General features: G+C 37.8%; 12 protein-coding genes, 1 long non-coding RNA gene and 6 other non-coding genes across 34 annotated transcripts in view; 8 read left to right on the forward strand and 11 right to left on the reverse strand.

Moving 5' to 3' along the window:
• Positions 1-910: 910 nt before the first annotated feature.
• get4 (guided entry of tail-anchored proteins factor 4) lies at positions 911-12,714 on the forward strand. 2 transcript variants are annotated; one of them, XM_055175637.2, is made up of 9 exons: positions 911-1,100; positions 2,160-2,238; positions 2,721-2,802; positions 6,119-6,280; positions 6,370-6,508; positions 10,963-11,103; positions 11,508-11,583; positions 11,766-11,838; positions 11,935-12,714. In XM_055175637.2, the coding sequence occupies exons 1-9, from the start codon at positions 961-963 to the stop codon at positions 12,021-12,023; spliced, it is 981 nt and encodes a 326-aa protein (XP_055031612.1). In that variant the 5' UTR covers positions 911-960; the 3' UTR covers positions 12,024-12,714. The 2 variants fall into 2 exon arrangements, with proteins under 2 accessions (XP_055031612.1, XP_055031613.1); XM_055175638.2 differs by having other exon boundaries at positions 912-1,100; positions 6,131-6,280.
• Positions 12,715-16,088: 3,374 nt separating this feature from the next.
• Positions 16,089-16,170, reverse strand: trnal-uag (transfer RNA leucine (anticodon UAG)). Its single transcript has one exon. It is a non-coding gene; the product is annotated as a tRNA-Leu (tRNA).
• Positions 16,171-17,170: 1,000 nt separating this feature from the next.
• Positions 17,171-17,252, reverse strand: trnal-uag (transfer RNA leucine (anticodon UAG)). The gene has a single exon. It is a non-coding gene; the product is annotated as a tRNA-Leu (tRNA).
• Positions 17,253-18,169: 917 nt separating this feature from the next.
• Positions 18,170-18,251, reverse strand: trnal-aag (transfer RNA leucine (anticodon AAG)). Its single transcript has one exon. It is a non-coding gene; the product is annotated as a tRNA-Leu (tRNA).
• Positions 18,252-19,165: 914 nt separating this feature from the next.
• Positions 19,166-19,247, reverse strand: trnal-aag (transfer RNA leucine (anticodon AAG)). The gene has a single exon. It is a non-coding gene; the product is annotated as a tRNA-Leu (tRNA).
• A 2,621-nt stretch (positions 19,248-21,868) lies between these two features.
• Positions 21,869-21,950, reverse strand: trnal-aag (transfer RNA leucine (anticodon AAG)). Its single transcript has one exon. It is a non-coding gene; the product is annotated as a tRNA-Leu (tRNA).
• A 535-nt stretch (positions 21,951-22,485) lies between these two features.
• Positions 22,486-23,272, reverse strand: cox19 (cytochrome c oxidase assembly factor COX19). Its single transcript, XM_055176214.2, has 3 exons — positions 23,079-23,272; positions 22,863-22,974; positions 22,486-22,770 (listed from the first exon to the last, which is right to left on the reverse strand). Exons 1-3 carry the CDS (start codon positions 23,158-23,160, stop codon positions 22,683-22,685), a joined length of 282 nt encoding a protein of 93 aa, XP_055032189.1. The 5' UTR covers positions 23,161-23,272; the 3' UTR covers positions 22,486-22,682.
• Positions 23,273-23,827: 555 nt separating this feature from the next.
• On the reverse strand, positions 23,828-25,038 carry LOC129421259 (uncharacterized). Its single transcript, XM_055176673.2, has 4 exons — positions 24,874-25,038; positions 24,406-24,580; positions 24,120-24,321; positions 23,828-23,966 (listed from the first exon to the last, which is right to left on the reverse strand). The coding sequence occupies exons 1-4, from the start codon at positions 25,036-25,038 to the stop codon at positions 23,906-23,908; spliced, it is 603 nt and encodes a 200-aa protein (XP_055032648.2). The 3' UTR covers positions 23,828-23,905.
• On the forward strand, positions 24,544-25,054 carry LOC141363636 (uncharacterized). Its single transcript, XR_012369115.1, has 2 exons — positions 24,544-24,645; positions 24,888-25,054. It is a non-coding gene; the product is annotated as an uncharacterized lncRNA (long non-coding RNA).
• A 19,369-nt stretch (positions 25,055-44,423) lies between these two features.
• On the forward strand, positions 44,424-92,019 carry plxdc1 (plexin domain containing 1). 3 transcript variants are annotated; one of them, XM_055176137.2, is made up of 14 exons: positions 44,427-44,851; positions 67,892-68,058; positions 72,792-72,935; positions 73,101-73,170; positions 73,668-73,790; positions 77,201-77,319; positions 77,556-77,655; positions 80,483-80,578; positions 80,732-80,813; positions 80,916-80,976; positions 83,516-83,639; positions 84,008-84,043; positions 88,027-88,175; positions 91,040-92,019. In XM_055176137.2, the coding sequence occupies exons 1-14, from the start codon at positions 44,776-44,778 to the stop codon at positions 91,160-91,162; spliced, it is 1,470 nt and encodes a 489-aa protein (XP_055032112.1). In that variant the 5' UTR covers positions 44,427-44,775; the 3' UTR covers positions 91,163-92,019. The 3 variants fall into 3 exon arrangements, with proteins under 3 accessions (XP_055032114.1, XP_055032112.1, XP_055032113.1); XM_055176139.2 differs by lacking the exon at positions 91,040-92,019 and having other exon boundaries at positions 44,424-44,851; positions 84,008-84,150; positions 88,027-88,169; XM_055176138.2 differs by lacking the exon at positions 84,008-84,043 and having other exon boundaries at positions 44,429-44,851.
• Positions 92,020-92,705: 686 nt separating this feature from the next.
• trnac-gca (transfer RNA cysteine (anticodon GCA)) lies at positions 92,706-92,777 on the reverse strand. Its single transcript has one exon. It is a non-coding gene; the product is annotated as a tRNA-Cys (tRNA).
• Positions 92,778-93,435: 658 nt separating this feature from the next.
• On the forward strand, positions 93,436-113,526 carry LOC129420394 (LIM and SH3 domain protein 1). The gene is made up of 7 exons (XM_055175284.2): positions 93,436-93,674; positions 97,029-97,123; positions 103,261-103,345; positions 109,140-109,247; positions 111,912-111,987; positions 112,071-112,168; positions 112,390-113,526. Exons 1-7 carry the CDS (start codon positions 93,606-93,608, stop codon positions 112,561-112,563), a joined length of 705 nt encoding a protein of 234 aa, XP_055031259.1. The 5' UTR covers positions 93,436-93,605; the 3' UTR covers positions 112,564-113,526.
• A 1,150-nt stretch (positions 113,527-114,676) lies between these two features.
• On the reverse strand, positions 114,677-132,852 carry LOC129420392 (kelch domain-containing protein 1). 2 transcript variants are annotated; one of them, XM_073866769.1, is made up of 14 exons: positions 132,705-132,852; positions 124,607-124,774; positions 124,349-124,415; positions 123,973-124,090; positions 123,283-123,395; positions 123,006-123,090; positions 120,032-120,130; positions 119,853-119,927; positions 119,651-119,709; positions 119,057-119,169; positions 118,909-118,981; positions 118,731-118,815; positions 115,863-115,942; positions 114,677-115,662 (listed from the first exon to the last, which is right to left on the reverse strand). In XM_073866769.1, the coding sequence occupies exons 2-14, from the start codon at positions 124,710-124,712 to the stop codon at positions 115,542-115,544; spliced, it is 1,194 nt and encodes a 397-aa protein (XP_073722870.1). In that variant the 5' UTR covers positions 124,713-124,774; positions 132,705-132,852; the 3' UTR covers positions 114,677-115,541. The 2 variants fall into 2 exon arrangements, with proteins under 2 accessions (XP_073722870.1, XP_073722871.1); XM_073866770.1 differs by lacking the exon at positions 132,705-132,852 and having other exon boundaries at positions 124,349-124,419; positions 124,633-124,750.
• Positions 126,381-178,984, forward strand: arhgap23b (Rho GTPase activating protein 23b). Of its 7 annotated transcripts, XM_055175281.2 has the most exons (26): positions 148,849-149,082; positions 154,211-154,387; positions 156,286-156,310; positions 156,390-156,482; positions 156,577-156,655; positions 156,762-156,822; positions 158,490-159,864; positions 161,571-161,726; positions 162,193-162,246; positions 164,102-164,213; positions 164,684-164,723; positions 164,817-164,954; positions 165,097-165,417; positions 168,147-168,208; positions 168,314-168,420; positions 168,547-168,665; positions 169,156-169,308; positions 169,358-169,436; positions 169,569-169,642; positions 169,724-169,813; positions 169,901-170,026; positions 172,687-172,728; positions 173,491-173,584; positions 175,339-175,363; positions 175,666-175,697; positions 177,932-178,143. In XM_055175281.2, the coding sequence occupies exons 1-25, from the start codon at positions 148,870-148,872 to the stop codon at positions 175,688-175,690; spliced, it is 3,840 nt and encodes a 1,279-aa protein (XP_055031256.2). In that variant the 5' UTR covers positions 148,849-148,869; the 3' UTR covers positions 175,691-175,697; positions 177,932-178,143. The 7 variants fall into 7 exon arrangements, with proteins under 7 accessions (XP_055031254.2, XP_055031253.2, XP_055031256.2 ...); XM_055175279.2 differs by lacking the exons at positions 148,849-149,082; positions 175,339-175,363 and adding an exon at positions 126,381-126,723 and having other exon boundaries at positions 177,932-178,984; XM_055175278.2 differs by lacking the exons at positions 148,849-149,082; positions 175,339-175,363 and adding an exon at positions 137,995-138,322 and having other exon boundaries at positions 177,932-178,984.
• Positions 178,985-181,258: 2,274 nt separating this feature from the next.
• hexim1 (HEXIM P-TEFb complex subunit 1) lies at positions 181,259-183,939 on the reverse strand. 2 transcript variants are annotated; one of them, XM_055175980.2, is made up of 2 exons: positions 183,790-183,939; positions 181,259-182,843 (listed from the first exon to the last, which is right to left on the reverse strand). In XM_055175980.2, the coding sequence occupies exons 1-2, from the start codon at positions 183,894-183,896 to the stop codon at positions 181,835-181,837; spliced, it is 1,116 nt and encodes a 371-aa protein (XP_055031955.2). In that variant the 5' UTR covers positions 183,897-183,939; the 3' UTR covers positions 181,259-181,834. The 2 variants fall into 2 exon arrangements, with proteins under 2 accessions (XP_055031955.2, XP_055031956.2); XM_055175981.2 differs by lacking the exon at positions 183,790-183,939 and adding an exon at positions 183,073-183,231.
• An 879-nt stretch (positions 183,940-184,818) lies between these two features.
• acbd4 (acyl-CoA binding domain containing 4) lies at positions 184,819-193,983 on the reverse strand. 2 transcript variants are annotated; one of them, XM_055175978.2, is made up of 11 exons: positions 193,755-193,981; positions 193,389-193,538; positions 193,010-193,130; positions 192,291-192,375; positions 192,044-192,164; positions 191,852-191,965; positions 190,293-190,381; positions 189,949-190,156; positions 187,632-187,846; positions 185,825-185,872; positions 184,819-185,673 (listed from the first exon to the last, which is right to left on the reverse strand). In XM_055175978.2, exons 2-11 carry the CDS (start codon positions 193,474-193,476, stop codon positions 185,548-185,550), a joined length of 1,215 nt encoding a protein of 404 aa, XP_055031953.2. In that variant the 5' UTR covers positions 193,477-193,538; positions 193,755-193,981; the 3' UTR covers positions 184,819-185,547. The 2 variants fall into 2 exon arrangements, with proteins under 2 accessions (XP_055031953.2, XP_055031954.2); XM_055175979.2 differs by lacking the exon at positions 193,389-193,538 and having other exon boundaries at positions 193,755-193,983.
• A 2,236-nt stretch (positions 193,984-196,219) lies between these two features.
• On the forward strand, positions 196,220-232,669 carry plcd3b (phospholipase C, delta 3b). Of its 2 annotated transcripts, none has more exons than XM_055176480.2 (16): positions 196,220-196,377; positions 196,717-196,869; positions 197,880-198,047; positions 218,161-218,389; positions 218,616-218,745; positions 220,283-220,508; positions 224,069-224,270; positions 225,329-225,470; positions 227,047-227,199; positions 228,552-228,674; positions 229,161-229,332; positions 229,468-229,584; positions 229,664-229,842; positions 231,062-231,197; positions 232,293-232,442; positions 232,517-232,669. In XM_055176480.2, exons 2-16 carry the CDS (start codon positions 196,800-196,802, stop codon positions 232,642-232,644), a joined length of 2,325 nt encoding a protein of 774 aa, XP_055032455.1. In that variant the 5' UTR covers positions 196,220-196,377; positions 196,717-196,799; the 3' UTR covers positions 232,645-232,669. The 2 variants fall into 2 exon arrangements, with proteins under 2 accessions (XP_055032455.1, XP_055032457.1); XM_055176482.2 differs by having other exon boundaries at positions 229,182-229,332.
• A 3,022-nt stretch (positions 232,670-235,691) lies between these two features.
• On the forward strand, positions 235,692-239,839 carry nmt1b (N-myristoyltransferase 1b). The gene is made up of 12 exons (XM_055176195.2): positions 235,692-235,844; positions 235,981-236,074; positions 236,183-236,327; positions 237,551-237,669; positions 237,767-237,858; positions 238,046-238,162; positions 238,236-238,406; positions 238,490-238,598; positions 238,747-238,917; positions 239,051-239,218; positions 239,353-239,490; positions 239,559-239,839. The coding sequence occupies exons 1-12, from the start codon at positions 235,807-235,809 to the stop codon at positions 239,577-239,579; spliced, it is 1,383 nt and encodes a 460-aa protein (XP_055032170.2). The 5' UTR covers positions 235,692-235,806; the 3' UTR covers positions 239,580-239,839.
• A 1,559-nt stretch (positions 239,840-241,398) lies between these two features.
• svild (supervillin d) overlaps positions 241,399-288,358 on the forward strand; it is a 74,064-nt gene continuing 27,104 nt past the window's right edge. Inside the window, exons 1-8 of one of the 3 annotated variants that reach the window (XM_055175955.2) lie at positions 241,399-241,773; positions 259,738-260,244; positions 267,709-267,743; positions 272,380-272,441; positions 275,913-276,022; positions 280,039-280,150; positions 284,435-284,910; positions 285,336-285,471. In XM_055175955.2, coding sequence (XP_055031930.2) covers positions 259,880-260,244; positions 267,709-267,743; positions 272,380-272,441; positions 275,913-276,022; positions 280,039-280,150; positions 284,435-284,910; positions 285,336-285,471 — 1,296 coding nt within the window. In that variant the 5' untranslated portion in view covers positions 241,399-241,773; positions 259,738-259,879. Of the gene's footprint in view, positions 241,774-259,737; positions 260,245-262,575; positions 262,889-267,708; positions 267,744-272,379; positions 272,442-275,912; positions 276,023-280,038; positions 280,151-284,434; positions 284,911-285,335; positions 285,472-288,358 lie in introns of those variants that run through there. The other 2 variants (XM_055175956.2, XM_055175958.2) reach the window with 2 other exon arrangements.

The following is a 288,358-nucleotide window of genomic DNA, read 5'->3' on the forward strand; positions in this document are numbered from 1 at the left end:
TCATTTGGAAAATTATATATTATCCAGTTCTTTATTTATTTTATTTTTATTTCTTTTAGTATAATTTACATAAAAGAGGTGATCTCTTTGCAAACCAATTATTTTACATTTTATTACTGATTTTAAATTATACAGAAACCCTTTTTGAAACAAACTATAACTAAAATGCATTGAAAACATGCAAATGCTTTAAAAATGCAGAAAAAACACAGTTTAGGTTAGTTGACTGAAATGTTTTTCAATGATCTTACAAGGTGTGAAGGTTAATTAAATGTTTGAAATGGTTAATAGTAAATGACTTGGAGTAAATAATGAAAAACAGCCAATAAAGAGCCCAGGAGAGGTGTAATCCCATTAAAAAAGGTGAGACCTTGAAAAGATTGTTCACCAAAAAATTCAATTTCTGTCATCATTTATTCACTCTTTATGTTGTAACAAACCTGTATAAACAAATGAAGATATTTCAAAACAATCAGAATTCCAATACCAATTGACTCCCATATTATTTATTCCTACTATGGATTTCATGATGGGTTTGGTTACAAACAATTAAAAAGTATCTATTTGTATGTTAATCAGAACAAAGAAATTTATAAAGGTGTGTAGCAACACGAAGGTAAGTAAATAATTGTATTTTTTGGGGGGGGTGAACTATACCTTTAAAAAACTGCTGCTTGATAATACACAAAGAGTAAATGTTTAAAAATTCTAGACAAATGGTGTATATATTAAAAATATAGGCCGAAGTTTTATTTTTTTTTAGATTTACAATAATTCTAAAATGTGAAAAAAAAATGAATAAGTGACTCTTCACTTTTGAAAGTAGTGTAATATTAATACCTCTCTTTATTTTTAAAATTCAACAATAAAATTATACAAATAAATGTTTCTGTAAAAAATGGTACGGCAAGCCGGAAGCCTCAATGTCAGTAATCGCGTTTGGTTGAGAAGCGGTCAGTCATGTCGGAGCAGGAGTCTCTGAAGAGCTCCAGCGCGAGGAACCGCGGAGGAGTACAGCGAGTGGAAGGCAAACTGAGAGCCAGCGTGGAGAGAGGAGATTACTATGAGGCCCATCAGATGTACCGCACATTATTCTTCAGGTAAGACGAACAGCATAATACAGTTGTAATAATGAAAAGCACGGGCCCTGTCTCTTCCAGATCTTTCTTGTTGTCAACCGAGCACACTTCTCGCTTGTGCTGAATGGTTAGCTGCTCACTCTGACCCGCCCCTTTCGCCACGTCTTCTCTTTGATTGGCCATGGCAGACGTCAATCGATGGAAATCAGCCCCTAGCATAAAGCACTATTAGCTTCATGCTAATCTAAAGAACAAGGTTGATTAACATTAGCGGAACATTTTCAGTAATTTAACAGTTGTGTCATAATAAAGATTACATCTAAATACAATTTATGTTATATGAAAATGATTGCGCACATTTGTTTAATAGAATGTATCTATTGCAACAGCGCTAGTTATCAATTACAAGCAGGTGAATGGTAAAATATTTAATGTTTAATTAAAATGTAACGTTTGACAGTTCTCATTGTAATAACCAGATACATCAATGTGATATTAAGTTGACAAATACAGGCAACCTGAATGTTGTATATCTGCCATTGATTCATTCTTTTTCATGTTCCTCCTCTGCTGTATCCATACAAAACCAACTAGTTAGTAGCTTATTCAACCTATCGTATCTTGTAGTCTACCTAGACCTACCTACCGTGACCTCAGACGCCTATGTTTCTATGTATCTAACACACGTTAAATGTTTAAGTGATCTACCTTGGTCGCTTTTTAGTTATGAAAGCATAAAATTTTGTGTTTGATCTCTACACATGGATGACATTATTGGACATCATAGTCTTGAAACCTAGTGTCCTTCTATCTAACAAACACTCAAAATCCAAATGAAATCAAATGGAAATGAAACCCAACCCCTCACAATCCACACATTAGAGCAGCTTAGACTGATGGGAAGAGGTTTGTCATATCTACTTCTGCTCTGCTCTTACAGAACATTGATGTACTAACATTACTTGTATTGTATTTCCCTTTGGATTAATCACATCTTCTTTTATTGCTCTCATTTGTATGTATCTTTAGGTAAAGATGTATAATAAATGAATTGATTTAATAACGTATTTGTGCTTGCAGGTATATGTCACAAGCGAAGCATGCAGAGGCCAGAGAGTTGATGTACAATGGGGCACTACTCTTCTTTAGTTATAATCAGGTATGTTTTCATCTACAGTTTAGTTCAGGCAGGTTTAACTTGTCAGTTGTTGGGTAAGTCTGTGATCACTCAAACACAATCACATTATTAAAATCATTTTCATATTTTCATGGTTTATGAAATAATGTTTCCAGGCCAGCCTGCAGGTCTTATCTTGAAAGTCATTTATGGTTGTTGCCCTCATTTATATTTCAAGTCCAAATAAGTAACTATATTCATAATTAGTACTTTACGTTAGTAAACCTAAACTTTTTTTTATAAAATAGTACAGTATTTTGCTCAGTTTTGACCAACTTTTGACAGTATTGACTACTGGAAGTCTATACTGTATGTTCCCTGTTCCCATGCCAAAAGAAACATTTTTGGCTTCTGCTGAGTTAAATTTGAATAAGAACTCGTGTCTTTTTTGCATGTGAACAGGGCTTTTTTGTTACTGAATATGTTCACTGAGATCTCTGCACAAATCTTTGTGTCCTACACAGCAAAACAGTGCTTCAGATCTTTCCATGCTGGTCCTCGAATCCCTGGAGAAATCTGGGACTAATGTTGATGACGACACACTAGGTGAGTTTTAATCATTTTGAATGTGTTTTAAGGTCACCTGTTGTGGCCCGGTTTACAAAATGTAATGTAAAAGAAGTTTTCTGTGTCCTGAGAGTTTGTATGTGAAGTTAATGTCAAAAAACCCCACAGATAATTTATTATAGTATGGAAAAATTACCAGTTTTTAGGTGCGGGCAAAAATGCTCAGTTTTGTGTGTGTCCCTTTAAATGCAAATGGCTTACGAGGGCTGAGTTTCAAGAACGGAGTTTCAAATGACTATAAACGATCCCAAACGAGGCATAAGGGTCTTATCTAGCGAAACGATTGTCATTTTTGACAAGAAAAATAAAAAATATCCACTGTTAAACCACAACTTCTCGTCTAGATTCGGTCGTTATGCGCCAGCGTGACCCCACGCAATACGTCATGACGTCAAGAGGTCACAGAGGACGAACGCGAAACTCCGCCCCAGTGTTTACAAGTGTGTTGAAAGAGGACCGTTCCTACGTTGTTGTATTTCAACTGATACTAATTAATGTCTTTGTGTCAGTTTATTGTTTACAATGGTCAGCAAAAATGCGTTTTATATATGTAACACGTGACCTCCCTATGTCACTACGCATTTACGTTAGGTCGCGCTGGACCGGACCTAGACGAAAAGTTGTGGTTTAAAAGAGCATATTTTTTATTTTTCTTGACAAAAATGACAATCGTTTCGTTAGATAAGACCTTTATGCCTCGTTCGGGATCGTTTATAGACCTTTGAAACTCCGTTGAAAAAAACTGCCAAGTGTTAAGTATTAAATGTTGGGCTCTACTAAAGTCCATCAAAATGAGAAAAATCCTGCAATGTCTTCCTCAAAAAACATAATTTCTTTTCAACTGAACAAAGAAAGACATCAACATTTTGGATGACATGGTGGTGAGTAAATTATCTGGATTTTTCTTTTAAGAAAATGGAATATTCCTTTAAGCTTGTATAAATGAATGACCTAATGTTGTACTGTTTACTGCATATGAATTTAAAGTTGTGTTTCAAGTGAACATTAACTTTAATATTATTGTTGTTTAGATTTACTCATTCCTCATTTTTTACTTTAATTGTGTGTTATAGTTACAAAAAAATTATTCCATTATCATGTTTTATTCTTATCCAAGTGTTTTATTAGGGATGCACCGAAAGGAAAATTCTTGGCCTAAGTCGAATAAAATGAAAAACTCGAAGGCCGAATACCACACAACCAAACATTTTTTTATTTTTTTATTTTCCTAATTATTTTCTTAACGTTGCACAAGTTACATTTTCAGAATGTCCTTTTTACTATATTTATTTCACATTATTTAACAATAAAAAATTCACTTCTCTGATCAGACAGTTATCTCACTTGTTCCATTTACATTCGTCTTGGCTAAACGGATATTAATTCGATCTTCTATTCCCGTGCAAAATGCAAATTACCTATTTATTACTCTGCCTTAAGAAACTTGCAACAACTTTTATATAGCTCTGTATGTTGAGAATGGGACACGCGCCTGTACGGTCAAAAAGTGTTATGATTTTTAATTAAATAAAAATCTAGTTTAAATAACTAGATATTTAAAATAAATAATTTTTAAAACAAAAAATAGGGATGCACCAAATGTTCAGGAACCGAAATATATTCAGCTGAAAATAGTAAAACAAGTAAAAAGGCCGAATACAATTTGGTTCCCGTACATTTGGTGCATCCCTATTTTTTATTTTAAAAATTATTATTTATTTGCATTATATATTTTAGTTTGCCGTAAAAATCATCACTTGTTTTGTTATAGATGCTATGATAGACCAGTCTGGCCTCCCCAAACTCAAATGTCAAGCTACGCCTATAGTTAATTATAAGACTCACATCAATAATTAAAAAAAGCAAGCATCCAGACGAATTTTGCCTTTCAGTTTTCTTTTTCTTTTCTCATGTAAAGGTGCTTGGAAACAATACACATGGTAAAAAGCATGATATAAAAAAAATCTGTTGTTGGCTGCAAATGTTTTCATGAAACTACAACATTAATACCATATTATAGGCACACTTAGTTAGTTCAATAGCTTATTCTTTAAGTATGTAGTCACCAAGACTGACATTTAAGCATACCCGTGTGTGTTTCTGAACATTTATGTGTTAAAAAGTATGGATGCACCAAAAGGAAAATTCTTGGCCGAAGCCAAATAAAATGGAAGAACTTGGCCAAAGATCTATCAGTCTAGATAGAAGTGCAGAAGGTCATGGTTAAACCCCAAGGAACAGAAATACTGATCAAAAGCATTTTTGCACAAATTTAGTACTTTAAATACACCAATATAACAGTGCATAACAAAAAAATGCATCTAAAATTTATGCCAGTCTTTTTCTGCAGCATTATGCCTATGTCAGTACTTTACATTTCACATGCTTATATTTAGTACAACAGCATGATTGTGAAAGTTTATAAAGGTAATATGACAAGTCAATAATATGCAAAAACTATATTTTTCGACAAAAATTGGCCACCCAATACATATTTTTATTTTCTGACATTAAGCACTGCGTAGACTTAAAGGGAACATATGAAGAGTTTCGTTGCAAAACGAGATAAATCCATTTTTTAACATTTTTGTCAAAACATGTTTATTATTATGTTATCATGTTATTATGTTGTTGTATGATGCTACTTAACTGTATTTTTTAAGTTATGAAGGTTTAAATCAAAACAAACCAACTGCAGTTGCATTGAAATCAATTGGAATGCACAACCTAAAAACAAGATTTCTGAACAATTAAAAAAACGGTGGTTATCTCGTTTTGCAACGAAACTCTTCATATCATAAAAATCTGACTTTTTCCATGTTTAAGTGCTATAATTGAGTACCCAGTGCTTTTATAAACCTGAAAAATGTGAAAAAGATTAACCCAGTAACTTAGTTTTGCTTAACCATTCTCTGCAAACATGTGGAAAAAAGGTCATTGAAATTTGGCTCTTCTTGTGATGTCAGAAGGGGATAAAACCGCCCCTTAATCTGCACTGTCCAACCACAACATTGCCATTTAGTGCAGAGATCAACTCATTTGCATTTAAAAATGACACACCAAAAATGGCACATTTTTGCTCACACCTACAAAGTGGAAATTTTATCATGCAATAATAAATGATCTATATGGTATTTTGAGCTAGAACTTCACACACGTACTCTGGGGACACCAAAGATATATTTGATATCTTAAAAAGTCTTGTGAAATATCCACTTCAAAGCCACTCAGTGAGTGAGGTTGAGCGAGAGAGTTTTCATTTACGTTTTATGACATGTGTAATAAAAATGAATAGTTTTTCTTCCAGAACATTTGGCTAAGCTCTTTAGCTTGATGGACCCAAACTCCCCCGAGCGAGTTGCATTTGTCTCCAGAGCGATCAAGTGGTCATCCGGAGGCTCTGGAAAGCTGGGCCACCCCAAACTACACCAGCTGCTGGCACTTACGCTCTGGAAAGGTGCCACAGACATATGACAACAAACTCATAACAGTACAGTTTTGTTGACATGTTTATTTACCCAAATGTTATTGTTTTTTTGTGTCCAGAGCAAAACTACAGTGAATCACGCTATCATTTCCTACACTCATCTGATGGAGAGGGTTGCGCTCAGATGCTGGTTGAGTACTCTTCGGCGCGAGGATTTCACGGCGAAGTGGACATGTTTGTAGCACAGGCTGTCTTACAGTAAGTGACGCTTCACAAGTAATATCTCAGATTTTTGAAATTAGATCTGGGATGGCATGAAGAATGTATATTATAAAGCAATAAGCCCCGCGAAGCAGTGGGTTACCAGTGCATTTTATGACAGCTAAGGGGTGTGGAAAAACCCCTTAGCTGTTATAAAATGCACTGTAACACCACTGCTTCGCGGGGCTTATTGCTTTTATAAAACGGTTACTTAATATGCATAGCAGAATTTTTATAAAAGAAACACAAATAAGTTGTAATTATAAAAGTACAAATATTACTCCTCCGCCAAACAAAGTAGTTCCTCAGAATCAAGTGTGGCTGCAACAGAGCGCAGTTCACAACCAACACAGACGCAGCAAAGACACAATGAAAATATGATTTAAGACTGTGGTGTTTATTTTTATAAATCAACATTCATCCAATTTATACATTAACATTTATATAGTGCAACTGTTGAAGTGATGATCAAATATGCTTGGAAACGTGCTTAACTTTAATTCTTTCCCCGTCAACTTTTTTTTTTAAGTTACCACCCAGTTTTAGTTGAATGCCTTACAGAAAAATGATCTTCTGTAAATAAACATAAAATATCAAATGAAAGAACAGACCGTTTCATCCTACATTCATTTGTTCTCTTATCACCTCTGAAATTTTCAGCTAAAAGCGGAGATAATTCCATTTTTGAGAGCAACTTCTGTAAGAGATCAGATTCAGAGCCTGATCAAAACTTCTTACACAGTGTTTTTAGTGTTGAGTGAATGCGTCAGTGTTTAAGTTGTGTAATATCGCCAGCCAGTGGATAGCGGAAATATGGATTTGAGGTAGAAACTCCTCAGGGAACGTGTTCTCTTTATTGACGAGATGACGCAACAATATTTATTGACATTTATCTGGATTTTCCCATTAATTGTGCATTTGTAGACAAATTAAAAATATGATTAAAGACTAGGGGTGTGACGAGACACTTAATCCACGAGACGAGACACGAGATTGGGTTCACGAGAACGAGACGAGACGATATTTTTACACTTTTTAAGAAACCCTCAATGATAAAATAAATGAACAAGAAACTGAAATCATGTTATTTTTAAATGTTTTAACTAATCAAGGACTGGCCCTAACAATTATTTTACTAACTGATAATGAAGTAATTTGTTATTTTTGGGAAATAAAAATAGACCCAAGTGAGCAGTAGCCTTTAAAATTACATAATAACGAAGATGCAATAATAATTGGTTCAAATAAAGTATTAAAACCAAGTTACATTAAACAACATTACATTACATTACATTAACAAACACATTACATTTGTGGTCTATAAATAAAAAACATTATGTATATATTATAACAAATGCCTGCAGGGGGAGATAGTTGACTCGTCTCGCGGACGCTATCTTCACTTTCACTTTAGACGGAGAGAATGCTTATTTTTAGCCAAACAATGTTTAAATCCATTTGAATATTTTTAATATACGTCCATTTCTTTACAATAGAAATGAACATGCAGACATTAAATCATGTAAACTCTGTGATGGTTTAATCTGCTGAGACTTCACATCTGACACTGATCAACAGCCAACACAGCACGTCTCAGACTTCATACGAGCTCCCAAACGAACATTATTGGAAACCCAAACAAAAAAGCAAATGCCAGAATATAATGCATGCACTGTAAGAGGCTAATTACACCAACCACGCTTTAAACGCTTGGAAACGCAAGGCCCGACGCACTGCCTTTTTTAAAAAAAGAGCAGTGCGAGTAGACGCGGCTTTTAATATTGCTAGGCAACCACCTAGTCAGCTGTCTTGTCAATCAAATATTGAAGCGTGCGCTCTTTTGCTGTTAACTGTCATATTAGCAGAAACTTTAAAAAGAGGGCGCTTGCTCTGACCTTGTTTGAGGGTGAGAGGTGCACAAACACGCAGGAGAGAGTGAGCGAGTGGAGTCCGGTTCTTCAAAGCAACTGTAAACTTCCCTCACCACAACGTAAGGCCCGCATCTCCCCTCATTCGAGTGGACAATGGAAAGACGCGAATGATGTCGGGCGCTTCATCGCTCTCAGCGTTCCTTCAAAGGCGCGTGCTGCGGCCGCCGGCAAAAACCGCAATGCGCTCAGCGCGCATAAACAGCGCGCAAACGCTCCATGCCCATAGAATATCATTTAAAAAAGGCGCCTGCAACTGCCATAAACGCCTTTGGTGTAACTGGCCCCTAAAAGGGTCAAACAGAAAGCTGCATCCTCCGGATGTCGCATATGCAGGCTGCATACGTCATTAAGGTTTATTTCAGATCATTAACTGAGCATTACATTCGCAAGTCATGAGCATATTACAACAATTTGCGATTAACTAAATTATTAGTAAACTTTATAATTGTTAGTAGTCTCTATTAAGACAGTCTTTATGAAGTAAATGCAGTTTAAAAATGCGAACTCCGAAGGATGCAGTCTTTTATTTAAAAAACGGCCAGAATTTCACCTACACAAGAAATCTCGCGAGACACACGTAATCTCGCGATACATATTTAATCTCGCGAGATCTCGTCGCACGAGATCTCGTCACACCCCTATTAAAGACTGTGGTGTTTATTTTCATAAATCAATACGCAGTAACAGTGGCGCAGTGATACTTCTGTAATGCGGTCTGAACCATGGGTATTTTATCACAGCTTAGAACGCGTTTCAACCAATCAGATTGAAGAACCAGAACTGCCCGTTTTATAATAATATATAAATAATACAATCTTAGGGCAGACATTTTTGTAACCTGTTTTGCTTATCCACATATTTGGATATAAGTTGATATACAGTTGTGTTCAAAATTATTCAACCCCCAATGCTGTTAAGGGTTTTAGGGAATTTAGTGTACATTTGTAATTGTATTCAGAATGAAATCCTACAATGACTTCTTAAAGAACCATATGCAACTAAAATGACATCAATTGGTTTTGTAATATAGTAGTAAATGTTTCTTTTGTGAATTCTTCATTGACACAATTAGTCAACCCCTTAAAGAACTACCACTCTGAAGAACAGAGGTTCATTGAAGTGTTTTCAATCAGGTATTGAAAACACCTATGGATGTCAGGGAACAGCAATAAAGCCTAATAAGCACCAATTAGGCAGCTTTAAAATGACTGTGATACTCAACTCCTTCTAAACATTTACTGGTGTGGTTACAAACATGGTGAAGTCAAAAGAATGGTCCAGGAAGACAAGAGAAGAGGTGATTAATCTTCACAGGAAGGGCAATGGCTATAAGAAGATTGCAAAGATGTTAAACATACCAAGAGACACCATAGGAAGCATCATTCGCAAGTTCAAGGCAAAGGGCACTGTTGAAACGCTTCCTGGTCGTGGCAGAAAAAAGATGCTAACTGCGACTGCTGTGCGCTATCTGAAGCGTAGAGTGGAAAAAAGTCCCCGTGTGACTGCTGAGGAACTGAGAAAAGATTTGTCAGATGTGGGTACTGAAGTTTCTGCTCAGACAATACGGCGCACCCTGCGTACTGAAGGCCTCCATGCCAGAACTCCCAGGCGCACCCCCTTGCTGTCTCCAAAGAATAAGAAGAGTCGACTGCAGTATGCCAAAAGTCATGTGGACAAACCACAGAAGTTTTGGGATAGTGTTCTGTGGAAAATTAGAACTGTTTGGGCCCATGGATCAACGCTATGTTTGGAGGAGGAAAAACAAGGCCTATGAAGAAAAGAACACCTTGCCTACTGTGAAGCATGGTGGGGGGTCAATCATGCTTTGGGGCTGTTTTGCTTCTGCAGGTACAGGGAAACTTCAGCGTGTGCAAGGTACCATGAATTCTCTTCAGTACCAGGAGATATTGGATGACAATGTGTTGCAGTCCGTCACAAACCTGAGGCTTGGGAGACGTTGGACCTTTCAACAGGACAATGATCCCAAGCATACCTCCAAATCCACTAGAGCATGGTTGCAGAAAAAAGGCTGGAACATTTTGAAGTGGCCATCGCAGTCACCAGACTTAAATCCGATTGAGAACCTCTGGTGGGACTTAAAGAAAGCAGTTGCAGTGCGCAAGCCTAAGAATGTGACTGAACTGGAGGCTTTTGCCCATGATGAATGGGCGAAAATACCCGTAGATCGCTGCAAGACACTTGTGTCAAGCTATGCTTCACGTTTAAAAGCTGTTTTAACTGTAAAAGGATGTTGTACTAAGTACTAAGATTGAATGTCACTTGGGGGTTGAATAAAACTGAAAATGATGTGAGCACAGAAAAGACATTTGTGGTTATTTCATTATAAATGTTATGTTATATTTGTCTGACCTACACATGCCTCTTTGATGTAATTGCAAGCAGGATGACTGAATGATCAAAATCAATGTCAAACCGGCCAAAACAATCAATTTCAGTTGGGGTTGAATAATTTTGAACACAACTGTAGTTTGACATCTTGGCATGCTGTGTTTATTTCAGGTTCCTCTGTCTAAAGAACAAACCGAGCGCATTGGTGGTGTTCACCACATACACACAGAAGCATCCGTCTATAGAGAAAGGCCCTCCGTTTGTTCAACCTCTGCTCAACTTCATCTGGTTCCTGCTGCTGGCTGTGGATGGGTGAGATGATGCTCTGGATATCTGTTTGCTCTTTCCACCAGGGCTGGAAATCAATCTTAAACTGTCATGGGCTTTTCCACAAAAAAACACTGTTCCTTGTTTAGAATTAGCCCTAATATTTTGCTGCTCTCCTAAGAATTTCCCAAAGTATCCGTTTCCTTATACAATTGCATGCTTGGCCTAAGGTCATTGGGCTAGTTATGGCTTTTGGACTGGTTTTGTTACGCAAACCTGGCAACCCTGGTCAATGGTGACTCTTTTTGGTGAACACGCGAGCCGGTTCTGAGGTCTGACCAAGCGTTCGCTTCAGCTTAGGTGCTGATGCGGAGCCAGCCTAGGTGGAAAAGGGCTATGTGTGTGTGTGTCATGACTTGTGCTAATGCTGTTTGTGTGTTTGTTTCCAGTGGGAAATTGACAGTCTTCACAGTGTTATGTGAACAGTATCAGCCTTCACTGAAGAGGGACCCCATGTACAATGAGGTCAGTTGGTAGTAATGCACTTTCTCAGTTCTTTACATTTCTTTCCTCTTTTTTCACTTAGAAATACTTCACTTTATGGAAGAAAATAGATTGTCGATCATTCATGTCAGCTTGACTTTGTTATTCATTTTTATTTAGCTGTGTATTGTTTATAACGCATCATGTTCTTGTCTTCACTTCAGTACCTGGACAGAATAGGGCAGCTGTTCTTTGGAGTGCCACCAAAACAGTCTTCATCGTATGGTGGTTTGCTAGGTAAGACACAAACTATCCCTGCAGCTGTGTCAATCGGCTTTCAAATGATCAAATTAAGTTTTCTGTTAAATTATGTTTATGTTTTGTATGTAATAGGAAATCTATTGAATAGTCTAATGGGCTCAGGGGAGGAAGAAGACGGCGAGGAAGCTCAGGAGGATGGCAGCCCCATTGAACTGGACTAAAACGTCTGTGACCAGAGACACGATGGTCCCCACATCACAGATCAGCCCTATACAAGCCGTTATACTGAACAATGACCAATCACAGATTCATTTGGGCGATCTTTTTTCAACAACAAACTCCTTCATGCTATTGTTGAACTTTGTTCTATGATTTTTTTTTTTTAAGAATGAAGGTGCAACAATATCAAACTTCCCGGAGTTCTGCTGAACAAAATTTATAAAAAAAAGTGAAAGATGCACTTCAGATTGAGTAATTGTGACACCCTCCATTTGTAGTTCCACAGAGCTTTTGTTTTTGGGGACCTTTGTTTGTGGGAGAAGCACCGCTGTTATTTCCCCGTTCCGCCCCGGAGGGTGGAGGTGTATTATTGAAAGTAATTAAATAACTCTTAACTTATAATCCATTCTACTGTACTTTCTATAAATCTTACAGTATGATAGTTCACATCAGAATGAGCCTTGGTTTCATGCCGGGAATATCGCGGTATCCAGGGCTGGACTGACTTCACCACTTCTTCTGTTACATTGTATGTGTGTGGATGAGAAAAGCACAGATCTTAAACACGTGTGTGAGCAGGTAGATGAATGCATGGTTTGTGGTGTTCGAGCGTGAATGTGTGGGTCACCAGCGGGGCACTCATTCACTGCTGAAGTGCGATTGAGCTTAATTAAAGAATCGAAATTAATGAAACATAGGAAACTGTGTCTTGTATTTATATTTCAGGATAGTTTACCCCAAAAACCATCAATTAAAATTACCCTAGGCAGTCATTTACATGTAACTTGTATCTGGAAAACCATTTTGTCAGGATTTTGTTATTTTATTGACTGAGCAGCATCAATCAGATAACAGTGTGCAGTGGACTGTGAAGCTCAGATCAGAGCAAAAAACAATATATTTTGCATATCTGTGTCTGTATATAATGGTCTCTTTAAAAGGGTTCATAATCAGGGAAATTAAAATTTTGATACATAAGAGGTACTTTAAAAATATCCTCGAAGTTTAGAACTCAAAACTTCCTTTCTAATGAAAGAGCTTTTATTAAACCAAGCTGCCAAAATGCTTTGAGTTAGATTTTGTCTCAGTATGACATCATAGTGTAATGAAAGACTGCTACTGCAGTGACTGCGTCCGATACCGCATACTTCCATACTATAAAATAGGCAAAAAGCAGTAGGCGAACAAATAGTATGTCTAAAACCTCAGTATACATAAAAGGGAAGGCGAGAATTAACAGGATTTTGGACTATTTCTCGCGAGATTCAGAGGTACGTATACTAAAGTAGCGTCCGAAACCACCTATTACCTACTATATAGTAGGAGAAATAGTACGTAAACAGAGTAGTATGTCTGAATCCTCAGTATTCATAAAATCAGTAGTCGAGAAATGCCCGGATGCCTTACTGAGTCCTCCCAGATTCTAAAACAAGCATCGATGGATAATTTTCTATCCTAGTTTTCCCAGGATGCCACAGAAAGCAAAGCAATCATCATTTTGACCAGACACCAGCCAATCGGGTTATTTCCAAATCCATACACGGGGCTGTTCCTCAGTACCCTGACTTCAGGCACAGACCCAGGATATCCCACAAAGTGCTCAGCTGATTCATAAAAATAAAGCTGCAGAATTGTCACAGTTGTGTTGAGATGTGATAGTTTGTTAGAAAAATACATTTGAATAAAGTTTTGTTTTGTATGGTATTCATGTTTTCATTTATTGTTATGGTTTTATTAATTCATTTTTTAGTCATGTTTCCTGATGTTTTAAGTAAATATAATAACATTGCTTCACTAAAAATATATTCCACTTTGAAGGCAAGGAACAAAGCACCTCCAAGAGCCAAAACAACACTCCTTCTGGGCCACTGACCTAAGTCGGAGCCTTAGACCTCTCGGCCACGCTACCACTTACAGGGGTGCTACCTGGCCGTTGTGGTTGTAGCTGAAGCTCTTAAAAGTGATTCATAGTTAGGTACATGACCTGCGCAGCAGCGTGTCAATTTTATGGAGACCGCATTGGGTTGCTAGAAAACAAGGATGGACCAAGTTGAGGAGCGACATTTACCTCGAGCTGCAACAAAAGCCGCTGTCCGTTAATCTCAATCACTGCTGATGTTTCTCTTGGCAAACGTACACAGCAAGCTGCTTCCTCTCTGACTTTGTACACACCAGCAATATGCCCGGTGGACATTGCCTACTAGCGTTCTGCACATGTAATTGCACGTCGACGCGATCAATGGTGCTGGAGTATAAATTAAAACTGACACATGGCCTTGGAGGCTACGGCGTAGGTCCTACGCAAAGCTATTATTCAGGCTTTAGGTCCTGCTGTGATGAGTCAAACTCCTGGATATGCCTAATCCTACAGAGTGCTTTTCCATCCCTAAGGATTAATGCAAGACAGCTGCCATTCCGGGATTCAAACCCACGACTCCAAAGGGACTGGAGCCTTAATCTAGCGCTATGGACCGCTTGGCCACGCTACCTGCCGGAGACCCTTTTTGCGCGTTTCTGTTGCAGGTGAACCCCCATTGACAACCTCAATCTCTTTCCGAGGACCTCACTCGCAAAAGAGATCAGTCTCCTTGGTCCACAACCTGCTGCTTTCCATTGTTCAGCAAACACACCAGACAACACTCCCGAAGCAACACCTGCGAACCCACAGTCGTTCCTCAATCAGAAGGCTGCAGCCTCCGGAGGTCGCATCAAGCCTGGTTCATTCAAGTTAACTGAGCATTACACTCGCAAGTCACAAGCGTATTACAGCACGATTTCAATAGACTAAGAATAATAGTCAACTTTATAATTGTTAGTTTTCTGAAAAAAAGACAGTCTTTAATGACGTATCCAGCCTAAAAAAAGGGACCCCCGGAGGCTGCAGCCATCCCATTGAGAAATGATCCACGTGATGCTTCCAAAGCGCATAGATGGCCTAGCTGACATCAAAGCCTATTTAAAACCATTGCTGGCAGCGGTGGGATTCGAACCCACGCCCCCGGAGAGACTTAATCCAGCGCCTTGGACCGCTTGGCCATGCTACCTTCCAGATAACATTTTTGTGCGTTTCTGTTGCAGGTGAACCCCCGTTGACAGCCTCGATCTCTTTCCGAGGACTTTATAATTGTTTGTTTTCTGAAAAAAGACAGTCTTTAATGATGTATGCAGCCTAAAAAAGCGACCCCCGGAGGCTGCAGCATTCCGATTGAGAAACGAGCGATGTGATGCTTCATCATATGGCGCTTTTCCATTGCATAGTACCCCACGGTTTGGTTTAGTTTGGGTCGGGTCAGTTTACTTTTGGGAGCTTTTCCATTAGGTGTAGTACGTGGTACCCGATACTTTTTTCGTACCACCTCAGTTGGGGTTCCAAGCGACCCGAGCTGATACCAAACGTGACGCAAAAACACAGTAGATCACTGATTGGTCTGAAAGAAACGTCACTAACAGCGTCATCGCTATGTTAGCTTTACCTTAGTGCTAGCTTGCGCTGTCTCGAGCAAACATGTTGTCATCTGTGCTCTGCTATAAGTTCCCAAACTCCTTTTAAGCAATGAAAAACATCCACATGTTCAGAATCAGGGACACCATAACAGTTTTTTCCAGACTTGCAGTTTGTGGCGGAACATTCGCAACGAGCACGTCAGCATTATATGCTTAAATGCAACTTCAGTGAGGCTCAGCGGAGCACCATCGGCTGACGCCTCGGGTGTTTGAACAGAAACTGTCATGTGATACAGAGGTAACGTTAGTGATAAACGCGATGTGCAAACATCTATTTGTGGTGGCCAATTTTAATTTTGTGGCGGACTGAGAAATAAATAAATGTATGGGAATATACAACGATGCTCTCCACTCACTTGTATGATGTCACAGCTGTAGGCAGCGCAAATATAACGACACGCCTATAATCCCTCCCACTGCGAAGTGATACCAAACTCAATGGAAAAGCTAACAAGTGAGGTGAGCTGACCCGACCCAAACTAAACTAAACCGTGGGGTACTATGCAATGGAAAAGCCCCAAAAGATGGCCTAGCTAACATCAAAGCATATTTAAAACCAGTGCTGGCAGCGGTGGGAGTCGAACCCACACCCCCGGAGAGACTGGAGCCTAAATCCAGCGCCTTGGACCGCTCGGCCACACTACCTCTAGGAGGAAATCTATGTGCTGGGATTCACAAAGCTCTGCCCAAAAAATTAAGACAGGATGTGCGTGAGAGCATAAGACAGTTGAGTCTCGCAAACCTCTTACAGAAAGCTCTGATAGAGGGCCTGACTGCTGGCAGTAGATCTGTCACATGTGCAGCTCGGACATTCACGTAACCCCGCTGCGCGCATCAAAAGGTTTTTACGGAGGCAGATGAAGGTGAGTGGTCGCGCAACTGACGTCTTCACATTTTGAATCGCTCTCGGGTGCGATTGCGCTCACACCATAGCCTTCCGCGCCTGAGCCCAAGTGAACCTCGTCCAGCCCCCCTCTGCAACCCGGCAGGGCCCGATTAACCAATCGGTGCCCAGGCGCGGTACAGAACGATCACACTAGTCAAACGAACCAGGCTTTGGGGGTCAAATGCGCCCAAGCGCGGTTTGGTTTGGATAGTGTGAGTACACCAATAATCTAGCGCTATGGCCCGCTTGGCCACGCTACCTGCCGGAGACCCTTTTTCCGCGTTTCTGTTGCAGGTGAACCCCCGTTGACAGCCTCAATCTCTTTTCGAGGACCTCACTCGCAAAAGAGATCAGTCTCCTTGGTCCACAACCTGCTGCTTTCCATTGTTCAGCAAACACACCAGACAACACTCCCGAAGCAACACCTGCGAACCCACTGTCGTTCCTCAATCAGAAGGCTGCGACCTTCGGAGGTCGCATGTGCAGGCTGCATCATGCATCATGCCTGGTTCATTCAAGTTAACTGAGCATTACACTCGCAAGTCACAAGCGTATTACAGCACGATTTCAATAGACTAAGAATAATAGTCACCTTTATAATTGTTAGTTTTGTGAAAAAAAGACAGTCTTTAATGACGTATGCAGCCTAATTAAGGGACCCCCAGAGGCTGCAGCATTCCCATTGAGAAACGATCCATGTGATGCTTCCAAAGCGCATAGATGGCCTAGCTGACATCAAAGCCTATTTAAAACCACTGCTGGCAGCAGTGGGATTCGAACCCACGCCCCCAGAGGGACTGGAGCCTAAATCCAATGCCTTGGACCGCTCGGCCACGCTACCTGCCAGAGAACTTTTTTGCGCATTTCTGTTGCAGCTGAACCCCCGTTGACAGCCACGATCTCTTTCCGAGGACTTTATAATTGTTTGTTTTCTGAAAATAGACAGTCTTTAATGACGTATGCAGCCTGAAAAAGCGACACCCGGAGGCTGCAGTAGTCCGATTGAGAAACGATCGACATGATGCTTCATAAGCGCATAGATGGCCTAGCTGACATCAAAGCCTATTTAAAACCACTGCTGGCAGTGGTGGGATTCGAACCCACGCCCCCAGAGGGACTGGAGCCTAAATCAAGTGCCTTGGACCGCTCGGCCATTCTACCTCTTGGATGAACTCTATCTGCTGGGATTCACAAAGCTCTGCCCAAAAAATGAAGACATAGGATGTGCGTGTGTGCATAAGCCAGTGGAGTCTTGCAAACCTCTTAAGCCCGGAATACACTGCACGATAATTGGCTGTCCCAGACGAAAGATTGCCATCGTGAAACTATCGTCGCGATTTCTGTTATCGTGGCTCTCCATCGGTGGTCCTATGTCGTACAGGGAGAGAGGTTCAAAGACGGCCGTTGTCCCGGTCTTGCGTCCAAAGATAGCCTATGATAGTTTTCTGGCAGTGTCAGAAATTCAGCATGATCACCGCACAGTGTGTTTGCTGCTACGACCTGCGCGCCGGTATTTGTTTACCACGAGTGCATGCGGGTAACGTTGCGCACTGTGGGACGCAGCCGCCGAAGCTTCCGTGTCATCATCTTACAGTCTACATGCCTGTCGTACCCGAGTTTAAACGATACATGTCGCACAGTGTGATAAGGTAATGATCTTATAAGAGGACAAAAATCATGCAGTGTATTCTGGGCTTTAGAGAAAGCTCTGATACAGTGCCTGACTGCTGGCAAAAGCAGCCTCTTTAAAACTACTCCTGGCAGCGGTGGGATTCGAACCCACGCCCCCGAAGAGACTGGAGCCTTAATCCAGCGCCTTAGACCGCTCGGCCACGCTACCACTTACAGGGCGCTACCTGGCCGTTGTGGTTGCAGCTGAAGCTCTGAAGAGTGAGCAATAGTTCTGTACATGACCTGCACCGCAGCTATGGGGTTCTGCACGTGTAATTGCACGTCGATGCGATCAATGGTGCTGGAGTATAAATTAAAACTGACGCGTAGCCTTGGAGGCTACGGTGTAGGTCCTACGCAGAACTATTGTTAGGTCATCACATGTCATCATATTGCTTAGTTGATCTGTCACGTGTGCAGCTCGGACATTCACGTAACCCTGCTGCGCGCATCAAAAGGTTTTTATGGAGGCAGATGAAGGTGAGTGGTCGCGCAACTGACGTCTTCACATTTTTAATCGCTCTCGGGTGCGACTGCGCTCACACCATAGCCTTCCGCGCCTGAGCCCAAGTGAACCTCGCTCCAGCCCACCTCTGCAACCCGACCGGGCCCGATTAACCAAGTCACAAGCGTATTACAACACGATTTCAATAGACTAAGAATAATAGTCAACTTTATGATTGTTTGTTTTCTGAAAAAAGACAGTCTTTAATGACGTATGCAGCCTAAAAAAGCGACCCCCGGAGGCTGCAACATTCCGATTGAGAAACGATCAACGTGATGCTTCCTAAGCGCATAGATGGCCTAGCTGACATCAAAACCTATTTAAAACCACTGCTGGCAGCGGTGGGATTCGATACCACGGCCCTGGAGAGACTGGAGCCTAAATCAAGCGCCTTGGACCGCTCGGCCATGCTACCTCTTGGAGGAAATTGATCTGCTGGGATTCACAAAGCTCTGCCCAAAAAATGAAGACATAGGATGTGCGTGTGTGCATAAGCCAGTGGAGTCTTGCAAACCTCTTAGAGAAAGCTCTGATACAGTGCCTGACTGCTGGCAATAGAGCCTCTTTAAAACTACTCCTGGCAGCGGTGGGATTCGAACCCACGCCCCCGAAGAGACTGGAGCCTTAATCCAGCGCCTTAGACCGCTCGGCCACGCTACCTTATGAACGTAGCTGTGGGGTTCTGCACGTGTAATTGCACGTCGATGCGATCAATGGTGCTGGAGTATAAATTAAAACTGACGCGTAGCCTTGGAGGCTACGGTGTAGGTCCTACGCAGAACTATTATTAGGTCATCACATGTCATCATATTGCTTAGTTGATGGCAGATGAAGGTGAGTGGTCGCGCAACTGACGTCTTCACATTTTGCTTTCAAAATCACTTTGTATACATATTAAATTATTCAAGTTAATAAACATTAATGTATTTGCTCTTTAAATCAAGAATTCACATAAAACTTGCATATACAAATATTAAAGAGATGTTGGCACAACTCACATGCAACCTAATCAATTATATCAATTATCACAACAATAAACTTCTGAACACAAACTTGTGTAACTAGGAAGGAGAGGTTTCTAGCACATCACTTCCACAAGGCGTCTTTACCACGCCTGTCCCTGACTACAAGCAGAGCCAGTCAGGAGGCTTCACAACTCTGCCTCATCTGGTAGTGTACTGTCCCGATGACAGCGTCTGCTTAGCAGATCCGAGTTCTGCAGGTGATGCTTGGGATGAGCCAGGATGTTCCACAGTCTTTGGTTTTGTACTCTCTATTCCCACAGTCAACAACATAAGATCTTGGGGCACAATGTGATCTCACAACCACTCCAGGAGACCATTTGGGACTGCCAGGATGTGGTTGCATCCTTACTTCATCTCCAGGCTTCAGCGCAGGACGAGGACCGCTTGCCCTCTTGCGATCATAGTAAAACTTCTGAACGCTTTTGCTTTCATCTAGTTGCCGTTTAACTTTAAAGGGGTCATACGCTGCTGGTGTGAGCAGCAGAAGGGCAGCAGGCAGGTTGTTGCGGGGGCGCCTGCCCAACAGCAGCTGAGCTGGTGAAAGGCCTACTGACTCCAGTGGTGTTGTTCTGTAGTCAGGCAGTGCAAGGTGTTGGTCTGGTGCCTTACACCAAAGTTTCTTGACAGTCTGGACTGTGCGCTCTGCTTCACTGTTGGAGTGTGGCGTATGCGGGGACAATGTTTTGTGATTGATTCCATAAATTTGACAGAAAACTTTAAACTCATCCCCTGAATATTGAGGACCATTGTCTGTTCGAAGGATGGTGGGGATTCCATGCCTACTGAATTGAGCCTTGAGCTTTTCTATGATAGCACGACAATGTAAGCCCTTCAGCTTATCCACCTCTATAAATTTTGAGTAGTAATCCACCTGTGGCTACTGGAAGAGCAGGAGATAAAACAAAGATGATGATGATGATGAGACGACAGGAGCTGGACGTTGAGCCATGGATGCTGAAATTAGACTGGAGGAAATGTCTTACAAAAATACACATGTTTGTAGGATTGGGAGACACAACGTTTTTCTAAGCTTCGAAGCAATTGATTCACAATATTTTTCTAAAAATATGTTTTCTTTCAAGAAAAATAAATGATTTTACTTAAAAACATGAATTCTGTGTTGTGTTTTTAGTTTTATTTAGGGCAAACCGATTATTACTCTCACCTTTTAATTATGCATGTTTGTCATTAAACCTATAAACAAAAAGTAGGCAAAATGATAGTGCTATTAGTCAGAAGGATGAATGTTTTATGAACTTGCATTATAAAACTGACCTAAGTTTACCTAACCATATTAGCGACTGGTCAATGGTTTCACCGTGACCAACTCCCCCTAGTGGTGAACCATCGGATTTTCAAAACAGTTATGAAGTAATGAAGCCTCGTTTGCTAAAATCACGTGACTTGTCCAGTTTGAAACACTCTCCGAACCACTGATTCTAAAATAAAATCGAGGCTTCATGAGGCAAATCGCCCATCCTTACGTTACCTAACTGTTTGTGTTCTGATAAACTTTATATGTAAATTAAGTAACTTACCCCGCTATTACAACTAAGGATGCTTGTCAGCTATACTATATTGAAAATAACTGCTTAATAATGATCACATACGTCTAAGAATTATGTGGATTTAGACTTGATTCTTAATGAACACATTTTCTAATGATTGTCTGTTATACACATTTTGAAGTTCATTAAAGACAAAGTATTTATTGATTGTCACATTATTTAGCTATTTTAAAGTTAACTTTGTGTTTCATGCATAGACCGTAAAAAATATCATGTGATACTCAACTTTTTACGAATACGTTAAACATTGTGGCATATTAATCTTAGTCCTTCAGCTTAACGGGACTCTACCTTTTAGTGATAGCTACTGATTTAACTTTGCCTTAGTTTTCTTGAGAATGGGTCCTGAGATTCATCTTTCGATATAACAATCCCCAAAATATGTCACTGATTACTAGCCCGAAAGCGGCTTAAACAGAAAAAAAGCAGGCGGAGCACTTCGTAACTTACGTCAGGCAGGCTCTCGTTCAAAATAAGAGTCCGTGCGTGAGTAATATTGCAGAAAGTACACTGCACATACACTTACTATTCGCACGTAAACGACACGAAACCAATTTCGTGTAATACTTTCGGTTAGTAGATGAAATTTATGAAAGGGACACTAAAACACCACGTTTAATTAGCACTATTCTGTAATGTCTAAGCAACTCGAGCTTCTTAATCACGTCTGAAGCACACAAAACGTATTTGGCAGCGGTGGGATTCGAACCCACGCCCCCGAAGAGACTGGAGCCTTAATCCAGCGCCTTAGACCGCTCGGCCACGCTACCTTATGAACGTGCATATGAATGAAATAAATTAATAAATAACTGTATACAGTTAACTGTATACTTAGGGCTTACTACAGTAAATATGAAAGTATAATATATTACCGTGTTTACTACATTGTAATTCACTATAGTTAATACTAAAGAATACTGCAGTAACATATTAACTAATAACGTACTAAAGAATACTGCAGTAACGTTAACATATTAACAAAGTGTTACTATGATATACTACATACAGAATACTACACTTTACAATAATAAATCATATTGTACAGTATTTTTTTCATTTGGGCAGTCCTAGACTGAAAGCTAACTTATAACTTACGCTAAATTTAGACTGTAAATTTTATATAACGTTAACATGTTGTACTTTCTAGTGTGGTAGACATAAATGTATTTCTATTGATCTCATTTAATAAATATCTTGAATTTTTTTTTAATGTTTATGTATGTCTGTAGCTCAGTGATGTGTAATGTGAAAATCTTAAAAAAGTCTGGACATTTAAAAGGAAAGATTTCAAAAAAGAAAGTTAGCTTATTTACGCAGTATTTATTTTAAGTAAGCAATGCTTTTTGCACTCGGATAAAAACAAACATAAAAAAACATTAGCAGCAGTCCAGCAAGTAACCACAGGGACGCCTACATTTCCAGGATACAGAATAATTTTCATTAGATATAAATACAATGTAGCTATACATTAATTTAGTTGCAAAAAATACGATCACATTTTGTTAGGATTTGACTTTATTTTCTTCCTTCGGTTCGTCCAACAAGTCCTTAAATCCAAGCTTTTCAAGGGGTTCCTTGGCCATTAACTGTCTGCGAAGTAAAAAAAACCGTTCAAAATAAATTGCTGATGTACTTTTAATCTCAACTTGAGTTCAGGTCAAATAAAGTGAGAAAAACTTCACCTGTCCATCCTGCACTCTAAATATTCTTTTGACTCTATCCGGCACTGTGAATTGTCAAAGTGGTTGTTTTTAAGGCATCGCATATATGTCTCTTTGAATGTCTTACATTCACCTGTGTAGACACAAAGTGGCATTGTAAAAAATAATACTGAAGTGACTAAGTGAGAGTCATTGAGTTTTGGCTGCTGTTGTTGTTTAAACTTTGTGCACTCTTACCAAAATGATCTAAGGGAAATGCTCCTTTATCAGGTGCACGCGGACGGAACGACTTGCTTCCGAAATTCATCGCCGTTGACATCGTGTATCAATTTAAGGTTAATATTACATTTACTTGTAAAAGACGACACTGACACTCATGTGAATGTGTGAAAGTGTGTGACTCTAAAATGGTTTACTTCCTGTTTTGGCCGACTCCCGATTTCAAAATAAAAGTTTTCTACCTACAAACTAAGTGCACAGAAAGACATTTCTGTGTTTCCAGATTAATCCAAAACTTAACCATGGTTATATTAGGACATTAAAGTAGTTTGCAAACTGACCCTTATTGTTATATTTTTAGCGAGACAGATGACTACATTTGGGCTATTTATAACCAAAGTATACATGTAGTTAAATAAACTGTATCTTTTTCCACCTGCAGTAAGACTAACTGTGCCGCACTTTGTAAAATACAAAACCTTATACAAAGGTACATAAAAATATAGGAAAATATAAATGACACCTAAGAAATATTCACGTAATAATAGAGTGTTTGTAAATACACCACAGTTTTTTACTGTTACAGAAAAGGAAATTCCCATGACTGAAAATATTGATTCCTAATATTGTTTACATTACTTTCAACATCTATATTTATTGTACAATGGAATGATAAAATATATTGTCCAGCATATAAATGCAATTTTAAACTATTTAAGAGCTTAATTTATAATTTATTCAGAGGCACTGAATTAATAAGAATATTTTATTGATATATACAATAATTTACAAACACTATATTTACACAAAGCAATGGCATAATAAGTGAAACAGATGTGAGGTTTTCATGATTTAGGAGCCTGACAAGTCCAGCTTGTGGAGTCTGGATGATATACAAATTCTCTCCTAGGAAAGAAAAAGTGGTTCATTGGTATTAATGTCAGATAATTAACTTTATAATCTTAAAAATTGAACTTATTTCAGCTGTTGTTTTAATTGATAAAAATTGATGTAAGTACCAATAGTATTCAATCATTAATGTAGGCTACTGTCACTTACTCTCTTTTCATTGGTTCTCCATGACCACGGCACAGCAGACCTTCTTCACATGGGCAGATCTGGTTGATGCTGAAAGCCAATCCACCATCAGGCACAAAGCAACTCTCGTCCAACACCAGTCGCCGCTTGCAGACTCTTTCACCATGGTGTCGGGCACAGCACATAGATTCACCACAGTCTCTGTCGAGTTTACACCGAGCCCCTAAGACGGACAGATAGGTTAAAATATTTATAAACTGGTTTTTAATTTTTATTGAGAAATCTGGCACTGTTATTCGATTTTTACCTTCCTGGCCATCTGGAACGCTTCTGATGCACCTGCCAAACATGCAGCTGAGTCCTCGCACACACTGAGCGTCTCGTCTACAGTATTGCCCCTCTTGCCTTAGAGGGACACATAGGCCGAAATGGCGGTCACAAGAGAATCCCCTACCGCAGGCACGGTCGTGCTCGCACGTTACCTAAAAAGGAAGAAAATTTTTAATTTGTTAGCTCATTTTCTGTCTGGCAGCTAACAACGAGTGAGGTACGACTGCATATAAATTTAAGAAACAGTAACCATGATCTCATTTATCATATTCATATTTTCATTCAAACTCAATGAACTACCTTTTTATTCCAATCTTATGTTATATGATCTCATTAGAACAGAACATGAAAGTTCACTTTGCAAGCAAGCACCCCATTAATCAATAGGCGTGACACAAATCAGTCAACGCTTTGAAAGCTTTTTTACACTCTTACAGTAACTCACCATGTCTCCTTTAGGGTTGCTTGGGAAAATTTCAGCTTCCCTGTCTCTTGGCCCCACCGGTTCATTTTCAGATGCACTGTAGGGTATAGACAACATCCAGGCCCAGATCCTCGCCTGAACAGCATGCAGGCACAAGGAAACCCACAAGACTCGCAGTATCCACATCTTTGTGCTTTTTTTTTTTTTAAAAACAACCTTGTCCAAATTGTGGGAAGAGGTCAAATTGAAGTGAATACGCAGGGAGGTCTTATCTAACACTCACAGGAAATATGTAGCGATCCCAGTTTCTGTAGGTCTTCTTCTCTCTCCCTCCACATAATCTGCTTTCTCTCTCTCTACATTGGGTTATATATACTTACTCGTCCACTCTCTCTCTCCTGCTGTTGTGTTTGTATTAACTGAGGAGACAATTAGTAGTTGATGGATTAGCTGAATTGCACGTACCTGCTCCCCCCACCACAAACGTACACAGACAAGTTGTCAACAACAGGAGTGAAAAGCGTAACAGGGGCGGGGTTATCAGCACTAATAGGATGACAAACTGGCCCTAACAATAGGCCAAGACAAGAATCTCACCTCAATTCAGGCTAACACGGAGGAGAAAGATCTGGACAAAAGACAAACAAGTGATAGACAAGTGGAGCATGTAGGGTTGTTGTTGACCTCACCCTCCTGTCACTGGACAAACAGATTCCCATTTACACCATCATAATGCCCCTGTAGGCCCATCGCCCCATGCTGGGAGTAATTTACAGAGGTGCGCTCCACAGACGACCCTGTTGATCCCATTAGGTGAAATTATCATCAGCAATCGACTCCGTTTGGGAATGATGTTAGTCGTTTTGCTAATGACAATGCAGTGGCAGGCTAAAGTTATGGATAGTTTTAGTCAAAATCGTTTAAGTAAATGCAAAGAAAGTGCAAGCAACTCTTAATAAATCTAGGTTTGCTATAAAGTAATGCACAATGCTTTCATTGTGTTAATAGCAGTTCAACCCTCTACCATTTCCCAAAATTACAGGCCATTTTAATTAACACAGTTGTTTTGGTTTACTTGTTCACTCTAAAAAATTCTTTGCTACCTTAAATTTTTAAGTTCAATCAACTCGGATTTACAAGTCATTTAAATTTTTAGAGGCAGTTTCCCAGACAGGGTTTAAATTAATCCCAAACTATGACTTGGATATTTAAGTTGTTTTTTTAAATATAGTTGAAAATAGTCAATTTCATTTCATAAGTTGTTACAACTCATCTCTAGTCAAGATATATAATAATAAGTTATAATGACTTGTAAATCTGAGTTGATTAAACTTAAAAATTTAAGGTAGTAAAGAATCTTTTATATTGTTGATTTTTGGCCTCAAAATTGATTTGGTCAACCAGTATTACAAAAAACTGCATTATTAATATTTATATAAACATAACAGCTGTTTGTAGTTTATATTCACTATAAAAATGGCTGGGTTATTTTTGACCCATAATGGGTAAATATTGGACAGAACACATGATGGGTTAAAAATTACCCCGTGCTGGGTTAAAAATTACCCAATGTTGGGTTGTTGTTATGCAACCATGTGGTATAATAACCCACCAGTTGGGTTAAAATAACCCAGCATTGGGTCAATTTTTAACTCAGCACGTGTTCTGTCCAATATTACCCATTATAGGTCAAAAATAACACAGACATTTATAGAGTGTTGATATAAATAATACACAAAGAGCACATCAGCATGGTTGCTGCATGAAAAATGCAGCATGAAGTTAAAACAACTTGGTTTTGTAAGTTAATAAAACCTACTACTTTAGGTTTTGACTTGTGATGAGTTGATTTAACTTATAAAAGCAAGTTGAAATGGTCTAACTTAATTTGTTAAGTTAAAGGTGTAATCCAGATTTTTTGGGTTCGGCCGAATACCGAATCCACTGTTTAAGATTCGTCCGAAACCGAATACCGAATCCTACTTGCATCCTCATTCTATAATCAACGGCTGCGTGACGTCGAACTAGCGTAGCGCAAGTCTAGGGTTCGGTTCGGTGGAAAAAAAATCTAAGATTCGGCCGAACCCCGTCAAAAAGCCCAGTATTCGGCTGAATCCTGGATTCGGTGCATCCCTACTCCTGATTGAAAACTAGGAGGACCAATAGTCTTGATGATCCACCCAGAAAAAAGAAAATTCTCCGCAATACCTTTAAAGTAACATACATATATATGTTGATTTGACATCAATGCTTCATTGTTACACATAAACATACATTTCTGCTCATGTTCCTTTTTATTAAATCTTAAATTTAGATGCACATGCTGTGTGATTACAGTTTGAAATTTTGTAGTTAAAAGTAAATCTTCACCTGTCACTAATGTGTAGTATGTGTTTTAAAGGTGCAGTGTGTAAATTTTATCGCCATCCAGTGGTGAGGTTGCGAATTGCAAGTCCACTGCTCACCTCTCGTTTTGAAACGCATAGAGAAGCTATGGTAGCCGCCACTGGAAAAACATGTAATTGACGGAAAAAACTTGAAGTAAAAAAAGTAAAAAAAATTGTAGGTTAAGGGCGTCTGTAAAAACATGGCGGCACAAAACGACGACTTCAACGTAAGGGGACCCTCTGTGTGTGTCTAGATAAAAACGTCTCTTTCTAAGGTAATAAAAACATAAAGGTTCATTATAAAAAGGTCTTTATACACCCCTTATAATATAGTTTTGTGTATTATTTTGCATTTCTGTCAAGAGATCCTTCTAAAAACTACACACTACACCTTTAAGATGTGCAGAAATTAGTATGTTAACATAAATTGTAATTATTTAAATGCTTTTTTATTTGATGTTACATTTAAATTTAAATGTTCGTACAGAAAAGCATAACACAGACCTTTGTGTGTGTGTTTAGTTTCCATATTCATAATTTATGGTAGAGCATTGCGTTAACATTGCAAAAGGTCGTGGGTTTGAACCCAGGGAACACAACTGATAAAACATATACCTTGTAATGCACTCTAAGTTGCTTTAGAAATCCATACATTTAGATAAATTCATGAATAAATAAAACACTTTTCATTTCTTTTCTGTCTATAAAGATTCATTGTGGCCAAAAAAATCCCTAAAAATGGCTAGGTTATTCTTGACCCATAATAGATAAATATTGGACAGAACACACAGCTGGCTTAAAAATGGACCCAATGCTGGGTTGTTTTAACCCAACTGCTGGGTTATTATACCCCATGCCGTGTACATGTTTTCTGGAAACGAACAAATCTGGCAATTCCTCTCTGTAATGTTTTTTATGACTTTCCTGCGCTCACTTATGAATACCAATAATATGACTAACCTTTTCCTATGTTACACTTTACCCTAGTATACCTTCTCCGGCCTCCATGGCACAAACCGAATCTGCTATTTATACCAGTGTTGATTCAACTCGTTCTCACACAGCTGGATTCATGCTGTGGTAAATCATTCTTGTATTGTAACTTGCGCAACACGCAAAATGGGAGACGTTATTAGCATGCTGTGAATGTATCCTCGTCCTGTTAAAGGTGACGGACCGTAGCGGTCATCAGACAGGAACGTCATTTTCGTTTGCTCAAATCAGTGGCCAATTTAGCCAATGTGAATGGATAACATCTCCTTATCCCTGTGTGTATTGTGTATATTCGCTCCTTGTGTACACAACGCTTGTCTGTCCTGACGCCATTGTCTGCCGCTCTCCCGCCTCATTAAGAATCAATTAAAAGCCTTTACCGATAAATGATGGCAGAGCTGATAATGAGGGCATGGAAAGAGAGAGAGAGACAGACAGGGAGGCAGTGTTTTGGGTCTATGGGTAGGGAGTCTGTCTGTGTGGTTGCTTCAGGCTGCAAGGGAACAAAAGTATTGTCTGCAAATAAGACTGACCGCAAGCAAGATCTGCATTAATGAAACCTTTTTAATTCCTGTATTAGTCAGTATATGGCTGTATGTAATGGTCAACGGTAACAACAGCATTACTGTAGGTCAACAGGTACAGCACTATAATGTCAACACAAAAGGTCACAGGGAACATACATATTGATAAAATATAATTTAAATGCACAATAAGTCACTTGCATGAAGGGTAAAGTTCAAACTTTGGCCAGATAAACAGCTCAGAATTAGATCCAGCGAAGTCTATATTTTTTCCCAACCGAGCTTATTCCTCAGAGTGACATGCACTAAATAAACAGATGTCAGGCAGTGAACAACAACAGGGAGCTTAATGTATAACAGATTGTTTTTTATTTCATATTGACGACAAACAATGTGAATCCCAATATGGGAATATAAAAGACTAGAGCTGAATACGGCCTGTGTTTGGAGCTCCTCTGCATATTGGCATTAAACACAACATATACACACACAGCACATGTTTGATTGGGGCTGATTGATACAGCAGGGGTTCAATCATTCAAATAAAACAGCAGTTAGTGCTTCATTCACAACTTGCGAAAACTTGCAGTTTAGCCGTTGTAAAACAGCTGGGTTCCATTAGGTGGACAATCAGGTCAATGTGTATAGTGCATGTTTGTTTCCAGGACTGTTTGTGAATGTAAATGAGCATAAATGTGCTTAAGTGTGATAATGAATGCAAGGCGTATAACCGCGTGTTGTGACTTTTTGTTCAGAGTAAGATAATAAAAAGAAGTATGTTGTTTCAAGGATTCTCTTTCCCCTTTTCTTTCCAAGCATTTCTGTCTAACTTGCCTTATCTGCAAATCTACTATCGTAATGAGCCTGTTGTAAGAGCATTCAATGCTGATGCTATCGGCTGTTTGTGCATAAACACCTAGGAAGACAATGACATTTTCTTACTTCTTTACCATAACATGTTGCAATTTACAACTTACGTTACTGCACACTTTATAATATATAGTACATATCAATATATAGAAAGTAGAATATCAGTATTGTAGAATGTAATGTGCAAATTATACATGTATGACTTTACTGTTATTTATATTTTGTAATGTTAATTCGTTTTTTCGTCATTACTTTGTCTATCGCTGCATGTTGACCAGAGGTGAAATGTCCAATTTGTCACTTTACTGGCTATATAAAAAATATTATGGGCTCTATCTGTTATAATTATAATTTTCCCGTTAGCACCACGTTGTTTAAATAGCAAATGCATATGCGCCCCCTTTTGCGCCCATGGGCGTTCTGGTCTAAAACGAGGTGTGTTGGCGCATTGTTGGTGCGTTGCTATTTTGAGGCAAATAAAATAGACTATGCCATTGACCAACAAAAACCTGGTCTGAAGTCAATGGCGCAATATGTTTTTTTGTTATTTAAAGAGCGCATTAGTAATATGTGCCTTTAAACGGGACGACAACGCGGGTTTGCTTATCACATACATGAATGCACAGCAGCTCAGAAAGGCTTTTAAATATGAAAGATTAAAGGATTGACTGTAAAATATTATTATTGAGTCTCTTGGACATAAATGAGGACCAATTATGAGACGTTAGAAGGCGTCAAGAGCTGCTTCACCTGTAGCATGGTAGGTAAATAAATGCTTTGCTTTAAACAAATGCATCTATTTTTAAATGTTTTTTTTAAATGCTACCTCACGGATTTATTGTATATGATGACTCTGTATCTGTGGATATGGTGAGATGAGAAACATTTTTAAGTAATGCTTAAAAAAAACTCATTACGCTGTCCAAGTGCCGAACCTTGCGGAGAGCCGTTTGTAAATTCTTTATCACCTGTTTGTTACAAATAAAGTATTTTTAGATTACAAACCTTTTCTTACATACTTGTTAATAGGTTTTTGATGATATTGGATAGCCATACATTTAAAGCAATTAAAAGCCTGCTTTTTTACTTACATGACTAAAAGAAAACGGGTTTTAAAGGTTTTATTAAAAAAATAACAATTTCAATACAAGTGAAAAACAACACAATTATTTAACATTAATCTTAAACTGGGGATCTTCTTCCTCCGCTTAGTTTTTCAGTTTACAAAGTCCGTCATCTAAATACGGATTAGCCACAGCGCCAGCGCAACAGGCTTTTAAAGAGGATGAGAGCTGAGACTCTCATTGGTTTATTGCACATTACGCCCAAAACACATCCATTACTCATTAAAAAAATTGGACCAACCCTTTTCGACCATGCGCTTGGCGCACAAACCATTTTTCCCGTCCTTAAATTAGCAAAAGTGGATTCGGACACGCCCATTTAGATGCTGCGCTGTGCGCTTTAGACAATGCCCTTAGATCGTTAATATAGGGCCCAAAAATTCTCTATTCATTTTAATTTGTCTACGATCTCTGCACAGGATTTTGGTTAAATTGTACAGTTTGTAAATGCTGTTTTAAATATTATTTTAGTTTTTTAAATTGGTCTCAGAATGCTTTATGCTCTATGCTTTAAGGTCTAGGATCATGGAAGCTTTGAATAGCCAAGACCCGCCTTATAGGCCAAATGACTGACGTGTAAAGGAACCAATCATGTTTCGCTTTGTGCCACATCATGTGTAGGGGCATGAAAATGTTTCCAAACAGTGTACAATCAGTTAATCATTCATTTTCAAAAGTTTCTAACAACAATGGCACACACATTAATATATCTATTTTAGAATCCACTAATTCATTCAAGCAAAACTCTCAGAAGTTTTTTTAAAGACTTTATGCTGTGAACCTCACATACTTTTTGAGGCATAAAGTGTTTATTTGACCCTGATAAAGCACTGATGTAAACATGACAGCTTTCTTCTTCGATCAGAAGGCTTTGTGTTGTGCAGGCAGACCGTTAAAGAACGCAACACACTTGACTGCCTGAAATCCTGTATAATTCAATCAAAGGATGACCTTAAATCTACTGAAGTTTTTCCTGTTAAGTGTGCAATATGCATCAGACGTTCAGCCAATGGTCCGTGGGTGTGATGTCTGAGACAACAGGATGTTAACCACTTACCCGTCACCCCACCCTCTTGAGTGGGGGGGGGGCGAAAAGTTGATGTGCAGCTTCAAATTAATATAATTCTGGCATTTCTTGGTCTAAAAGCCTAATCTTGGTCTTGTTTTAAAGAAGACAATGTAAGGTTTGATGTTTCTGGAGGTGAAAATATTTAACAGATATTTTTTATAGCAGTTTAAATTTATTTATAATAAATTTATTAAATAAAATTATAAAAATGAAAATGTTTCACAAAAGTAATAATGTAAACATGAGGCCATATGTCTTAAGCAGTTGTGATCCAAATTGTAAGTTAAAATCACAAAAAAATGAGGTTTGTGTAACACTTTTAGTGGTTTTACCAACAACGGCCACTAGATGTCAATGGCCTGTTGCATTCTCCCGTCACAACTTAATAAAACACTGTCACTGCATTACTATAACTGCCAAAACGTCTTGAAACATGAAAACCACATTCCTAGAGCGTTCCAATGATATATAGCCTGTCAACATTTCGTTAGATCCATACCAGGATATAGTGTTATGAATATATAAAACTAATATGCATTCCTATGTCGGGTGGGGCCATGCAACCAAAAACTGTCACCACATTATTTCTATCATCAGATGACCTTAAAATATGAAAACTACATTCTGAGAGCTTTCCAGTGATATATAGTTTATCAAGATTTTTTAGGTTTAGAGTAGGGGTTTAGTGTTAGAAATATGTAAAAACAAATTGGGCCTACATGTTGGCCTGTGACCTTTTAGAAATTGACTCTCATTACGTCATTTCTTTCCCAAAATTTTGATGAAATATGAAAACAACAATCTAAGAGCTTTCCAATGATATATAGTTTGTCAAGATTTTTTAGGTTTAGAACAGGGTATTACTGCTATAAATATGTAAAAACATATTGGGTCCACCTGTGGCCCATGACGTTTTAGAAACTGACTCTGACTACATCATAATTTTCCAAAAATTGTGATGAAATTTGAAAACTACACTATTAGAGCTTTCCAAAGATATATAGTTTGTCAAGATTTTTAGGTTTAGGATAGGGTATTAGTGTTATAAATATGTAAAAACAATGTGGGCCCGCTTGAGGGCCCATGACCTTTTAGAAAATTACTCGCACTATGTCAACCTATAACGCTGTTTATAGCAACTTTAATGTTTAAAACATTAAAGGCAAGGTGCAAAAACACACTTGTAGCCAATCAGCAGTAAGGGGCGTGTCTACTAACCGACATCATTGCCTGGGTTGCGTATGTGTGAGGCGGGTCTATCAAAAGATGGTCCAGACTCTATTGGGGTAGGGGCGTGTTTGTTTAGGTGATTTCAAATATCAACATTGACTTTCAGTAATCATGCACACCGCCTTTAATGTTAACGTGTTAATCGTGCAACTATATTTCATAGCACAGTTCAAGTCTGGTGAACTCTGACCTGTAAATTTGTATCATGTGGAGCATTATGACCAGTACAAAACCAGTATGTCACTGTATGTCACTTTCTCCCAAATGTAAAAACAAATGGAATAAAGCATGGAACGCAACTCTTTATGCACCCATGGTACCCAAAGTTTGCTTTCAGTAGTGGAGAAAAGATCAGGCACTATGTGAGCAATGTTTACCTGCAGATACGAATACACTTCAAATGTAATGTTGGGCAGAACAGGTACACTGACATCAATAGCATAATGTACAAATTGATTCTCTTTCTCTTGTATTGTGTTATGCATTTGGCATTATTTGCCCTCGTCTAGAAAAAGTATGTTAAAAAATACTATACTTTTAAAATATATACGGTGCATTGTGTTATTTATGACACAGCTATGGCAATGCTGATTGGCGGATAATGTAGTTACTGCATAACCAGCCAAACTCTGACCCACTAGTTAGGAAAACGAGAAAGCACATGAAGTTCCTTCTTTATTACTTTTCCCATCCACCGCATCAGCAATTGACCATTAAGAGGCATTTAAACATCATTCTAAACACATAAACGTACACACGTTGCATCTCAGGTCTCCAAATGGTTTTATTGTTTGTTTGTGTTGACGCTTTATGGGCTCCATTCAGTTAAATGACTATGAAACTATGTGTACTGTTTTCAGTGTTCCCACAGAATTGAAATAATTTGAAATACCAAGAGACCAAAGGCAGAAAGTTCACTGCACAGAAATGTACTTATTTAATCTGCAACTACACACTCCCTCTAATCAGCAAGATTGCATGTTTCTCATCAGGTCTGTTTCTTTGACACTTTTTTGCATGATAGAGAGGCTTGAGTTATTAGAGAAATGGATCTGGAAAATATCATTTCCATATTCAGGTGACTTACTAAATAAAGAGTCATCTGTTGACCATTAATTATATGAGAACATGCAGAGTGATCTCTTCTTACACACACTGATCCCCAAACAAGCCAACCACACAAAGCCCTGTTGCACACGCTAACAGATGCTTTCCATGAGAATTCCACAGGAAAAGTATTTATTAGCTTTGCAATGAATACCAAGACTTGTAATTTTGGTTGTTTTAGACTTTTTACAATCCTTTTCTTTTACACATGATTAAAAGCGCTAATGTTCACTTTGAGTTTCTTGTTAGCCACCACCAGACTCTTTATTCAATGTTCTGTCTTCAATCATAACAGGGCAAGAGAGATCCCAACTCTAATCAGAATCATTCTGCTGTGTTTGGTGCCAGGTGGATGAAAAGACTAGAGAAAGATAGTAAGATCTCTAGAGAGCAATGGTATGTGGGAATACTCATCAGTGCTTGAAGTTGGCCGGTACTCATCGGTACACAGTACTGGCACTCTATTTTAATCTTTAGCGTACCTTTACTTTTTCTTGCGTTCTGGCACTTCTCACACGTTGTTGGTACTGTGCAGAAAGGGGGCACTAAGTATCTGATTTATCCATCATCTCGACAAATCACGTGAGTAAAAGATGTCGGAAGTTTTCATTCAGAGGTTTTCGACCAAAAGGATGTGAGACAGAACTTTACCCGGATAAAGTGAACACTGTCCGTGAACAAACCTGCGCAGGCGGTTCTAACAAGCAGTCTGCAGTAGCAGCAGCACAAGCAACTCCAGCAGTTGTAGCTAATGTTACCGCTGCCTCAGACGGTGATGTTAACAATAACATGAATCATTTACCATTAAATGTGACTTACCGGTAACGCTTTAGATTACAGCCCGGAAAGTACTGCGTAAGTACAGCGAATTTACAGCGTATGTTTCTGTAATTATAGTTTACTTATGAAGTAGGTACGTGTAATTATAAGGGAACAATTTATAATATTTGGGGAATAAAGGGGTAACAAACAGGAAAAATACAAATAATATATGCAATAAAGTACTGCATAAGTACAGCGAATTTACAGTGTATGTTTCTGTAATTATAGTATGAAGTAGGTATGTGTAATTATAAGGGAACAATTTATAATATTTGGGGAACAAAGGGGTAACAACCAGGAAAAATACAAATAATATATGCAGTAAGTATTTTAGATTACTAAACAACAAAACCTGAAATTCAGTTAATGTGTTTATGCTATTTATTAGTACGATACAATTTATTTTCAATAAAGGTTACTTACCTTAAGAAAGAAAAAGAGTACAGGAATGTGTTGGGTCATCAAGCAAAATTAAAAATAGGCAAGCCAACTATGGTGAAAACAAAGCAAGCAAAACTAGAACTACACTCTTAGAACGAATGTGTTAAAAACAACACATTAGTGTTGATTCTGGGACGACACACTAAATGCGTTGTCCCAGAATCCACCTATCTCTGTGTTATTATGGAAACAACACATTTTGTGTTACTTTTAACACAACTTGTGTTATATTTTAACACAAAATCAACACAAAATGACACATAATGTGTTAAAAACGTAACACAGAAAGATGTGTAAAAAATTAACACATCTTTTCTAAGAGTGTATTTTCTGTAGTTACTGTGTAAATATACCATTGTTTTGTGTTGTTACAGTCTAAGTCAAAAAATTGTACCCCCTTGTTTCACGTAGTTACAGAGTAAGTACAGCATCTGCGGGCTGTAAATTAAAGTGGCACTTGTTACCCCCTTGTTTCAGGTAGTTACAGAGTAAATACAACATCTGCGGGCTGTAAATTAAAGTGGCACTTGTTACCCCCTTGTTTCACGTAGTTAAAGAGTAAATACAACATATGTGGGCTGTAAATTAAAGTGGCACTTGTTACCCCTTTGTTCCCAAAATATTATAAATCGTTCCCTTAAAAATTACACGTATGTACTTTATAAGTACACTATAATTACAGAAATGTATGCTGTAAATTCGCTGTACTTACGCAGTATTTTACTGCATATGTTATTTGTATATTTCCTGGTTGTTACCCCTTTATTTCCCAAATATTATAAATTGTTCCCTTATAATTACACGTACGTACTTCTTAAGTAAACTATAATTACAGAAACATACATCTCTGTACTTTCCCAGTACTTTTCGGGCTGTAATCTAAAGCGTTACTGACTTACCGTATCCACAAAAAAAAAACTATATCTAAGGTGCACAAGAGAGTAGCTAAATTTTGTTTTCCCCACTTCAAGAACAGCACTCTAAACAAATTGCTGCTAAATGGCAACTAAAGCTTGTAATCATAGGGGAAATATTTTTTGTGCTATAGTATAGACAGTGAATGATTTTTAGTGCTATTTAGTACCTATATATCACCTATGAAGAACCATGGGGTACAATATTATACCCTAAGGACCTATTGTGCACCTTCAAGGACCAATTTCGTAACAGTTAAATTTTAGGGATACAAAACATTTAACTGTACACAATAGGTCCTTAAGGTACAGTAATGTACGCAAAAAGCTATAACATTGTATTATAAAGCAATAAGCCCCAATAAGCAGTGCATTTTATAACAGCTAAGGGGCGTTGTTAGGCACGATGCAGAGCGTCGCACTGTAACACCACTGCTTTGCGGGGCTTATTGCTTTTATAAAATGGTTACTTCATATGCATAGCAGGATCTCATAAAATAAAACACAAATAAGTTGGCATTATTACAAATATTACTCTTCCACCAAACAAAGTAGTTCCTCAGAATCAAGCGTGGGTGCAACAGAGCGCAGTTCCCAACCAACACAGACGCAGCAAAATGAAAATATGATTAAAGAATGTGGTGTTTATTTTCATAAATCAACATTCATCTAATTTGTACATTAACATTTATATCGTATAACTGTTGAAGTGATCATATATACTTGGAAGCATTCTTAACTTTCTCCCCATCAGCGTTTTTTTTTTTTAAAGTTGCCACACAGTTTTAGTTTAATGCCTTCCAGAAAAATAATCTTCTTTAAATAAACAAAAAAATTAGCAAATATATCAAAATATATCATTTGTTCTCCTATCACCTCTCAAAATTTTCAGCTAAAAGCTGAGATAATTCAATTTTTGTGAAGAACTTTTGTAAGATATATACAGTACCTGTAAAGGTACAAAACGGAACCGTATGGTACCACCCCACAAAAAGCTACAGTTTTATAACCTTTTTCTGACAACGTATGTTGTTTCAAACCTATAGGGCTTTATGTCTTCGGTGTGGACCATATATTTTCTTTGTTTATAAAACTGTCCTTGTCAATTCTGAGTCAACATTCAGGTGATTTTTCCAGTGTTTTTGAAGAAAAAGTCATAAGGGTTTAACGTAACATCATGATGGAACAACATAATGGTTACAGTAACTGGTGCAATTTTTACTTTTTGGGTCAACTGTCCTTTTAAGTACACCAACTCGTCATGTAAACGAATGCACTGGAGTACTTTATGAGCTCTGGACCTTCTGGTGACATTTATGAGTTGAACATAACTGAGATGAAAGCAAGAGGGATTTGTTTTGCTCAAATGCATAATGGGTCTAACCTCAACACATAAAATGCTTTGAGTTTGGATCACATCCCAGGGTGAAAATGTAGCACAACAGGAAGTCTTACAATGCTTTTCACACGCTGACGTGCGACAGAACCACCGAATGGCTGAAAAACATGATTATTTCCTACCTCTTCCTTCATAGAAACAACCAGATGTATGAAAAACTCTGGAACTAGTCACATATCTTTAGGTCCCCACCTTAAATGAAGTATGTGTGAAGTATGAATCTAAAGTACAGGAAAAACACATTTTTATATGAGGTCAGTCTTGCGGCATCCTGCTTACCCAAACATGTCAGATTGCAGTCAATTTTCAGGAAAATGTCGAGCACATTTCTCACAATATGACCACAGAGTCTGTGTGTGCAGTCAAGAATTAACACAATGTTCAAGTCATAGTTAATAAGCTTGTTTTGACCCTTTAATGCATCTATTAATTTTTTTTCACCTTGGTTTTCAGGTTTGTGCTCAAGCTGGGAAAGCAAACTAATATTGCATAACCTGTTTTTACAGGGGATGATGAAATGTGCCGTGTTTCTGCTGTGGTTGGTCTAAGCCCAGATATATTTTTGGATCTGGTTGTCCACTAGTTTACCAACATCCAAACCTGACATCTAGCAATTTCAGTCTGTCCGCAACAGGAACCGCTCCCTGACATGGCACACTTATAAGTTAATTTGATTTCAGTGCATTGTGGGTAACAGAAATGTATTACAGCAACAAAAAACTATTTTACAACACGAAGTGTTGAAGATCATTCACATCACCTCAGGCTTAATAACCAATCAATACAGACCCCATCAAACAAAATGGTTATATTTAAAATAGATTAAACAATATATATTTAACATGCTGAATAGCTTAGCTTTCGTTTGAGTCAAACACACCTGAACAACGAAGATAGAGATATTCTATGGGCAGGGCGCGTTTGCGCGCTGTTTATGCGCGCCGAGCGCCTTGCGGTTTTTTGCCGCCTGCCGCGCACGCGTTTTTGAAGGAGCGCTGAGAGCGGAGAAGCGCCCGACGTCATTCGCCTCTTTCCATTGTCCAATGGAATGAGGGGAGAGGCGGGCCTTACGTTGTGGTGAGGGAAGTTTACAGTTGCTTTGAAGAACCGGACTCCACTCGCTCACTCTCTCCTGCGTGTTTGTGCACCTCTCACCCTCAAACAAGGTCAGAGCAAGCGTTTCTTTTTAAAGTTTCTGCTAATATGACAGTTAACAGCAAAAGAGCGCTCACGCTTCAATATTTGATTGACAAGACAGCTGACTCGGTGGTTGCTTAGCAATATGAAAAGCCGCGTCGCACTGCTCTTTTTTAAAAAAGGCAATGCTTCGCGCCTTGCGTTTGCAAGCGTTTAAAGCACTTTTGGTGTGACTGGCCCCTTACACAACTACCTCGTCGAAAATAACAAATGTTTTGGTTTCCTACCCAGGTGAAAAAGTAGTACACTTCCATAGTGTACTTATTTTCGCACACTAATTTTGTACTTAATATACTAAAAATTCATATTTACTTCTTAAGATGTTCTTATTATCTAAGTGTACTTATTTGTGCTATTTTGAGACACCATGAATATGAACTAAAATGCACTTTTAGCATGTCTGTATTAAAAATTTATTTAGTTAACACTTGTATTAAACTTGAACTCAACTTTCATACAAAGATGGGTTCAAGTTTACTACAAGTGGTACCTAAATACATAAAAAAGCACATTTTGGTTCATATTTATGGTGTCTCAGAGTGGCACAGTGAAGTACACTTGGATGTTCTTATAAGATTATCTTAAGAAGTACTAAAGATGAATTTTTAGTATATTAAGTACAAAATTAGTGTGTACAAATAAAGTACTTTAAGTACACTATAAAAGTGTACTACTTTTTCGCCTGGGTAGGTAATCTACGTGTTGTTTATTTTGCTTGTTCTATAAATAAACTGTTTGAAGTACTTGTTGTTTTTTATACTAAGCGGAGTTTACCGGAAGTTACATGTTGACCACGAAAGCCACTTGTTTACGTTGTGTCTGTTGAAACAGTCTATAGGTTAAGTTAAAACCCAAAAAAGCTGGGCTCGTCCCTTTTTGACCCAACGCTGAGTTAAAAATAACCCAGCATTTTTTAAATTGTATGTTTTTATTGTATGCCTTTTGACATATGATGTAATCAGATCAACCGTGATCATAATTTAGTTACAAGTAGCCTACAGTTAAATCACGAGGAACAACATGGTACCTAAATCACTTAAAGGCGGAGTGCACGATGTTTGAAAAACGCTTTGGAAAAGGAGACAGGCTGACTACCAAAACACACTTATAGCCAATCAGCAGTAAGGAGCGTGTCTACTAACCGACATCCTTGCCGGGTTGCGTATGTGTGGGGCGGGTCTTTTAAAAGAAGGTCCAGATTCTATTGGGGTAGGGGTGTGTTTGTTTAGGTGATTTCAAATATCAACATTAGCTTTCAAACATTGTGCACTCCACCTTTAACTTAGTGGTGCTGTCCCGTGAGCGGGACACCTAAGTTTACTTCAATATTTTCCATATAAATTTTATGTATATCACAACAAACTATAAATTGTTGGAAAGGTCTAAGCCTTTAGAATACATTTTCAACAGTGTTTTATAAAATAAATTATGTAGGGAGAGTAATTGATTCAATTTTAAAGAGAGTGCGCCTCAAAACATTTATATCCTGCGAAATGTCACTGTCCTGCAGTGGGACGCCTACATTTACTTCAGTGTTTTGCATGTGAATTCTTATCCAATCATGACAAACTATATATCATTTGAAAGCTCTAAGAGTGTAGATTTCATTTAATGTCACCATTTTGGTAAAGGAATGACATAGTGAGAGCTATTTTCTAAAATGCCACGGTTATACAGATGGGCCCAAGTTGTTGTTATATATTTGTAACACTAATACCCTGTTCCAAACCTAAAAAATTTTATGTTTTAAAAAAACATGACAAACTATATATCACTGGAAAGCTCTAAGAGTGTAGATTGCAGCACCATTTTGGGAAAATTATGATGTAGTCAGTTTCTAAAATGTCACACTGCCACAGTTGGACTCAATTTGTTTTTACATATGTATAGCACTAATACCCTGTTCTAAACCTAAACAATTTTGACAAACTATACATTTTTGGAAAGCTCTAAGTGTGTAGTTTTCATATTTCATTGACATTTTTGGAGAATTATGACGTAGTGTGAGTCAGTTTCTGATATGTCACGGGGCCACAGGTAGGCCTAATATGTTTTTACATATTTATAAGACTAAAACACCCTAAACCTAAAAAATCATAACACACTATATATCACTGGAAAGCTCTTAGAATGTAGTTTTCATATTTCAAGGTCATCTGAAATAATGTAGTGACAGTTTTTTTGTTACATGACCCCCCACCCAATAGGAATGCATATTAATTATTATATATTCATAAAACTATATCCTATTATAAATCTTCAAAAATGTTGACAAACTATATGTTATTGGAAAGCTCTAAGAATGTAGTTTTCAAATTTCAAAACCTTTTTGCAGTAATAATAATGCAGTGACAGTAATTGAATAATTTGTGACAAGAGAATGCTGCAAACCGTTGACACCTAGTGGCCCATTTTTTGTGATTTTAACTTGAAAGTTGGATCAGAACTACTTCATGTTTGCATTATTACTTTTGTGAAACATTCACATTTTTATAATTTTATTTATAAAATGTATATGTTATGGAATTATTTTTATTTATTAAATACATTTAAACTGCTATAACAATTTATTTATTTAATATTTTCACCTCCTGACACTTCTGTGAAAACCCCCAAAGTGTTTTCTTTAAAATAATACCAAGATTAGGCTTCTAGACCAAAAAATAACAGAGTTATATTAATTTGAAGATGTATATCACATTTTAACCCCCCCACTCACTCAAAGGGTATTATATTATTTACCTTTTAATTTGGTGGCTTCTTAGCTTGGCCTCACAGGGTTGTAAAGTATCCATCGAAGCACACTTAAAAATTTAGCCGGAAATAGTAAGTGATACTTTTCCCCTACTCTGTAATATTTGTTGGCTCAACTTATATGTTACATGCTTGCCTTAAAATGTCAAAAAACGTTCTATAAAAATGTTGTGTCTATGGATACTATGGATTCAGATATCTCCTCACCTCTTATACTAATTTTCGCCAAATAAATAGTATGAAAGTAGGTGATTTTGGATGCAGCGCAGATCTTTTTGATTACATGGAAACTGCAACTGTGTAAAAACAATGAACGTTTGCTGTGGCCCTTTAGGACAGGCACGTCATCCCTTAAAATATTATATATTTTTTTATTTTTAATCCATTTTTGGTTCCAATCCATTCACACAGCCAATATCGAGTGCATTGCATTTTTTGGCAAATGCAGAAAGTCATCTGTGTGTTATGCAAACAAAAATGAATATACTGTGCAGATATTATTACCTTTTTACTGGACAAATAGTAAGATTAGTATAGTCATGTGTTATTTAAAGTAAACCAATTTCTCTGAAAAGATGTCATTAATATTTCACAGTACTTTAATTTCACTGTGCAGTTATTTGAATTGGCTCTCTGCAAAGGAAAATTGAGAAATCACCCTTCATACCTGCCGCCATATTAGATTTCATCATTCTGACAAAGTAGGTGGATCAACAAATGTGGGCTGATTCTTTTAAGAATGCATACATGTGTGTGTGTCCTCTATTGTTTAATATTGCTGGAGAGCTTCTCTGTCCCTGGGATTTCAGGCATTTAATCATCCTCTGCAGCTGCGTGGGATTTTTTTGTAGAATTGTTCCACTTAATTTTCTCAGTATGGCAAACAGAACTGTATTGAACTACAGAATATGTTGCCACCTGTCACCATAGCAATAAGCTGTGTGTCAATGTCAGTGAGGGGGTGTGTAAATATTTTGCCTGTAATCCAGACATATGAGGAACTGCAGTATAAACTCTCAGAAAAATATGTGCAAAAGCTTTCACCGGGGCGGTACCCTTTCAAAAAAGACACCTTTGTACTTAAAGGCAGTGGCCGCCGTTGACTTCTTCTTTGAGGGCGCACAATGCTCAGTTCGTCACAACATTTATGTGTGTGGTCGTAATTTTAAAATATGTGTTCACCGCGTCGAGTGAACCAGTGTGCATCACGTGTCTTGTCAAAATAAGTGCCTGCTGCAGACGCATCTAAAGGGTTTATGATAAAAGAGACGAACACGTTGGCTAGATACTCGCATAGTCTCAAGCGTAATCAGAGTTTACTGTTAGTGAGTGTCTTGTGTGTATTTTGTGAACGTGAGCGTCTCTTTTATCATAAACGTTTTTGACGCGTGTGCAGTAGGGTGGCCATTCGTGCCAGTTCCGGCGGACATGTTTTCGGGTTGTTCTCCGAAAGTCGCGTTGGTCGACCGCATACGTCATCAAGGTTTAATATTTCGGGTTTAATTTCAGAAAAGCAACCGTTACATTTCAAGGTAAGAATGAAACTACAATGATTGTATGCCTTAAAAGAAATAAATCTTAATTTTCTAATGTATTTTAACTGAAATGTGAGAACCTCCATGACGTATGCGGACTTCCGGAGAACGAACCCGAAAACATGTTCGGGACGCGTCCAGCGGAACTGGCACGAATGGCCACCCTAGTGTGCAGCAGGCACTTATTTTGACAAAACATGTGATGCACATGGTTCATGACGCAACAAACACACATTTTAAAAACGCAAGCAACACACATGACACTTATTTTGAATTTGCGCCCCTCGGAAGAGAAGTCACCAGCTGCCACTGCTTAAAGGGTGCATACTGGTTCCTAAAAGGTACCCCAAAGCGACATATCTGTATTGTTTTTAAAAGGTACCGTCCAAGTGACACTTTCTGTACCTTTTTTTCTGAGAGTGTAGCAGCAAAGTCAATACTGGAGTACAAAGCCTTTTAATCTATAAGATCTTACCCCATAAGGATGTTGAGATGAATAATGTGACCTCTTTGTATTTTGTGGATTGATCTATACTTCTTATAAGTATTTGTTCAAAATGACATCCTCTAGATGGCACTAGAGTTACCCTTGATTTGAAAGTAAAAATAAATAGACTTGTGGGTGCTAGTTCCTCATACCACACTAACATTCTATTCTAACTAATTCTGCAGTATATAGTATGCTCAGTATGGACATTATCTGTATGCAGACGGCCTACTACATATGCCAAAATGTGCAATAGAATTATGCATCTTATATTTCAATGTGCTCAACATGATTTTTTATTTCTTTTGTGAATAAGCCAAAATAAATCAAAGCCACAATCTCTGTTTTTCCTCATCGTTTGCTTCCAGAACTGTCAAAACTGTTTGTCACTCACATGCATCAAAATATGGTGATGCAATAAAAATTTCGAAGGGTAGTGTGAGTGCATAAAATGTAATTTTTTGTGTAATATTTAAATAACATTATTCCTATAATATTTTGATTGACTTTTGTGAGCCTAGTTAAGCTAAGCAGATTGACAGAAATTATTAAAGTTTGTAGTATACAGTGCATACTACACAAGTAAGCTAGTATTCCATTTTGAACATAGCCTCAGTTTTGCTTCCAGAGCGATCCAGAGAGAGAGAGAGAGAGAGAGAGAGAGAGAGAGAGAGAGAGAGAGAGAGAGAGAGAGAGAGAGAAAGAGAGAGAGAGAGAGAGAGCAGATAAAGAAGACTCTGAAGTAGCAGGATTCTTCTAGCTGATCTCTTTGCCATACCTTTGGTTCATATCTCCTTGCATTACCATGCCTTCATTCCTTCATTCACCAGAAGAGGGGCTGGAGAAAAAAAGGTAGACAAAGCCAGAACTCTTGTTTTCAAAGTGAAAACAGAAGAAATCGAGGGAAGGACAGAAGGAGGGGAAAAAGACAGAAGAAAGGAGGGGGTAAGTCCAGGAAAAAGGAGAGTGCGTAAAAACCCCAACTCAGAGAGAGGAGACAGAGGTGACAGGAGGAGGAGTGAGAAGAGAGGAGCCCGTGAAGGAGCGTGGAGCAGGATTGCGAGGTGGACATGGCTCTGTGTGCCGTGTTGTTGATCTGTCTCTCGCAGGCGGAGCTGACCAGAGTGTGGGCTCAGGAGCAAAGAGGTAAGACATTAACATCATACAACATCTGACTCATACGCTCGGCAATATTTTGACATAAAGATAGGAAACTTTTATAAATGTGAAACACAGATGTATTCCACAGGTAGATATTAGAGATATCGACAAGCAAACATTTGGGCTAATTTGCATGGTTTGTTTATGTGTACTTAAAGGGGTAGTTCACTTAAAATGACTCATTGTGGTTGAAATATGACTTTCTTCCATGGACCACAATGTTAGTGACTGGCAGCATCAGAATTGAGTTTTCTATGTTCTACAAAAGAAACATGGATTACTTTCTTTTATCATTTGGGAGATTTTATCCAAAGTCACTGTTTCCTTAAGATCGAGCCCATGATATTTTGTGCTGCTATTGCAATGCACTACCAGTTGAGCTACAGGGACATATGTGACCCTGTTTGTGAAAACCCAGTTGAATTCATTTGTACTGTTTTCTACATAAACTCATCCTACATGATATAAGGAACATTCTGTGAAAATATCATTTTGATATCTTCAATATTGACTGAATAAGGACACATCAAAGATTATTAAATCAAACGTTGATGCTCCTGATCTCATTACACATTTCAATTATAAGACTTTAGCCAGACAAGGTCTCATATGAATGATGTACAAGTGAACTAACGTTTTAAGTTGATTTGTATTCAGTGACTAAGTATACCTAGTATATCTGCATGTATCTGTGTTAGTGCATGCATGCATTACTGGCAGCGTAATCTGGTGGTCCTATAAGATGAAGGTCAGCGTTCTGCTTGTTTGTGTAAATCTTAGTTTTATGAGTCAGAGGAAATGAATCCATATGTTGAATGCTAAAGATTTGTATCTCGGGGCTGGCTGTGCTCCTGGAGAGTAAAGATGGAGCATCACAGTCAGATTTGTGTTCAACAGATGTCAATCAGAAAACTGGGAAAGAGCAGTTTGATTTGTTTCTGGGTCATTCAACAGGGGGATTTATCAACAACCCTCTGCACAGGGTAAACTTGGTTTTGCAAGTCAATTCAACCTACTATTTTAAGTTTTGACCTGTGATAAGTTGACATAACTTATATAAAAATAAGTTGAAATGGTTTCCCTTAAAATGTTGATTTGACAAAAATGCTGCATTTTTTTACAGTAAAGGCAGTGATTGAGAGTTTTGTGCAATTTCATTCTAAATGTTGGAAGTGTCAGTGGATCATGATAATGTAAACCAAATAAAGAGTAGTTATATAGCCTGGCTTGTTTAATGTATTACTTTAATACTCTCTTTTTTTGTGACAGCAGCACACACCCAGTGTGTGTGTATTTCTGTCCTCCTTGGAGATGCTGTATTTTTAGCAGGCCTGGTTCTTCTCCTCTTTGCATTGCAGCTCTGTTCTACTTTCACTGGCCTCGCTGTCCCCTCCCAGCACTTCTCTTTTCTTTGGTCTCTCTGAGATGCGCATGTGTGCATATGATGTACCGAGCATGAAGTCCAACAAACCGAGCGTGTTTGTGCATGACCTGAAAGACAAAAAGTTCACCAAAACCCATCAGATAGAAGTAACTACACCTGGCCATCACATGACAAACACCTGTGGACTTACAAATAGCCTGAAGCATCAACATCAGGTTTTTTCGACATTTTTGAATTGATTTTATTGAACAATAAACTGCAATCCAGATTTAGTATTAAAGCTGCAGTGTGTACGTTATGCATACACTACTTTCAGTTATCATAGATGCAAAAATATTCGCTGCATCTAAAGGCCGGGATACACTGCACAATAATTGGCTGTCCCAGACGAAAGATTGCTATCGTGAAACTATTGTCGCGATTTCTGTGATCGTGGCTCTCCATCGGTGGTCCTATGTCGTACAGTGAGAGAGGTTCAAAGACGGCCGTTTTCCCGGTCTTGCGTCCAAAGATAGTTTTCTGGTAGTGTCAGAAATTCGGCATGATCACCGCACAGTGTGTTTGCTGCTACGACCTGCGCACCGGTATTTGTTTACCACGAGCGCATGCTGGTGACGCTGCGCAACGTGTGACGCAGCCGCCGAAGCTTCCGTGTCATCATCGTACAGTCTACACGCCTCTCGTACCCGAGTTTAAACGATACATGTCGCACAGTGTGATAAGGTAATGATCTTATAAGAGGACAAAATCGTGCAGTGTATTCCGGGCTTAAAACCACTACTTCCATATTATAAAGTAGATGAAAAGCAGTAGGCAAGCGGTAACATGGCTCTATTGAAATGCAAACACATTTATTAAACTTGGTGTCACTTGTGGTTAAATTGTACTTGTTTAACGTCATTATACTTAAAGAGCACCTATTGTCGGATTCACGTTTTTAACATTTCCTTTAATAATAATAATAATTCCTTACATTTATATAGTGCTTTTCTCAGTACTCAAAGCGCTTTACATATGAACGGGGGAATCTCCTCAACCACCACCAATGTGCAGCATCCACCTTGATGATGCGACGGCAGCCATATTGCACCAGAACGCCCACCACACACCAGTTTATTAGTGGAGAGGAGATAGAGTGATATAGCCAATTAGTATGAGGGATGATTAGTAGGCCAATGGGCAGGTTTGGTCAGGATGCCGGGGCACACCCCTACTCTTTTCGAAGGACATTCTGGGATTTTTAATGACCACAGAGAGTCAGGACCTCGGTTTAACGTCTCATCCGAAAGACGGTGCTTTTTGACAATATAGTGTCCCCATCAATACACTGGGGTGTTAGGACCCACACAGACCACAGGGTGAGCACCCCCTGCTGGTCTCACTAACACCACTACCAGCAGTAACCTGGTTTTCCCAGGTGGTCTCCCATCCAAGTACTGACCAGGCTCAGCCTTGCTTAGCTTCAGTGGCCAAGCTGTCTTGGGCTACAGGGTGATATGGCTGCTATATTAACTTTGGTGTGTAGGTGTGTATTAGTACATGTTAACGATATGCAAGAGGTACAAACCCCAAAGTAAACGATGACGTGAGTTATCGTCTCCAACATAAATCTCTTTTCTTGGACTACAACAAACGCAAGGATTGTAGGCAATCCTGGGATTGGTGATGTAGAGAAGACCGTCCGACATTATCATAATTCCTCCCGGTTCGGACTCACAGCCTGTAAGTTAACTCCTGTTAGCAACCGAATCTTTCAAACATGGTAAGGAGTGTCACGTTTCCAGCTGACGTCAGAGGTATTCAGGCCAATCACAGCGTACAGATTAGCTGGCCAATCAGGGACAAAGAGCTTTTCAAATCCCTGCTTTTCAAGAAGAGAGTGAAATCTGGAGCTACAAAAATGTACGGTGGAAAATAATGTGTTTTTGAACCATAAACCAGGTGAACACATTGTATTATACCAAATATACAAAATAACGTTGTTTTTAGCAATGAAATGGGTGCTCTTTAACTACAAACTTGTTATGATGACGTATGTCACGTGTTGTATTAACAGGGCGGATGTAGTACGTCTGAATTTCATTCACACATACCAATATTCATACTATATATAACATATTGTTTTAACAGTAGATGTGTAGGTACTTTATCTAATTCAGTACATACTTTCATAATATACATTTTTTTCTCAAATTTATATTTGAGAGAAAACTAATTATATTTTGAGCGTATCAAAATCTTGTGTATTTTTGTAAACATATAAATCAGCATGTAAACCCAAAAGTGGTGGCATGCTTATAACACTGGATCTTATTGGTTCTTGTGCACCTCATGACTAGTTATTTCTAGGCATTACAAAGCTAGAAAAGCCAGAATATCGGGGGTTAATATAACACTAGTTGTGTTCAGCTGAAGAAAGACATTCATCTGGGATGGCATGAACAAATTCTGAGATAATTTTAACTTTCCACACTGTGTTGTTATGCAATAGTGTTGGAAGTTGTTTTAAATCATTAAAGTAGTTTTTCCATGAAGATGCATTCATCTGGGAGTAAGCTGCCTGGTATACGGTGTCAGGTCTATGGCCTCTGTCTCTTTAACTACCATGATCAGAATAGAAATTTGGTTCCAGTAAAAATCTCTGAGTCAGCATCCGCTTGATTCGGAGCTGCACAGGCTCTGGCTTGTCAAGTGGTGTTTCATATTCAGGACAAAATCTAATTTACTAACAATGTTTACGATCATATGACATTAAATCCAACATTGCTGCTTTGATCTATGAGTGAATCAACCTTTCGAATCAATGTGATGCACCGGTCGCATCTGACAAACTGTAATGAATCAATAGCGAGCTCCAGGTTCATTGTGTTCTCTCATCAGACTGAACAAAACATCGGGAAAGTTTTCCCGTATTCCAGTATCATTTATGTTGACACTGGTTAACCTCATCTGTTTTACATTGAAACCATTGTTTTTGAGGGATTTAAGCCACATTTTTTGCAACCTCTCATTCCCTTCCTTTGTCTTTTGGTGGATCTATTTGTGATTGTGTGTTATGGTTACAGTCTCTGATGCAAAGCCAGAAATGTATTCGGCTCATCTTCATAAGGAAAATCCTCTTTTATGATCCATGATCCTCTTCTGTGTAAGCCATAATAATCTGCATGATCACTAAGTGCATTAATGAGTTTCGTGTGCTCAAAAGAATTTATAGATTTGGATTGAAGCTGTAGCTTAATGTGTTTTTTTTATCTGAGTTGGAATATGATGAATAAGGTTTTGATTTGTATGAACCTTGGCAGTCTCAAAGTTTTGACAATAGTGGATACATATCCATTTGGATACATGGGTCTTTGTATCTAATCCCAAGTAGATACTGTATATGATTGTCGGGGTCGTCAGAGCCAATGGTGTATTGGGCAGTGCTCCGACATCTGGTGCATTCGCACTTTCGTCGACCCGAGTTTGATTCCAGGCTCGTGGTCATTTGCCGAACCCATACCCCTCTCTCATCCCTGTACTTTCCTGTCCTCTCCTAAAACTAACTGTTAAATAAAGGTAAAAAGTAGCCAAAAAAAAAAAAGATTGTCGGGGTCTTTTGCTGGTCAAGTGTGAGTACAACTAGATAATTCCAGTATGGTGTGGTGTAGAGTTCTCCTTATCCCTAGAGTACTATATGGCAAGAGTCATTCAGTGTTAAAGCAATTTGACCTTCTGCTTTTGGAAAGCAGATAGAGATATAAATGCAGTAGGGGAGAGCGGGGTAAGTTTTCACATGGTAAGTTGTCACACTGTTCATAACTCCAACACTAGAGGCACTATCTCAAAAATCAAATAGCCACTTGTTTGACGACTTCTTCAACTTCGTGTTCACATGTGGTCAAGATCGCTCTAATCTGACGTTAGCACCTTATTTTTTTGGTTTTAACCTGATAAGGAACACCGTGCCATACACGGTACACCCCCTCCCTTGCACGTGAGGCTTCATTACGTCATTGTAACTTTGAAGCATTAAATCATAAAATACGGTTTAGACTTTAGGGATTCCATTAAAGGAATAGTCTACTCATTTTCAAAATTAAAATGTTATTACCTTAACTAAGAATTGTTGATACATCCCTCTATCATCTGTGTGCGTGCACGTAAGCACTGGAGCGCACTGCGACACTTCGATAGCATTTAGCTTAGCCCCATTCATTCAATGGTACCATTTAGAGATAAAGTTAGAAGTGATCAAACACATCAACGTTTTTCCTATTTAAGACGAGTAGTTATACGAGCAAGTTTGGTGGTACAAAATAAAACGTAGCGCTTTTCTAAGCGGATTTAAAAGAGGAACTATTTTATGGCGTAATAGCACTTTTGGGAGTACTTCGACTCGGCGCAGTAACACCCTCCCTCTCCCATTATGAGAGTGAGAAGGGGAGCGGACTTTTCAGGCGAGTCAAAGTACTTCCAAAAGTGCTATTACGCCATAAAATATAGTTCCTCTTTTAAATCTGCTTAGAAAAGCGCTACGTTTTATTTTGTACCACCAAACTTGCTCGTATAACTACTCGTCTTAAATAGGAAAACGTTGATGTGTTTGGTCACTTCTAACTTTATCTCTAAATGGTACCATTGAATGAATGGGGCTAAGCTAAATGCTATCGAAGCGTCGCAGTGCGCTCCAGTGCTTACGTGCACGCACACAGATGATAGAGGGATGTATCAACAATTCTTAGTTAAGGTAATAACACATTTTAACATTGAAAATGAGTAGACTATTCCTTTAAGCACACACACAAAGCATAATATGATTTTTAGCAGTCATAAAACTGTAATCTAGTTGTTAGTTACCTGAACCGGGCGGCGCCGATTTAGGATATTTACTTACCTTCAAAATCTTCCCTTTATCCACTTCGGTAAAATTGTCCAAAACAAATTGTTCATAAATCCTCAAAAGTCCAAGGAAATGGAATATCCAAGCCTTTTAATCCAAAACTATTTGTTCATCTCACAATCTTGACGTTTCTGACTGAATTACGATATAAATAGTGTATACAATTAGTTCACTAATGGACATTCGTTCGAATCTCACTTTTCATTCATGATTTATAATAAATATATTAGGATGTCACGTTTATTGTGCAACGTCTGAGGAACCAATACGCCCCCTTGTGGAATTTCAGCCATTCCATAAGAGGCTACAAGTAAAACATTTGCACTTTATATTTTATGCAATACAACTTTGTTAGGTATGAATGTTAAAAATGATTATTTTGCACAAAATAGAGGTGACAATAACGTTTTTTTTATTCTTTAGCTGAGGTGCTATTTTGAGCCAACCCTGAGATTTTGCCAACATTAGCACATATGTCAGTTAGTGGCAAGTTTTTTTATGACTTTGGGGCAAGTCGTCACATGCTTTTTACACTGGAAATAGTTAACCCTGGGTTATTCTAAACCCTGGGTTAGCGGAATCCTTGGTTATCTGTTTCACACGGTTTGTACTAAACCAGGGGTTAAGATATAACCCTGGGTATTCATAATCTGACGTTTCACACCGTGCATTCCTAAACCCTAGGTCAGGTGTCTGAGACCCTGCTCATACACCTGTCTGTAATTATCAAGCAAACCTTAACACCTTGGTTAGCTGCTTCAGCTGTGTTTAATCAACCCAGTCTCTCCCCATGGCGTCGGTGTTTGACGGCACTTGACCATGCGTCGGTGTGTTGGCGCGGGGGGTATACCTTTCGCGTCAGTTTTTGACGAACTGGGGACTTCAATACTATTGAGTCCGTTGCATTCTCTTTCCTATTTTCTTACCATTTTCGCGTCGGTTTAGGGTTAGATTTACATAATGACATCCCTACCCAAACCTAACCCTAACCCCAACGCCAGGTGACAACTGTTTAATTTCGCGTACCCAATAGTATTGAAGTCCCCAGTTCGTCAAAAAATTACGCGAAAGGTATACCCTCCGCGTCAACATATTGATGCATGGTCAAGTGTCGTCAAATATTGACGCCATGGGGTGAGACTGTGTTGGTTTAATTGAGGTCATAACATTCTAACCCTGCTTTGTTTCACATTGTGTCAATTTGGCAATGCAATGCTGAGTTTACCCCACAAAAGCAGGGTTAGCAGGGTTTCATAACCCTGGGTTAATTTCAGGGATAACCCCGCTTCTAAATTACAAGCAGGGTTTCATAACTCTGGGTTAATTTCAGGGGTAACCCCGCTTCTAAATTACATGTAGGGTTTCATAACTCTGGGTTAATTTCAGGGATAACCCCGCTTCTAAATTACAAATAGGGTTTCATAACCCTGGGTTAATTTCAGGGATAACCCCGCTTCTAAGTTACAAGCAGGGTTTCATAACTCTGGGTTAATTTCAGGGGTAACCCCGCTTCTAAATTACATGTATTGTTTCATAATCCTGGGTTAATTTCAGGCATAACCCCGCTTCTAAATTACAAGCAGGGTTTCATAACTCTGGGTTAATTTCAGGGGTAACCCTGCTTCTAAATTACATGTAGTGTTTCATAACTCTGGGTTAATTTCAGGGATAACCCCACTTCTAAATTACATGTAGGGTTTCATAACCCTGGGTTAATTTCAGGGATAACCCCGCTTCTAAATTACAAATAGGGTTTCATAACCCTGGGTTAATTTCAGGGATAACCCCACTTCTAAATTACAAGCAGGGTTTCATAACTCTGGGTGAATTTCAGGGATAACCCCGCTTCTAAATTACATGTAGGGTTTCATAATCCTGGGTTAATTTCAGGCATAACCCCGCTTCTAAATTACAAGCAGGGTTTCATAACTCTGGGTTAATTTCAGGGATAACCCCGTTTCTAAATGACATGTACATTTTCATAACTCTGGGTTAATTTCAGGGATAACCCCACTTCTAAATTACAAGCAGGGTTTCATAACCCTGGGTTAATTTCAGGGATAACCCTACTTCTAAATTACAAGCAGGGTTTCATAACCCTGGGTTAATTTCAGGGATAACCCTACTTATAAATTACAAGTGTGAAACCATCTAAAAGCAGGGTTTAAAATGAAGATAACCAAGGGTTAAACGCAGTGTGAAAAGCCCTAGAGTTAATATTTTCAGTTCTGGTTTGAATTAAAAAATGTAAATAAATCACAATGAAGTAGTTTTGTTCTTTTTACATAATCTAGTGTGACAACTTATCCAACGATGAGCCAAATTGTCACAAGTGAACACTCTCGATTCGACAATGTTCAACTCCGTAATGAGATAAGATATGAAAATGTAATGAATACAACATATGTGCCCAAGACTTCCTTCTTTCATTTGGTATGAGATTTATACCATTGTGATGTATGGTCCTCATTACATGTTAGACAGTGTGAAACGTGTGACAACTTACCCTGCTCTCCCCTGCTTTAGATAAATGGTCTAAATTTAATTTAAAAGAATGTAGCTGTTATGAGGTTTTATGATTTGAATCATTCAATACAGTCAAGAAGGTTAAAGATCCACTGAAATGTGCAGCCTTGTTTGATGAGTTTACATAATTTCCACTTAAACAAGACATCAGGCCAGGAAGGGGGGCATACGGAAACACCCAATAGCAGCCTGGAAGCTAAATTGCAGAGTGATGTCACAAAAATTGATGACCCATATTGGCAGAATTGAGAGAATTTCAGTTTTAAATGCTTCTGAATGGGAACATTTGTCAATATTTTGGATCACAAAATTATACAAATATCCTTAATCCTAACATATTTTTACTACAAGCCAAAAAACTTCACTTTTGATTTCATTGGGACTTTAAGACCTTTGAGTTACAGGAAATCCCCATGGTGGACATCTATATTTTCATATAATTTATAGATCAAAAAAAGGATTTCCACCTGGTTTAGAAACCAAAAGGAAATAAAAAGTAAATCATATTTATAATATGTGCCAAATATCAGTAGACTAGACAGCGTCGTTTGGCAGTCAAAAACAACCCGAATGATGAGTAACAGCAGAAGATAAATGGGACAAAGAGAAACACTGGCATCAGACCTTTAGTTTCCATTTGAGAATGGGTCAGTTCCTCTTTGGTTAAACAAAGAGAGCACTGGTGTGTGAGCAGAAAGCATGGTAATGCTTTTAACTGAGGAGTGTATGTACTATGTTAGTTTGTGTGTTTACAGTATTGTGTGTGTCTGAATGGGCCTGTTTTCATATTTTTATTTTCAGTTTGACATCCTCTATGAAATTGTCAAGTACACCCTGCCAATTGTCCCCATGCCATAACTACAATGTTTTCAACAGTGAATGCTGCACTGCACAAGTGTGCAACAGATGACTGGCAATTTGCTTGCAGTGAGAGAGAAGTTATTTATTTGCTGAAAAATTATCCAGGACTAAGAACCGGCAGTGCTGGTTAGAAACTGTGGTGTTCACATTTATGTGGATTGTCTTTATCACTTCAGACATTTCTGATACAGATATTAATTTCTTTTACACTCTAAAAAATTGGTTGAAGAAAATGATTCCCCTAGGATTATGAGTGCTATTTAACAGTGTTTGTTTTTAGTGTGTAGGCATTTTTCTAGATTTTCTCTTTTCTAAGGGGGCGTGCACACCACAGCTTTTACGCCGGCGGCCGGTGTATGTTTTCAATTGTTTCCAATAGCAGCGTTGAGTTTAAAAAAACAGCAGCTGACATTTTTTTCCACGCTGAAAGCCGGCTCTGCATTTTTTTGAATGGGAGAGTTGAAAATTATTTAACTTTGAGTGAAAAGCTCAGCTAGTCAATGTCAGTTCTCACACGGCTGTCCAATCACAGTGAAGGAGGGATGGGTCAAATATCACAATCACCAACCAGCACATCGTTCAACGACGTTTAATCACAGCAACCAAAGCGCTCAGCTGAAGAAAGCTGGCAGTCTGCTGAAAAACAGCTGACAGTCATCGTCCGCCTGGCGTTTTAAGCCGCGTTTAAAAGATTTGGTGTGCACTCCCCCTGTCTTAGGGCTCTACCATAGGCTACACCTAGCACAATGCGCGACGCAAGTGTCTTTTGCTAGTTTTAACCTGGCGCAATTATAATTTTTACGTTTAGCGCCATGTTGTTTAAATAGCAAATGCATTTGTGTCCAATTTTGCGCCCATGGACGTTCTGTTCTGAAAACGAGGTGTATTCAGGCGCATTGTTGGTGCGTTGCTATTTTGAGGCAACTAAAATAGACTACGTCATTGACCAATAAAAACCTGGTCTAAAGTGCAAAGTCAGTGGCGCAATATTGTTTTTGTTATTTAATGAGTGCGTTAGTAATATGCGGGACAACAACGCGCGTTTGCTTATCACATGGATGCGCAGCAGCACATAAACGTTTTAAGGCGTAAAGGGCTGCTTCACCTGTAGCCTGGTAAGTAATGAAATGTTTTGCTTTAAACAAATGCAAATATTGCATGTATTTTTGAATTTTTTGAATTTATTGTGTATGATGACTTTGTAGTGAGATGAGAAACATTTTTAAGTCATGCTTTTCAAAACACTCACGGCGCTGCTGAAGGCTCTTCACACGTTTAAAAATTTTTTATCTCCTGTTTGTTACAAATAAAGTATTTTAGAGCAGTGGTACCCAAACTTTTTCAGCGTGCGGCCCCCCTTGTGTACGGTGCATTCCTTCGCGGACCCCCAAAGAAAATTAATGACAAAAAACTGTTGTAAAACTCAACATTTTAATTAAAAAAACATTCAATTATACAAAAAAGTAGCGCTTTTGGTTAGTAGCCTTAATTTTTTAGGTTTAATTACACAGAATTCATGATAAATTAATGTATTTCATAAAATGTCATAAAACGGGGGCCCCCCTGGCACCATCTCGCGGCCCCCAGTTTGAAAACCACTGTTTTAGATTACAAACCTTTTCTTGCATATTTGTAAATTATTTTTTGAGATAACACAGATCATGTAGGCTATCCATTCATTTACAGCAATTAAAAGCCTGCTAATTTTTCTTCCATGACTGAAAGAAAACGACTTTTAAAGGTTTTATTACCAAAAAATAACAGTTTCAATACAAATGAAAACAACGCAATTTTTTATATGAATCTTAAACCGGTGATCTTTTTCCTCCGCTTAGTTTATCATTTTAAAAATTAAGCCATATAAATAGTAAACAGGCATGGCACCAGCGCAATTGGCTTTTAAAGGGGATGAGAGCTGGCTGAGATTCTCATTGGTTTATTGCACATTACGCCCAAAACACCCCCATTACTCATTACGAGAATAGGAACAACCCTTTTAGGTCGTGCGATTGGCGCACAAATAATTGTTCCCGTCATTAAATTAGCAAAAGTGGAGCAAAAGTGGAACCGGACAGGCCCGTTTAGACCGTGCGGAGTGCGTTGTGCGCTTTAGAAAATGCGCTTATATCGTTAAAATAGGGCCCATTATCTGTCATCTATCAACCACCATGTTTGAAACTCAAAACATTTAAACTTTTTCATCAAAATCTACACAACAGATGTGCATGCTGATCACTGCACTTTTAGGAACTAAGGATGGTCCCCTAAAGAAAAGGTCCTAATATGTATCATTTATGTACAGATATGTGACTTTGAGGTACAGATGTGTATCTTTGAAATACCTAATATGCACCATTTAATTGGATAATAAATGAGAAAACAAGAAGATGGGGTCAAAACTAAAGACAGAAGAGCACATAGTAGTCAGAAAACAAAATAAGGCCAAGTGCTTTTGACGCACCAATCCCAGAAAGTAAACTGTTGCCTACAATCTGTGTGTTTGTTGTAGTCCAAGAAAAGAGATTTACGTTGGAGACAATAACTCGCATCATTGTTTACTTTCGTTTCACCTTTTGCATATTGTTAACATGTACTAATACACACTTAAACACCAAAGGAAATGTAAAATCGTGAATCGTACAATAGGTGCCCTTTAAAATAATAGCACACCCAAGGTGGTAATGCAGCATGATGTGAAGCTGAGTGCCTTGGGTGTGCATTATCTTCGAATAATTTAATGGCCCATCATCAATTATTTTTTACTTGTATGCATTTTATAAGCATCCATCATCCCTGGGGTCAAACCCATGATATTTGCACACCGCTACTAATGCAATGCTACAGGAACATACTGATAGAAGATGCAAATGAACATTCGCACATCTTCCCTTTCTCTTTTTTCTAAACTTTGTTCTCGCTTCAAAGTCTCGTTCCCTGATTCTCATCTGCTTCTTTCCCCTAAATGACCCAATTAACAGGATTTGTTTACGTGGCAGCCGAAAAAGCCAAGCTTTTCCGGGCACTGAAATCAAACAAAAGCTATTATTAAAACCAGCATCACACTGATACATAATTCCTTTACACATGCACACTCGCATCTCTGATTCTCTGCTCTTACTCTCTGCACATCCCTCTCTCTCCATTTCATTTTCTTCTTGCCCATTCTGTCCATTTTACATTCAATATCCAGCTGTTGAGAGTGCAAATGTGAGAATGTAGTGAGAATGTAATGAAGCGGTGTCCAACGATTGGAAAAAACATCAGTGTGGAGAACAAGAATCAAACAAATGTGTTCGACAGCCTGCTGCGGCATCTTAACCGATCAGCCGATCATTTTCCTGAAATCAGACAGGCGTTTCGTGGCTTGCTGTTGGATTTTAAAGAAGTCCGGTCAGTTATTAAAAACATCAATGGGATTTAAACAGAAGACTGCTGTAGTCACATTGTTCTGCTTAGGATAGCTCCCACACATTTCCTTTTCCCAGAATCCTCACAAGAGTTCGCACGCTTTAGTAGAAATTCATTTTTTTTTAGTTTTTCTGTGTTTTTGCTTTCCCTCTTTCCCTCTGTGTGTATTTCATTCACTTGAATAATCCAGTGTCTACACCCTCAGGCCCAAATCCTTAGTGCGAAGGAGTAAAAGAGCTCAAAAAGGTCTATACCTGTACCTAGAGCAGGACTATCGTGAAAAGTGGACAACTGGGAATCTTGTCCCTGGCCCAGAGATGAAAGGTCCCATTAAAGGTGGTGTGTGTACATTTTAGTGTCATCTAGTGGTGAGTTTTGCGAATTGTAACCAACAGCTTACCCCTCAATTTCAAACGCATATGGTAGCTGCCACAGGACAAACTTGTTGTTGTCTGAGACAACGTAGGGGCGAAAGACGCTCTATAGAATACGCTCTATTTGTACGTTTGGGGCTACTGTAGAAACATGGCGGCGACTTCCATGTAAATGGACCCGCGCTGTATGTAGAAAAAACGGCTCATTCTAAGATAATAAAAACAATACAGTTCGTTATGTAAGGTCTTTTTACACCACTGATAATGTAAGTATGTATATTATATTGCATTTCTGTCAAGAGATCCTTCTTAAAGTTACACAATGCACCTTTAACTTTTTCGCCGCCAGCGGTTTTTTTTTTTTAAAGTTGCCAGCCAGCGCCAGCGTTTTTCGTGATTTTCACAAAAGTTTAATGCCTTCCAGAAAATTTTCTTCTTTAAATATATAAACATACAATATATCAAATGAAAGAACAGACCCTCTGCTTTCAAAAAAAAAAAAAACGTTTTATCCTACCTTTAGTAGTTCTTTTGTAATCAGCTCTTGAATATGGGTAGGTTTATGCAAAAACACCACGTTTTGAGAAAAAAGCAGAGATAATTCAATTTTTGTGGCAGACTTTTCATAGAGATCCCATTCAGAGCGATCTTTAAAACATACACGGACACGCAGCCACTTGCCGTAGGGCAATAGTTCCGGGTTTAAGTCATTCAATGTTTACAAACCTTGAAGGGGTCTATTGGCATTCAAGTTGTCCACACAATTGTTCTTAGCCAATCATCTAAGCTGTATCGGTCACGTGACTCTGTAACCACAGAAAAATTACAGAGGTTGCGTCTGAAACAACATACTGTATAGTTAGTAGGTACTGAATAAGATGAAGTACCTACTTACTTGCCGTTAAAACAGTAGGTACTGTATAGGATGAATCCTGGTAGTATAAATGAGATTCGGACATACTACATCCGCCATGTTGCTACATCACGTGACATACGTCGTCATCACGTAATGTCATTTCAGTGCGAAAACAGCCGCATGCCGCTTCTTCTTCGTTGGATAACTGCTCTCCCAGGGCATCATGGGATAGTGAAGTGTCCATCGTATGCACGCTGCAAAATCTAACCGGAAGTAGTAGGTCATCCGGGTACTTTTCGCATACTGTTTTTCGAATACTATGTATTCGGACATACTACTCGCCTCGCCTACTGCTTTTCGCCTACTATATAGTATGAAGTAGGCGTTTCGGACGCAGCAAGAGAGTGGCTAAAAAGCAACACCTTTTAATAGAGATTAAACTGTCAAAGAAAAAAGGTACAGAAGGTCCTATGTTCCATTTCCAGGGCTTGACATTAATGCTGCCTTCACGTGCTATGGGAAAAAATTATTTTCCAGTGTTTAAGTGCTTTTGTTGTCGTACTTTAGGGAAAATACATTCACGTGAGTAAATTGCCTGATTGCTCATTACTAGGACGCTCCTATTGACTGCTAGCTAGCATCTGCTAGCTGGTAGGTAACACAAAACCAAAACAGTATTTTTAAAACTGACACTGAGTGTTAACGCATTGTATTACAGTTGTCAATGACACAACATTGACATTTAGTAGTGTACAATGTTTATCATTCACTGCTCTTCTGTTGCTCTCCACCATTTTCAAAGTTCAAAGGTTATCTCATCTCGGCAACTCCTGCATCAAAATATTCTACGAGTTGCCCAGTAGAAAATACCACATGAGGGGGTGTTCATGTGCATTTTCCACGTCGGCTTTTGGTATTTACCATAATTACCATAGCACGTGAAGGCAGCATACTTTAACAGTGGCCAGTGGTTTTCCAAAGTTAACTAGCCACTCAGCATTTTCGCATATTTCATCACATTGATTGTGCTGCCATCAAATGTACTAACTCCATATAAAAAATAAAGCTTTTAACTGCTACAGTAACGGTGATTTGACGCGTCGTCAAATCACCGGAAGAAAAATGCACGACTACATAATTCTGAACGTACTAAATGGTTGACATTAGATGATTAACAATCTTTGATTGACAGCTGCACAGAATGAGCTAACGTTAGCTTGCTTTGCTCGTGTTCATAATAACAACAACATGATAATATCTTTCTACGTAGTATGTTGTTTACCGTAGTTACACAAAACAAGCTACAACTAAGTAACTAATTATGTTTTAGATATTTTTATAATTTTACATTACCTGAGTCCGCGGAAAAACTGGGATGAAAGCAGTACTCAAACTCTTCCTGACGAAAGTGCTGGGTAGGGATGGGCGGATCGATCCTAAAGTATCGATATTTCCGATCCTGCCTTTGTATCAAAAGGATCGATTCTCAAATACAGGTATCGATTCTATTTGTTTGTTTGTTTTCTCAAAGTGATTTGAGAATTTTTTGTAATAGTTGGACGCTGTTTTGTATATAAATAGACTTAAATCGTAACGTCAGTGGGAACTATCTTCTTCCGCTGTATTACTGCGTTTGCTCATTCAGTCTTATCTCCTTCCGCTGTATCACGCGTTTGTTTGTTCGTTCGTTCGCTCATTCAGTCCCATCTCCTTTTGCTGTATTACAGCGTGCGTTCATTCGCTCAGTCACTACCAGCACACTCAGTCGGCGCAGGCAGGTTTAAAAAAGGGGTTTAAGTGCATTGTTGCATTCAGTTAATAATGATGAAGCCTCGTGTGACATTTGTCAACAAAAAAATACGCCACTGTGGTAATACCACAAATATGACAAAGCATATAAAAGCAAAATAACTGTTACAGAGCACGAAGCAATGCAGCCTCACAGTCATCCCTGGTTTGATTTTTTAGTGCATTCCAGTAACTTTTATCAGGGTCTTGTTTTATTTTTAAAAGCAGTAGACTTTATCAGTCAAAGAAAAAACAGGCTCAAGAGGAAAATTTTAATTTCAACATTCACTTGTTTTATCTCAAAAACGTATAAAGGGAAGAAATGTCGTAATAGTGTGCAGTGCAAAAAGGTGTCATGTTTATTATTTGATATTAATAATGATGGCTATCAAAAGACCCCATAAAATCACTTTAATAAACTTTAATACATACATAAAAATATTTCATAAAAGTATCGGAATCGGAATTGGCGATACTTGTCTTAAAAGTACTTTGTATCGGATCGACAAGAAAATAACTGGTATCGCCCATCCCTAGTGCTGGGTGCATATTCAAATTTTCGAGTAATCTGTTGTGATAGCTGAGGGTCGCGTTCGGTCGCGTTGATGTAAACTATAAAAACTCCCGGTGGCCTGAATTTGTTGTCCTTACATCCACATACTGCACAGGTTCTAGTCATTTTTTATCGAGGGTTTTGTGATTTCCCCTTCAGAGACGGTAAAAGCGGTTGGGTTCATCTGACGGCTAACTTCAGTTGATTTGAGAGCAGGTTGAGCGGTGAAAGAAGTTATTATGCTTGTTCAACTTTATGCGGCGCAACAAGAATCAACAGCTGGATGACGTCAAGGTACCGCGAGAGCAATGTAAAATGCAAAATGGACATAAAATACCCGTGTTAACAGGCTAAAATGTTTAGGGCTCAATTCCACTTTAAACACTTAATTCTAGAAAATTTTTCTTACCCAATTGGCAGGTTTTTTGCTTGTTTTAAGCACAAATTTGATATTTTTGTCTAAAAACTAGACTTATTTTCTTAGGTCATTTTGCTAACCAAGAATTTTTAGATATTTATACTGAAAACAAGACAAAAATACTAAGTAAAAGAGAGTAATTTTTTCAGTGCCTTATAGCATAAATATAGCTTCTAGTGAATATAATAAAAGCGGTTGCAGGGTTGTAAAGGATTAACTGAAAAGATAAACACACACAAAACAAACACTTTGTAAATGTAATAACTACAGCAGTAAACACTGCTCAGTCAGGACATGTACATGAATTTTACTATCAACTTGTTTTTGCAGAGATTATATTTCATAAGCTTGATTATGGTTTCTGTTAAAAGTGATTTAAGACTTCATAAGGCGCTAATTTACTGACAAATATCAAGAGGTCATGTTGAGTAAAAGTACGAAGTATGAAGCGGGAGCGCGGATCCCTCTCCTTTTAAGGGTTTAATTTGCCATTGTACAAAACTAGACGCACGCTCTTATATAGGCAGATATCCATGAATTTCTCTCCGCTCTCGTTCAAAGAACTTTAATGTCTTTAATGCAATCGCATATCTTTCCTCTTGCGTAAAGTGTGCGTGTGTGCACTCAGACTGCATCCCGTGCATTTGCAAATTCATCGGCGCTGGAGCTCTCCATGGTAAAAAAAAACTTGAATTTGATCCAGGGAGTGCTCATGGGAGTTGTAGCATTTGGTACAGATGTGTATTTTTTAGGTACCAGTATGTACTTATATGGCACCAATGTGTACCTTATATGCACCTTTTAGGTAAAATAAAATTACTTTTTAAAAAGGTACTGCCATAGTGATAACTGTTTTACCTTCTTGTACAGTAGGCCTACCTTTATTTCTGAGAGTTTATAATTCTCTCTGTTTCTTTCTCTTGAACTCTCTTTCCTGTCCACCACATTTTATTGGAATAAGAACCAGTTTTAAAGCCTTTTTCCTGTCCTCCAGCGTACCTTTAATAAGGTGGTAAGGGGAAATCTTGATGACAGAAGAGCTGTCACAAACAGCTGTGTAATGGGGCTTCACAGTCAGAAGATACAGAGAACTCAAAACCTTCACTTTCTTTTTTATTTCTTTTCTAATATTGTTTATTTCAGGGCATGGCCCCCTTTGTGCAAACTTTGTTTTACTGATGTATTGCTAATACGCCCACATACTGTACCATGTTTTCACTTTACATAGTAAAATAAATAAATAAATAAGCAATTAAATGCATTCCTGTGTGTCAGGCCCAACTCAAGTGCTAAAACCACACAGAACACGTGTTTGTGGTCATCTAACTCAATACACATGTCTAACATTTGTACTCACGTCCGTATGTGTGTCTAAATCTGCGTGTGGGCAGTTGCAATAGGTGCACATTCAAATAAATAATTACATTAATATTTAATTTAAACCAAATGTTCAATCAATCAGCAAACCACACTTAAAAGAAACTATTTTGTTTAAATCGCCTGTTGTGAATGCGTGGTCACGATCTCTATAAATACTTCCCTGATGCAACAAATTACAATGCAGTTCACAGCTTAATATTGAAGCAGACCTCTTCACTCTTCTTCCTGTTGACTGATTGTTTTTGAAAAGTGTCGTATTTAGGTACTCCATTAACCTGTGTTTTGATGTTGGCATGACAAATAGGCTGAGTTTTGGGCAGAGTGAATCTGGGGGTAGATGCTAGGGGTGGAACAATACATGTATTCGTTTCGAACCGAATCGGTACGGGCAGGGGCGCAATGAACAGTTTCAAGGGGGGTATGCAAGACAAAATTTTGGGCCCCTTCCTTTAGATGATTGTTTGATCTTCAAACCATAATGTGTAGCTATATAAAATTACTCAGTTGAGTGCGTTTATTTAATTTTACAGGTCGCATTTGCAACTAAAAGTAAATCCATGAAGCAAAAAATAAATAAATTTATTCGAAAAACGAATAGCCTACCATTTTAATCTGGAAAGGCAGAAAACATTCACGTAACTGATTTTAAATAGATCACTAAAAGAATAATAATGCATGGAGATGCATTTCTGAACCTATGGAAATCTATGGAAGGCGCTTTTTAAAGTCACGGCAGTCGAGTTTTCTGCGCAGTTTTAGAAGCGAAATGTGTACAATTAGGTTTAGCCTAAAATCGTTCATTCTTCAGGGTTCATATTGATGATTTTTAAAAGTCAAAAGCATGCGGCAATCAAATGTGCTGCTGATGAACATGGACATGCAAATTTAATTTCTGTGAACTGAAGGCTGTTTTTTGAAAAGCGATTAAAGTGATATACTTCAAATATGATTTTGCACATCCAACAACAGCTATATCATTACAAAGATAATACTGCATGTTTTGGCATTTGGTAGCATATTGCAGTAGTTTATATTTGTTACGTAATGAGATGCACAGTGTTCTTTTTTAATGTTCTTTTTCTTTAATATTCACAACACTTATCAACAAAACATTGATTAAAATTAAGAGACAAATTATATTAAACGAAATTCATTTTAAGCAAACATTTGAAGCCAACAAAACTTAATTTAAACTCGAAAATTATGTCTTATGACTTACTCCATTTGTACCGTCATATTAGCCTTCAATCCATTACAATATATGGCGTTTAAAATTACAGTCTAATCTAATTAAATTGAAACAATTAAGAACATTACAACAATATTTAAGCACAACAATACTCAAACATAAATATAAAACAGACATTCTCTATTAGGATACATGTTAAAAACAATCTGATATAGCGTTTTTAATAGCTGCACTAACTTTACTATTTTTGGCGAAACCTCCATTGCAAACCTGAATAAAAATAATTCACTTTGAAAATGATGCGCTGTCACATTAAATCCAGCTCTTAGTGATTTAAAATATAACTCAATGATGGCTTAGACAATTCTCCTATTTCGTGTTTATTTAGAAAATCATATTTTTAACTACGCCTATTAAGTTATTGTCCGTCTTAGAAATGCAATAGTTGTTAGCGGTCGCTATGCTAATATTTCCTTAAATAAAGCCCTTGCTGTCCTTTTGTATTAACACAAATATTTTTCATTTTTCATAAAACATACAGTTTGTGGATCAGCATGAACGCTTTTTAGTGGTATGTGAGATCTTACCTTGAAATGGCAAACTGTAGGGCTGTCAATTATTTGTGGTAACTTTGCATAGCAAACCCACCAAACTGATCCCAAACCAAAATGTTGCCTACCCACCCAAATCCATACCCGCAAAATCAAATTAAAAACCACCAGAACCGCCAAATATGTAATTGCATCTACTAGGTCATGTTTGCACGCTGTTTTTTAAAAGTGTCTCAATTGTACTTAACACAAAGTCATTTACAGTAGTTTTATATTATTTTACTTTACATTTTACTACAGTGTTAATAACTAAACATGTACAATTAAAAAAACCGGAAAAGTGCTGACGGTGGGGCCCCCTAGCATACTCATGGGCCCATATGCCTGGCATACTCTGAACCCCCCCTAACGGCGCCCCTGGGTACGGGGGTCGCGGTTCGGTGCATGCTTTTAAACGGAGAATACACGGTATGAAAATAAAAAAAACTAGCGTGCAAAATAATTAATGTAATGCGGAACTACTGTTAGATACGCGGGTTCTTTATGGACAGCTAATCTGTTGCCCCGCTTTAGCTCTGAAGCTCTGATTGGCGCCGATGCAGCCGAGCTCTGCCTATGTATGCGCTCTATCAGAGCCCGTCTACATTCTCTGGCACTCTGCATTTTTTTTGTCACGTCGACGCTGGTCCAGTCAGTGAGTGAGCAGCCGACAGCGAGTATGGCAAGTGGGGTTCCACAAGAGTTAGATGCTCCGCCAGCCTCTTTAAGATCGCAAGTTTGGCAAAACTTCAGTTTTCCAGTCAGTTACAATAGTACAGGCGAGAGAGTGGTGGAAAAGACGAGGACTTTGCGTCGGCGTTGTTCAGCAGTTGTTAGGTATGTGAGTGGAAATACATCTATTACAGGGCTCTCAAGTCTCACGCATTCACCTTGACAAACACACATTTCAGTCAGTTCAAACGCCACACTTTGTATTTCTCACGCTGAGAAGTAGGAGATAAATTGTCCTGCTATATACAACAGGCATACACTGAAAAAAATGATTCATTGAATTTAATCAATTTTTTTAAGGTAAGTGGTTGCAATCAATTTATTTAAGCTACATTTAAACAAAAGTTTTATATTTTATTTTACTTTACTAATCTTTTTTGTTTAAATGTAGCTTAAATAAATTAATTGCAACCACTTACCTTAAAAAAAATGATTAAATTCAATGAATCATTTTTTTCAGTGTACGCAGGGCAGTTCTGTCGAGTTCAGCTGCTTTCAGTTTTTTAAGCGTGCTCAACTTTACGCAGCGCCATCAGCGTCAGAGTACCGCGAGAAATCTTGCGGAGGAGGCTGATTTCAAATCGCTCTCGCGTTACTCTGACGTCATCCATTTGTCGTTTCTTGCAGCGCCTCGTGAAGTCGTACACACCTATTAATTCATCATACAAGCCTATTTTTTTGTTCTTTAGTACATTAATATGAAATAAGGCCAAAATTTAATTTTAAAATGTATTTAGGTAACACTTGTAATACATTTGAACCCATATTTGTATGAAAGATGAGTACAAGATTACTTAAAGTGGTATACATTTTTGAAATACGAGATAGTATGTTAAATGCATTTCAGTGCATATTCATGACATCTCAAAATAACACTGATAAGGACACCTATGTTTTTAAGATTAGCTTAAGTGCTAAAAAAAAATGCCTTCTTTTGTTTTGCTTTTCCGTCCATTGTACCGAAAGTGAATCGAACCGTGGCGCCTGAACCGAGGTACGAACCGAACCGGGACTTCTGTGTACCGTTCCACCCCTAGTAGATGCTGAACAGAACTGCTCACATACTGCTTCTAGTACAACATTCAGACCCACCAACAGACTAATGCATCATGATCTGATCGACTGATAGCTATTAAGATGATCAGACAGATTTCTTAAGCCAAAATAAGATAATACAGTGGTGTGCAATAGAAAAATAAAAGACTGCACGTCAGGATATTTGGCTGCCAGTTCTCTGGAAGATATTTTTTACCTCGGGAGGGAACGCTGGCTGCTTGTCAGACAACTTTCAGCTGTTTGGATTTGGAATTTTTCTGATAAACTTCGTTCTGACAGCCAAAAACAAGTCAGGGTTGCGCCATGGGCAATTTAATGCGTGGGAATGTTTTGCTTAAGTGATGTCCTTTATCAATCTTGATCTTGTATGATTTCCAAAATTTAATTTTTTAGGCAAGATTAAGGCATTAGAAGGAATCGTATGGGGAATAATGTAGCTAAAGGAATAATTCACCAAAGAAAACATGAAGTATGTCATTATGTCAACACAAATGGAGATGTAAACAGTCAAGATATATTTCAAAAAGCATATACAAAGCTACATATTTTATGTTGTTGTGTCTTCTGAAGCCATATGATAAAATCTGTGTGACTAAAAAATCTCCTCCGCCAACCACATCTTTTAAATCACCCGTGTATACAAATACTCTGTTAAGATTATCATGCCAGGTTTGATATCACCGAGGCTGAACATCATTGGTTGTCACATCTCATAACTCATTACAATCTACCTAGCGTGTTTTTTTCCGTAAAGCTTAAAATATGTTTGCAAAAACCTAAAAAAATGCTGGGTTATTATAAACGGGACAGATCAAACCCGCCCTAAATTCTAAGGTGTTTCAATCCATCGTTGGGTCAAATATCCACACTTTCTGGGGTTATTTAACTCAACAGCTGGGTTTGTCTCTTTTGACCCAATAACCCAGCATTTTTGTGTGTGTGTGTGTGTGTGTGTGTGTATAGAGTAATTTTTAGGGCTCCAATGTGCTTCTCTACATTACCATGATGCACTTTGATTTATCTTTTAGGTTCATTTCATGGGCAGTCAGCTCAGGCTGAAAGAGGTCCATCAGACATCCAGAGAACAAGAAGAGACCAACAGGATCCCAGCAGACGCACTCAAAACAGAACTGGGCAAGAGACGTCCAATGGCGTTTCCATTGACATGCTGCCCGACAACATGACACGTGTGGTGGTGAGTTTACACTGTGGTTGCCTGAACTATTGTTTGGTCACATCATCACTCCTGACTAGGGGTGGCACGGTTCACAAAGCCCGCGGTTCGGTTCGTATCATGGTTTTAGGGTCACGGTTTTCAGTTCTGTACGGTTCTTGTTGTTCTTTTTTCTTTTAATCATTAACACTCTAGAAGCGTACTTCAGCATATGATATAGCTTAATTATCCACAATTTAGGATACAGTATTAACAAAATTGTTATATCATGTAATCATGCACATATTGAAATTGAGTTGACTTTAAAGGAATAGTCTATCCTTTTTCCATATTAAACTATGTTATTACCTTAACTAAGAAGAGCTGATACATACCTCTATCAGCTTAGTGCGTGCACATAAGTGCTGTGGCGCGCGGCGACACTTTGATAGCATTTAGATTAGCCCCATTCATTCAATGGTACCAAACAGAGATAAAGTTAGATGTGACCAAACACGTCAACGTTTTTCGTTTTAAGACGAGTAGTTATACGAGCAAGTATGGTGGCACAAAATAAAACGTAGCGCTTTTCTAAGCGGATTTAAAAGGGTAACTATATTGTATGGCTGAATAGGGAGTACACTTTTGGGAGTACCTCGACTCGGAGCAGTAACACTCTCCCTCTCCCTCCATTATGAGAGGGAGAAGGAGAGCGGATTTTTTAGGCGAGTCGGAAAAAACTCCCAAAAGTGCTATTCTGCCATAAAATATAGTTACCCTTTTAAATCCGCTTAGAAAAGCGCTACGTTTTATTTTGTGCCACCATACTTGCTCGTATAACTACTCGTCTTAAAAATGAAAAACGTTGATGTGTTTGGTCACTTCTAACTTTATCTCTGTTTGGTACCATTGAATGAATGGGGCTAATCTAAATGCTATCAAAGTGTCGCCACGCGCCACAGCGCTTACGTGCACGCACTAAGATGATAGAGGTATGCGTCAACTCTTCTTAGTTAAGGTAATAACATAGTTTAATATGGAAAAAGGATAGACTATTCCTTTAAACACATTATTGGGACCATCTCTGAGGAAAGCTAGATGAGATTTTGATACAGCAAGAGAGAAGACATTGATGACATGCTTTTCATTTGGCAAAAATGACGTCAACGCGGCGTGAGCGGTTGTGCGAGTCAAGCGCGCGAGACCCCATTTCGCTTGGTGGTGTGTATGTCAAATTTTTTTACTTTGCGCGCGGCTCCGCAACCCAAAAAGCACGAGTTCCAGGCAAATCTGTCCGAGCTTGATGTTTTATCACGCCGGCACCCAGTCTGTGTGTCGAGTATTAATACCTCCCCAAACGGACGAGGTGCGTGTGCAGTCAGCGAACGCTCGCGCTGTGGAGCCAGAAGAAAAGTATACAAGGCTTCAGGTAACATACAGGCACGAGGCTACATTGCACATGCATCGAACCATGTGACACACACACGCTCCAAACCGAGACAAGCGAATCGAACTCCTGACTACTCCCCTTCTCGCTCAAACTTCGAAGTACGAAGTGCTGCAAACTAAGTGCTCTTCCGCCATACAATATAGTTCTCATTTTTTATTCACTTAAAAAATCACCACGTTTTTTTTGTGCCACCATACTTACTCGTGTAACTACTCATGTAACAGTCTTTAAAGGGGCCATGGCATGAAAATCTGACTTTTTCCATGTTTAAGTGCTATGATTGGGTCCCCAGTGCTTCTATCAACCCAGAAAATGTGGAAAAAAAACAACCCAGTAACTTAGTTTTGGTAAACCATTCTCTACAAGCACGTGAAAAAATAGGTTGTTGAAATTTGGCTCTCCTTATGATGTCAGAAGGAGCTCTTATTACAATAATACCACCCCTTAATTTGCACTATCCAACCACAGCACTGCCATTTAGTGCAGAGAAAAGCACAATTAAGTTTTAATTGTGCTCAGTGTTTGAATTTTATCAGCTCATTTGCATTTTAAAGGACACACCCAAAACGGCACATTTTTGCACACACCTACAAAGTGGAAATTTAACATGCTATAATACATTTTTTATTTGGTATTTTAAGCTAAAACTTCACATATGTGCTTTGGGGACACTAAAGATTTATTTGACATCTTAAAAAAGTCTTGTGCCATGGCCCCTTTAAATAGAGAAAACATGGAAGTGTTTAGTGGCTTCTAAATTCATCCCTGTTTGGATCCTAAGGAATAAATGGGGCTAGGCTATATGCTAACACATTCAGGATGCACTGAACAAAGATTAAGTGCACGCATTGAATAAAGATAGGTATGTATTAATTAGTCTAAGTTGATGTAACAACAGAAAAACTGGTGTTTTCCTTTAAAAAATAAACAAAAATCCGTTGTGTTTGAAACAGTCCCATAACCTTACCACAATTTACAACATGATGAAGTTGCTGTCAGGCCATATGCATACCGGTCAACATTGGGATTTAAAAATAAGGAAAATTTACCCACCCCAACATTACTTTTGCATTTTTGTTACTTTGTGCGCGTTTTGACATCCTCAAAATCGTCCCTTCTTCTTTTTCTTCTTTTGGTGGGTGTCGTTCCAGTGAGTTGTTATTGTTAATACTGACGTCTGCTTTCCCGAAAGGCGAGTGTATCAAACATACGCCCAGTGGGATTTTTTATAGAAAGATTAAAAGCAGGAGAATGTGGGAAAATATGATAGCAAGATAAAATGGTACAGGAGAATCCCAAGAAAAACAGGAGGGTTGACAGGTAAAGACAGATGGTGAATACGCATCGGACATTACCAGAAGCTAGTTATTATAATTTATAAATGATTAAATATGGAAATTTTGTCTACAAAATTACATTAGTTATCCTTTATTAACCCTCTGGAGCCATATGGATTACTTCTGTGAGGGATTAATGCACTTTGTGGGGCTTCAAAATGTCTGCCCCTGTTTACTACCATTACCATGCTTAATAATGCCAGGAAATTTTCTAATATAACTTCAGTTGTGGTCGACTGAAAGAAGATGGTCATATGTATCTCGAATTGCTTGAGGGTGAGTAAATCATGGGGTAATTTTCATTTTTCAGTGAACTATTCCTTTAAGTACATAACTTCACTGACTATTCTACGTTTCTAGCCCTGTTTTGTACTTTGTTCATGGAAAGCACCTGTTATTTTCTCTCTTTGGGTTTTTCCCCTTTGAATGGTCTTAATTTCACTTTCCTTCGCTCACTCAAATGTTCTCAAATGCTTTAATGGCAATTCTGTCTCATCGAGTGATGTTTTCATTCTTGTAAATTTGAAATTCATCAAGTCTTCACCACCAACATGCGATTATTATTATTAACCTTGTAAGGTTACATCTGACATTGTACTAATGCTCCATATGAGATTACTTTAGGTCCTGGCCACAGTTTGCAAAACACGGCGTCTCTGTTGATGATGTGATAGTTTGGTAATATGGTCTATGGAGGAATTACTCATCCGCAGGATAAACCAACATGAGCTTATGAGATCATGCCAGGGTAATGGCCTATGTAGGACAAGCACATCATCCAGCAAATCTCCAGCGAAGTTGTTGATCTAAATGTGTATGTACTTGTGGTTTGGATTCGACCTTATTGTGTGCATATCCTATTCCCTCACCAGCCATATAAGAACAATTTTGATCAAATTAAATGTGTTATACTTTCTCTCGGCGAAAATGAAAAACAGATTTACTGCTAGTCTTTGCCAGTTTACAAGTATGTGTGGTTGCATTTGTCTGTCTAATGCATAAACCTGTTTTTAGAAAATGCCATATATAACCAACCCTGTCATTAGCATTTCTGCGTTTCTTTATGGGAATTGATTTGGTCTGTCGTCTCTGGGCAGCACTTCAACCATAAGCAGGAATAAACAGGCCTTCTCAGCCGGAGACATGATAGCGGTTTTCCCCAGAAACGGGTCTTTGGGGAGATAATCTGGGTCGCAGGCTGTTTTGTGGAGCAGTGCTGCGATGAGAGATCGAGCGTGTGCTGCTTTTAACTGCTCCATTTTCCCGTACCTTTCCTTTACGCTACTTTCATCCTTCTCTGTCACCTTGAGCCAGAGAATACATTCATAACGTGACAGATAACTGGGACTGGGTGCACCTTTAAGCGCACACACATACACCCATGCATGTGGCAAGGACTGCAATATACTTGCTAACCTGTCTTGGTTAGTTTCTGATGTAAATTGTTTATTGCATTATGAACTGTGAGTAATTATGATTTATGAATTGATACAGTCGTAGTTCACTGCAGCTCAAAATGAATTTCATATGTGTGTGAATTCATTCCAGACACATTCATGAATTCACTCCATTGCATTTTGAGCTGATGTTGTACATATTTCGTCTTGGTTACCTAATCCTGCATGTTTCACTTTTATTAATAATTCAAATCTGGATTTGCACGTTTAATTTATTATATAGGTCACAATGTTACAATGCTATTACAGAAAACTTGTGTAATGTGATTCGAAGCTGTAATGTATTTGGATCGTACTTACTTGTTTCTCATTCATCTCAGTCATCCGAATTATTCTGTTTCTCATCTCGGCTTATATTGATTTTGGAAGTGTTGGCCACAGTAAATTGAATCATTGCTCATAGATGCAGTTCACTTTAACTAAAAAACAACTCTTGTTATGAGAATTCAAATGCAGTTTCATGAAAATATTGATTGTTTTCTCACACATCTATAGTTATGGTCATTCTCATACTGTCTTTGTGTCTTGCAGGAGGACTCTCAAAGGTACTACTCTTGGCGCAGTTTTGGTCCCAGAGACAAGCGAACGCATGACCTCTGGGTGGATCTTGATTCGGTCCATCAAGGGCCTGTCCTCATACACGCCATCCTGTCCAACAACCATCGACAGGCATCGGTAAGCCGGCCACGCAGTGTATTCCTGTAATCATGTGGGAAATTTACTTGGCGAAAACATTTTCTTCCAGCGTATAATTATTTTTTTACTTGGCATTTTACATCCCTGCCCACGTTTCCTGTTTTTCTTTTGCTCCTTCACTGTACTCCCGGTACCCTGCACCAGCGGGTGGCTCTAACCTTTGACTTCCCTTTCTATGGACACCAAGTGAGACAAATCACCATAGCAACTGGAGGTATTATACATAGACCCTGTTCACTTTAGTTCATCTACTGTATGAGGAAATATAAAAAAATCTCAATATCTTAAATGTTACTTTGAGCTCTTGTGTTTGATTTAAGAGTGCGTCACTTCTTATATTGACTTGAATTAAATTGTACTGCAGTGAAGTTAATAATGGGCTCTGTACTGACCTCTTCCCAAATGAGTCTAAGATAAATTGAGGTCTAATGAGGAAAAAAACTTCAGTTAATGAAAAAAATCATCTTTCCCTCAACCGATAGGATGAATATCAGTATGTTTCTGTTTTCACATTCAGTCCAGAATCTAGCACTATATGACTTTGTTACATTTCTCAGTTTATTGTTACAGGTACATAAAATAAGCAAATGGATCTTCAATGCACAAATAATTCTCTTAATTTAGCTATTTCGTATTGCAGTAGTAATGCCAAAGCATCACAGGATTACAGGACATTTTCTTTCTTACCTTTGAACCGCTAATATTTTACAGGATTTATTTTCACTGGTGAAATCACGCACCGCATGCTGACTGCCACTCAGTATATTGCTCCACTTATGGCAAACTTCGACCCCAGTTTCTCTAAAAACTCCACTGTACGGTATCTGGACAATGGTGATGTTGTACAATGAAAAACTGTTTGCCTGCATCTCAATTTGAACAAGATCTATCATCATTAGAACAGACATTAGGATTAGTGCATCCTAAATCATACACTGATAAAACAACCCAATTTTGAGGCAAGTCGTGTTATAGTCACAAAATATTTTTATGAATCATTTATTCGTGTTCATGGACACGATTTTCCGTTTTTTTTTTCGCGCCATTGTCTTTTTGAGATTGGGTGGCACAAGAAAAGTGTAAAATCATGTCCATGAACACAAATAAATTAATCAAATATTTTGTGACTATAACACGACTTGCCTTGAGATTGGGTGGCACAAAAATAGCGGAAAATCGTGTCCATGAACACGAATAAATTAATCAAATATTTCTTGACTATTACACGACTTGCCTTAAGATTGGCTGGCACAAAAAAGTGGAAAATCGTGTCCTTGAACACGAATAAATTAATTACATATTTTTTGACTAACACGACTTGCCTTAAGATTGGGTGGCACAAAAAGGCGGAAAATCATGTCCGTGAACACGAATAAATTAATTAAATATTTTGTGACAATAACACGACTTGCCTTAAGATTGGGTGGCACAAAAAAGCGGAAAATTGTGTCCAGGGACATGAATAAATTAATCAAATATTTTGTGACTATAACACGACTTGCCTTAGGATTGGGTGGCACAAAAAGGCGGAAAATCATGACCGTGAACACGAATAAATTAATTAAATATTTTGTGACAATAACACGACTTGCCTTAAGATTGGGTGGCACAAAAAAGCGGAAAATTGTGTCCATGGACATGAATAAATTAATTAAATATTTTGTGACTATAACACGACTTGCCTTAAGATTGGGTGGCACAAAAAAGCGGAAAAATTGTGTCCATGGACATGAATAAATTAATCAAATATTTTGTGACTATAACATGATTTGCCTTGAGATTGGGTGGCACAAAAAAGCGGAAAATCGTGTCCATTAACACGAATAAATTAATCAAATATTTTGTGACTATATCACAACTTGCCTTAAGATTGGGTGGCACAAAAAAGCGGAAAATTTTGTCCATGGACATGAATAAATTAATCAAATATTTTGTGACTATAACACGACTTGCCTTAAGATTGGGTGGCACAAAAAAGCGGAAAATCGTGTCCATGAGCACGAATAAATTAATCAAATATTTTGTGACTATATCACGACTTGCCTTAAGATTGGGTGGCACAAAAAAGCGGAAACTCATGTCCGTGAACACGAATAAATTAATTAAATATTTTGTGACTATATCACAACTTGCCTTGAGATTGAGTGGCACAAAAAAGCGGAAAATTGTGTCCAGGGACATGAATAAATTAATCAAATATTTTGTGACTATAACACGACTTGCCTTAGGATTGGGTGGCACAAAAAGGCGGAAAATCATGACCGTGAACACGAATAAATTAATTAAATATTTTGTGACAATAACACGACTTGCCTTAAGATTGGGTGGCACAAAAAAGCGGAAAATTGTGTCCATGGACATGAATAAATTAATTAAATATTTTGTGACTATATCACGACTTGCCTTGAGATTGAGTGGCACAAAAAAGCGGAAAATCGTGTCCATGGACATGAATAAATTAATCAAATATTTTGTGACTATAACACGATTTGCCTTGAGATTGGGTGGCACAAAAAAGCGGAAAATTGTGTCCATTAACACGAATAAATTAATCAAATATTTTGTGACTATATCACAACTTGCCTTAAGATTGGGTGGCACAAAAAAAGCGGAAAATTTTGTCCATGGACATGAATAAATTAATCAAATATTTTGTGACTATAACACGACTTGCCTTAAGATTGGGTGGCACAAAAAAGCGGAAAATCGTGTCCATGAGCACGAATAAATTAATCAAATATTTTGTGACTATATCACGACTTGCCTTAAGATTGGGTGGCACAAAAAAGCGGAAAATCGTGTCCATGAGCACGAATAAATTAATCAAATATTTTGTGACTATATCACGACTTGCCTTAAGATTGGGTGGCACAAAAAAGCGGAAACTCATGTCCGTGAACACGAATAAATTAATTAAATATTTTGTGACTATATCACAACTTGCCTTGAGATTGAGTGGCACAAAAAAGCGGAAAATCGTGTCCATTAACACAAATAAATTAATCAAATATTTTGTGACTATATCACAACTTGCCTTAAGATTGGGTGGCACAAAAAAGCGGAAAATTGTGACCATGGACATAAATAAATTAATCAAATATTTTGTGACTATATCACAACTTGCCTTAAGATTGGGTGGCACAAAAAAAGCGGAAAATTGTGTCCATGAGCACGAATAAATTAATCAAATATTTTGTGACTATATCACGACTTGCCTTAAGATTGGGTGGCACAAAAAAGCGGAAACTCATGTCCGTGAACACGAATAAATTAATTAAATATTTTGTGACTATATCACAACTTGCCTTGAGATTGAGTGGCACAAAAAAGCGGAAAATCGTGTCCATTAACACAAATAAATTAATCAAATATTTTGTGACTATATCACAACTTGCCTTAAGATTGGGTGGCATAAAAAAGCGGAAAATTGTGACCATGGACATAAATAAATTAATCAAATATTTTGTGACTATATCACAACTTGCCTTAAGATTGGGTGGCACAAAAAAAGCGGAAAATTGTGTCCATGAGCACGAATAAATTAATCAAATATTTTGTGACTATATCACGACTTGCCTTAAGATTGGGTGGCACAAAAAAGCGGAAACTCATGTCCGTGAACACGAATAAATTAATTAAATATTTTGTGACTATATCACAACTTGCCTTGAGATTGAGTTGCACAAAAAAAGCGAAAAATCGTGTCCATGGACATGAATAAATTAATCAAATATTTTGTGACTATAAAATGACTTGCCTTGATATTGTGTTGGATAAAAAATGCTGGGTTTTTTCAACGCATGGTTAGGTAAAATGTTTGTAAAATGTAGCCTATCGAAAATTTTCTTATTTGACCCGGCCATGAGTTAAAACAACCCAACATTTTCATTTGACACAACCCATCATATTTTAATTTAAACCCAATGATTGTCTTTTCCGTCCAGCATCCTTTGTAGTGTAGTAGAATAAGAAAAGTCTCAAATATTTTTAAATTGCATACTTTTTTAGTAACAACCATTCCCATACATGCATGCTTTTGTGCAGCTGTTTGTGCTATGATTTCTTAATCATAGCACAAACAAATAATTTCTGCAAAAACAAATAAGGGCTCTATTTTTGATGTCTCAATATGAATCAGTGCAAGCGCATGTACTTTCCTATTGAAAGTACAGTATGCAGTTGTAAATTAGGATGTTTATCTGAGCTTTATTTTGACAGTCAGTGTCTGACCTTTGGTATTATAGGTGATGTGTTTGTGGTGCAGTGGGACAAGGTGAGGCTAAAGGATCGAGAGTCAGAAGGAGCTTTTACGTTCCAGGCTGTTCTCCATCGTAATGGGACCATTGTTTTCGGCTACAAAGACGTGAGTGGACTTCAGCTGTTTCCTTTGGCTCTGCTTGTCTGAGACAAATTAAATACACACTTATTTGGTAACCATGTAGTCAAGTTACTTTTGTAGCCAAATGTTGAAAAATGATTTAAGCATTACTTATTGTTTTTGGCATTACAACCAAGTCGAATAAATTATGCTTCAACATAAATTTACAGAGAGCAAACATGAGTTTAACTGTGTCCGAATTCCTTCAATTGGCTTTTCAGGTTCCTTTGCCTGTGGAGAAAATCAACTCTACTGAGCACCCAGTAAAAGTTGGACTGTCTGATGCTTTCATGGCTCTTCTGTCTTCTCCACAGTCTCCAGGTCAGTAAGAGAGTGTTAAAGGTACAGTACATTCAAAATGGAACATTCTGATATTAGCTGGGTACCATCCAAACGTGAAGTGAATCTATTTGAAATTCCCGAAAAAAGAAAAGCAAAGAAATGCAAATTAGGTGCATTTCCATCCAGCTGTTTAAGTGAATGACGGTGGTATTGGTAACTAACCAACAGTAAACAAAACAAGGCACAGGTGGAAAATGGAGACAGGACTGCATGTAGTCACAATGGGGCAAGTTATTAATTTATTAGCAGTGCAGCTTGTAATAACCAAACTGAATGCTGTGCATAGAAAAAGAAATGCAGTATTTTTGATGAAGCCCCTAGCAGCAAGGACATTGCGACAACGTCAAGCCCCATATATATATATATATATATATATATATATATAGGAAAGACAACAACAGCAGAAACAGCTAGACGATCATTCACTTGGGTTAAATGTTCGCTACGTCAGAATTTATTCGGCAAATGCATTTTCATCTCCCATTATTTGCATAAACCAAACCCCACCTCAAGCGAGCGTAAAAAGTTTTTGCAAATTAAGGTCTGTTCTTCAAAATTTGACGTTTACTTTTGATGCGATACTTCAAAATGGTCAAAATCATGGTGATGGAAACATAGCTACTGTTTATTCACCCTAATGTCATTCTAGAACTTATGTGTTTTTATTTATCATTTGAAGAGTCTTGACAGACTATTTATATAAAACAAAAGTTTGTTGTGACCAAAGCTCAATTAAAGCACCTTACAAGTCCATATAAAATCATAATGCATCCTTCTGTGGGAAACAGATTGAAATGTAAATCATTATTGACTAATAATCTCTACCTCTTTTTTTTTTTGTTATGAATATAACAAACAAAATATTACAATGAAGATCGCAGGGTGGACTCTCGAATTACAAAGTTGTACAATATAGTAGTGGTTTACATTACGTTTTTTTAAACATGGATTGAAAAATTTTCAGCAAAAATGGTGATGGGAACATATAAAATAAGATCAAATCAAGAAATTATAAAAATAGAAAAAACTAACTTACAAATAAAGTCTACACTGCAAAAAATTACTTTCTTACTTAGAATTTTTGTCTTGTTTTCAGTAGAAAATCTAAAAATTCTTAAATTAAGATGCTTTTTCTTGATGAGCAAAATTACCTAAGAAAATAAGTCTAGTTTATAGATAAAAATATACAATTTAAGTAAATTTAGACTTAAAGCAAGCAAAAATATCTAAAAAATCTAAAAATAAGTTTTCTTTTTTCTTAAACACTTAATTTAAGCAAAATTTTCTCACCCAACTGGAAGATAATTTTGCTTGTTTTTAAGCACAAATTCACCAAATATATCTGGTTTAAATTTTTTTTAGATATTTCTACTGAAAACAAGACAAAAATACTAAGTGAGAAAGTCATTTTTGCTGTGTAACATTTGCACTGCAAAAAAATGATTTTCAAGAAAAAAATTCTTAGTATTTTAGTCTTGTTTTCAGTAAAAATATCTAAAAATTCTTAAATTAAGATGCTTTTTCTTGATGAGCAAAATGACCCAAGAAAATAAGTCTAGTTTTTGGAACAAACATATCAAATGTAAGTTATAAAACAAGCAAAAAAAAAAAAAATTACTTGAATTTTTCTTGAATTTAGTGTTTAAGAAAAATGTTCAAGATTTTTTGCTTACCCCATTTGCTAATTTTTTTGCTTGTTTTATGCGCAAATTAAATCACCTAAATTTGATATCTTTGGTCTAAAAACTAAACTTATTTTCTTGGGTCGTTTTGTTCATTAAGAAAAAGCATCTTAATTTAAGAATTTTTAGATGTTTTACTGAAAACAAGACAAAAATACTTTTTCTTGAAAATCATTTTTTGCAGTGTATACAGAAATAGAATAAAATAATTCTATAAATTAAATGTTATTCATCTTTTTAAAGCTACAGAAGTGATTTTCCTTTTGTCTTCTGTTGTTTTATTTACATAATGACACAAACATTAACAGATTTTTTTTTAGGGAACAGTCCCATTAAGCACAGATCCATATCCTGATACACATCTGATTTCTTTCTGTTTGCATTCACTTTAAGACATAACTGACTGTTTATTAGAATACTTACCAAGATCATTTGTGTATGTGTCCTGTCAAGAACAGAGAGATTCTGTGTTTGCGTGCTTTTTAAAACGCATGTCTTCAAGTGTGAATGTGCGTCCATTTAAATATGTGTGTCTGTGCACACAGAAAACAACTCACTTTTACATCTTCTTGCACTCAAATTGTTTAAACTCATTTGAATGTTAACATTTGCAAAGTTTAGAAACACACTATAGTAATTTATTTTTGAATTATGCATATTTGAGCGATTATTATTAAAGAGATTGTTATCATATATGCGTGATTTCTTCAGCTTTCCCACAAAATATGTTGTCTTTCTTCTGACTGGGTGGGCCAGCTGTCCCTTATGTAGCCTCACCACTGCTGTATGAAATGCACTAAGTTGCTTTGGATAAAATCCAATGTTACTGTAACTTGATATCTAGACCATGTGCAGTTTAAAATGTGAAATTTTTGTTGCTTTGGCATAAAAATTATTTTTAAATAATGGCCTATATTTAAGTTCCATACATACATTTACTTTGGAGGACTGGGAATATAATACATTTATTTGTGTGTATTTTCCAAAAAAAAATAACAGCATACAGGCTTGGAATGACACGAGGGTGTGTAAATAAAGAAAGATATTTATTTTATTTCTTGGCTGAATTGTTTTTCTTTATGGTACATCTTTTGACCGAAAATGTCATGGCATATAATCAACAGATGCCAAACGGAAGACCATTTATGAATACCATCGGGTGGAAATTGACACAGCAAAGATTGTCAATAGCTCAGCATTCGAGTTCAGCCCTTTACCCAGTGAGTAAACCAACTGCTGGCTCTCCTCTGCATCAGTCGCAAAATTTCTTACCTTGAAACCTAATATTCATGAATTTGACCACTTATAGATGAAGATTTGCGCCCTGACATTAGACGTTATATCCTGTTTTATGCTGGCATATCTGTCTCTAGCCTGCCTCCAGTACACCACCTGCGAACACTGCCTCCAGTCCAACCTAACTTCAGGCTGCGGGTGGTGCAATACTCTACAAAGGTAGAAACATTTTAACTGAGTGTATCTACAGATTATCAGCTAAGTATAATAGGCGTTTTTTCCTCTTCTGACATCTGTATCTGTGTGTGTGCAATCTCTCAGGTGTTCAGATGGAATTGACAGATACAGGCAGGAATGGCTGGATTATAGTTGCTCTGAAGAGGTATGGAGAATCAATCACCAGATACACACAATATATTACTGCTGTCTAAAGTAAAATAGACTTCAGGTGAAAAACAAAACAGAGACTTTCCACATGGATCAAATTTTTGAGATGAATCCAATAGACTTGACCAATAGGCTTACATCACTGAAGTCATGATTTGCTTTACACACTAAAAAATGTTGGGTTGTTTTTTAGCCTGTGGTTGGGTAAAATATGTGACCTAGTCTGTAAAAACCCAGCTAAAGTCGTTTTTTGTGATCTACTGTTTTGATGTCAAACCATAATGTAAAGATTATTATGTAAAAATATAACCTTTGACATCTTTGACATTGACTGCATTAATGTGAAATCCAGGCTAATGTCTCATAATCTAATTGTGAAATTAAGAGTATCATAGTTTGGTCATGGATTTCAATTTTTGTCATGACCTTATTCAGTCAATATTACAGTAAAATATCAAGGTTATACTGTTATTTACATTATTTATAAACAAAACAGTAAATCACAAAAAAAGAATTTAGCTGGGTTTTCACAGGCACAATTACTGTAGAGAAACACATGCCACAAAAATCTGTGAAAGTCAATAATATTTTTGGTCTATTTTCACAGGGAATAACCTTACATTTTATTGCCTATATCTGATAAAAGTTTTGTAAACACTTTACTTAAAGGGTGTTCATAAGACTGACATGACACCATCATAATCATGACATGACACGTGCTATGAACATGAAGGAAACTGTCATTTTTAATGCAAAGATGACATTGTTTGAGATGTCTTTGTTATGACAGCTTGACGTTAAACAATACATTATAACTTGTCATGACAAATTGACTTTACCAAGACAACATAACTGACCACTTCTTACCAGTGATACAAATTGAATTTGTCATTAAAATGTCATTAAGTGTTAATACTCTATCAAATAGTTTTATTACAGCATCATGAATATTTTTCTTGACCTCACCTACTACAGTGGTAAAAATATAATTTGTCAATAAAATGTCATTAAGTGTTAATACTCTGTCAAATAGTTTAATAACAGCATCATGAATATTCTTCCATTCATGATGTTTTTTTAAGGTTCCTCCTGGTGTTAAAGAAATAAAATCAGTAGGCTATTAAAAAAAAAAAAACGGGACATTAACGACGCTTAAAGCATTACACATGTAATGGATTTCACATGAACTCTGTAACGTGTAACACATTAACGCATTGTCATTAAAATGTCATTAAGTGTTAAAGTAACACTATGTAGTTTTTTTTACCTTTAAATAATGTCTCTAAAATTATTTCAGTGATAGAACAACTTTTAACTGGACAAATTGTACTGTTGCTGCAACCTAAGCAGCCTCCTAGCTGCTACAAGCACACTCTGAAAGTGGCGGTGAACTGCCTGCAGAAGAGTGTCTGATACCAGGCACTGTTGCGCCTTTCAACCACATGGGGGGCTGTAAGTCATTCTTACATGGAAACTACTTAGTGTTGCTTTAATACTCTGTCAAATAGTCAAATAGTTTTATAACAGCATCATGAATATTCTTCCATTCATGATGTTTTTTTTAAGGTTCCTCCAGGTGTTAAAGAAATCAAATCAATCATCCAATAATAATAATAATTAAAATGGATGAAATTATATTTTATTTCATTTCGAAACCCATTTACCTTAAATTAAATGAAAACAGTACAATAATGGGTTAAGCCATGCAGCGTTAGGTCCATATCACTGGAAAACAGTTTATCACATTAAATTAATTAAATGGTTTTGTTAACTTTTTCTTCTATGTCAGAAAAATTCAGAACCCTCTGTGTGCATTGTGCACATACATAAAGTTAAGTATAATCTTTGACGTGTATGTTGCATTATTTGTCATATTATTAACACTTATTTTAATGACAAGTTCAATTTGTACCACTGTAGTTGAGGTCAAGAAAAATATTAATGATGCTGTTATAAAACTATTTGACAGAGTATTAACACTGAATGACATTTAAATGACAGTTTAATGTAATGTAAACCCATATAGCTTTGGCATTATTCTGCTATGTCATGTTTATGACAGATTTATCATGTATTTATGTATTGGTTTATGTCAAGTTGTCATCACAGAGACATCTCAAACAGTGTCATATTTGCATTAAAAATCACATAATTGAACAAATGATACTAAATGACGGTTGTCATAAATGTGCATAAAATCTTCTTCATGTTCATTGCACGTGTCTTGTCATGATTGTGGGGGTGTCATGTCGGTCTTATGCACACTCCTTCAAGTAAAGTGTTACCAAAGTTTCTTTTAAGCATATACTTGTGCTTTAAAGCTAACATATACTTTACTAAAAGCCACATAATACAGTTTTCCTAAAACAAAAAGTGAATAATTTGTGAATCGCTTTTGTATGTGTCACTAGGCTTGTTTAGGCCACCTCATCAATTGCCAATTTCTGCTTTAATGTTGCCATTAAAGAAATTGTTCAATGATCAATGTACTGTACATACTGTTGTACTGACTAACATACAATAATTTGTCTAAGGCAAAAGGCACATGTGAAGATTATGCTCAGGGAGGACCAGACAGTTCCATCAATCCTTTTAGTTCTTCACCACCGCCAGCCACTTTTACCCCTGCAGCCCAACCCGCCAGTTCTGTGACTGAGGGTGAGTACCTTATTAAACCCGGACAAGCCCCAACGACACATAAAAACTGATAATTCAATCAATTTACACTCATTGTTGCATTATTTTGCTGATGCAAACAAGGTATCATATGAAATAATTAGTTTTACCCTAATTTACTGTGCTTGAGTGTCTCAGATTTATTGATTTTTCTAGTATACCTGTAATCGCAAGACCTTTTTAAGCACAATCTTTATAACCTTACAGCTAGTTTAATAACATTTTGCATGTCCTTGTCTAATGTGCTGATGCATCTTGCATGTGCGCTTATGCTAAAATACTCTCATGCTGTCGTTGCTGGTCTGGCCTCTGCCATCGCTCTGTACAACAACAGTTTCTTTCCTCCACAGATGACACCAAACAGCACTTTCAACACCATGGCCATGGTGAGTCAGTTAATGGCTTCGTGTTTCTTGGCTGTTATTCGTTCATGATGAGGCCCACATGGAAATCTGCAGAATCGGACAGCTATCATTCAGGACTTCTCTCCCTTGTGTGTTTGCTTACTCAATATTTCGGCTAAATTGATTGCGCTTCAGCTATAGTCGGTTTAACACATTTTAAGTCGGTTTATAATGTTAAATTTAATTTGACAGAACTTGTTACATCTGGGTCTAATGATAAGATTAAGCTTACGTGATCAGCTTTGCCTTACAATAAAACAGAGGTATACATAATAAGGGCTCATTTATATAACACAAGCAATGATCAAAGACCTACACAAAAACAGCATATGTGCAATTCACCAACAGTAGTTCATGACTGTCCAGACTAGCAGTTCCCGCCGGAGGGATGAAATGCAGAAGCGACAAATAACATGCAGCTTCAACAAATGTCGGTAACACTTTATAAGAAGGTTTTATTTGTTAACAATTAGTTAATGCATTAGCTAACATGAACAATACTTCTACAGCATTTAATAATTTTGGTCATTTTATTTTTACCATTTACTAATATAACATTAAAATCAAACGTTTCAACCATTAACCTTAGGTAATGCACCATGGCTAACATGAATAACTGTACTGACGTTAACTGACATTAAAGGTGCAGTATGTAACTTTTAGAAATGTCTAATTACAGAAATGCAATCTAATTTACATAACTATAATATCAGGGGTGTATAAAGACCTTGCATAATGAACTGTTATGTGTTTATTACCTTAGAATGAGCCGTTTTTATCTATACACCGCGGGTCCCCTTACATGGAAGTCGCCATTTTGTGCTGCCATTTTTACATTAGCCCTGAACGGACAAACTGCTCAACAAAGCGCGTTTTGTAACTAGTTCTGTATGTTTGTCCTGTGGCAGCTACTGTAGCTTCTCTATGCATTTCGGTAAACGATGGACTGAGCCGTTGGTTGCAATTCACAATGTCACTGCTAGATGCCACTAAAATCAACACACTGCACCTTTAACAAGGATAAATAAATACATGTTGAACAACTATATTGTTCATTGTTTGTTCATGTTAGTTAATGCATTTACTAGTGTTGTTTACTAATAAACTTGTTGGAAAGTGTTATCGCTGCTTCTTTCAAATCCAGGAATGTCAATTTTATTAGCATGTGTATCATGAGATTATGAAAACACATATTAAAAAAATGGAAAAAAAATGTGAAGCAACAACTTTATTTTTTTAACAAAAGTTTCATGTACATATGTTGATAGTTATCAGTATATAAACTGTCAGAATTAAAAGGTACAAAAAAGGTACCCTAAAAGTTTTGTACCTTTACATGTATACCAAACTTAATACAATGTTTTACCTTTTTGGGTATTAGTGTACCTTAAAGCGTAACTAAACCCCTGGTCAGAGCCTGACTCCACCCACTGATAATATTTGAAAAATGCAAGAAAAGTGGGCAGATCCCAACTGAGATAGAGGGGACGAACTAAGCTCGTACCAAGTGTGTGGTAAGATCGTAACAAGGTCGTGGTGAGCTTGAAACTGCTTACGTCACAAGTTATTTTTTTGGACCCAACATCCAATACGAAAATTAAACTGCAGTAGCCACCGTTCAACCTGAAGAGGGCAGCACTCAGACGTTTTTACACCATATATTGTAGTATTGAAACACTTTATATCCAAATGTCAAAAAACTTACTAAAATCAATGAACAGCACTAATAAAGCATCATTCTTACTCTAAAAAATGCTGGGTTGTTTTTAACCCAGGGCTGGGTCACTATTGGACAGAACACACTGCTGGGTTAAAAATGACCCAACTGCTGGGTTGTTTTAACCCAATTGCTGGGTTATTGTCAATCAACGATGTTGAAACAACCCAGCAGTTGGGTTAAAATAACCCAGCAGTTGGGTCATTTTAACCCGGCAGTGTGTTCTGTCCAATAGTGACCCAGCCCTGGGTTAAAAACAACCCAGCATTTTTTAGAGAAAAGTTGGTTTAAGGATCTATTGCAGGGGTGCTCAAACTTTTTCCTACCAGGGGCCAAAAATCAGACCTGATTGAGGGCTGTGGGCTGAAAGTAAATGTTTCTGTGTTATAATAACTTATTTCCCGCCAGACATTTTTTTGAAAAGTTGCCCGCCAGCATTTTTTGTGATTTTCACAAAAGTTTCACAAAATACCTTTCAGGAAATTTTTCTTCTAAAAATTATAAACATGCAAATATATGAAATGAAAGAACAGACCCTCTGCTTTCAAAGAAACAATAAACAAACAAACAAAATGGGAAAAAAAATTTCATCCTATATTTTTTCTCTGCTTATAAACTCTTAAATATGGGTATTTTTCTTTAAAAATACAAATCTTTTAGCAAAAAGCTGAAATAATTGCATTTTTGTGAAGAAATTTTGTTAGAGATCAGATCAGATTAGATTCAGAATGATTATCAAAACATACACAGAGTTTAAAATTAGTAAATAACATTTTGGGTAGTAGATAATCGTGGTATTGCAGATTAACATAAAAATTTATCAGAAACATTTTTAATGCAAATGTTTTCTCTTAATTGATGAGATAACTTGTTAGAGTTAAAATTAAAGTTGCCCTGATTCTCCTCATTTATAATTTTCTAATATTTAAAAAATAAATAAGCAAACATTACTCTGTTTATGCATAAGTAAAGCAGTTTTTTTCAAAGGTAACTGTGGTAAAAAAGAAATAATTTTGCCAATCACTTTTTATTTTCCTTTTGTCTGTGTGCCACTGCCTTGACCTTTCCATTATTAGCCTATAGTACCCGAGTTCGTTGAGTTTTGTAATGCATGCTATACACCTTTAAGTATGCATGTACATAAAAAATGGATTCACTTTAAATCCTTGCATTTAATTTCATCTTACATTTTTGTAATGTACAAATACAATGTTTTAGAAAATGTTTATTAGAAATATTAAACATCTGCGTGAATTACGTTTTTTCTTTTTCCTTATCTCACGTCGCATGACGGCACAAATTAAAGATCATTGGAGGCCAACTTTGGTTTGCGGGACCTAGTTTGGGCACCTCTGATCTATTGTGTACATTTAACTGCTTTGTTTCTCTAAAATTTAACTGCACACATTTGTTCCTTAAAGTACACAATAGGTCCTTATGATATCATATTTTACCCCAAAAAGTACAACATTTCAATATGTTGTATACCTTTAAAGGTTCAAAAATGAAACTTTGGGGTACCACCCCAGCCACAGAAAAGGTACAGTTTTTTACTGAAAGTGTACTCTAAGTATATAATCTAAATATAAAAAAACTTTATTATTTTACTTGTCAAGCAGAGACAATGTAAGACATTTATTTGAATACAGCCTAGCACGCCAGTTTGCATGTATCGCCAAAGATTAAAGCTTTCATGTTATGAATATGCACTTTGGGTTGGTTTCCCGGACAGGGTTTAGATTAATCAAGGACTAGGCTTTAGTTATATTAGGACATTAAAGTAGTTTATACAAACAAACAGGTGTGCATCTTCAGACAAAACAATTGCATTGGTGTATGTTAAGATATGTCAGTAGTACATGTGTTTTAAATTAAGGCAAACATACATTTTACTCTGGGACTAGGATAAGCCCTGTCCGGGAAACCACCACTTTATGTTTAGGGTTTTGCTGACTTGAGCTGAATCATTTATCTGTCTTTTGTGCACTATGTTCTCTATATCCAACACATGCTTTATCATTTTTAAATTGAACATACCAATTTTGCATGATTGCTTTTCATCACAATAGTGTTCCTGTGGCACATTTAAGATAGCAATGCAATCTCAAGGAACATACATAATTCTGTCATACTGAAATGTACAGATTGGATGTCCTCTAAGTAACTTAGTGTAAAAATGTCTGGCAAATGCATAATGTAAATGTAAACACCAAGTCATTCCATCACATTCTCTTACATTTTCATACAGACCCTTTAGGTGAGGATGAGGCACCAGAACACACAGCAATAATTGCAGGAGTAGTGGCAGCTCTGGTTTTGCTGGTGTTCCTGACTCTGCTGGCTGTCTACTACATTAACACACATCCAACTGTTGCTCCTCCTTTCTACCTCATGCAGGTGAGGACAAATTCCTCTATTAGAAGGGTCAGTAATTTCTTCAGATTTTTATTGAAAAGCTGATTTTTAGAAATTAATAAAAGTCTCAAAAATGTGTTCAAGTTAAAAATCAAGTTCAATTGGTTCCATTTTGGGGTAGATTAATAAAAAATGTAGCTGGAATTTCCTGATAACATGGTGGAAGGTCACAGGGTTGACATTAGCTGCATCTTGTTTCAGAAGGCTGCATCCTTCGCGTTCTCCGGAGGATGCACCCTCTGAAGGATGCGGTATACAGAGGGTCCTCAACCTAGAATTAAACAAGACGTTCTTCGTAGGACATACGGACAGAAAAGGAAAAAGAAATTTTCATGTTGCTATGCCAAATCGTTACAGAGTCGTTGCTCTCTCACACGCCAGTTAAATAAAGGAAAATTATTTCTAAATTTGGAGTCATTTGAAAAAACAATTGCTGAGGCGTACATACAACAGATATCTGTTAGAGAGATATTATGGCTGCGTCTGAAAACTCATTCCAAGGCAGGAAGGCATCAAGGCATGTCTGAATCCAATGTTAGGTTTACTTCCTGACTCCTGAGATTTTGTCCCACAATTCTATGCATGTGCGCGCATGGGGAATGTGATTGGTCGAGCCTGGTTGAGTTCGAAAAAATAAAATGGCGGCCAAGAAAGCGGCTGGAGCACAAATTAAGTGTAAATAAATGTATATTTTCACTTTTTACACCTTTAATTGCATTTCTAGCAAGAAATTAATATTGCAGTTTTCAGATATGTGATTAGTTATCAAAAAGGCGCTCTCTGTTTATATTTCCAACACGCTGCCTTTGAAGTGTGTCTGAAAGCCTTTCTCTTAGCTGCCTTCATGCCTCCGGAGTCATTGACTCATGAGGCAGCGATGCAACAAGTTTTCGGACGCAGCCTATGTTTACCCGTTTTACCAAAGATTTGGGTATTGAGAAAATAATTATCTAATAAAATTTCTATAACTATATATAAAATTCGTCTCCAACATGGTGCCAGCGGGCACCAGGTTGCCCGCACAGAGTCTGTGAGTTGCCCACCAAAGCACATTCTATTAATAGCCTCAATTTTAATATTTATTTATTTATTGAATATTTTTATATTAGCTTGGCTTCCTTTATGTATGTTAACATTTTAAACAATGATAAACATATCAACAAGTAAAATTAAATAAAATCAACAAGTAAAAGAAAAAAGTTTTGAGTAGACTATATCAAAAAAGTCTAAAACTATAGCTGTCTAGCCTACCATGCTATCATAATTTATTTTTTTATTTTTAATTAAATGTTCATTCTTTTTTAAATAAAAACTTGCATTGTACTTTATTAAGAGTCTAAACAGTTTTTTATCATTTTATATTAATTGGTATAGAAAAAGGTGCGTTGTTTGTGCGTGTAAGGTAATTTAAATTAACCTACCTAAGTTTATCTACTAAGGTAAAAGAATTTGAAAACTTGAAACTACTTTTACATTTAACCACATCATCTTATAGTTTTTATAGCTGCTGGTGTGTAGAATGACGTTGAGAAATGACATTTTTCGCAGCGAAGAATCCCACTAAACACTGGACGTCAGATAGACGTGCAGATATAAGAGGTCCGCCGGTCCATGACTAATTCTGGACATCTATTCAATGTCCAAACTAGGTCCAATATTTGGACGTCCAACCATGACCCTACTTGGACGTCATATTTACGGTCAACATTTGACCTTGAACTGGGTAATTTTTTTGGACATCATTTGGACGTCTATGACAGGCCTATATGTATATATTACATGATTTGGCCTATATGTGTTTATTTAAGACTGATGTAATAGTCATCCATTTAAGATATTGGTGGCCTAGTGGATAGAGGTTGCTGGTTCGATCCCACAGCGGGCAGGAAGTGTTTGCCCAGTATTTGTGTCTGTGTGTGTGTTCATGACTTGCAGTGGATAAGTGAAATGCACAGACAATCATGTCTATTTCACTTTATACCCTTTTACACCGAGGTCCCACAGACATGAATATTAGACGTGCAGTAGACGTCCAAAAAAGACGTCACCTGGCGTTACAAAACAACCCCTTCGATGGGCCGAATTTGGACGTCCAAAAATTACATGATAAATACGTCACTGACGTCACATTGCGCAGTGGGATAGATCTCACGCATAATCCGAATTCCTGTAAAAGAAGGTCGCACTTAAAGGTCGCATTTGGAGTGTCCTGCTTTTCTGAAATGAGATTCTGCCTTTTGACGTATGCAGCCTTTGAATGAAACCTCTGGAGGAAGCAGCCTACTGAAACAACACACAGCTATTGTTACAGAATAATTGACATCACTGTACACTGTTAAATATTTCTGTAGAAATGGCAGTATTACTAGAAGCTTACTGTTTGCCAGCAACTTACTGTAGATTTAATGTAGGTTATTTACTGGCAACAGTTTGTTCAAAGTTAAATGAACATTAAACATTATCAAGTCTTTATCTTTACAGAATAAAATTGAAATAACACCCTCATGCAGTGCATTCTGGAAACCAAAATCTGAAGGATAAAAATAGAAAACGGTTCATTAGGATTTCTGCTTCCCAGAATGCTTTGCATGAAGCTGTTGTTTTATAGTTTTATTCTGTAAAGACAAAGACTTGTTAATGGTTAATGTTCATTTAACTTTCTAAAAATTTTCTGTAGTTATGCAGTTTTACAGTGTACTCCTGGTCATGAAACAGGATCATTTAATGCTAATATTTTTATAGATATCAATATTTTTATTGTCAGGTGTCTACTATATAAAATCGTAACAGGATGGATTCAGAATTGGGAATATAGTCTAACTCTACATTTCTGTGCCATTTCACAGCGCCGCACCAATAACTATTGGCCCTCCATGAAGTTTCGGAATCAAGGATGCCATTCTAGCTATGCTGAGGTTGAACTTGGGGGTTATGAGAAAGAGGGGTTCATTGAGGCAGAGCAATGCTGAGGAGGCAGGACTTCCTTCACAAGGGACGGACAAAAGAAAGAGCGCTTTAATTTTAAGGCTTTTTTCATCAAATGATTTTAGGAACAAAACAATAAGGTGCAACGAGAAAAGGTCACAAACAATTGTCAGTTCACCTTGTTTCTTTATGGTGAAAAGGGGTTATAAATGTTACGAAGACCTGGTGATTGTAACCAGAAAATCTGCTAAATTTACTCCTTAATTGTGAGAATGGGATCATCCAAAAGCATTGCAGTTATTGTACAGCATATCTTTAAAGATTTTTCATTTTGAAAAAGATATTTTGTGATTTATAATGCGTTATGTTTGGTGGGGAAAAGATGCATAATACTCAGTTAGCCACATGGACTTAACAGCACTTTAATTGAATTAGCTTAGGCCTACTCTATAGTGTTAGTAATTTCACAGACCTTTTTCATAATCTGCCCGGTTGTTGAATTATGAAATAAATGATTATTCATTTGCAAATATGTAAACTGATAATATATTGATTAACAGCGCAGGACAGAATTTAAAAAGCAAATTTTAAATGTTTAATTTGGAATTTTGGGGTTGAAGGGTAAACAATTACAGTATTTTGACTGCATTACTCTATTATATTGTTTCAGTCTGACTTCTGAATTAAAATGTAAAGCTATAGCACTTGTTGCATTTGTGTAATTAATGTAAAAAGGTGTTTTCCTGCTGAGCTCTGAACAAACAACCAGTTTCCAAACAATCGTGACCAAACCTAAGGCAAAGTTGTTGGATAGCTGTTGCGTTAAATGTCATTGCATTGTTACATTTTGAACGTACAATATGCTAATATTACAATAAAAATAAAATGAGGTGTTTTGAAATGTGTGTTGTGATTTCTTTAGCACTTTATATCGATCTGATTTTATTTCATAACCAATTAACCACATTAGCACACCGAATAACAGTACAGTAATGTGGTAACATACCGTTTTCATTAAACGTAAGGGAACAGCAACACCTCCAGGTCATTGTTAGTTACTGCAGGTGATGTCGTTGGAAGATGGTTTAGTAACCATTGAAAGACATAAGGGCGGTTTCCCGTACCAGGATTAGCTTAATCCAGGACTAGGCCTTAGTTTAATGAGGAAATATAACTAGTTTTAACAAACATGCCTTACTAAAAACATTACCTGTGTGCATTTTGAGGAAAAACAAAGGGCACTGATGTATTTTAAGATATGTAAGGGCAAGTTGTTTTCAGTTTGGAGAGCTCTTAAAAGTGTTTAAGTCTAGGACTAGTCTAATCCCTGTCCGGGAAACCGCCCCTTAGTGTTACAACGTATTAACATCCCAAACTTTGCGTGCCATGTTCAAATTGTTTTGCAATAAGATTTAAATGTATATTTTGTATGTAAATTGAAGTAGAAATAAGTGTCGCACAGCTTTTTAAAATATGGATACATACGTAACTGAAGTTATACTATAAGTATAATACTGAGTATAACTAATTTAAGTAATTGTTTTAACTTGTATATTTTTGAACAACATTCACGAAAAAAGTCAAAAGAGGGGGCACCCGGATTTGAACCGGGGACCTCTTGATCTGCAGTCAAATGCTCTACCACTGAGCTATACCCCCATTCCGATTAGGTGATAAAAATTCATCGTATTTAGTATCTCTCTACCTTTTATTTTTACATTTAAGATTTTTGTATTAGATAATCTAGGATTATTTATATATATTTATATATTTAAATTTGTATTTAAAAGACGCTTTATCTGAGCAGTTCTTGCTTTTGTTTCTGATCAATCATGTGATGTTATATCAAAAAGTGGCTGTAGGGAGCAGTATTGCGACACACACACACCTTGTAGGGAGCAGTATTACGACACACACACACGCGCGCGCGCGCACAAACACACACACACACACACACACACACACACACACACACACACACACACACATATGTATTTAAGCACTGTATATTTTTAAACATAAACATATTTAGATTTTTTATTAGGTTATAATTAGTCCTCTAATTTAAGTTTTCTATAAATTCTCAATGTGTTCACGTCTAAAAACTCTCCTACACAGTTGATATGTGCGGGGATGGCTTAATATCTGCTATTTATAGTGAGGAAACATAAAGGTCTTCTCCAGCCCAGTGTTGTACATATATGGTGTTTTTAAAGCATCTTCAGTGGTTTGCAACACAGTGGCCCCGCCCATCTCTCCCCGGAACCGTGGGAGGTGGGCGGAGTCACTGTGCCTCAAATCTACCGAGGCGCGCTTCCTACTAGCTACGCGCGTTCGTGAGGCGTGGTGGAAGAACGCACCCATTACAGACGAGCACTGAGTTGGCAGTGACAGCTCACGGGGACGCATTCTACATCCCGTTTCTCGTGGTTTTTTGGCCCACCGCTTCTTAAGCTTCTCAGGTAGACCAAAGGCAAGCCGAGCAAGATGAATCCGTCGTGTAGCAGATGTAACAAGGTTGTGTACCCTACGGAAAAAGTCAACTGTTTGGACAAGGTGAGTGATGCTGTCTCACTAACATCAAGCAATTATGATTTGCATTATATTTGCAACATGTTACCGTTTGGTTATGTACCACGCTAATTATTTTAGTCGACTATGAGTGAGGAATTAATCCTAAATTACACCTTACATTTTTAGTTATGTACTCGTATTGTTCTTTGAACACTACTTCCGTAATACACAAGCATTGCATATAACGTTAGACAGTCACGTTTTGTATTTACTAATGTAAAATTGTAGCGGTTTTAAAGAGTTAACACTTAGAAAAATTTTCTCGTTGCACTTTCGATTTGTTTTTATTTTGCTTCCTGTAGCACACATTTTAAATAAGCGTACAAACTAACTTCTGCAGTGTCTCGCTAGCAAATGTATTAGTTATTATGAGCTGAATTTGAAGTGTTATATATACAAAAGTCATTTATAATGTATGGTTTATTACATGGGTAAAATCCTATCGCTATCATTTATCTTAAATTAACTGTTTAAGAAAAATGTGGGCGTGGTCGTGTTTCTGTAGCGGTTTGTGCCTGTCAGGACTAGTAATTATCAATAAATTACGTTAATTTCATGTGTTTTAATAAGAGTGTGTATGTGTGTGGGGTGGAAAAAGAAAGAAACTTGGCTTTTTAAAAAGTCTTAATAAAAATGTGATAAGATAAGCTGTATCTGTGACTTTGCATGCTAAGATTATATGTAAATCTGTGTCTGATTAATGAATGATTTTTAACAAGGTGCATTTTTATAGGGTCTCTCACACAAACACTTCTACAGTTTTACTGCTACCAGTGAAACGGTCGTTGCTATTTATTTTATCGTGCCAGCTATAGCTATTTTTATTAAACAGCGGTTTATGACTACACTTCCTGTCCGGATGTTACCTATGCGTTTGGTTCTTCTTCATATTTATATAAAGTTTTGTGGTTATTTTGAGGTTTTCTGTTGTTTAAAGAAACACAATGTTAGAAATAAACAGAAATAATTGATTCTGATTAGCCATTCTGGAGAGAGATCTGAGATCTGTTATCCCTTATAACAACAGTTAAAACTGATAATAACAGCTTATCCGGGCACTGCCAGTCATCTTGACCGGTACTACTTACGTGTTTAATGTATAACTGCGCCTTTCTCATGCCGGGTTTAAATTACTTCCAATTGAGCTAATTAAATATTTGAAATCAATATTCTGTGGCCATTTATTTACTCATGTGGCAAGTAGCCATGTGGTGTCCTGATCACACTATTGGGGTTTATTTTGCTATACAACCGGCGGATGGATGTACATATCTCACTGTTTAGATATAAAAGTTCTCACACAGACACACCAGGAATTATTCCCTGCGTCCGAAACGGCATACTGTGACCGTGTGTACCGAATTAGTAATACGTACGTAATAAAGTACGTACTCATTGACTGTTAAAACTGTACGCTCTATATAGTATATAGGCTACTATAAATATGGGTAGTGTGAATGAAATTTGGAAGTAATACGGTAACGTAATAACAAGTGAGCCATTATCTTGAATGTTGTTAAACAAGTGCAATTTAATCCCAAATATCAAGGAAAAGCGGTTCCCTACATGTATTTGCATTTGAATAGAGTTGTGTTACCTTTTTCTGAAGTTTATGAAAATAACGAAGCCTATCCTTTTTCTACTTTGTTCTGTGACTCCTCTACTGGGGGCTCATGGTATAGTAAAGTATCCATCGAATGCACACACCAACATCTTGCTGGAGGTAGTAGGTCATCTGAGGACTTTTTTTGAATACTATGATTTCGGACATACTACTCATCTCTCCTACTGCTTTTCGCCTACTATATAGTAGGGAAGTAGGTGGTTTAGACGCAGCGTTAGCATTTTAACTGATTTGCACTATTATTTACAGAGATTTGTCCTGGTTTAGTAATATGATGGAAATTACAGTGTAATAAACTATACACTCTTAGAAAAAAGGTACAAAAGCGGTCACTTGGGCGGTGCACCTTTAAAAAAGTACACCTTTTAACCTAAAAAGAGCATATTAGTACCTCAAAGTTACATATTTATAGCATATATATACATATGAAAGCGTATCATCCCAATGGCAGCGATTGCACTGTTTATTTTTACTTTGTTTGGAAGTGTAGAAATGTATTGTGAAAGCAAAGCTTTATGGACGATGGTACCTATAGTGTTGTTGGGTGAGTGGGAAGTTCAGTGACTCAGCTGCTAGAATGTTCGCATGTTGTCATTGCAAATTTCTTCCACATTGCAATGGCCATCTGATACTGATTACATGTCAGACTCATGTAGTGTGTTTCTGTATCTTTAACACTGATACCTTAAGCCTCAAATTCACCAAAGGCTAAGACACCAATATATCCAGAACACACTAAGAAAAATAGAATGCAGTTGGTTCTAAATGGTCGTGGGAGATTTTTAAAGTTACAAAAAAGGATTTTTATTTGGATCGTGATGCGCAATTATAAAAAAAAATGAGGAAGCAGACTGCTTAATGACCAGCATAGTCAAAGTCACTTGTGCATGACTTTCCCACTGTAGATGAGTTGCGGGGTCTTAGTGACTGAATTGCCAACAATGCCATCTAAGTGGGAGTGTGAAGCGTCTGTGAGGTCCTTTGTCAAGCTCTGCAGATCTGGCAGTCTTGTGTTTATCTATAGGACGACTTCAGCTGCAGTGTCCTGGATTTTGAGAAGATGTGAAGGCCTACTTCACATACGGTTTTGCCATAATCACATTTTTGTCATACATTTCAGAAATGACATAAAGAATTGGATGCTTCTTGTGAACCCAATTGTGAGGGAGGAACTTTGATGTCTTTACTGATTGTCTTTGAGGCTCTTCTAAATGCCAGCTTGCCATAAAAACGCCAATGAGATTTAAGTGTTTGCAAATTGGATAGATAAGCAAACATGGAGGTCAAAGGTTATCATAGGGAGGTGAGCTATTCAGGTAGTGTTGAATGGAGAGACCACAGTTTGAATAAAGTCTTTACTTGCCACACAACAGGGATTGTTCGAAATTGTTAAGCAATAACAATACATAATGTAACCTCCTTAAGTTGGACAAGGAAAGTCCCCCTGTAGCTAGTTGTGGTTGAATGCATCCGTTAAATGCACAATAGGTATAGGTTGTTTGAACCGATGCCCTTTTGGTTACCTGATCTTTAACTACAAAGCTTCATGACTACAGTTTAGAGATCAGAATCTCTTTCAAACAAGTTTTTTCAATGCTGATGAGCTTTTAGCTGCTAGTATTCATACTTTGTCAGTAGAGACATTCAGCAATATGTTTCCTATTCTGATCCAGGATTCTTATTTTACTAAACTAATTTTTCTTGTTTGACAGTATTGGCACAAAGGATGTTTCAGCTGCGAGGTATGCAAAATGACTTTGAATATGAAGAACTACAAAGGCTTTGACAAGAAACCCTACTGCAGCCAGTAAGTGTTTTTTACCATGCTGTTTTCTCACCCTTCCTGACATCTCACTCTTGTTTTAAGGGAAAGCACACCCAAAAATGAAAATACAATCTGTCCAAGAGGTGTAACGTAGTGAAGTATTTTAAGTATCTTAGTGCTGCCTTTGCAGAATAAAAGTTTTTGTTTATATAATAAATGTGGGTGTCATGTGTATAATAATTATGTATAAATACACTCGACTAATCGTGAGGCAGCACAAAAGTATCTGTATGTTTTGCATTTCAAGTGTTTTTCTTTGATAAACTTTTACTTTCATTTCGATGTATAATATTGTGCTTTTCACTGCACTTTTGGTTGCAAACATTCTTTTAAATATCTTCCTTTGTGTTCATCAAAACAAAGACATTTATACAAAAACAAAAGAGTGAATACATGATGACATCATTTTTGGGTGACCTATCCCTTTAAGTACATTACAAATGTAGTACTTTTGTATAAATACTCAAATAAAGTAATGTAGTCCCAGATTTTTTATGTAATTAAGTAGTAAATAAAAAGTATTATGAAATGAAGTAGAGTAAAGGTATAATTTTAAAAGGTATAAGTATAAGATAAACAAGTACTGCAGATACTACAATATAACACTTGTTGCACTTAAATTGTTTAGTTTAAAACAACTTGACTTATACAAATCATTTCAACTTTCTTGACTGTTGAGGAGTTGGGATAAATAAAATAATTAAGATGAATGGGCTTAAGTTATTACTATAACTATATATACTATATATATGTAAGGAATATATTTTTTTAATAGTAAAACAAGTAAAAAAGTATTAATTCAGGTTGTTTAAACTTAAACATTTAAGTGCAACAAGGAATTTTTACCATGTAGAAAATTGTACATGATCAAAAGTAAAAATACTTACTCTGAATCTGTCATTATCTTTTCATTTGACTTTACTAGACTTGTGTAATCGAATGACAGGTGGAATTTTTTTAAATCTTTTGTGTCCTGGTGCTTGACAGCAACTAGATTTATAATTTATTTATGAGAGATTTTCTCTCAATGCTGTTTGATAAACATGAGTGACAGACAGGAGCAAAATTACATAACTTCCCCTTTAAGACCAGATCCAATATACTGTTACACATGCGTTTTTTCTTTTAGCTGTTCACTTTCTCTTAAGCCCTAACTGGTCGTGTTTAGGAGGATACTTGCGAAGACGGGAATTTTGATGCATTTATATGTATTTAAGGCCAATAAAGCGTTAAAAAATGCTCACGAGCTTAATGAGTAGCGGTTGCGCGACTTGCGCGCTCCTCACAGACAGAAAGAGCGCACGCATATAGATCTGTTGTTTGTGTTTCAATGGCTTAAAATAACTTGTTTTAAAACTGCAGTGCTTAAATATGTGTACAAATGTTACGTTTTTGTGACCACGCGCACAGGAGCATGACGTGGGCGGGTACCCTCAATAGAGACGATAGTCCAAAACTCTACCGGTTGACAAATTTCTACCAGTTAATCATGTGTACCGGTTTATCTCCCACACCTAAGTCAGATCTTATTTCGAGGTTGGTGTATTTGTACTGCTCATATTTTTAAATGCGTCACTGACAAATATTTGTAGTTCTATAAGTGCAACAGTTTTTCTCCATTTTTAAAAAGAGGTGTCTTGCAGGATTAGTTTGTGTTTATTTGAGGAAGCCAGAGTTCTTGGATAGGCTATGAATATACAAACAAGTTCTTTATAATCCACCTTGTAGACCAATGCAAAAATTTTAGTTTTATATAGAAGTGCCAGGGAACTGCATTGAAAATCCATCCCCAATATTTTCTGCTGCACTCTAAGAAAGGATTTGTTAATTTTTTACACTTTCTTTTTGTGTGTTACGCTTTTAACCCATTATGTGTCATCTTGTGTAGATTTTGTGTTAAAATAAACCACAAGTTGTGTTAAAAATAATACAAAATGTGTTGTTCTAATAATAATGCATTTAATGTGTTGTCCTTAAACTAGCACTGATTGTGTTTTTTAACACATCCGCTCTAAGAGTGTGTGTGTGACTTTTTGTATAGGTTTTAAAAGCTCTCGTTGTGGATGCATGGTTTTGTTCTGCTTTGTTGGCAACACGTGAAACAATCTCCTTTTGTTTATGAATCAAAGTGAGGCCTATTGTTTCCTATGTTATGGCAACAACGCCAGTTTTTTGTGGGTAAGCTTTAATAAGAAAATGTTGTTCAAATGGCTTTCTGTTCCCCTTCACCTGTAACCCATCGGGAACCTTTCCCAAAAAAAAAATGTTTTATTGCTTGCAGCTTTAATTCGCTTGAAACAGTCACAGGAAGTTATGCTCCTCCTGTCATACTGCAATACACTGGGCTTTATTTAGAAAAGGCTATGAGGTTCAATCTGACCTCATTTTCAAGTGATCCATTTTGGGATTTTTCTTCACAATGTAACACTAAGGTGAAAAGGGAAGATTGAGTGTTTTAACGTCATTTTGTTCTTCCTTAACCTTTATGATGTTAAGGTGAATTCATACTGACACATTATGTGTGCCCTTAAACTGTTGCTCACTAGAGGAAGTCCTGACTGAAACTGAAGTTCTTGGGAAATCGTGATCTTCTCTTTGCTGTGTTTTGTGAATACAGTTATGGCTGGCTGTTGTTTTGAATATGTACATTTGTAGTTTGTTTACATATGGAAACATGATAAACGGAAGAGGCAACATGTAAAGATTTCTGATCTGATATACTAAGCCTATTTTGAATATGTAATCCATTTGGGGAACGGGTGTAGTTTCCAAATGACCGTATCATTAGATTATTTAACAATACCTTGCTTTGTGGGTATAGGTGCATTTTTACACATTCACTGATAATAGTAAACTAGCTAATATGGTTTTGGATAAAAATAAGTTTATATGTAATGCATGACTCATTTTCTGGAATCAGTTTCAGTTGTCTGGTTGAATAAATCAAAACTAATTTAATGATTTGTTTGCGGCATTACTTATTGGAAGTTTGGCATGTGTCAATTAATAGGGTTCAATGTAACTTGGTGAATTTGTTTCTGTTTAGTTTTATTTATTATTATATAAACTTACAATATAATGAAAAAGAATGAAAATCAATGGTATTTGTCCTTCTGTTCAGTTAATGAATCAGAGAGGAAAAACATTAAATTCTATTGTATTTAACTTTTTTAATATATAATAACAATGGCAGTTTGGCCTAAATAAAGAAATAGCTTAAAAATCACTTTTAAAGCAACCCAAGTCAAATTCATATTGAAATATATTTAAAAAAATAACCAAACGGCTGAAAATGTTCAGATATAATTAAATTTTCACTATATCACCTAGTCTTACACCGCTTAAGGAGTTTTTTAAAGCTAAAGCCATTATGCATGCATGCATTTCCCTAAATGGAGGGTGTGGTTTATTTGTTTGTTTTGTAGGCAGTTTTGTGAAAATTAAGGTACTTTACATAAAAACAGGTTTTCCTAGCAATGTACCCTCAAGTGAACTTAAAGATAACCTTTTTTTAGTGCTATCACACATCTTTCTTATACATATGTTAATCTAACAGCCTTTCGAGTGACTGGGTTTGACTAAGATCTGACATCCTTCTTCCCAAAAGAATATTACTCAATACAGTTATTGTGTAAATACGGTCTGTGACACAGCCTTACCACTAAGATGTGAGTTGGATAAATGCTAAATAAGGGATTTGTAGGGTTTATCTGACACGGTCAGTATGTTTGTTATCAGACACCGTGTCTGTTTCAAACACTTTCATCACAGGTGATACATTTTTTAGCTGCTAACGGAAGCTGAAGTTTTGCATCTTGAGTAATGCGTTATAGCTGCCCAGAAAAAACCCCAGATGCAATCTCTTAAATATCTCAATTTAGACCCAGAGAGATTAAATAGAGAGAAAGCAAGAACCTTAAAGAGCATGGGCCGGTTGCCGGTTTCAAGGTATACCAAGGTTTTAAAGAGTCAAGGTTTCAAAAGAAATACCGTTTTCAAGGTATAAGCTGTGTTTTACACCAAATTAAGTTAATTAATTAAGTCATGTAATTTATTTGATGTTTACATTTAATATTATTAATATTAAATTATAAAATAAAACTATATTTTATATTTTTTTTAAAGAATATTATAATTTAAGGCCTTATTTTTGCCTGGCATGCATGTTGTATGTTGCTTAAAAATAAAATGTATTGTGTCCAGTTGAAGTATATGCAGACATTTGAAAATAACACCTTTTAGTGTTGCAATGGCAATACTGCAACACCGTGAAACCGTGGTATTTTCTGCTTAAAGTTATCATACCGCCAAAATTTCATACCTTCCCATGCCTACCCATTGCTAAACACCACATTATTTTGTGTATTTGCTATAATACAATGTGTTTGTGTGGTTCAAAAAACACATTTTCCACATACCGTACATTATTGTTACTCCTGCCTCCCTAAAAACAAGTTCTGAAAAAGCTCATCGTTCTGAAAAGCGCATTGTCCTCCAAATGACCAGCTAACCAGTAGGTTGTGATTGGCCTGAATACGTTTATAGTTTGAGTCATGGTTTAACTAGTCAGTTGTAAATTCTTTAAATATGAAAACATAGACTACTTGCAGGCTGTCAAAAGTCATTATGATAATTTCCGCCGTGTCCACGTCAACAGGCCAAGGAAATAAACTGTTGCGTACAATTTGTGTGTTTGTTGTAGTCTAAAAAAAGAGATTTAAGTTCAAGACGATAGCTCGCTTCATTGTGTACTTTGAGATTTGCACCTTTGCATTTCGTTAACATGTACTAATACACACTTGCACACAAAATGAAATGTAAAATCATGAATCGGAAAATAGTTGCTCTTTAAATTATCTGCATCTCAGATATGTCTTGAGAAAAAGACCCAGAAATCTCTTATTGTATATGTCTTATCTGCACAATATACATGTATTATTATAGCTCCAAATAATGTGTCTAAAAGGCCAAATAAGAACCTATATATGTAATAAAACTATATGTAGTTTCTGTATGTAGGCTGTTAATCATAGAAGTGGGCGCGACTTTGAACCAGGCCGAACGGTTTTAGGGGATTATTGGTCATAAATTAGGGATGCACCGATATGGAAATTTTGGCCGATAACTCTTTGTATTTGGGGGGGCGATAACCGATATATATATATATAATATATATAGGCGGATAAATATTCATATTATTTTCACAATGAAAAACTCGCAGACCGCGGACATCATGTCTTTGCGCTAGACTAACATACTCTTCTTAAGCCCGCAACGTGTGTCATCTTCGTGCTATGTCACAGAAAGCACCATTCAAAACTCCACATGGCCAGCAATGAGCAAGTGAAGTGGTTCAACAAACCAAAATAATCCATAATTTATCGGCTTTTATTTATCGGCCTAATTGTGCTATCAGACCGATAACCGATAATATTACAAATAAGCAGTTATCAGCCGATAACGATATGTCGGCCGATATATCGTGCATCCCTATCATAAATTACTCAAATTTTGTATGTTTTTTCGACAAATTTTTTTTATAAGTACACCTCAGTGAACACAATAAAATTAAATTTAAACAAAAGTCATGACCCCTGTAAGCATTCCTAGGTAAAATATCTGAGACTAATTTGCTATTTAAATAAAATACCATCAAATCTCATAAAAGAGCTCTCTATAGTCTTTAATAAATAATAAGATTATACCAGTGTCCCAAAATGCTGTATTGGGAAAGATATCAGGATCAGGGTGGTCTATAAAAGTTACAACAACTTACAGTGCATTACAAGAATAAATTTTTTTATCAGATTGTGTGTTCACTGATTGATCCCATGACCATTTGTTATCGCTATACTTTACCACTGAGCTCTACGAGTATACGTAATCTTGTGTTCCTTTGTTTTTGTTTGTTTATTGTATCCAAATTCAACTGTTTCCCATTATGTCACCCTTTATAGAAAATAATAGAATGAAATAGCATTGTACTTAGTCTAGGAAGGGAGGTGGTGTTCAGCTGTTCATAAAAACTACAAACGAAAAAGTGTACAAAAAATATAGTGATTGTGTCACACACATTATGGCAATCCTATGGTAACAATAATGTCTTTGTGTTTTTTTAGACACTACCCTAAAACTTCCTTCACCATCGTGGCTGACACACCAGAAAACCTTCGACTCAAACAGCAGAGCAAGATGCAGAGTCAAGTAAGTGTCTTATTCATAAACCCTTATCCCATATCTCTTCTTATTCCCAGTCCTCCTCTCGGCTCATGGTCACATTTATCCAGTGGGAAAATAGCTGTGGATGGGATGAACTCATTATTTACATTCCAAGCCTAAGGAAAACAAGTGCGAATTAAATGATTCGCTCAGCTCCTTCTGATTTATGTGTTTTGGATTTGGCTGCATCTTCGTTTGGGACCCTGTTGATATTAAAAGTTGACACAACTTCTGAACCGTACTGGTGGAGGAGCATAAACTACCACAAGACTGGGGTTTTTCTTATGCAGAAATGCTGAACAGAATTGCACCACATCAGCTGTGGCTTAGAGGTTTGCACATGTGCCTCTGACACATTAACCATGGGTCTCGGTTGGTAGATGTGGGTTTAAGTCCACTTGTGTCATTTCCTGATGTTCTTCACTTTTTCTTATCAGCATTTCAGTTCTTTTCACTTTTAGATATAGACTTATGATTAATCAAGTACAGAAAGTCACTGTGGTGCTATATCATATTTTACAAACTTCAGTAGTTCACCTCAGATGATGCTGTTTAAAGCATTTCAGCAGTTTAAAGTGAAGTGTAAAAGTTAAGGCACATATGCATGAGATTCATTTAATATGTTTTTGATTTATTTTTACATTATTACTTCTGATGTTATGACGTAACTTTTCAATAAATTAAACCCAGATGGGATGTTTAATAGGTTACTTGCACTCGTGGTGTGTGCTCACTGTGAACTCTGTCTATGTCGTCCATATATATGCTGAACCCATTCTCACCCTAAAGGGAAACTGAAACCTTAAACAAAACAATTCTGAAATCAGTCGCAAATGAATGGCATTGGATTTTTTTTATCTATTCATAGCCTCTAGTTTCATTTGATCAATTTTATGTTTGTATTGAGGAACCAGAGACTAGTGTCATATCAAAGGCAAAATTTTAGTATCAGTATTAAATGTGAGATACCTTTTTTACATTTTTAGTATCTACACAGCAATTCTATCTAACCCGCTTTCCTATTACTGCATTAAGCATGATAATTAAATGAACAACTATATGGTGTTTTATTACCGGTCTTTTTATAATAAGTGACTCTGATTGATGAATTGCAGCATTTAATAGGCAGATATATATTCCCTGATATTAATAGCAGTGCTGTTTTATGCAAATGCAACCATCACCATGTAGCGTATTACTTATTGATTGCATAAAAAAATAGGACACTTAAAAAGATGTTTCTTATTGTAGTTTTTGTTCTCGGTTAGATGAGGCACAGAATGGGTTTTAAACCGACCATATGCAAGTGATTTATTAGAAAATTCTGAATCGTTACTCAGGAAATTGTAAACAATTTTGGTAATACGTAATATCAAATTATTCACAATATTTTGAATTTCCAACAGGAATAATATTGTATAAAATAATCATTACAAACAGCTGTAGCTTTGAATATCAGCACTAATAAAAGTCTAATAAATCCAACCGTTATTAAAAATTATTTACAATGAGATCAAATGTTGTAAGATTTAATCTATTTATGACTTGGATGTTGTGAACAGGCCATGTCATGTTGTCCAAGACAAATTACCCAGAAATGGGACAATAAAGTATATTTCGTCCAATATTGATGTGTGTATTACAAGCCAACCCATTTCAAGAGATCCTTTGCCCTTTTTTGTTAAAGTAAATGTGTCACTAAAAAAACAAAGACAATTTTTTCAAACAGGATTCCCAGACACTCCCCCATCTTTCATTAGCCCCGCCCCAAACTCACACTTATTGGTTGAGCCATCAATGTTTTGAAAATAACTGCAAAACCATTGTGTTAACACATTTCATTGTAAGTCAAATGACTTTATAATTTTTACAGTGTATACTGTAACATAACATTATGCTATACTAGCATAAACGTGTTTTAAAATCATAAAAATAATTCACCTTTAAAGGTGTAATGTGTTTTGCGGCATCTAGCAGTGAGATTGCGAATTGTAACTAACTTCAATTCCGAAACGCAAAGAGAAGCTACGGTAGCCGCCACAGGACAAACATGTCATTATCTGAGACAATGTAGGGACGAAACGCGCCTTGTAAAACAGTTTTCCATTTAGGGCTACTGTAGAAACATGGTGGCGACTTCCATTTAAGGTGACGTGCAGTGTGTATATAGATAACGAAAATAAAAACAATACAGTTCGTTATGTAAGGTCTTTTAATCGTGACATAGGGCTGTCACAATTAAGAAATTTGGCTGACGGTTAATTGTTTAATAATTGTTTAATAAATTCTGACGATTAATTGCCTGTTTTAGGACTTTGTTTTATTGCTTTGACATTTAATTTTTATCCTTTTTTTGCTTGTTTTTCACACAAATATATATTTTAAAAACTGACAATTCTTCAGAAGAAATAAACACAATACTGTGTCTAAAAAAAACAGAAAATAAAAATGCAATCAAAATAAACTGACTATACCAGAACAGGCATTAAATAGTAGCCAATACTTATAAGGTCATATTAGTACAATTAGTACACATGTATTGAATGGCTTTGCAATGCATCACGTTGCACTGTCAGTTAAGGAGTGCCATCTGATACTGTCCCATTTATACAGGCGCTGCAGCTCCCCCTTGTGTTTTTTAGAGAGATGTGCAATCATTGCGGTGATCCGAAATCATCGCGATGAGGTCAAACAATCGCAATGAGACGATTATTTAATCATTGTGACAGCCCTAATTATATTGCATTTCTGCCAAGAGGTTCTTCTAAAAGTTACACATTGCATCTTTAAGATACGGTCATGTCCCAAAGAAGAAACAAGACTGTGTATTAAGGTAAAAATTTGCTGACCCCTTGACTTCATGATATTTTAGGAGGACAAGGACAGAGATGTTATTTTAAAAGGTTTATATGGGATTAGTGTCAACAACTGCCTTCTGTTCCAGAGGCATAATACAAAAAGATGATTCAACTGCTCTGCTGTATGTAAATGCGTATCCTGAAGCAGTGTTAAATATACTTTGTGTCATTTTCTCACGTACGTCAAACTACAACACACTGTATCCTTTCACATAGCCACACTGTGACTGTACAAACGAACGTAAAAGCGCAAAAACGCCAACGATAATGCCGTAATACAGCACAAACCTCATAGCAAGAGTGTTACTCATCATTTCTGGCATAGTTGTGCACTGGAGGGGTCTTTCTATCTCCCTCTGTATTTGGGGCCTTTGTTTACAGGCTGTGGGAGAGCGGAGCGGTCTCGCACCCTTGGGTCAGCTCAGACTGGCCACTTTATGGGGAATTTCCGGGACGATGCAGGAAAGGGGGATGGTGATGTCAATCTGGGGAATGTCAGGGGCCTTTTGTGAGTGTGCGTGTGCAAGCATGCGTTACCAGCTCACCCCACCCTGTCTCAGCTCGTCCATGTGTGTGTATGAAAGTGTTTTTGTGTGGATTGTCCATATATGGGTCAGATTTAGAAGGGAGTGTTATAAAGATGGTCAAGTCACACTACGGTTGGCAGATTTGTGTTTGCAGACTTCACCCAAAGTAAAACATTAAGGCCCTGTTTACATTAGAGCATTTGCGTTTTTAAAACGGCATTTTAAAATGAAAACGATCCTCGTTTATACTGGCATTTTAAAAAGAATCTTCATCCACACTATACACGACCAAAAACGCATGAAACATGACCAATCACGTAACTGGGCATGTGCATAAAAGTGTAAAATAACTTATTACTCTAATAATAGCTTACCTTTGCGCATTTATGCAGCCTAGGGGTGTGCGATATTGACAAAAATTCATACCTGGATCCTTTGCCGGCAATTAAAACAGACACTATTTTTGAACCTATAAAAATGTGTTTGGTAAAGTCTAGCTCCCCCCTACAACATATTAATATGATTAATAGGTTAATGTTGATGTTATAAACCAAACAGAAAGGTCTTTATGATTTAAAAAGGAAGCATTCAAGTGAACAGTACTAAACCGTAGCGAACTTGAAGCAAAAATAAATTTCGCAAATGCAAACTTCAATCAAGCATAATAAGAGGTAAACACCAAATAACTTCTCTTCCCTTACCTGTCGCTGTTCAGTGTGCAATTCATTAATACAAATTAATATGACGTTCATTTTTAAAAGTATGCAAGGTCCGTGCACGTCCTCTGCTAGCAACACAGAAATAGCAAAAAGCGCAATCGGCTAAACGAGCATATGACGTTAATTTTATTGTTTTTATTAATTTATATTAACAAAACTTATCAACAAAACATCGATTCAAATTAAGAGACAAATTATAAAAATGAAATTCATTTTAAAGTAGCAAACAAAACTTAAATTAAACTCGAAAAAACCCTATATGGCGTTTAAAATTACAGTCTTTCTTTCGTTATAAGCTAACTAAATTTAGACAAAACATAAACAACATTACAACAATATTTAAACCCAACAATATTCAAACATAAATATAAAATAGACATTTATAAGGATACATGGAAAAAAATCTGATAGCGTTTATAATAGCTGATTGGTAGATGTTTACTATTTTTGGCAAAACCTCCGTTGCAAACCTCCATTTACGTGAATAAAAATAATTTTTACTTTGAAAATGATGCGCTGTCACGTTAACACCAGCTGTTCGTTTACATAAGACTCCGTCTACGTTCATTAAAACAGGGGCTGCAGTGTTTGCGAACGAATCCGTTTATGAGGGTCGAAAACGGTGGTGTAGTGTAAATGAAAGGCATAAACGTAGCAATAGTAACTAATTTTAAAGGATAAACGCATTCATGTAAACATAGCCTTAGACTCACTCGAAAGTTCGTCCAAACAGCTAGCTGGGGTGCCACAGGGCCCATTTCACTCTGTTCTGCTGCTTTAGTCGTAAATTGAGTTTTTAATATATTTCGCCGACAGTACCCCGGCCACCACAAACATATTAATCTTTCATTTGATACCCATGTTACGGCTGGTGGCTTGAGAATAATCACTCCCACTGACAGGAGTATAAATTGTAGCCATGCACAAGACGCTTCGTAGACTCAGTCTGCTGTTTGTACCGCAGTAAAATACAGCACTGTAATGTAATTGACACCCAAAGCGGATTTTAATTTCCCTCACGGCAGTTCCAGTGTATGGCATTCATATGCCAATCTGTTGTTTGAAAGGTCAACACAACCGCATGGTAATTCATAACACTATTTTACGAGCTGGCTAATTCGTATGAATTCATACGACCTCATTTGTGCTTCTAATGGCAGACTGTACTAAGGGTGGAGCTTCATTCTTGCTTTGCGTTGTAAAATAGTTATGTTTTCCCATGAGATCATGTCCCAGACAGCACACGACTCCTGGCCGGATCCGCACCAGAGCTGCTGACTTCGGCGCGGATTCGGACCGGAGTCGTATGCTGTCTGGAGTTGGAATGCTTGAATGTTGGTACCTCACTGTTTTTTTTATCAAGGGAGTTGGATTGTGTTGTGAGTTTGCTTTTTGTGTGTGTGTTATAAAAAATAAAGCTACTTGGACAACTTTGAGATGATCTAGACTTATATTTTTAATGTATGTCTAGCATACAGTACTGTATGTGTGTATGTTTAATCAGTTATTATATGCCTAAAGCAAACAGCATATTTTCAAGTCTCACTTTAGATCACAGTGCAGTCCTAACGTGTTTGGACTTGTTATTTGCTTTTTCCTTATAAGACCACGTTTTGTCTTTCTGGGGTCTTTTCACTGATTCTGATTGCCAACTGGACATTTCTCTGTGTTGCAGGTGCAGTACAAAGAGGAGTTTGAGAAGAACAAAGGGAAAGGATTCTGCGTGGTGTCTGACACACCAGAACTGCAGAGGGTCAAGAAAACGCAAGATCAGATCAGCAACATAAGACCTTGCTATACGATAAGCTATTATAAGAATTAAAACCACCCACCCACCCACTTCACCCCCTGTCATGAGGTAATACACAAGGGGAAAAAAACGAGGGCAACTAAACAAACATAAAGTTTTGATGTTAGTGTTAGTATTAAGCCTGCTTGACATTTCTTCTGTGGTACTGCGCTGATATGGATGAAAAGATATAGAAAAGCACCATGAAACCGGTTGATTGCACTATTAAATTCAAATTTAAGATATCATTTCAAACCGCAATAGGGGGAAGTGACAACGTGAACTATTCTGGTAATGTTTAAACATTGTGAAGTAATGAGTAGCCAAATAATTTGAGTAATCCACACACTCCCTTTTGTTTTCCTGCTCTTTTCCTCACCTCCACCTCCCTCTTTTACTCCCTCGTGAGGTTTTATCCTCATCTTTATGTGTCATGGAATGTTGCCAAGCAACTCTCCAATCACATGACTGGTGCCGAAGAGTCATTTCCTCTCATTCTATGAATAGTCCATTTAAGGGTAGAGTCATTTAAGAGCAGAGATCGACTAAAGAGAAGTGCCATCAGGGTGGAACACACTGACCCCTTGTGGCTGAAATGATAAAGTTGAATACACAAAAAAAGAGATCCCTTGTAAAAATGCCTCTTAAAATTATGAATGCCATCTGTGTTTGGTTAGCAGTAGCAAGTAGTATATCACCTGCAGTATGCCATGAGCGTGAGTGTTTTAGCTTACACTCAAAACTACATTTTTACCCTTTTTTAGATTATTTCAAGGAGACAAGCTCTGGATAAAACCCTTTTTCCCTTCTTTCTCTGATTTATTTAGTTGTTTATATGTATATGCATATGTTACTGTGATTATATGTTCATTTGTATAGGAGTATTTATCATCTACATTTTTAATTTATCTAAAACTAGTTCGTAAAGGATGTGGCTGAAATTTTATTACTTTCATACAATTTTAAAGGTTGTGGTTAATATGTAGGGAGTAATTGACGACGGGCCATTGAATTATTAAAAAATAATGCATTAGGTGGTAATGTTGTCCGTAGCAAAGCGGAGTGCCGTTACACCACAGGTCTGCATTATTTTATGGTTTTAGGCCACCATGCCAAAATTAGATTTGTTGTTTTTGCAATGTTATAGTGATCATATATAATTGTTTCTCAGTCTCTTTAATAGAATACATCCAGAAAATACAGGAAATGTGTATGTAGTATTAAAATCTGTAAAACTAATGTGTCAAGTTTTTTAGGGTAAACTCCTCTTCCACTTGAGCAATTGCAGGAAACTGCTGGATCTCTTAAACCTAAATAAAATTAAATCTTAATTTCTAATTTTAAAGAATTTTTACTTCATTCTGCTCAAAAATGCTCAAGACTTCTTCTTTAGGCATCGTCGTGTTTAGTGTGACCTCTCTTGGCACTAAACACGACGATGCCTAAAGAAGACATTTAGTCCTGAAAATTAATTTTTTTATTTTTTTGTACATATTTCCTGTATGTATTGTATTTTTGTTTGTTTCTTAATAAAATTGATTGAAAAATAAATATGAATGGACATAAACATTTCTAAAACAAGTTGGTGGTGGCGGCCTAATGGGGCATACACACCAAGCGCGAGTTCAGCGATTTGTGCGAGTAGATTACATATAAAGTCAATGCAAAGGCGCGTTCAGACGCGTCCTCGTGCGGGGCCATGCGAATTTAGCGGTGCGATTGCTGCGAAAACACACGCTATTCCCCTCAAACGTGTCTTCGCTCAAGTTGAAAATATTCGCATGACACGAAGTTGAATCACGCGAGTAATCTAGAGCGAGGGGCGCGTGGGGCGATGTGAATGATACGATATGGGTGGCACGTTTGCCGCGAAAACGCACTATTCGCCTCAAAAATATTCAACTAGAGCGAAAAATTTGCATGACACGAAGTTAAATCCCGCGAGTAATCTAGACCGAGCAACGCAATGCTACGCGTTTCGTGTGTGCGTAGCATAACTGTGGGTTCACACCAGATGCGAGTTCAAGGATTTGCGCGAGTAGATTACATACAAAGTCAATGCAAAGACACGATCAGACAAGTCCTCGCATGGAGCGATGCAAATGATGCAATATGGGTGGCGCGTTTGCCGTGAAAATGCACTATTCGCCTCAAAAATATTTAACTTGAGGGAAAAATTTGCATGACACAAAGTTAAATCTCGCGAGTAATCTAGAGCAAGTAAAGCGATGCTACGCGTTTGGTGTGTATGTAGCATAATTGTGGGGTCACACCAGATGAGAGTTCAACGATTTGCGCGAGTAGATTACATACAAAGTCAATGCAAAGACACGATCAGACACGTCCTCGCGTGGGCCGATGCGAATGATACGATATGGGTGTCGCGTTTGCCACGAAAATGCATTATTCGCCTCAAAAATATTCAACTTGAGGGAAAAATTTGCATGACACAAAGCGAGTAAAGCGATGCCCCGTGTTTGGTGTGTACGTAGCATAAGACTTTTGCACAGTGTGTTGTTTACATCCATGACGTTTTCAGGAAATCTTATTTTTACTGTTATATTTTTTCGTTAATATGTTTTTCTCTTTGTAAATCATGTCTGTGTAATTTTCTTTAAAATGCGCTATATAAATATACTTTCCTTGTCTTGCTTACAGATAAAATATCATGAGGATTATGAAAAAGGTCGAATGGGAGGAGAGGGCTCAAACACTGAAGCCTACCCTAATCAAAGTATGCATGGATACACATAAGTGGCTTTACAAGATGAATTACTTTTGCAAACTCTTATGTGTGCTTTCTTGGTTTGCATCTAGGCTATCAACAGCAGCAACCTCAGACTCCGAGCTACAACTTTGATCCACCGCCTGCGCGTTCTGCAGCTGCTGCTCCTCCTCTGCCTTCTGGTGGTGGGGTAAGATATTGCTTTGGTTTCATAAAAAAAAATCATGAGACACATAATACTTATGTAGAAATTAGATAAATAGTTAATCCAAAACCTTTATTTATATGACTTTCGTTCTTGGAACATAAAAGCCTCAGTCCTTATTCATTTATGCATTTTATTTTTAGGAAATTTTTGCCATGTTTCCCAGAACTCCCTCCTACTTAATCTTGTTTAATCTGTTTCTACAGAAGCGCTATAGAGCAGTTTACGATTACGCCGCTGCAGATGAGGATGAGGTCTCGTTTGCAGATGGCGACTTGATACTGGACGTGCAGCAGATTGATGAAGGGTGGATGTTTGGTCGTGTGGAGCGCACGGGACAGCAGGGAATGCTTCCGGCCAATTACGTTGAAGCAATCTGAGGCAAAGAATAGGTGGGGTCCTTGGACATATCGGAGGGGCAGATATATGAATGAGCACGACATTAATAGTTACGCATTTTTTTTCTTATTTTCCACCTTGTGTATGTCATTATAAGTTTATCCTGACCTGAAGCAAGACAGAAGAACTAAACCAAACATCTAGGCTTTAGTTAGACTGACAAGGCTAATAAGCTTAGGACAAATCAGCAAGCGTGATTTTTTTTTCATTTGGCTTTTTGTTTTTAATTTTAGCTTTAATTTTTAAGCTCTCCCTGCAATGCTGCATAGTTTGACGTGGTGAAGTCGTGCATTGCTTTAATGCCGTATTAAAAGTCAGCAGTCCGTTCTCTGTCTTTGATTTTTAAACCGCCGTGAAGTTGGTCAAACTTACCTTGGCCATATTTGAAGATAAATGAGCGATGCCAAACAGTATGTTAGGGTTGTACAATCTGCTGGGAAATTTTTAACATTATATGAAAATATTATAAAATAGCCATATGAATGGACAACCTTCATCATGTTATGTCTTAAACAGTATAAAGTCTTAAACGGCGATCTTTTTACCGCAAACAACTCCCTCTGCCTTTATTATGCACTTGGAGGGAATTACCAAAAAAATGCATTTATATGAAAAAATTGTTGTTTTCTCGGTACAGTAAAACACTGAAAGCTGTAGTCCTCAAGAGAGATGAACCACAAAACAATGAGGTTTTAAAAAAAAGAGTATAGTAAAATTGTATAGTACAATCAACATTTTTTATCATTCCATTGTTATTTTGTAACAAATCATTCCAACCCATTATATTGAATAATAAATTGATGATTAAATCAATGAAAGGGGAAGTGTATTATTTTATTACATAAAATTGAGTATGAATTGTATTTTACCTCAAATAAACAAGTTTATTTCATCATGACAATTGCTTTTGTAATACATGCAAATAATAAAATGATTAACAAACATATGGCTGGTATTACGGTATATAAAGTGCATTTAAAAGGCAGTATATATTAATGACATCTAGAGGTTGAAATTGGTAACCACAGTCAAAATATTGGAGACATTTTTTCCAGTCGCTCAGACTCAACACTCACATGGGTTGCCAGACACCTACAGGAGCACAACTGACGTTGGAATGCATTGATGGAAAGCATTGAGCTTTACACTGTAGGTTTATCTAATCTTTTTTTTTATTACAACTCAATCTGCGGCTTGTTTCAAAGGCTGCATCCTCTGAAGGTTCCATTTATGGGCCATTGCGCTCTCATTTAAATCAGGGTTTCTCAACCAGGGTGCGGGGGCCTCTGCAAACTTTCAAAGGGGCCTTAAGATGACTTAAAATGATTTAAAATAAGACTACAAATCTAAATAAGACTTAAAACAAGCAAATATTCAGCTAAAACAAGTAAATATCAAGATATTTCTTGTTATTTTGTAACAAATGATGAGTTTGGTTCCAAAACGCGATAAGCGGCATTTAAAAAAAAAGAGTTGCCACCAAAATCAGTATTGTATCTGGTCCGCCGTGTTATTCCTTTTATCTTTTTTCCCAAAACGCAATAAACGGCATTCGTCCTCCTCTGCAGAATGCAATAAATCCACTCAACAAATCACAGCACACCATTCCACGCATTGTAAACAATAAGGGCGGCTTGTTGAATACACATGAATCCTAGTTTTCCTCATCTACTTTGTAATTCGTGATCAACAAACAAACAAAAACAATAACATTTTACAGCTGATTGCTGTCAAAAAAGTTCAGTGACGACATCCCAAGTATATCAGCACCAATGACAGTGTTCTTAATAGGACAAAGTAAGTGTTTTGATTAATGCCATTAATGTTTAATTTTTTTTAATCAGTGTATACCACTAGTCAACTAATTGAATATAACATGGCAAAGATGAATACACATGTATATATTGATTCATTAGATTTATAGCAAAAACGTGTCATGGATTTATTGCATTTTGTGGGAAAAAATTATCAGTTTTTATAATAAATCTCTGAAAATCAAATTATGGATTTGAATTTTTAATGTTATTGTGACCTAAAGATGCTATGTGAAAGTCTTGTCACTTTCTTGGTATAGAAAACACATTTTTACCGAAATTAGTCAAAATGGATTTATTGCATTTTGGAACCAAACTTTTCAAATATAAATCTGTCTAGCCAATACGGTAAAAAAAGATTTGTTGGTTCAACTTAAAAAAGTGTTTGTGCTGCCTTAAAAATAAGATAATTCAAGTTAAGTTAATTCAATTAAAAATACAAGTTAACTTAGTAAAAATGTTGAATTAACTCCGCTCACTTTTAAGGCAATACAAACACTTACTTTTTTAAGTTGAACCAACCAATTTTTTAACAGTGAAGCTCTAGTATATTTTATTTGGTAAAATAGGTGGAGGGCTTCCAAATACTGTTGTGGACAATAGGGGGGCTTTGAAGTGGAAAAGGTTGAGAATCCCTGATTTAGTTACCGTGATAACTGGCAACTGAACTGTGAAAATACACTATTGGGTAAATTAGCAGTGGGCGGGATCACACAGATCAAATCAAAAACACAAATTTCAACAAACAAAAAAAAACATTAAAAAGAGAGTAATATTTTTCATATATGTGAACTTGACATGTTTCCTAAATATCTGTGAATATATTAAAGTTTTTTAATCCTAAACAAAAACACACATTCTCTGAAAACAGTCAAAAGAGGTATTTACAGTTAAAATGTGGTTTTATCTAGAATGTGAATAATTATCTTATATACTTATCTACATTATTTAGATATCTACATTCAAGTGTATTTAATTGATTGGAATGCTATTCAAACATTGAGATGCATTTCTGTGAAGCTGCTCTGAAACAATATGCATTGTGATAAGCTATAAACATGACTTGATTTGTATAGAAACATTCATACTTTAAATCAAGAAATGAGAACTGTCCTTGTAAACTTATAGGCAAGTGCATATTCATTTTAAGGATTGTCCATAAAGTAGGATATCCGCTTGCCAATTGTCTTCTGAAGTTTGGCTGGTAACCACGACATTTGCTCTTGAACAGATACTGTTTGTTTTCCTATGCTGTCCTCGCATAATCTTGACAGGAAATTCCAAATGTTTAGGTAATGACAATTCTTACCACATAAGCACACAAAATATCTTACATATATTCATGAAAGGTTTATGTCTTACTATTGTAATTCAATTGTTAGACTGTTGACACAAGTGAAGTGTTTACAAACACAGATTTATTTCATGCGCTTTTTGATGCAGTGTGTGTTTCGAATGGCTTTTACCTTGACAGCGAGTATGGTTGAGTCTGAAACAGCAGCACATCACCACAGTGACTTTGAGAAGGAGACCTGAGTATCACCACCTATGAAAATGAAAATTAGCCCATTTTTTTATTCATCCTACACTTTAAAACCTAACAGTTAACTTAACTCAAACCATTTAATGGCGCTTTTCCATTGCATAGTACCCCACGGTTTGGTTTAGTTTGGGTCGGGTCAGCGAACCGGTCAGTGAACCGGTTGCATTAGACCATTTAAGTTTTAAAACGCATACATTTAAGTACTGTGAACTTGAGTCATGTGCAATTATGCACTTATATTTATGTCGTGTAAACTTAAATATAAGTGAAGAGTTTCGTTGCAAAACGAGATAAATCCATTTTTTAACATTTTTGTCAAAACATGTTTATTATTATGTTATCATGTTATTATTTTGTTTTATGGTGCTAATTAGCTGTATTTTTTAAGTTATGAAGGTTTAAATCAAAACAAACCAACTGCAGTTGCATTGATATTAATTGGAATGCACAACCAAAAAATGCGATTTCTGAACAATTTAAAAAACGGTGGTTATCTCGTTTTGCAACGAAACTCTTCAAATGCATAACTGCATATGATTCAATTTGTTTAAGTTCACAGTGCTCAAATGTATGTGTTTTAAAACTAATGCAAATGGTTTACTTAGGTGGTTTGAGTTGAGTTGACTTTTAGGTTTTACAGTGTACATGTATATGACTTGCTGCTTCTGGATTTTACCGATAAGTAAGTCCCTACTTGCCAATAACCGATTAATAGACATTGATAGTTTTGAAAATGGATATTGGATAAAAAAAACCATAACACTAAAAGTAAAACAGTGCTGAAATATATTACAAAAGTAATAAAACAACAGCACTGAACCAAGGAAATGTGCTAAATTAAATAAATGTTTAAATAAAAATATATAAATAATATTAATAAGTATTAAAGTAAATACTTTCGTTAAAAAACTCCCACTTGTAAAATTGAAATTACATAAATGTTTATTATATGTGTTCATTTAAAATATGGATATATCATGCATAAAAGTAACCAGCTGGATATAAACTAATGCAAATCGATGGTAAATAATTATGACATTAAACTTTTGGGTTGGAATTATTTTCATGTATTTTTGTGTAACGATTGAGGTATCACTACAATTAGCATCCTGTCAGCCTTGACAACAAACTTAGGTTTCTGCTGTTGTTTCTTTGCTAATGCAGCATCTATTTAGCAAAATAATTACTTCCTAATGATATGAAGCAATGGACGCAACTCAGAAAAACTATTGGATTTTTTGCGGATAGACGATTCCGGTTTCCCACGGGTCCTTGAAATCCTTGAAAGTTTGTGAATCTGGTGGAAATAATTCAAGGCCCTGGGAAGTTTTTGAAAATATACATACATAGATACAGGTCATTAAAAGTGCTTGAATCATTTTATACAAGAAGTTTTCTGGAAAAAAATCCATATTATTCCCTGTGTAGTGTATAATATCATAAAATGTCTAGCCTTTTATACACACGTGCTAAACTGTTCGCTTAAATGCTTATATCTTCTGTATGCGAATGTTGATTCATACCAAAATGCTTTTTTGCATAGTTGTGTTTAACACATGAAAACGTCTTGGGTTACGTATGTAACTGTTGTTCCTGAAAAGGGAACGAGACGCTGCGTCTCCCTTGCCATACTTCCTGCGTCCCTGTAATGACGTCTTTGGCAATATTTCAGATGCCGATATACTTCCTGGCTCCCGCGTCACCCTGTCTTTATTGTTAAGCCTCACCATTGGTTGAATTTGATATACACATTCAGATGCAATTACCCCTGGAGGCGTCCCAAAAGTGTCAGCGCAGTGACGCAGCGCGAGTTCCCTCGAAAGGGAACTGTAACAATGTATCTTAAAAGGTAACACAATGTAACCTTGCTCTCAATTGAAATGTGTCCCCACGTTTAGTCCTTAAATTTGAGGGTATTGGACCTGGAAAGTCCTTGAAAGGTCCTTGAATTTGAAGTTAACTAAGGTGTGGGAACCCTAACGATTGTTTCACCAATAAACTATCGGTGCCGATTAATCGGCAAAACCGATTAATCGGTCTACCTCTAAATCATATTAAAAAAATATCCTTTTTTAGCTTTATAATGGCATTGGATAGTGCCTCATTTTTTTAATAATTGCAGTCTTCCAAAGTTATTTTTGGTAAGAAAAATCCAAAGCCATTATAAAGCTGAAAAAAAAAACAGGACATTATTTAATACAACTTTGATTGTGTTTTGCTGAAAACGAAAAATTGCTTTAAATGTGGTAGTTGTATTGCTATCTATGGGTGGGTCAGAAAGCTCTCGGATTTCATCATAAATATTTTCATTTGTGTTCTGAAGATGAGCAAATGTCTTATGGGTGTGGAACGACACGAGGGTGAGTAATCCATGACAAAAACTTTATTTATAAATTCTTTCACTTACAGTACATTTTATCTAGACTATTCCTTTAATATACTGTATTCTACTTATTCCTGGATGAATTCCAGCTAACCAAAGTCTGCATTTCCCAGCAAGTCCTGAGCTAATGTGTCATGTACTTGTTGAGTCAACACTTCTTATCGGTTCATTAAGCAGTATCTAATGTAAACTGGTATGTTCAATGCTCTTAGTTTCACCTCCTTGCACTGGTTTTCATACTGTAACACACTGTTTCAAAATCAGTTTAAAGCTTGAGGATTATGGCTCAGAAGCTAAGCTTCAAACCTGACCTTTGAAGCAGAACCAGAGTATGAGAATATTCACTGTGTTTAAAAACCTCCATACACTACTTGAATTATGCGTCTATTTTGTGTAGACCATACATACTGAATCCATGAAAAAGGTGAAGGTCTGGCTTCCTCCGAAAACGACTACATCACCATCTCTCCCCTTGTCGGCAGAATGCCATAACCTGAGTTCAGAGATGGGTAATGGTGAGACACAATATAAGAATATGCAGGCCAAATATACACACACACACAAGACAATATTACAACTACTCTACCTAGGTTTGTCTTTGTGCGTGTGGTTTCTCGCTTTCCATTCTTTTGTTATAGTGTTGAATTCCCACCCATCACCTAGACAAAAGAAATACGAAGTGTTTACAAAAGTTCTCATGCTTATATACACACGTCAATGTTTCTAAAACTTACTGAGAACCTCCCCGTAAGTACTGAGACCCCCGAACAGGAAAAGTTGGTGATCTGAGATGGCTGTTAGCGTGTGAAGAGTCCGACCTCGTGGGAGAGTCCCAGTCTGATGGTCACTGGGTTTAAAAAGAAAAACGCTTATTAATGACTGACTTTCCTTAACAGACTGTTTAATAATTCAGCTAAACAGACCTACACCATGAAAGCAAAGTCGACTGTTGATTCTATAAAGTCAAACACTATAATGTTTTATTGGTATGTCTTTAGTATTAGTAAACTAAACGTTTCGCATATTCATGATGAATCTAGCTAGTGTGGTGACCTTTAACAAGACTTATATAATTTTCTCACTGTGTATATTATAAGTGCATACTGTTGTGTGATTTTCTTAGTCACACGTATAACTATCTAAAGCTGTGGCTGACATAACTAAAACCACTTTTTGTGCACACTGTCTACTTAAAAGGTGCGAACTGCGGCCATAAAAGCACTCAAAGGCCTCTACATACAGTACAGTTATTATACCACATTTCTATCACGTTAACATACTGTACGGTGTTTGTTGGTCAGATAATAATAAACACTTTAAGCACTCACATTTGTGTCCACATCCACGTCATCAGATCTAAACAATGAATGTCTATCGTCTGCGTTTCCTGAAATGACAATTTTTTTGTATCTTAAACGTTTTTTATATGATTTCCTTTACAGTGTGTTTGGTAAAATGCAACTGCAATACTACAATTCAAAAGATCAGATCTCAAGACAAATGTGTTAACCGGGTGCGATGCCATCTTACCAGACCTCCGCACACGTAGCCCTTATGACCTAAAGTAGCACTTGCATGGGAAGATCTGGGTTCTGGAGATTGGCCCTGTAACAAATAGATCCAGACAGCAAGATAAACTATTTATACAGTCATCTATTCATATTCATGGTTGATAGACGCAAACATCTGCGATATCTAGTCTCTTTTACCTGGGTATGTGGTTCTGTCCAAGTGGCTGACTCAGGTTCAAACATGTGTACTTCATTATTCCATCCCCAAAACTGAAAAACATCCGACCCGATTGTTGTCTAGGAAGAGAGCATGTAGATTGTTGTCTGTAAAGAGATTATCCTCCAACCCATATGACCCATATTTGTACATTTCTCCAAATACGACCAACAGATGTCTTTACTAAATAAGCGCCTCTACAAACTTAATACATTAGGGTATGAAAATATATTTTTCGGTATAATTTTGCTATGACGACCTGCAATGGGATATGATTTTCAGGATTAAGTGTATTTATATTACATATCACACTTAAGAGGGCAAAAGAACTTTTTTAAATATTCAGAGTGTACCAAGGTAATATGATCGATTTCTATGAAGAAAAGATGCGAAAGTGATCACAATTCGCTGTAGATATCAGATCCGATGTACACTTGTTCAAAAGCTGACCCCAGAAGAAGCAATGATACGTCATTTCTGATTGTGAAATAGCATTGGCTCTCGTGTGTCTCGTGACCAATTTATGTTTGAATGGGATTTCTTGCATCTCATAACCATAAATGTTTATGAAACTATTTCTACATTTACAAATGTGTCTAATCTGACGTATAAGGCAAAAAAACACCAAACCTAAACACAGGTTGTATAAGCTGTTGGTCGATAGAGGGCACCAGGCCTTTGAACCAGATTTTTTCCCAACTGGTTCGTTCCGAACAGAAACAGTATTTTAACGTTTACGGTTTTCGATTCAACCCTAAAATTGACATTCCTGAACTGGTTAGAACAAAAAATTAAGTTCCCGAACCAGTTAATAACGTTCCATGTCAGCTGTGGGACATACAAATAAGTAGGCTGATCATTAGGACATTAAACTTAAATTATTAGTTTACATTAAGTCTCTATCTTGTGATCAAACATTAAAAAATCTGATATTATGTAAGCGGCATAACTGTAATTCTGACATGCCTACATTTGTCAGCATTATACATGAATTAAGACAAGGACAATTTCTGCCATGTCATTTATTTGCAAGCAACTTAAACAAATGTTTTTATTAGAAAAAGAATAGTTTTATCACGAGATCATTTTGTTTGTATGTGTCCTGTCAAGAAAAACAGAAAAATTGTTTGCTTGCTTTTTGAAACGCGTCTCCCCGTGTATGCACTTTTGAGTGCACTTAAACACACGCACACACAGAGACGGAGGACGAATTCCAAACGGCGCTTCGGGAAAAAGATGCACTATAAACAGTTGCTCCACATAAAGTGAAAATTATGTTGTTTTCAGTGCTTTTTTCGCTAAATGTATTTTAAGGGAAATTTATTTTTTGATTGGAGTTAGACCGGACACATTCAACCGCATGTGCGTCTGTGCATACAGAAAATTGTTCACTTTAGCGCCTTTTTGTGGTTAAATTGTTTAAAATCACATAAGTGTTAACATTTGAAAGCCTTTGAAAAACGTGCAAACGTGCGAACCGTGGGTCATGATCGGTACGGATCACGAATCAACTGCGATCCGTTACAGCACTAATTAGTAAAACAAAGATGTTTAAATACTTGGTAGCCTACAATATTTCCCTCTTATAATTAAGCATTAGAGACTTGGGCTTGAGTAGGCTACTTGCTGGTGGCAAGCTTCTCATTTCTCTGATGAGTCAAAGACGACCGGAAGGGAACTTCACCGAGTCATATTGCACAGAAATCTTGTCAAAGAACGAAAAAATAATGGTATTAACCGGTTACCATTATTTTAAATAAGCGATTCTGATCCGGAACATATATTTTTTTAAGTTTTTGGTTTCATTTCTGTTCCTTGCAAAACATCAAAAGTTTCTGGTTTTGTTCCGTGAACCGGTTCAAAGCCTTTGGAGGGCACTAATTCATTACACGTACCTTGATGTCGTAATACGGTACTTGCACAAACTATTAGGTTGTTATTTTTGGAAGACAGTCTCCCACATTCATTTGTTTTTCTAAAATTTGCTTTAGCCCCTGTCAGTGTCAGGGGTGGGCTTTCATTAAATTTTTTTGTAATAAATCGTATGTTTTTGTATGATTCACTTCATACCAATTCTTATAAAACGGTTAGTTCCAATCCTTGATTCCGATTGGTCATTAGCTGTGCTTTATTCACGATAAAATACGGCTATGACCTCTTCACCCAATGATTTTATTTATCACTGCGCCCTTAGCAACCACACGTATCAGTTTAAGAACAGTTTGTTGTTTTTATTTGAGCTTTCATGAATATTACACATTGGAATGTTATTGTTCACGGTCAGGGACTATTTTTTTCTAGCGGAAGGAATGCTTTTATTGATTTAAAGGTGCAGTGTGTAATATTTAGAAGGATCTCTTGATAGAAATGCAAAATAATATACAAAACTATATGTTCAGGGGAGTATAAAGACCTTTTTTTTAATGAACCGTTATGTTTTTATAAGCTGAGAATGAGACGTTTTTATCTACATACACTGAGGGTCCCCTTACGTGGAAGTCGCCATTTTGTGCCGCCATGTTTCTACAGATGCTCTTAACGGACAAAAGTTTTTTACTAAGTTGTCTCCGACGATGACATGTTTTTCCGGTGGCGGCTACCGTAGCTTCTCTATGCATTTCAAAAGCGAGGGGTGAGCCGTGGACTGCAATTCGCAACCTTACCACTAGATGCCGCTAAAATTTACACACTGCACCTTTAACTTCATGAAAGTTGTACTAATACATTTTGTTACTTTAATATTGTGTGGTAACGTTTTCTAAAAGCAATAAGGTACTCGAGGCAAGTGCTGTATCGTGAATAAGTAACGGCTGAAGGGGTTGCAGGCACAGCCTCTCGTACCTTATTGCTTACGTACAAATTATTAGACAACTCGTAAAAACCGTACAAATTCCTGTGAGATCAGGCTGACTACAACTTTAGCTGCAAATACATTTCCAAGATTTTTTTGCTTACCCAGGAAGTCTCATTCACTATAAATTTCTTGGAGTTGTTGATCTCTCTGGCCATTTTGCCGCTGTATCCGCCAAAGTAGATAAGCCTAAGAATGACACAAACTGACACCGCTATTCCTGAACTTATTTTAAATACACATTGAGAAGGAATGATATGAAATTTGATAAGTATGGTGCTTCAGCTTTGATACTGTTTGCAAATACTTTTATGCAAATATTATACAAATTGCACAGTATGTCTGTATAGAAAGCTGTGTGGTTGTGACCTTGTTTTATACCTGTTTCTGTAGACCCAACAGGAATGTCTGATCCTAGGAGATGGAGTCGTTCCCACTGTGTCCGTCACTTTTCTCCAGTTGTATTCCCCGTCCGAGAGGTCAACACAGTACATCTGTCATAATAACAGACCAGCAGTAACAAGATCTTAAACAGAAGTGATGAAGTTTTCAGCTTTGATGAGATTTGTTTTCCTTATTTTTCCGTGGCATTCTCGGACAACAGATCGCATCTACTTTACGGATATTTCTGAAATTTTAAGATGCTGGACGATCAAATAACCTGAAATACTGATGTTCTATCAAGGGAAGTGGGTAATAATACACATCTTTGTTCTCGCTGTATATCAATTACAGGGAAGCAAGAAAAACACTCCAAAATATTTTTTTGCGGGAGGTGGAGTTTCCCTTTAACAGAGGCTTTGTTCATCATATTTGCTTAAAGTTAATAACCAATGAATAAAACTGCATCGAACATCCTTCAAAGTAAATATTATTTGTGGCTAATAGCCACATTTGCGAAAAATAAGGATACAAATAGCATAATATTTGTATTATTCTGACATTTCCTATAAAGGCAACAAACAATAGATGTGTAACTCTTGGATATGCCCTGGACAAACCCGTTGATCTGCTTTTGATGATGTACGTGTTGATGAAGATATCTTGCTTTGTTAGCATTCCTAAGCTTACCTGGTTGGTGTAGCCACTGCGCTCACAACCCCCAAAAATGTAAAGAACACCCTGAAGATATGCTCCACATGTCTGTGATAAGACAGGGGGAACCTCACCGCCCATATGCCTGTGGGACCTGTCATACACACGCGCATATACAAATAATTAAAACACAGGGGGAAATGTTGTTGTCTAATGTTGGTCATGGTAGCCACAGCTGAGAAACTCTGGTACTACCTGCTTCCCCATTATAGTGAACAACTGCTGTTTAAAGTGTAATGTAACATGTTGACATGAAACTATTCTGTTTGCAGCAGGTTTACCTATTGCTAGGCGTGTAAGATATTCAGGGAAGACAATAATAACTGAAAGTAAAACATATTACAGGTCTTACCAGACTCCACTCTCCATATCATAAAGCAAGATCTCATCACTGGGTTGACAAATTTCTTTTCCATCCACACACTGAAAAGTTCAAAGAAAAAGTAGATCATGAATTTAAAAAATATACAGACTAATGTTTGAAGTAAATGCGCACCAGACACAAACAGTACGACATATTACAGACTCATTTAAACAAACAAATCTATGTATTTAATAAGACTTCTTGGATGACAAAGACAATAAATAAAACAGAAATGTTTATTATTCTCACACCGACATCCACCCCAGACGTACAGTGTGTTTCCATCCAGAAAGGAGATGTGGTCGCTCCGCGCAATTGCCGAGGAGACTCGCGCTTTTCCTTCACTTATCATTGCGCTCCAGCAGCAAGGCGCGCGCAGACATCAGCTGCTTCAATGTTTACAGAGACTGCACTCTGAAACAGGAAACACAACAAATTGATGATACTGCCACAGTTAGGGGCTGGACTTTGCACTTGGTTTGGAAAAAGTCAATGGTGATTCACAAGTTTTTACGAAACTTGGGATATTTTCCTAAATCATGCTTATTTCGGAGTATTAAGGCAGTGGGAGTAGCCTATTTATGTAGGCTGTGTCTCAAAATTCTAATTAGCTGTATATTTAACAAGTCAGATAGTCTACACTTGCTTACAAGTCAAAAATAGTAGTTGCCAGTCCATATCCTATAGTCCATAAAATAAAACAAAGTAATTTTAACTGAATAAACTGTGGCATAAAACCTATAATTGCTTCAGCTATATCTGTAGATTATTTTAGGGAAACCACTGTAACAAAAAAAAATGAAAAAACTGTTACTACTGTGAGTAGGCTACACATTTAAAATTTTACAACACTACCACGTAGGCTACTAATATAATATTATATCATATAAATACGCCGCAACTGCACTTCTTCTTCTGACCAGTAGATGTCACAATTTTCTAATACAAGCAATTGTGTCGATTAATGGCAGATTTTTCACAAGTACAGCTGATTGTCCTTTGTGTAGACCCCATTTCCTCTAGAAAAAACAGACCAGAATATTCAATATTTTACACAGATTTTTTTTAATAAAAGCATTTTTTACAAGAATGTATATCCACTTAATAGCATTCGCAACTGGTCAGCAATAAGCTAATTCCTGCTGTCATAAGCTTTTAAAGTCTTTAACAAAGTTTTATTAACCTTCTCTGCTATTTTATCTAGGCTTGGATCAGGATTTGTTTAAGTTAAAACGCCACGGCACCCAAGGAAATGAAGTTTTCATTCATTTAAGAAAGGGAGGTGATATCTACACCATTGTTGTGTATCTCTAAACACTGCATTGTCTACGGAAAAGGAGAAACGCTGTTGCAGGAGATTTGACTCAAGGCAAGTTTCAGGAATCTGAGGTGGGAAACACCGGGACCACACCAGGAGCAGCTTCCTGTTGTTGATGGTTGGGAGTTTCCCGCAATACAGTTTGAAGGGAAACGCTGAAGGATGTCCTGAGAGAGCCTGTCGCTGCTCTGTATATGCGTATATTTATGCCAGCCAGTTTGGATGCGTGTTTAACAAATAATAATAATAAAGACATTTCTTTTGTTCTTGACAAAAAGAGTGACTATAGCCTGGTAAACTTGACAACTATAGCGATACATCATCGTTTGGTTTACTTAAAAGCGCTTTTCCCAGCGGATGAACGCTGAACACTGACAGCCAATCAAAATCCATTCTAATTTAAACCGCTCGCGCATTTACGTAAAACGCGCAAGCTACACACAACGTAATACTCCGTTGGTATGGATCCTGCTAATATATATCGTTATATTTATATTATTAGTTATTATCGTCACAGTATGTTATTATGATCACACTGATGATGGTTGACTAATCTCTAACGAAGTAACGGGCGTGACAGATGCTAAAAGATCCAGTACGCGCACTACTATCTGTTGTCACGTGACCTCTCCTCTGATCCTCGCTCACAGCGTGTGTAAAGGCAGAGGAAGGGTGGAAGGCGGGGGATGGGTGGTGAAGGGGGGAGGAGGGACCATAGCACAGGCACAGAGATGTGCCCCCAGCTTATAGAAAGCGAGCGTACGAGTGACAGGACCGCGCAAAGGAACAAGCATTTACAGTTTAATTCCGACTCTCAGAAGCAAAACCGAAGATCGCGCTCCTTTTGGGTTGACAGTAAATCCGTGAGCTGGAGGAGAAGTAAAGGGGAAAAGTGAGGAGATCGTTGACTCCACTTTCACTCCGGGAGCGAGGAGTGGCAAGCGAGAAGATGAGGCACGAGAAATCACGGCAAGAGCTCGCTTGATGTTCAGTGCCATGTCAAGAAGTGGGAGTCTGCGGGGCGCGCACTGAAGACATGGCTCAGGTGAGGGGCTGAATGAGGGTGGGTCGTGCGTATAATAACTATTATTCACTGACAGAGATTCACACATGCTGGGGGATATAAACAAATATCGCAGCAGGTACATGCGGGGAGTGTGTAACATCAATATTCATGGTCTGTCATGCCGGCAAAGCAAACCCAGCAGGTGCTCAGCAACAGTGTGAGTGCTTGGTAAGGGAGTAAGTAGAGGTTCATTTCTGCTTTATTTAGGAGGTGGTTGATCACGGTTGTAAATAATGTCAGAAACACACTTGTCACGGTTAGTTTCTATACCAGATATGTCTATATATAGATTTTATGCAAATGTATGGGAAATCAGTTCAGCCCTGTGGCTCATGAACCTGCTGTATGTGTTAGTTTTGTTGTTAAAATACAATGTTGCGCTTAATTTCCCAGCAGTCCCTTTTCCTGTGACCTTGTGGCTTTGGTGGACAGCATCATGGAATTGATGAATGATCGCACCAGCATTGTTACTAACAAGAACCTAACTTTCCAAATAAAGTCTTGTTCTGTAGACGGCAGGAAACCTGGTCTCCAGTGCCCTACATGTTTGGTGAAAATAACTGGAGTGATTATTAGAACAGAAGGTCAAGGATGCTTAGGGAAACTTGGCTCATTGAGCGTGTTCCTGTTTTTTGGAGATGTGGTGAGAAGTGTGTCTATTCTGTGGGTTCAACTTGCTATTTTTCTTGGTGTTCAGATCAGTTTTACAGTTCAGTTTGTGGTTGAATTCAGGGTGAGAAAATGCTGGACTTGTGAAAAGGTGGCTTCTTGCATGATTTGAGTTTAAGATAATTCACCCCAAACTTAAAAAATGTCATGCTTTTATTTCCCCTGTGGAGCATAAATGACATTATTTACCTGGTAATGTATTGTAACCAGTTTAAGTTAATAACGATGTGGTTTAAAGTGCATTAATTGCATGGATGTTTTTGACCTTTTTAAGAGCTTGACAACCACAGTCCCTGTTTACTTGACTGTTTGGTAAAGAGTAGCTTAGACGTTATTTGGAAAATATATTATGAGTGTCCGTTCAAGTGAAAGGGAGGGGACTATTTTGGTGGGTCTTTGATGTTTGATTGACACAACTGAACTGAGGTCAGGTGAGCTCAGAAGGTGGACGTTCCAAAATAAGCTGCTTGTGCACACATAACACACAGGCTGGAGCTAGATAGCAAAAATGTTACAGATTATATACAGTAACTGGAACCTGTTGTACACAAACATGGACAATTACACTGCTTCATGTTCAAAGAAAAATATTTGGTTATTATACTTCTTCCTAACCCCAAAATAGCTGGAAGAAATCTAAAAAAAAACAAAAGACAAACCAAAGCTTGGGTCTTAGGAGGTTAAACCAATTTTAATTTTTTTTTAACAATATATCCCTGTATTTTTCAGTAGTATGTGTCTTGTTGTAAACATCTAATGCACTGATATATCGACCTATAATCGGTATTGGACGATAAAAGTATTTTTCCCCATTATTGGACATCGGCCGATTGTTAAAAATAGCTGATGATCAAGTCAGATTATATCTATTGGCTATTAAAAGGGATGGGAAACCCCATCAGAACTCATTCTGGGATTTCACAACATAAAATGAAATGAGTACAAAGCAAAAATATCGCTATCGGTAGATGTCATTCGAAGTGATTGAATATATGCACAGAAATTTTGAATTGGTACATCCTTAATATTTACTGTAATTTTACATTCATCTGAACTAGGGATGCATAACGATTAATCGTGATTAATCTGTAGCAGAATAAAAGTTTTTGTTTACATCATATATTAGGGCTGGGCAAAAAAACAAATCGTTTTTTTTCTTCGATTAATCGTGTTTTTTTTTTTTTTTACGTGGTCGATTCAAAATCGATTCTCAAAGGCCACAAATCGATTTTTTTTATGAAATAACCTGATCCTGTTTGATCAAGGAATGCGACTGTTCTGACTTTTTTCAGCATACATTTTTCATATTGCATCAAAATTGTATTGTATAATTTAACATAATTTTATGCATTTGAAATTATGTCAAATATTAGAGATGGGTTCTGTTTTATTGTACCCAAGTGTACCTAAAATAGAGTTTAATATACAGGTTTGTGGCTCTTAATTTCTTTTTATTAATTACCCACTTGTAAACTTATGTTCACTGTTCTTTTTTTATAAATATAGTATTTGTATTAAATCTATATTCAATGAGTCGAATCGAGAATCGAGCATAAAAATCGATACGAGAATCAGAATCAAAAGGAGAATCGATTTGATAGCTTGTGAATCGAAATCAATTCTATCTGGAACATCTGAATCGATACCCAGCCCTATCATATATGTGTGTGAACTGTGTATAATAATTATGTATATATAAATATGCACACATACATGTATAATTTTAAGAAAAACTGTATTTTTATAAATTAATATAAATAATAATATAATTATATATTAAGTAATATAAATTATACATAAATATATGAATGTATATACACATGTAAACATTTCTTAAAAATATACATGAATGTGTGTGCACTTATCTATACATAGTTATTATACACAGTTCACACACAGATATATGTTGTAAACAAAAACTTTTACTCTGCTATAGATTAATCGCGATTAATCGTTATGCATCCCTAATCTGAACATTTATTTTTATCTTTACAGAAGCATCATGGCTTTTTAATTCAAACGTATGCCTTTTAAAATTGTCCAAAATTGTGGAGTTATTGACTGGAAATGTGCATTTTTTTATTTTAGTCACTTAGTTTAATGCTGGTTATGATGTGTACAGAAATGTTCCACCAGCTGTGGATCATTTCACATATTCAGAATGACATCTTAACCAGAATATATAGTCCTTAATCAGGAAATGTTGTGCATATAAACGTGGTCAATGATGGGATATAGATGTGGATGAGAGAGAATTGAGGAAATGGGAAATGGCAACGAGGGAACAGAAGAAACCGGAGCTGAGAGCAGCTGAGGAAAAAAGAGAAAGACAAGAGTCGAGGATATTTCAGAAGCTATTTTCTTCAACCGAGACATCCTGATTATGTGAGTGGGGAATGTGTGTATGTGTAACTCGGTAACTGTAGTTTTACTTCAGTCCTCGTTGCCCTCAGGGTCCAGCTCAGATCCTCGCTGTAGCAATTAGACCTTTCTCTGTTCCTCCCGTCTGTCACTGTGTTTTTCTTTCATTCGTGCCCTCTCATCTACCTCTCTATCTGTGTCTCATAATAAGTTTTTGCTTCAGTAAAGTGGTACCTCTGCAGTCTATGTCCATTTGTCTCCCAGAGTCCCAGTCTCTCTGTCTATCAGATGTGATGCATTTACTCAAGTGATAAATTTATTTTTTTATCACCAGTGTTTTTTGTTTTTCTCTTATATCCAGTTACAGTCTGATTGTGGGTTTGTGTGCTCAGTGCAGTACATTAATGGATCAGGACACTAAATTTTCTCTCATTAGACCTCAGTGCACTCACTTTATAGATCTCATATCTATTTCTTGTTGGAGCTTTATGGAGATACAAGGGTTTCTGTTTGATTAGCAAAAAGCATCTCAGCTGTCTTGGTCTAAAGGGTATTGTACAGTGTTTAGAAACGCTTTAGCCAGAGTCTTTTTCTCTTTGTGCCAATAGTTTGACTTTGCTTGTTTGTTCTTTGTTATTTCGTTTATGTCTTGGCCACAGTCATCTCAGTTTTCTAACTTATAATGAGGTTCTTTTAAAAGTTGTTCCCTGTGCTCCAGATCTGATCTAGTTATTATGTGGTAACAGAGCTAAGTTTCTCTCTCTTTAAAACACACACAAACACAGCCTCCCTATATCTGACTGACAGACTCATAAACAACAAGCAGTACTTTAATTATGTACTCATGTACAAGACTTTCTCAGTCTCTTTCTCATACAAGCATGTGTATAAGAAACTGATGTAACCCATAGGAAATATAATACAAATGATCTTCTTTATATCTTTATTGATTATGCTTTAGATCAGTAAGACCAAATACTTCCCTGCCAATGACGAGTATTTCCGGCAATCCGTAATACCACTACCTCCGGAACTTATAAAACCGGGAAGTATCCCTATAACATCTGTGTATGTTTTGAGGATCGCTCTGAATCTGATCTCTATCAAAAATCCTTCACAAAAATTTTATTATCTAAGCTGTTTGCTAAAATTTGGTGTTTTTGAAGAAACCTACCCTTATTTGAGAGGTGATAAAAAGAGAACTAATCAAGGTAGGATGAAATTTGCTTTATTGTATGTTTGTATATTTAAAGAAAAACATTTTCTGGAAGTAATTAAACTTTTGTGAAAATCTTGAAAAATGCTGGCGCTGGCTGGGAACTTAAAAAAAACTGCTGGCGAAAGAGTTAAAGTTCCCCTGTAGTCGATAATTTTATCACTTAAAACTCATCTTATAGCAAAAGTGTAAAAGTTTTTCATGTGACAGTAATTTCTTTATACCTTAAAATAGTTTGAATGTAAAACTACACCCTTGCATCATTTAGTATATGCCAATCTATGAATATGTCAAGAGTCCTTGCCTCTACTCAATCGCACCAGCTCAAATCATAGATATAAATGTACATAGAAGCTACATTGTTACATATTATTTAGTGCAGGATGCTCACGTCACATATTTAGAGATGAAGCAGGAGTGCTGCAATCGTTTCAGAGTCTATGTGGCATCCTTATAGACGGTTTCATCGGACGCACGTGCGCTGACGCGATACAACTCTGGATCCGAACTTCCGGTTTCATTTTTTTAATGGTCTGACTAGTTGCTAAACTGATCTCTTGAACAAATGCCTCGTTGAAAATAACACGTTTTGGTTTCCTAGGTAATCTATTTGTTGTTTTTGCTTGTTATATAAATAAACTCGTTTAAAGAACTTTGTTTTTATTTATTCTTAACGGAGTTTACCGGAAGTTAAAGTGCTGACCACGACAGCCGGTTGTTTATGTTGTTACTGCTTAAACTGTCTATAGATGCTTTCATCGGACGCACATGTGTTGTCGTGGTTATGCATCTGGATGGAACTTAACTTCTTGTTTGTTTATTTAATGGTCCGACTAGTGACTAAACTGAACTCTGGGACAACTACCTGGTCAAAAATAAGATAGATTTTAGTTTCCTAAAGACGAGGAAAGACGGCGATCATGGATCACCGCTATGTGGAGAAAGGTTTGGCAGCCGATCTGTAGTTAACATTGTACATGTTATACACTTTTTACACAGTAATGTTAACTCAGTGTAGTTTTTGATACTAAGGTAATCTACTTGTTATTTATTTAGCTTGTTATCAGAAAAAACTACTTTGAAAGGACTTTGTTGTTATTGACTTTTTGTGGAAGTTTACCAAAAGGTACATTTGTTCCACGAAAGCCGTTTGTTTATGTTGTTACTGCTGAAACATCTATGGCTCTAACTACTGATGCTCAACTGTTTTGATGAATTGGTTAGCAGATCGATCAACTTTACCTGTGCACCCTACTGAAATATCTAGCTAAGACCAGCATAAGCTGGTGAGCTGGTTTTAGCTGGTCTCCCAGCTTGGTTTTAGCTGGTATTGCTGGTGTAGTAAGCTGGTCTAGCTGTGTTTTGGTCACTTTTCAAGCTGGTCTAGCTGGACTTAGATGGTCATGCTGGAAGATCAGCTGACCTACCAGCTTGACCAGCTTTGCCAGGCTGGGAGGACAGCTTAGACTAGCTACTGCCACTTTAAACCAGCTAAAACCAGCTACCAGCTTATGCTGGTCTTTGCTGGATTTTTCAGTAAGGCAGCTTGAGTAAACGTAACAGATTGGTACTAAAACATAAAACCATGTCTGCATTTGTGTTGTGTAGAAATGACAAACAAGCGCTACTGTGCACGGGCACAAAACTCGCATTTGAATCGTGGTTTTAATACTCAGTAGTAAATTCTTTAAATATGGAAACATATGCTACTTACAGGTTCTGAGTCAGAAGCGGATGGAGTTATAATAAAGTGCATCGAGTCCATGTCAACCGGCACAGGAAGTAAACTGTTGCCTACAATCCTTGCATTCATTGTAGACCAAGAAAAGAGATTTCACTTGGAGACGATAACTTGCGTCATCGGGGACTTTGAGATTTGTAACTTTGCATATCGTAAACACACACTTACACACCAAAAGAAATGTACAATCATAAATCGGAAAATATGTGTATAGGTGCTCATTAAAGCATACAACAATAAAAAACTTTCACCACAGGGAGACTAAAAGTCTTCTGCTGACATTGTTCTCCCGAAGAATTGAGTTTAATAATCTCAAATGTGTTGCGCTGGAGTTTTAGATGAGATCTCATCTTTAAAACATAACTAATAACTCCCTTAAAGTCTCCTTATCTATGAAGAGCAAACTCTAAACAATAAAATATTAATCTCTAAGAAGTTTTCTCTAAAACTGATTTACTTATTTACATTATTGTAAACCAGCACAAGATTCGATACTGTGTATCTTAAGCAGTACTGCGGAAATGTGCCAGAGCAAGGGTTTGAGAAAAAAAACACTTAATTGTGTCCTATTTAAACTTAAATAGAGTCATTAATTCTCTTTGTTAGAATGAATTGCATAGAAACGTTATGCTTGAATAAACATTGGCCATTTTTGTGTCACAGAGAATACAGCAGGGTTTATTTAACAGGAAATGATGCCTGGCTTTGTTTTTACTGTCACTTCAAATTCAATTTTTTTTAAAAACAATGAAATGGTTAAAAGGACATTTGTGAAAATAAGGCATCTCAATTATTGACTAATAAAATTTTCATTGCCATTAAAATGAAATTACTGAACCTAAACACAAGAGCCTGATAAAAAATGTCAGATGCACTTAGATGGTTTAACAAATAGTTTTACCTTTGTATTCTTTGTTTATAATTTATTATTACATCTTTTTATTATTTAATTTCATTATTTACGAAAGTAATATATAGTTAGTAAATAAACGTTCATATATTTTATTTTCAGTCCAGCAGAATCCTGTAGGCATCTGTGCATAACAGAGGAAATTTTATATGGCTTCATAATCATGTGTGGCCTCGCCTCTTGACTCTTAAATAGACATTCCATCCATGGTGTTATATATAGAAAATCAATATATAGACGTCTATTTTGCCCTGTCGTTTGTAAATATGCTAATAGCTTAACGAAAGTGGCATCACGGAAGGCATGTGGGTTATCTCCAGGCAAAACAAATCTTCATTTAAAGATGCCAGGCTGATGTGAAGGGGGCGTTATAACATGACATCATCCCTGTGCTGCCCCGTGAGCAGTTTATGTGAAGTGATGGGCTGGCGCTCCATCTGTGTGATGTCACCTGAGGCATGATGTGCCACGTGTTTGTGCCATATTTACTTGTGCTTCTTTTTATGTATGCTCATTTTTTATGTCTTTATAATATGAATATTGACTTGAGAATGTAAACAACATTTTTGTGGCCTATAGCAGCATGTGGAATTCACAATGGCGGTTCATTAAGGTTTATCCGGGTTATAAATAGTGCAGTGTAAGCCAGAGCTGAGCGGTGTAGGACATATGGGGGCTGTCAGATAGTGAGGAGGGCATGACTTTATATTTATATTTTATATTGAGAATTATAACTTTGGGGAATCTTCAGGCCTTCCTTTTCCTCAAAAACAAGAATATAGCAAACATTTGAACCTGTGTTTGTGTGTTTTGAGTGGGTAAGTTGTGCAAAATGTGCATAGTATTTGCCACATGACCACATATTTAAAATGTTTTATACAGTTGTCTACACTTAAGAGATTTACGTGATTCACCTTTCTTTATGCTTAACGTATTTATATATTCAAAGCAAAATGATTTTCTTTTCCCCAAACAAACAAAAGTAAAACGTGGCATGGCTTATCCCATTCTCTCTGTGTTAGTCGAGTAAACAAATGCAACCCACAAAACATTTTTGGAGGTTTGCACAGTGAAATAAACAGGCAGAGTTTTAATCTCATACTCCAAGAGAACAAAGCATGGGTTTCCAGGAAGTAAACACGGTCGGCCACGCTAACTATATTGTGTGTTTATTTTTATCCTTTGCCAGACACGGTGGAGTAGGAGGTCACAGTTGGGTGTGTGCATGTATGATGAGAGGTATGCGTAGTGGGGCAATATGGTATGATGGAAAGGTGGGTGTAACAGCAGGGGAACGTGGGCAGTGAGTGGTGCTGGAGGCTTAGGGATGCAGGATTAAATCTGTTGTGTAACAACTGTGGTCTGCGGGGATGCACTAAAAGAATAAACAGTCACCCAAATGCACTTCTTCCGCTCTTCTGTCTGATTTTCTATATATATAAAATTCTTGCATAATGCAAAGCTTAACCATTAATATAAATGTAAAGCATTTTGCTTTAAAGCATGCATTACTCTTAATACTGGCTTATCTGTCTTTGGTTGGGTGTCTGTTGGTAAAACTGACTAGGTCTAAAGGAATTTATAGTTCATAATGTACTGTTCAGAATTGCAAATATTTGCATTTGGTGTGAATAGGCCTGTAAAGCTTTCTTCTTTAAAGAAAAATAAATTTATTGTTGTCGAACAGTATATCTGCAGAATGTGGTGTGGTCAGGGGTGAGCAGCAGCAGCTGGTGAGACGCGAGGATGAAACAACATTAACCTAATAATATGGTCCTCCTGAAATCGATACACCATAAAGGCAGGCGCTGTCAGGAATCTAGTCCAAGATAATTGTTGTATTGCTATATTAAAAATAATCCTGGAATCTTGGCAAATGTTTCCTTAGTTTTAATGTCTGCAGAAGTTGTGTGATATCGTGACCAAAGCTATCCCAGTTAAGTGGAAGTACCTTTAGTGGTCTGTCAAACATCCGCTGATCACACCGCAAGGCCCTGAAGCCACACCCCATTTTCTCTAAAAGAGGAAACGAGAATTGATGTAGGTGTTATCTGCAGCGGTCCACCTGCTTTAACATGCAAAAAATACATGCATGATTGACACCTTCATAGTTAAGATTAGCTTGTAAATGTATTTAAAGTGGAACTTAACATGAACAAATGCTATAGTACAGTATTATGAAATAAGTACCTAATTATGAAACATCTACTAGTTATTATACTATAATATACTGCACAAGTTTACTGTGGGCATAAATGCATTACCCACATTGAAATCATAAAATATTTACTTCATGTTTATTGTAGATACCTGCTTTATGTTTATTTTAGGGCCCCATGTGGTTTGGTTGTAACAGTGTAAGGTTTGCCGGAAGGATTAGTGGATTATATATTTAGGGATCTCTAGCACGTTGTGGTGACAGATGTACACCCCATTTATATCCTGTCTGCATCACAACGGGACAGATGTTTGTCCTGAGCCTTTACACATTTTTTGTCATAGCTTGAATGTGACTGCATTTAGTTAGCTTTGAAAAATGTTTGATGCAGCAAAGTAATAGCTTGTTTTTTACGTAACCGTTAATTATGCAAAAAGATTGTTTTTAAGGAAGCAAAATATTTCTATTAAACGTTTCTGAATTGTAAATAATTTTCCATCATGGATGCATTTGTATCTAGGACTGAAATTATACAGTTTATAATCTTTTAATGTGGGCATTAAATATGTATAACGCTGTGCATATTGAATAGTAAGAATGCATTAATGCATGCAACCATAACAATTGTGCATAATTTCTCTATCACTAATGTAATTGAACTTTTCCTTAATGCTCTTTATTTTTGCTGTGGTGATAAACTGTTTGCAGTATTCTACTACAAATGCTAGAAAGCATGAACATTTTGAATGTGTAGCTCTTTGGGTTTGACAGATTGCAAATGAAGGAAGTTGCAGTGACCTCTGCTGGTGAAATAAGCATTAATGGGTCTAACATTATGGCTTATTCATGGCCTTATTTTTTATAAGGCCAAAGGTCATACATACATTTAGCATGGCAAATCACTCTTGTGGAGTTATTGGTTGTAGCCTTTTCCATTTAAAATGAAATAAGGACATAAAGATAAATCAAATGCATAAATCATTTAGATTTCTTCACACAATCCCTCTATTCCTCTTTTTGAATTTAAGATGCTTCGTCTTTGATCAGTTCTTATTCAAATGTAATGCTTAAGACTATATGTGGTCTTTACGTTTTTTTGAGTTTGACAACTCAGCATGTAGTTTATTTTAATAAGGTAAACATTGGTATGATTCCCCTTTGTTTTTAAGCGTAAAAGAGAAAACTGTGTGTGTGTGTGTGTGTGTGTGTGTGTGTGTGTGTGTGTGTGTGTGTGTGTGTGTGTGTGTGTGTGTGTGTGTGTCTGCGGTGCCTAGAGGATAGTCGCTTAATATAAGCATCAAAACAAGGTCTTGCTTCATTGAACAATGGTTGCACACACAGCCAGGCATGCAGAGTCATTTACAACTTCAGTATAAAAAGGAAGGCCAAACACAGTTCATTTGTTTCAGTCAGTCTTTGATTATAGTTACATTGTCCAACAATTACAATTAAAACTTATTAAAAATAAAAGTATCATGTAAACATTGTAATGAAAATATGTTTGAGTATAATAAAATAACAAGTAAAGCTGGGAGTACTAGTAATAATGCTATTAATGTTGTTTGATCTGAAAATACACTTTCCAGAAATAGTTGAAGGGGGGGGGGGTGATGACCTGTTTCTATTGGTTACACTATCTGTTGTATACATAGTGCATTTAATTGAGATGCTGTCCGTTAATATAAAAGAAATGCGAGTGAATCAGACCGTCAGCATATAATGTATTACAGCAAATATTCATCTACACAGTACATTGACTGCTAAATGTTTTTGTACTCAGACTACAAAAATTACCCTATTTTTAAAACACACGGTTTTGATATTTAAATGTACAGTTTACGAAATTGTGCTAGACTGAAAACAAATACGAAAACCCATTGCATTGTCTAAGCATTTTCGTTTCATTCTTTATTACTTCGTCCCACAGAACCTCTGTAGTTGTGTTTCAGTTCATATGACATTGCGCAGTCCGACCGTCTCATGACATCAAAGTACCGCGAGAGCAGTTCGAGAGATGTGATTTCAAATCGCACTCGCTGTACTGTGATGTCATACGCCGTTCTTCTGCGCAGCGCCATTTGATGTCGCTTTGGCTTTACATTTCACTGTCATGAAACGGATGACATGACTTCGTTTGAGTCCCGCGCTTGTTTTGGGAACATTTATGCCCCGCCCATGCCTAACACTAGTTGATCATTGGGCGAGAGGAGTTGTGTGTTGGGAACTTGGGAAGACCACGCGCATTGCTAGCAGAGGGCGGGATGTTTGGGTGAGCGAGTCAATCTGGACGCAGCGTTCAGTTACGAATAACTGCTATGGAGAAAGAGATTATAAAAACAAACATATGGAAAACATGAAGTCTTGTTGTTTATAGTTTAAATCTATGCTTTGCGTTTTTCTTTTGTTTGGAGAAATCAATCTGTTAACGTGTTTTTATAGAGGTTTTATTGATTGAAAGAATAGAGCCCAATGAATGGAGTTGCTTTTTGCCTTGTTGGAATACCCACAAATGCACAGACTGAAGTAAGTTACGTTTTATTTCATAATATTTTTTGTGTATGTTTGACAAATTTGTGTACAGACATTGTGAGGAACATTGTTTGAATGTTAAAGTTCCTATACACACATATGTAAAAGACAGGCTGTCAAAATGCATGCAGATGTCTTTGAGCCTTTTGGGATCTTGAACATACAGGCTTCATTCTTATGGATGTATAAATCACAGTTACTTGCAAATTACAATTAGCAGTAAGGTGCTAAGTTAAGATGTAGGCTTAAATGTTATATTTCTTTACTAGAATAGAGATGTGTTATATCAGAAGTGAGATGAAAGAAGAATACGCAATGTTTCAAAAGTTTAGTCACTTCACTAAAATGTTTCTCAAGATCTTAAAAATCTTTTGGTCTGAAGCTTTAATGTTTAAAATAATGTTTGTATCTTTGTGCTATTAATATGTTTGTGTTGACAATATGTTAATAAAATTGTATTTAAAAAAGACCAAATAACGAAGAAAAAGCAGCCAGTATGAGCCAATAACTCCTTTAATATTGTTAAAAAGCATTTCAGGGTGTCAAAAAGTTGGTTGATTAAATGCAAAAAGACTTCATTTTAAATTGAAGGCAAAATGAACTACTCTGACAATGTTAAAATATAACATCTGATTTATTTTGAATGATCTTTAGTCACAACAGATTTCCCACCGTTTGTGTTATTCCATAGTTTTTAACAGTGTATTATTCCAAAATGTGGAAAAAGTCTAAATATGTAAGTGACCATCAACTTTTTAATGGTACTGTATGTGACTGACCGGAGTACATTCCATATGTCTGCCCACAATGAACACAGAGGGGACATTGTGACTGTCACTCAAGACCCCACACAGAAGGCGGAGGGTCGTATGTCAGTACCCATTGTTCCACAGTGTACAAACCGCTGAAGCTCACGCTGGTACAGTCCAGCTACTGATCATACCCATACCTTACGACTCATTGTAACATTGGACGTCCCCCACCCTTACAGGCTTTAACCCACTCTCTTTGGGTGTTTAGCATAATATGTGGGAGATAATGTGGCTGATGAGCTATTTGATTTTAGCTTGTGGCCTTGCATTGAATCACACGGGGAAAATCGTGAACTTCTGATATCAGGAGGAATTTGTTGATTGTTTGGATATTGAGCAGTTAAGTACAAAACTGGGTAATTTTGCCTTCTGCGCTGTTGAATATTTCTCATTGTCTCTTTATAATAACCCACTGTCTTTCTGAACCCTTGAGATGGGGAATTTTCATGTGTGTAGGAGTGGTTGTATTTGAATGCAGAATTTTTGTGTTGTAAGCATGTCAGAATTTATTTAGCAGTTTGAGCTTTGTTTTTCAGATTTAAAGTCATAATGAAGTCGAAACAGAGTCACTATTGTTATTTTTAATGGAATATTGTAGTGGGTTTTTTATGTAAATTTCATTTTTTTTTATATTAAAAAAGTAAACCTCAAACGCCTTTCGAAAATACTTCTCTTCCTGTCACGAGTAATGACGTGAGGCCGGAACTGCAAACTTTCAATGATCCAGTTAGTACCCGATGGATGAAATCAAGTCATCCTTTTTTAATCTCACACCACAGTAGGGAAGTAAAGACAATCACAACTTTCATTTCATGCCGACATTAATAATCATCTAAAGAACAGGGCTTGCATCATTGTATAAAAATAACATAAACCAAGTATTGGTTTTTGTTTGACATCCATTTTTTATTTATTTGTCATAAAGAAAATAAGCATTGATGCATTTGCAAGAGTTTACTGTTGGCTTGATGTAAACTGTAGGGTTTATGACTGTAAAGTTTATGACTGTAAAGTTTATGACTGTAAAGTTTATTAGTAAGGTTATTATTGAAGTTGACTGTTATATACAGTACAACAGATACTAGGATCTTTCTTTTGCCATGACACAAAGACGGCCACAATATTGTTTAAAGGTCACATTCTTCCTGATCCATTTTTTAAACCCTAGTTAGTGTGTAATGTTGCTATAATAGCATAAATAATACTTGTTATTGATAAAGCTCAAAGTTCACTGCCAGGCGATATATTTTCTTCGCCTTTTAAAGCCTACAGCGAACGGCCGGTTTGGACTACAGCCCTCTACTTCCTGCTTTAATGACATCACTAGAACAGTTTTGACTAAACTCCGCCCACAGGAATACAACAGTCGCCAGCTAAGCTAACGGCAAGCTAAGCTGCTATCGAATCACAACACACTAAACAAACTTCACAATCAGAACTCGATACGTATTTCTGAAGGAGGGACTTCGTAGAACAAGGAAGACATCAGACCGTTTTTAGGACAGGGAAAACAGCGGTGTACAGATAAGTAAATTGTGTGAAAAATACAGCGTTTTTTTACACGTAAACATGAACACGTTATATTGCGCACTGTAAACGCAATCAAAGCTTCAAAAACACAGAAAGAACGGGACCTTTAATAATAATAATAATAAGGTTGTGGTCTGCAGTTGAAGAGTCTGAAGAACTTTATTTGCCTTGCTTTTTTACATAAACTGAATATTTCAACAAATATTGGATCATTGGAAGCAGATCTTAGGCCCAGTTTTCAATTCAAAGTTAATACAATATAATCAGTAATTTAGAGATATAAACATCCTGTAAAAAATGTGAAAACACCAGACTCTCCTCAGCACCCTGGTCATCCATTAAAACAATAGTTAATCTAATTTGCTGCTTAATTTGGCTTCAATTTAGCTTCAAATTAAAAAGGATGAAAAGCAGAAAGGTTTCCGTTCATAATCCTCCATTTTCCTATACCCTCGAGGCCATGAGTTACTAGTTATCTCTGTATACATTACAGACCATCCTCAATAATTAACTTGGCCCCTGCCCCAGCTTACTGACTTTGTGTTTGTGAGAGAGTGAATAGTCTTCCTGTGCATCAGAAGCCAAGGATCGTTCTTCAGGCTTGGCCAAAGTCAGGCACGGTCCAATTAAGCTAATCCTGTAAGCTCCCGAAGAGATGGAAATGGGTGTCATTCTCCCCCGTGGGACTTCCAGATCAACTCTGCTGTACTTCAGGGATCCGAACAGGCTGTTAATTTGCTGTGAGACATCAGCATTGACCTTCCCAGATTGACAAGTAAATCCAAGCAAGGTCCTTTTCTACTTGAGGTATCTTCTTGTTGTTGTTCTCCATTATGTTCACATCTTTCAGTCTGGCTTCTTAGTGCATTATCAGGATAACACGTTAGAGACGTGCTTAACCTTTGACCCTTTAGTACAAAGAAAGTTTTTGAAGGTGGCACCGGGGTCCAAATTGCGATGTGAAGCAACCAGGAGCCAACTAAGCTGGTTCTTGAGTGACACATCGCTTAGGCCCCATTTCATTTGATCCAGGAAAACCGAATAACGAAAAATTGGGAAAAGAATGAACGCGTGGGTTTCTGAATGAGCCTTGGTTAGATCTCCGAGTGGGAGGTACAAGCCAGGCCTGATCTTGTCTTTAAAATGCAGCGTTGACAATAAACCACTGTTTATACTCTTCTGGACTGGAGATGGAGGCTTTGGTAGATGGAGAAGATGGAGGCTTGGGTAGGTTGAAGTTGAAAGGTCAGCTAGAGCCGCTCCACCTCTCTCTCAGAGGTAAGATTGCATCAAAAGGCCTGGTGTGAAAACTGACAGGAGATCAGAGGAGACAAGCTGGAATCAAAGAGACATTTGAACGAGCAGGAACAGAAGAGAGACATTCTCAGCTCAGCTGGGGACTAGGACAAGAATGTCTAAGGTATGAAGAAACATAAGATGGAGAAATCGAGAAGAAAAATAGAAAGACCATCAAACGTGGTTTGATGTTTAATGAGGGTGAACGGTGCACATTAGTGGGTGAGAAATTAAAGAGAGGTGGTGTAGGATAAAGGAAAGGGACAGTCAACAAAGTTCGGTTCTCTCCTAAGGAGGTTGCAAGTCAGAAGGCACCCAAGCTGCATAGCCAGCTGTTGTTCTGTGAATTGAAATATTATGCTAAGGCATACCCCCAATCCTTTAATGCTGACCCCCACCTAAAAAAACAGGTTGGGTTGGCTTTGCTGTGCTTGGTTTAGGGCTTGCCTTGAGAATAGCCAAAATGCACCATGCCACCTGGGTGTTCAAATCATTTACATGTATGCATTTGGCAGATTAATTTAAACCCTATCTGGGAATCTCTTTGTTTCAGATGAAGTGTAATCCTATATCATTTTACGTTTCTGGGCTACGTTTTTCAGAAAGAAGTTTAGTATTAGATTTTTCCATTGCCAGAATATGATCACCCATCAGGCGTATCAATTCTTTTAAAAGTATGTCGGTATCACATGATTGGTATGCTATTTTTCCAAGCAAATTTCAAGGCACATGCTCTTCCTGCTCGGTGGAAAATTGGATCTGGCATGTTCTTTGCTCAAGTGGAATGTGACTGGAATGGGAAGAAGCTTGATGGACAGTTGGGTGAAGAGTGAACTTATTCATTTCGACTGAAAAATTTGAAATCTGTTGTCATCGTTGTCCTCATACTCTATTGTGTGGGCTAAAGAGGACAAAGCATGTGGTTAATTGTTTCTCTAGTCAGCCACATGACACCAGTCTGTGGGTTTGGAAGTCGAAGAAAGAAACAACACAAGATAGAGAGAAAGAGTGATTTATATCCTGAAGAACGCTGTGATGTGTAGCAGATGCTGTTGTGTAAGAGATAACTGCGATGAACTTAAAGGCTTGAAGCACTTACAAGCCATAATGAAAAAAGAGAAAGGGAAATTAAAAGTGCGTTGTCAAAATGCTGAATACAATTATGCAGAATTCATGTCATTTTTCATACACTCTTGGTCAGGAACCTTTTTTCATTAACAAAAAAATGAAATCAATGAATTAGAACAGAATTCAGGTTAAAATGGCTTCAGGCCTAATGCACAGAGTTGAATCCACCGTGGATTAAAAGTCCTATTCAAGCTATTTGAGCTAAAGGGATCACTGGTCCCAATTCAGAGATGGAGGTTACAGCATAATCACAATTACTCACAAAGTAGAAGAGGTCAAACAGCTCTCACTGGCTACGTGGCATCTGTTTCTTGGTCTGTTGAACATCTGCAGTTATGTGGAAAACAAAATTGAGAGGGCCAGAGATATTTTATTTAGAAATATGAAACATTATTTTTAACAATTTCATAGTTGACTAAATATAGGTCAATCAGAGGATCTCTCCTCCCATTCAGATCTATGTGGTTATGCAAGTAAAAGTGTGACAGTAATGAATTCAAGTAGTGCTGGGCAAAGATTAATCGCGATTAATCGCATACAAAATAAAAGTGATTTTTTCATAATATATGTGTGCTGTGTGTAGGGATGCAGCGATTAACCGGTTTCCCTATTAACCGCGCTTTAAAATGTCACGGTTAAGTAACCGTAAAGCCTTCGCTACACCGCGTGTTTTTGTTTCACGCACGCACACACAAACCAGATCCACGAACCACCAAGAGGCGCATGCGTCATGATGCACTGTATGACAAAGCTCCGCGTTCAAAAGAATATGTGCGCGTGAAGCGTCTCTTGGTTTGTCCGTGCATCTTGTTTGTATGTCTGTGGGTGTGTGCGCACGCACCTGCACGCGCACATGAAAGAGCCACACAGCACTAAAAACCTCCTGCTCGCGGATTAAACCCGGGCGGGGCTCCTGGTGGTCTGACTTGCATTTCATTACGTTGAATTATTTTAACGCGTTAATGATTAATTAATGAATAGCACGAGTTAACACGTTAATCTTGCCACCCCTAATATTTATATTTGATTTTTGTGTAATATTAAGCTACACCTGTCAAAATGACTCTCAGTACCTGGTCCAGGATGACCCTGTGTTATTATTCGTTTTGAGAGGCTCTTATCATTTTTACTAATACTAACCAAAATAATATAACTTTATTCAGTCCAAATGTAAAATTACATTTATTTAAAAGATCTTTAAATTGAATAGTCTACAAGTTTCAAAGGCACCTATACTGTTTAAGTCAAAGCCAGCTAAGTTATTATTATTATCATTTGTCCAAGAATTGTAGAAAAAAATACACAAACTGAAAATACAGAAGAATTTAGCAATTGTTCAAAAATGTATTCATGTGATTTTATACATTAATGTTGAAAAATAAATGAATCCTTAATAACCGTAATAACCGTACAACCGTGGTTATTTATCAGACTATAACCGTACCATCAAAATCTATAATCGCTGCATCCCTAGCTGTGTGTAATTATTATTTATATATTAATACACACACATGTATGTATTTAAGAAACATTTACATGTGTATATATATTAATTCATATTTGAATATATTCTATATGATACATAATTTTTTTTATTATATATAAATAAAAAAATTCTGAAATGAATATATGTATGTGTGTGTGTTTAAATATACTTAATAATTACACACAGTAAACACACATATATTATGTTAAAAAAGACTTGTATTTTGTATGCGATTAATCGCGATTAATCTTTGCCCAGCACTAAATTCAAGCATTACTAAACAAGCAGGTTCTGTTGTAGAATTGCTCTGTTGCGATTACTAAAAAGTAAACTATTTTAAGTAGTAATATTTTTGTATTTATAGGGACATTTTTGTAATCAAGTAATGTGTACTATACTGTATATAAAACTGCAGTACACTGTGCTGTACCCCACAATGCACTGCTTGAATGACCTTCCATTTTCAATGTGTCGAATAAATCGAAAGAAATGTCTTAATTCGATCAGACTGTCAGGAATCAAGACAATAAACATGAAATAGGATTTAAAATGCAAAATTTGCTATCACTGGTGCATAGTATAAAGTCATGTGACAGTGTATATAATCTATACTTAGCAGTATGCTGGTTTTTGATTCTGAGCATAGCATAACAGCAAGCAATAGCCGTCATTTTATTGTCTAGGCTAACTATAGACCCGATTTAGTCTGGGTATGAGTAGCCCACTTCTAGCCAAAATAAACTTTAATTTGGTTAGATGTCATTTTTGCCCAAAATAACTTTCAAGAACTTTACAACGTAAAAGGTGTTTTGGTTTCATTTATTTTTGTGCTATAGTTAGACATCTATTCAATTTTGACTGACAGCCCAATTTTTTCCTTGTTTTAACATCTGGGCTGTGTTTGGATGCTATTAGAAGTGATTTAAACGTAAAATTGCATGCATGGGTGATTACTGTGGCATGATGCCCACTGATGCCCTTTAACTCTAATTACATATTAATTTAAGTATGCCTTACATAGGGTTCTTTATGACTTTTCAGTACAAATTGTGTTTGTGAGCCTGTTGTGGGTGTGAGTGTTTAATCCCCAGCACTGATCAGTCCCACGTGTCTCATTGTTCTTCTGTGTCAGCGGCTGTATTGTCAGAGCGACGTCACTCCATGTCACTGTCTATCTATCCCACTTTCCATCCATCTTTTCCTCTTACTGAAATCATTGCATTTTGTTGTTCTTGATTATATTTTTTATATTTCTGTGTTGTGCTAAAGAGAAAATCACCTGGACTTGCCTTACAAGGACACAAACCATGAATGAGCATTTTATACGTGAGATGTGGTATTTTTTGGACAGCTCGTGACAGCAGCTGTCTGATTTAGAGGCATCAGTTTTCTCTTTGTTTTGTTGATTTGGTTAATCTTATAGAAATTAAGTAAACATTGAATTTATAGCAATCATGCTATAAATAAGGCATATAATACAGAGTAAACTATTCAGAAAATAAACCCTGAAGGGAAGATTTGGACCCTGATGTAAAGTGAGGTTGACTGAGTATTAGTCTGCTTGTTACACTTGAAGGTGGTCAAGTATCAAAAGTCAGTCGGGTCAAGTACCAAAATGCACTTGTAGCCAATCAGCAGTAAGGGGTCTACTAATGACGCGGAGGATAGAGCGCTCAGTTCCATCAAACCTCTAAGGGTTTTAGCAAATACTGGTAAAAATTTAATCCAGCGAGAACACTTACCTGCGCTACTGCAAATCTTTGAGTCTGTAGCATGTGCATGCAATCTATGTCTCCTGCAGACGATTGTCCAAGCCAACATTTGGACCTCTGCCTTTTCCTGTTGTGCTTTGTGTTTAACGTTGCCTTCCGCATGAAATGAAGCGAAACCATTCACACGTTAACACATGCAGTACTCCTAAAAACACATTTGACCTGGATTACCATAGTAACGCCTGCTTTCACTCATTTACGACATCGTTGCCTGGGTTGCGTATGTTTGGGGCGGGTCTATCAAAAGAGGGTCCAGATCCTATTAGGGTAGGGGCGTGTTTGTTTTGGTGATTTGAAAAATCAACAATGGTTACCAGAAATCGCTTACCCCACGTTTAATGAATAAATAAATAAATAAACAGGCATTGAATATTGATTATATTTAGTTATGTGAGATAATAAATGTTTATCTCTAAACACCACACACAGATATCAATACAAAATCAGTAATTTGTGTAATGGTTGGACTACGGTTTATACCATGGGTGTTTAACATGGGTCTGTGGTAGGGATGGGCAATATAAACGATATACAATATAAACGATAGAAAATTGGCATACGATAGAGATTTTAAATCTATTGCACTATCGCGATAATGCGTGTTGATGACACAATCTACCCGCGAACTTTAGAGTCACGAGCTGCAGCCGAATAAACATGGATGAAAGCGTCAGCGAAACAGAGGAACTCGTGAAAAAGACAGATGCAACATCTATTTTTTGGATTCAAGCCATAAGTTACATAAGTTAACTGCTGCTCCACGCGCGAAATTGGCATTATGGTCTAGTAATTGTGAAACATGCAGTATATATATTTTAAAAGTAGATCACCACACAAAAAAGTCTGGACACCCCGGCTGTAGAGTGAGTTCCAGCTAAGAGAGGTAACAAGACTAATCTGGCCATAACGGTTTACTTTTACTTACTTTTTTAGCAGTTTGGCTTTTGTAAGGGTCTATATAACCTGTTCTGAAACGAGTCTATTGAAATTATTATATCGCAATACCTATCGCTATCGCAAGAGGCTGCAATGTATAACGCAATATGGATTTTAGGCCATATCGCCCATCCCTAGTCTGTGGTCGTATTACTGGGGGTGCTCCACATATTGTTTGAATTTTTTTTAAAATAAAAATTAAAACTTAATTAAAATAAAGTTCTCACGTAAAAAAATATTCAGTAAATTGAAAATGTTATGTATGTAATATGTGACTGTGTACAAAAATATTATTTTAAAATCATAACAATCATACCAAAGTGTAAATCCAGTCTTACATGGGGATCCCTACTCCTCTCTTTCCATTTAGGGGTCCTTGACCTGAATAGATTGAAGACCACTGGTTTAAACCATTTAAACACCATTTGGTTGTATAAAAATTGTTTACTTGTTTACGTTGTATTTAGTGTATCTCTCTGACAGAATTACAGTGCCACATGTATACTACATCAATTTGGGTTGGCTTCAGTGGTTTCTTGTTTACGCAGAAATTTCTTGAGATGTGTTTGATTGACTTTTATTTTTAAAAAAGATCGGATAGGGAAAGCTCTGTGCTTTTGCTACTTTAGTAGGAATCCAGCAGTGATACCAGGTCTCTGAGTTTAAGTTGAGCTGACAGAGATGCCGGGCCGGTCAACCAGAGAGGGAGAGAGAGAAAGGGGTGGAGAGATGTGTGCCAGTGAGAGCCGCTTCATCACACCACCAGCAGCTGGGTTGGGAATAGAGTGGATCAGGAAAAAGAAGTGGAGAGATGGAATGAAAGAGTGATTGAAACCTAGTCGACTCGTCTGATTGGCAGAGTTCACACCGGGCTGACAGATATGAGGACTTTTGCTTGTGGAAAAAATGTCGGAACTCTTTGGACAGCAACTCATTAGCCAGAGAAGAAAAGCAAGCGGACACTGGAGGACTTTAAGAATTAATACCAAATCATATTAGTTTTGGATTAAAATGGATTGTTACCGTTTATAGCGGACCTGACCATATGTTTCATTGGAAATTACTGCCCAGCCATTTAAAGCTCACCATCCAGACACTGGCATTATTTATTTCTCAAAGGCTGCAGGCATACACAACATCCTACAGACCCGAGGGCAGATGGTTTAGTCCACTCTAGGATTGAATTTTAGGAGCCAAGAAAGAGAGGTTTGTACTGAATGGATAAAGCGGAGCAGTCCGACAGAACAAAAGTGGACTTTGTGAAGGAATATAGAAACAAATCCACCGGGCAACATGGTTGTGTTTTATGTTAGAAAACACTTTGTCAGGTACTTCTGCAAAATGAGTGAAGAGCTTATGATAAGCAAAGATGAAAGAAGACTAAATCCTTTCTGGAATTCTGTAATAAAATCTTGGAGAGACCACCATGAGGGTGTGAAAAGCCAAGAATGGCCATTTTAACCAGTTCAAGGTCATTGGAAATATAATTTGCATGTGCTTCTCTCTTGATGAGTAGGGGAAAACATCAAGCATTGAGTTTATGTTCGTATGACTTTTGGTGTACCTGATGGATGCTTGTGAATGTTCAGGCTGATTATGTGCTCAGTAAAACAGTACAAATCCAGGGTCCCAGCTCCATTGGGTAAGGAGTGGTGTTTTGAGGTGTCAGTGGGTGTGGACTGCAGCCATCCAGAGCCCAACTGCATATGGTTGGCGATTCTTAGGAGTGTGGATGTCTGTCATCATCTCACACAGATTCCTGAAACTAGCACAATGCATTGGGATTTAAAAAGGGTAAGAGGTGATTCACACCATCGATGCTGATGCAATGGATATTAAACTGCATTACATCAACATTAAATGATTTGGTGCTTGTATGTACACATGCAGCTCTTTAATCCTCATGTCACACAAAACTCATACTCCTACTCCTTTGGTTATGTGTTGTGTCACCTTGTAAGTATGTGTCTCTGATTGGTGTTTTTAGCCCAGGCTGCTTCCACATTTGCTTTCAGACTTTGTGTTTTGATGTGCTGTAGTTGCGTCTACATGCAACTACTGGGGCTTACGTAAGGAGAGCTTTCTAAGGAGCTGAAGTCCAGTGGAGAGGAACAGATTCAGAGTGGCTCCCAATGCCTGCAGTAAACATTTGTGTGTGTTTGGTGTGTAGGAGTGACTCACTGTATGGACGATTTCTTGCAATGTGTGTTTCCATTCCTATTAACCTATATGCACAACCAAAACACTGAATGTGGACCAAATAACTGGCGGGTGAACTTCCTGTATATCTGAAGTGTTATCTGATTGGTTTTTGATGATTCCCTGATAAGCAGGTGAGAAATACGTCAGATGCCTGAAGGCTGTAGGGGTTTCATTCTGAACTAATGTTCGTGCCTGTCTGGTCAAGTTGGCTTTGTCAGAGGTGATACCCATTTTAAAAACAAACATTTGAACATTATCACTCTTTTAAAAGGATAGTGTGCACTGGAATGTCAATGTAGGCTAACACTTATGTGTGTATCATCACCAGCGTGTGACATGCTGGTTCAGGAATGCAGTAACGAAATCTTGTCATTTCGAAAGCAATCAATTCCATCAATCCTTTGCTTTTTAGTCACTTTATTTCTCATTCCTTATCTTGATGTCTTCCTTCCTATTCTGTTCTTTCTGTGTTATCAATTGTCATTGTAACATGTCTCAATGTGCACTAGCCATACCAACAATTCCTGTTTGTTCTTCTCATTTTCTTCCAGATCCCTACTGGAAAATCCAGCTAAGACCAGCTTGGTTTTAGCTGGTTTTACTGGTGTAGCAAGCTGGTCTAGGTGTGTTTTGGTCACTGTTTAAGCTTTGACAGGTTGGGAGGACCAGCTTAAACCAGCTACCGCCACCTTAAATCAGCTAAAACCTTATGCTGGTCTTTGCTGGATTTTTCTGTAGGGTAGATACTTATTCTATTTTTATCATCTCTTAAAGCGCACATAACACACGCTGTTTCTGCATTTCTGATGTTAATCTGGAGTACCTATAGAGTAGTATTACATCCTTTATATCTCCAAAGAGTGTTTCGTTTAATCAGATTTATAAATGAAAGATTAGCTTTACTGATTCGTTCCGATAACATACGAAAAAATGAAGAAGGAGGAGTTACTACCACGGGAGGAGCGAGTACAAGTCATGCAACACTATATAACACTGTTTAACTTATGATTCACTACATGTTCATGTCATTTATATAATATGCACGCGCCTATTTCCAACATAAGACAGAAGTCTTATTTACCGCATGCAACTCTTGACCCGGTTGAGAAATCCAGCATTAAACAAACACACACGCAAAACTCCACTGCTACCCCGGATAATAAACTATATCCATTGTTTCCATAAGGCTGGCTTTCTTCTCCTTACACCCAAAAACACACTTCTTCTTTCGTGCCATTGTTGAGTTTTGAAATTAAACAAAGCTGTCGCGTGATGTGATTTTTGTACGTTTTAGCGTCTCCCGCTGATTGACGGGTGGGCGGTGTTTTCCGGGGGAAGTGCCCATAAAAATAAGTGATATGTATAGAAACCCCTGAAACGTCAGCTGGACCCTTAATCGAAAAAACTTTCCAAAACTTGTACAAACCCTGGCGAAGTGCATTCGGCACAGAAATACTCTAAAACACGCCCAACTGTTTTTTTGACACTTTGCTTACATTTAGCATGAGGAAACAACTCTATAACTCTGTTAATAAGTCAGAATGCATGAAATACCATTAAATCACCCCTTTCATTTGCCTGATTATTTTATTTAGATACATATCAAGGTCAGAGTGTGTCCATTTGTGAAAGGCCTGGGTATACTGCACATTCCATATTTGACCCCGTCTCGCGCACAACGTCTGCACATTTTCCAATATAACAACATGAAACATCAGATATATTCTTACAAAGTCTGCACTGAGCTGCTAGCCTGGGAAACCCCAGACAACTTCCGGGAAATTTAGATTTGCTCTGCAAGTAAGTCTGGCAAAGAGGCCATTCAAGTCCATTTCTAATTCGTCGAAATCGCGGCACCAATCAGAAACGTTGTGGCGGGCTTTACACGATGACGTCAGCGCAGCGATGGTGAAGCAGATTTGTACATTACTAAGATGGATGCCGCCGTGGAACATCACTCATTCAAATCAGCTATTGTGTCTGTTGTAAGCGATTTAAACTTTTCCTTTTCTTTAAAACCCGAACAAAGAACAACACTCAAAGCCTTCATATCTAAAAAAGATGTTATCGCTGTCTTACCGACTGGATTCGGCAAAAGTCTAATATAGCTCTGCATACGTCATCTCCTTCATCGCTCTGATTGGTTTTAGGTCTATCCAATTGCGCCCAGAGGCATTTGAGCGACGTCATGTCCGTTAGTGACGCCCCTTTGGAAATGATTTGTTTATGAAGCTTTGCCAAACCATAACTCAGTTACTACTGAGAATGGTCTGGTTTTTACCAGGCTACTAAGCTGCATCATTTACAGGACAGTCGCCAATTTAGGATAAAAAAAGTTGCAGATCCACCATTGCAAACAAAGTTTAGAACAAACAAGAAAACAAAGAACAAGAATCAAACATTATAGAACATATGATTTTTAGCCTTCTGTTAAGGCTAAAAAGAAGAAGAGGAAAATAACAGAAAGAAAAAAGACGATGGTGTGTGCGACCACTGTGGACTCTCTAGTCTCAACTCACATGCGGTCTCCAATACTGGGCTGCTCACAGACGGGGTGTCTGTGCGGACGACCATGGACCCTCCTAATGACGAAATTTATGTACACGAACGTGGACGGCCAAAGTATACTTTGGGCTAAAGGCCTGAGAGACAGAATAGACCGATAGGGGCAATTCAATGCAAATGTCAACCTTATCATGAAAAGTGTTTAAAATGGGTTTTTTACCCAAAAAGTTTTTACATTTTTTTTATCGCAGATGTCAATATTTGCTGGTTTACAAACCCATGCAAGAGCTTTTTGAAATTTGATTCTTACCGTTTTGGAATCACGTTCAGCTGATCTCCGGGTCTGGTGCTACCACTTTTAGCATAGCTTAGCACAATTCACTGAATCTAATTGGATCATATTAGTGATATTACGCACTGCCCGAAAATAGTCCCCTTGGTTACTTTCAGTAGCAGGGGACTATTTTCGGGCAGTGCATAATATCACTACGCCTGCTGCAGCCATGTTACATCAGCAAAGTCCTTGAATATTACACCAGTTTGAGAGTATAGTTCCTAGCATATCTGCCTAGAAAATCACAACTTTTAATTTTCCGTCGATCTTAGTACATGATGTAACTACAGAAGAGTCAAGTTTTAAATAGAAAAAATATCAAAACTCTTTGGTTATTTTTTAGTGCGATGCTAATGGTCTAATCAGATTCAATGGATTGTGCTAAGCTATGCTAAAAGTGCTAGCAACAGACCCGGAGATCAGGATGGATTCCAAAACGTTAAGAATCAAATGTTTAATAGGGGAGCTGGAAAATGAGAATATTTTCAAAAAAAAGTGGAGTGTCCCTTTTAAGTTTTCCATAGTTTTCCATAGTTTGTCAAGTCCATAATGGAGAAATGTCATATCCTTAACTTAAATGCGTACATAAAAACTAACGTTAAAAAAATTATTTATTCTTTGAAGAGCCGTCCGTTCTCTATAATTACAAAGCGTGTTGTCTCCCAAAAACTAGTCATTTTTTGTCACATGCATGTTTCCCTCATCTAAAATAGGAAACATGAGTATAAGCAGATTTTTTCTGATATATGGACTCTATCATCAGGGGTTTAGGAAAATATAAACATATGGTTCGATATATTGGCAATGAATGCATTCTCTGAGAATTTATATTTGCAAATATCACATCCATAACGCTGGAAATGCTCATATAGTCAACAGAGCTTTGACAAACTTCAGAGAAACCGGGGCAGGAATTGTTGCCTTAGAGAAAGAACAACCATGCTTGAGTCAAGGAAGTGATACGTACGATTTCTGGTAATTTTCGAAAGGTTTATTAATGCAATTTGTATTAAAGATCCCTGTCTGTATGAGCTGTACCAGCCAGGAGTATAAAGGATTCCCTTAATGGCCAGTTAAGGGAGGTACTGCGCTTCCTGGTTCAAAGTTTCCACTTCCTGTTGTTGTTTTCCGGCAATGAAGCACCGCCTGGTGTGTTAGGTGATGGAATGCAAGGGTGAGGTCTTGTGGACTAAAGAGGAAGGGGAAGTGGGTGGACAGAGGGGTAAAATGGTGGCAACACCGGAGTAGCAGGCCTTCTTTGATGGTTACTAAAGGAAGTTCAGACTAAATATTTGAGGTCAATGAACTTGACTGAACCTGAATTATTTAAATAATTTCTTATAAATGCCACATGTTTTTTTTTTGTATATGTCACTAAATCTATCTGCTATTTGACCGGGAGCCAAACGTGACCTTTACTCACTTTATTTGCATTATGGGTTAGTCTAAAGTGTGTGCCTTGCTGCAAGGCCCATCTGCTCCAGTTTTCCTACAAAGGGATCTACTGTATTTATTTTTTGCCTCTTGCATTGTTGTTAAGTCCCATGTGGCGGTTTATTTTAGCTTCTATGTTTAAAATAGACATTCCTCAAACATTCCTCACTACCCTGATTGAGAGTGTGTGTCCTTAAGGTGTGGGAGGAGTTTACCGAATTTACCATTGTTTGTAATTTAACACCCCCCCCCCACACACACTGTTAATTCCTTTGTTAAAAAGTATTTTATGGTGAGCGGGAACATGTCACCTTCACTGACTCATCCACAGACAGACCCATTACATCTTTAATACACCGGAATGCATGACACGCTGTCTTAACTTTCTGAGAATTTGCTTTGTGGATGTTTGTATCAGTTGTCTCATATTACTTTTGTTTTTTACAGGCTAAAGGCCATAAAGATGGAGGATCCGGTCAGAACCCTCGAACCCTTACAGGGGAGGGCGTGGCCTGGAAAGGACCCCGTACAGTGGTGCTGCATAAGAACTCTCAGGGTTTCGGTTTCACGCTACGGCACTTCATCGTCTATCCACCGGATTCTGCCCTCCATACTAATCTGAAGGTAACAGGATCAACAACCTGCCCTACTCAACAGTTGCCCTGATGAAACATGACAATTAGACATAATAACACATCATACTGTACACCACTTTGTGTGTACAGAGCTCTGCTTTGTGTTACTTTAATATAAGTAGCGTAATGGCAAAAACTTGTCACATCTGGTAAGGACATGGTCTTGGTCTTCTGTTGAACTCTGACTTTGTCTACAACACAATAATGACTTAAATCTTTCAGACACATATGCTTAGTACACAGGTCATACAGGGCACTGATATGATCTGCTTAAAAGCTTATTTGTGACAGCGCGACAGAGACTTTACCCTTGTTTACCCCATAAGCCGTGTCCCCATCGCCTCTAAATTTCCCTGGAGCCATGTCGCGCCTCTCGGGTCCCATGCTCAGTGTCAAAGAGAGGGTTAGGACAGACAGGCGCTTGCATCTCTTGGGCTGTAAAGCTCTTTGCTTTTGTCTGCGTGTGTTAGGAATGAGCCATGTCAGCGAAGCCACAATGTGTGAACACATCTAACTACAGGGCAATACACTCAGCTTTATGTATTATGCATATATATTTATGCATTGTGTACTGTAAGTTACATGAGGTACATATGTATTTACCTTGGCATGTTTGCATGTAATCCTGAGTTTTAAACCCTTATCTACCGTGGCCTGGAAGGGCAAAAAAACAATGGTACAATGGTAAAATTACAATGGTAAATTACTTATTTACAAGATTAAAAACAAATGTACAAGTTTTTTAAACAAATTTACACGTTTTTTTAACAAATTTACACATTTTTTAACAAATGTACAAGTGTTTAAACAAATTTACAATGAGTGAATAACTTTACAAGTGTTTAAACAAATTTACAATGATTAACAAATGTACAAGTTTTTTAACAAATTTACATTTGTAGACGCGTTAATAGGATGGCTCGGCTGCGTGACATCAGCGTATTGTACCTACCCTTTCCGTAAAAAACTTAAATTTGTTTTAAAACTTGTAATTTTGTTTGCTCATTGTAAATTTGTTTAAACACTTGTAAATTTGTTAAAAAACTTGTAAATTTGTTCACTCATTGTAAATTTGTTTAAACACTTGTAAATGTATTCACTCATTGTAAATTTGTTAAAAAACGTATTTTGTTCGCTCATTGTAAATTTGTTTAAACACTGGCAAATTTGTTAAAAATGTTTACATTTTGTTAAAAAACTTGTACATTTATTCACTCATTGTAAATTTGTTAAAAAACTTGTACATTTGTTAAAAAAAACTTGTACATTTGTTTTTAATCTTGTAAATTTGTTTTTAATCTTGTAAATAAGTAATTTACCATTATAGCTGTTTTTGCACTTCCAGGCCACCGTACTTATCCTACAGACATCAATGATAACTTTAAAGCCCTGTGGATGCGATTACATTTTTAAGTCATACTTGTGAATTGTGCACTGTAAAAAAAACTTTGCTGGCTTAAAATTTTTTGTTGAATCAACTCAGATTTACAAGTCATGTCAACAGAAATTAGTTGTCACAACTTATAAAATATAGTTGAGAAAAGTCAACTTAAATTTATAAGTTATAACAACTTACCTGTAGTTATAACAACTCATCTCTAGTCAAGATAAATAATAGTAAGTTGAAATGACTTGTAAATCTGAGTTGATTCAACAAAAAATTTTAAGGCAGCAAAGTATTTTTTACAGTGTGTGTATTTTTGGATTAAAAACAGGCAAACATTTTTTATTAACTATGTGTTATTTAACAAAATGATTGTCTATGGTGCCCAACATCATAAAGACTAACAACCAACAGCATTGAATTTGTAAATACTCCCCCTAGTGGTATTAAGGCTATATTACAATGCAACAAAAACTGACCTGAGGCATTCCTTCTCTTTTTAGGATGAGGAAAATGGCAATGGCAAAGGTAGGTTGATCTCAGCTTTTGTAATATTACTCTTTATATTTGAGTTGTGTTCTGTATGATGGTTTATGCTCTTTTTTAGGAGGTCAAAAGTCTCGCCTGGAGCCGATGGACACCATATTCGTTAAGAACGTGAAAGAAAACGGTCCAGCCCATCTGGCAGGCCTATGCACAGGTACATGATTTGCTCATATTTAAAGGTTATGTGTCCTTTGTGTATTCACATATCTTAAACTATATCCTACTAAATCCTCTGCATTTGTGATTAGGGGACCGGCTGGTGAAGGTGAATGGAGAAAGTATACTGGGGAAAACATATTCTCAGGTCATAGCACTGATTCAGAACAGGTGAGATAAAAATGTCACGTTCTTTACCATTTTTGACAAATGGCAAAAGTGGACCGCTATCTGCTGTGAATTTGTGTGTTTCATGGCTTCATTTGTTTGTGTTCAGTGAGAATGTGCTGGAGTTGTCCATTATGCCAAAAGATGAGGATGTGATACAGTTGGTAAGTGTGAGTATGACCTTTCTTCTTTTCTTCGTACTTTTCTACACCTTTTCCCTAACACCCATGTGCACTACAATTCAAAAATTCAGAGTGACTTGACCGAAATGTTTTTCATGCTTTTAACCCCTTTGATCTGAAGGCATATGTCTCAATGTTTATTTGGGTATGTGACAGGAACAATGATTTAATTACAAAAATGTTATAAAAAAATTAAATACAGTAGATGACACATAATTGCTGCGTCTGAAACTGCCTACTTCCATACTATATAGTAGGTGAAAAGCAGTTCGTAGTATTCGAAAACAGTAGGCGAAAAGTACCTGGATGACCTACTACTTTCACCAAGATCCCGAAATGTTCTTTTGATGAACATTTTACTATCCCGTGAGCCCCTGGGAGAGAAGTTTTCCAACAAAGGAGGAGCAGGAGGAGATGTGTCGTTTTATTCAAAAATGTCTAAAATCTGTAACGCGGCTCTATTCAAATGCAAATACATATAATAAACAGCTGTCCCATTTGTTTAAATTGCGCTTGTTTAATGACGTATGTCACATGACATATCAAGATGGTTGATGTTGTACGTCTGAATTTTTTTATACTATCCATATTCGTACCATACAATACTTACTGTTTAAACGGTCATTGAGTAGGTACTTTATCTATTTCAGTATTAATATGGATATGTGGATAATAAAGAAAAAGTAGCCAATAAGACCCCAGAATAGAACATTTTCAGTACTGTTTAAAAATCATCTCAGGGTGAGATCTCACGAGGCTTCATGATGGCAAATGCCAAAAGAAATTCTTGGCAGGGGAAGACTACCGTATTTTTCGGACTATAAGCCTCACCGGAGTATAAGCCGCATCATTCAAAAATGCGTCATTAAGACGAAATAACATATATAAGTCGCAGTGCACTATACGTCGCGTTTATTTAGAAAATTATTTCACAAAATCCAAGCCGAAGAACAGACATTTAATCTGGAAAGGCAAGTTATTCAACTAAACAATAGCAGACAGAACAGCAGGCTGAATAGATGTCTGTACGTTAAAGTAATATTATCATTTAAACGATAAACCATAACATACAGAACTTACCTGGAAGGTTGAATAGTCTAAATTAACCGAACAAGCCAACTAGCGTGAAGTTCGCATACTCGTCATTCCGCATCACTGAATCCATTGAATTACATAAATAGAGAGCAGCATGTAGCGGACTCTTGCGGCTGTAGACGGTAATGTTGTCTCTTGCCACATAAATGTCAAAATTAATTCATATTGACTTACAAGGCACACATGACTATAAGACGCACCACCAGCCAAAATATAAAAAAATAAAACGTGGCTTATAGTCCGAAAAATACGGTACACGGAAGATGATATAATATAACATAGTTTTGATTTTTTTTTTTGTATTTTATTAGTCACAACAATAGTTACACTTCATAGTTTAGCGTTTACTGATATTTTAAAATGTGAAAAAAACGTTTGTTACTTAAGCTCAGACCTAAACTTTTGAACGGTAGTGTACATCCTTAAAAAACTAAATGTTCTGCTCTGATATGACTCTTAACATCATTGAAGCTTGTCTATTAATTCTGTATTTTTAATTCTTTAATCCATTTAGATTCCAATGTAAACCCCCTATTCTTTATTTGGTTCTTATACAGTTGGTGTATTCTCAAGATGCCTACTTGAGAGGAAATGAGCCATACACTGGAGAAGCCCAAAACCTTCCAGAACCTCCTTTAGTCTGCTTCCCAAACAGCAAACCCACCACTCCCCAGAATCACGGTCTTCCTGACAACCTGAACTGTAAACCCAATCCTCCTCTGGACAAACCCTCCTCTGGGATCACAGGACATTGCTCAGAGGGCTTAGGCACTCAGCGTGCATCCCCCAGCCATCATCGACTGACTCACCACCGCGCCCGCTCCTCATCTTCTGCAGGGATTACTGTGAACCCGCTAGACTTCCATTATACCAACCACAATGCGGCTATTGCTTCTGCCACACTTCCACACCCTCGGAAAGGGAGTCTTCCCCAAGCCCGTAGTGAACTTTGCCACCAGGCACTATCTGATTGGTACTACAGCCAAGCAGAGCGCCCGGGTTTTTCCATGTCCCATCAACACCGGAGCATTTCTCAAGACCGACTGTCTGAACTGGGAAGTTCTTATGGTGGGTGGCCACACAGCGCTTCTCACGACACCCTTTCTCTTCATTACAGCGCAGCCGAACACTCCCCGCATACAGATTTTTATGGGCTGGGTAGATGGGGTGCACCTGGGACTTCGGGACGTTCCTGCTCGGAGAATTTACTGGCCGCTTATGCTTCCTATGAGCATAGTTACGGCCGTTCGCTAGAAACTTTAGAAAAGGCTTCTGCTTTGATCTCGCCCCGTTATGAAAGAACTGCTCGGCCCCATCAAAGCACTCAGCCTACGAGGGCAGAGGAGCACCCTGGCCTGGCCAATCATCGTGCGGTTATTTCAACACTGCCATCCTCGGGGCGTATAGGACCTCAAATACAGCAAGCCGCTCCGATCAAACGTTTACCTGCACAGACTGTAGACGATCAGACGGTGGGCTATCGTAGCTACAGTCCCTCCTTCTGCCGAAAGGCCAGCCATCTTATGCAACAATCTCACTCCTTTAGGGATCCATCCTACACCGGACCTCACCTAAACTGGACCCCCACCCCTAAAACCAGCCCGCCGGAGAGTGCGCCATCCTCGGGGCGCGAGTCTTCTCTGTCACTGGTAGAACCCCAAGGCTCAACGAAAATGGGCACAGGGGTTGGCGGTTTTGTAGACGAGCCTGTTCAGGCACAGATTCAGGAGGTAGTGCTCAGACAAAAACCCCCTTCTGGCAGAAAGACCCCTCATGGGGTGCGACAGCCCCAATATGGTCTACCTTTGGATTCACCTGAATCTTTTACAGCAAGAACTCCTGCCTCACGGTCAGAAGACGCTGTGCACCAAAGTAATGGTGGTATTGCACCCTTGCCTGTGGAGCAGGACTCCCTGGCTGCCATACCCTTCATAGGTCGGTATAGATAATCTTGTATTAAATTTGCAAATATACTTTAGATTATATCATGTGTGGGTTTATTATTATCATCGGAAAGTGTTATTACTGTAAACAGTATTGGGTCTATTACTTAGAATGATGAAACGGATTGACCTTTAACTTAGTTTATATCAACGCTAACGGCATTGTAAATACTCGGACAGTGTTTACTGCACCATGCCACCGAATCTACAATGATATTGCAAAAGAAACTATGTTTTTAATTAGTATAATAAAACCAGTTATTACTGAAACATTTTGGGGTGGTTTCCCAGACAGGGATTAGCTTAAGCCAGGACTAGGCCTTGGTTTGATTAGGAAATATAGCTAGTTTTAACAAACATGCCTTACTTAAAAACATTACCTGTGTGCATTTTGAGGCAAAACAAAGGACACTGATGTATTTAAAGGAACAGTATGTAGGATTGTGGCTAAAATTCACAACATGACAACATAAACATCAATTGAGGGCTGCAACTCCACTTTTTAAATGACAATATCCTGGCCAGACCACTGTTGTCAGTGATACAAGTATTTGAAATGAAAATGATTTCTTAATGTCTAGTGACATATCAGGGTAATTTTATGATTAATTGATATAAATTTCTTACATACTGTTCCTTTAAAGATGTCAGTGCAAGTTGTTTTCAGTTTGGACAGCTCTTACATTTATTTTAGTCTAGGACTAGTCTAATCCCTGTCCGGGAAACCGCTCCTTTAAGTTTAAAAGATTGTCGACATGTTAAATGGACAAAGAACGTCATCCTTACTAAAATGTTTAATTTATAATTAACCCAATAAGACTAAATGTGACCCTGTCTATGAAATCCAGGTGGAATTAAGAGCATCAAAGTTTGATTTCACTCATTGACCTCATTGACAATGTGTCCTTACTCAGCCAGTATTAAAGATATTAAGGTTTATATATATTTTTACGTAGATGATTGTATGTAGAAAACCTTAAAGGGACTTTCCACTTTTTTTGAAAATATGCTAATTTTATGGCTCCCCTGGAGTTGAACATTTGATTCTTGCCGTTTTGGAACGGGTCTGGCGCTAGCACTTTTAGCATAGCTAAGCACAATCCATTGAATCTGATTAGACCATATTACGCAGTGCCCGAAAATAGTCCCCTGCTATTGAAAGTAACCAAGCGGACTATTTTCGGGCAGTGCGTTATATCACTACGCCTCCTGCAGCCATGTTGCATCAGCAAAGTCCTTGATTATTGCTCCAGAGTTAGAGTGTAGTTCCTAGCCATGTCTGCCTAGAGAGTCGCAGCTTTTAATTTTCCGTCTTGGTGCACAGTGTAACTACAAAAGAGTCAAGTTTTGAGTGGTAAGAATGTCGAGACTCTTTGGTTGTTTTTTGGCGCGATGCTAATAGTCTAATCAGATTCAATGGATTGTGCTAAGCTATGCTAAAAGTGCTAGCCTCAGACCCGGAGATCAGCTGAATGGATTTCAAAATGGTAAGAATCAAATGTTTAACTCTAGGGGAGCTGGAAGGTTGGCGTATTTTCAAAAAATGTGGAATGTCCCTTTAAATTACAAAAAATGACTTTAACTTTCACAGACTTGGTCACAAAATATGTCTGTTGAAGCAGCCTGGCGGCAGAGCACAATCCCAGCATCCTTCACTAAAACCTCCCTCGTCCTTCTAACTCTCACTTCCTCTAATAGATGAGCCCACCAGTCCCAGTGTAGACCTGTGTGCCCGCCATGTGCCAGCCTCCTCTGTGGTGTCCAGCAGCTTGTGCCAGGCGTCTGCCCACACCACCAGCCCCGTCTCTCCCATCCTGTCCTCCCCCCTTCCCAGCCTCCTCTACACAGACTGCAGTGAGTTCTCCCAACCTCCCTGCCAGTCCAAAATCCAAACTGTTTGTCTGAAAACCTTTTTTAAAAAATCATCTCAGTCTTATAATTGTCGCTTTTAGCACTCGTGCATGTTTTGGTATCATAGTTTTGATCTTTCTGCAAGGTGGCTGCCCACCCTGATTATCTCAATGCCACACTTATCATCTGTCTTATTCCTAATCGTTTATCCAAATCATAATCTGTCATATTTGTAAATGTCATTTGAACTTCGCTGTCTTTCATCATGTTTCTCATTTGTATCTTTCACACTTCCTGTCTTCTTGAGAACGCTGCATTATCTGATCTAACCCTCTCGCCTCAGTTTTAATTTGTCCACTTCTTTATTCATCTCCTTTAAATGTGTCGCTGTGTATCTGTCTTCTGTCTTTGCCACCCAGTGTCTCTAACATCCATCATTTTCTCTATTTCACATCTGTCATCAACACAGGCTCCAAATTTAACAGCTATCAAGTGAAATTTTTGCAAATATTACTAATGGCTGGTAAGTTTCCTACAAATTGCACAGCCTTTCAACCTACAGTTAGTAATTGAGGTGGCCCTATAGCAAGTTATGATCGTTTCTTCAACTATGGGCACGTTCTGTTTTTTTATATTCTCTTAAAACAGACTTTTACCCATGCATTAACATTTCCGTCACTGTCTTTTCCATCACATCTTAAATTATGTAAATTAAAAAACAGATTACAAAAATTTAAACAAAGTTTTTTAACAAAGTTAAAATATGAGATTAAATTAAACTTTGTCTTAACACAATTAAAACTGCAAATAAATATATGTAAGTACTAAATATGTTCACTTATTTCTTTCACACTTTTGTTTCTCGAATAAAGTAAAACACTTACTTTGGAAAATACTTTGCCAGGTGAATATTATTGTGGTGGAAATTACTGTAATAAAAAGCACACTGTACTGTACATGATAATAAAATAGTTAGTTTGTTTGTTTATTTAGCTTTGTTTATATTCTCATTGTTTTAACTATGCAATTATAGATGTTAATTACAAGTCTAAAACAAGGGTTAAACAGTAAAATCTATTCATCAACAGAATTTGAAAAGTAGCAAAAACTATGTATGACAATATAGTAAAAAGTACAAAACATTTAATTGTGACGTCGTATAAAAACAATAAAAATTGAAATCTGTTTTAATATAGTAAAAAGTACAAAACGTTTTGTCGTGACGTCATATAAAAGCAAAATAAAAATTGAAATCTGTTTAATATAGTAAAACGTACAAAACGTTTTGTTGTGACGTCATATAAAAACAAAATAAAAATTGAAATCTGTTTTAATATAGTTAAACGTACAAAAAGTTTTGTCGTGACGTCATATAAAAGCAAAATAAAAATTGAAATCTGTTTAATATAGTAAAACGTACAAAACGTTTTGTTGTGACGTCATATAAAAACAAAATAAAAATTGAAATCTGTTTTAATATAGTAAAAAGTACAAAACGTTTTGTTGTGATGTCATATAAAAACAAAATAAAAATTTAAATCTGTTTTAATATAGTAAAACGTACAAAATTTTGTTGTGACGTCATATAAAAACAAAATAAAAATTGAAATCTGTTTTAATATAGTAAAAAGGACAAAAACGTTTTGTTGTGACTTCAAATAAAAACTAAATAAAAATTGACATCTGTTTTAATATAGTAAAAAGTTCAAAACGTTTTGTCGTGACGTCATATAAAAACAAAATAAAAATTGAAATCTGTTTAATATAGTAAAACGTACAAAACGTTTTGTCGTGACGTCATATAAAAACAAAATAAAAGTTGAAATCTGTTTTAATATAGTTAAACGTACAAAACGTTTTGTCGAGACGTCATATAAAAACAAAATAAAAATTGAAATCTGTTTTAATATAGTAAAACGTACAAAACGTTTTGTCGTGACGTCATATAAAAACAAAATAAAAATTGAAATCTGTTTAATATAGTAAAACGTACAAAACGTTTTTGTCGTGACGTCATATAAAAACAAAATAAAAATTGACATCTGTTTTAATATAGTAAAACGTACAAAACGTTTTGTCGAGACGTCATATAAAAACAAAATAAAAATTGAAATCTGTTTTAATATAGTAAAAAGTACAAAACGTTTTGTCGTGACGTCATATAAAAACAAAATAAAAGTTGAAATCTGTTTTAATATTAATTAAACCCCGTGACAATTAAGTGCCTGAAAACGAAACACTCTTCCATCTTTCTTATATCATGCATATAATTCTTTCACATATGTGTTTGTCTTATCCATCGATGTCTTTTTATTCTGTTGTTTCTGTTTATTCTGTTGTATATTTTCTACCTCACTTTACTGTTTTATTTTCAACAGGCAATATCAAAAACAGCCGTCGCTCCTCTTACTTGCTTGCCATCACCACGGAGCGCTCCAAGTCATGTGACGAGGGCTTAAACACCTTCAGGGAGGAGGGGCGTGTTTTCTCGCGAGTATGATGGCTTTCACAGGGCAGTCAGAAATATCACAACATTGTAATCTAGTGCATCTTTGCATACCCAGGCACTTAATTTCATGGGTTTATAAATGGCATTTCTAGTAGATCTGCTCAGGGTTTATTTTAGCACAGCATCTGTTTGCGGGCACTTTTTTTGTTTCCCACTGCATGAACTGAAGTCACCTTATTTAGAAGAAAGATTACAGTATTAAAGGTATTAAAGGGATCTGTCTTCTGGAAATACATTCCTAAAACATTAATGACTCATACTGCACTCACTCATTTTGTCCAATCAGATGGTCTCCCACATACCACAAACTTCTGATCAGCATTTGCCAGTAGAAAACCGTGTTAATGGCTGTTAATGTAAAATATTGGTTGTTATAAAAATCATGTTTCGGGGTGTTTTTGTCAATGCAGACAAAAGTGTGTTGTTAACAGTGTTGTCTTCTCCTTAACAGGCGACTACCAAAAAGGGTCAAAAGCTTTTTCGCAGATGGGGTGAGTTCTGAACCCAACCTCAAACAGTAATTCATTATCAATGAAGTATCTGATATGTAATGGATCTGAGTGTCTCTTGTGTTTTTTAACCAGTCCCTGGAGAGTCTTCGAGTAGCGGAGGAAGCGCGAACTAAACGTCACTCAACCTCTGAACTAGGGAGATTCACTCTCAGTGACATCAAGAAAGACGGCTGGCTTCACTATAAACAGATACTTACAGAGAAAGGAAAGGTCTGACACTATAAATCATGTGACCTTGTTTTCCCTGCTGAAATGACCAGCATTGTTGGTCACCAATGTTTGCTTTTTAACTAGTCTAAGTAACTTCATCAGACAGGCTTGACCTCCGTACTTCTGTTTGCACTGTATGCAGAAAGTGGGTGGTGGCATGCGGCCATGGAAACGCGTCTTCTCTGTGCTGCGCTCCAATTCGCTCTTCCTCTACAAAGACAAAAGGGAGGCGGTGCTTCACGCAGCTGGGGCGGGAAGTCACGGAAACGGGCAGGCGGAGGACGAGCAGCCAATCAGCATTCGCGGCTGCTTGATTGACATTGCTTACAGCGAGACAAAGCGCAAGCACACCTTGCGGCTGACGACGCAGGACTTCTGCGAGTATCTTCTGCAGGCGGAGGACCGTGATGACATGCTGAGCTGGATCAGATACATCAGAGAGAACAGCAAAACTGACACTGAGGTTTGTTGAGAACTCGCTTAAAAAGAAAAATACAAGTACTGTTATGTTCTTGCTTCTATCCCTGGAACTTATATGCATATTTTCTGTATATAAAAGTAGCAGGAGTTCTCAAAATGGGGTCCGGGGACCCCTGGTAGTCCTTAAAGGATTAGTTCATTTTCTTAAAAAAGAAATCCAGATAATTTACTCACCACCATGTCATCCAAAATGTTGATGTCTTTCTTTGTTCAGTTGAGAAGAAATTATGTTTTTTGAGGAAAACATTCCAGGATTTTTCTCATTTTAATGGACTTTAATGGACCCCAACACTTAAAACTTAACTCAACACTTAACAGTTTTAATGCAGTTTAAAATTGCAGTTTTAACGGAGTTTCAAAGGACTCTAAGTGATCCCAAACTAGGCATAACAGCCTTATCTAGCGAAACGATTGTCATTTTTGACATGAAATGTTAAAAATATGCACTTTTAAACTACAACTTCTCGTCTTCCTCCGGTCCTGTGACACGCCAGCGCGACCTCACGCAATATGTCATCACGCCAAGAGGTCACGGAGGACGTATGCGTAAATACGCCCCAGTGTTTACAAGTGTGGAGAAAGAGGACCGTTCCGACGTTGTTGTATGTCAACTGATACTAATTAATGTCTTTGTGTCAGTTTATTGTTTAAAATCGTCCGCAAATGTGCGTTTCATGTATGTAACCCGTGACCTTTGGATGTCATTACACAATTATGTGAGGTCTTTCTGGCGCGTCACATGACCGGAGATAGACGAGAAGTTGTGGTTTAGAGGTGTATGTTTTTTGTTTTTCTTGCCGGAAGTGACAATCGTTTTGCTAGATAAGACCCTTATGCCTCATTTGAGATCACTTAGAGTCGTTGCAACTGCAATTTTAAACTGCATTAAAAGTGTTGGTGTCCATTAAAGTCCATTAAAATGAGAAAAATCCTGGAATGTTTTCCTCAAAAAACATAATTTCTTCTCGACTGAACAAAGAAAGACATCAACATTTTGGATGACATGGTGGTGAGTAAATTATCTGGATTTTTTTTAAAGAAAATTGACTAATCCTTTAACTCTATTCCCCACCAGCGTTTTTAAAATAAAGTTGCCAGCCAGCACCAGCATTTTTTATGATTTAGTTTAATGTTCTTCTTTAAATATATAAAAATACAATATATAAAATGAAAGAACAGACACTCTCCTTAAAAAAAACTCCTACCTTCATTTGTTGTCTTTTTATCATCTATGTGGGTTGGTTTCTTCAAAAATACCACATTTTGTGCAAAAATATGAGATTCCATTCATGTGAAGGACTTTTGTTAGAGAACAGATTCAGAACGATTTTGAAAACAAACACAGAGTTTGAACTGTTTTCTCTGGGAATATTTTGGGTTTTATAAGTTGGGTAAGAGCACCACCTGGTGGATAATAGCGGAAATACAGATTGTCAGGAAAAACTCGTCATTAGCAGGAAGCGTTTTCTCTTAATTGACAAGTTAACTCGTCATTGGCGGGGAAAGTGTTAATGCTTAGCCAGGAGGTTCATAAATAATTTTCTATAAGTTATATACTTTTGTTGTATTATTAAAGAAGAGGTTATGGGGACCATCTAAAAACCATGTCAGTCTTGCTACTGTTAATTTTATGAAAGCTTTTAAGATCATTTAAAAAGTATAACTGTTGAGTTCAAATGTAATTTGAACAAAACAACCCTCTTAAAAACACATACGGTGAATTAAATTATGATTCAGGAGAGAATGTGTGTTTGTTTATTACTATAAGAGTTAAGGTAAGAAAATGATTAGTAACTTTAGAATTTTAAAGGGCACCTATTATGCAAAATCCACGTTTACAAGGTGTTGGCATAATGTGTGTTTGCATTGTGTGATCACAACCACCCTACGATGAATAAAATCCACCGGCTCCTTGTTTTTCAATCCCCGTTAAACCAACGCAGTCTCAATAGACATGCTGTTTTGATTCTCTTATCAATGTGAGGTCACATTGATAAAGCCCCGCCCTTTTACAGTCCTGCATTACCATAGTTTCCACCCTCAGCGAGTTGTCCACTAGATACTAGTGTCTCAGACTGTATTAATCAGATCTATTTGAACTAAAATCACTCACTGTCTGTTTGTAAGGTAGGAGCTGTAGCTCATTTGCATTTAAAGGTACAGACATTAAAATAGTGCGTTTTGCTCCCATCCAAATAGGGACATTTTGGACATGCTTTAATAAATGATCTGTGGGGTACTTTGAGCTGAAACTTCACCAACGCATTCTTGGCACACCTGAGACTTATAATACATCTTGTAAAAAATAGATGCCATAATAGGTGCCCTTTAAGAAAGTCCTTGGACATTTTTCTCCCCTGTAAGGGGTCCCTGGCCGCAGAAAGTTTAAGAATGCCCGGTCTGAAACATTTTGGTCAATGCAAACTTTCCGTAAAACTTTAAAATGGCTGTTAAAAGATAAAAGATGATTATGTAATAAGTGGGTTTGACATACAGTTAACATATGCACATATATCACATAAATGAATGCTACTTTTTGGGCAGTGTCTGAATGTTCTGCAGTGTACAGTTGCCTAGCCTTTTTCAAAAACTTTTGTCAAATAAAGTCTTAATTATACTGGGGTCTTAACAGTATTTGCACCATTTTTGCAAATAAATAAATTTGAATTGTGTTTATCAAGTCTCAGATCTGTGTTCGGTGTCTTTTCACAGGAACTTGGTTTCTCCAGACAGGCTCTCATCAATAAAAAGCTAAATGACTATCGAAAACAGAGGTGATTTCTCCTTCTTACGCTTACTTTTTCATTATTCTGTCAACGATTATATCACAAGGGTGTGGTATTTGGCAATAGCTAATATAAATCTCTTTTCTTGCACAGTCCAACAGGCAATAAGCCGGACACCTCTCCCAGGATCCATCGTATGATGCCACCTTTCCTGCTCTCAAAGACTGAAAACACAGGAGTGAATCGCTCCCCGGGGAAAGGTGAGTTCCCTGAACCGTGACAAACACGCTCTATCTCTAAACCCCACCCCTTTATTCATGCTCTTCTTTGGATTAGCATATTTTAAATCCTTGTGTCTCATCTTTTTTATCTTTCTCTTAATTCAGATGAAAGTGCCCCCACTAAGGTTCCATGGGGTATTAACATCATGAAAAAAGGGAAGAAAACTGGTCCAAAAGCTTTTGGGGTTAGGTTGGAGGACTGCCCACCTGCTGCCAATAATAAGGTCTGTAGGAACGCCAAATGAGAACAGCACTAAAAGAAATGACTTACGGGCTTGACACATTTTTATTTAAGCATACTTCTTCATTTACGTATACTTAAGTCAAAGCTGTAGTTCAGCCAAGGACGTCTATAATACCCGATGGCATTCTCATTACCTTTTATGGCGAGCTGGAAGTACACTATAATCCGCCACACTGTAATGTTGTACAGAGCCATAAATGTCATGTGACCAATCAAATGACATCACAACAACACAAATCACAATGGCGCCACAAAAACGCACACAGATGGTGTAGACGTGACATCTAATATACCAGCAATGGGCCATGCTATACAGCCATAAGTCTTGAGTACAGCAGTTAGCACATGTGCCCCCAATATTAAGCTACAAAGCTTATTTGCTGACACAGGTCTCCCAAATAAATGTCTTAAAATATAACAATATAAGGAAGGATGTAGTAGGGTATATACTAATGTGCATGTGTGTGTAGTTTGTACCACAGATTGTGGAGACCTGCTGTCGTCTGGTGGAGGAGATGGGTTTGGAATATACTGGCATCTATAGAGTGCCAGGAAACAATGCCATGGTGTCTTCCCTTCAGGACCAGCTCAATAAGGGGATGGATATAAACACTGCCGAAGAGGTGAGAAATGTAAATCAGTAGAAATCACACCTCTTCTGTTTATTTTCAGAGATGGCAAGACCTGAATGTCATCAGTAGTCTATTGAAGTCCTTCTTCAGAAAGCTTCCAGAACCTCTCTTTACAGATGGTACATTACATTCAGCTCCCATTTAAATCCATTTACACAAAGCTTTTGCATGGCTGTCAGTTTGAGGGGGTGTAACAACATACATGTGCAGTGTATTAAAAATTATGGCTCACTGCTGCCCTCTACTTGCAGATAAATATATTGACTTCATAGATGCCAACCGCATAGAAGATGCAGGGGACCGTTTGAAAACCATGAGGAAATTAGTAAGTGCCATTAGTTGAATAATTTTTTTAAACAAATCTTCACTTAGTTTCGTGATGTGATGTCTGACTTCGCTTGTGTAGACACGTGACCTTCCTGATTACTACTATCACACACTGAAGTTTCTGATCGGTCACCTGAAAACAATTGCGGATAATTCGGAGAAGAATAAGGTATGCTGCTCCACCAGGAATCTCTTCTTGCAGTCATTTTTTTTAGAAACATCTGCTAAGACTCAAATTATGAATTTTTATTTTCAGATGGAGCCCAGGAACCTTGCTCTGGTGTTTGGCCCAACGCTGGTGCGGACCTCAGAAGACAACATGACCGACATGGTCACTCACATGCCGGACCGCTATAAGATCATAGAAACTCTTATTTTACACGTAAGTCTCATTCTTTATCCCTCATAAAGATTAAAGGTATGTACCGGGTTAGTACAAGAAAGGCTCTATTGACAAAATTTGTGGTGTAGTGTTGATGACCACAGAAAGTTGTAAAAATATTGTATACAGTACTGTGCAAAAGTCTTAGAATTAGATTTGTTGTTTTTGCAATGTTATAGTGATCATATATAATTGTTTCTCAGTCTCTTTAATATAATACATCCAGAAAATACAAGTAATGTGTGTGTATAGTATTAAAAACGGTATAAAAATGTAAACTGATGTGTTAAGTTTTTTAAGGTAAAGTCTCCTTCCACTTGAGCAATAGCAGGAAACTGCAGGATCTCTTAAACCTAAATAAAATTAAATCCTAATTTCTCATTTTAAAGAAATAAGTCTTTTTCCTTCATTCTGCTCAAAAACGCTCAATGTGTTCAGTGCCAAGAGAGGTCACATTAAACACAGACGTTGCCTTAAGAAGACATTTAGTCCTGAAATTGTACTGAAAACTTTTTTTTTTGTACATATTTCCTGTATTTTCTGTTTTTATCGTAATAAAAGAGATTGAAAATAAATATGGATGGACATTAAAACTTCTACAAGTCTGGTGCTGGTGGCCTAAGACTTTTGCACAGTACTTTATGTTATATATTTTTAAACTTTAATTTGTGTGGCAGCGTACAAACAGTACAGCGTTTTATAAACATAAATATTTAACTGTAGTTTAAATCTAGACATAACACATTGCTAAAAACATCTAAAGATCTCTTTAATGTTACAATTATTTCTCCTAGACAGTACATCTCAGATATTTCTCCTGAGACAAAGACCTAGAAATCTCACAAATGTCTCCATTCGTTTTTCAGAAGAGATCACAAACTGATTTGCCAAGTCTGAAATCATAATTCCGTATTATTCAAGTTTTCAGCATGATCTCAAACTTTTCTGATCGAATTTACTTAAATCCAGTAGATTTTTTAAAGTTATATTTAAGGGGCTTTTTATGCGTTTATTCAGACACGATAGTGGAGATTTGACAGGGAGTCTTTGGGTGAAGATAGGGGGCCAGATGGGAATGGAACTTAGGTTGTCATGAGTGAACTATATGTTTGGGCACTAACCAAACGGCTATCTGCACTGGCCAAATCCCAAAAAATTGTATGTATACATTCCACATTGAATTTACGGCTCCATACACATATTGTCTAATTCATTTTAAAACATCTAAATTCATATTTAAATTAAACACAACTGAGAATTTTGTGAACAACCTCTGAACCAAAAAACTTTTTGAAATAAATTCAAATTTTACAAATCGACAACAATACATTGTATGGGTCAAAATTATAGATTTCTATAAAAACAAATCTATAAAATTATAGATTTTTTATGGCAAAAATCATTAGGATATTAAGCAGTGGTGGCCAGTGACGTCTTTTTCGAGGGCGCACGATGCAAAGTTCGTTACAACATGTTTTTAGCCCGTGTATGGTTCATTAAAAATATGTGTTCATTGCGTCATGTAAACTTATTTGCACGTCATGTCAAAATAAGAGCCTGCTGCAGACGCTTCTAAGGGGTTTATGATAAAAAAGACCCTTACGTTTGCCAGATACTCACTTAAAGGCGGGGTGCATGATCTCTGAAAGCCAATGTTGATATTTGAAATCACCTAAACAAACACGCCCCTACCCCAATAGAACCCGGACCTTCTTTTGATAGACCTGCCCCACACATACACAACCCAGGCAAAGATGTCATTTAGTAGACACGCCCCTTACTGCTGATTGGCTACAAGTCTGTTTTGGTACTTGGCCCGACTCCCAGACTGTTTTTCAAAAAATCACACACCCCACCTTTAATCTCATGTGTAATTAGAGTTTAGTGTTAAGTTAAGTGTCTTGCGAGTATTTTGTGAACGTGAGCGTCTCTAGTCTTTAATCATAAGCCCTTTCGATGCGTGTGCAGCTTGCACATATTTTGACAAGACGCGTGATGCACATGGTTACATGACGCAACAAACACATATTCACTGGCCGCCACTGATATTAAGTAAAGTTTATGTTCCATGAAGATATTTAGTAAATTTTCTATTGTAAATATATAAAATTGTATTTATCATTAGTAATATGTGTTGCTAAGGACTTCATTTTGCCAACTTTAAAGACAATTTTCTCAATATAGTGATTTTTTTTGCATCCTCAGATTCCAGATTTTTAAATAGTTGTATATCAGCCAAATATTGTACTATCCTAACATTTCAGCTTTCAGATGATTTTGTGGTCCAGGTTCACATATAATAAGTAAATAAAGCAAAAATTAAAACATTTTTTCAGTAAACTCAAAAGATGTTTAGCAAAATATAGTTTTACACCCTCACTTTACTCATCATATAACAGATTCACTCTTTGTTTTACAAAATTGAATTTATGGCTTAACATAAAGAGTTTACCCACAACATCGTAAAAATGTGGTAATTGCAAGTCTGTAAAATAGGCCTTTATGTAAGACTTCTGTTTAAGTCTAAATATAAACTCATAAATGTCACCCAAGTTTACTTGTATTCAAAGAATTTACTTGTATTTTTAAGCATAACCATTCTAACCATAAAAAATTAGGAAAAGACATTTTGTGTTTATACATTCTTTCCATTTTTCTAGCATGTGTGGTTCTTCAGTGATGAGCTGGATAAGGACGAGAAGGTACTGAGTTTCATTCAGAACTATATTAAATATGCATTATGTTTAATAAAGGATATCAGCCGTGCGATTACCCGCATGTAGAGTATTTCACAATCATTGCTCTCCTCATAAATATTTTAATATTATTTAAGAACTACTGTTTCAGCACAAAGCACTTTTATTTTACCATTATTCAACAATGGAAAATCTATCAGCAGATGAATGTGAACAGTGGCACACAGTCAATAAATATTTTCCAACACATCCTCACCCCATGTCGTCAATATTTGACGACACTTGACCATTCGTCAATATGTGACGGGGAGGGTATACCTTTCGCGTCATTTTTTGACGAACTGGGGACTTCAATACTATTACGTCCGTTGCATTCTTTTTCCTATTTTCTTACCATTTTCGCGTCGGTTTAGGGTTAGATTACGCAAAATTAAACAGTGTACGCGAAATTAAACAGTTGTCACCTGGCGTTGGGGTTAGAGTTAGGTACGACAGTTGTCACCTGGCGTTGGGGTTAGAGTTCGGTGTGGCTAGGGATGACATTATCTAAATCTAACCCTAAACCGACGCGAAAATGGTAAGAAAATAGGAAAGAGAATGCAACGGACGTAATAGTATTGAAGTCCCCAGTTCGTCAAAAAATGACGCGAAAGGTATACCCTCCCCGTCACATATTGACGAATGGTCAAGTGTCGTCAAATATTGACGACATGGGGTGAGAATGGGTTGACATTTTCATATATCTGTTTGTTGTTGCTTCTTCTGTAGACACCAGAGGACCAGCAGGACATACAGCCTGTTCCAAACATTGACCATCTACTGTCTAACATTGGCAGGACGGTGCCACTGCCAGATAACTCTGGTGAGAGATCCTGACATAATATTTATGGCTTGTTGACATGAGTACAGGTTTAAAGAGCTTGGGTGAAAGTAGGGATCACTCTGTTCAAATAAGAGGACTATGAAGGCCAAAATGAAATGTGAGAACGCATCAAACATAAAACATCATTAGAAACTGTTTATTGAAAGACTTTCAATAAATGTGAAAGAGTGCTTTGTGTATCAATTCAGTATAAATGGCACTTAGAATGGGATCAATGTCTAAATAATAATTTGCATGTAGGGCTGTCAATCAATTAATGGTTTAATCGTTTACAAAATAAAAGTTTGTGTGTGTATATCTGTGTGTAATGATTATGTATATATAAATACACACACATTCATGTATATATTTAAGAAACAATTACATGTAAATATTTATTTATTTATGTTTTTTATATTATGTATAAATTAGAAAGATTCTATGTAAATAAATTTTTCATAAAATGTATACATAGTGTTTGTGGTTATATGTACATAATAATTGCACACACACACACATATATTATGCAAATGCAAACTCTTATTTTGAATGTGATTAATCACGACAGCTCTAGTTGCATGAAAAAAATCCTGATGTTGGGAAAAAGCATAATTTCTATTTTGAGAATTGTTGGGATGAAGTCATCAGAATAGGACATTCCAAAATTACACCAATTTTTATTCTCAGGAAAAAATCCTTCGAAATATTCATTTTGTGAATTTATTGTCTATTAAACATATACTGCTAGATTCTATTATCTCTGTCACTGTGAGGAACCTTTTTTATTATGTTCATACTTTCAAAAAAGTTTTTAATCAAGTTAATCCAAGCATAGTTCTAAGATTTTTAGATGAAATGAATTTTAAACATCCTTTCTAGTCTTACTTTATTTAATTAGACTTATAGAGACAGAGCGCAACGCGTGATAACCTGAAAACCAGGCCCGCCGGGGGGAAACAATCCAGCCGTCTCCTTTGACTTTGTGTTGCGGGGGGCTGCCTCCTGGTCGTTTCTGGCTTGTAGCAAAGGACGGGCAATGCCCGGGGGCTGCTGTGTGGCGGGATGTACGGCTGGCAGGCCGAAGGGCCCGGAAATGAGTTTTTATAAGCTGTCGACCCCAAAAAACGAGCTTTTAAAGACACAAAAGTGGTTTTCATAGTACTTCTATATTATTAGAACTACGCCCACTGGAGGGAAACGTAGTCGTCGATCCACTTTTGTGTCTTTAAACACTCAGGGTTTTTTTTTTTTTTTTTGTCGACAGCTTATAAACGTATTTCTGGGTTTTTAGCTTGTTAGCTGTCACCTTGTCACACAGCATCTTTTAGGCATTATTTTGTTTTTGTTATAAGCCAGAAATGACAAGGAGGCGGCCTCTCGCAATGCAGGGTTAATACGGTTGGATTGTTTTCTCCCCGGTGGGCGTGGTTTTCAAATTAGCATAACTGCGCTGGCATGTCGTATAAAAGAAAAGAAAGAAAGAAAGAAAGAAAGAAAGAATGAAATCGGGTGCCTTTTTTATTTCCCCCTTTGTTTTTAATACACCCAAGGTCTTGCTTCTCATCCTGCATTCAGTAGCTTAATGTTTTTCTGCTTCTAACTGTAAGATGGTTTACCTTTTCACTGTAATCTCTGTTTCTCGCTATGTATTTACCCTTACATTTATTTAAACTCTGTCTCTCTCCATTCCGCTGTCCTTCTACTTTTCATTTCTCTTATATCTTCTTTGGACACCTTCTGTATCATTCTGCTAGCTGAGCCAATGGAGCAAAGTTTGCGGTAGGCGCAGGAATTCCACCTCACCCTATATGCATATATGAGTGTTTGTGCATTTGCCAAAAATAAAACATATTGTTACCATCTGCAGCAGGTCATGATATAATGAATATATTTATATACTGATCCTTAATTCTACAATATGATGTTATCTTCAATCACTGAAAACATTTGAGAGACAGCATTAGTTCTCGAATGTGTGTTCTTTGCAAAGTAGCAATGTATGTTTTTGTAGCTCTTAAAGGTACACAGCATGAGTCTTAGAGTAGTCCTGACTTTATTTTGTTATTTTTTTTAACCTACAGATTCCACCAACAACGACTCAGCTAAAACTAAGGTAAGAAACCATTTACATGCACAGTCATGCATTTGGGAGATGCTTTTATCCAGTGCATTCCAGGTATAGATTATCCCAGGGTGCATATTACTTGGGAATTGAACCCATGATCATGAGGTTGCTAGCACCATGCTCAATCAAGTGAGATATTGAAAGCACCATGGACATGAATTTCACTTTTTGCTAAAGTATATTTTTGCTTAACCCCTGTTGCTGTAGGGATAATTGCCCACTTCTCAGAGTGTGTGTGTTTGTGTGTTCACAACTTGAGTGCATGTGTTGACTACTCATTGGGATGGATAAAATGCAGAGGTCACATTCGAATATGCTTTCCATACTTGACAAACATGTCACTTTAAAGGATTAGTCCATTTTCTTTAAAAAAATCCAGATAGTTTACTCACCACCATGTCATCCAAAATGTTGATGTCTTTCTTTGTTCAGTCGAGAAGAAATTGTGTTTTTGGAGGAGAACATTCCAGGATTTTTCTCATTTTAATGGACACCAACACGTAACAGTTTTAATGCAGTTTAAAATTGCAGTTTCAACAGACTCTAAACGATCCCAAAAGAGGCATAAGGGTCTTATCTAGCGAAACGATTGTCATTTTTGACAAGAAAAAAATGTGACCTGTTAAAACACAACTTCTCGTCTATCTTTGGTCCTGTGACGCGACAGTGCAACATCACGTAATTGCGTAATGCCGTGGAAGGGTCACGTGTTACATATATGAAATGCACATTTTCGGACCATTTTAAACAATAAACTGACACAAAGACATTAATTTGTTTCATTCCACATACACGGAACGGTCCTCTTTCTCCACACTTGTAAACACTGGGGCGTAGTTGCGCATACGTCATCCGTGACCTCTTGATGTGATGACGTATTACGTGAGGTCGCACTGGCGCATAACAGGACCTGAGGAAGACGAGAAGTTGTGGTTTAAAAGTGCATATTTTTTATTTTTCTTGTTAAAAATGACAATCGTTTCGCTAGATAAGACCCTTATGCCTCGCCTGGGACCGTCTAGAGTCCCTTGAAGCTGCGTTGAAATTGCAATTTTAAACTGCATCAAAACTGTTAATTGTTTGGGTCCATTAAAGTCCATTAAAATGAGAAAAATCCTGAGATGTTTCCTCAAAAAACATAATTTCTTCTCAGTTGAACAAAGACATCAACATTTTGGATGACACTGTGGTGAGTAAATTATCTGGATTTTTTTTTTAAATGGACTAATCCTTTAACGTCGACCAGCATGGCCATCATTTCATCGACAGCATCATTTACAATAGTTTTTTCTCAAGTAAGCTGCACCAGTTATAGCTTTTGTACCTAACTTTGATGGATTCATATGAGGAACATTCCCAATCGTATGTTGCCAAGTGGAATACTGGATAAAGCAAACTTCCAAAATATAACGTCAAACTTTTATTGTTACATTACATTTCGTTTTTTTGCATTTGGCAGATATTCCAGAGTTCCTACAGTCCTTGAAATCCTTAAAAGTTTGTGAATCTGGGGGAAATAATTCAAGGCCCTGGGAAGCTTTTGAAAATATACATACATAGATACAGATCATTGAAAGTTGTTAAAATCTATTTTATGCAAGAAGTTTTCTGGAAAAAAGTCATATTATTCCCCTGTGAAGTGTAGGATAATATCATCAAAATTTAAGCACACGTGCTAAACTGTTCGCTTTAAATGCTTATATCTTCTATATGCGAATGTTGATGCTTTTTTGCATAGTTGTGTTTGACACATGAAAACGTCAAGACGCTGCGTCTCTCTTGCCATACTTCCTGCGTCCCTGTAACCCAGTCTTTGGCATTATTTCAGATAGCAATATACGCTCCCGCGTCATACTGTCTTTGTCGTTAAGCCTCACCATTGGTTGAATTTGATATACACATTCAGACACACTTAGCCCTGGAGGCATCTCCAAAGTGTCACTGCAGTGACGCAGCCCAAGTTCCCTCGAAAGGGAACTGTAACAATGTATCTTAAAAGGTAACACAATGTAACCTTGCTCTCACTTGAAATCTGTCCCCACATTTAGTCCTTGAATTTGAGGGTATTGGACCTAGAAAGTCCTTGAAAGGTCCTTGAATTTGAAGTTAACTAAGGTGTGGGAACACTGATACTTTTATCCAAAGTGACTTACGGTGCATACTTTTTTCATAAAGTGTTATAAAAAGGACTGTAAAATAAAGCAATTTTCCTTTTATCACAGGAAACTTCGACTTCCAAAAAAGACCCGAGTGCCAAGGACTTCCCCCTGTCAATCATATCAGCTGTGACCCGGAAGAGAAAGAAACGCCAAAGCACCTGCCCCCCAGACAGCAGCGATGATGAAGACTCTGAGCATGAGCCAATCAAAGCCAGCAACTATGAAGAGATGTCTGAGGAAAAAGAGGTGAGAGAGAACGGACGCCCATTGCAACAGGCAGAAGAAGAGACTGAGGAAGCAGGCAAGATGGAGGGGAAACAAGAACAGGTTGGCGGAGAAGGTGAGCAATTGATGGAGGAGAAGAAGGTGGAGGATGCGATAGATGTTTGTGAAAGGGAACAGACAGGTCAAATTCGGTCTCGGCGACCTCGCAGCTTCTTATATTCGCACCACCAGAGCGCGTCAGGGCTCGGAGCCTCCTCGCAACCAACCACCTCCTCTTCCTCCACCTCCTCCAGCCCACCACAACCCTCAAACATTCTCACCAGGAGGAAACTCAGAGGGGAAAGAGTGCGACCTCACTCCATGTATGTGGAGCAGAGCAGAGTCGTAGAGGAGCAGAGCTCCGGGCCGGTGCCTGCCTCTCATACCCGCTCTCTCGGATTCTCAAGAGTCAAAGCCTCTCTTGTTAGAGGTCAAGAGAGGCTCCGTCAAGCAGTGTCGCCCAGCAGGAGCAACAGGGAGCCCTCTCACCAGCAGGGCTGGATGAGTCGAGAACAGGCCAATGTTTTGGCCCCAGCCGACGGCTTAAGGGGTCATCGCCAGCAGAGCTCACCGGAGACACGCAGAAGGAGAAGAGACTGGAGGCGTCACACAGTGTTGGTTAATATGCCTGCTGAGGGATGAGCATTAAGAAACTATAAAATGTCAAAACACATGACCAATCCTTTGCTAACCTCAGACCTGCACTGCTTTAATCCTTTATTCTTCCATCATCCTCCTGCACAAGAGGAGGGATAATATGGCAGCTAAAGCCAATGTCACAACCACCATTCTCATTTTTAATAATGTGCTTAATAATGGTCTTGTCCCCTGTTGTCACAATTTGAATGGCTCCACCTACTTTGAAAACACACCATAAATAAGATATCTATGTGTTAAGATATGATATTCAAGTCAAACATGCTTGCAAATTTGATGTTTTGCAGAAAATATGGTCGAAAGTCTCTAAAAATGAATAGCAATAATGGCTATGTTAGTGGAAAATAGACATGCAATGAGATTTCATAACAGTCATGCTCTAGTACCAACTCACTGTGCTCTCTCTCTCTCTCTCTCTCTCCTGCCTTTTTGGTATGTTCACTCAATAGGTCTGTGCTATCTGTTATTTTTTGTGGTCAAAATATGTGTCAAACGTCAGATACCCTTGTGATGTAAGTTCTCTTCAATGTATACTCAATGTCATTTTTTACACCCCCGTGCATGTACATAAAGTATATGAGTGATGGTGTGGACCAACTTTTGTAACAAATGTACAAAGCCTTGTTAAGTTAACCTCTGTGTACAAATAATGAATATGGTCAAATATATTATATTTGTTTTCAATTGGTTCTCTTTTATTGTGCAGTAGGCCTACTCCATATATTGTTTACTTGTGTGCTGTAACAAAGAAAATCTTGTTTTGTGTGGACATGCACCATACCAACGAGATTTGGGCTTGTATGTATATTTAAAAGGAAAATTGTTTTTCAATATTTTACAATGTTCTTACTTCAACTAAGATTAATTAATACATACCTATCTTGTTTCAATGCATGCTCTTAGCATTTAGCCTGGCCCTATTCATTCCTTAGGATCCAAACAGGAATGAATTTAGAAGCCACCAAAAACTTCCATGTTTTCTTTATTTAAAGACTGTTACATGGGTAGTTACACGAGTAAATATGGTGGCACAAAACAAAACATGATGATGAGAACTATATTGTAAGGTGGGAAGAACACTTAGTTTGCAACACTTTGACCTTGGCGCGCAGTAACATCACTTCTGACTACTCCCCCTCTTGCTCAAACTTCCATCAATATAAATGCACCGTGCTGCAAACTAAGTGCTCTTCCGCCATACAATATAGTTCTCATTTTTATCCACTAAATCACCACGTTTTATTTTGTGCAACCATACTTGTGTAACTTCTCATGTAACAGTCTTTAAATAGGGAAACCATGGAAGTGTTTGGTAGCTTTTAAATTCATTCCTGTTTGGATCCTAAGGAATGAATGGGGCTAGGCTAAATGCTAACAAACTCACAACGCGCTGTACAAAGATTAAGTGCACGCATTGAATAAATGTATATATGTATTAATTCGTTTAAGTTGAGGTAAGAACATAGTAAAATATTGGAAAACGGTTGTGTTTTCCTTTAAAGACCATACGCAGTGTCGCATCTTCAAAGCGCGTGTTATAACGCCTGTTCACACCAAGAATGATACCTACATGATCGTACACCAATAGGGCTGCACGATATTGAAGAACAATGTGCAAAGCTGAACGTTTATAAAATCTTTTTAACTTGAAAAAATTGGTTTAAAAACGTTATTAACATTTTATAACAAACACGTTTCACATTCTTTCTTCTATACGTCAGAGCGCACACAAGCACTCACGTGCCACTCTCTTTTCTAATGACCTTTGGATATATTAAAATTATTAAGTTATAGCAAACTATTGCAATACGCACATCTGCTTTTTTTCGATATATTGTGCAGCCCAATGGATCAGCCATGCCGTGTATCACATTTGAAATGCGCGAGGCCTTTACATTTTATTAAATTATTGTGATTGAAACCCAATGTTTTATCGCCAAAAAAATGCTAGGGAACCCGACATCGAACCCTTTATATATTTATTTATATAGATGTGGACTCCGACATAGGCTTACATTTTGAACGTTGTATTTTAAGCTACTTGTATCGTTTTGGGTTGTGAATCCATTGAGGAGCTTTAAAATTCTAATTCTTAAAAACTAAAATTATAAACATCCAGAAATTTGTTTTTGCTTCCACAAACATGAGGCGCAAGAGGAGCACAGGTAGGTTCTGTAAATACTGCATGAAAGATTGATTTGCATTAATTAAACAGACAGGGCATATAAAACTACGTCCATATGCTTTATGAATTAATATATAAAGCTACACCAAGACTTGCTGTATTAAATTCCATAACATCTCCGGGGTTAGATATCAATTATTAAAAAATAATCTTTGAAACTGTGGGTACCCAATTTTTCATTAGCCCCCTGGTTTGTTCATAAAGAGATACGTTGTCAATCGTTCCGTCTATCATACAAACGTACAAGAGAGAACAGCATGAATGAAATAAAAACGAATATGAACTAAAATAAGAAATAATTTAATCGGCGATATATTTGGGCAGAACACGATAAAAATACCATAAACGGATATCCACTGTTTACAACATACTGTCTTGGTCATGCATTAACACATCGAAGCACGTGCGCCATAAATAATAAATCAAAAACGCTGCATGTTTGTTCTGTTTTGACTTTACATAAATGGCGCTTTCAGACATTCATTATGTTAAATTAACAAAGACCTTAAATGAGCTGATATGTTACTTGTAACGTCATGGAAACGATTCGTGCAAACAAGAGTAGTCTGTTTCTGACCGTTTTTAATCATTTACATAACAAAAAAGCATTGTATGTTTTCATTTTAGTCAATTTAATAGTGCAAACCACTGGGAAATATTATCGTCGATTGACCAAATATGTGGGACCGCACATTAGATTTGAATTATTTTTCTGTCAGAAATAAACATTACCTTTCGATAGACTGAGAGAGTATTAGCTACCACAGAGATGCGTTACAGTAAGACAGTGAAACAGATTAATTTGACATGTAAAACAGAAACGAAACATATCGATTTTTTTGTCCATCATCTGATGTCATTCAGCACGGCTGAGATTGGTTGAGTCCCGGTCCTTTAGTTTTGGGGCTTTTGAGTAATAACTCGTTATTCTCGGCTCTGAGTCTCTCCACCTCGATCTCCAGTTCTTGCACGCGCTGAGCGCCGTACGCGGGGGCGCCGTCATCAGACGCCTCCGGGTTTCTCCGCGAGTGACGGAGCCAGTTGTTCTCCTCCTCTAACCGCGACATGCATTTCTCCAGCTCCAGGTATTCCCTGACCAGTTCTTGCTTTGACATATTCTGGAGAGTCTCGACGTGATATCTCTCATAGGTCTCGGAAAAGTCTTTCTGCAAAAACTCCCCGCCCGCTTGCCCGGGTCTTCCCATGCCGTCGCTGCTGCCACCGCCGCCGTCATCCTCTTCTTCCTCCTCGGCGTCAAAATTCTCCTCCTCGCTTGCCGTGTCGTCGGAGCGCATCGCACCGGATCTTCGGCCGCCCAGCTCCGTGTTGAGATCGGGTTCTTCGCGGTCGTGCTCCTCCATGAGGAACTGCGTTGTGTTGTACGGGGCGACGGGAAGACCCTTGGCAAACATTTCGGCTCGCACCCGTGATGCCCGTGCCGTCTCTCGGTCATCCAGCTCTTTCTTCTCTTCCCAGGTTAATTTGAAGTACGGCTTCCAACGGCGCTTCTTTTTTGAGGCTCGCCTCCTGTGTTTCTTCTTGCCCTGTCGGCCATCTGACAGCCCCTCGGCGTTAAATTCAGTGCAACCAGAGTCTCTCTTATCGCCCTGGGTTTCGCTGGACGTTTTCTCCACGGGAAACCCGCCGTCGCTCGCTGCGTCACCAGCCTTGGGCTCCGGATCACTCCTATCCCGACCACGGCACATAGGATGCGTATCTCCAGACACCAGACCCGGACAGATCTCCAGCTGATTTCTTTGCACTTGTTTGGAAGAGACGACACTTGTCAGGTTGTCTCTCTGTCGCCCTCTGCTGACATCCTCCGGCGTAGTTTCTTCTTTAATAAGCTCCATAACTGTACACTCCCACCTGAAGGAGATACAAGTTTGTGATCAGTGTGATGAGGGACACCCCTCTTTGTTACAACTAAGAAATATGCAGAAATCCACTTATACAAAACTGCCATGCAAAACAACACGCCGAATACTAAAGGATAAAAGTATAAAGTGTTTACTTGCAAGTAAACGTTACTATTTGATTTTTAACATAAGACAGATCATCAACAAACACGTACAAGTTAAAATCATCATTAACTTACCGTAAACACAAATCTCGTGTTTGAGTTATTATCCTATCTAAGACTGTTAATGTTAACCCTTTCCGTTCCGTCTACTATTGACTTGGTTTCTTGACAGCCACGAGAACATTTCCCTCCACCGCAAACTCCAATTCGCTTCTGCTACGGAGAAGAGTGGGGCTTGTGAATTTATTACCTCCCCCACGTAAAGGCGCATGCGGCCAGTATTCGTTTCTCTCTGCTTTGTGGGACTTGTAGTCCCGATCGCTATTGATACGCCACGGAAGATCTACCGCAAAACCTACATTACCCACAATGCACCGCTTGTTTTCAGTCTCGACTGCGATACGCCTACTCGAAATTCTCATTGGTTAAAAAGTTTTTGGTGCGCTCGCTGGCTCGTCGGAGCGCTCTGGTAAGTGGTTACCGCTGTCAATCAAAAAGAAAGCTGCCCCGGCCACTCCAGTGGACGCTACCAAGCGCGCCCAACGCGGGTACAAACATCCGCCGTGTTTTCAAACGCATCAAGCGTTCACAGATTTTCAAAGAAACAGCACTGCCAAACGCGTTAACGCATCGCTGCATTTACAAATCACATGCTGTTGTTGTGAAATATTGCGGTTTGTTGTTTTGCATATCTACTTTAACAATACAGAGTACACCCTGCGCCCATTGCAGGATTGATCACTCCTCACGCATAAAGTAGTTCTTCTTCTTTCAACACAGCCATATACTCACAGTTCAAAGTGAATAGAAACGATTGTTTCTACGGCGACGACGACTTTACAATTTCTAATAGTTTGAGTAGTTTGCCCTTGTTGAAGTGAAATGTCGCATCTCAACATAAATATCAAACGTTGTTTTGTTGTTTTTTGAATTGATCTTTCAACGTGTTGTTTTTTAAAATGATCTCTCTTGTTTGTTTGCTAGCTAGCCAGCTAGCTTTGCATTGAGCTTATACTACCATGAATAAGCTAGCACGAGCAAACTGTTTAAAACTAAGGCCAGGCATCTTAACTCTAAAAATCAAAATTTCACGCATTTCAAATAAAGTGCAATACATAAATCGGCAAATGTGTAAACTAAGTTAGATGGATTAATTGACTAGCTAGCTGGCTGGCAAAGTATACTGGTTAGCTGTGTTATTTTAAAGTGATTGGATTTACAAGCACGTTATTGGCTTCGTGTTAAAATAAGACACGAACATGTTTCTGATATATAAACGCTTAGTTTTGATAGATAGTTAACGTAACGTTATATATTGCAAACACAGAAAGTCGTGCTAGGGAAGTTAGCCAACGTTAGCCGCATCGCATATGTTAAACAAGAGCTGAGTTAACGCAAATAAAAACACTAGGCCTGTTTGATAGCGTTCACTTTTAAGTTTATAAATAGAAATTTAAGTTTTTAATGTAAACTGAGTAAGATAATCAACTAGGGACGACGTTTGGTTGTAACAAAGCACATATTTTGAAAGGCCATAATAAACTGATGACAAATCACGATGTCTTCTGGTTGAAAACATGCAGAGAATGTATCGAATAATCTAGATAGGCTATACTTGCTTTAATTTCACTGTACACAATCACCTGTACGTGGGTTTGACCTAAGTGATGGCAAAAAACACCTACGTATTCATTTTATTAAAAAGCCATAACTAAATAAACACATTTAGTTTGATATTACTCTTCTTAATATAACTAAAATAATTTAGTATTCATTTCAAGTTGCTGCTAGACAAAATTAAACAACCCAGCAAACACCAAGTCCAACCGTCTGTGGGTAACCATTTACTAATCTCACATTTAATCTCTTGACCATGAAGTAGATCAGTTTTACATTGCATGTACAATGCAAGTGTTGTGCATTTATTTGTATTCTCTTCTCATAAAACAATAAATCTAGTGTATACGGTCATAAAATCCTATAGCTGGTTCTCTTTTTCTCATTTCAGAATGACAGCTACTGCAAACTAAATATACATCTGATATATTCCTCATGTGAAGGCCTCTGTAGTTTTAAGGCTTTTTGATTGCATACATACTACACTAACATTATACTCATCTCAACAAAACGCTCAACATCCTGAAACATAAGAAGGTTCAGCATTTCTGTATTCCTTTGTTGTGGTGCAGATTGCATCCGCACAGTCAATTTCATCCTTCAGCAGAGATACTAATAAACATTACTTTTGAAACTGTAAGCGTACAGATATCATACATTATTGACAAGTCATTGAGTGCCTTTGCAAGGCGCTACATATAACCAGAATTACACAGAACATAATAATACATTATTAACATTAAATTACACGATTAAACCCAGCACATTACTGAGAATTGCACTCATCTTGTTCATATGGGGTTAAATGGTAAGATCAATTTCAAGTGAGGCTAACTATCAGTGCTATACTTAAAAATACTGAAAGCCAGGTCTCGATATATTATTCATCATTCTTTAGCCTGAATGTTTCTTTTTTCACTCATTAAAATGAATTCATATGCACACGTGAAGCTTTCTCTTCCTCCGTCTTATGAGGAACACCAAGGCCTGAGTCACAAAAGGCCAGACCAACAAAAGCAGCAATGTGCGTCCAGAGATGTCAAATGGCCACCATTTTTCCTGCAGACAAAAGAAATGTTGAAATACTAGTGAATTAAACATCTTAATCATTTTTGAAGTCACTGTCACTACTACCCAGTCATTATAGACTTTATAACAAGTAGTGTTGGTTTATCTTTTTAAAGCTCATATTAAGTGTCACATGTTTTACCTCTGGCACTGACAGTTGTAAGTGAGATCTCCATTGTGAGTTCTGAGCCTTAAAAAAAAGTGAAATTATGGATGTTTTTATTTATCAAAAAAATACTGGTGGTGGAAATATACAAAATTAAAGATAAAAACAACAACAAAATGTATAAAGTAGTATTCAAAGTACAACCTTGCTTTTTATGAACTTCTAATGTATACTCACCTAAAGGATTATTAGGAACACCATACTAATACTGTGTTTGACCTTCAAAACTGCCTTAATTCTACGTGGCATTGATTCAAAAGGTGCTAAAAGCATTCTTTAGAAATGTTGGCCCATATTGATAGGATAGCATCTTGGAGTTGATGGAGATTTGTGGGATGCACATCCACAGCACAAAGCTCCCATTCCACCACATCCTAAAGATGCTCTATTGGGTTGAGATCTGGTGACTGTGGGGGCCATTTTAGTACAGTGAACTCATTGTCATGTTCAAGAAACCAATTTTAAATTATTCAAGCTTTGTGACAAGGTGCATTATCCTGCTGGAAGTAGCCATCGGAGGGTGATCATAAAGGGATGGACATGGTCAGATACAATGCTCAGGTTGGCTGTGGCATTTAAACGATGCCCAATTGGCACTAAGGGGCCTAAAGTGTGCCAAGAAAATATCCCCCACACCATAACACGACCACCACCAGCAGCCTGCACAGTGATAACAAGGCATGATGGATCTATGTTCTCATTCTGACTCTACCATCTGAATGTCTCAACAGAAATCGAGACTCATCAGACCAGGCAACATTTTTCCAGTCTTCAACTGTCCAATTTTGGTGAACTCGTGCAAATTGTAGCCTCTTTTTCCTATTTGTAGTGGAGATGAATGGTAACCGGTGGGGTCTTCTGCTATTGCAGCCCATCCGCCTCAAGGTTGTGTGTGTTGTGGCTTCACAAATGCTTTGCTGCATACCTCGGTTGTAACGAGTGGTTATTTCAGTCAAAGTTGCTCTTCTGCTTGAATAAGTCGGCCCATTCTCCTCTGACCTCTAGCATCAACAAGGCATTTTCGGCCACAGGACTGCCGCATACTGGATGTTTTTTCCTTTTCACACCATTCTTTGTAAACCCTAGAAGTGGTTGTGCGTGAAAATCCCAGTAACTGAGCAAATCGTGAAATACTCAGACTGGCCCGTCTGGCACCAACAACCATGCCACGCTCACCTTTCTTTCCCATTCTAACATTCAGTTTGGAGTTCAGGAGATTGTCTTGACCAGGACCACACCCCTAAATGCATTGAAGCAACTGCCATGTGATTGGATGATTAGATAATTGCATTAATGAGAAATTGAACAGGTGTTCCTAACAATCCTTTAGGTAAGTGTATCTAGTTAATGGACAACTGACCGTGGTTTGGTTTTAAAGGGATAGTTCACCCAAAAATTAAAATTCTGTCATCATTTACTCACTCTCACGTTGTTACACACCTGTATAAATGTCCGATCAGATGCCTGATTGACTTCCAAAGAATCATTTTTTCTTACTATGTATGGAAGTAAATGGGAAGTTTGGATACAAACATTCCTCAAAATTTGTTCATCAGAACAAAGACATTTATACAGGTTTGTAACAACACGAGAGTGAGTAAATGATGACAGAAATGTGATTATTGGGTGAACTATCCCTTTAATGTTGAAAAATGCCACTTTTATACCCCTGATCAATTTCCTTAATTCTTTAAATAATAAGAAACATTTATATCTCTGTTCTTTACCATTCTCTGTGAGACAAATCAGGTGCACTTAATATTTTTCAGCTTTTGATTCTTACATTTGCAGTGGCAAGACCCTCAACCACTTCTAGTCGTTCCATAACGCTTTGCATGTCCTCTCTGAGCTGTCGTAACGCTAGAATGATCTGCTGCTGCACCTGGATGTCCTGTAACCTGTCAGGCCCACCCTCAGGATCTTCTCCACCCCCTCCCCCTGAACCAAACCCTGAGCCTGGCCGTTCTGCCCATCTAGGATGGCGGCGAGCCATATAACCTGAAACAAAACACAAATGGATACATAAAAAGATAAACAAATACTGAAAAATACAGACTTCATGTTTAAATGTGGGACAACATCTGCTGCAAAAATGTGATGATAAAGGTACTTTGAGTGATTCTTGTTTCAGAACATTTTTCTCCACAAATGAGTATTTATCATCACTGACATCAAGCAAGATGAAAAAATACATTTTTGTTCACTTGAATGAGTGATGCCTGGTGGTAGCATTACACTTCAACCACTTCCAAGGTCAATTCTGAAAGCACATCACTAACACACTTGTCAGTTTGCAAGCCACAGTACTTTAGTGTTCACCCTTAAATGAAATATTGCTTCTTGTGTCATTTTCATCTGTAGGGAACTTTGGATAAAAGTGTCTACTGAAAATAAACATGTAAATGTAACATAGTAATCACTGTTAGGTGTTCCAAAACTCCAAACCTAAGAGACAACTTTAAAGGGTTAGTTCACCCCAAAATAACAACCTCATCATAAATCACTTACCCCTGTGATGTTCTAGACCACAAAGTCCCTTAATTGTCTCCAGAAGACATCCTTAGATATCCTTGATGAAAACCAAGAGGCCCGCGACTGTCCCATAGACCGCAGCCCGAACTTCACAATTCCTTTCCCAGACAAGAATAAAAAAAAAGGTCAATTTTCCATCAATAGTTTAATAATAATATTTGATATTATATTAAAATGAACTGTAACATATTATTAGGGCTGTCACGATTGTGAAATTTGGCTGACCGTTAATTGTGTAATAAATTGTGAGGATTATGACGATTAATTTACACATTGTTGTAATTATTTAAATTAAATCTTTTGCAAGGTTTACCTGGCAGTAAATATACACAACACGTAAAAGTAATTATTTAATAAATATATCCTTCAAAAACTGGAAATTCTTTATAAGAAATAAACAAAATAATGTGTCTGAAAAATAACTGAAAATAAAAATGCAATCAAAATAAACTGACTATACAAGAACAGGCCTTAAATAGTAGTTAATCCTACTAAGGTCATATTAGTATTGGACCACATGTCTGTAGTGGCTGCAAAAAAATGAACTCCTTACAGATCCTTAAGAATAGCATGCTTCTTTTCCCTAAATTTGGGATATTGGAAATGTATGTTTTCCCGGCAGTTCATACTGCTTGTCAAAGTTTTACAGCATTGGCTTTTCAATTTATCACTTTACACTTTCAGCTAAGGAGCGCCATCTGATACTATTTCGTTTATACAGGCCCTGCAGCTCCCCCTTGTGTTTTTAGAGAGATGTGCAATCATTGCGGTGATCTGAAATCATTGCGATGAGGTCAAACTATCACGATGAAACACTTATTTAATCATTGCGACAGCCCTACATATTATTATGACTTATTTTAACTTATCTTAACACAATATTATGTCCAGTTAACACATCTCTGTGTTATTTTTGGTGTTGTTTTAACACATCTTGTGTTGTCCCTTTTATTTATTTGAACTCAAAATCAACATGAAATGACACATAGTGTGTTAAATAGGATAACACAAAACAATGTGTTAAAAGGAACAGATTCTTTCTTAGAATGTATATTTTTAACAATAATTTCTTTTTGGTGATGCCTTTCATTCTTTTCTGGAAAACGAATTATAAAAATCAAACTGCAGTCTATGGGACAGCCACAAGCCCCTCAGCCCTCACCAAAAATATCCAAAAATGTGTTCCGAAGACAATCAAAGGACCCGGCGGTCCAGAACGACACCGGGACAAATAATCCACGATGAAACCGTCAACTTGGGGCGAACAAACCCCATATGTCCCATATGTTTGAAATGTTGCTGTTTATTAGGACAGTGTGAGCTGGCATTAGAAATGCAATCTTGTGATGATTAATCCTTCATGCTCCATTACTAAGTGCGCACATAGTCACAATGGTGATTTTGAAGATTTTATAGCCTATGGTGGACATTGTAAGCTGCAAAGACAAATACAGTTAATATTTCAAATTGGTTGTACATTTTATTGTAGCATTTAAGCTTATTTTAATGACACACACATTTCCAGTGAATCAAACTCATGACACTATTAACCAGTTAAAAGTACATACCTGAGGATTCCCTCCAGCCTTGCTGCATCCCCTCTCTTCCTGTGTTCCTTCTTCTCACGGGTGGACCATGCCTATCGTCTGCCCCTTCACCGCCATGTCCAGCACCCATCTGAGTGACCTGAAGGACAGGGGTGTGGAGATGCTCTTGGATTTCAGACGTCTTAGTATATGCATGCCCATTTTGTAGACCATCAGACATTGCTGAAAGCTGTAAAAACACAAAAAACAAAAAGTTACCAAACACTGGAGGTCAATTTAACTGTACCAAACATTGTAGCAGAGACTATAAATGAGATTTAAAATAAATCTGCACTTTTGGTCAGTAAATCAGTTCAAGTATGTACCTTAACAGCATCCAGCTGTTCCAGTGAATCACAGAAGACTTCACTTTCTGAATCACTTGTTGGTCCCTGACCCTCAGATAGAACAAGATCTGTATACATATATAGTGATTAAAGGGAGGAGATGCAGTGAAATATTGGCACAACTAACACATCTTTCACCTACATTTGTAAAGAAAAACTCACTCTCCCATTCCTCATGAAAATAATGGGTTTTTTTTTCTTTTTGTTGACTGATGCAAAGTTAATACTGCCTCATCATAACTGCAAAAGTGATTATGAGCTTGATAAAATCTTTGACGTGGTACACGCCTATTCATTTTTTATCTATTGTTGGTTGTAATCTGCTTGTTCGTAAATAAATAAAAATAACATGAAGGCAGATATGTCAAATAAACTAAATGCTAAATTGGTGGGGGGTTAAACGTTCGGAACGTTTGTTCCTTAAAAAATTCCCCCAATGCAACCAAAAGCCAGTGATGCTCCCTATGTTCTCATTAGGGCTGGGCCGATACCACTTTTTCATGTTTGATACCGATCTCGATACCACAACTTTGAGTATCTGTCGATACCGATAACGATCCAATACCATCTCTATCGCCATTTTAATCAATTAAGCTGCATATTTGTTAGCCGTACAAAAAGCTTAAACAGTGCTACGGAACTCAAACATATTACTGTGCAATAAATGACTGTGCAAATTCAAGACTCAATGAAACATTGTGCAATACTGCTGCTTCATTTTTATTTAAATGTTTCAAACAGACTAGAGGCAACATTTTTAGTTAGTCACCAAAACAATTCAAAATGTTAAGGTGTAACTTTGGACAATTTAAAGTGCAACTTTGTGCAAAATCATGTTGCTCAGCAAGTCGCGCTTTACCCCAAGTTGCCATGACAAGGTCTGTGTTGGTATTGGATCGGATTGTACTCCCCGGCCTCTTCGATATTCGATCCAGCCATTTTCGCAAATATCGGACTAATATTGATACAAAATATCGTATCGGCCCACCCCTAGTTCTCATACAGGAAATCATGTGACCTTTTCTGAAGCTCTCCAACCAAAATCGCGCAATGCAACTCAATAAACTTCATGAAATGCGGCAGAACTTTTATAAAGGCAAAGGTTTGTTTTAGTTTTAATATAAACACATATCGGCAGACAGGTTTTTATTTTACAGGTATATTTTAATATAATATTACTCTTAATTAATGCACGGATATGTAAAAGAATAATGAAAGTGTTTTTCATAATATACTTTAAAGGCGGGGTGCATGATTTTTGAAAAACACTTTGGAAAAGGGATTCGGGCCGAGAACCAAAACACACTTGTAGCCAATCAGCAGTATGGGGCGTGTCTTCTAAACGAAATCAATGCCTGGGTTGCGTATATGTGAGGCGGGTCTATCAAAAGAAGGTCCCTAAAAACTCATCTTGGGTGGGGAAGCATTGTCTATTGACGAGATAACTCAATGGCAGGGAAAGAGTTAAACAGTAAGCTACCTGCAGTTAAGACACAAGGTGACGTGTTGGAGACCCCTGGTATAGATAATCCTACTACCTGTGTTATTCAATTGAGGATCACTGTCAGGGACTGCGTCCTGCTGTTGAAGATCCAGTTCTTCTGTTGGGCCTTTCACTTCAAGTTCAGGCGAACCATCAATTGGTTCCTTGCCTTTAACAAAAAAATGTATTTTACTCCATAATTTATTGCTTACAAACAAACACAAATACATCAATTACATCAACGCACCTGATGTTATAGTTAGAAGTGCTTCTGGAGGCCTGGGCATATCATGAATAACATGATAGAGAGGTTCAAAATAGTGAAAAAAGGATGCCGTCTTCTCATTTATCTGCATGGTATCTATTACCTGTAAGTAACAGCCATGTAATAGTAAAAAATTAGTTGTTTAACTTCTCTGTGAACACAAACAATGATTTCCAAGTGCAAAATGACTGGGTGAAGATTTTTCAGTGATTTCTTCTCTGTACAGTACCTCTTGTGCGACTTTCTTCATTTCATCAACATAAGCACCCATGGCAGTTTCTTGGTTCATATCTCCTAACTGATTCCAAGCATCCCTGACACAAAACCAGAAAACATACCATAAATATTTCTATTTTAGCCACATCACAATTTTAAAAGTTCAAATATTATTATAAATATAATATATATCATGGTTTATAATATTATTATTAAACGACTGATGGAACATGGACCTTTTTGGTGATGTCTTTGGGACAGACAAAAGCCTCCCGGTTTTCATCAAAAATATCTAAAAATGTGTTCTGAAGACAATCAGAGCACTTGGTGGTTTAGAACGACACAGGGGTAAGTGATTTATGATAAAATTGTCATTTTGGAGTGAACTATCCCTTAAAGTCTCTGAAAGTTACCCAGAGGATCCCATATGAAAAATACTGTAGCATGCATTCATTGTTGTAAACTAGATAATACTTACCATACCCCTTACCATATTAAATATTTAAGTATATTACAGTATTTACTACAGTGTATCAACACACTATACTCAATAGCCTACTACAGATGTATGCAAACAAAATGTACAAACATAGGGTTACTACAGTATGGTTTACTACAGTTTACTTTACTAAATGAACTGAAGTACTAAAGTATTTTTATGTGTGTCAATGTAGTATAATTATACACATTATGGATCTATTATGTTGTGCAAACAGAATGAAAACCCCTAACCATTTGTAACGTCCCACAGGGTCCCAGAAGCCGGGGCGTGACACTGTACATGGACCACAGACTGCCTGTTTGTATAGGCCATAAAACCGAAGCATCACTTCATAAGAGGGTCTGTAGGAACCTGTGCAAGCACAGTTAAACATTTAACATAGGTCTCACGTGTTGCTGTAATTTTTTAATGTATATGCAAATAATGCAAATCATCAGTTTGGAAATGTGAACAATTTATTTCTTTAAATGTATTATATTTGTACATTTACAGAAATCAGCTGATTGCAATGACAAGCTATGAAGTTTTTGACACATCATCGTCATTTAAATATGAGTGTTGATGTTATTCAATAATTATGTCATTTTTGTTGATTGTGAGCAAGGCTACCATTTTTGGGTAGGCTATGAATGACGTCGACAGCCGCCTGAAAGCGTCTTCGACACTCCTCGGTCTCTGACATTGTAAGAGTTGGCATATCATATGGTCTTTATTATGGTTTCCACACTCCTGCGGCCGAAAGTCCATTAACTGAACAACCTGTAAATTATATTGACTGGTGACAAACGTGTCATTCTAACTTACTTTCTATACAATGTTCTGTACTGTGCAAGCTTGGGAACAAAACTGTACTCTCAGTTTAACACTCATACGATTTAAAAGACATGTTTTGCAGTATATTATAAAAACGTCGCACAGGTGGCTGGCTTATCTGATATCAGGTTATTCGCCAGGAGGTCAAGCACTCCAACTCACCTGTACCGAGTTCCCGTTGGCACAACACCCGATCACTACCATATGACTGTAATACAAACAAAACCACGTGCACTGAAAACACAATATATTAAAAGCAGAGTAAGCTGTCCTTGTAAAAAGAGTTTAAAAACTGTTTGCCAAACGGGATCTTTCGCCGCTTGGAATTTCTGCTAGGAGTTCACTTCCTGGATCAGTCAGGTGATGCAGTATTCACGGCGATATTGGTCAAAGAGCTCTGCTCTAAAACGAGTGCCATAGGCTTGTTCGACTTCATGCAGCACCGCAATAACAGACAAGCGTGACGTCAAGGTGCCGCGAGAGCGATGCGAGAAATCATACCTAGAATTGTAATTTCGAGTACTCTCGCGGTACTTTGACGTCATCCTCTTGTCACTTCTGGCAGGGTTGTATGAAGTCGAACAAGCCTAATGTCAACATTTGACGTCATATTACCCTTAAAGTAATGCTTATTTAGCTGATGTAAAAAACTTAAACATTTACTTACTTAGACCCTCCCCTTATTATAGCTTAATAAGGCACTAAATTAGGGTATTCACGTGTAGAAGTGTACTTTTAAAAGTGCAAAAGCCACACAATACTACAGAGTAATACTTATATAATCTTTTTTATTTTGATGTTTTAAGCCTTAAATAAAAAAGTTTGTGCCGCTTTTAAATAGTTAAACATCTTTAAAGATAATTTTTTTGTGAATAAATTCATAAACTTATTTTAATCTTAAATCTTAAATAAACTTATTTTAATCTTAATCGTTTAGACCCTGATGAGAATTAATTCGTTATTAATAAAATAAATAAACCATATGAAATGAGAGTGATATGCATGCATTACTACAGTAATTAAAAACCTGAGAGGAAATGAATATGATGATGATGATGAGCTGAGCTGGACGTTGAGCCATGGATGTTGAAATAAGACGAGATGAGATCTTAAAATACAAGTGTTTGTGTTTATAATAATGCACTGATATTAACTTCATATGTAAAGTATCCTACCCCGCTACTAGATTACATGTCATACTATATTGAAAATGACTGCTTAATAAGAAACATAATCCTCTAATGAAACATACAGAAATGCTAAGATACAACAAAAGGATAAATATAATCATCATAAAAGTAACCACTGTAACATAGTTTTTTAGTAAGACTTATGTGGATTCAGACTTGATTCTTAAAGGGCAATTTTTTTGTTATAAACAAATATATATTTATTGATTTGCACATAATCTAAATAGCTTTTTGACAGTAATCTTTTGTAGTAAATCTTCTGTAGTAAAACCATGGTTACAACAAAATAACCGGTTTTGACAACCATGGTTTACAAAAACCATAGTTAAACCATGGTTAGTGTAGTAAAACCATAGTTTTGCTGATAGTAATCAATACACCAAAAAAACATGGTTACACTTTTACCACAATAAAACCTTGGTTCATTTTTGTTAATTTTTTTGATATGTCCTATATCAGTGCCATTGTTTTGTCTCTACATGTACACCAGTTTTGTTTTTGTGGCCTAAGGTTTGTTTGTAAAAACGACTTAAATTATAACTTAGTCATGGAATAGGCTAATCTAAACACTCTCAGGGAAACAGCCCCATAATGTGCATGTTTACATCGCCATTTAGCTATGTTTAGACACACACGCAGATACCTGCATTTAAAATAATTGATTCTACATAAATCTAAAACTAGGACTCGTTATGTTCTTTAGAAATATTGTGTATAGTTTGATGGCACTTTATTAGCATGGCAGAAGGACTGGTCTAAAAAGAACGCAGCCTCCACTGGACGTACGCAAGCTTGTGTTTGGAAAAACGGTTCTGGAGGGGATACAGCCACGGCCAAATCCCGCGAGATGTTGGGTTTATGGTTATTTGGCGATAGGATTAGCTTTAGTATGAAAAACAGCGGTTGTGGCTAGGTAGGATACAGATACGGCCTAAATCCCGTGAAATATTGGGTTTAGTTTATGTTGGGTTAGGTTTGGGTAGGATTAGAATGAATACAGCGCTCACCCTGCGAGATTTCACGAGATTTTGGCCGTAGCTGTATCTCTTCTAGCAAAACAATTTATTAATTAATTTATTATGTTTATATTCTGCATTTTATTCTGTAAACCCTGTTCTTTTGGAAATGTGCTAGTATCTATCTGGATGTGCTGTTATGCATGTAAATGTGTTTGTTAATTATAATAAAAACACTTTATTTATTGGTCATTTGCTTATGTTAATATGTACATAATTATTTCTGGTTTCTTTGACTCATTCGCTTGTTTTCTGTTTGTGTCTGATTTCACATTATGACAGTAAACAGAAAAGTTATCACGACAGATGACATATACATAGGCTAACGTTACTGTCTAGTATTCTTAATGCAGGAGTAATGGGGGTATTGGATAATTTAAAAATAACGAACATATTTATACTTGTTTATTTATAACTACTTGTATACTTTTAAATCACTGCGTTGGTCTTGAAACCAGATTTTGGTTGTTTGATTCAGTTTATTATTTTAAGATTGACAACACTAGGGGGAGACATTTTGTTATAAAATCCTAATCTCTGGACTCAATTGTATCTCATCTCCTCCACGCAGCTTTTATGGTAAGATAAGTCATAGATAGATAGACGACAGAACAATCCGTTGCCAAGTGTTGTCTGTGTATTTGATTTTTGCGTTTATAAATGAGACTACAATTGTTGTTTTTTTCTTGATTTTTTATGTCGGTGTCTAATCCTATTAAAACGCGGGACGCTTTTATACAGTAAATCGGTGTTTCAGATTTAGTTTTTAGGTAAAAATGGCACCGCATTTTTTTTGCGTATGATGTTTATCTTAAAACTAAACCGCAGAATTAACCCCGTGAAGATGAATGTCATATAACGGTGCAGGTCGTTAAAATGCATGAGCTCATGAGATGGAGCTAATGCTGTTTCATACAGATAAATGCACGTTGACTGAAGAGAAAACCACATAAACCTTCCAGCCTCAGACCGAGAGAGAGAGAGGGGACCAAAACTGCGTCATGTTGAGAAAGGACAGAAATGAACCCGGGACGTCCCAACCTAAATTAGAAGATCCTCTAAAAAACCTAGGTAAGAATATTATTAGTATTATTGTTTTTATCATTACTACTACTACTACTACTACTATTACTACTATTATTATTAATAGCAGCAGAAGTAGTAGTAGTAGAATTAGTAGTAATAGTAGTAGTAGTAATAGTACGGATATTTATTTATTGTTTATTAATACACATGTCATTGAGGTTTATTAATGCTTATTGAGATATTTTAGTGTGTTTTTGGAGACAAACTATCATGCATTGGCCACAATCTTTAACAGCATTTATTAGTCATGGGCTGATGGCCAATGAAACTCACTCCTTTTGATTACATTTGAGATGTGATTTGTCCTTCTATCTTTTAGTACCAAATACAGATTTATTCTATTACGTTGATATATTAGTATAGCATCATGTTTTATATATACTGTAGCTTATATATATCTTAAATCAAGTATTATAATGTAATGTCTCAAATTGTTGTCTCTGTCTGTAGCAGTAAATATAGGAAATGGACCTTTGGGATCCATTTCAAGCCATTTATTGATTTCTCCTCGGATAAAGTAAAAGGGGTTTAGTAAGGAACTCTAAAGTATTCATGTTTATCTGAAAACAGTATACTGTAGTGATCTAAGCAAGCTTTTTTCTGTGTAGCATTTGTACCAGATTTTGACACATGACTTGTGTTGTCATCTCTTTGTTAACCTAAATATGCTGTTCAGTTTTTTGTTTTTAAACATTTTTTAGTATTATTCCATGTAAGTGGACACTTCAGCTCAATATGAAATTATTTAATAAAAGAGTTTTACAAATGCTGTGGGTGGACAGGAAAAGAAATTAGATTGTTGTAATGGTTACACCTTAAATTGTAAATAACTGGTGATGCAGTCATAGTGGGTTTTGTTCAGTGATGCATGAGATAAAGTCATGGGGTCATTATTCATATGCAACTTCAAAAAATGCAGAGCTGTGGTTTAGGCTTTGAACTATTCCTTTAATTCTCAATGTTAAAGTCTTTTACATTTAAATGAACTTCTGCAGGGGTCCAGGACGATGAAGACGTAAGGACCATGCTGCAGGGCTCTGCCATGTTGAAGGTGCGTTCCCCACGCTGGCAGAGAAAGCGCATGCTAAAGTTGATGAATGACGGGGTCACGGTCTGGTGTGAATCCAACAAGACCTTCAGCAAAGCCAAGTCGCAGCAGTCCTGTAAGTGCATAGCACATGTGTGTGTGTTTTAGTATTAAAAAGCCTTTAAAAAAAATGTATTTAAAGCAGTAGGTAGACTGATGAAAACTGTATACTCTGGCACGGTAAGAGCCCCTCCCGGTAAATACACCTCCTAATTATGGCTGTATAAACCAGCGGTATCCAGGTCTACTGGCCACAGCACTGACTGTCATTACATGGCCGGTCTATTTGCAGTACTCACGAGGGGGTTCCTCTTTTTTCTTTGTAAGCTTAACTGTACGCTCTAATTATCGTCTATGGCTGGGTGGGAAGCGAGCAGCCCTTCGCTTTATGGTTTGCTCCATATAATTCACATGAATAATAATCATTGCCCTGGCAACTGTGCACATGGCCTAAATTAGAACTAAGGTCTATAATTGCGTCTAGTTAGAAAGATTATGCTTTGCATGATGTGGCTTAGGGGTGTGTGAGGAGTGAGGACTCCCATATGTGTGTTAACACTGCAAAACATCTCCTCAATCTCTTAGGTGTTTCTTTAGGATACATGATCTCAAATTGGAGAGCATCTCTCAGATGTGCTGACAAATATCAAAGTCCTTTTAAGGATGTCACGTCACAATGCTTTCAGGTCTTGTTAGAACAAGACAAACAAGACCTGCCAATTCTGAGCATATATGCAAAGTCCCTCCTCCAGAGGATTCTGATTGACGATTGTCTCTTTTTTACTGGGAGGCGCGACGGAAGCGGCCATTCTGACCGCTGTGATCTAACAAAGTTCATATTATTACTACCAGTGAAGGTTATATTTTCACAGATGTTCTTTACATGATTTTATGTAGAAAATGTTATATCACAAAAAAGACTTTTAAATTACGTTTAAATACACAAATGAAAGTAGCATCCAATTAAAATAATAAAGTAAATATTACATACAACGTAAAGCACATTTCCAGTTAGGAAAGTACATACAACAAGCTTAACACAATAAAAGCTTAATTAATTCCTGGAAATATCCAACAGGAATATGAAGATTGAAAAGCATGAATAAAAGCAACAAAGCGATTTCTAAAATGAGGGAGGGGCTACAAATCCATGAGTACAGTTTGCAAAACTGTGGGGACGGATTGTATATGCGTGTGCACAGTTTATGAATTTGTGGGTACGGATTGCAAACACGGAGGGTAGGCCTACGGTTTACAAATCTGAGAGCATGATTGTTAATTCGTACGCACGATTTATAAAACTAAGGGAACAGTTTAATAATCTGTGAGTACGCTTCATAAACTGAGGAGATGAATTTATAAACCGTGATCACAGATCCGTGACGTAATAGACGGAGAGAATATTTACAGAGTGAGTTCGGTTTACTGTGCAGTGATAAATAAAGCTACTGTATGCAAACATCAGGTGATTTCTACTATAAGAGAAATCTCTGTTAACACAGGCTGTTTGCTCGTAATAAATTGGTATTAAAATCAATGTTAACATAGCTAACATTTGGGTTTAGGTTCACATCACCCTGCAAATTATTCTGTATGAAATATGATTTAAATTTAGGATACAAATACAGAGACTGTGTATTTGGCGCCCCATATTGGAGCACAAACAACACAAAGAGCCCAGTTTACAGTACATACTGGCAAACGATAGGTATGGGCTTTTTAGGGCCCGAGCACACCGGGGTGTGAGGACCCTATTGTTCTTCAAGGAGTTATTAGGGCCCGAGCACCGAGGAGCAGGCCAGAATGGCCTGCACCGAAAGGTGCGAAGCCCTATTGGTTTTGCTCGAATTTATTAGGGCCCGAGCACCGAGGCGCAGGCCAGATTGGCGTTCTCCTAAAGGTGCGAAGCCCTATTGTTTTTGCTCGAATTTTTCTCTTTTTTTTTTATTAGGGCCCGAGCACCGAGGAGCAGGCCAGAATGGCCTGCACCGAAAGGTGCGAAGCCCTATTGTTTTTGCTCGGATTATTATTTTTATTATTATTATTATTTTTTTTTTTTTTATTTTTTTTTTACGTTTCGGGGCAATTTGGGGGCCTTAACATACTCAAAAACTCTTGAAATTTTGCACAGACATCAGAGTCGTCGGCCATCAGGTCCGGGCAAAGGCCGGACCACAGGCGTGGCAAGGGAGCTCTGTAGCGCCCCCTGTAATTCAAAAACAAACATTGGGGCACAGATCGGGCAAAAATGTACACACATGTACGAGAGTTGGTACACATATAGAACTCATCGACCCGAACAACTTTCGCCCTTAAACCTATTAGCTCCGCCCAACAGGAAGTCGGCCATTTTTGATTGTTTCAAAAACGCATGTGATGAACTTTTCAGTGGCGGTCCTGGCTAGATTTACGCCCTGGGCGAACCATCCCTTGGCCGCCCCCAGAAAAAAAAGAATTACCCCCAAACCCCGCCACCAACATATATTATTTTGTTATATATAATCTTAAATACAAAAAGGTAGCAAGAACAGAGAAAAACATGCAATACAGTATAAACACCCACTTATACACACACACACACACACACACACACACACACACACACACACACACACACACACACAGTTGCTGCTGTGGAAGTATCTGACTCCTCATTTTGGCCAGTGGGTGCTCTAGCTCTAAAATATTTCAGAAGTGCCCCTGAATTAACAATTAAGTTACCCAATTAAAATGACCATAACACACATTTTATTAGTATTTGTTAACATCCTATAAACTAAGCATAGCATACACTACAAATTATTTAAAAAGCTATATCACTGTAGCTTACAAAATGCCATGTCAATGTATATTAGAAGTTATTTAAGTTGACACATATAGCGTAAAGCAATAAAAAATTAGACAGTCAGGAGGTCTGTGTGAATTTGCACAAACTAGACTGTGTTGCCTATAGAGTGAATTTAGTTGCATGGCATGATGCCTCAATTCTAATAGTTGCTAGTTCAGCAAAACTAAAACCAAATACAATCGTATTCTGTGGCTAATAGCAACATATTAGCAAGAGTGCGAGGCTAATATAAATAGCCTATTTCCTACTGTCACTCACGTCGTCACTCATAGAATTCGGCATACCTTTATCTTTTGCCCGTTTCTCCTCATCTTCTTTTCCTGAACCGGGCAACTGAGATGGCTACTTTGGTCTTTTAATTTGATCCATGATGATGAAGATGAAGACTCGACATAATTAACTTTGCATTACATTTTGCCAACAACAACGTCCGTTTTGCCCGTCAATCAACCGGAGTCACGTAACGTGAGTCACGTAGATGACTCTACAAATTTTTTTTCACATAACCCAATTAATTACATGTTCGTAGGTATATGGGTCTATGTTAATTTTAGGAATGATAAATACAATTTACTTGGAAGCAGACGCAGCAGTTTGTGTTGTGTGGCCTCTGACCTGGGATCAGTCAATCCCTCGCTCGCCCCCCTTAAGGCGAGCGAGGGACTTGCAGTCGCAAGTTGATTCCCCGCCCCCCTCACCGGTGCCTCTTCTGACACGCACACAACTGTGTTTCTCAGCACTAACTTGACATGGAAATGAGCGGTTTTGATATAGTTTTTTTTTTTTTTTTTTTTTTTAGGGCGCTCGTGCGCCCTCACATAGATTGCGCCCTGGGCGTTCGCCCACATTGCCCATAGCAAAAACCGGCCCTGACTTTTAAATACTCCTCCTAGGGGATTTATGCGATTGACACCAAACGCGGTGAACATGATGTCAAGATATTGTACTTGCTAAATTGCGAAGGGATTTTTGATATCTCGAACGGTTCTGCCATGGCGAAGCGACAAAGTCATGGCGAAATCAGAGAAACAGGAAGTGTCTAATATCTAAGGCAAAAAATGTCTTATTGTAATGATACGCAGGACGTTTGTTCGTCTGAAGATTCCGAACGCATCGATGTGCCTATTGTGAGTCTCGGGTATAGCGCCACCACCAGGTGCCAGGAAGTGTGTCAGTCACAAAGGTGGATTTTTTTGACAGTTCAATCCAATGTTCTTTTAAATACTCCTTCTAGGATTTTCATGCGATTGACACCAAAAGTGGTCAACATGATGCCGAGGCATAGTAGATGATAAATTGCGAAGGGATTTTTGATATCTCCAACGCTGTTCCCATGGCAACGCGTCAAATTTTACTTTAATTTCAGGCATGTTTAAGGCTCTTGGCGTGCTTAGATTAACCTAAAACTTGGCACACACATCAGAATTGTTGACTGTTAAGTGTGGACAAACAGGTCTGACAAAGGCGTGTTTCTGAAGTAGCTCACTACCGCCTCCTTGTGTCTAAAATGTGAGGTTTCTTTTACCTACAGTCCCCAAATGGGTCAATAACAACATGAAATAGCCCACTGATATTTACCCACTTGATGCACTTGCTCACCGTGCATCGTTTTCTCGGAGGCATCGTATAGCGGTAAAATAACGTGCGAGGGCCCGCCATCGCTGCTTGCAGCTATATTTTTTATTATTATTATTTTTATTTTTTTTAACACTTTTGGGCATTTTGGGTGCCTAAACATACTTGAAAACTCTTGAAATTTGGCACAGACGTCAAAGTCGTCCGTCATTGCGAACGGGCAAAGGCTGGAACATGGGCGTGGCAAGGGAGCTCTGTAGCGCCCCCTGTAATGCAAAAAAAAACATTGGTGCACAGATCGGGCAAACATGTACCCACGTGTACGAAAGTTGGTACGCATATAGATCTCATCGACCCGAACAACTTTCGTACTCAAACCTATTAGCTCCGCCCAACAGGAAGTTGGCCATTTTGAATTGTTTCAAAAACGCATGTGGTGAACTTTTAAATACTCCTCCTAGGGGATTTATGCAAATGACACCAAACGTGGTGATCATGATGTCGAGACATTGGACTTGCTAAATTGCGAAGGGATTTTTGATATCTCGAACGGTTCTGCCATGGCGAGGCGCCGAATTCATGGCGAATTCAGAAAAACAGGAAGTGTCTAATATCTAAGGCAAAAAAATGTCTTATTGTGATGCCAAGCGGGGCATTTGTTAGTCTGAAGATTCCAGTCGCATCGATGTGCCTATTGTAAGTCTCAGGTATAGCGCCACCACCAGGGGCCAGGAAGTGTGTCAGTCATGAACTTTTAAATACTTCTCCTAGGGAATTCATACAATTGACACCAAACATGGTGAACATGATGCTGAGACATTGGACTTGCTAAATTGCGAAGGGATTTTTGATATCTCGAACGGTGTTGCCATGGCGAGGTGACAAATTTATGGCGAATTCAGAGAAACAGGAAGTGTCTAATATCTTAAGCAAAAAATGTCTTATAGGGATGAAACGCATTGTGTATGATCGGCCAAGGATTCCGATCGCATCGATGTGCCTATTGTGAGTCTCGGGTATAGCGCCACCAACAGGCACCAGGAAGTGTGGCAGTCACAAAAGGTGGATTTTTGACAGTTGCATGTGGTGAACTTTTAAATACTCCTCCTAGGATTTTCATGCGATTGACACCAAAAGTGGTCAACATGATGCTGAGACATTGTAGATGATAAATTGCGAAGGGATTTTTGATATCTCGAACGCTGTTTCCATGGCAACACGTCAAACTTTACTTTCATTTTCAGGCATATTTATGCTCTTGGCATGCACTTTGGGTGCCTTAACATACTCGGAAACTCTTGAAATTTGGCACAGACGTCAGAGTCGTCCGTCATCAGAAATCCAAAGGCTGGAACACGGGCGTGGCACGGGGGCTCTGTAGCGCCCCCTGTAATGCAACAAAAAACATTGATGCACAGATCGGGCAAAAATTTACGCACATATACGAGAATTGGTACGCTTATAGATCTCATCGACCCGAACAACTTTCGCCCTCTAACATTTAAGCTCTGCCCAACAGGAAGTCGGCTATTTTGGATTGTTTAAAAAATGCATGCGGTGAACTTTTAAATACTCCTCCTAGAGGATTCATGTGAATGTCACCAAACGTGGTGATCATGATGTCGAGACATTGGACTTGCTAAATTGCGAAGGGATTTTTGATATCTCGAACGGTTCTGCCATGGCATGGCAACAAAGTTGTGGCGAAATCAGAGAAACAGGAAGTGTCTAATATCTAAGGCAAAAAATGTCTTATTGTAATGACACGCGGGCTGTTTGTTCGTCTGAAGATTCCGATCGCATCGATGTGCCTATTGTGACTCCCGGGTATAGCGCCACCAGCAGGCGCCATGAAGTTTGTCAGTCACAAAGCTGGATTTTTTTGAAAGTTCCATGCAATGTTCTTTTAAATACTCCTTCTAGGATTTTCATGCGATTGACACCAAAAGTGGTCACCATGATGCCGAGACATTGTAGAGGATAAACTGCGAAGGGATTTTTGATATCTCAAACGCTATTCCCATGGCAACGCGTCAAACTTTACTTTCATTTTAAAGGCATATTTAAGCCTTTCAGTTGCATACAGTTAACTTTTAAATACTCCTTCTAGGATTTTCATGCGATTGACACAAGAAGTGGTCAACATGATGCCGAGACATTGTAGATGATCAATTGCGAAGGGATTTTGATATCTCGAACCCTGTTCCCATGGCAATGCATCAAACTTTACTTTCATTTTTACACATATTTAAGGCTGACAGTTACATGCTGTGAACCTTTAAATACTCCTTCTAGAATAATCATGCGATTGACACCAGAAGTGGTCAACATAATGCCGAGGTATTGTAGATGATAAATTGCGAAGGGATTTTTGACATCTCAAAAGCTGTTCCCATGGCAACGTGTAAAACTTTACTTTAATTTCAGGCATGTTTAAGGCTCTTGGCGTGCTTAGTTGAACTTTAAATTTGGCACACACATCAGAGTTTTCGGCTTTTAAGTGTTGACAAAAAGGTCAGACATAGGTGTGTCTTTTAAGTGGCTCACTAGTGCCCCTGTTTGTCTAAAATGTGGAGTTTCTTTTACCTACAGTCCCCAAATGGCTCAGAAACAATATTAAATAGCCCACTGATATTTTACCCACTTGATGCCCTTGCCCACCGTGCATCGTTTTCTTGAACGCACCGTGTTGCGGTAAAAAACGTGCGAGGGCCCGCCATTGCTGCTTGCAGCTATATTTATTTTTTTTTTTTTTTTTTTTTATTTTTTTTAACACTTTTGGGCATTTTGGGTGCCTTAACATACTCGAAAACTCTTGAAATTTGGCACAGACTTCAAAGTCGTCCGTCATTGCGAACGGGCAAAGCCTGGAACACGGGCGTGGCACGGGGGCTCTGTAGCGCCCCCTGTAATGCAAAAACAAACATTGATGCACAGATCATGCAAACATGTACGCACATGTACGAGAGTTGGTACGCATATAGATCTCATCGACCCGAACAACTTTCGCCCTCTAACATTTAAGCTCCGCCCAACAGGAAGTCAGCTATTTTGGATTGTTTAAAAAATGCATGCGTTGAACTTTTGAATACTCCTCCTAGAGGAATCATGCGATTGACACCAAAAGTGGTGAACATGATGTCGAGACATTGAACTTGCTAAATTGCGAAGGGATTTTTGATATCTCGAACGGTTCTGCCATGGCGAGCCGACAAAGTTGTGGCGAAATCAGAGAAACAGGAAGTGTCTAATATCTAAGGCAAAAAATGTCTTATTGTAATGACATGCGGGGTGTTTATTCATCTGAAGATTCCGATCGCATCGATGTGCCTATTGTGACTCCCGGGTATAGCGCCACCAGCAGGCGCCAGGAAGTGTGTCAGTCACAAAGCTGGATTTTTTTGAAAGTTCCATGCAATGTTCTTTTAAATACTCCTTCTAGGATTTTCATACGATTGACACCAAAAGTGGTCACCATTATGCCGAGACATTGTAGATGATAAATTGCGAAGGGATTTTTGATATCTCAAACGGTATTCCCATGGCAACGCGTCAAACTTTACTTTCATTTTAAAGGCATATTTAAGCCTTTCAGTTTTATACAGTTAACTTTTAAATACTCCTTCTAGGATTTTCATGCGATTGACACGAGAAGTGGTCAACATGATGCCGAGACACTGTAGATGATAAATTGCGAAGGGATTTTTGATATCTCAAACGCTGTTCCCATGGCAACCTGTCAAACTTTACTTTCATTTTAAAGGCATATTTAAGCCTTTCAGTTTTATACATTTACCTTTTAAATACTCCTTCTAGGATTTTCATGCGATTGACACAAGAAGTGGTCAACATGATGCCGAGACATTGTAGATGATAAATTGCGAAGGGATTTTTGATATCTCAAACGCTTTTTCCATGGCAATGCATCAAACTTTACTTTCATTTTTACACATATTTAAGGCTGACAGTTACATGCTGTGAACCTTTAAACACTCCTCGTATGGGATTCATGCGATTGACACCAGAAGTGGTCAACATGATGCCGAGACATTGTAGATGATAAATTGCGAAGGAATTTTAGACATCTCGAACGCTGTTCTCATGGCAACGCGTCAAACTTTACTTTAATTTCAGGCATGTTTAAGGCTCTTGGCGTGCTTAGTTGAACTTTAAATTTGGCACACACATCCAGAGATGTATAAAGTACTAGAAACCCAGACTTGAGTAAAAGTACAAGTGCTCTATTAAAAAAGTGAGCACACCACTTAAGTGGAAGTACTGAAGTATTAAACATGTTTTGTACTTAAGTATTGCAAGTAGTTTATTTTAAAATATACTACTCAAGTACTGAAAGTACAAGTACAATTATTGTGTAATGTAGTTATTAAAGAAAACAGTCAAAAGTTTGAATATAATATTGTTTATATTATTTCAAATGTTTAAGCTAAAGGACACTCACAATTGCTTTGGCTGTAGCAGGAGTACAAGGACAGGAATGTTCAGATTAATTTAACTAATATGGCAATAGAGAATTCAGAATTAATAAAATATTAGTCGATGTAATGGTAATAGGTAAAGGTACAAGATGTTTCAATGTATTTAGGTTTCCTTCTTTCGCGCACACTCACCCTTTCTCGCGAATTCTCTCTCTCTAACGGTCTCTCTCGTGCACTTTGGTTCTCTCTTCGCTTCACATTTGTCCACAAACGCGGCTCATATTTGTGAGTGAGAGGGAGGGAGGGGTCCGCTCTTCACTATCTCCTATTGGTTTAGACCACAATCTGTGTGTGTTTTTAATGTGTATCACCGCTCCGGCAGTGATAATGTAGGTTTGGAATGATTCGTAACATTTGAGTGTAACGAGTAACTATGCAGCACATAAAAATTGTATTGGAGTAAAAGTATAAAACTCATCGAAAATATGTACTGAAGTAAAAGTGGAAGTAGGAGAAAAAAATAATACTTCAGTAGAGTACAGATACTGCCTTTTAGTACTTAAGTACAGTAGTGAAGTAGTTCTACTTCGTTACTATACATCTCTGCACACATCAGAGTTTTCGGCTGTTAAGTGTTGACAAAAAGGTCACACATAGGCGTGTCTCTTAAGTGGCTCACTAGTGCACCTGTTTGTCTAAAATGTGGGGTTTCTTTTACCTACAGTCCCCAAATGGCTCAGAAACAACATTAAATAGCCCACTGATATTTTACCCACTTGATGCCCTTGCCCACCGTGCATCGTTTTCTCGGACGCACCGTGTAGCGGTAAAAAAACGTGCGAGGGCCCGCCATTGCTGCTTGCAGCTATATTTAGGGCCCGAGCACCGAGGAGCAGGCCAGAATGGCCTGCACCGAAAGGTGCGAAGCCCTATTGTTTTTGCTCGGATTATTATTTTTATTAGGGCCCGAGCACCGAGGAGCAGGCCAGAATGGCCTGCACCGAAAGGTGCGAAGCCCTATTGTTTTTGCTCGGATTATTATTTTTATTATTATTATTTTTTTTTTTTTTTTTATTTTTTTTTTACGTTTCGGGGCAATTTGGGGGCCTTAACATACTCAAAAACTCTTGAAATTTTGCACAGACATCAGAGTCGTCGGCCATCAGGTCCGGGCAAAGGCCGGACCACGGGCGTGGCAAGGGAGCTCTGTAGCGCCCCCTGTAATTCAAAAACAAACATTGGGGCACAGATCGGGCAAAAATGTACGCACATGTACGAGAGTTGGTACACATATAGAACTCATCGACCCGAACAACTTTTGCCCTTAAACCTATTAGCTCCGCCCAACAGGAAGTCGGCCATTTTTGATTGTTTCAAAAACGCATGTGATGAACTTTTGAATACTCCTCCTAGGGGATTTATGCGATTGACACCAAACGCGGTGAACATGATGTCGAGACATTGTACTTGCTAAATTGCGAAGGGATTTTTGATATCTCGAACGGTTCTGCCATGGCGAAGCGACAAATCATGGCGAAATCAGAGAAACAGGAAGTGTCTAATATCTAAGGCAAAAAATGTCTTATTGTAATGATACGCAGGACGTTTGTTCGTCTGAAGATTCCGAACGCATCGATGTGCCTATTGTGAGTCTCGGGTATAGCGCCACCACCAGGTGCCAGGAAGTGTGTCAGTCACAAAGGTGGATTTTTTTGACAGTTCCATCCAATGTTCTTTTAAATACTCCTTCTAGGATTTTCATGCGATTGACACCAAAAGTGGTCAACATGATGCCGAGGCATAGTAGATGATAAATTGCGAAGGGATTTTTGATATCTCCAACGCTGTCCCCATGGCAACGCGTCAAATTTTACTTTAATTTTAGGCATGTTTAAGGCTCTTGGCGTGCTTAGATTAACCTAAAACTTGGCACACACATCAGAGTTGTCGACTGTTAAGTGTGCACAAAAAGGTCAGACATAGGCGTGTCTCTTAAGAGGCTCACCAGCGCCCCCGTTTGTCTAAAATGTGGGGTTTCTTTTACCTACAGTCCCCAAATGGGTCAATAACAACATGAAATAGCCCACTGATATTTACCCACTTGATGCACTTGCTCACCGTGCATCGTTTTCTCGGAGGCATCGTATAGCGGTAAAATAACGTGCGAGGGCCCGCCATCGCTGCTTGCAGCTATATTTATTATTTTCATTTTTTTTTTTTTTATTTTTTTTTTACGTTTCGGGGCAATTTGGGAGCCTTAACATACTCAAAAACTCTTGAAATTTTGCACAGACATCAGAGTCGTCGGCCATCAGGTCCGGGCAAAGGCCGGACCACGGGCGTGGCAAGGGAGCTCTGTAGCGCCCCCTGTAATTCAAAAACAAACATTGGGGCACAGATCGGGCAAAAATGTACGCACATGTACGAGAGTTGGTACACATATAGAACTCATCGACCCGAACAACTTTCGCCCTTAAACCTATTAGCTCCGCCCAACAGGAAGTCGGCCATTTTTGATTGTTTCAAAAACGCATGCGATTAACTTTTAAATACTCCTCCTAGGGGATTTACGCGATTGACACCAAACGCGGTGAACATGATGTCGAGACATTGTACTTGCTAAATTGCGAAGGGATTTTTGATATCTCGAATGGTTCTGCCATGGCGAAGCGACAAAGTCATGGCGAAATCAGAGAAACAGGAAGTGTCTAATATCAAAGGCAAAAAATGTCTTATTGTAATGATACGCAGGACGTTTGTTCGTCTGAAGATTCCGAACGCATCGATGTGCCTATTGTGAGTCTCGGGTATAGCGCCACCACCAGGCGCCAGTAAGTGTGTCAGTCACAAAGGTGGATTTTTTTGACAGTTCCATCCAATGTTCTTTTAAATACTCCTTCTAGGATTTTCATGCGATTGACACCAAAAGTGGTCAACATGATGCCGAGGCATAGTAGATGATAAATTGCGAAGGGATTTTTGATATCTCCAACGCTGTTCCCATGGCAACGCGTAAAATTTTACTTCAATTTCAGGCATGTTTAAGGCTCTTGGCGTGCTTAGATTAACCTAAAACTTGGCACACACATCAGAGTTGTCGACTGTTAAGTGTGCACAAAAAGGTCAGACATAGGCGTGTCTCTTAAGTGGCTCACCAGCGCCCCCGTTTGTCTAAAATGTGGGATTTCTTTTACCTACAGTCCCCAAATGGGTCAATAACAACATGAAATAGCCCACTGATATTTACCCACTTGATGCACTTGCTCACCGTGCATCGTTTTCTCGGAGGCATCGTATAGCGGTAAAATAACGTGCGAGGGCCCGCCATCGCTGCTTGCAGCTATATTTATTATTTTTTTTCTTTTTCTCCGACATCAGCGGGACTTTAGAGGGCCTAAACATACTCGAAAACTCATGAAATTTTGCACAGATGTCAAGAGTGATGAAAATTTACATGTGGTGTATGCTTTAGAATTAGGCGTGAGAAAATGGCTCTATAGCGCCACCTACAAATTTTCAACGAAGCAGCCCTCGGACTGTGTTTGACGTACAATTACGAAATTCGGTACGCGTCTGTAGCATGACAAGACCTACAAAAAAGTCTCTTGGAGCGAAGCCGTAAACCAAACAGGAAGTCAGTTATTCTGAGTTATTTTTGTGATTTGGGCGCAGTTTTTGTCATTTCCAGGCGTCATACTTTAACTAACTCCTCCTACAGTTTTCGTCGGATCATCTTCATATTTGGTGAGTGTCATCTTAAGGCCTTTGTGATGCTAAATTGCGAAGGATTTGACTCTACTTAAAAATTTGTGTCAGTTCTGGCCCGACAAAGTTTGATGTTTTCCAATGAAACAGGAAGTTGCTGGAACTCATGCATACAGTGTCCGATCTGTCCCAAATTTCACATGATTGCTAAGAGTCCTGACCTGAACACATCTACATAACAATTTTCATTTATAGCCATAGCGCCACCAGCTGGCAACCTGAAGGAACATGTTTTAGCGCCACTTTCAAATATTGAATGAAGCAGCCCTTGGACTGTGTTTAACTTACATGTACGAATTTCGGTATGCTCATGTATTATTACAAGCCCTACAAAAAAGTCTCTTGGAGCAACGCCCTACATCAGACAGGAAGTCAGCTATTTTGAATTATTTCTCAGATTTTGGCTCAGTTTTTCTCATTTCCAGCAGTCATACTTTAACTAACTCCTCCTACAGTTTTCGTCGGATCATCATCATATTTGGCGAGTGTCATCTTAAGGCCTTTGTGATGCTAAATTGCGAAGGATTTGATTCTATATTAAAATTTGTGTCTATTTCGGCCAGCCAAAGTTTGATGTTTCGCTATGAAACAGGTTGCTGGAACTCAGGCATACAGTGTCCGATCTGTCCCAAACTTCACATGATTGCTAAGAGTCATGACCTGAACACATCTACATGTCAATAGTCACTTATGGTTATAGCGCCACCAGCTGGCAACAGGAAGTGACATGTTTACAATGATTATCCAATGTCTGATCTGTCCCAAAATTCACATGATTAATAAGAGTCCTGGACTGAACACATCTACATGTCAATAGTCACTTATGGTTATAGCGCCACCAGCTGGCAACAGGAAGTGACATGTTTACAATGATTATCCAATGTCTGATCTGTCCCAAACTTCACATGATTAATAAGAGTCCTGGACTGAACACATCTACATGTCAATAGTCACTTATGGTTATAGCGCCACCAGCTGGCAACAGGAAGTGACATGTTTACAATGATTATCCAATGTCTGATCTGTCCCAAACTTCACATGATTAATAAGAGTCCTGGAGTGAACACATCTACATGTCATTAGTCACTTATGGTTATAGCGCCACCAGCTGGCAACAGGAAGTGACATGTTTACAATGATTATCCAATGTCTGATCTGTCCCAAACTTCACATGATTAATAAGAGTCCTGGAGTGAACACATCTACATGTCAATAGTCACTTATGGTTATAGCGCCACCAGCTGGCAACAGGAAGTGACATGTTTACACTGATTATGCAATGTCTGATCTGTCCCAAACTTCACATGATTAATAAGAGTCCTGGACTGAACACATCTACATATCAATAGTCACCAGTGTTGGCCAAGTTACTGAAAATTAGTAATTAGTTACAGTTACTAGTTACTTCTTTAAAAAGTAACTGAATTACTGTACCAGTTACTGTATATCAAAAGTAATTAGTTACTTAGAAAAGTAACTTTTAAGTTACTTTTATGTCTGCTTTTTAAATGTAAATATGAACAGTACTGAACAGTCAAACAATAAAATGATATGGATGGGCTATTTTACACGTAAGACTCTAATATATCACATACTGTAGGAGCCTATTTTGCTTTAGATTCAACCTTTGAATATTTTTGTTAGAAATTATATTAATATGTAAACTTAGTTTATTTATGTATATCATTTAGACCATTTAGACAAATATTCTGCATGTTTACAAAAATATATAATGTGTTAAAATTGTGTAGTGTCTCTTTAAAAACTTGGAGACAATTGTGTCAACATGTCATATTTTCTAAAATAAATTATAATTTTTCTGATTTCATATTTATTTTAATAAGTTAGAAACGTCTCCGCTGTGTCCTGCTGACAGGCGCGATTGCGCGTGCAGCAGATGAGGCAAACTATGGGTCTTCCGAAGGTTAGACCGTCTCATTTCAGTTCTCGTCGCAAACTTCTGAGCGCCTTGAAAGGCAGAGTGTTCACCTGTTATCGCATGCTTAGTAGGGTGCAGCCCTTGCATTGGAACACAGGGACTGCGCTCTTTGGTCATATATTGTTTGTTTTCTGTTGGATTTAAATGATACACAGGATTAAAGGAAGATATTTAATCAGAAAACGGAGTAGGCTACGTGGATTGTTTTGTCGGACGGACACAGAGCGAGTGGATTGTTTTGTCAGACAGACACAGAGCGAGTGGATTGTTTGTTCGGATACAGAGAGACTGAAACTAAAACTAAAAGCGAGCTCACACATACTATGGAGTTTTAACACGGGTGTACAGTGCAGTGTGAATATTTTTGTGGAAACAACAATCGTGGATCGTTCTCTGCCATGAAGCCGATGTAAACATCTAAGAATATATGAACATTTCTTAGATTTATTACCTTTGTGGACTACAAATGCAAGTTGATGTCATACTGCGATTGCTTGGTGAAGATAATTTACAAACATGAGAACGGATGGATTATGACTTTTTTTAAACAAAGGTATGTTGTCCCGTTTAGATTTTTTAATGTTCATTCTATATGCACTGTCAGCTATGATAAAGTGTAATTAATCAGTGCGCCGCCAACTACGGTCCTGCGACGTCAGATATGTCTTCTCTATTTTTTACAAAATAGAGCAACGCGAGTAACGAACTCATTTAAATTTCAGTAATTGTAATTGCGTTACTTGATTAAAAAAAAATACTTCGTTACATGCTCGTTACTGCTAAAAGTAGTGGAGTTACAGTTACAGTTACTTTGTAACGCGTTACTCCCATCACTGATAGTCACTTATGATGCCAATAGTCAGTTATGGTCATAGCGCCACCAGCTGGTAACAGGAAGTAACATGTTTACAATGATAATGCAATGTCGGATTTGTCCCAAACTTCACATGATTGATAAGAGTCCTGACACATCTACGTGCCAATATTTACATGTAGTCACTCATACTCACACACACTCGCTCACTCTCTCTCTCTCTCTCTCTCTCTCTCTCTCATGCTATCTTACACGATGCTACCTCGCTGTCATTTGTAATTAGCAACAGGAAATGTGGCACATTATACTACACTTTTAAATGGTTCATCTATGTTTACATGCTTAAATGCCTATTTACTACTGTTCCCTTTAATTCTTATGCCACGGCGTGGCGGTGTCAGGTGTGCGAGGGCCCTTCCATCACTGCTTGCAGTTTTAATTCTAACTTTAGATTTAGCTTGTATAGTGTATTTAGTGTAACTACACAGAGAATGGAACACAAATATGTCTTTGTGCAGGAATTAGGAGCAAAACTCAGCTGTTTTTTAACTTGTTTTGGTCCACAAAGATTTGGACACCTGGCCTAGCCGGCGGTCGAACAGGGGACCTTCTTGCTGTGAGGCAACAGTGATACCCACTGAGCTAATGTGCCATCCATTACCAAGTTGTAGTTAAGCTAACTGTGTTTTTAAAAGAGTAGCTTGACCACAGACTAACTCAGGGGTGGGCATCGAGGGCCACAGTCCTGCAGAGTTTAGCTTCAACCTTAATCGAACAGACCTGAATGTCATTTCCAAACAGTCCTGAAGACTTCAATTAGATTTTTCAGCTGTGTTTGATTAGGGTTGGAGCTAACCCCTGCAGGGACACTGGCCCTCAGGACCAGGAGTTGCCCACCCCTGGACTAACTGGTATGTAGCTGTTCAAACTGTATGTTTACTCAATCAGTTTGTCCCTGTCAATATTAACAATGATAATTAAAATGTTTAAATTAATAAAGCCTTGTGCTGGATTATACACTCACCTAAAGGATTATTAGGAACACGTGTTCAATTTCTCATTAATGCAATTATCTAATCAACCAATCACATGGCTGTTGCTTCAATGCATTTAGGGGCGTGGTCTTGGTCAAGACAATCTCCTGAACTCCAAACTGAATGTCAGAATGGGAAAGAAAGGTGATTTAAGCAATTGTGAGTGTGGCATGGTTGTTGGTGCCAGACGGTCCGGTCTGAGTATTTCACAATCTGCTAAGTTACTTGATTTCTGTTGAGACATTCAGATGGTAGAGTCAGAATTTGGTGTAAACAGAATGAAAACATGGATCCATCATGCCTTGTTACCACTGTGCAGGCTGGTCCATGTCCATCCCTTTATGACCACCATGTACTCATCCTCGGATGGCTACTTCCAGCAGGATAATGCACCATGTCACAAAGCTCAAATCATTTCAAATTGGTTTCTTGAACATGACAATGAGTTCACTGTACTAAAATGGCCCCCACAGTCACCAGATCTCAACCCAAAAGAGCATCTTTGGGATGTGGTAGAACGGGACCCACCAAACATAAGACGTCTCCCCGACGTGCAGATCATGTCTATATTAGGTCGGTTGGTCCAGGCCCTTATCTGTATGTCTATACAACGTGCAGATCTGGTACAGTATCTGGACGTCTGACTATGACCCCTCTTGGACGTCTGGTAGACGTCCAAAAGGGGTTCGGGAAATCAATACAAAAACATTTTATACAAATGTGGTCTATGAGTTCTGAGTCAAAAAACATAAACATCACGTTTATTTTTGTAGAAAAATTTTGTTAAGCTGATAAAATAATTTAATCTTTATATATGAATGAGTTTTCAAAAACATAGCACTGCTCATAGATCAAGTTCCACCTTAAATGCTGTCTCTCTCTCTCTCTCTCTCTTTTAGTTAACAGAGATGTATATGCTGACGTTTTATTGAAAATGTTTTGTCGCCATAGTGACGATCGGTGATTCCTTTAGTTGGGTAGTTTGACTCTTTGACTTTTCATAGTAGTTTTGGTCTTTGTAAGAATGTTTGCTAAAGCATGTTATTTGCTGCAAAGAAAATTTGTTATAAACAAAACTCACATGTGGATCTCACAACTTCATTCAAAGTTTACCAAGAGTAATACCACATATGTAAAGTCTGTAAATTCATTTTGTAAACCATGTAGTATTGTCTCAATTTCTCAGTTGATCTGAGGTGTCACATCCAACTTATTATTTAGGTTCATACCACCACTGGGAAGCGCTTATATACAATTAAAAGTCCAGATTTCACTGTCACATATGCAGACATCGGGGATCAGCCCATGAATCACAACAGTGGTGACACTCTCTGGACTCATGAGTTTTATAATACGCTGGTGCAATGCATTGCAACATTTAGAAAACTCACCATCGTTGTGATTCATGAGCTGATTCTTGATGTCTGCATCTGTGTCAAAAAGTCTAGACTTTAGATTTTTTATTACAGCCACGAGGTTTCATTTTCAGTTACAGTAGGCAGCAGTATGCACCAAAGTATGTTTATTGCAGCTCCAAACAAAACTGAGATAGAGGTTTACTTCTAAACTAAATTTATGATGCCTTATCTGTGTTGTTAGTTCAGTAACGTCATAATATATCATCACTTCTGACCATCAATGTAATTAATGTGAAGCCACAAGTAAGTTGCATTGGTAACAAACACTTGGTGCAATAATAATGTGTTTCAAAAATCACCATCATCAAGCACACACACTACAATATAAGAACAAGGAGTCACACCACCCAACCAAAGGACACAATGATCACCACGATGGTGACAAAACATGTTCAACAAAATATCAGAATCTTGTAAATTCTCAAAAAACGAGCAGGTAGAAATGACAAAAAATAGAGTGAATTTGGTTTGTTTAGTCAGTATGGTCCTACTTCAAAACAATGCTTTGTTAAAAAACTTTTTGTAATGATGATGACATTGTTTTAGAGAATGTACATGTAACAATTATCCAGCGAGAGCAAGCGTGGAAGGGAGAGTGAAGTTCACGTCACTTCACTTCAATTATTGAACGATAGAGAGAGAGAAATACCTTTTTTTACTTTTAAAAGCCTTTTAATTAACAATTAATGCAAAAAATAACTCCACAATTGATAATTAACATACAATAATAAATCCACCATTTAAAAACTAACCCTCCAGACTCATCCCTAACCACAAGAGCATCTTCTACAATCCATCTCACTTCAAAACAATACATATTATTTATTAGCTTAGAATATGTATGTTCAACAAACACTCTATACTCCACTAAAGTTTTAAATATTCCAAGCAAATCAGTACTTTCCCCTTCATTTGCACAAGTGTGAGATTTTAAAATAGCCAATTTTGCCTGACCGACTAGAAAATTACCCAGTGTACACTTTGTTTTCCATTCTTTCTTGTAATTCACACCAAAAATAAACATCTCTTTTGTGAACAGAAAGCCAAGTTTAGCAAATATTCTGTCCAACAAATCAAACAGAGGAATTAATCTTGGACACTCACAAAAACAATGAAAAACAGTATCAAGAGCATCACAAAAAGGACATGTAGATAAAACCAGTTCATTAAATTTTGAGAGAGAGAAAGAGAGAGAGAGAGAGAGAGAGAGAGAAAGAGAAATAGAGAGAGCGCAAGAGAGAGAGAGAGAGAGAGAGAGAGAGCAAGATTGCAGACGCAGACAGTTAAGGTGGAACTGGTATATTTGGGAATTATCTATAAGCAAATTTTTTTAACATTTATTCATATATAAAGATCATATATACACATATAATGTTTAAAAAAGGCCACATTTTAAATAGTTTTACTTTGCGTGGAGTTCCCCTTGACATCAATCTTGGATGTTCAGAACAGGTCATAAAAAGACGTCATAAAAACTTTCATTCTGGCTCCTCATGGGACGTCGAAATGACGTCTTTTTAAGACGCTTTGCTCAGTGGGGAGCTTCGTGCCCTGGATGTGCATCCCACAAATCTCCATCAACTGCAAGATGCTATCCTATCAATATGGGCCAACATTTCTAAAGAATGCTTTCAGCACCTTGTTGAATCAATGCCACATAGAACTAAGGCAATTCTGAAATGCGAAAGGGGGTCACACACAGTATTAGTATGGTGTTCCTAATAATCCTTTAGGTGAGTGTATATCAGTACAAACATACTTATAAAATGTAAACCTGATAATGGTCAATATTGCCCCGGTTGTCAGTGAACTACGGCTTTGTGTAGGAAATGCGGCTCCATCTGAAAGCAGGTGATGGCTTTACTTGATGAGATACGCATGACAATCACATGTGATTTATCTTTTTTCAATCTGTGCACTTCGACCTCAGGCCCGAAGTGCTGCAAACTAAGTGCTCTTCATACAATATAGTTTTCATTTTTTTATTTGCTTAAAAAATCAGCACGTTTTATTTTGTGCCACCATACTTACTCGTGTAACTACTCATGTAAGAGTCTTTAAATAGAGAAAACATGGAAGTGTTTGGTGGCTTCTAAATTCATCCCTGTTTGGATCCTAAGGAATGAATGGGGCTAGGCTAAATGCTAACACAGTCACGACGTGCTGTACAAAGACTAAGTGAACACATTGAAAAAAGATAGGTATGTATTAAATCCTTTAAGTTGAGGTAAGAACATAGTAAAATATTGAAAAATTGTGGTGTTTTTCTTTAAGAAAAGGACCTGAAGGTTGCCTCATGTAATGGATTAATTTTGCCGCCTTACCATAACTTAAGTAGTAATATTTTTCGTTTCCTGCAGTCTCTGTGACAGAAGTGGAGTGCGTGCGGGAAGGCTGTCAGTCCGAGACGCTCAAAAACCTGGCTGGCTCTCTCCCAAAAGAACAATGTCTGACCATCGTGTTCAAGGGAGGGAGGAAGAGCTTGGATCTCCAGTGTTCAACGAAAGAGGAAGCCCAGCACTGGGTCCGTGGCATTCGCACCTTGCAGGGGAGAGTAAACAACATGACCCATAAAGAGAAACTTGAGCAATATCCTTCAATTTAAATTCAGTAGTGCTATTGACTCCTGACTTATTAGTTCAGCTCATAATAAAATTAGAAGTGAATAATCAATCCTTCATGTGATTTAGGACAGATTAAGTTACTCTTGTCTTTTCCATTAGTGTATTAAATTCGTTTTTGGTACATCTAGCATTTCTTTCTTTTAGAGGATCTCTTATTTATTATGCATTTTTTGATCCTTGACCTCTTTCACCTGGATCCATGGCTACCTGAAACAAGCTGACATGAACCAAGATGGGAAGATGTCATATGAAGAGGTGCTAACGCTTCTCCAGATGATCAACATTGACTTTGAAGAGGAATATGCTGCCAGTCTCTTCAAGGTCAGCCTTTATACTACAGCAGCACTTGACTTCATTCCAGATGTTTCAGATGCAAACGCTTTAATCATAGAATAGATTTTTCTGTGATGCTAAAAATGCAACACAGACAAAAATAAGCACAAAGCCCAAAGCAGATCTTAAGAAGGTGAAATTACAGTGTGCACACTGTAAAAAATGCAGCATGAAGTTAAAGGGGACATATCATAAAAAATCTGACTTTTTTAATGTTATAGTGCTATAATTGAGTCCCCAGTGCTTCTATCAACCTAGAAAATGTGAAAAAGATCAACCCAATAACATTTAGAGCAGAGATCAGCTCCTTTGCATTTAAAAGGACACACCCAAAATGGCATATTTTTACTCACACCTACAACGTGGCAATTTTAACATGTTATAATAAATGATCTGTATGGTATTTTCAGCTAAAACTTCACATACGCACTCTGGGAACACCAAAGATTATTTTGACGTTTTAAAAATTTCTTGTGAAATGTCCCCTTTAAAAAACTTTATTAAAGTGGATCGCACACCGGCCGCGCAGCTCAGCATCGCGCCGCGTCGCGTCTAGGACAACTCTGAGGTATCGTAAACCGGAAGTGCACATTAAATAGCGTGAGCTTCGTCAGATAGCGTCTATTTCGAATTGCAAAATATACGTTAGCAGCCAATGTTAATCGTTAATGATTTGGGACAAATATGATGTTATTTAATGTTAAACTATGTGAGTGGCGCTGTGTGGCGCGACAGGGATTTGAGCAACTTCCTGAGTCAAAGCTGGGCTGCGCAGCCGGTGTGCGACCTCCTTTAGTAAACTCAACCTTTTGATTTGTCATAAGTTGACATAACTTTTAAAAACAAGTTAAAATTGTTAAACTTAATTTGTTAAGTTAAAGTAACATAAAATTATATATTGATTTGACATCAATGCTGCATTTTTTACAGTGTTGTTCAAATAGTGTGTTAACTGTGTTCCCTACTGAAAAATCCAGCTAGGACCAGCGGAGGCTGGTGGCTGGTTTAAGCTGGTTTAAGGTGGCAGTAGTTGGTTTAAGCTGTTCCTCCCAGCCTGGCAAAGCTGGTCAAGCTGGTGAGTCACCTGGTTTTCCAGCCTGACCAGCTAAGTCCAGCTAGACCATCTTAAAAAGTGACCAAAACACAGCTAGACCAGCTTGCTACACCAGCAAAAACCAAGCTGGCAGACCAGCTAAAACCAGCTCACCAGCTTGTGCTGGTCTTGGCTGGATTTTTCAGTAGGGTTGGTGTTTACTGGGACAGTAAGAAAGTTTGTTAGGTTTCCCAGCTTTCTAAATCTAGCAGCCTAGAATGAAATGTTGGTATTTGTTGGGGCAGTGTGAACCATTATTAAAGGGAAAGCTTTTTTAAAAATAAAATCTAGTAATAAAAGTAATTTATTTAGGTTTGTGAAATGAGGGTGAGTAAAGTTTTTAATTTCGGGTGATTTGTCGTTTGAAAAATTGTCTCTTAGTTATGTTTCAGTTGGATCAGTGTGTTTGCTTTGCCTCTGCCTGTGTTACAGAAGTGTGACAAATCAAAAGATGGTCGACTGGAGCACGAGGAGATCGAGCTGTTTTGCCGTGAGCTGTTACGTCGACCTGAGCTTGATACGGTGTTCAGTCAGTACTCAGCCAACGGATGCGTCCTGTCCACTGTGGATTTGCGTGAATTCCTGAAAGACCAGGGCGAGGACCACACACTCGTACATGCTCAGAGTCTCATCCTTAACTACGAGCTCAACGAATGGGGTATTTACACATTGCTCTTCATTGTTCATTGCTCTCCGTAGATCAAATCCATGAGAAAGCACAAAAAAATGTTACGGAAGTAAGCAGTATGAATGTCAGTTAACTAGTAGTGACCCCAATGATGCAAATTGTGACATTCAGAAACTAGGGTGACTTGATATTTAAACAATTTCTCAAAATACACATTTATTTTAATTGGTATTTATTCAAAATGAACTAATACTCATTTATAAATATAAAAGTGTATTATTACCTAAAAACACCCATTGACAAAGTTGTCAGGGTGTTCCACAATCTTGGTGCAAATTTGTAGTGATAGACCAAATTTTGCAGTGGCCGCTATTTGGGTTTTTAACGATATTTTTTATATTTGGCCAATAAATCTTTCTCTTTCTTAAATGTGTTGTTTCTAGACACTCAGATGTAAAGCCAATGTTTCATTACACACAATAATGCTCCCATGTGTAAGTCTAAAGCTGTGTACACACCAAACGTAAAGCATCGCATTCCTTGCTTTAAACTTCATGTCATGCAAAATTTCCAGTTGAGTTGTATAATTTTAACTTGCGTGGAAGATGCGTTTGAGGCGAATAGCGCATGTTCGTGCCAATCACGCTGCCCTATTCGCGTTATTTGCATCCCCCCGCACAAATTAATGTCTATTCGCGTCTTTTCATTGACTTGGTATGTAATCTACCTGAGGAATAAATGGGGCTAGGCTAAATGGTAACACATTTGTGCTGTGTGCTTGTCTTGTCTCCTGACCCCGCCCCCTCGGCTACTCGTTAATCACCTTGTTAATGTTTCATTCATGTCACCTGTTCCCCTCTTGATTTGCTTCCTTTAATGCCCTTGTGTTTGCTGTTCTGTGCTGGTTTGTTTTGTATTAACGTCAAGTCTTTAAGTCTAGTTGTATTTAAAGTCTATTTCCTGTCTAGTTGTGTTTAAAGTCAAGTTTCTGTTTAGTTATAATTTGTTCCTGTCTTGGCTGTTCTTTTAGTTATCTAGTTTTTTGTTATTTGCCCCCTCATGGGGCAAGGGAGGCTGACATTTGAGGCTTCGCCCTAGAGTTCCTGGCATGTGCACAAGACTCAGGGTTCAATGAGGCAGAGCTCAAGGTAATCTTCAACAGCTGCCTCATTAAGCCCCTCAGCTCCGCCGAGGTGAGAAGGCTTAGGCCCCTGGACTTCTTGGACCAACTACAATAAACCATGCATTGTGAGGAGTCCAGGGGTCCAACTGAGGCTGAAACACCTGTCCCACTGCCTTCGGTCCCAGAAGACCAGATCGTGGCCATGGAGGACCCGGCACTATCCACCTGGACTCCTGGGAGCTTAATCTCATCAGTCAACCTTTGCGGGAAGCAAGGTAGGAGGGTCTCATGGGAGTCCGCCTCTGATGCGTCCTCCTCACCTGCCAGGACCACCACAAATCCCCTGCCTCCTGCTTTGTACTCTGCGCCTCGCCCCGGAGAAAGAAGTGGAAGAAGGGAGCTTCAGCCCCTCAACCTGAATTTTCCCTGGGGCCCTTCATAGTCTCTGATCCACAGCCAGCTGCGGTACCCCCTGTCTCTGATCCACAGCCAGCTGCAGTACCCCCTGTCTCTGATCCACAGCCAGCTGCGGCGCCCCCTGTCTCTGATCTACAGCCAGCTGGGGTGCCCCCTGTCTCTTAGCTACAGCAAGCTGTGGCACCCCCTGTATCTGATCCACAACCAGCTGCTACACCTCCTATCTCTGATCCACAGTCAGCTGCAGAACCCCCTGTCTCGCCATCTGTGTTTGCCTCATTCTCTCCTGTCCATCGTCACCATGTTCCTCAGTTCGGTCTTCCGTGTCCATGTCATTCCTCAACTCCATCCCGGTCCCGGGAAGCCCCAGACTTCCTCCACCTCCAATTCCACAAGTGTTTGTTTCCCAGTGTCTCACACCCTCAGCCTTGCCCCTTCTCAGCCTAGGAATCCCATCCCGTCCCTGTCTGGTTCTCCTGTCATGCCTGGACCTGTCCTGCCTCAGTTTGTTCCCCCTGGACCTTTTCTTTGTGTGTCCTCTTCCAAAACCCTTACTAAACCTGCCCAGACTTCTCGCACTCGTGCGTCTCCCTCACCCCACAGCTCAAGGGATTCTTCATCACCCAATTCCACCCTGCCTGGCCCTCCCTCCATGAACACTTTTGTCCCCCATCTCCCATGTTTGTTGTTTTTAATGTGTAATCCCCTGTAGTTTTGTATTTTTGCCTGCCTCTTTTATTATTTGTCATGTTTCATCGGGTCTTGACTGTGTCTTAGTTTGTCCTGTCCCGTGTTTCCCCTTGAGTGCCGCCAGGTGGCGTCCCTTGAAGGGAGGTACTGTCATGGTCCTGCCCTCATGTCAGAGTTTTTGCTCCTTGTGGCAGGATCATGACACAGCACAAAGACCATGTGTGATAGCACATGGTCTTTGTGCTGTGTCCTTGGCTGCTTCTCAATTTCAAGGATACTTCCTTGGCAGGACTGGTCTTTCTAAGTCCTTTCTAAGTCTCCAAGTCACAGAATTTGGAGAACACATAAATGGAACAGGCTTGCAAGTGCACGTCATTGCGTCATTACGTCAGTTAAAAGGTGGGCTTTCGGCGCTGCGCTCATAGGATTGTGGTTGATTTGAGAGCGCGAAGGAAACACATATGCATCCTTCCCTGTATATGGGATATTTTTCAAAACAGGGACTCAGTCCTTGGTTGCAATTCCGAGGACCCTCGACATTGGAACAGTCCTTCGATGGATGTCGAGGACGTAGCATTGTCGAAATTCTGGCTTCCGAGGATCCTTCCTTGACATTGAGAAACAGTCCTCGTCTCGTCTCCTGCCCCTGCCCCCTCGTCTCCTCGTTAATCACCTTATTATTATTTCATTTATGTCACCTTTTCCCCTCTTGATTTTCTCCCTTATTTAATGCCCTTGTGTTTGCTGTCATGTGCTGGTTCGTTTTGTATTAATGTCAAGTCTGTAAGTCTAGTTGTATTTAAAGTCTATTTCCTGTCCAGTTGTATTTAAAGTCAAGTTCCTCTTAAGTTATAGTTTATTCCTTCCTGTCTGTTCTTTTAGTTGTCTAGTCTTTTGTTATTTGCCCCCTCGTGGGTTTTTGTTTTTCTCAGTTTGTCAAATAAACCTGTTTTTTGTTCATCTAAGTCTACACCTGGGTTCATTCTTTGTAAATCATGACATAGGTATGTATTCATTTGTCTAAGTTGAGGTAAGAGCATAGTAAAATATTGGAAAACGGTAGTATTTTCCTTTAAATTAGCTCCTGGTGTGTACGCAGCATTATTCATACAGTATTGTGTAGTGTCCAATCTGCAGAACATCTTTCTCGTAAATATTTCTCAAATACTTAAATATCCGTTTCTCTCATTTACTGTAATTAAATTTGTGTTAAATCGCCTTCATATCAGCCGGTCGGCCACCTTGCTCAATATCGGTATCAGCCATTAAAAACCCATATCAGTCGACCACTTGCAATTAAAAAAAATTTTTTTGCTTGTATAACTGAATCTAAAGCCTATTTCTGTTTTGTCCCATACAGCACAACAAAACCAGTTCATGACACCCAATGGTTTCACTATGTACATGCTGTCTAAAGAGAATGATGTGTTCAACCCGGAGCACAGCAGAGTTTACCAGGACATGAGCCGTCCACTTACTGACTACTATATCTCCTCTTCACACAACACCTACCTCACTGCAGACCAACTGATCAGCGAGAGCAGCGTTGACCCTTATATCAAGTACAACACACATTACAAAGGACAACAACACTGGCCCTTTAAAAAGATAACAAGCTAATACAAGCATACCAGACAAAATGACCCTTAAACCTCTTCCACAAATAGAAACAAATCAATTTTCTTAACTCTTTCCCCGCCATTGACAAGTTATCTCGTCAATTAGGAGAAAACCCTTACCTGCCAATGATGAGTTTTTATGACAATCCATATTTCTGCTATTATCCACTATGTACCCAACTTATAAAACACTGAAGAATCCACTGATCCAAAAAATGTTGTATGTTTTGATCTTCCTTCTTAATCTGATCTCTAACAAAAGTCCCTCACAAAAATCTCAGTTTTTTGTGCAAAATTTGGTATTTTTGAAGAAACCTACCCATATTTTAGAGCTGATAAAAAGAGAATGTTATTTTTTGTTTGAAAGCAGAGTGTCTGTTCTTTCATTTGATATATTTTATGTTTATATATTTAAAGAAGAACATTTTCTGAAAGGCAATACACTTGTTAAAATCATAAAAAATGCTGACGTTTAAACTTTTTTTAAAATGCTGGCTGGGAAAGAGTTGTGAAGACATTTATTTTTAAAATATCTCATTTCTTTTGTGTTGATGTTAGTTTTTCAATATTTTATTATGTTCTTCAACTTAGATGAATTAATACATAGGCCTACCTGGCTTTTTTCAATGCGTGCACTTTTAATCTTTGTACAGCGCTTCGTGTATGCTCCAAACAAAAGTTGTATTTTGTGCCACCATACTTACTTGTGTAACTACATGTAACAGTCTTTAAATAGGGAAAACATGGAAGTGTTTGGTGGCTTATAATTTCATCCCTGTTTGGATCCTAAGGAATGAATGGGGCTAGGCTAAATGCTAACACATTCATGATGTGCTGTGCAAAGAGTTTAAGTGCATCCATTGAAAAGATATTAATTCATCTAAGTTGAGGTAAGAACATAGTAAATATTGAAAAACGGTGGTGTTTTCCTTTAATAAGACACTCATTTAAACACAAACACACCCCAAGCCTGCACGTTTATTTGTTTGTTTGTGGTATAGGGCCCTCAGCCATGGATGCCGCTGTGTGGAACTGGACTGCTGGGATGGAGAGAAAGAGCCGCTTATTTATCACGGACACACTCTCACATCCAAGGTGCCATTCAGGAAAGTGGTGGAGGCCATTTCTGAATATGCTTTCAGGGTGAGCACATGAAAAGTCCCTTTCCCTTATTGATGCAAAGTTTTATTGCACTTGGACTTTCTTCTTTTTTAATTTAATAGATTTGAATAAGGTCACTTAACTATTTGGGAATTAATTAAGTCATTTTTTTCCTGGTAAAGAAGTACAGATTTTACATGCCCTGCGTCCAAAAGATGTAAAATGCTGCCTTTGAAGACCGCATTGTAAGATAAGAAGCTAAGATAGGAAGACAATACTCTAGGGGTGGGGCTCTATATAGAGGTGCATGAGGCGCTTGCTAATCTGTGTGTATGCGCAGTAGCTAAAACATGTGTCAATTGTCATGTGTTAATTGAGATTAAGAAAAAAAGTTATGTTACAGTTGATGTCACATTTGATTGTTGTTCAGAAATGCACATGATTCAGCACATGATTATAGAGATATTTTTCATTCAAGTAGATGGGTCTTTAGTCTTGCATGACTGAAATAACTACCCAGAGGTGTTGCAAACTCCCCAAAGGAGTACAGATGAAAGGTCAATTTGATTATGAGACTTCAGCCTGGATTTCACAGTCAGGATCACATATTTACTATGTATTACACTATGGGGCAGTTTCCCAGACAAGGTTAAGGTTAATCCAGCACTAGACCTTAGTTATTTTAGGACATATAAGTAGTTTTTACAGACATACATTAGAAATAAACTTTACCAATGTGCATTTTGAGACAAAACAATGGCACTGATGTATGTTAAGATATGTTAGTGCAAGCCAGCACAAACATACATTTTAGTCTGGGATTAGGATAACCCCCATTTGGGAAACCACCCCTACATATTATAGTAAACTAAATAAGAAGACAAGTGCAATTTGTGATCGTATGTTACGTTTCTGCTCAGTAACTCAGATGATGATTGAATTTCTTGAGCCTTCCTCTCAAAAAAGTCTGACTTTATTGTTGGATGGCTGATGACATTAAGGTCTCAGGCCTCATATTTTCTGCGAAAAACAATTTTGACTTTGTCCTGCTTATGTTCTGTTTTAAAGTAATGAAAAATAGGCTTATAATATAATGCTAGTTAAGCCTTGGCATTATTACAGTAGGTCAAAGAAAATATATATGAAAGCGATATGTGATATTGTTCTGTGCTCTGAACAAACAAAACACAATAAAGTTAATCGATTGCATGCAGGACTGAAACAACCATTAATTCTGAGGGTGTCAGATCCCTCCCCAATAATCAGATTTGACAAAATTACCCCTCCCAGAGTTTGACATTTTTAATGCTGCTCTGTTGCAGTCCTTTACATACAGCCATGTGTGTTTTAGGATGACAATGTGTATAAAGTTATATTTTTTAGGGGGTGATTGCAGTGTTGCCAAATATTTTCAATGGAGAGTAGCACATTAGCACATTTATGACATTATATGAGTATTTGGAATTTTGGTATTTAATAGGCTAAAATATTCATATGAATATGGTGCTTTTTCATCTTCCTTGAAAGAATAACTGTGGTTTTCCAGACCTTATAAATAAGTCTTGCTCAATTAAAAAGGTCTAAATCATGCATTCATGAATGTGTCACTGTTTTATAGGCTTCGCCATATCCTCTTATTCTTTCTCTGGAGATCCACTGCTCTGTGGAGCAGCAGAAAATCATGGCCCAGCAACTGTGCTCAATTTTGGGAGACAGACTGCTCACAAAACCTCTCAATAACAAGCCACTACAGTGCCTACCATCACCAGAGGTAATGTTGTTCAGCCTTCTGTTCTTGTTTGTAAAATAGAATGCCCTCCATCGCCACCTCCATCAAAAATGAAATTATTATGTTAACCAAACAAACACACCTCTGCACATATTATACATTCATCAAAAACTTTTGCTTCAAATCTGTTTAATCCCGGCCTCAGGTCATTCAGAAATACTGGTTTGTTGGCAGATCCATTAGTACATTCGTTTTAAAAAGTGGTCTTTCTTTTTGGTCAGAAAATAGTTCTGGATTCTGATTGGTCAATAGTCATGCCAAATTTTCTTCTTCAAGCTTCTGTGTTTATCACTGCACAGCATGCATTGGAGTTTACATAATAAAATAACTTTACATTTAAAGGATTAGTCCATTTTCTTAAAAAAATCCAGATAATTTACTCACCACCATGTCATCCAAAATGTTGATGTCTTTCTTTGTTCAGTCGAGAAGAAATTATGTTTTTTGAGGAAAAAATTCCAGGATTTTTCTCATTTTAATGGACTTCAACGGACCCCAACACTTAAAAGTTTTAATGCAGTTTCAAATTGCAGTTTCAAAGGACTCTAAACAATTCCAAACGAGGCATAAGGGTCTTATCTAGCAAAAACGATTGTCATTTTTGCAATTTTTGGAAAAATATGCACTTTTAACTCTTTCCCCACCAGGGTTTTTAAAAAAAGTTTCCAGCCAGCGCCAGTATTTTTCATGATTTTCACAAAAGTTTAATGCCTTCCAGAAAACGTTCTTCTTTAAATATATAAACACACAATATATCAGATGAAAGAACAGACCCTCTGCTTTCAAACAAAAAACCCCGTTTCATCCTACCTTCATTAGTTCTCTTGTAATCTCCTCTCAAACATGGGTAGGTTTCTTCAAAAACACCCAATTTTGAGCAAAAAGCTGAGATAATAAAATTTTTGTGAAGGACTTTTGATGGAGATCAGATGCAGAGCGATCTTTAAAACATACACGGAGTTCTTTCTCTTTCACGTGAGGCGCTACTTTGGGTTCCATTAAAGTCCATTAAAATGAGAAAAATCCTGGAATGTTTTTTTTTCAAAAAACATAATTTCTTCTCGACTGAACAAAGAAAGACATCAACATTTTGGATGACATGGTGGTGAGTAAATTATCTGGATTTTTTAAAGAAAATTGACATACTTTAACCTTTATGCATTTGGCAGATGCTTTTATCCAAAGTGACTTGCTGTGCATTAGGAGTATACATTTTAATAAGTTTGTGTCTGCTGGGAATCAATCCCACAATCTTTGCATTGTTACGTAATGCAAAATTGGAATCACGTTTGATCAGTTAAATTTGATATATGTGTGCTTCTGTTTTGTGGTAGGATTTAAAAGGGAAGATCTTGATCAAATCAAAGAAGATGAAAGTGGAGCAGGAGAGCTCCAGCTCTGACTCAAGCTCATCAGAAGATGAATCCAAATCCGAGAGCAAACCTAAACCCCGAAAGGTCTGACTGTGTGTGTGTGTGTGTGTTTGTGTTTGTTTATTGTGCTTCTGTATGTTCTAATCATAGACTGTAAAAATATGGACGTAGTGTCTGTGACGTCATCCAGGTTTGTGAAGAGCTTTTTTGAAGCCAATAGCGTGAATGTTTGTACCGTACTGTTCATTTTTGCATACAAGTAGTTATTTTTCTGCTTGTGCATATGCAGTAGTGTTTGTATGAGGGTATTTGAGAAATAACATGGGCAATATGTCATTTCAAATGAGCGTACTTGAAATATAACATAAGCAGCTGCAGAGCTGCTGCCACTGGTATGTGTCTACCACCCACATGTAAAATAATTTTAGCATCTATTCATCATAGTGCCTGTTATCACCATTTATTCCTGTGCATGTTTGTTTTGTCTCATTGTTAGTTGTGTTTGTGCATGTCTGTCTCTGTGTGTGTTTGCATGCACGTGTTGGTGTGTTTCTCTGTATTGCTCTCCAGCGTGCCTTTGCTTTTTTTCAGAAAAGGACCAAGTTAAGTCAAGAGCTGTCTGATCTGGTAGTCTACACTCGCAGTGTTGCCTTCAAAGGTTTTAGTCAAACTGCCAAGAAGCCACCCAATGAAATGTCCTCTTTCTCAGAGAGTGATGCGTTGAAACATATTAAAGAATCAGGTATGTTTGGAAGTGTCAAATCAGAAGTCATGCCATGGCCACATTTCCATAAATATTGCTGACTATCAAACACAATGACCAATTTTTTTGGTGTTTGAGAGAGTTCACTATAAATTTGTCATCTGTCATTTGTAGGGAAGCTCTTTGTGCGTCACAATAGCATGCAACTAAGTCGAATCTACCCATCTGGTCAGCGTGTACAATCCTCCAACTACAACCCTCAAGAGATGTGGAACGCTGGTTGTCATATAGGTAAATGATGTTTGAAGAATATAAAGATTTACTGCCCGGTCCAGATGTATGATCAAGTGACCAAAACATTGTTTTGCAGTGGCTTTGAACTTTCAGACCCAATGTGAAGAGATGGACCTTAACAGAGGACGCTTTTTACCGAACGGCCGCTGTGGCTACGTGCTTCAACCGAGCTTTATGTGGACACCTGATTCTGAGTTTGACCCAGAGAACACTGGAGGAGGACCTGGACATAACCCAACACTGCTTACCATCAAGGTAAACCAAAGTGAAAGGAGCTCTTTATGGACTCAAAACATTTGTTTAAAATATTTAGTTTGTTTCCTGCTAGAAAAATCATTAAAGGGACACTCCACTTTTTTGAAAATATGCTAATTTTTCAGCTCCCCTAGTTAAACATTTGATTCTTACCGTTTTGGAATCCATTCAGCCAATCTCTGCGTCTGGCGCTAGCGCTTTTAGCATAGCTTAGCACAATCCATTGAATCTGATTAGACCATTAGCATCACGCTAAAAATAACCAAAGAGTTTGGATATTTTTCCTATTTAAAACTTGACTTTTCTGTAGTTACATCGTGTACTAAGACCGACAGAAAATTAAAAGCTGCGATTTTTTTCTAGGCAAATATGACTAGGAACTATACTCTCATTCTGGCGTAATAATCAGTGACTTAGCTGCTGTAAAATGGCTGCAGCATGCGTAGTGATATTACGCACTGCCCGAAAATAGTCCCCTTGGTTCCTTTCAATGGCAGGGGACTATTTTCGGGCATTGCGTAATATCACTACCCCTCCTGCAGCCATGTTACAGCACCGAAGTCCTGGATTATTAAGCCAGAATGAGAGTATAGTCCTAACCATATCTGCCTAGAAAATCACAACTTTTAATTTCTGTCAGTCTTGGTACACGATGTAACTACAGAAGGGTCAAGTTTTAAATAGGAAAATATTGAAATTTTTGGGTTATTTTTTAGCGCGATGCTAATGGTCTAATCACATTCAATGGATTGTGCTAAGCTATGCTAAAAGTGCTAGCGCCAGTCCCGGAGATCAGCTGAATGGATTCCAAAATGGTAAAAATCAAATGTTTAACTCTAGGGGAGCTGGAAAATGAGCATATTTTCAAAAAAGTGAAATGTCCCTTTAAAATGTACAAATTTGAATTACAAATATGTAGTAAAGGAAAGTGTTGCCATGGAAGAACCATTTTTGTCAATGGTTCTTTTAAGAAACATTTGTTTTATATTTTTATAGTCTGTAGGACCCTTTTCATTACTAAAAACCTTTTTTGGAAGAAAAGCATGGTAAAGCACCTTTAGAGGTGTACTTTGTTTTAATTACATGTAATCCACATTATTGAAGTAGCGTGGGTGTCGAATCTCATTTCATGTTGATGTTATCGCTTGTGTAGCAGGTTTTAAATGTTTGTTTAGATCATATATAAACATCGTACACCGATCCCTTTCTTCTTTCACAGGTTATATCAGCCCAGCAGCTGCCGAAACCAAACAATGAGAAGCTCAGCTCCATTGTGGACCCTCTTGTGTGGGTGGAGACTTACGGGGCTCCCATAGACAACAACAAAAAGAAGACGCACCGCATTGACAATAATGGTATTGTCTATGAGATTTCTTTAAAGGTGCAATGTGGGACTTTTAGGACGATCTCTTGACAGAAATGCAATATGATATACATAACTATATTATTAGCGGTGTATAAAAACATTATATAATGAACTGTATTGTTTTTATTACCTTAGAATGAGCCGTATTTATCTACATACACCACGGGCCCCCTTACATGGAAGCTTCCGTCATGTTTCTACAGTAGCCCTAAACTAACAAACTGTTTTATAGAGCGTGTTTCGTCCCTACGTTGTCTCAGATGACGACATGTTTGTCCTATGGCAGCTACCATAGCTTCTGTTGGTTGCAATTCGCAATCTTACCACTAGATGCCACTATAAAACCCACACTGGGCCTTTAAAGTAGTTAAAATGAAAATTCTGTTTACTCATTCTTGTCATTTTAAACCTGTATGTCGTTATTTCTTTTCTGGGGAACATAGATAAACATATATTTTTAAGTATTATGACACTTATAGTATTATGTTACTTTATTTTCTTCTATGGCATTTTTACCGCCTCTGGTCACAGTGAACCATATTTGGGTGTATAGTATTTTTTTAACATGGGTTTGAAAAGTCATTTTAAGGTCTAAGTGTAACTATTAGGCCTATATTATGTTTATAAAAACATTGATGAATAAATTATTGCATTAGAGTTCAGACAAAAAATGATATCAAACCCTTGATTTTCTCAACACCAAGCCGTCCGAGAGGCTGCGTTACGGAAAGCTAGTGAGTTATGTTTATAAAGTTTTAAATATGGATATTTCTTTGACAACACTGCCCAGATTACTTTCAGAAGGCCTTTGTTTATCCCCCTGGAGCTGTTTGGAATACTTTTGTGAATGATAAATGCAAATGTTTTGGACTTGAAGGAGGTGGACCCCTTAACTTTACGTTTTACCAAGTAAAAGATCGAAGACATAATAAATGAAAAATGTTTGACATATACATCTCGGACGGCTTGGGAATAAGTAAATAATGGGTTTAATATCATTTTTAGCCAAACTATCCCTTTAAGTATGATAGCTTACATAAGATTGGATGGATGATTTTCACTCAAATTTTGTTCCCTTCATCAGGCTTTAACCCCAGATGGGACTGCACCTTTAAGTTCCAGCTACACGTGCCAGAGCTGGTGTTAGTACGCTTTAAGGTTGAGGACCATGGCTACGCGACCAGGAATGAATTCCTCGGCCAGTTTACGCTTCCTTTCACGAGCATGCGTACAGGTATATGCTGCCTTACACGATTCTGTGCTTAAAGTTGTATCCACACATGCTTATTCTTTAAATCTCTCCCGCAGGTTACAGACACGTACGTCTGCTAAGGGCCGATGGCTCCAGCATGTCTCCCTCCACTCTCTTCATCCACGTTAAAATAACAGCAGGCTACAGCAGCCCTGTCAAAAAGGCAGCCACACATTCGGCCTAAGAATAAAGCATGCAGGTCAAACATCCTTATCTGCTACCCTGTCAGTTTTTAACAACTCTGAGACCCATCATATTCACCACTGAGTGATTGCTGATACTGTTACATTGCTGGTATACACTATATATGCATATACTACATATACATATAAGTGCCCTATAAACTAAAGTTGTTGGTTTTCCGAAAATACTGTAAAGCCATTTTTGAAAGTTAGGATGTCCCAAAGATATTGATGATTCATAAAAACTCTTAAAATAATGACGCTATACATTTGACTATGCACCAGCCCATGTTATGTAGCATGTTTCCAATTTGTATTTCTTAATTGATTTGTGAACAAAAAAAGTTTTTTTACGGTTTAGCCAAGAGATGAGGTAACTTAAAGGTTTTATGTTGTCAATCTATGAGCCTGTCTGCTACTTATGCCTTATTTCTTATCCTTACTAAGATATTTAATAAGATATATATGTTTTAAAGATGTCATGTGTCCATGTTTAAAACTATAAAACCTTTTAAAGTATTATTTATGGTAAAATGTTTACATGTTTAACAGTTATTTAGTCAGGTACTAACCATAGGCGGAGTTTCGCGTTTGTGCTTGGGGGGGCCACCAATCGGCAAACAAGGGTACTGCAATGCAGTGAGTTTCATAGTTTTTAATAGTTATTAGCCTTAAAGGAAAACACCACCGTTTTCAATATGTTACTATGTTCTTACCTCAACTTAGATGAATTAATACATACCTATCTTTTTTTCAATGTATGCACTTAATCTTTGTACAGCGCGTTGTGAATGTGTTAGCATTTAGCCTAGCCCCATTCATTCCTTAGGATCCAAACAGGGATGAATTTAGAAGCCACCAAACACTTCCATGTTTTCCCTATTTGAAGACTGTTACATAGGTACACGAGTAAGTGTGGTGGCACAAAATAAAACGGATAAAAAATGAGAACTATATTGTATGGCGGAAGAGCACTTAGTTTGCAGCACTTCGACCTCGGGCGCAGTAATATTGACAGAGTATTAATTCATCTAAGTTGAAGTAAGAACAGTAAAATATTGAAAAATGGTGTAGTTTACTCAGTCTAGCCATTAAAATATTAACAATTTTCTATTTCATTAATAGCTCAGGCAAAATCATAATTGTCTCTAGTCTGGGGGGGCAGTGCCCCCCTGCCCTCCCAAACTCCTCCTATGGTACTCACATTCAAATTTTGATGTGTCATATATATGTACTACAGTGCATTTAGGACGTTTCTCAGTCTTTAATTGTATTTTTGGGTGAAGCGCTTTTAGTCTGATTAGAAATACAGTACTGTGTAAGTCCAGCTTTGCTGTTTTAATGAACACCCATATATATTTTTCATGTTTCTTTATTAAAGGTGCAGTGTGTAGATTTTAGCGAAATCTAGCAGTGAAATTGTGACTTGCAACCAACTGCTCAGTCCACCGTTTACCAAAACGCATAGAGATGCTACGTTGTCGTCTAAGACAAAATACAATAGTGCCATTTATGGCTACTGTAGAAACATGACGGTACAAAATGGGGACTTCCGTGTAAGAGGACCCGCGCCGTATGTAGATAAAAACATCTCATTCTAAGGTAATAAACACATAACAGTTCATTATTTAAGGTCTTTACACCACTTATTAAATAGTTATGTACATTAGATTGCATTTCTATTAAGAGATCCTTCTAAAAGTTACACACTGCACCTTTAAGGTACAAACAGAAAATACAGAAAATGAAAAGAATTTAAAAAAATTAGAACTTCAGGTAAAAGTGAGTATTTAGTGTGACCTCTCTTGGCACTAAACACATCTTGAACTCTTTTGAGGAGAGTGAAGTCCTGATGTCATTAGATTAGAAATTAGAGTTTCATTTCATTTAGATTTAAGAGAGCCTGCAGGTTCTCTAATGTACTGTATGGGGAGCTCACATTAAATACCAAAATGTAAAAGCTTTTTTCTTGTTGTGTTCTGCATGTACTGTCAGCTTTTGTGCAGATATACTCAGATGTCTCTAAAGATTCCAGTGTGGGGCACTAATCCATTTAGGGATTTAAAAACAAACACAAAATATTACAGATTAAATTCTAGAGCAAACCGGTCACTACTGAAGCAAGCGTGGAAAAGCTGTAATATAAAATCCATAAAGGGATTTGAGGTGCTCTATATAGCCAATTAAAATTAATCTGAGTGTTTTAGAGGAATTTAAATTCCAGAATATTTACAAACTTGGAATGAATACAGTGCAAGGCTTTAGTGCTATTGTATATCTAGGCTGCATATCTATTGCTAACTTGTCATACATACTGTGAGGTACTTTACATGTCATATATCTCTGTATGTGTGCAGAACAAAATAAATGCATTGTTGTTCATAAGCATTTGTGTATTTATGTTTTTTGTGAAATTGCCAAAAACAAGAATTTTAAACTGTCAAATGGATCACTAGCAGTGAGACGGGTATCACTGCCTCCCTGTGGTTAAAAACAGCGTGTATTGTAGTATGGCTGAACCAATTTCAAAATGTGCTCTTGTATTAAAAGGATAGTTCATCCAAAAATGAAAATTGTCACTTTATCTGATCATAGTATATTCATGAACCCATATGACTTTCATCTTTGAGCCAAAGAGGTGATTTAATGCTCATTTAGATATAATAAAGGTGGATGGTGGTAACCAAGGGCTGTCGAGACCTAAAAAAGATAAAAAATTAGTCTATACTACTCAAATGTCCTCTCAAATCTTATCTGTGCATCCTTATTAAAATATAATGTATCACAATTGATCACATGACACAAGAGAACAAGCATGTTTGGCTCATGTCAAATCCCTGGTCACCATCGCCTTTCATTGTGTTCAAAAAGCACTGATGTCTTGTAAACTTATTTTTCCACAATAGAAAGTCATACAGGTTTGAAACAACAGTAAACGATCGTTTGGATGAACTATCCCTTTAACATCCATGTGCTAAGCCAGACTGCAATGCTGTGCAGAGATAAAGTATCAGTATGTGAGGGTGTGGATGGCAGTGGATTGGTGGATGTTGATGATGGAGGGTGGGTGTCTCTCTTGTGCCCTCGCTGCAAATTAAGATAAGCACCTACACCCCAAACACCCATAACTACAGAAGTGAACGGTCGTACCACTGGCTGCTCCAATGCCTGAAAACAATTACATGGTAGAAAAGGAAAGCCTGTAAGTGCAGCTTTTTTCATCCTCGCATTGTACTGTTACATTTGTTAGGCTATTTAAAGGGATAGTTCACCCAAAAATCAAAATTCTGACATCAATTACTTTTAAGTTGTTACAAGCCTGTATGTATTTCATATAGTGTTGAATGCATGGAAGAAGACAAGAAGAAGAAATCAAAGAAAAAGAAGGGGCAGACATGGGCCAAGGAGGGACCAAAGGATCCTTTCGAACTGGTAAGTGAAGTTTGTGTGTGAACTTTTTTAATACAAATAGATTTCTTCGTCTTTTTACAAAAACTATCAGTTGAATTAGTCTATTTTTCTTATCTGTTCTCTTCCCAGCTCAACTCCCTTCCTGAGGAGAAGCAACAGGAGATTCAGAAAGCCCTGCACCTCTTTTCTGTGGGCCAGGGGGCTCCAAAGAACCTCAAGGAGGCTCTTGGACACAAATATCAGTTTTGGGATACCCAGCCAGTTCCTAAGATAGGTATGCTGCACCAGAAACCAGGTGAACTATAAAGAGAGTTGAGCAAGATAGATCGCAAGACAGTTAGTGTTGACAGTTTAACACTATTATACCAAAGCAGTCTCATTAGACATGCTGTTTTGAGTCCCTTGTTAATGTGACATCACACTGATAAAGCTCCGCCCATGGTCACTCACTAACCCAAAAGCTTTTCCAAATGTGTTTATTAGCACGTTGTAGATAATGCGGCTAAAGATACTATAGAGGGGATATGGCCAGACATTGCTTTTGCTGACATATATGTTTGTCTTGCCTAACACTATTAAACCATCCCACCTTTGTAGAACACAAGGCTCATCATAATGTTTTTTAATAAAGACTCACTGACAAAACTTTGCAATTACACAAGAGAGTATTCATTGGTGTATTTTTTATAGAATTTTTATCCCAAAATTGTACATACCTGACATATGGCTACTGCTACTGATTAACTTCTCCTTTGAGTGTTTTTTGCAGTCTGGAATTTTTTTGTTGTTGTTGTTGAATCTGTTTGTACCATTGATCACACAACTATTTTCCCATTTTAGACGTGTTTTTCACGCTATGTTAATGCTGTCGCTTAGCCAAACTGGCTGGCTGTTCTAGCAAGGGCCGCGAAAATGTCAGTATAACTGACAATTATGAGCAAAAATTTTATTTAGTTGGACTTGATAGTGACACTAGCAACTGGTCAACCCACCTGTGGTCAGTGTACATCTATTTCCCATTTAGACGCGTTTTCCCTGTGTCTTCGCTGATTTCACACTGTACACAAATTCTGCCGTTCTGTCTTTTGCCACTCAGTGGGCGTAACCGCAGTCACTTTCGCCGGAGATGACGTCACGTGCATACCCTCTAATGTCCTAGACTGTATTAACAGGAATAAGAACTATTTTTAACCGAAAACGCTCACTGTCTCTTGGTTGTGTTGAGGGCAGTAGCTCATTTGCATTTAAAGGCACACACACATGAATTAAAGGTACACCCAATATCGGGGCATATTGGACATGCTATAATAAATGATCTGTGAGGTACTTTGAGCTGTAACTTCACAGACACCTTCCAGGCACACCTGAGACTTATATTACATCTTGTAAAAATTGACATAATGTGCCCTTTAAGGATGTTTAAATATCTTGGACAACAAAACGTAAATACTAAATTAACATGGTTCAGGATTACAAACAACATTTATTGTCTTTAAGATGAGGAAGTGACATCGCAAGGGCCTATAGAATCAGAGAGGTCTGGTGTTCGAGAGGAACCATATTCACTCCCACAGGACTTCATTTGGGACACGCTCGACTTGGAAAACCAAGAACAGGTGAACGGGAAGTCGACTTTGTTGATAAATCCTCTCTTTAACTAAAGAATGTAAAACATACAGTACTTTTACAGTAAAAGACATTTTTTATTTGTAGGTGAGAGAACTGTGTGACTTCCTGAATGAAAACTACACTGAAGAAGATGACAACACAATTCGCCTCCATTACTCTCCACAATTCTTGCTCTGGTGTGTTAAAGCACGAAAGAAACCAAAACAGCTCGAATACTTTATGAATATGACTGTGTCCATTTAAAAAACTATTGGGTTTAGAGCAAGTGCAAGAAACAGTATTTATGGTACAATTGATGTCAGGTTTAATTGTTGGGGGAAATGATTTGACAAATATCTGTCATATTTCATGCACTTATAACAGGGCTCTTTGTCCCACTGGTTGGCAGTCACAATGGCATTGTGGAGTCCGGGTAAACTCCAGTCACAAACTAGTGGGATTTATAAGCGCCGTTCCTGCCACCGTTCAAATATTTGACACGTAAGTGCTTCATTTTTTTGGACAGTTATACATTTTTGTATTGATGCAAATTATTAAGTCAAGTACTTCACAGAGAGCTGAAGATGGTGGAGGTGAACTTCCTTTGTGTGCACAAAAAGCTTCGCTTTAAAAGAGTAACACCAGTCCTGATCAAGGAGATCACCAGACGGGTTCATAAACAGGGTATATTTCAGGCAATCTACGCTGCCAGTGCAGTTCTACCAAAGCCCATCGCAAACCCCAGGTATGATGCTGGACCTTAACCAAAACCTCAACAGTTGTTGTTATGTGTTATCAAAACTAATTTGACTTTATTGTTGGTAAAAGATCTTGGCACAGATCTCTGAATCCACGCAAGCTGATTGAGCTGAATTTCTCATCTTTGACAAGTAACACCACCCTGCAGCGTGCCATCAGGCTAAACCGGCTTCCCCAGGTCAGATCGCCCTCCTGTGGGTCGAATGTAGCATGAAATACAAGTACAAGGCCCCTGAGGCAGTGATCAGTCAGAGCGGGCCCTTTGTAACATAATCCATAATCTATCCATCAATGACAACTCACTCCTTTTCTCTCTATAACATCAGACAACAAAAACTCCAGGCCTTCGCCCCATGATCGAACAAGATGTGCATGTGGTTCATGATCTACTGAGGAAACATCTAAAGGCGTTTCATCTCTCTCCTGTCCTGTCACAGGAGGATGTTCAGCATTGGTTCTTGCCTCGAGACTCTGTTATTGACACATATGTTGTAGAGGTCAGTATCACAGTTGTATTCGTATTGGTTTTCAGTGCATCTTTTTTTTAAAAGTTGATAAGATGGATTGTTTGTTTTATAATTTAGATTTAATGTCCCCTATTAATGCCACCCACATGTCTATAACAAACAGAGCTTAGATGGTGTCATTACTGACATGGTGAGTTTCTACACACAACTCTCTACGGTTCTGAACCATCCGGTGCATAAAAGCCTGAAGGCAGCCTGTGCTCTCTACTGTATCAGCAAGTCCACACCAATCCAGCAGCTAATGGAGGACATCCTTATCATCTGTAAAGCAGTAAGTCAATAGACAGAGTATTGACATAATACAGCTGATTGGATTGTGCCTCACATGTGACATTACCCATAGATGTATATTTTGACTAATATTTTGCTGTGTCTGTTTCTCTCTTTCTCTTTTAATCTATTTAGAGGGGCTTTGATGTTTTCTTTGCACCAGATGTAATGGACAATAAAGCGTTTTTTGAGTCACTTAAATTCAGGATGGGAGATGAATCCAAACAGTATTACTTCTACAACTGGAGATGTCCTGAAATAGCATCAGAGAAGGTAAATCAAAAAAATCTAAGAATTTGGGAGAACATTTTAAATGCTAATGTTTATGTTTTATATTTCAGGTGGGAATTGTGTTGAAGTGATGGCATTTGTGTTCTTTCATTCATCCATTTTTACATCCATGCAGTACTATTTGCAAGTATTATTATGATCATTAAATTGTATTTGGATTTTTGTTCCTGGTTTATGGAGTTGTCATTTTAATTGGTTCTTGGACTGTGTTTTGGACTGACTAAAGTTTTGTACAGTTTTGTCTTTGACCTGTGCGTTTATACAGACTGATTACTGTTATTTTCAATGATAACATTGTATTCGTTAAATAAATCTCTACTAAAGGATCTCATCTTATGTCTCGTATATGTCTTATGTTTCCTCAAATATCTCAGTAAATTCTTCCCAGTTTCATTATTGATGTTTGCATTGATATTAATAAGGCAAATTAAATAATGCCACATTTAATGAAGTGCAATGTTGTACCTCAACTTTGTCACTATTTGATACAATATAACTCACCATCTGTTAAGATGTACATATAAGTCACTGTAAAAAATCCGTAGAAATTACAATGTTATTGTAGCTGGGTTGCCTGTAATTTACCGTAGATTTAAATTTATGTTATTTACTGGCAACATTTTGTTCAAAGTTAAATGAACATTAAGCATTTACAAGTCTTTGTCTTTACAGAGAAAAACTAAAAAAATTATCAAGCAAAACATTCTGGGAAACAAAATTTGAAGCAAAAAACAGAAAAAGGTTGATGATGATTTCTGTTTCCCAGAATGCTTTGCATGAGGCAGTTATTATATAGTTTTATCATGTAAACATAAAGACTTGTTAATATGTAAAATTTATTTAACTTTGAACAAACTCTTGCCAGTAAATAACATAAATTTAAATCTACGGTAAATTACTGGCAACCCAGCTACAATTGTAATTTCTACAGATTTTTTTTACAGTATAATCTGCGACACATTTTTTTTACTGCTGTTAATAGTGACGTATTTGAAAAGACAACTATAGGTATAAAGGATAAAACAGATAAATTATAACTTAAATGTACAATCTCTGACATTATGTTTTTAAATTAGTTTGTTTCATTGCTTTGAAACATACCATATGTGCTTTAGATAAATTATGTTTATATTCATTGATGCTATGCATACATTTGTGGTTTGCTATTTGTTGTTTTTTTTTTGTAGCAAAACCATGGTTATTTTGTAGTAACCATGTTTTATAACTGTAGTAAACCACCATGGTTTATTTTCACAAGGGTTGTGTGTATTAGAGCCCTCTTGAAACAAGATAATCTCAAAGGGTTTATCCTCAATAATAAATTTGTTGTATACACAGCGGGTATAAACAAAATGTGCACAGTAATTGTAAATATACCGTGTCTGTCTCTATTGCACAGTAAATGTTCTGTACAATGTTCACTCAGTAACACCAGATGGCGTTAAACGCTAGTAGGCCTATGGTGCACGTTTGTTATCACACATGCTATCGGCATAAACATTCAAAACCGAATCATAAACCAATTGTTATTTTCATTTTGGTTTAGACTGTCACGTTTTTCTCTATTAGAATAACTCGGTGTATCATTGTATTAAAAATGTGGCTTTTATTATGAAATACATACATTTTTGTACAACACATGAGGAATTTCACTGATACAATATTTTCCAAGCTGTGGAGTATCATGAATATTAAAACGGACAGTTTTATGTGACGCAGTCTCCAGGTGTGTTCACTTCATTCAGCGCTGCGCAGACTAATCGTCTCATGACATCCAAGTACCGCGAGAGCGTTTCAAAACGGTGTTTTCGCAGTAGCTTGCGTCATACGCGTATCGGTCTGCGCAGTCAAACACACCATTCAACGCGGAACAGATCGCGCAGCGGATTGGCGTGGACAGGGGCGGGATCTGAACTTTCAAACATCGCTGTTGTAACTCACTCACTCTCACATTTTGCGCCTGCTCTAGCTTGCGGTACACGGTGTTAGTTCCTGTGTATTTTATACGTCAAAAACAACGTGAAGTTTGCACCCATCACCTCCGAAGGAGGGACATGCGGCCGTTTAATCCTGGCAGAGCTTACTATCTGTCCAAAGACACAAGGACCGCTGCATGATTTCAGGTGCTTGTGCATTTCTTTGTTATTTCATTGTTCATGCATTATTTATTACTGGAAGAGACGTTGTAAGTACAACGCACTTGCCCAATGACCAGCTTTGCTCATCGGATATTGCACTTGACTCATTCAGCGAAATCCTGAGTAGGTGAGTAACGTTAACCGTTAGTGTAACTTACAGTATTTAATCAGAAATGTTAGATTTTGTTCATTGGTGTCCCACTATGACGTTTAGCTACGAAGTTATATATCTATCCATGTTGTGTTTGGGATACTGAGCTGTCTGGATCAGGCTTTCAGTTTTGCTGTTTTGTTTAGAAAATGTGGTTCAAGTCAGTGCTGGTTTGTGAAACGTGTGTGTGAAGAGGGAGGGAGGGAGTGATAGGGGGTGGAGAGTGTTGTTAAATTCAATAGAAAAGCAAGTCTCTGTTAAAACCTTGTCTGTACATTCAAATTTGTGGTATGAATTGGCTTTTATTTGAGCTTTTTTATCTGATCTATTTCTTAGTTTCTGTTTGCTTGAGAGTAGTTGACATGAGTTCTGTTTAAAGGAATAGTTCACTCAAAAATGTGATTTTATCTTTTAATTGACCTATTCCAGATGTAAATTACCATCAATGAATGCACATGTACAGGTCCCAAAATGTTAAAGCTCCAAAAGCACATAAATCCATCAAAGTAATCCAAATTAAAGCAAAACAATTTTTGCTTTTTTTTTGCAGAATTAAAACCAAAACAAGCCCTTGCAAGTGCTTAATTTAAATGCACCTCCTTCACAATTGGTCATATTTGTCTTTCATCATGTGACACGCAAGAGCCAATAAGATTTACATTTATTAAAGTGCCGCCATGTTTACTACACAGATTTTTGTATACAATAATACATAATGTATCTGTTGCTAAATATGGTTAAAATGTGCTTAAAGTGCACCTATTTCACTGCTAAAAAAATGTTATTTTGTGTATTTGGTATATTACAATGTGTTTGCTTGGTTTATGGTTAAAAAACACATAATTTTAATAAGCGCACGGATTTTGTACAAAACTGTCCCTGATTGACCAGCTAATCTGTATGTTGTGATTGGCCTGAATACCTCTGACGTCAGCCGGAAATGTGACGCTCCTTACCATGTTTAATGCTGCGTTTACACCAACCGCGTTTCAGGCGTCAAAATCGTGTCTACCACACCTAGTTTGCCGCTTGAACAGTTTGAATGCATTCGAAAAAGCAAGCATTTGATGCGCGACAGCGGCAAAATCCGCTTCTTGTGGGAGGGGCAAGTACTGCGGTTGTCTGTTTGCAAGATGGCTGATGTTGATTGTAAATTTATCGAGAGAGTTACCGGTTTGTATTTATTCACCTTACTATAGGGGGAAAATAAACGCCGCGGGTCGATAAACGTCACGTGACTCAAAAGTGAAATGTGTATTTACAACTTACCAGGTTGCCCAATGTCCTCACTGACACTCTTCCAAGAGAGGTTCTTCTTATTCTTGTCTCTATAGAAATAAGAATGTGTGTCGTATAGCTCCGGGTGACTGCTCACGGACAATATCAAGCGTTCCTTCATGTTGAATGAGTGACTTCGGGCGGGGCTGCCGCCACAGCAGCAAGCAGGCTCCTGATTGGTTAAAGTCGCCATGAAACGGAAGTATCAATTGCCTCATTTTCCCAGTGGTGATGTGTATCCGAGTAAAACTGGCCTCTGAAATTAAATAAGGCAGGGCTGGATTTGAATTTGTCCATTGAGATCGGATTGGATCATTTGAAGTTTGTTCGTGTTGCTAATTGCTAATCGCAGTGATCTTCTCCCAGACCCCTCCCACCTGCCATACCATATGACCGGATTAAAGAGAGATCGTTTTTAGGAGGGGAGGAGATTTGCATTTTTGGATTAAAGATTATGAGGGCACATGAATTTTTAAAAATGAATGAAGCTCACAGATAAATCATTTGTAAAATACCACAATATTACAAAACAAATCACAGTTTTTTTTATTTTACTTTTCATTGTGACTTTAACGCGCAGCGAAAATCAGCCAAAGTCCAAATTTTTCAACTCGGGCGTCAGCCGCAAATTTGAGTCAAACACAAAATGCAGAAAAAGCACCATTCGCGCGTACCATGTCAAACGCCTCATCCGCACCGCGAGACCTCCAGACGCGCGTCTTCACCACAGGCCGTAAAAAAATATGGACGTAGTGTCCGTGACGTCACCCATTGGTTTGTGAAGATCGCTTTTGAAGCTTAAAGTAGGCGTTGCCTGCCGTCGCCATCTTGGCCGCGCGTCCCCACGAATTACTCGTGGAAAACCGAAAATGGGTAAAGAGGCGGGACATGGGTGAAGCTGAGGTGAAATCATGCCTGCCTAGCGCAAGTCTAGTGACAGCAGTGGCTGTTCAACCGACACTCAAGCCGCCACGCCCTTAATTATGCAGAAGTTTAAGGCTTAATATAATCTAAACGGGTGAGTTACAAAAAAATTCACCCCCCTCACAGTTGTCATGAAGGGCAAAATTAGCTATATAGGCCAGAAACACTTTTTGTACCAGGCTGTAAACATATGATTTTCTACTGTAAAGTTGGCCATTTTTAACATGGGAGTCTATGGGAATTGACTCCCTTTTGGAGCCAGCCTCAAGCGGCCAGTCGATGAATTGCAGTTTAAGTCACTTCCGTGTTGGCTTCATTAGAGAGATCGGAAGGTTGCCCCTCATTGACTTAACATTAAAATCATTTGCGCTTGACGCCTCTACAGCGGCTGGTGTAAACGCAGCATAAAAGATTCACTCGCAATGCTAACAGGAGTTAACTTGCAGGCTGTGAGTCCAAGCGGGAGGAATTATGATAATGTCGCTCTTGTCTACATCACCGATCCCAGAAAGTAAACTGTTACCTACAATCTGTGTATTTCTTATAGTCCAAGAAAAGAGATTTAAGTGGAGACAATAACTCGCGTCATCGTTTACTTTGGGGTTTATACCTTTTGCATATCGTTAACATGCACTAATACACAATTACATACCAAAGGAAATGTAAAATCGTGAATCTGACCATTGGTGCTCTTTAAACTGTTTTCAGTTTTACTTCAGAAGACATATTAACTTACTGGAGTCATTAGGATTACTTTAATGATGTTTTAAACAAAATTCAATGGCATTACACAGCTTGAAAGGGCTAGTACATTATTTAATGTGATTGAACTTTGATTGTGTTCAGCTGAAGAAAGTAATATACTGTACTTTACCTTGGATCACATGAGAGGGAACGCAACTCATCATGAGCACTGTTTTGCATACAAACATTTATTACAGTGGTGTTTGGGGTTCTGAGTTATAACAAACAATGATCCTGCGCTGTACAGTTGAAGAAAGCAAGCCGTTAAACACCTGCATAAACAAATGCACTACAAGTGAGGCAAACCATATTTGAGGAATGATTTCACCTCTTTCGGAGAAACAGTGTCCAGGAAGAATCGTGGATGGAATAGCTTATGGAACTGAGTTATTGTTTCATTGTTCATTTGAAAGTGTAGGTACATTTTTGAATAGCTTGTATTTGTACATGTATTATAGTATATACCATGCAACTACCATACCCACAGAGACCTCATTATTTAAAGGTGCCAAAGAATGCATTGAATTTTTTAAAATGTTCTCTGATATCTACATAGAAGGTTTCTGGCTTTATTAAGTGCAAAAAGACGGTTATACTTGTCCATTTACAAACCTAGGATTTTCCCCTCAGAATGAAATGGTCCATTTATTTATTAATTAAAATTCAGCTTATTTAATTTAATTTTGACAGGGCAAGTAAAAGTTTGAACCACTTGCCTGACCAGGCCAGCAGAAAATCTTTTTTTGAGGGCCAGGGCTAAATGCAGATCTAGTATTAGAATAGCTATTAACTCAACAATGCAGGACGTGACCCCTTTATCTTAGTTCACTGAAACAATAAATTGTCAGTACATAGTTTAACAGTTTTATTTTTGCCTTGATTTACAACAGCATTGTGCTAAATAAGCATAAGAGATACTGACAAGACTCGACCGGATTGCATTTTTAGATGGGTAGATACACTTAATCAATCCTTGAGGGAAAACTGAGTGAAGCAATGAAGAACAGGAATGTTGAAGCATCAGACAGAGATAAGGTTTGATTTTCAACTGATAAACATCCAGATTTCATGCCTAAATTAACACATGTGGGAGTAAACACCATCATTCAGCACTGTAAAAATGGAACCAAGATATGTGCTTGGTATTTTAGTGTAATATGTTATGTTACTTCTAATAAATTTCAGTGTAATAATGTAACAGCTTGACTACAACAAGTTTGAATGCAAGTACAAATACCCCGTTAAGATCCATTTTAATTTCTACAATGTGTTTGTTACATTTTTAGAGCCACAGGAACCAGTCCTGCCCCACATGGGTCATATCCTATCCAGCCCAATCCAAAACATATTACTACTGATACAAAGCAGTCTAAATTAAATTTAGGATGTGTAGCTCAGTTAGAAAAACAAACAAAAACAGCATACCACGGTGAAGACCTGTTGCCTGTAGGTAATTCATAGTTTTAAATGCCTGAGGAGAATAGCAAAGCTCAAACAAGTCCCAGCAAAGTCTCTAAGTGCTCATAATTCTCCCAGGGCTTGTTTATTTTGATCCAAGTGAAACCAGAAAGCACTTTGTTGTAAGGTGATTGAGTCAGTGTTGCAGGGTCGGTATGTGGTGTCTTGCAACACTTGGAGGAGGAGTCAGGATCATACAGGTGGGGGGATTTTAAGGTGTTTTCAGACCTGTGGACTGTTTGCTTTTTCTGAAGGAAGGATTAAGTTGTTGCAGAGCTGTCGTCTCCTGTTGGTTTGGTCGTTTTGACATGGTAACAGTTAAAGTAACCAAAAGTGGTTGGTGAAAGTCACGAAATGGCTCATAGTTGACTAGTCAGTTGATTTGTGAAATCATCGAGTTTGTCTAGAATGTTTTTTTATTTTTGGCAATAATTGCTTTTCTTTTATGATCAAGGATACATCTTCATGTTTGTCCTCTATGAAACTAGAGATACATCAATATAAAAAATTTCACCACATTCGATTATTCAGACTGATATCTGACTATTCCGATGCCGATATCGAATTTGGGTAACTTGCATTAAGTTTTTTAGTTTTTAGTTTCTTTTAGTTTTTTTCATTCATATACTGACCAATAATATTGTACATTAAACTAGTGATGTTTCTTTACATTTTCTACACACAGAGCCTCAAGCCTTGTCCACACGGACACGGGTATTTTTACAACCATGACTTTTTTTATGCGGTTCGGCCATTTGTCCACACGAAAACGCAGTATCAGGTCAAGCAAAATTTTTAAAAGTGCGTCAGATCTACGCGGACCGCAAGTGATGTGATTGGTCCACCAGAACCCCTCCCGTCAGGTAAAAAAAACTGCGTCATAGGTATTTCCGTTTGCAACGGTGAAAACAAAGATGAGTCAAGTTGAGGAGTGATTTTACTCAAACTTTAACAAAAGTCACTGTTTATTTACTTCCATCATTGCTGGTCTTCTCAAATCATACACAAGTAGTTGCTGTTTCTTCTTCATTTGTGGGTTAACTTAGTAAGCTGCTTCTTTGATGTTCGCACTGCTACTGTGGTTACACGCGTGGATACTGCCTACCAGCGGTATAAATGAAAACCAACGCGGAACTTACGCTGTCGCTGCTACGCCGTAGGACCTACGCACACACGACTATAATGAGCCCTTAAGACTTCTGATTGGCCAACGTGGTGTTACGATTATGAATATACCACCTTCTGCTGGAGTGGCATGCTCTTGACAGCGCGTGATAGCGTGTTTTTTGCATTTTCATGTAGGCAGAGATTTTTTTTTTAAACCGAGCATGTATGGACGAGATTTTTTTTTTAAACGCAGGAGGAAAAACTCAGGATATAAAAATATCCGTGTCCGTGTGGACTAGGCCTTAAATTCATTGCATTTTCCTGTTCTCTTTTAATGGACAGGATATATCGGCCATGATTATTGTCTGTTTTTAAACTATCATCTGATAGCCGATAGTGTAAAAAATAAATTGGTTTTATCGACCAATAAGATCATTGGCCAATACATTGGTGCATCTCTATATGAAACGAATCCCCCAATTATACATGACTTACATTCAGGCAACCCACGATGAGTCAGTCTAAAAAAATATGTGGTATTGCATCTCTTTGATAAATGTATACCAAGTACTATGGTATTAACACAGATAAAACATTAAAGCAAATTTCAGTTGAAAAATATATTGCCTGCATTCAGCTGTATTCAACTAAAGATACTCATCTCACTCAAGAGGTCCAGACAAATTTTTGGATTGTGTCCATAATTGTTATACACGACAGGGCATGCACTGTATTGGCATCATAAACATAAAATAGTTCAAGACACAGGTCAACATGACTGTGAGTCAGTCGTAGGCCAGCCATAAGCCCCTAGATTAATTACACAGATTTGTGGAGATGTTAAAGGTCAACTTTTCCACACGTGTAATGAGGAATTCTGTTCATCTGTGACCTGACATCTTTGCATGTCTGTTCTTCCTCCTCCACGTCCCACGTCTCCATTTCCTGGCCAGTGACAGTAATGGGTGTTGGGTCGGGAAGTTCCCCGCAGTAAATATTTACACAGACCGAAGCGGGGTCTGACACTTCTTAAGATCAGGAGATTTTGTGTGTAGTGTTTGGGCCCTACTGAGCCAAGTCGATCCACTAATATGCTTACCTTGAAGTTTATGGGGTTGGGCGATATTGATCAAAATTCGTATCTCAGTAAGTTTGTGTTGAATGTCAATATATATAATAAATATCTCTGTATGTTCTGCAAATTATTATGCATGTTTGCATGCAAGTCAAAGCCTCATGTGAGATTTCACAATCACCTTTATTGAAAATGACATATGATAAAAATAAACTTTAACAAAGGGTTTTCCTTCCTGTTTGAAAATATTTGAAAAACCAGATTCAAGCTGGTTGGAAAGCTTACGTATGACCTCAGTGTACATTTCTGCCAGAGCTTCATAGAGACTGTATTGTCTCTACTGGGAAAAAATACAGATAGGCCTATTTTTACCAAAACTCGATATAATAGCATCCTTTTGTGCACCCAGAGTCTATTTAAGCACCTGATTCCTGATAAAGGGATCATGCAAATCAGGTAACAACATGAACATGGTGGGCCGTGTGCAATCTCTCAAACCTGGCTGTTGGATAGTTTTAAGTGCTTAAATGTGAAGGAAGCAGCGGACTACCATGATGACCTGGCGTACTTTCCTAAAACCATACGGCATCGTCCCATCACAGGCACTTTATAAAAAGCAGAACTTGCACTTGACTCTATTGTAGGTCTTAAAAAAACCTGTAACACGCTTCACCATCATTTGATGAACTACTCCAGCCATGATCAATAGCAAACATCTCTTGTAAACAACATTCCACTTACCGTCTGTTTTCACTCAGGGGTAATAGGCAAGCAAATAAGTCTGCGATAAGACAAATTTACATTGAAAGAAGGCATGTTTGTGCTAAACATAATGACTGTGACTTCATTTAAATACAAAGAGCTGTTTTAGCGCATTTAATACTACTTAGTTAAATTATTTTGGGTGGTTAGTGAAAAATGTGTTTTGTAAACCGCTATGTCATGCTGCTTAGTCCGCACTGCAATTATGAAACGCAGGATATGCTGTAATATTTGTACTGTTGTTTCTCACAACACACATACACTTCCCTATTACAGCTTTTTTTAAATTCATGATTAAAATGATATGAGATGCTAGACCGGTTCCCCACACAGATGCATGCAGCACATTTAATTTGTTTATCTTTTGCGCTACATTAAACCATCATACTGTACTGTATTCATAAAGTTATGCAGTATACAGCTGTATGCAAATCTATGCTCATTTTAAGGCACCTGTGGTTTTGCCGAATGATGCTGTTTTGAATGTACCTCTTGCATGTGCGTTTACAACAGAAGAGTCTGGAAATTTCTGGCTTGGTTGACAAAAAGTATCTATCTGGAAAGACATATAACCCAGTAAAATGCCTGCACAAGTGCACAAGTACTAAGTTATACAGTACCACAGCTGCTATGCTGATGGTATTCCCATTTCAGAAATATATCAGTTTTACATCTCTCTTAACAGTCTATCAGTTTCCAGGCTTCCAGATGGTCTGAGATCTCGGGACACCCTGTATAACTGCAAAGAGAGAGAGAAAAAAACATTTTTCTCTCCTCGCTGCTCCCGTTTCTATTTTTTACACACTCTCTGTTTTTCCTTACACCATTTTGAAGAGTGTCCAGTTTTTCGGTCTTGGAAAAATGAAGTCTTCGCTGAATCAGCTGGGAAACCCATCAGTAAAAGTAATGAGCTGGAATGCCGGGATGAATCAGTCAAGCTTAGTCCAGTGTGAAACTCCAGCTATAACCTGTATGCTGTAGCTCTGATGAGGCTGGTGTTTTATCAGCTGAGTCTGTATTTAAACAAAGCCTGTTATGTTTCTCCCAGGTCTTATTGCCTGTCATGATTCATTATAGTTTCTCTGTGAGCTAACCCCCTGGAAAACGTTCCGACAGGGTTGTGTTTACGTTCGCGCTCAGGAATTAATGGGAAAACCAAGACGATTTGGCCTAATGTGGCAAATGTCACGTCGAATTTGTACTTATCCATAGCGATGACATGACTTTTTATGCTTGAGTTGTCAGTGGTTTTTGGAGGACATGACAGCACCCTATAAGGATGGGACAGTGATTAAGGGTCATTCTGTTCCTCTTCTCTGTTGTACATGTGAACTTATGTTGTGTTAAGGTATTACTTTCTAGTTCAAATAATACAAATGTTTTTTATAAGAAAAGGAGATCTGGTCCGCACCTGTACTTGTGTGACTGATGTGATCATCGTGTGATAAATGACTGCCATCATGATCAATAGAAAACGTCTCTTGTAAACAAAATTCCACTAAATGTCTGCTTCCTGTCAGCTATAATAGAGCCGGCAGACGAATGGCGCTGGGTTTTAGCACTGAACTGTAGTCTATAAGCATCTTCATAATACAGAAAGGGGAATCTGGTAGGTTAGGTCCGTTTGTGATGCGTGACTTTTCTCTTCCCCTTATTGTGATTAGGTCTTGCATAGCTGGAGAACAATGCAGGCCACCGAAGAAAAATTCCAGTTGAACACCGCCTCCACGTAGTAAAGCCATGTTCATTTATACAGACTGTGTTGACATGCGGCTCTGATGGAAAGTGCTTAATCATGCTAAGGGCTTGGTGGAAATTCTTCTTTATTATTAATAATATCATTACAAAACGCGAGTGGTATTTGCCTGTAAAACAGCTGACGCCTTGATGCTGGGTGTTGGGCATTCAGGGTTTTTTATATTTCATTTTTTGTAGATATATATACGCTTTGATATATGTGTTTTCCCCCAACGTCTAGTTGCTATGTAGTCTCAGCATGTGCTTGGATTTTTCTAAAATGTGTTTTAAGTTATAGATCTAAGGGATTTATGGGACATCATGAGATTCTAATAATGACGCTATGAGCATCCAAGTTTGATTTTTACTGACATGACATACTCATTTAATATTAAAGATATAAAGTTTATATTTTTACAAAAAGTTCTTTACATTATGTTGGATGATTTTATGTAGAAAACGTAATCAACAATCAGTATGTGAAATGACTAGGACGTCTGAATCCTAAGGGGTTGTTTACACCAAAGCGTTTAAACCATAGACTGTAAAAAAAGATGGACGACACAATGTCGCTTCCTACCATTGTAATGAATTAAAGCCGAAAATATCCGACCATGAGTGCTGCCATGTTACATAAAAACATCAGTTTGGAGCCAGGGCCTTTGCAGAAGGAATCGTCCATGGAGCCAAAGGCGGAGCTGCGGTAGTAAATTAAAACCTCCGTCCAAACACTTGCACGCCCAATTCAACCACGGCAATCATAACGACACGCCCCGTTACTATAGCATCAAATTTCTAGCTTAAATTAACTTATAGTAAAATGAACAATTTACTATTGAACTACCTTAAAAAAAACAAAACCATCTTTCGGAAAATTTTATTAGAAGTGTAAATATTATTTTATTTAGAGCCGAGTCCTGTTCGTTTGCATGGAGAGGGCGGGGTTTATGACTTGTATTGCAGCCAGCCACCAGGGAGCAATCAAAGAGCTAGCGGCTTCACTTTTCAAGATGTATGAGGCACACCCGGTTTAAACGCGGCTGAAAATGCTTACGGACGCCGACTTTGGCCGCTTGTTAGCATTTTTTTGTCTTTTGTTGCTATGATATTTCTGCTTATGCAGAGTTCAGACTGCACGATTTTAGCTCTGATTTGGACTCGCCGACAAGTTTTGAGAAATCGCTGACAAATGCTCAAAATCACAGGGAAATCTATGCACGTGCACGCGAGTAACAATCACACAGTGTGAATTATCAAAGACGCTGAGAGAATTGCCGACAAGTCGCCGACACAATATCTGGCATGCTAGATATTTGAACGTGTCGCCGATTCAAAAACGCCAGCTGCTAAAATTATAATCCAGATTTTTGTACCTGCGCATACTTATTACATTGCGCATGCGCGTACAGGAGAGAATGTAGGAGGTAGCCCAGGAGATGCATTGCATTTGGTTGCAATGTGCATACGTTGGATGTTTGCTTACACGTACAAGTAAAATAAACGATGCTTAGGAAGGCTTTTACCATGCACGAACCTTCGCGTAAACAAACTATACTTTAGTGTTCAAAAACAGGAGGTAAGAAATCCTTAGAAATCCATAGAAATGTTTCATTATGCAAAGTAAATAAATACAAAAAAACAAGAAAACTGAGCTATTTTCAAATTTAAGTGATATCCGTACCAAATATTGTCTTTTTAGTGGTAATGCACTTTAATAACAACTGTGTACATTTTCATGGTTATTGTTAGTATGTGACAGATGCAGAAACGGGTGACATGATAATGCAAACATGTCAGATGTAGTAAATGTAGGCATACTTCATGCGTACATACTACAAAGAACCTATTGTTTTAACACGTCATGTAATTCAGTACATACTGTCAAGCTACGCTCTTTCGGAAATAACCTAATTAAAAAAATAGAGTATTTTATTATGGTCATAATAAGTGTGTTTGTGTTCAGGTTGCATAAGCTCTTTCTAGAAGCACAGGCTATGTATGGACTCCATCAGAAAGCTGTGTTTAATGAGAGCCATATTTCTCTTCCCCCCACTGAGTGTCTGGTGTGTTTTCCAGCACTTTCAATACTCTGTAATGACTCCAAGCCGAGCCACAGTGCCGGTGTTGGCTTTTATTGCGAATTGTTGCTGGCCTAAGACACAGCTTAGTGCATGTAGTTGTCAGATAATGTTATTGGATTACAGGCTGATGATGCATGCTGAGTCTCATCTCCACACACGGCCCGTCACATGACCTGTGTGGCGATCACACAGTATCCCACGCTTGCCCTAAAGCCACACTCTCTCTTTTAAATACATGTTTCACTGGCTTTTACTGAAGTATGTCATGCTTGAAATTGGAATTGCTGATTTTAATTAAAACTCAATTATACTTTCATTGTGCAGACATGCAGGTCACGGACAACAGTACTTCCCTATCCCCGTTGGCTATCCTTATCTTTCTTTAATGCATTGCTATTGTTTTGGTAACAACATTACCCATTTTGTTTACAGAATTTCAGTGACATTATGATTGCAGCATGCCATTTACACCAGCCACCATCGCATTTAAGAAAAAAAGTTTTGCTTGTGCAGAATGCATTAGCGCTTTGAATCACACCCGCAGTGTGCAATATTATTCTGTCAGCATGATAACTGACACTCCTCTTTGCCGTTGTTGTGGTGTATGCTAATGATAGCTATTTATCATTCATATACAACCACTGGGCCTTCAGCAGTTTTCATGCAAATGATTTCAATGCATCATACACATATAAAAATGAATCTGTATTCTGGTTTGAGCTCCCCGGAGTGCTCACCGTTGTAAGCAAATCACCAAATCTAAAGGCATGTCCAGCTGACCAAGCCAGATAGCAGATTTAACCTCAGGTCAGATAGATTAGACCTGATGGAGACTTAAAAGGGTGATCGGAAGCAAAGAAACAGGAATGTGTTAGGCCCCTTAGGGTGCTTTTCCATGCAATAAAAACACCATTTAGTAAATGCGTTTATGCAATAAAATTTGGATCTTCAAAGTCCAGACGGGTCCCTATCACTTTCATTTTTCAGGCCCCTTTCATCTTTACATTTGTCAAAATGTGACCCTGTCCGTGAAATTCAGCCTAAAGTATTAGTATAATTTTGAGAATTTAGGAGCATCAAAAATTGATTCCACTTTAATTTTAGTTTTTGGCAAGGTCTTAGTTAATATTAAAGATATCAAGGTTATATTTTCACAAATGGTGTTCTTTACATTATATATACATAATAGTAAATTACAAACATGACTTTAGATGGGTTTTCACCGGCATGTGCACAAATTTGTGTCCACATAAAACTGGATGCAAATTGCAGGGGTTTTGTATCACACTGAAGGGGCTTATTTTGCGATAACTACCGGCTGCCTGTACATTATCCCTCTTATTACATGGCTATTTACCTCATAAGTAAGGTAAGGCACATTTAAATATTCATTTAAAATATTTTATTTGCTCATTTTTAATGAATGCAGACCTTCCGCAAGGAAAACCCGTTTACTTTCGATTTTAAGATGAGACAAGGCGTTCAAATGTTACGAACACACTATTTGGTTTAATCATTTGTAAATACACTCACCTAAAGGATTATTAGGAACATATGTTCAATTTCTCATTAATGCAATTATCTAATCAACCAATTACAGAAAAATTTAGAAAATGCCTTGTTGATGCTAGAGGTCAGAGGAGAATAGGCCGACTGATTCAAGCTGATAGAAGAGCAACTTTGACTGAAATAACCACTCGTTACAACCGAGGTATGCAACAAAGCATTTGTGAAGCCACAACGCACACATTTTGAGGCAGATGGGCTACGACAGCAGAAGACCCCACCGGGTACCACTCATTTCCACTACAAATAGGAAAGAGGCTACAATTTGCAGAAGATCACCAAAATTGGACGGTTAAAGACTGGAAAAATGTTGCCTGGTCTGATGAGTCTCGATTTCTGTTGAGACATTCAGATGGTAGAGTCAGAATTTGGCGTAAACAGAATGCGAACATGGATCCATCATGCCTTGTTACCACTGTGCAGGCTGCTGGTGGTGGTGTAATGGTGTGGGGGATGTTTTCTTGGTACACTTTATGTCCCTTAGTGTCAATTGGGCATCGTTTGAATGCCACGGCCTACACGAGCATTGTTTCTGACCAAGCCCATCCCTTTATGACCATAATGTACCCATCCTCTGATGGCTCCTTCCAGCAGGATAATGCACCATGTCTCAAAGCTTGAATCATTTAAATTGGTTTCTTGAACATGACAATGAGTTCACTGTTCTAAAAAGGCCCCCACAGCCACCAGATCTCAACCCAATAGAGCATCTTTGGGATTTGGTGGAACGGGAGCTTCGTGCCCTGGATGTGCATCCCACAAATCTCCATCAACTGCAAGATGCTATCCTATCAATATGGGCCAACATTTCTAAAGAATGCTTTCAGCACCTTGTTGAATCAATGCCACGTAGAATTAAGGCAGTTCTGAAGGCGAAAGAAGGTCAAACACTGTATTAGTATGGTGTTCCTAATAATCCTTTAGGTGAGTGTATAATGTCATGTTATTAAAATACATATTTATATTTATTTATTGTGTAATATTAAACCGTAGCATCCGGGTTTATGTTATTAGTTTTGAGTTATCTGGGAATAGCAAACCTGCAAATGTCGTGACTGGCCAATCAAAATCAAGAATTCCAACAAGCCGTGTAATGAAATGAAATAACATCATGAGGGTTTGGAACAACATATGAATTAATAAATAATGACAAAATTGTCTTTTTCGCATTTCTTCCTTTAAGTATAAGACAACGTAGACAAGTTTTGCCGGAGGTTTAGGAAAATATACTAAAAGTGGAAAATGTGACCTTGGATTCAATATTTTGGTATTTAAGCGGCCCAAACTGCTCCTTTATTCATAGGGAATGATGTGCTTTACTGTTAGTGTCTGTCATATAGCTGGTTATGCAATGCAATGCCAGAAATGCTTTTGCACCTGCAGGGCAGCTGGATTAAAGGATGTGAGTTTCAGTGTGATTTTCGGACATTACAAGGGAAATGCTTTTTAGACAGAACTTCCTCTCTCTGCATTGTGACTACACAGAGATCAAAGGTCACGAGCATCCGGACTGTACCACAAGGATTCGTTATTAGAGTTTTGGCAAGGAATCAAAAAGATGATGTCACATTTTGTAATCTATCAATATGGCTTTTGGAGTAAAATAAATACATGGGCTTACCCAAAGTTGATGTTTATAAAATGTTTTCAAGCATTTAAATATACAGTTCATCTTCTGAAAGAGCTCTTTTGTTAGAAAATGCCTTTGGCTTTACCTGTCTGGACAAGCACTGATTGCTTCATTGCATAACAAGAGAAAATCTGAATCTGCAGAAGATCTCTGAATACCTCAGCTGATTGCTTCGACATTGCAGTCCTACCAGCTCAACACTTGTGCAGTGCGTAAGATTTTAAGTCACAATTTAGATTTTGCACACTGCTTATCTTGGCCTTTCTGTTGGGGCAAATGTCTTTGCCTTGACTCATCTGTAAGCATATCTCAAAGCATTCTCCCCTTGATTGGATTAAAATAAAAACAATAAAGTATGTTTCCAAACATAGTGTTTTTTTCGGAGTCTAATCGAGCTGTTTGGGTTTAGTATTCCTTTCAAAGGTAATGGCAAAAAGCACACAGTGGACCCCGGGATGACTCGCAGAATTACGTACTCTTCTAATCATAGAGCCGTAGTGAGCAGTTTTGACTCTCGGGGGATTTGCTTTCTTGGAAGAAACATTTTGTGTATGGGTTGGTTGTTTTGGCATTTTTACTCGTTTTCATTAGCAACTTGATTTTATGACGTCTCCTGGGTACCATTACAGCTAGCGGCCTTCGAACAATCATGTTTTGAGGTTTCCATTTCACCTTTAGTGAGAATAAGGGGAAAATAAGACTTGGCATGTATTACAGCTTATCTGTACTTATTTCTTTGTAAGAAGAACTTGATATATGTACAGATGAATGCACATCGACTGGAGCTAACGTTCCATGTAGCCTAATGGTAACTTCGTTAACATGTAAGCCGTGACGACATAAAGACAAAATGTTATGCAAAAGCAAAATTCACACTTTTTGGAATGAAATGGGAGGATTTGCAGTGTTTTTGTATTATTTGGTTGCGTTGTGGTTATTTTACAATGCATATGTTGTCAAACTAATAAAACTGTTATCTTAATTTGCTAGTGTTTGCTAGTATGATTAAACTTATTATACGTACTGAGCGCATTTGGTCAATATCATTGTCTTGTATTTGACTGAGTTGTGTTTTAATAGCTCTTCAGTTTAGGGTTGCATAACGATTAATCGTTATTTATCTATTGCAGAATAAAGGTTTTTGTTTACATCATATATGTGTGTGTACTGTGTATAATAACTTTGTATAAATAAATATACACACATGCATGTATATATTTAAGAAATGTTTACATGTGTATATACATTTGTATATTTATGTATAATTTGTATTATATCATTTGTATATTTATGTATAATTTATATTATATATAATATATTATATAATTTATTTAACATTTAAACTTTTTTCTTAAAATTATACATGCATATGTGCATATTTTTGTATAAATAAATATACACACATGCATGTATATATTTTAAGAAATGTTTACATGTGTTTATACATTTCTATATTTATGCATAATTTATATTATATAACATATTATATAATTTATTTAACATTTAAACATTTTCCTTAAAATTATACATGCATATGTGCATATTTATATATACATAATTACTATTCACAGTTCACACAAATATATGATGTATGTAAACAAAAACTTTTATTCTGCAATAGATAAATCGCGATTATTCGTTATGCAACCCTACTTCAGTTAGAAAGCTGCAATAGAGGGTATGCATTGACATAATTTTTCCACGTGACCACGCCGGACCTCGCCTCGTCGAGTGCAAACGTTCAACAAAATGGCTGGTTTTCATAGCGGAATGTGCGTCACAAGTCACAACGTGCATTTCTGGTTTAAATAGATTGCAGTTTGGTTTTGCGTCAGTCTTGGCTGAAAAGTTGTTGTTTGTTTGTTTGTTGTTTTCCTGCACTTTTGCCTCTGACGACAGCAATTCCTGGTTTAAGACCAGGAGCTGTAGGGGCCTGGAGCCAATTATCTGGAACTGCATTTTTTGCATTAGAAATTTTCAGCTTTGGGACCGCCACCCTGCCGTAAAGGGGACTGTCTCACCAATGGTCCTCTTTTAACTGTTTTCACTGAGTAAGAAAAATATGTGCTATGATATACTGTAGGTCTAGGCGCCGCAGAGCAAATTTGGAGCCGTCTCCCAGGTCGCTGAAGATTATAGCTCCTTTGAGGGTGATGTCATCTCATCTGTGACTCCGCTGTTCCCCTTCCCACTCGTTCTACACTCCCCAATCCGCATTTCCCTCGTCCCGCCATTGTTTCATTATCTCACCTGTGGCATTCAATGCTCATTTTTCTCATTTGGTCTTGCACTCCATCACAAACTCATTCTTTCCCTTCCAATTATCTTCAGCCTATTTCATCCATCCTGGCTTTTCTCCATCTTTGTCCTGTCTTGTTCTCCCTGTGTGGAAGCTATTAAGTGTGAGGTCCCAGATGTGTCCCATTAACCCCTGCACCCCACAGCAGGAATCCAGAAGAGCCCTCCTAATCTCCCCCTCATCGCCCCAAACCCCCACTAACACAAACACACCCTCATCAGCTAATAATTCTTTCTCTGCAACATCTAGCCATCATCTCACACTGTAGTACTTGCAGACATATACACTCTTATATGATGCTAAATACTTGACTAGCATTTTTTATGACATAGGCACGTACAGTGTGCATTTGGATGACTGAATGTCTGTTGCGAAACACGGGTCTTGTTGTGCGATGTTGATGGTGGTATTTTGTAAGAATGGATTTCATAAACCATAGATGTGTTCCATAAACCACTGAGACTACGAGTAGGGGGTGATATAGTCTCGCGTAGCCAGACCTTCAATACTGAAGTCAATGGGTACCGTCATCATTTATCAGAATATCATCTTTTGTGCTCAACACAATAAAGAAACTCATACAGTGAGGTTTAAAACAGCACGAGTGTGAGTAAATGATGACAGAATTTTTGGGAGAACTATCCCTTTAATATAAATTTAACATTTTAGGTGTGTTTCTAAAGCGTTCACAAATGCAACGTCACATCATTTGCAAAAAAGGCAATCCCAGAATGCACTGTGTTGATCTCAGTATAAACAAATCTATTCCCCTGTGCTTTTCACATGAAGAGCAATGGTTGCATGAACATATGGAGTGTTGCAAATACGTCACTTATTAGGTTTCATTACAGCGATGATGCCACAGCTGCCTGTGTAGACAGTAAGCCAGTACTGGATACTGTGTACTGTATGTGTTAAGCACACAATGGTCTCTCTCTCTCTCTTTTTTGTCTTTTTATCTATCTCTCTATTTATCTCTTGATGGGACTGTTCAGGGTAATATGAGAATCAGAGCGTTGTGGGCAGGGTGTTAAAGTCCTCAGTGTTTTCTTTTAGCTGGATCACTGCACTCGTTTTCAAGCTTTCATTTGACAAAACTGTAGGTAGGTAGGATTAGAGGTTTTAGGTGTGTTCGTGATTGCGCCAGTGTTTTTTTCAGCTGCAAAGAGATATCCTGTTTTCTTTTGTATCTTACTCCATTCATAGATTATACAAAAGCTTTTCTTAAATTCAAGTGCAGGCAATGTAATAACGTTGACTCTTTTTTTTTTCTTAACAGTGCCATGCTACTGTCAAACTCATTGTCCACTAGAAAGTAAACCGGAACGCCCCCCTTCCCCATCTGCCAACGGTGCAGTGGACTTTTCAGCATTGAAGCCAATATCTCGTCCAAAAGTGTAACTGCCTTTTTGGAGTGAGACATGATGGATGCGCTGGACTCTTTGCAAGGTTCCTCGTCTTTGGAATCGAAAGCTGAACGCATCGCTCGCTACAAAGCCGAGAGAAGACGAGAGCTGGCCGAGCGCTATACCAACTTGGAAGAAAGTTCATCCAAGTACACAAGGAGGGAAAGGCCGCGGGAAAAGGCAGACACCTCGGATGCAGGATCCAGCTCGGAGCAGAAGGCAGATGTTTCCTCCGGACTCTGCAAGCCCAAAGATAGTGGTGTCCTGAGTGAGCAAGGAGAAGAGAGCAAGTCTGTGATGGACGCCACACCATCCTCCAAGATCTCTTCTGCTCACTGCGATGAAGACAACCAAGTAACAAGATCACACCAGAAGCACAGGTGAGTTCGAGTTGAAAGGTAATACCTCAAAATGTTTCAATTTGAGAATTACAGAAGTATCAGTGGTGTGATGCTTAGAAAGTTCAGATTAAGGCCAGAATGTTTGAAAACTTCAGGGTCAAGGAGATTGATTTTTGGGTCAATGACGTGATGTTAATTATTTTGTGTCTGTATGGTTCAATTAAATGTTAAATAAATTTGCAGATTACTTGCATACGTTCTCTTTTTTGAGGACCAAAATGTCTGGTTTTATTTCATTTTGAAAGAATATTTGGGGGATAATTGCAAAAATGTCAATGTGGTGTAACCAGTCTGTGTCAGTTGTTGTAACTAGTATTTTTTTTTTTAATGAAAATATAAATATATTCATTAAAAAATGTGGAATAAAATAATCATCTAGTTTAGTGTAATGTATTTTTACATACATTTTTACATAATTTGTCAAAGATTCTTTAGAAAACTGAAGTGTTTTCAGCATATGTCAGGACAAATATTACAAAAACGCATTAACATTTACATTTAGAAAACTAATTAAATTATATATATATTTTTTTTTTTTGATGATTACTCTTGCATAAAATATTTAATATTTCTAATTCTTTGGCGCAATTGACGGTTACAACATTCAGGGTTTCCCGCAGAAAATTTGTTAGTTAAGGTGGAAGGGTTGGGGGCCGGGGGCGTGCAATCAAAGGGGCAGGCCGTACGCGTTATGATGAAAATTTAAATATTTTTATTTAAAACACTCAAATAAAACTTAATTTTGAAGAAACTATGACAGAATATGATAACATACTAGATAATTAATTAATTAAATGTTTTTACCTCTAACGGGAATAGCTGCGTGATGAAGTGAAACTAAAGGGTTAATAAACACAAACTGAAGCAGATGTTGTAGAACATCTGGCAAACGATGATAGATAGCGGAAAAATGGTAAAAACTGATTATTTCCCACTATTAATGACATTATCTTAAAGGAGTGTAACTACTGTATCATGTAAATAATGCACATGAATAACATGAGCAAGAGCGCTCAACAATTATATCTAAATAACAGGCATGTGAAACCTAGCTAGCAGGTTGCTCAAACAACAAAATCACCTGCTAACTTATTTTAAATTTGAACTACAGACTAATACAATAACAGGATTAAATAAACCCAAAACATAAGTCTAACAGTAACACTAACAGTTCTCACGGACACGTGTTTTATCAACTGGCTATACTCCACATGACAGACCGTTTCGGCCGTGTGGCGCGTGTGCACGCTCGCGGTGTGAAGCGCGTCTGCGCTATTCTCTGAGATGTTTTATCACCTGGCTAGTTATCCTAGTGAGGGTCCGGACCACGTCTTTCTCATTTCGACCATGTGGGCGCGTGCCCGCTCGCGGTGTGAAGAGCGTCCGTGGTATTCTCCGAGATGCACTTGACGGCCTTTTTTGCAGCTATTATTTAGATTTTTTAACAACCTAGTTAAGGCGGTAGGGTTTCCCAGCTTAGGCGGGCCGCCCGAACTGAGAAGTGCTGCGGGAAGTCCTGCCATTTACTCACCCTCATACCAAATCTGTTTGAATTTCTTGTGTAGTACAGAAATGTTAGTTAATATTCGAGTTGGTTTCTTCTATATGAGAATAGTGGTTAGGTACCAGGGGTATTTTTCACACACCGCAATTCATTTTTTGGGTGAACTCTTGTTTTTTGTAGCCCTGACTCAGTCACTTAGGGATGGGTAAGATGGAAATGTGGATTTGAAAAGAAATTACTGGGTTTTTTTCACTTGGATGAGTCAAGACTTGCTGTGAATCCACAGTACAAGCAATCTTTTGTGCTGCCCCCATAGTGCTGCCCTTATCCGATTAATTCGATTGAAGTCTGGTTAAAGATCTAAGATGTAGTTGCGAGTAGGTACACAAAATTCACGATTCTTAAATACCTCGGTTTTTAAGTCACGGTTCATTTTAGTTTTGGTACAAATGGTGGGAAAAAATGCAAAATAAATAAAATAAATTGTTGTTTATTATTGACATTTGTAAACAGCAAAAGTTTAGATTTAGTAAAAAGAGTTGACATATTTTAAACAGATTTTTAAATAAAACTTTGTTTAAATAAAATAAATAAAACATGCAAACATTTCTATTGATCACGAGTGTCACATCGACATTGTTCATTTTCCTATTCGGCTATTAACTACACGTCAAACCAGCTGGTCCTGCCCTGGCACGTCACTGCTCAGTCTTTTATGCTCTTCTTGTATGAATATATAAGCCTGTACGGAAATGCCAAAAACACATGTCTGTGTGATTTACAAGGTGATGTTACCTCATAACTTTCGCTTGTAGGTTGGTGTTTGAGTATGTTCGTGGATCACCTGGATTTTGCACATTATTGCGGTTGATCTGACGTGATATTTGGCCATCCGTATTCCGACTACAAGCCTAATTTAACTTAAACAATGACTATACACAGCCTTCATTTACTGCTTGCGTAATCAGAAAACGAAGAAATACAAAAGAGGAGATTTAAAAGCAAGTGGACTCTGCCAAAGAGATGTTTTCTTCCTTTTAGCTCCCTACAGCGATTGCAGTAAACACCCGTAATTTGCCATTCCATGGAAATATTCCAACCGGTGCACGGCAGCGCTACGTAAGTGAACAGAAGATGTGATCTAAACAGTGCTATTTGTAGGGGAATTTTTATTTATGCATCTGTTCTCCGTTTATACAACAAATGCAACAATGTTGTGGTTATATCACAACCTCCTAGGAAACGCAAGTTAGAAATGCGAAAGAGTTGCTTTGTTTTAAAGGAATAGTTCACACGAAAGTTAAAATGTTGGTCTGTACACGAAGTTGACTTCAGAACAGTGTAACGCGAGTAAAAGTCACATACCACTTTTATGGTACTTTTTTACATTGAAAGCTTGATTCATTGTAACTGTGAAGCAATACAATCCTCCTTTTGTTTTCTGTAGAGAAAAGGTCAAATACTGTAGGTTTAAAATGACACGAGGGTGAGTAAATGATGACTGAATTATTATCTCTTAATATTAAGGATTGTTGCACAGCTCAAAGCGTAACATAACATTCTAGAGCTGGAAACAAAATGAGAAAAGTTTTGCTTGCCACCAGGAATGGAAAATGTAAGGATTACTTCAAAGAGGACCCCAACAGAGAGATACCCTAAACGGCATATATTTGAGAAGATAGAAACAGCATGACAGAAAATGATGTGTACCTGTGAAACTCTGTCCTCTGCAAACACATCTAGCATGTCTAATCGTTCTCAGCTGCAGGCGGCTCATGCTATTAAAGCCATTCCTTATGAATGAATGAGCTGCATTACAGCGCCTGTCTCTCCTTGGTTTTCTCTTTTCACTCATTCTTTCTATTTTATCTTTTTCCTTCCTGTTTTCTGTTGGACAGGAGGAGTGTGTCTGTTTCGAGACCTCTGTGAGAGGTCTAGTACATGGTCAGGTTCATGGTCATTGTTGGATGTAAACAGGAGTAATCCTGGTCTGAGTACAGTTCTAGCATTCCAGAATAGTTTTAAAACTATAGGCAATAGGGTTTAATCCACAGGCCAAAAGTGATATCTGGGTGTGCAATATTTGCTTTTTAGTTCCCTCTCGGGTTAGTTTAAACCATTAAATTATGAGCTGTGGTACAAAATAGAGAAAACACTAAACTCTTAAAGGGGACATTTCACAAGACTTTTTAAAGATGTAAAATAAATCTTTGGTGTCCCCAGAGTATGTATGTGAAGTTCATAAATGATATAGATAATTTATTATAGCATGTTAAAATAGCCACTTTGTATAGCAACATGTGCCATTTTTGGGTGTGTCCTTCAAAATGCGTATGTGCTGATCTCTGCACTAAATGGCAGTGCAGTTGTTGGATAGTGCAGATTAAGGGGCTGTATTATTATAATAAGATCCCCTTCTGACATCACAAGAGGAGCCAAATTTTAATTAACATTTTTTTCACATGCCTGCCGAGAATGGCTTGCTAAGTTACTGGGTTGTTCTTTATCACATTTTCTAGGTTGATAGAAGCATTGGGGACCCAATTATAGCACTTAGACATGGAAAAAGTCATGATATGTCTCTTTTAGGTATTTATTGAACTAATTAATTTGGCAAAAAAGTGAAGCCATAGGAATGGAATCTGGGTTCCATTCAAAAACACAAAAATGCACAGAAAGACAAAAAAGGTCTTATCATACACAAAACGTACAATTACTAAAATTATATAGGTTAATAATATTTGTAGATTCTTTTTTGTAATAGTATTTTGGGTAACACTTTACAATAAGGTTGTATTTGTAAACATTTAGTTAAAGGTGGGGTGCATGATCTCTGAAAGCCAATGTTGACATTTGAAATCACCTAAACAAACACACCCCTATCCCAATAAAATCTGGACTTTTTTGATAGACCCGCCCCACACATACGTATCATGCACCCCGCCTTTAATGCATTAGCTAACATGAACAAACAATGAACAATACTTTTACAGCATTTGTTCATCTTTGTGTATGGTAATGTCGGCATGTACTAATACATTTATAAAATTAAAGGTGTAGAGGAGAATTTTTCTTGAATTTTAGAAAAGAACCGCCTTCTCCGCTTTTAAAAAAATGCAATTGCGCAACACTCCTGATTGACAACTAGGAGAACCAATAGCCTTGATGATCCACCCGGAAAAAGAAAATCCTCCGCAATACCTTTAAGCGTCATAACTGATAACATTAAAGGTGGGGTGCACAATTTTTGAAAAACACTTTGAAAAAAGGGAGTCGGGCCGAGTACCAAAACACACTTGTAGCCATTCAGCAGTAAGTGGCGTGTTTACTAACCAACATCGTTGCCTGGGTTGCATATGCATGGGGTGGGTCTATCAAAAGAAGGTCCAGATTCTGTTGGGGTAGGGGCTTGTTTGTTTAGGTGATTATTATAAAAATCAACATTGGCTTTTAGAGATCATGCACCCCGCCTTTAATAAATGCACCATTAACTATCACGAATAATTGTGCTGCCATTAAGTAACATTAACAATATTGTTTATTGTTTGTTCATGTTAGTTAATGCATTTACTAATGTTTACTAATACAACCTTATTGTAAAGTGTTACTATGTTTTGTAGTCAATGTCCTGGGGTATGCTTTATAAACTTTGCACATTGTTGTCTTGAAGTATAAACTGAAGCTCAGCTTTGAGAAGAACTTAAAGCACACAAATGCATCATGCTTGCAAAATTTTTAATGCATGTTTGATAAAACATTTGAATAAAGAGCAAAGATGTCAATTTTTTAAAGTTAGACTTCACTTTTGGCCATTACTATAAAAATGAAAATAAAAAGGACTTCTTGTAAATAGGCCTTTAAACTTTGCATGATCATTCTATATTATTAGTATACTAGAAGTGTTTCCCTTAGTGAGGCATTTCTGACAGATTTATGCACATCATTTCTTTTTTAACAATACTTTCTGTAATTTAAACAGGGAACACAGAAGTAATTTTGCCTGTTTCTCAGAAATGCTTCTTTGTAGCACTCATTGAATGAAAACATATTGAAACAACTTGAGTTTTTTCTCCGGAAAATGAAACTGTATTATTAGCTCTGTTTGGTCTGCTGATGTCTGCTTCAGTGGGCAGATAAGCGTCTAGCAATATGTGCTGTACGATAAAGACCTCTTAACATAGTTTTCCTGTTTTTGTTGTGTTTTTATAATGATCTATTGTGAACATCTTTGTACTCTTTATTTTCTGCTCATGGCACTTTTGAATACAGTGTCCCATGATGCCTTAAGGGGATCGCACACCGGCCGTGCAGCTCAGCGCCGCGTCGCGCCTAGGAGAACTCGGAGGTATTGTAAACCGGAAGTGCACATTAAATAGCGCGAGCTTCGTCAGATAGCGTCTACTTCAAAATGCAAAATATACATTAGCAGCCAATGTTAGTCGTTAATGATTTGGGACAAATATGATGTTATTTAATGTTAAACTGTGTGAGTGGCGCTGTGTGGCGCGACAGGGATTTGAACAACTTCCTGAGTCACAGCTGGGCGGCGCGGACAGGCGCCACCTGGCGGCGCCGGTGTGCGTACACTCATAGAAAACAATGTGTTCGATTTTTTTAGAACGGCGCGGCGCTGAGCTGGACCTGGAAAGTCCTTGAAAGGGCCTTGAATTTGAAGTTAACTAAGGTATGGGAACCCTACAAAATGCACTGCATCTCATGTGTACAATGTACCCAAGGTTAAAAAAAAATACGGCGGTGCGTGTACTTTTAGCGGACCTTCTCGTACACGTAAATAATGCACTACACTTCTGCCTTTAGAAATAATTTGGACCTTTTCAACTGTCTTAAAAATAAATAATTATGATAAATAATTATTGTGTTGATTGCATGTACCACCAAGCAATTATAAATCTATACTTTAAAAAATATATTTATTAAAGAGGACATTTCACAAGACTTTAAGATGTCAAATAAATCTTTGGTGTCCCTGGAGAGTATGTATGTGAAGTACTAGCTCAAAAATCATATAGATAATTTATTATAGCATGTTAAAATTGCCACTTTTTAGCAAAAATGTGCAGTTTTTGGATGTGTGCTTTTAAATGCAAATGAGCTGATCTCTGAACTAAATGGCAGTGCATCGGTTGGATAGTGCAGATTAAGGGGCGGTATTATCCCCTTCTGACATTACAAGGGGAGCCAAATTTCAATTAGCTTTTTTTCACATGCTTGCAGAGAATGATTTACCAAAACTAAGTTACTGGGTTGATCATTTTCACATTTTCTAGGTTGATAGAAGCACTGGGGACTCAATTATAGGACTTAAACATGAAAAAGTCAGATTTTCATGATATGTCCCCTTTAAATACTAGACAAACTAGCTGCCCACTGCATAGCAGCTCTACACATCTAATAACATTTTGCTTGACCCCTTGATATTACACATGCTTGGAAGACTTTCTGAACGTTCAGTACCTCCTTTTACTGACCTTATTTTATTAAGGTAGTTTCCAGACATATTTTATCCAATGTCTGTAAAAACTATTGGCACCGTTTCTCTCTGCTTTTATTCTCCATCATTAAATATGGCAGTGTTATGCACATAAAAAACATAATTTAGCAGCAGACTGCCATCCTCTATTATGTTGGTTGTTTGTAATGTAACACAGTCTGATCTATCAGGCTCAGAGGAGTCCTGGAGCCTGCAAGACAGTAAAACAGTCTAGCCATGACTGCAGGTTCTAGATCAGCCAGATTTTTTTCAGAAATCTCATGCATTTATGTACTCGTACTACTATGTGACCTATAGAGGACAATGATTATGTCATGAGGTGGTGGCTGCTGAGAATGGATAAGGCTTTCAGGTGGAGTACTGTCATGTTTTGTATGCTTGTTAGTACATATTAATCCATGAGCTCATTTGTCTTTTTTTCACACAGTCTGTTGGAAGCAGAGGAAGCCCAGAAGCTAAAGGGTAAGTCTCTTTCCTTTCATTTGCTTCAAAGAACCCTATTGTGAAACACAGGGTTCCTTTCTTTTGGCTGTATTGTGCCTCTCTCTCTCTCTCTCTCTCTCTCTCTCTCTCTCTCTCTCTCTCTCTCTCTCTCTCTCTCTCTCTCTCTCTCACATACAGCTGGAGAGAATTTTGTGAGACACACAAACATCCTCACACTCACATATGTGGACATGTATATACAGCTCTTGTGTATCTCTGAGAGCCTTTTTAGATAACTCCATGACACTCCTAGTTTTTGTCCCTTTATGGCAGTAAATACTTTAAGTTGGGCCCTTAGGGAACATCTGGCCCCTGTAAGGTTATCAGGGGCCATACACTGCAATTTGAACATTTAGGGGGAATTGGGTCGTCCTATACCTTGACTGCACAGCAAGATAAAACAAACAAATATAGCCCCATGAAGTGAGTAAATCTCTTGAATTTGGTCAAGTAAAGTTTGCATGTTAAATTTACATTTGCTGAATATGGTTGTTGGTTACTGAGAATTTAAAAACCACAGCCAAAAGTAGGATCACTTTACCAGGTCATTTTATTAGTTTAGCCCTTCTCACCAAGCATTCAAAAAAAAAAACCCAAGCCAAGTCATTTGAGTATTGAGTAGTTTCTATGCTGTATTATGTTTCCTTGTTCCTCTGGGTTGTGGAGTACTTTGCGATGAGGTCATTATTTTGAAAGTGTGAGCTCAGCAGATTTTAGGATTGTTAACATCAATGAAAGCTCTGGAGAAGTTCAAGTTTTTGTGAAGTCATTTGCCTTTTTTACTGTAAAATCAGCCCACAGGACCGAAGGGGAACAGTTTAGTCAAAAACAGGAAGGTCAAACTGACAAAGGCTAACACCGTCATCCGTTTGGACAGCAGTAATCCTCAGTGTTGACTTGACGCAGGGCTGACTCATGGACAGCCTCCTATTGTTGCCCTGCGCTGTAAAGCAAACACACACACACACCAAAAACTGAGCACTGTTCGTACAGGCACAATTACACAAGCAGTAAGAAAGTCAGGAGCAAAGCTGAAATAACCACATTTGTAACCAAACGTGCATGACAACTCGCAACAATTATGCAACAGTTATAAAACTGCTGTGCTTTGTTCAAACTGCACACAAATCTTGCATTCATTTTTTACATTGGCCCTTCGCTCGATGAAGAGACTGGTCATACTTCAATTGAGAGTAGCTGCCGGCGTGAAAGGAAAGGAAGGAAACTGGACTTTATGCCCTATATAGCTTTATCAGGTATAGGACAGTAAGAGACAACAGGAAATCATATGGGGTGAGAGAGAGAGGGGGGGGGGCACAGGAGCCCACTTGGTTATTGGCGCCAACAAGACATGATATCTCGCTTTTGATGTATGAGAGGAGATAAATGCAAGAGGGATTTAATGCATCGGGTGATTCTTACGAAATCCAGATTTAGAAAGTGTCCAGCATTAGATTTTTTTAAGAAGCCCTTGAAGCCAAATTTTTTTTTTGCACATATAAGATTGAAGTCTGAACTTACTATAACCATTATTTTTAGAGGATTTAAAAAATATTTCCTATAAAATTATTTAAAAAAATTTAGATTATCATTATCAAAAATTATAATTACAGCAACATGATATTACATTAAATATATCGTCGCTGTCTGATGAAAACCATATCCATTTTGCCGATTTTGAGATTTTTCGACGGATGTCCAGGTTCATTTCCGTATACAGTATGCTTCACATATCTAAATGGCCAATGAAAGTTGTGAAATCATGTCATCTGATCTTCATGTATATCCATTTGGGGTCAAAGCTGTCAATCACGGCGCGTATCTCCCGCCCTGTGGAAGCATCTCGCTGGTCTCGTGAAGTTTCATCGAAGCACTGGATAGCCGAATAAACATAGCCTGGTGAGACAATGACTTTCCTTCATCGAGGTAAACGTTTCCCCCCGACGCCAGACGTACGTCTAGGAGTGACAAAATTACGGTAGGACTGTGCAAACAAAGTATCTGTCTACACTGTAAAAAATTTCTGTAGAATTTACAGTATTAATGGGTATTACTGGCAACTAGCTGCCAGTAACTTACTGTAGATTTTACAGTTATGTTATCTATTGGCAACATTTTGTTCAAACTTAAATGAACATGAAACATTTTTTGACTTTATCTTCTACAGTAAATTACTGGCAACCAGCTGCAAAATTACAGCAATTTTTTTAGAGTGTAGCATTACCATGTCAGTGTATTGATTCATTGTCCCTTCATAGTTTGCAAGAGACATTTAATAAATGTATAATTAATATTAAATAAACTAAGCGTATTTAATAAACTAAGAAGTAGGCTATTTAATAAACTGAGCGTATTCATCTGTCAATATGAAACGGGACTTGGCCATTCTAATTAATGATCGGAAGAACGCGTATCGACCACGTTACTGTAAAATATGCACGTATGTCGATTTAAACTCAATTTAGGTCAAATGTGGATTATATCATTACACTGGCAATATTATGGTTACATGTATAGATGCTGTACCAAGTATGACAACGCTACATTCAACTGCTTTTGAAATACGGTGTTTTTTTCACTTCCTGAAAAGTAACTGTTTTGGACATGCGTGAGTTTCATAGGGCAGCGACGATATGCATTTACAAACTCATGTTTCTGTAATAAGAACTAAAAAGTTGTCTAGGTACTATGACAAACAAAATTTTAACTTTTATCTGGAGAGAAAAAATAAGAAATGCTTACCTGGTAGCCATCTTGAGTGTCACAGTCAATTATGTTCCTTCCAACAATTTTTTTGAAAATGTTAGTTCATTGAGGGCTTAAACAATGATTGAAAATTGTTGCGGAGGTTGAGAAAATTGGTCTTGGACACAATTATATTCCTTATTATTGTCTCTACATTTACCAATGATCACCAAATACCACGTTTCTTTACTGTAAATGTTTATAGTTTTAATTATAAATATTTTCATGTAAAAGAACCCAAATCCAGTCATGGACACGTTGCGGTAATGAAAAATTTCCCCTTAAAGGAACAGTATGTAAGAAATGTATATCCATTAATTATAAAATGGCCCTGATATGTCACTAGACATTAAGAAATAATTTTCATTTCAAATACTTATATCACTGACAACAGTGGTCCGGCCAGGATATTGTCATTTTAAAAGTGGAGTTGCAGCCCTCAACTGATGTTTATGTTGTCATTTTGTGTATTGGCCACCAGTTGTTTGATTGCAGTAGTAGTTTTAGCCACAAGTTTTGTGATTGCAATACCAGTTTTGGCCACAATCCTACATACTGTGGAAAAAACAACAAAATTGGTTTGTATGATGTCATTTGAAATCATGTGCAAAATAGTACATGAGACGTTTATAACTGTATGCTTATTATTTTGTTAGCATTTACTTTTATCATCAAAATGTTTCATGACACCTCATAAGTCTAATTTCGCGGAATCACCCATTCGTGCATATTGAATCCTAAATCACTGATTCATTCAGTACTCACTACATATTAATGCCACGTAGTTCAATTTGAAGGCAAAAGTGTGCAAAAATAAGTGTTTTTGACAGGTCTAGACAATATTTGTATGACGTTTCCTGATGTGTGTCGCATCCCGAATGAGTAAGTGACCACTTCCGATCTGCCTTTTCATTTAGGAAATCTGGTTTGAATTATAATTTAGACCGCATTTGGATGTGGTTTGCGTTGGGTTTGTAAACAACAAACTTCATGTGTTTATAGCAGTGGCACACACTGCAAACCAAACTTGCCTGTCCGAACAAATCCTTGCTTAAAGTTGTACACTTCTCAGAAGTGTTTCTTCTGCCAAGTTCTAGCATTTTGACCCTCACAACTGTGACATACAATATATTAGTTTAGTTAAACACTCGAACATGAACAAATAAGACCATGTCACTCACTAATGGTTTCAAGCCTTTGTCTGGTTGTGTCGCAATAGTTCAAGCAGTATGAAAGAGCTCACGTGTGTTTAAGGACTGTATCAATCAAACTCTTATTTTCACACGTTCCTTTTTTTCAAGAGAAATGGTCTTATCGTGCTCTCATTGAACAGGTGGTTTTTGTATGAACATTTCTGCAATGTCCAGATGTTGGTGTCAAGAGAAGTCCTTAACGATAAGAGTTTATAGAGAAACATAAGCGTGCATGTGTCTGTCAAGGTCTCTGTGTACTGTAAGAGCGAGGGCTTTTTTCCAAGACCAAAACAAACTGAGAACCTTTCGTCATGGGAGAATGACTCATTCAGCCCAGTTGATATTATCTGATATTATTTGATATACAGTATGGGTAGAGTTTATTTAACAAAACTGAAGCAGATGGGTAATGGATTTGGATGAACTTTGGGGGTAGATGGTGTGAATGCCCCATTTATGTCAAATATTTAGGGATTTAAAAGGGAATTTTGTTTATTGCTTAACATTCACTGCAAACGTAGCTCTGAAATAGAGCTTAAATTTGATTTTTTTTATGTATACAATGTGTTTATTCGGTGGCATTTTTGCCCTAAACACTGGGGATATTTTTTCTACCTGAATGATACTGTATATGTGTGTTTGCACGTCTTTACATTCCTATGTGTCTTTGTTAACAGATGACAGGAAAGCAGATGATGACGCCAAAACCTGTATCCCTGCCAAGATGTCTCTTTTGAAAGTAAGTGCATTTTGTCTTTAAACATGGTAATGGACTCTGGTCTGTCTGTCACCATGTCTCGCCTCTCTTCTCATTCTGTCTCTCTCACACAAATGAAGTCGCTCTCTCTGTCATTGGTAAAAAACCTCAACAAACCTGTTCCCATTCAAAAACTGAGATGTAATTTCCATGGACAAAACAGAATTTCAGTCATGCCATTGGCTGAGAAATAGTCAAATAGAGCAATGTTTTGAAAACAGCATTTACACACGATGTCAACCTGCAAATGACCTGGTTGTGTCTACACATGACCATTAAAGGAATAGTTCACACAGATATGAAAATTCACTCTCATGCCATTTCCTATGTACGACTTCCTTTCTTTTAAAATGCAGTCATGTTATCTTATTCAAAAAGGTTCAAAGCTTGACATTCAAGCAATAATACAAAAACCTTAAGCAATAATCCACATTAAAGCAAAAATTCAAATGTGCCGGCTTGCCAATAACGTCAGATCTTTTTTTTTTTAAAGGATAGTTCACCCAAAAATGAAAATTCTGTCATCATTTTCTCACTTTCATGTTGTTTGAAACCTGTATGAGTTGTTGAACACAAAAGAAGATATTTTGATAAATCATGGCAACCACACAGTTGACGGAACCCATTGACTTCCACAGTAGGAAAGAAAAATACTATGGAAGTCAATGGGTACCGTCAACTGTGTGCTTACCAATATTTATCAAAATGTCTTCTTTTGTGTTCAACAGAATAAAGGAACTCATACAGGTTTACAACAACATGAAGGTGAATAAATGATGACAGAATTTTCATTTTTGGGTGAACTATCCCTTTAAGAAACACTGATATAACAGATTAATCAGATGACGACGTGCAGCCATGTCCCTGTTGCTATGGGAACGTTATGACGTGACGTAATTACGCAACGCAATCATTGAAAAGCTGCAAACCCGAACTGCAGTTTTTGCAAGTTCCCGCAGTTTTTGCAAGTTCCCGCAGTTTTTGCAAGTTCCCGCAGTTTTTGCAAGTTCCCGCAGTTTTTGCAAGTGACTGCAAGTTCCCGCAGTTTTTGCAAGTTCCCGCAATTTCAGCGCATAAAATTGCATAAATATAGCGCATATTCCATCGCATATTTTAAGAAAAGGTGCCACAAGATCAAGGATTTTTTCCCGCAACAGTCTCAAAAACACAAATTTTTCTGGAAGGACTGTGTAATGGATAGATCATAAACTAAGCTTTTAATATCCAATACTCAAACTTTTATTTAAGTGTGCATTGTGTTATTTTTAGGAGGATTTTTTGACAAAAATGCAATATAATATACATAACTATATTATCAGTGGTGTAAAAAGACCTTACATAATAAACTTTATTGTTTTTATTACCTAAGAATGAGGTGTATTTGTGCATACACCGCGGGTCTCCTTACATTGAAGTCGCCATTTTGCGCCGCCATGTTTCTACAGTAGCCCTAAATGGACAAACTGCTCTATAGAGCGCATTTTGTCATTGCATTTTCTCAGACGATGACATGTTTTTCCTGTAGCAGTTATTATAGTTTCACTATGCGTTTCGGGAGGGGTAAGCTATGGACTGAGATGTTGGGTGCAATTCACAGTCTCACCGCTAGATACCTCTAAAATCTACACAGTGTACCTTTAAAACATATTAAAAACTGAAATTATTCATTTTTATTGATATTAAAGTGTATTATTTTGCACAGAAATTCCTGAACTTGGCTTGCCAAACATTGATTTTGATCGTCTCTGTATTCACTTTGAAACACCTGATGATTCTTGTATCATTCGTTTCAGAAACCTCTTTTCTATGATTAACAAGTGAAAACATACCATAATTTCAAATCGCATGAGCTACAATAAGATCAGTGCCGGACAAGGCATAAAAATTGCAAAAATATTGCATGGATATTTTTGTGTCATACATTTATTTGTGACCTGTGATGGCATGGGAGTAAAAAGTTTCATATTTGGGTGAACTATTCCTTTAATATTTACGCACCAAAAAATTGAATTGGCGGCCAGTAAAGTTTATTTCGAAATCATCACTGTTATAAAAAAATTAATAAAAATTTAGAAGTATATATTTTTTGATATATTCAGTGATTGTGATAAATCTGGACGCTAAAGACGGTCATATGTTCTCTTTAATCTTATGATCACGATGAAGACGTCTTGTTGTGTCGGCATGTGGTAGGAAATGATTTCTGAGAAGCTTTCACTGAATTAAATGGATTGCTGTTAGCTGAGCTCTGCAGTCATCCTGAATGGAGCTTTCTGTAATGCGTGTCAGCTGTGGCCCATTTAAAAATGTCTGAACTAGAAGACGTCCTGGTGTCCTCCAGGGCAGATGAGTCAAACACAATACCTTTTGTACCAACAATGTTTTGAGTCTGCGTATATTTGCGTTGCATTGGCAGGTCTTCATGTTTCTTTCAGCACTAAATGTACCCATTATCTGATCTTATGTTTAAGTTAAAATCTTGTTTGAATAAAGGAATAGATTTTTTTCTTCATTTGTAAAATGGGAAATCTGAAGTGTGTTGAAGTTGTAAACCCAAGTAAAGCTCCGTCGACAGCATATGTGGCATGTTACCACAGACAGTAATTGTGTCTCATCCATCAGTTTGTAAAAACAAAATCTAAAGTACTTATAATGGAAGTCTATGGGGCAAGACGTTCCGGTGGCTTTAAAAGCAGAAGGGTGTGTCTGGTGCTTCCACCAATCTTTTTAAAGCACTTCTGGACAAAGATATTTGCTATTTAAGCTGTCATAATTGTCATTTTAGCAGATCTGGCAATGCACTGTAATACAATAGACTTTAATCACAATTAAAGCATATGTGAGAATGAAATGTCTTTAGTGTAGTTAACATTGTGTCTGATATGTGACATAGTGTGACTTGTGGACACGTGTAATGGTTTTGTCTTGTGGCTATACTTTCGCAACAGTGCATGTTTATCTCAATGCAATGCCCTGCCCCATATAAATATACTTTTTGTTTGCTTTTTACTTGTCGATTTTACTCATTTTCCTGTGGTTATCAGCAAAATACTGTAGATAAGGGTGTCTGTGTATTTAACCCACGATTCTCCTTTAAAATCAATTCAATAGCTTCCACCTTGATTCCTTTTTGCTTTTCTCTCCCTCATTGTGATTTCAACTATTAGCAGTCAAACCTACTCTGAGCTCCAAGCCTTTCTTTAGTTCCCTCTCTCCCACCGGCCTCATTTATTCTTAAGACAACAGCTTTTCCCAGGCTATGTGTATGTAAAGCTTTGCAGCCCCCCTTTCTTTATCCACCATGGCTTTGTAAAGACTTCACAAAACCTCCCGGCTCTGAATGGCTAATTGTACGATTTTGAATAGAGGATCTCTGGAGGTTTAGTTTGATGTGGAAAGTACCAACGGTTCCTCTTTTTTCTACTTTAACCTTCCTTTCCTTTTGGCCACCAGGAGAATACTGACATCTCGCCCACCCCAACGCATCGCGAGGAGGACGTTACCCACAATGCCGGTCAACAAAAAGATGAAATCTGCAGCGAGAGGAGGAATAATTCCAGCAGGTAATCAGCGGCGAATAGTTTGCCAGCTAGTTTGTTTAGCCTTTCAGTTAATTTGTATACAGTCCCTTTGCGATGATTCGCACAAGCTTAGTTCACGGAGTGGCTAATCCTCTGCACAGGTTTAGTTTGGATTTGTTTGCTGCCAGGAGGGCCGTGAGTCATAGCAGATGAATGCAAAATGGCTATCCGTCAGATAAGCATCTCTATGAAGCCTGCTGACTTTATCCATGTGCGTGTGTGTTTATTTTGAGCGTATGGCTGTCTTTATACTTTTATGATAAGCTTTCCAGAAGGTGAACCAGTAGCATGGCATGTGTATGTGTGTGTTTGTGTGTGTGGCATGCACATATGTCAGGTAATTTATTAAAGATTGCACATCTGTATCTCATTATACTAAGAACCAGACCTCTGCTACCCTTTACTGGATGACTGCGTCACGTACAGGCGCTTCATTTTGTTGACCTTCTGCAGAACTGTCTGAACCGTACGAATGTCTCAAGCAGTCACAAAGCAAGGGCTTCTGGGATTGATATTTCACCAAGTACTGACGTTGGAAAGCCCAGACAAGCCGGTCTTAAGGGTTTGATAGAGTGGTGCTGTATTAAAGACAGGAGTCTGCTATAAATTTGGCTTTTTGTAAGAACAGGGTTCTGGATTCCATCTCATCTGGCTCCATTCTCTCAGCAGGGGTCTGGTAGAGGTTTTTCCTTGTCTGATGTGGTGTGGAACTACAATATCCAGGTCTTTGTTTGGTTTTATATAAAGTTCCATGAGAAAACAGTAAGGTCGATGGTTCTGGTTCATTGACATACAATTCACTGTGAGTAGTAGTTTTTTCTTATGACACTCAGTCTGCTTTTATCTTTTGGATGTAGTTGGACAGTCCCAGGTCACATGCTTTAGTCTCAGACAGATTGCTTTGAAGTAAAAGTGTAAAATGTGAAGGTAATGGTATGTTTAGCCGCGTAATTTTAAGCCTTGTTCAAAGCTCTTGAGGTTGACTGTATGTTTTGTATTGTAGTCAAGCAGATTCCGGTGCTCTATATGGTGCATGTAAAAATAATCAGAACTCATCAAGCAGGTATTATTTATTATTTGACATAAACATACAAAACATAACTGTTATTCTGTATATTGTTTTCTTTTCCTGTTTGGAAACTTGCTAGGGCTGGCTGCCTCTAACGACAATTTTTATATTGACCAATCTATCGACTAATTTATGCCATCACACAATGAAATGTCCATAAAACGATAGGCAAAAGAGAGAACGATGTCAAATTTACTGTGTCTTCCATAGACGCTGTATTAGAAAACACCCTCGCATTAGCGTTACAGTTTTATACAGACGCTAGGACACATTTCTCAATACTTCGGTCACTTTTGCAAAACTCTTCGCACAGTTCTCCTAACCAACTTTCAGCTTGGCAAAGCAGTTCATTTCACATTCAAAATGCACTACAACTACCAAAATACTTTATTCAGGTCTCAAATCAAATCATTCTTCCAGAACACCAGCAAAGGTTGGCAGCTGACAAACACACTTTACCACCCATAAAACAATGACCTAAAAAACACTACCAACATGTAGCATTATACAAGGTTTTCTCTGTTTATAATTCAATGCAATATATGTTACTGAAATAATTCAGACATAATGCAGAATTCTTCAATATTTTATGTAGTTTATGTAGAGTAATTCCAAAATTCAAGAATTTGTATACACACCATGCACTGATACAGATACAATAGTAATGCTAATCTACTCGGTCTTCTCCATTTGGCCAATTGTTTTTATAGCATTTATTTTAAAGATTTAAAATATATTTAATTAAAATATTACTGTAGAAATGTAGCAAATTTCTTTCTAATTCAGTTTTGTATTATGTTATTGTTTTGAACATACGTTTAACAGTTTTAAAAACAGTATGTAAGCATGTGCAAATTGGCCTGTATGTATAAAGAGTTTTGGCAGTTGTTGTGTCTGAGTGAGAAAAGAATTCATGAAATTTGAGGGATGTAGTTATTGAATGCATTTTGTGCCAAAACTATGATAATTGATCCTCATATCCCACACAGACTTCTGTTGTGCTCACTGTGTGAAGAGTTTTGCAAAAGTGACCAAAGTATTGAGAAATGTGTCCTAGTGTCTATAAAAAACAGGCAGAAACAATTGCGTAAGGTGCGTGCTGTAGTGAGAACGCGTGTGTCATTGCAACAAGAAGTTATGGTTCAGCTCTTTGATCAACATTCACAACAAGAAATGTCTGAAAACTGGACTGAGATCAGGGAGCTTGACACTATCCATGCTGAAAATGAGATTATTTACCAACATGACAGAATAGGTCATCACACGCTCTTTATTATCTTATTATCTTAAAAAGGTAAAATAATATAATCGATTAAAAATATTTATGTCGGCTAATTAACAGTCAACATTATCTGGGACATAATGCATTTCTCTAGGAGTTTCCCTTTCAGATGCAAAATTTTTGGGAGGAGATTATTTAAATGATTCACACAACATGATTATTAAGAAGCATGTCTTAAATCATCTTGCGCTTGAAATGGCTCTTTGGAATACCAGAGGAACATATTATTCAAAAAATATTGTTTGCCAAGCCGTGTTATTTTTTATTTGCTGAAGGAAATAAAAAAGGAGCCACTTGGAGAAGTCACACAATACCAGGGGGTCTCGTTTATCACTGTGCGTACGCACAAAGCGGGGCTGGAAATACGCCAATTTCCACGCAAAGGTTGGGATCTATAAAAAACAAACTTAATGGGAGAATGGGCTTGCAAGGTGGGATCTGAAGATGATGATTGCACGCACACTTGCAGGTGATCTGTGATTTATAAAGGGAACATTGCTTTGTTTTGTAAGTCTTAATATTTTTTGGCGTATGCCATTTTTGGCTTTTGTGCGTACGTAAACTTTTAGTAAGGATCCTAAGCACAGTTTTATAAATGAGGCCCCGGGTGTTTAAACTTCGTGTGAACCTTAATTTTTGTCCTTAAGTTCTTTTTAGTGTACTATGCCTTGGTTAGCTGGGATTTCACACCCCAAGTTTTCAGCTGCGATGTCCGTGGTGCTGAACTCAAGCGCATTTGGCGTTAGTAGATCACCTGCACCTGCAGAAGCATCAGCTCTGCTTATGTGCGACTCTGAAATAATTTACACTACTCTTAGTAGATTCCATTGGTCATTATGGAAATCAGCACCTGTGTTATTTATTTTGTGCTTTTTTATTAAATAACCCCAAGATATTCCCTCCCATCCCATTTTTTTTAAATTTTAGATATGCTTTTTGAACTATTAAGATGTCTGGTGCCTGTTTTTTCATTGACAATGATCAGATGTCTGGTGCCTGTGTGGGGTGAAGTCTGTGTGCGGTTAATGACTGTGTAATAGATGTGTGTGTTCTTATCAGTGTGTGTTAATAGGGCTGATTGCAACTACTTTGTGTGTGTGTGTGTGTGTGTGTGTGTGTGTGTGTGTGTGTGTGTTGAGCTGATTGACCTCCCATTGGTGGAATTTGGACCAAATGGTCCTTTTTTATTTTGTTTTTTGGCGGCAGACATTGCTATGACTCACGTTAACATGTGTAAACATTGACAATGATTAACTTTGGATAGCAGCCTGATTTTCATACAACATTACATGTTGGAGCGTCTGTTTTCATTTATTTTTTGACCCAGAGGACATGTTAATCTCCGCTGTACAACGTAGACAGGTATATCTCAATTTTTAAAACATTTTCCTAATATTCCAAAATGTTTGTTTTCTAAAACATCGTGAAAAGGGTGATCTTTTGAACCATCATTTGATCAAACAATTAAACAGATTTAAAATGTTTAGTGCTCCTGTAACTCAAATGGTAGAGCATGATACCTTCAAAGCCAGAGACCTGTGTTTGACTCAGAGGAAGCACACAAGCTTTTGATACTTTCTCTTTCTCTCGCTCTCTCTCGCTCTCTCTCTCTCTCTCTCTCTCTCTCTCTCTCTATACCCCCAGCAGCTCATCTTTATCCTCATCAGAGGGCGAGAAAAGCTCTGATGAAAGCAAGAATTCGAGACGGGATGAGTCGTCCTCTGCTGGAGAGGAAGATGAGAAGAAAGAAGATAAGAAGGTAAGACAAAATGTAAAGTCATTGATGACCTAATATCCTAAATTAGTTTCATGAGTAATCCATTCCATGTTGGTTACCTAAACTTAAACATAGATGTGGTTTCTCTGTAAAAATCAAAGCTTTGCTTTTTTACCTACTGGTTTTCGAAGGTAGTTTTAGTATTGAAATAAATATTTATAATAGGCATTTCTCTTGACCCACGAATCTGCCATCTTGGATGAATTTTTCAGCTGAGCCTGTCACAATGCATTATGGGATTGCCTACTTCACAAAGCACACGGACAGTGCTGTCTTAGAGGCTGTTTACACTTGGTATTAACATGCGTTTTTGCCGATCGGATCACAAGTGGACAACGTTAATGCCAGGTGTAAACTGTGTTCAAAACGTTTTAAGCTCGACCACTTTCGACCACTTTCAACCACATCCAGAGGTAGTCGAAACCACTTTCGATCGGATCGCTTTGGAGTAGCGGAACGCACATTTGGTTGAATGTGTTCGAACAGCCACACGCGACCGCCTTCTCTCCGCCCATTTATCTAATCTGAGGTATTAAACACAAGTTTAACATCTTTTTCTTTTTACCTCTGGCGTGAACATACGGTGAACAGCGCTATTTGTAGCCTTTCATTGATAAAACTAAAGCGGCTGATCTCCGTAGTTTCGTTTTGAAAGCGTGTGAAAGTTGCGCGATCCTATTTCATCAATTGCGCTGAAAATTTAGAGAAAGCTCTAACAAAACACTGTGCAGCATGTTTACTTGCTAAACAAGCAGTGGACTCCGACATAATATTAGTTTGCGTCCATATAAACTCATAATTACTCCCGCTCGGGTTTCAATGACAGCAGAGAGACTCGCCCACAGTCCCGACAGACCGCCCCCTCACAGTATTCAGGACAGAAGCGGTCGAAAGTGGGCAAAAGAGACGGATTTAAATACCAGGTGTAAATGTAATGTGTCTCTCTCGATCCACTTGTGATCCGATCGATGAAAACACATCTTAATACCAACTGTAAACAGCCCCTTATTATTTGGTCAAACAAAGTTTGCATAGTTACACTGCCTATATTTTGAATGGACAAAATAAAAAGTACCCCATATTTTATTCACTCTCAAGCGATCCTAGGTCTAGATGACTTTCTTCTTTCAGTCAAACGCAGTTAGAGTTATTTTAAATAATATTTTGCCTCTTTTGACATAGTGCTCTTTTTTAAAGCTCCCAACATCTAGCAAAATGTTGCCAATTAATCGTCATAATTGCAATTATTTATTAATTATTAGGCAAATTTTATAATCGTGACAGCATTAATCTTTACTTTCTTTGGACCGTTTGCTCATATATATAACACTCCTTATTCAACAGCATGTGTTTCTGTAACATCCTCACCTGTTCAAGGGGTGTAAGAAAACATACAAGATTTATGGCAGTTGTTTTGTTTTGAGTTTTCATCCCGACCACTAGATAGCAGTCATTTTAAACTTCAAGACTGACAGGGAGACAGCATATTGTGGTGTGTTCTTGATGACAGCTTTCCTATTCTATTCCAAAAATAAGAAATATCCCAACATATACCGCCTTGCACCCAGTATCGGATGGCGTCGTACTGCAACCCGTGAATTGTATCATACCGCCAGATTCCTGCCAATGCACAGCCCTGATCTACAGTGGTTACAGACGTCATCTTAAATCCAAGTAGACTGCCAGCTGAACCCTTCTCTCTTACTCTTTGGGTTTTTGAATCTGTAGTCCTCTATACCCTGAGGGTTTTTGTGTGCTTGTGCTGTTGTTGAACAGGCCACCAGCCGTGCTTTCACTCATTCAATCTTCCTTTCCTTTTCTTTCTGGGAGAATGAGAGTTTCTATTGAAGAGGAAATGAAGGGTTTGTGGGGTCAGCGTATGTGACCGTTTGCATGTTCTTTTACCCTGAAAGGCGAACCGTGGAGAGTGTTCTGAGTTTCATTTTTCATTCATTTGTTTTCTGAGAATAACCTTTTTGCAGTGATGCAGTTCTCACACAGCAATAGGCCAGCTTTAGAGCTGAGTGATGTTATCTCAATAATTCTCAGCCTTTATTCTATATTGGAGATACAGTGGGGTCTAAACGTCTGAGACATCTGAAATATGAGATTGTATTACTTTTAATGTAAAAACAAGGTTTTAGGATTAAAAGAGTTAATAAATAAATGGTCAATAAGAAATATTCTGAACTTGTGTTTTATGTCATCAGTCAAATGTAAGCAAATGTTTAATTTGCCATGCTAATCTAACATGTAACTTGCTTCTTTTGAATCACATAAAATGCATAATGCAAAAGATAAGCATTTTAATGCTTTGCTTTCAGACTTTTAATATCCACTGTGTTTCTTAATATTTCAATAACATCTGCAGTTGACATAAAAGGGTGATTTTATTTTTAATTTGAAAGGTTGTTATCATTTACTGTAGTAAGCAAGATTTTTTGTTGTGCAAAAAAATGAGTCATCAATAATTTTGTCATTTTGCAGAATGTGTATATCTGTTGAAAGTTAATCTTTTAAAGGGACACTCCACTTTTTTTGAAAATATGCTAATTTCCCGGCTCTCCTAGAGTTGAACGTCTGATTTTTACCGTTTTGGAATCCAATCAGCTGATCTCCCGGTCTACCACTTTTAGCATAGCTTAGCACAATCCATTGAATTTGATTAGACCATTAGCATCGTGCTAAAGTTTAGTTATTTTTCCTATTTAAAACTTGAGTGTACTAAGACAGACAGAAAATTAAGTTGCGATTTTCTAGGTGCAATGATGTTGTGCACTGCCCGAAAATAGTCCCCTACTATTGAAAGTTACCAAGGGGACTACTTTCGGGCGCTGCATGGTATCATTGTGCCTCCTGCAGCCATGTTACAGCAGCAATCCTTGATTATTACACCAGAATATGAGTGAATGGATTCCAAAACGCTAAAAAACAAATGTTTAACTTGAGGGGAGCTGAAAAATTGGCATATTTTCAAAAAAAGTGGAGTGTCCCTTTAACATTGATCAATGTTCACCTTGAAGCTGAAGTTTGTTCCATTTTTATGCGTATGTGAGGGTCAGCATACAAGTGCACGTAATGCAATTTTGTCATCAGAAGAGTGTGCGCATACTATATATGCACACCGACAATTTTTTTAAACCCTGCATACATTGTATGGGTAGGTTGCGCATGTGCATACAGGAGAATGTAGTATGTAGCCCAGTAGATGCGTTGCATTTTCAAATGCATGCATGTAAATTGGACTATAATCTGGGCTTTACTAGAAAACAATGGCTATGACTGGGACATTATGGTTTTAAATGGTCCTGATATGTACAGTTTAGGTACAGATATAAATACCAGTATGTATCGTTTGGTGTAAAGGTGTACTTTTTGAAAGGGTACCATTCTAGTGTGACAGCTAGGGACAATTTTTCTGTACTGTTGCATGTAGATGGCATCAAAACCAACACACACAAACTAACAGCCACAAACATCTAATTTTGGTTTTATCTAAAATGTATAATCCGCTTGTAAGGAGTAACGCTGTCCTTGTCCAAGCCTAAACTTGTTGCATATTACAATCTCAAGAGGCGTTTATTAGCATCATTTTATTAATTTCACACATTTAGCTAAGCTTTTATGAGCTCACAATGTACACTACATTCTCCAGGTTGGCTCAAAGCATCCTGGACATCAATATTTAACAATTGAAGCAATTAAACAATATATAAAAGATGTATTACTTTATGGTTATTTGTAATATTGTAAATATTAAACAGAACACAACGCTGGGTTAAAAATTACCCAATGTTGGGTTGTTGTTATGCAACCATGGGTTATAATAACCCAAAAGTTGGTTAAAACATCCCAGCATTGGGTCAGTTTTAACCCAGCGTTGTATTCTGTCCAATATTTTTAGCCATCATGGGTTATTTAGAGGGAGGCCTAAAAATAGACCCAGCCCTAGCGGAAGCCTTTGATAACGCATTTGGACCTGGAAGCAGTGTCCTTTGATGTCAGACGTAACAAGAGGATAGGGTTAAAGGCCAAATAAAGTATTAAGAAAGGATGCTGACACAATGCTTGAAAATCTTCCAGCAAACTTCAGAAAACTCAGTCCATGTATCGGCAAGCCCTATTCTGAGTGCAACGAGAGAAAAAAGAGACAGAACAAATGCAAAACAAAATTTGCGAGAGAGCCTTAAAGGGATTTTAATGGCAGTAGGGTGTGAGAACTACATCTAGAGTTTAACCTTTCATTTGTGCCAATTTCTTTATCAGGATATGAAGATTGAACAGAAACCATCAGAGTGTCAGCGTTCTGTGGGTACAGAGGAGCCCAACATTCTCTCTGGAGCTCTAAAGGTGGATGAAGGGCCGAAAGTCCCCACACCGGGCCTGCAGAGACAGGACTCAGGTCAGCGCAGCATCAAGGGCATCCTGAAGAAGACGCGCTCCACAGGCGTGGACACAGAACCTGCGGAGCCGGAGCGCAGTGTGGCTGCTGTCACCAAAACTAATAAGGAGCTGACTGTTATTGATGGAAAGAAAGAGGAAGAGGATGAGGATGAAGATGAGGAGGCAGAGTATAAAAAGGGGAGAATGTTGCAGAGAGAGGAAAGCAGCTCGAGTGAGACACCTCGCACTCCTTCCCCGGATGATTCTTTGAGTAGGACGCCCTCCGTTTCCCAATCTGAAGAGGGGGATGAGTTGGAGAGCAGCCTGGATGGGAGCATGAGCCCCTCTTTCAGAGACAGGTATGATGGGAGATGGAGTTTTTGAATTGTTGATGGTTTTGATTGACAGTCGCGGTAGACAAAATTTTTACGCAATCCCTGAATTTGACTATAGCCATAAAAATCAGCATTATGAAAATGAAGCTTACAATGCCACATTGTTCTTTTAACAAACACCCGATTTTCATTCTGAACTCAAACTGCTGCCATGGCATTCGTACATTAACACCAAGACTGTACTGACAGAAGTACTTGTGCTAAGTGCTATTCCACAGCTCTGGCACCGCTTTTAATCCTCTGCATTACTCGACTATAAATGAAGCCACAGAAGATCATTAGGAGAATTTCTGTAAAACCGCTGACACGGTCTAAAAACAAAAACCACAAAGTGTCAAATTCACTGTCTGCTTTGTCTCTCAATGGTACTTTTCCTCTCGGTTTGGCAGCCTGGCAGAGATGAAGAGCAGTGAAGGTGACAGGCGGAGCAAGCTCAAGAAGAATAAACCCATCAATGTGGTCCAGATGTCCCTGGCTGACCGCTGCTCACAGCTGCAGGAAAGCGAGAAGTCTTGGAAAAAGAAGGTACACGGATACAAACACACCCTGTTAAACCGATGGGATTGACGTTCAATTGAGCTATAATGACCATTTGGAACTGTTTTTGTGCTACATAGCGCTTTTGTTCTTTTGAGCGTAAAACCAAATCCGTCAGGGGTTAAATCAATGTAATTTTCTGTAGGGTGGAGGTAGAAAAACAATAGTCTGTGTTTAAGGTTTCTCCTGAGGCAAGATATTTGTGAGACAAGGATTCCACAGGCCGGGGTGGGGCAGGAAAAGTTTGTTTTCAGCACTTGAATTAGTGAGTTCCTCCAGTGGGCCGTCCTGCTGGAAAGGGGTTTGCGGTAGACAGGATTAACCTGGTTCCTGAAACCCAGTTACATGTGTCCTTAGCACCTGTGTTTCTCCGTTTGCTTTAAGTCTGTAGTCCTCAAACTTCTTGGTATGTGCACCCCTTGTGTAGGATGCATCCGTTTGTGGCCCCCCCAAAGAAATTTTACACACAAAACAATCTTATACTTAGAATTTGTATTAAATTATACAGTGTAGTGCTGTTTGGTTAGTAGCTATATTTTTCTGAGGTTTGATTACACAAAATGTATGATAAATTAACATATTTTATAAAATCACCATCTTGCGTCCCCCAAGGGGGGCACAGACCCCCAGTTTGAGAAAAATGCCACTGTGTGTTTCTATAAAAATGCTTTAATGCAAATCTTTATAAATAAAGGAGTCAGACAAAGGTCTCCTTTAAGAAGCAGGGCACCCAAAATCGAAAATCCTGTCATGATTTACTCTTGCGTCGTGCCAAACACTGTATGCTATTATTTTTTTAATGTGCCGCACAAAAGCAGAAGAGTCTTTGCTTAGCTCTTTCCATACAACGATAACTCATGTCTGTCCAACTCTATAAGCAACAAAACAACACCATAAAAGTGCATGGACTATATTCAGAGACCAGCGACAACGAAAGCGGTCTGTGTCACCTAAGGTCATCCAGAAAGTTGCTCTTGAACAGGCCGCAAAGACTACAGCCAAATACCATGAACGCTTTATGCGTTACTCTCACTGGGCTATCACATACTAAAATAAGTATTGAACGTGACACTATTTTTCTCAGTTTACATATTTCTAAAGGTGATATTGACATGACTTTTTCACCAGATGTTGGTTACAAAAACCCATGAAAACCACACATGTAAAGAAATCAAATTTATCCATAAATTAAAGCCGCTCTATGCATTTTCAACGTTTTTGTCAAACAGCGACCCCTAGAGTCGCTGGAGAATACTTGCAACTGTCGTAATTTCCCACTCTAGTACTCCAAAGATAATGACCAGGGAATGTTTCACAATTTCATACAAATATTAGGCTACTGCATAGTCTACTAAACTACAGATGATGGTAATAGGATAATAAGAAGTTTATTCCAAGTGAAGAGTGCATATAATAATAAAGTACAGCGTTTGCTAGCTTATAATGTTTTAACATGATTGCAGCTAAATCACAATTAAACTGTCTATCTATAGTCTATGTCTACTGTATCATTTCATTTGTGTTCTTTTATTGTAATGTAAACATTACAAAATGCCATGACAAAGTTAATTGTGTACGTTGCATTATTTCATAACATTGTTCGCTATAATGTCATACATGATTATTGCTATTTATCATTATAGTTTGCAAATTGTGCATGTTTACACTATTTATAACCTCTAGGCTTTATTTATGTCCTGATAATTATGTGAGATATTGAGAACTGTTGTCATGATAATCGCTTGACATACTACAAGCAAGCGCAACAACATACAACATAGACCGCAAACAAGTTTACAAACGAGAGATTTACTTACTAGTCCATCAACAAGATCGCCAGATCAGCATCCCATCCAGTGCTGTCTTTTAGCTCACACCAACGAGTAAAAACCTGACCGAGTGGCACTCTTGTCCGGTTCCTAACGCGGTCAGATTCTCTTTTCCTTTTCCTACTCTCTTCCGAATGCGCTTTCTTAACTTTTTAATCGTTTAGCCTCACGGCTGAAATTCGCGCGTGCAGTTGTTGTTATAGGCTTGATCGACTTCATGCAGCGCTGCAAGAACCGACAGCCGGATAACGTCAAAGTGCCGTCTCGGATCATTCTCGTGGTACTTTGACGTCATCCGGCGGTCGGTTCTTGCAGCGCCGCACGAAGTCGAACAAGCCTAACGTGTGTGACATCGTTGACGTAAAGCAAGTCGTGATTCTTGCGAGATTTGTCAGGGGTGCTTCTCTAAAGCTTGCATTGCTGGTTTTGCTAGCGGCGTCCTCCCCGACAAAAGGAGGATGATTCACCCTTCTATGACTTTGTTTACCACCGAAATAACTTTGAAGCTGTTATATTAAGGTAAAATAACTGCATAGTGTGTCTTTAAGTTATGTGTAACCATGTAAATGACACAAGGGAAAGTATTGAACATGCTAACTGAAATGTATTTAATAGTTTGTACAAAAGCCTTTGTTGGTAATGAAAGCTTCAAGACGCCTCCTGTATGGAAAAACTAATTGCATGCATTGCTCAGGTGTGATTTTTGACCCTTTCATTCTTCAACACAAACACACTTCTGTTTTGTGGGCCTCTTCTATGAACTCTGACCTTTAGTTCTTTCCATAGAAAGTCAGGTGATTGGCTGGGCCATTCTAGCAGCTTTATTTTTCTTTTTCTGAAACAAATTGAGAGTTTCCCTGGCTGTGTGTTTGGTTTAGGGTTTACCCATCAAGAAATGTTTCTTGCATGACACAGTATTTTATAGGCCATCGGTTGGGACTGTACCAGCTGTTATTTTTGCACTGACAAGGGTCTTTGCTTTCCATGCATTTTTGCACCTTTTTTGCATCAGGGGTCTTATACTTTTGCCTGTCATTTTACATGAT

The sequence above is a fragment of the Misgurnus anguillicaudatus genome, chromosome 4 (genome assembly GCF_027580225.2).
Source record: "Misgurnus anguillicaudatus chromosome 4, ASM2758022v2, whole genome shotgun sequence".
NCBI lineage: Eukaryota > Metazoa > Chordata > Actinopteri > Cypriniformes > Cobitidae > Misgurnus > Misgurnus anguillicaudatus.

What these genes read in the sequence shown, in the direction of transcription:
- get4 (XM_055175637.2), top strand. Translation starts at nt 961, where the DNA reads ATGTCGGAGCAGGAGTCTCTGAAGAGCTCCAGCGCGAGGAACCGCGGA. An exon ending in GGCACTTACGCTCTGGAAAG is followed by an intron (nt 6,281 to 6,369) that starts GTGCCACAGACA and finishes TTTTGTGTCCAG; the next exon opens with AGCAAAACTACAGTGAATCA. An exon ending in ATCGTATGGTGGTTTGCTAG is followed by an intron (nt 11,839 to 11,934) that starts GTAAGACACAAA and finishes TGTATGTAATAG; the next exon opens with GAAATCTATTGAATAGTCTA.
- cox19 (XM_055176214.2), bottom strand. Translation starts at nt 23,160, where the DNA reads ATGTCAACGGCGATGAATTTCGGAAGCAAGTCGTTCCGTCCGCGTGCA. An exon ending in ATTTCCCTTAGATCATTTTG is followed by an intron (nt 22,975 to 23,078) that starts GTAAGAGTGCAC and finishes GTGTCTACACAG; the next exon opens with GTGAATGTAAGACATTCAAA. An exon ending in TTAGAGTGCAGGATGGACAG is followed by an intron (nt 22,771 to 22,862) that starts GTGAAGTTTTTC and finishes TTTACTTCGCAG; the next exon opens with ACAGTTAATGGCCAAGGAAC.
- LOC129421259 (XM_055176673.2), bottom strand. Translation starts at nt 25,038, where the DNA reads ATGTGGATACTGCGAGTCTTGTGGGTTTCCTTGTGCCTGCATGCTGTT. An exon ending in GCAACCCTAAAGGAGACATG is followed by an intron (nt 24,581 to 24,873) that starts GTGAGTTACTGT and finishes CTTCCTTTTTAG; the next exon opens with GTAACGTGCGAGCACGACCG. An exon ending in GGAGAACCAATGAAAAGAGA is followed by an intron (nt 23,967 to 24,119) that starts GTAAGTGACAGT and finishes TTTCTTTCCTAG; the next exon opens with GAGAGAATTTGTATATCATC.
- plxdc1 (XM_055176137.2), top strand. Translation starts at nt 44,776, where the DNA reads ATGGCTCTGTGTGCCGTGTTGTTGATCTGTCTCTCGCAGGCGGAGCTG. An exon ending in AATCACCATAGCAACTGGAG is followed by an intron (nt 73,171 to 73,667) that starts GTATTATACATA and finishes AATATTTTACAG; the next exon opens with GATTTATTTTCACTGGTGAA. An exon ending in TGTACGGTATCTGGACAATG is followed by an intron (nt 73,791 to 77,200) that starts GTGATGTTGTAC and finishes TTGGTATTATAG; the next exon opens with GTGATGTGTTTGTGGTGCAG.
- LOC129420394 (XM_055175284.2), top strand. Translation starts at nt 93,606, where the DNA reads ATGAATCCGTCGTGTAGCAGATGTAACAAGGTTGTGTACCCTACGGAA. An exon ending in AAGAAACCCTACTGCAGCCA is followed by an intron (nt 97,124 to 103,260) that starts GTAAGTGTTTTT and finishes GTGTTTTTTTAG; the next exon opens with ACACTACCCTAAAACTTCCT. An exon ending in CGCAAGATCAGATCAGCAAC is followed by an intron (nt 109,248 to 111,911) that starts ATAAGACCTTGC and finishes TCTTGCTTACAG; the next exon opens with ATAAAATATCATGAGGATTA.
- LOC129420392 (XM_073866769.1), bottom strand. Translation starts at nt 124,712, where the DNA reads ATGATAAGTGAAGGAAAAGCGCGAGTCTCCTCGGCAATTGCGCGGAGC. An exon ending in GCAGTGGCTACACCAACCAG is followed by an intron (nt 123,396 to 123,972) that starts GTAAGCTTAGGA and finishes TTATTATGACAG; the next exon opens with ATGTACTGTGTTGACCTCTC. An exon ending in TGTTGGGTCTACAGAAACAG is followed by an intron (nt 123,091 to 123,282) that starts GTATAAAACAAG and finishes TGTCATTCTTAG; the next exon opens with GCTTATCTACTTTGGCGGAT.
- arhgap23b (XM_055175275.2), top strand. Translation starts at nt 148,870, where the DNA reads ATGTTCAGGCTGATTATGTGCTCAGTAAAACAGTACAAATCCAGGGTC. An exon ending in CCTCCTCTACACAGACTGCA is followed by an intron (nt 161,727 to 162,192) that starts GTGAGTTCTCCC and finishes TCATCAACACAG; the next exon opens with GCTCCAAATTTAACAGCTAT. An exon ending in AAAGCTTTTTCGCAGATGGG is followed by an intron (nt 164,724 to 164,816) that starts GTGAGTTCTGAA and finishes TTTTTTAACCAG; the next exon opens with TCCCTGGAGAGTCTTCGAGT.
- hexim1 (XM_055175980.2), bottom strand. Translation starts at nt 183,896, where the DNA reads ATGTTGAGATGCGACATTTCACTTCAACAAGGGCAAACTACTCAAACT. An exon ending in GTTTCTATTCACTTTGAACT is followed by an intron (nt 182,844 to 183,789) that starts GTGAGTATATGG and finishes TATCTCCTTCAG; the next exon opens with GTGGGAGTGTACAGTTATGG.
- acbd4 (XM_055175978.2), bottom strand. Translation starts at nt 193,476, where the DNA reads ATGCCAACTCTTACAATGTCAGAGACCGAGGAGTGTCGAAGACGCTTT. An exon ending in TGAAGAAAGTCGCACAAGAG is followed by an intron (nt 192,165 to 192,290) that starts GTACTGTACAGA and finishes TGTTACTTACAG; the next exon opens with GTAATAGATACCATGCAGAT. An exon ending in TACAACTGTCAGTGCCAGAG is followed by an intron (nt 185,674 to 185,824) that starts GTAAAACATGTG and finishes TTTTGTCTGCAG; the next exon opens with GAAAAATGGTGGCCATTTGA.
- plcd3b (XM_055176480.2), top strand. Translation starts at nt 196,800, where the DNA reads ATGTTGAGAAAGGACAGAAATGAACCCGGGACGTCCCAACCTAAATTA. An exon ending in TTTCTGAATATGCTTTCAGG is followed by an intron (nt 225,471 to 227,046) that starts GTGAGCACATGA and finishes ACTGTTTTATAG; the next exon opens with GCTTCGCCATATCCTCTTAT. An exon ending in CAACACTGCTTACCATCAAG is followed by an intron (nt 229,843 to 231,061) that starts GTAAACCAAAGT and finishes CTTCTTTCACAG; the next exon opens with GTTATATCAGCCCAGCAGCT.
- nmt1b (XM_055176195.2), top strand. Translation starts at nt 235,807, where the DNA reads ATGCCTGAAAACAATTACATGGTAGAAAAGGAAAGCCT. An exon ending in TTGACACATATGTTGTAGAG is followed by an intron (nt 238,918 to 239,050) that starts GTCAGTATCACA and finishes TATAACAAACAG; the next exon opens with AGCTTAGATGGTGTCATTAC. An exon ending in CTGAAATAGCATCAGAGAAG is followed by an intron (nt 239,491 to 239,558) that starts GTAAATCAAAAA and finishes TTTATATTTCAG; the next exon opens with GTGGGAATTGTGTTGAAGTG.